The sequence below is a fragment of the Monodelphis domestica genome, chromosome 3, assembly GCF_027887165.1.
Source record: "Monodelphis domestica isolate mMonDom1 chromosome 3, mMonDom1.pri, whole genome shotgun sequence".
Lineage (NCBI taxonomy): Eukaryota > Metazoa > Chordata > Mammalia > Didelphimorphia > Didelphidae > Monodelphis > Monodelphis domestica.
Window position 1 is genome coordinate 194,037,363 of NC_077229.1, and position 226,805 is coordinate 194,264,167.

General features: G+C 35.6%; 3 protein-coding genes and 1 long non-coding RNA gene across 16 annotated transcripts; 1 reads left to right on the top strand and 3 right to left on the bottom strand.

The window, feature by feature from the left end:
- Window positions 1-41,494: 41,494 nt before the first annotated feature.
- Window positions 41,495-108,763, bottom strand: LOC103096708 (gastrula zinc finger protein XlCGF26.1-like). Of its 5 annotated transcripts, XR_008917594.1 has the most exons (8): window positions 104,012-104,408; window positions 89,905-91,050; window positions 87,896-87,995; window positions 86,065-86,310; window positions 61,166-61,299; window positions 53,545-53,670; window positions 48,086-48,209; window positions 42,520-44,837 (listed from the first exon to the last, which is right to left on the bottom strand). XR_008917594.1 is itself a non-coding variant. In XM_056823373.1 (7 exons), exons 2-7 carry the CDS (start codon window positions 91,022-91,024, stop codon window positions 42,354-42,356), a joined length of 1,884 nt encoding a protein of 627 aa, XP_056679351.1. In that variant the 5' UTR covers window positions 91,025-91,050; window positions 108,627-108,763; the 3' UTR covers window positions 41,495-42,353. The 5 variants fall into 5 exon arrangements, 4 of the variants coding, with proteins under 4 accessions (XP_056679351.1, XP_007488087.2, XP_056679350.1 ...); XM_056823373.1 differs by lacking the exons at window positions 42,520-44,837; window positions 53,545-53,670; window positions 104,012-104,408 and adding exons at window positions 41,495-42,513; window positions 108,627-108,763; XM_007488025.3 differs by lacking the exons at window positions 42,520-44,837; window positions 53,545-53,670 and adding an exon at window positions 41,495-42,513.
- On the top strand, window positions 108,746-160,573 carry PRPF4B (pre-mRNA processing factor 4B). Of its 9 annotated transcripts, XR_008917591.1 has the most exons (21): window positions 108,746-108,878; window positions 117,718-118,920; window positions 133,754-133,930; window positions 135,839-135,994; window positions 139,060-139,141; window positions 140,770-140,980; window positions 142,073-142,146; window positions 142,740-142,830; window positions 144,055-144,202; window positions 145,326-145,463; window positions 147,635-147,788; window positions 151,297-151,411; window positions 152,034-152,185; window positions 153,457-153,543; window positions 154,742-155,020; window positions 155,364-155,498; window positions 156,008-156,053; window positions 156,563-156,648; window positions 156,917-156,989; window positions 157,422-157,466; window positions 158,952-160,573. XR_008917591.1 is itself a non-coding variant. In XM_001378416.5 (15 exons), the coding sequence occupies exons 1-15, from the start codon at window positions 108,754-108,756 to the stop codon at window positions 154,943-154,945; spliced, it is 3,117 nt and encodes a 1,038-aa protein (XP_001378453.3). In that variant the 5' UTR covers window positions 108,746-108,753; the 3' UTR covers window positions 154,946-156,259. The 9 variants fall into 9 exon arrangements, 1 of the variants encoding a protein (XP_001378453.3); XR_008917589.1 differs by lacking the exon at window positions 156,917-156,989; XR_001629042.2 differs by lacking the exon at window positions 156,008-156,053 and having other exon boundaries at window positions 154,742-155,498.
- Window positions 138,310-140,887, bottom strand: LOC103095351 (uncharacterized). Its single transcript, XR_465139.2, has 4 exons — window positions 140,782-140,887; window positions 139,897-139,979; window positions 139,661-139,818; window positions 138,310-138,668 (listed from the first exon to the last, which is right to left on the bottom strand). It is a non-coding gene; the product is annotated as an uncharacterized LOC103095351 (long non-coding RNA).
- Window positions 160,574-163,163: 2,590 nt separating the features above from the next.
- On the bottom strand, window positions 163,164-188,020 carry FAM217A (family with sequence similarity 217 member A). Its single transcript, XM_056823378.1, has 7 exons — window positions 187,008-188,020; window positions 185,486-185,591; window positions 183,629-183,713; window positions 183,489-183,502; window positions 182,743-182,814; window positions 182,571-182,641; window positions 163,164-164,707 (listed from the first exon to the last, which is right to left on the bottom strand). Exons 1-7 carry the CDS (start codon window positions 187,475-187,477, stop codon window positions 163,495-163,497), a joined length of 2,031 nt encoding a protein of 676 aa, XP_056679356.1. The 5' UTR covers window positions 187,478-188,020; the 3' UTR covers window positions 163,164-163,494.
- Between the last annotated feature and the right edge of the window lie 38,785 nt (window positions 188,021-226,805).

Sequence of the window (226,805 nt, forward strand, 5' to 3'; positions counted from 1 at the left end):
ACTTACATTACTGCAAAATAAAAAAAAAATTAAAGAAAATCTTAATATTGGTTGACATGTGCTTCAAATATAAAAAGGAGAGAAAAAATTTAAAAAAAACCCTGAAAAAGTATATTGCACATGCAAGAAAAATATAATAATAAGAGTTTTAAAAAATTCAAAAATATAGCTTATAATCATTGACACACTGTGTCAGCTAAGAAAATATAGAATACAAGGCTTTCTCACCAAAAATGAGATCCATTTCCTCTTCATATTTGGCCATGATCCACTGTAAGTATGAGCAAATGAATTGAGCCAAGAGACTCAATTCAACCTCACCTACATCATGAAAAGACCCATCTGCTCCGAAGCGAAAGTAGGAAAAAGGGCCCAGTAACCTTTACAGTCAGGTTAAAATAGAAATTCTTGACCTCGCCCAGGTGGAAATCTCAGTGAGATTAGAGGGCATTCTGGGAGCTAACAAGAACTCCTGGGGTTTGGAGTCCAGAGTTCAAGTCTTCATTTTTACAATAAGAGCTCAGGCTTTCTCTATTCCCAGTCCAATGCCCATTCCAATGTACAGTACAACCTTTCTACAGAGCAAAAGAAAAACACAGGAGGTAAATTTTCTAAGGCTAAATTCCATTAAGATATAGCAATCACCATTTCTGAGAGTATCTAACCAGTATAGGAATGGAAAGAATACCAGTTTTACTTGCAGGAAGTTATATTGTACTTGGGTGGGGGGTGGAGGTAGGGCAGTGTTTTTTTCCCTTGCTTTTCAGACTGGTAGAGCAGATATCAGAGAGACAACAGTAAAACTCAGAGCTCTTAGGCCTCCATTTAGAGGCTGGCGTGTGAAGAAAAGACATTCCAAACACTATGACATAATTTCTGAAATTCAGACAACACTAAAATCTCCAGAGACATGAATAAAGTTTAGCTGCTAAGATTATAATCTTCTTATTTCTACAAATAAAAGTGGTTGCCTGAATGTTGTAAATGGAGACAGTAATTCTTTACATCTTTATAGCCAGGGAAATTGTATTAGGTAATGCCCTCAGTACTCATTGTTGCATTATCCTTTAGGACCATATACCATTTACAATTGCACTCCATCTTATGATCTAGCAGCAAAAAAGACACTACCTCATAGTTAGTGAGTCAGTGGCAAGGAGTGTGAGGAAAAGTCCCAGTCCTGCTCCTGGTGAAAATTGGGAGGGATGACTAGTAGGAGGTCATTGATTATTGTTGTGTCTATCCTGGGGCTTTGGCAACACTGCATTTCTGAGTCCCTCCTTCATCCCATTCCTCAAGATTCAGCTACCATTTCTCACTCTGGGAACTAATTTCTTAGTAGTGTACCCAGAGGTACCTTCTTCTAGAGAAGAAAAGTGGTTCAGCAGATAGAACATCAGGCTTGAAAACAGGACACCTATATTTATTCCCTGCTCTCTCCACTCAGGTTTTTACCCTTACTAGCTGTGTAACCAGAGATAAGATACAACCTTTCTGAGACTCAACTTCCTAATGTAAAAAGTGGCAATAATGACATTTAAACTAGCTAGCTCACAAGACTATTGGTAGACCTTTCTTTAAATCTTAATGGCAGGAATTGCCCCCCAATTGTTGGGGCATTAATGTCCTACTTTTTCCTTTCCTCTTCAACTTAGTGGGAGGAAATGTGTGTTCATTTCAAGGGATGATCATAGTGGCATATGGGCCTGTCAATTGGGGAGATTTAAAAAGATGGAAAAGAGAAGATGGGCCTACAAGAAGAAAAGAGGCAGAAAGGGGTCTTCTTGTCTTAACTTTGCAAAATATAGATGGCCCTGAATAAGTTTGTTGTAAATCATTTCCAAATCTTGGTGATCCCATTTGGGATTTTCTTGGCAAAGATTCTACAGTCGTTTGCCATTTCCTTCTCCAGTTCATTTGATAGATGAAGAAACTGAGGCAAATAGAGCTAAATGACTTGCCCAAGGACATACACCTACTGTGTCTGAGACCATATTTGAATCCAGGAAAGTGAGTCTTCCTGATCCAACATTTAGTAAATAATTAGAGGATAATGTAGAGAAATGCCAAGCATAATTTGAAAATCTGGAAAAATCTAGGTGGTATGGCAAAAAGAAGAAGAGGTAAGTGGGAGAGGCAACACTACCCCTTGGAATGGCAGGAAACAATGGTTCAAACCTGGACTTTTGGGAAAAGCAACCTCATACTCAAATATGATTCTGGGAACTGACCTAAATATTCAGAGCTAAGGGTTGTCCATTTTAGAATCTCCATTGTTGTCATCCTCCTCCCTTTTAATAAATCTTTTCCTTGGAATTCATGGTAAACTGCATGCTTGCTAGTGGATAGCTGGTTTCAGTGTTCTATGAAGAACAGTACATACTTTCTGAGGTTTCCTGGATGGGAACTATAAGCTATGAGTCAGGAAATCAATCTTCTAGTCCAACCTCTCATTATATGAATCAAGAAACTGAAGCTAGAGCTAGAGACCAAAGTCATATAGGAAAGGAAGAAGATAGAGATATAGTAGAAGAATATCTTCTTCCTTTCCTGTGTGACCCTTGGCAAATCATTTAACCCTTTTGCCTCAGTTTCCTCATCTGTAAAATGAGCTGGAGAAGGAAATTGCCAACCAGTATCTTTGCCACAAAAAGGGGTCACAGAGTCAGATGTGACTGAAATGAATGAACAACAAAAATCAATTGGAGAAGGCTACAATACCTTGTATTTTGATAGCCTTGATTCTGTGTTCAGAACACACTAAAATCATTTTCATTAGCTTCCATCACCATCACATAATATCTATCAAGTATATTCTCTATACAAGGCTCTACTCATTATTGTAAGCATTAGTTTATCCCAATTTCCCAGAGGAAGACACTGAGGTAAGTCAGTAGCAGAGATAAAACACAATTTCAGATCACTTGGTATCTATATTAATGCTATTTTTAATTAGACTATGTTGATTCTCCACTAAATTCTAAGTCTCTACCATGAGTAGCAGGGTCCTTTAATCTCTTACTTCCTAGACTCCATGACCTTTGATATAGGCAGAGAATAGTGAAGGGTTCTCTCATCCATGTCATTTTACCCTTCTCCTACATTATTTTTTCCTGGAATCTAATCCTCATACATTTCAGCCCTTCCCTCTCCAAGTCTCTACCTGGCCCTTCCATTGTACCTTATATATGACTCATTCTGCAAGCCTCCGTAAGATTTTAGATCATTGGGGCAGCTAGTTGGCTAAGTGGATTAAGAGCCATGCCCAGAGACAGGAGAGCCTAGGTTCAAAATCTGGCCTCAGACACTTCCTAGCTGTGTGAACCTGGGCAAGTCACTCAACCCCAATTGCCTAGCCCTTACCACTCTTTTGCCCTGAAACCAATACAGTATTGAATCAAAGATGGAAGGAAAGGTTTTTAAAAAAAGATTTTAAATAATTAACATGGGCTTGTTTCTCTTCCTATACCTGAAAATTGACTTTCACGTAATTATATTATGTCCTATAAAGTAATTGCTCAATGAAGAAATCTTTCAAATCACTTCCTTTGAAAGTTACTCCTCTTATTCCCTACCCAAATCTTTATAGGAAGTGAGGAAGAAGGCTTATACTTCAGCCAATCCATTGATTCAACAGCATCACTCATCAATCTCTTCTATTTTGAAAATCACTCCACCCTCTTAAGTCATGTTCTTTCTTTCACCATCGCTGTTATCTTTTGGTATCTAGTTCACTGCCTCACCTTTCTCCATTAAACTGGATTATGGTCTTATTTTCTATTCTAAACTAACATTGTCTTTGGTAATTGCAATGTCTACATTAATTAACCAATCTCCCTCTTTGGACTCATAGCTGTTTGCATCTTCAACTCTTCTGACCATCATCTCTAATCTACTTCAAATGCCCACCAATGTGACCATGACCTGCAACTTAGAACTATGGCATCTCTAAGAGTACATCCTCTGAATTTCCCCACTTTGATCATAACTTCATTCACTCTGATTCCTCCCAAGTCTCCTCTTCCTTAGTATGGTCATTAATCTATTGATTCCCACTAGGGTCTCCTAGTTCTAGTCTGCTCACTTTGGGCTTCACTTCTCTCTCTCTTCAATCTAGTATCATAATTAGTCATTTTAATGATGTGCACACTAGAAGTTTAGAATCCCTCATGCCTTTGATTTTACTCTATTCTTGTGCTGCTAATGATCAAATCTGGAAATTGTCAATTTTCTCAAGTAGAAGATAAATTCTTTTAGAAGAGAGGATATTTTGCTATTGTTTTATATTTCTAATATAATGTAACCTTATAATGAATGCTGAGTAAATATCCACTTGCCCTCAGTGAATTGAAAGCCCATTTCTAATCATCCCTGATAAAAATGTTATAAATGAATCAACTAAAATCTGTTATCTAACTCTCTCTTACTGAATCCTCGCCATATCCTTTCCATATACCTTCAGCTTTCAACCCCATTCTCAGCAAATTACTTCAGCTCCTTCTTTATTGATCTAAGTCAGTTTGTATTTCTTCAATTCCCTTCCTCCATATCTCAAAAGCCACTTGAATTACATTCAATTTTATTCATTCTTTTCTGTTTTACTCACCTATGTCAGAAGAAAGAGTGATCATTCTTATGTGTAAGCCCCCCACTTATTTCCTTGATTCCCATTCTCTCCATCTCTCTTAGTTCCTTGTTCCAACAGTCTTTTATGTTCAATCTCTTCCTCTTCACTACCTTTACCTTCTTCACCTACAAATATATTCAAGTCCACCCTACAATTAAAAAATGAAAATCAGATAAATGTATTCAACCCTTCAACATTGGTAAACACACCTCTTCTGCTATTCTCTCTCCTTTCACTAAATATTCAGAAAAAAAGATTTTGCCTTCTCCTTTAGCCCCTTACAATCTCATAAGGAAAAATCCATGGAAGTAAGAAAAGAAACAAGCACTTAATGCCTATGATGTTCCATGCACTATGCTAAGTACTTTACAAATATCTCACTAGATCTTCACAACCATATTGTGCCATTGTGATTTCCATTTACAGTTGAGGAAACTGAAACAGACAGAAGTTTTTGGTTTGCTCAGAGTCACATAATAGAGTGTCTGAGACTGAATCTGAACTCAAGTCTTCCCCACTCCAGGCCCAACATTTTATCCACTATACCATCTGGCTCCCTCTGTGTAGGAACAAGTATATTAATAGTCTAAATTCATCTAGCAGTCCAATCTGTCAAAGGCAGGGAGAGAATTTTTGAAGGTCTGAAAACTTTTAGGGGACTATATGAGAAAGAGTACATGAGAATGGAATTTGCTTTAAGAAAATGACATAACAAACTTGTCAGGCATCATAGTGTCCCATATATAGCAAGCATTTAACAAGTTGATTATTATTTTATTGATTGATTGGTTAATATTATTGATAATTAATCAATTGATTCACTCAAATGTTATATTTCTTGAGGACTTCAGAGAGACATCCTTAGGAAAGGAAAAACAAAATATAATATTATAAATATAAATATACTCTATCCTTACACATTCTTGGTCATGTGGAAATTGCTTGTGAGTATAAACTCAAAAATATTAATTCCAAAGATTTAGTTGGGTAAAATGATCCATATGTAGCTCCTTATTTGTAAATAATTCACTTCAAAAATTCTTCCTTCAAAAATAAAAGCCACAAAAGTTTAAAAAAAAAACAACTCCCCAAAAGTTACACTCTGGGAAAGCAAACAGGGAAAGTCACTTGCAGAAGGAATAAGTATTTCCTTCTTACAGAGATGATCTGTAGGGTAGCCTGTGTTCAGATCTATCAATAATCTTGAGATATAGCAGCTATTATGGAATCAGAAAGTGGTAGAAAATGTAAGTCAAAATGAATTACAAGGTACAGTGATTCTGGACTATGGAGTGAAGCCAAACAGCAGAAAGTTCTGCTCTTCCTATGGTCTGTCACCTCCTGCTATGTAATAAGCAAGGCACTCAAAATGATCCTAGTACTCAACAGGCCAGCAGGAGACCATTTTCAGTTTCAGTGCCTGTTAGGAGAAGCTGCAGAAAATAGTGGCCAGTACTTCGCTATTGTCATAATCACTTTTAAAAGTGCAATATACCTCACTGTGGATGCTCTTGATACACTTTGAACTATACTCCTCTTCCAGGATGAGTGGCCCAATTTTATCCTTGGCACACTTGCATTTAAAACACTTACACAGGGGCAGCTGAGTTATTCAGTGGTTAGAGAGCTAGACCTGGAGGCAGGAAATACTGGGTTCAAATTTGGCCTCAAACATTTTCTCTGTGACCTCAGGCAACTCATTTAACAAACCCTAACTGCCTAGTTCTTATTGCTCTTCTGCATTATGTTAAATTTTTTTATGATTGGACTCTGAAATATTTATATATGTGGTCACCAGGGATTTAATTTCTAAATCCCAAAATGAATTACTAAAGTAAATGGAATTTATAATAGTTTAATTACAATAGAGGGAAGATATTAAGGTAGAGAGAAAAAGGGAGAGAGAGAGATAGAGCTCTGGCTTCCACTGATACCAGTTAGAATTTCTAAGCCCCAGTCAGGGGAAGAGAGTCTCAAGATGATGATGGGCCTTTCCTGGAGGCTTCACATCCCCAGAAAGGCAGAGTCACTAAATCAGCCTTTCACTCATCATCAGTGACCATCTAAAAGGAAAAGCAGTCTGAGGTCGCCTGCAGGAGTTCTTCCAGGGGTCCAGTTCCTCCAGTCCATCTCTGAGTCAGAGATCTTCCATCAAATCCAAACTCAAGAGGCTGATCCTCCAGTCCCACTCCAAGTCACAGATCCTCCATCCAAGCCCAATCTCGAATCAAATATATCGATCCGAATATCTCTTCTTCTGGCCTTTTGCCCTACTTCTAAAGATCTTTTTCTCTTGTGTCACATCCCCTAAATTTCACATCTACCAATCACAGCAGATGCTTTTCTCCAGGACTGCCCGCTCTTTAGTTCACATCTTCTTTGGTTAGATTATACCTTTTGGGTTACTTAACACCTTTTTTGGTTAGTTCACCTTTTGTAGTTACTTAATACCTTTTTGTAGTTAAAATGAGTAGGTCTACTTAAAATACTGAGTTATCACTTTTTGTAGATTAAAGTCTAAAATAGACTGTGGATTACAATTCAATCTTCCCAATAAAGGAAGAGCTAAGTACCTTCATTGTTACAATCAGGAGATTACAATTTAATCTTCACAATAAAGGAAGAGCTAAGCATCTTCATTGTTACAATCAGGAGATAGCTAAATCTGGTCTTCACACTTAGTATTGATTCTAAGAAAGAATGTAGGGGTTTTAAATTATATTAAAATAAAATCCATACACACACAGAGCAAGTTTAAGGTGAGTAAGGTGTCCCAAAAGTCTTAGTTCAGTTTAAAATTATTTGTTATTAAAACTTAACTAGAATGTAAATTCTGCCATTAGAATATGTGCACCTCGAGAGTAGGGACTACATTTCTTTTTCCTGTATATTTATTCCCGGTACTTAGTAGAGTGCCTGGCACACAGTAAATACTTAATAAATAAATACTGGTTGCCTAACTGACATGTCATAGACATATTACAACATAAAACTGCTCTGAGATTTTTGGGACACCCTGTATAATAAAAGCTACTTCTAATGTGTGGAGTCAACTGTTACTCCATAGGAAACACTGTTTCTTCTCTGTCAGCCAACAAGCATTTAGTAAGGACAATGTTCCAATCATTGTGCTAAAACACGGTGAATAAAAATATAACCAAAAAGAAATATAGTCCCTGCCCTCATTATTAATAATTTATTGTTTTTCAGTTGTTCCCAACTCTTCAGGGCCACATGGACTCTACTACCCATCAAGTTTTCTTGGTTAAGATACTAAGGTGGTTTGCTTTTTCCTTTTCTGGAAGATTGAGGCAAACAGAGGATAAGAGACTTGCCCAGGGTCACACAGGTAGAGAGTGTTGAGGTCAGATTTGAACTTAGCTCTTCCTGACTCTAGGGTTGGAACTCTTATTAACTTTGCCAACTAAATGGACTCAAGGAACATCTGTTCTCATGAGGCAAGATGACACACAAAAGAAAATTGAAAAGGAGCTAGAGGAGAAGATTCTTAGTGATTCTTAACTCATCTGGAGCTGAGATACTCTTTTACTTCATGTTTGACTATATGACATCTTTCCTTCTAATCCCCAATATCCACTTGTAAAGTGCTATATAGCATACAATGGCTACTACAAAGGCATATTTGACCTGGAGTCAGGAAGACCTGAGTTCAGATTCAATCTAAAACACTAGCTGTGCAATCCTGAGCAAGTAACTTAGCCTCTGTTTGCTTCTTCTCCCCCACCACCCTTTTGGCCAATTCTGCTTTTTAAGGTATTGTTTTCTTTAATTTTTTTTTTTAATAAATCTTGGCTTCAGACATTTCCTAGCTGTGTGGCCCTGGGCAAATCATTTTACCTAGCCCCTATTGCTCTTCTGACTTGAGACCAATACATGATATTGATTCTAAGACAGAAGATAAGGGGTTTTATATATGTATATATGCACTTCTTTTACCAACCTATTAATTCTCTTTTCCTAATTCTCTTGCATCACTCTAGTTTCTTTTCCCAATTTTTCTTCTATTACTCATTTATTTCTTGAATTCTTGTTTGGCTTGTGTCCAATTCACCTTTTTTTTTTCCTCATTGAGGCTTTGCTTGCAGCTATTTTAATGTTGCTGTTTTCTGAGTTTGTTTCTTGATCTTCCCTATGACAATAGTAGTTTTTATAACCCAGTTTTTTTTTCCTTGTCATTTCCTCATTTTTCTAGCCTGTATGTTGACTTTGAAGTTTATTTTAAAATTGGGTTCTGCTCATGGGGAAGAGGAAAGATATAATCTCAAGCTTCAGGCTTTTTTGTGCTATTGTTTTCAGAACTAGTTTCTGGAGGTCTATAAGTTTGTGGCCCTTCTGAGGTGGTGATATCCTGGGAAAAGTATAGTTACTGTTCTCCAGATATATACTCTTGTCTTTCCCCAGGAAGAACTCTACTTCTGTTTAGCAGCTGGTGTTAGTATTCTTCTTTGCCTTGAAGCTACAGTCAGGGCCCCAGTTCCCATGTGATCAACTGACCACAAACTGACCTGGTTCATTTCTGGGCAAAGAGTTTCCAAAGCTTCTGTTTTTGTTGCCATTGCCTGTTTCTATTTTTTAATTAGGGAGTAGAAAGTTAGTGAAAGCATGCAAAACATTTTTTTAAAGAGCATCAATGAAATGTCTAAAAATTCACAGAGGAGACTTCTGGCCAAATTGGCCAAACGAATAGTTTGCATTTCTCTGATCAGTAGTGATTTAAAGCATCTTTTCATATGCCTATATGTGGTTTTAATTTTTTCATCCAAAAATTGTCTGTTCATATCTTTTCCCATTAATCAATTGGGAGATAGCTCTCATTCTTATAAATCTGACAAAGTTTATATATTTTTTAGTTATGAGACCTCTATCCAAGAGGCTGTCTTAAAATTCCCAACCCCCCATTTTCTGATTTTCTTCTAATTTTGGCAACATTTGTTTTATTAGTACAAAAACTTTTCAACTTAATGTACATGAAACTATTCATTTTACATCTCACAATGCTCTTCATCTCATTAACTCATAAATTCCTTTCCTCTTTGTAAAATTGATAGTTATACTTCTAATTTCTAATCTACATCATGTATCCATTTTTATCTTATATTAGTGAGTGGTGTAAAAGATATTGATCTGTACATTGTTTCTGCCAAACTACTTTCTGGTTGTGCCACCAAGTTTTACCAAATAGTGATTTCTTATACCCCAAACCTAGATCTATGCTTTTGTCAAAAACAAGATTACTATAATCTTTTACTACTCTTTGCTATATGTCTGCCCTATTCTACTGATCTACCTTTCTATTTATTAACCAGTATAGATAATTTTGAAAATTACTGCTTCATAATACAATTTAAAGTCTGGTACTGCTAGACGTGGAGGGAGGGATTATTAAGAAGAAGGAAAACAAAAGGAAAGGAATAGTAGCAAGCAAAGCAAAATTCCTGAATATGACAGGCAGATTAAAAGTAGAGGTGCTAGGAATGAAAGAACAAGGACCTAAAAAGATGTATTAAATTGCCTCTTCAACCAATGGAAAATCACTGATCAAATTGTGGCATATAAATGTCATGGACTACTGTACTTTAAGAAATTATGAAAGCGGGGGCAACTGGATAGCTCAGTGGATTGAGAGCCAGGCCTACAGATGGGAGGTCCTAGGTTCAAATCTGGCCTCAGACATTTCCCAGCTGTGTGACCCTGGGCAAGTCACTTGACCCCCATTGCCTAGCCCTTACCACTTTTCTGCCTTGGAGCTAATACACAGTATTGGATCCAAGACAGAAGGTAAGGGTTAAAAAAAAAAATTATGAAAGAGAATGGTCTCAGAGAATTTTAGTTAGTATGAACTGAATCAGAGGGAGTATGAACTGAATATAGAAGTAGAAAAACAATTTATACAAGAACTTTTATTATTATAAGGAATTATAAAGCATTATAAAGAAAAAACAACTATAAAAGACTTAAGAGCTCTGATCAATGTAATGACTAGTCATATATACGGAGAACCTCTTGTGAAACATCATCTCCTGACGGGGAAGCAGTGAACATAAGGTGCAGAAGAAAACACAGACTGAGAGAAAACATACACACTAGTCATATCTGAATTATTTACTGGGATTAAGCCCCAAAAGATTGGATGGGAGGGAGCAAGCTCTAATTAGTTTCATGGACTCCAAGAATTGTATTACCCATAGCTTAGCAATGAAAGGAGTTAAATCACTTTAGAAGACCTCAAGAGAGGAAGGCTGGTGCAAGAAAACTATTCCATTAACTATAATTAATAATAACTCACACTTAACACTTTAAGGTTTACAAAGAGCTTCCCATACATCTGCTTTTGATCCTACGGCAGCTATGTGTAGAGTTGGGGGTCAGTAAAAACTAGAGTTCAAATGCTGCCTCAAATACTTATTATGTGACCCTGGGTAAGTAAAACCTCTTTTAGTTTATTTCCTTATCCATAAAATAGGGATAATAATAGCATCTGCCTCCTGTGATTGTCATCAACATCAGCTGAAATAATAAATTCAAAGATGTGTTAGATAAGTGATGTAGAACCTTTTAGAGACCTTGTGGAGTGCCCTAAGCTCTAACCAGTGCTGGGTGCATCCCGTCCCCCTCCCCCCTTATCCTACACAGGGGAGGGCAAAAGCACTCCCATGGGCTACTGGGGAAGGGGTGGGTAAAGTAAGGAATATCCTCAGTGCAGGTAAAGAGGGGAGTGGCCTGAACACTCTGCTCCCCTCCAACTCTGCTGCCTATGAGACACCCACCTTACCTCCTATGCACTCCCATTGGACTGCTGGGCAGAGGGGCAGGTGATGTGAAAAAATGTCATCAGGCATGATAGAGAGGGGAGGGAAGCAGCTACACCTGGGTCCTTCTGCCTTTCTAGTAATGAACTCTGGGGTGGGGGGGTACTTGTGCCCAAAGAGAGTGTTCTGTGTGCCATCTTTGGCACATATGCCATAAGTTCACCATCACTGTGTAAGATTATTATTGTTGTTGTTATTGTCATCATCATCATCATCATCATCATCATCCTCCTCACAATCCTATGAGGCATATGGCATATTCTAGCAGGCACAGAATCATTCAAACCAGACAGTTTTAGGTACGTGCTAGGTGACACCATCATGATGTATAGGTTTGTGGGAGGTATAATCCAAAGGGAATTCTAATGAATGAGGCTCTTTTAGTCCCAAGTACCGTGGGAACACGAGGTCCATCTGAATAATACAACTGAGGAAACAAAACCCTACAGAGAAGAAATGAATTGTCCAAGGTTTTACAAGTAGTAAGTAAAAGAACCTTCTTTCAGACTTGACTTCTTATGCCAAATCTAATGTCCTTTTCACTTCATTCTATGGAATGTTGATTCTTTAAAGCCTTGGAACTTCAGAAAGAAAAAGTACCATAGAGATCTTTTAGACCAGGAGTTCTTAACCTTTTCCTTTATCATGGGTCCCTTTGGCTGCCTGGTAAAGTCTATGGATTCCAATTTCCAGATATGTTGTTTATACATATCTGTATATGCAAAGTGTGTTTATTGTAATTTAATTGTCAAATTGTAACTTTCTCATAACAAATAATACTACTCTATACTTATACACAACATAAAGACAAATACATAGTATGGGGATATGGGACAAGATAGTCTGTACAGTAATAGACATACCTGGTTTTATCCACTGATAGTCCAGAACCATATAACATACATTGGGAAAAAGTATGAATACACCAACATCATTCCTTGACAGAATCACTGAAGCTGCCGAGACATACCTGAACATGGATGTTCTTGAAGAGGGAACAATAGAACATATAAAATGTATCTTTTTGAAAAATGCTATACTTAAGATAAAATTATTCTTCAAAAAAATTATCCTGATTGGGAGGAGATAGAACTGGAAGATATTAGAAGAAAGGCTACATACTTGCACACAGATAGTGAGGATAAATATGAGGAGAGAGATGCAGTGATAGAAGATCGTAAAAAGAAAATTAAAGGAAGCAGAAGGAAAAGCTAGAGAAAAAGAGATTAAATAAGTTAAGGCAGTGGCTGCATTAAGATCTATGGAACCTAATAACAATTATTATAAGTCTAGGAATAGAAGATAAGGTCCCCAATATTATTTCCTCTGCAATAGAATCAGTCATTTTGTAAAGGAATGTAGATACAGAGGTCAGTTTTCTAGACAACTGAACAGGTATGGAAGATTTAATAGGCAAAATAACTGGAACAACAATAATAACTGGAATAATAACAATAATGGCTGGAATAATAATAACTACTCAAGAAGAAATAATGGAAATGTATATCAGAATGCCTACTTTCAAGGAGCTCAAGCACCAGATCTGAATACAGTGCAGGACTAGGTTAAATCTGGAGCAAGGCTTAAATATAGTCAGGTTGTTAAGGGTGATCAGAGCAAAGGGGCTTGTTCCTTATGAAGGTTTACCCAGTTTTCTTCTGTATGTAAATCAAGGGATAATGAATTGAGAGTAAATGAAAATAAGTGTAATGGTAATAAGATTAATGAAGATATAGATGAATTGATTGAATCAAAGGAAAATGTAATTAGTAGTAATAATTATAGGGAAAAAGAAACGTATAGTATAAAATTATTAGAAAATTCTAATGAATGTAAAATAAGAGAAAATAGTGAACAATGTAAATTAGATAATGAAAATGAGATTATAAATGAGAACAATGACACCAAGGTAGAGAGTATAAGGAAAAAAAGGAGGAGTGATAAAGCTGATGATGGAGTTAAAATCCTGGGAATATCATTTGGTTCAAGCAGATGTAAACTTGGATGGACAGTAAATGACTGAGCTTTGTACTGATGTTGCTGTGCTTTCCCCAGTATTAGCAACATTTTAGCCTTTAAGCAGTACAGAACCATATGTATCTATCACTGTAAGTGATCAGATGTATGATCTTCTGGTTGATACTGGAGCCAGAAAATCAGTTTTTCAAAGTCTTCCTAAGAATTGTAGAGCTGTTGGTACAACAGAAGTAATAGGAGCTACTGGTAAACCAGAGAAAGTAGCAAAATTACAACCTAAAATTATTACTTTAGGTCCTTTATCTGTGGAGCATGCATTTCTTTGTATGCCACACTGTCCCATGTCCCATGAATCTTCTAGTTGGGAATTATTATGTAAATTACGAGCAACAATCCAATGTACTGATACTGGTGATATTTCATTACTTCTACCAGAAGAATCTCCAAAAGCTTTTCAATTGTTGTTCTTAGATTCAGTCAGTACAGAGGTAGACTTGAATTCAATCTATCCTTTACCTGAGGATATCCCTGAAGGTCAAAGTCAAAGTCTTCCACAGATGTAGGTTTTTTGAAATCAGCTACCCCTGTAAGGGTGAGGACTAAGGAAGGACTAGTTCCTTGTGTACCTCAATATCCCTTAACTAAAGAAGCAATAGACAGTATCAGACCAATCATTAAATCCCAAATCCAAGAAAGGATGATAATACCTTGCTTCTCAGAATATAATACACCTATACTTCCAATCAAAAAGCCAAAGCTAGATCAAAATGGCAAATTGGTATATAGATTCATACAATATTTAAGATCTGTAAATGATTATATCGTAAAGACACATCCTATTGTACCAAGTCCAGCTGATATAATTTCTTCCATTCCAAGTCAGGCAAGATATTTCACCGTAGTTGATTTATGATCAGCATTTTTCTCGATACCAATCCACAAGGATTCTCAAAAGATCTTTGCTTTTACATGGGAAAAAAAACCCAGTGGACAAGGGTATATGGATTTGCCAAGCCAATTTTCACAAATTTTAAATAGAGATCTAAAAAACATAACATTTGTGAAGATTGGATTGATTATAACAATGAAGATACTTAGCTCTTTCTTTATTGTGAAGATAAAATTATAATCTCCTATTGTAACAATGAAGGTACTTAGCTCTTCCTTTATAGTGAAGCTAGAATTGTAAGCTACAATCTATTTTTAGATATTAACTACAAAAAGATGTTAAGTAACTCTAAAAGGTGAATTAACCACAAAAAGGTGTTAAGTAACTACAAAAGGTGAACTTAACAAAAGAAGTGTTAAGTAACCCAAAGATATGATCTAACCAAAGAAGGTGAGAACTAAAAGAATGGGCAGTCCTGGAGAAAAGCATCTGCTGTGATTGGTAGATGTAAAAATTTAGAGGAGGAGACACAAGAGAAAAAAGTCTTTAAATAGAGGGGAAAAAAGAGTGAAGTCATTCGGATTCAGACAGTCAGTCACCCCAGGCTTGGAGTGAAGGATCAGTCGCTCGGAATTGTCTCAGAGATAGCAAGATTCTTTTGATAGAATTATATAAACAGGAGCATAAAATATTCAAGGCAAAATTGCAGTGGGTTTTGCCTCGAGTACAATATATTGGATTTGTGTTATCAGAGGGTTCCAGAAGTATCACACAGAAAAGAATAGCAGATATTCAAAAACTGAGTGCACCTAAGACCAAAAAGCAACTCAGAGCTGTTCTTGGAACTGCTGGTTTCTATAGGCAATGGATACCTGGGTATAGTGAATTAACACAGCATCTTACAGATTTAACCAGGAATATAGAACCAGAACCTCTGAAACTAAAACCTGAACATCTACAAGCCTTAAGTAAGCTTAAAGAAGCCATTTTATCTGCTCCAGCTTTGGGTATCCTGGACTATACAAAACCATTCCAACTGTATGTCAATGAAACAAAAGATATTGCTTCTGGTGTACTGACACAGACTTTAGGACAAAGTTATCATCCAACTGGATATTAGAGTTGTTCTGATTGATCCAATTGTTGCAGGTACAGTTCCTTCTCTAAGGGTGTAGCAGCTGCATCTGTATTAGTCCAGAAGTCATCAGACTTAGTTTTGGGATGTCCATTGACTGTATATTGTTCACATCAAATAGAAGCACTAATGAGGAAATTTTTTACTCAAGTTTATTCAGATCAACAAATACCTAAGTATGAAATTATATTCCCAGATAGTGAGGACATCCAATTGAAGAAGTATAGTGTATTAAATCCAGGTACACTTCTTCCTAATTTGCCAAAGAATGGTGAGCCATTACATGAGTGTGTAGAAGTAGTAGATCTAATGGATATGCCTAGTATGGATTTAAAAGACTCTCCTATCGAAAATCCAGACTTGGGGTTGTTCACTGATGGTTCTTCATATTTGTGTAATGGAATTAGATGTACAGGTGCTACAGTTGTCACAGAATTTGAGACACTGTGGTATGGATCATTACCTAGTAACCTTAGTGCTCAAGGGGTAGAGTTGGTCGCTTTGAAGTGTGATATGGAGAGGACATTTGCAAAAGATTGTGTAATGCAAAGGTTACAGTGATTGACAGGAGCATGTGACAGAGAGTCACATGGAGCCTAAGGGTCAGAATCTGGGTAAAGATTCTAAGGCCCTAACAGTCTTGGCACTTCTCTCCTGAAGGACCTTGGGTTGGAGATTTGAAAACAGGTTTCTGGCTTTTGGCGATACCAGCTGAAGAGAGGAATCTTTTGAACTGGCTGCTGGCAGCTTGAACAGAGGACTGAAGACTATTTCTCCACTGGACCTGTTTTGGGCTGTATTCATCTGAAGATGCTGGTCCATTTGATTGGACTCTACTTGTGAGATTTGGTTATTGGGGAAACATTATTTTAGCTTAGATAAGATAGGTTAAGATAGATTTATAGAAATTAGGGTTTAAGATTAATTGTAATAATTCTCCTAAGCCCCTTTCCTTCCTCCCTTTCCCAAAAATAAACCTGATTTTTTATGTTTCCTTCTTGTTCATTCCCCTACCAAATTCCACTATTACAGAAGCAAGAATGTCTTCTAGGTGATGGTAAAAGTGCAAATATTTATACAGACTCTTATTATGCATTTTCTGCATATGATGCTACAGGAAAGATCTGGAAACAATGAGGTTTTATTACTGCATTCGGAAAACCAATTGCTCATGCAGAAATAACTGAGTTGTTGGATGCTATACAAAAACCTAAACAGCTAGCATTGATCCATTGTAGAAGTCATACTTATGGCAGAGACTCAGTCTCTAAAGGAAATCATAGAGCTGATATAACTGTGAAATTTGCAGCCAGGAATGTTCCAGTGTTTGTAATGAATTTGTCAACTATTGAATCTGATGATCTAGAAAAAAGCTTATGTAGACTCAGAAATTCAGAAGTGGAAGAAGAAATTTGGAGCAAGGAAAAAACATGGAATATGGGTTGTAGACACTGGAAAACTGCTGTTAACCAAAAGATTTGAATACCTATTTGTGTCAAGCCATCCACACAAAAGGTCATTTTGGTACTCAAGCTGTAGTAGACTCTGTAAAGAGACAACAGGTAGCACCTAGAATAAGTACTGTAGCAAATAAGATCTGTACAAGTTGTTCTGTTAGCCAAAAATTCAAACAAGGTGCATTCAGACAGAAAGGTTTAGGTGGTAGACCTTTAGCATATTGTCCATTTGAGAGTCTGAAAATTGATTACATCAGCATGCCAAAAGTTGGAAGATACATGTCTTGTCTGGTAATAGTGGATAGATTAACTAAGTAGCCTGAATCATTTCCATCAAATACAAATACAGCTAGTTTTGTGGCAAAAGTGTTGATTAAGGAAACTATTCCTAGCTTTAGAGTACCATTTACCATAGACTCTGATAAGGGATCTCATTTCACCCAGGATATCCTGAAAAGATTCTATGAGAATCTAGGAATAACACCCAAATATCATGTTCCTTATCACCCACAAAGTTCAGGTCAAGTGGAGAATGTAAATAGGGAACTCAAGACTATGGTGAGGAAAATTTGTGCTGAAACCCATCTAAAATGGCCAGATATTCTTCCCATAGCTTTGTTTTACCTACGTATGAAACCAAGAGCAGATTTACATATATTATCCTATGAAATGCTCTTTGGACATGCTCCACTATAGACAAAGGCTTGTAAGACAGTCTATATATCTCTCTTAGTTGTATATGTCAACTTGCTTGATACTTAAGTGCTTTACAACAACATCTTAAAGAATTACATGATATGGGAGTATTGATTCAAGCTGGTCCATTGGATTATTCTCTCCATAATTTCAAACCAAGAGATATGTTATATGTGAAAAATTTTGCTAAAACATCAGCAACACAAGAGTTGGTTAGGTCCTTTCATGATTGTGTTAGTTTCTCCATCTTCTATAAAAATTTTGGGTAGAGGATCATGGTATCATTGTTCACATATCAAATTAGCACATGGTATTAATAATGAAAATGTACAAATCATTGAAGAAGAAATTGAAGAAGAATAAATTATAGAAGCTCAGAATCATCAGGCAAATTGAGTCTGCAGTTAGAAAGAGGAGAATTCAGAAATTAATGGACATTGTGAAAAGACTGGAAGGACTTATAAATATTAAGATAATGACTTTGAAAGGAATTTATAATGAAGAGGATCAAGTAACTAATGGACTAATGGATTACAAAATGTGGATAATGTATTATAACACAAAACAACATGACACATATTCACACAAACATAAATATATTTACTACCATGGAGTTGGAGAGGAAGAATTCTTTTTTTTTTTAAACCCTTACCTTCCGTCTTGGAGTCAATACTATGTATTGGCTCCAAGGCAGAAGAGTGGTGAGAGGAAGAATTCTTCAAGCAAGATGAGACAAGAAGAAAAGGAACATCTGAAGGAGTGGTAAGTATATTACATACAATAGTAACATAGCACTAACATAACATTAACACTGACAAAACACTAGAAAAACAAAATAACAGCAAAAATAACAACATTAATACATAAATGCAAATACATAAACATGGTTAGGTTACATTGATTCACTATTTGAATGAGTGAAACAATGTATAGCTAGGGTACTAACAATGTTATAATTATCTATAAATTAGTTACTAACAAAAAATAGATACTTAGTTTAATATAGGAATATAGGTAGACAGGACAATTTTGAAGATAGGGATTGTATTTGAGGGGTTATTTATTTGTACTAGAGGGGTAAGTCTTTTAGTATAGAGAGGTGAAAAGAGAGAACCCCCCCTTATCAAAGCGGGGTTCAGGGGAGACAGCTGATATTTAAGGTTGGCTCAGAGAGAGGAGAGGGGGTCTGAAGATTTTCCCCCTTCTGCCTTCCCTCCTTAGCTAAGGCTGCTCTCCCAGATTCACTCTTGTCCCTCTTGTCCCCTTTCCACTACTAGAGACCAAAGAATCTCCCCTTGATCTGTTCACTCACACTCAGCTTGGGGAAAAGATAACTATTTTAATGTCAACTCAATCAGGGTAATACAAATGAATAATTAGCAGGGCAAGAATTGGAAATGAATGTGGGAAAAGGGGGTCCCTGTCTCTATCTAAAACCCTTTTATCTCCCTCCTCAAGTTTGGGGGGAACTCAGGCCTTGGCAGCCTGAGCCCTCTGAGGGAAAGTCAGGTTGACTCACCCTGGGTTTGGCCCCTTGGCCACAGTTCAGACTCAGGGCAACAGGAGCTGAGGTAAAGCCTTCTCAGGTTTCTTCTTCAATAGTCTTTTCAATTGGAAAATGTTGGGGCAGGGGGAAGGGTTTCCAGTCACAAGCAGGCAAAAGTGGGTAACCCTCAGGAGAAAGTCTTTTTCCACCTTCTCTGTTTGGCTTCTCAAGACCGAGAGACCAATTCCTCTGCCAGTCAGAGTCTTCTCCTCCACAAGATTCCAATCTCCTGGGGCCCCTCCCCCAATGAGGAGAAAATTCTTCCTTTAGTGCCAACCTCTGTCACAAATCCTCCATTTTCTGTTGTTCACATGATGCCACCCTGGCCCACGCCAGTTACTTACCTTCTATTTCTATTCTAATCTTTTTGTTACTTATTGTTCCCATCTAACCTCCCCCCTCCCAAAATAATAAATCTTATCCTAATCTGTCTATTTGCTAATCTAAATTCTTTTCTTATGCTAAGACTGAATTGTGAGAAGAGGGTTAGGATTATGTGCCAACAAAGTTTTACAATATAACAATTTCTTAATACAAAGGTCATTCCTATTGCAATCAAGATAAAATTTAACTCTTAAGTAAAATTGAACTATCCTATGCCTTATGTAATACTAATTCCAATGTAACAATTCATGACAATTACATGTATATATATTAACTTGTATCTAAATGAAATCTGATTTATTCTGTCACTATATTATCTCTCTAGTTACAACATTCCCTTTTCCACCCTAAACTATTCTGTCCCTATCTATTAATGGTTAGTATTTTAACTCTCTCCTTTCTATCTATATTAGTGGATTAAATTGTTATTATGCTACATATATACATCTGTTATTTGTACACATTTACATATGTCACATGATATTTATATGCATATATATATATATACATATATATATATATATACACACACACATCCTCTGATACTAGACATCTATTTACAGATATACAATTTATGGGTTGTCCTTATTTATATGGCACAGCCCCTAATGTCAGTGTGAAATTTGTTCGTGTTCTAGATATGTTGTGGTGGATACATACTTATTCCTCTTCAGTTAGATAGGATTAAAGTAGATAACATAAGGTATGATACTGACTTACATTACAAAAATATATAACATACATAACACAAATGACATATAACATCACATAGCACACAAACTCGTAAATACATTTGTAAATATATGTAAATAGTGTGAATAATAGGATTATAAAATTAATTGTATCATATTACATGTATGTGTATATATGTGATATATGTGTCATATGTATAAACATGAATTGTGTAGATGTATAGCATGCATGTATATACTATATGTAGGTATTATGTGTATATGTAAAATTTATGTAAATAGATCATTTGTTTTTTATTTTATCTATTGTTATATGCATTTTGCATAAGTGAATTTAATGGTTTGGTTTAATTTTCTTTGTAAAACTTATGCAATGTTGTGTTTATTGTAATTTTCAAAATTTTTCTCTAAGTTTGTTATTATGCATTACAATATTAATAGAATGTTCTGTATTAGTTGATAACAGTAGTATTTATGAGTTTAATGTTTTGCATGAAAGTTGTGTTTATCTTTTGCTTTTCGTGTTATTTGCTTGTTGTAATTTTGCATATGTTTGATCTGTGTTTGAAATTTCTACTTGTTCATTATTTAATTCCCTTTTTTCCTTTCCTTGATAAAATCCCTAGAATAGGATAGTATTAGAGAGCTTAAGATAGTTGAGTATAGGTTGTTATTTTGGGTAGATATTTTAGTTTAAGTAATATGTAAGTATGTTAGTGCACAAATGCCAAAATACTGTTTTCAACATGATTTAGGCTTTGTGCAAAGGGGGGACTATAGCAAGGGAAGGTAAAAGTAGCAAGAGTATGATTGACAGGCCTGGATTCCTGGGTCAGGATTCTAAGCTGTTGAAACAAGCAGGTTTTCAACAGTCGGTCTGGAGTTGAAAAGTGAAGCCTGGAAGGTAAAGATCTGATCTCTCCAGTACTCTCCTGGACATCTTGCAAGCAGCCTCTTTGAATACATGAAACAAGGGTGAGAGGAAATTCTCCATACCCTCTGATGGACAGAGTGGAAACTTGGAAGAACCTCTCTTTCCTGGGACATCTGAGGACTCAGCTGGATTCTTGTTCCTGACCTACCAAGGACTCTCTGTGTGTGAGAAATCTGGTTCCCTGTTGGACTTACCCTTATGAAACTTAGGTATTTAGTTTAGAGTAGTTAGTGGGTTTAATAACTGGGATAAATCAGATGCAAACCCTTTCCCCTTATCCCTTACCTTTCCCTTCTTTGTTATTAAACTCATTTTTATTTATATGTGATTCTTCCCTTGTGTATAATACTCCATTCCCCTTTCCTAAAATCATAATAACATTATGTATCATCTAGCAGTGTGGATGGACTATTAGTCATAGTAATTTTGAAGAAGTAAGGAGTACAAATATTGTTTCAAGATATTTGCAACAGGCTGTGTGATGTGATATGAAAATATCTTGGATTTCTATTGGTGATAAAGTTATAGGTACTGCTAATACTACATTCATAATTGAAGGAAATACTGAATTCTATGGAAATCAAGTTAAGAACTACTGTTCTAGTTCAACCACCTGATTTTATAAAATGAGGGAAGAAAGCCAGAGAGAATGTGACTGCCTCAAGACCACATACCAAGTTAAAAGTACAACCAAGAAACTAGATCTCTTGCTTCTCAATCAATTATACTCTGTTCCATTTAATATTAATTAAGTGTTTACTGTATATAAGAAACTCCACTTAAGACCTTAGGACAGTAAGAAATACAAAAAAGAAAAATAAAGTAGTTCCTTCTCACAAGGAGTTCCCAATGTAGAAGAGTGGTTTATCATCATATTATTCTATGGGAAAGAAGATCAATTAATCTTTCTGTCCACCAACAAGCATTTATTATGAGCCAACTATGAAGCAATTATTATCTTCAAATGACAGTCACAGGAAAATGAAATAATTTCCAGAAAATAACACAGCAGAACCAGGGCCAAAATTCAAAACTCTTGCCTACCAAATTTAGGTTACATGTTGCAAAAGGGATTCCTTAGCAAATAGTAGTTGATCTAGATAACCTCTGAAATCACTTCCAACTCCCTGATGCTCTGTCTTTATCTCTGTCTCTATCTCACCAAATTCAATGACAGTTTCCAATGCCTGGAATTTCTGCCTTAGTGTGAGGACCAGCAAGAGAAGCATTTGGGACAAGATGTCTTTAACGGTTTTGTGTGTCTTAGTCTCCCACATTGTTGCTGTAACCACATGAGGTTTGGGATTACTTCATGCACCTGTATAGATGGCTAATTCTACCAAGGAGACTTGGGGTCTGGGGGCTAGATTCCATTGACCTAACCCTAGATAAGTCCAGAAGTCTTTTAATAGGGTGCCTAGCAAAATCTTCTTGGAGAATTAGGAAAGGGTTCCAGCATAGTCAATGAACCCTTGGGGAAGATGGAGGAGCCATCAGTAAATAAAATGCATCTACTGAATTGAGAAAGCAATAACCCAGAAATCAACCAAGAAGGCAGGGGCAAGTCCCTTCTGGTATGGAACACTTCTCAGACTCTCAGCAGGGAAGGAAAAATGGGCTTTTAAGCATCTCAGGGAGAACTGCCCTTGGAAATCAAGTGCACTCTGAGAAAAATTTGACATATATTTTGGTTGTCTGTCACCTTGGCTCTTCTTTCTTTGGCCTCTCTTTTAGGGAAAAAAAATAAGATTTTTTTCATTCATTATGAGATTGTACCCTCAGAAAAACACTGGGCTCAGGCAGAGTCAAGTGAAGGTGGGGAGGAGAGCTGTTTGGAATATTGTACAATATTCACCTGCCCTTTCCAAAGTTAATTTTTCCTAGTGAAGTTCTCACATCATTCTTTTGATGTATTGGGGTTTTTTCTCTTTCAATCATGTGTTTTCTTTCTTAAGCTTATGCAGTATTCTTTACTGAGTACTTTTTAAGAGTCTTTCCCATGTCACTAGAAGGAATCCTAAACTGGAAGTCAAGACCTGGGTTCTAATTCTTAGCTTTGCATTAATTTACTCTGTGATGCTGGGAGCTTAATCCTTCTGTGCTTCTCTTTCCTCATCTATAAAGTAAGGATAGAAAATAATATAATCTCCAACATCTTTTTTTAGTTCTGAAGTCCAGAATTCTATGATCCTGTTGGTATTCACACCCTTGCCATATTTTTTCATTCTACTTAAAAAATGATTGTGTCTTTGACTATAAGAATTCCTTTATTGTTTTGCATGTAGATTGTCAAGAATTCCCTTTACAGATTTAATTAGGGCTGAAAAAGGCATTGGACTAGATGACCTCTGAAATCCCATTCAACTTTAGATCTGTGATCCAAACTGTCAAGGGAATATCTAAAAAAGTTCTCACCCACTCTCTTTCAATCTTCAGCTTAACTTAGCTGTAGGTAAGGTAGGAACAGATAATGATGTTCTCTGAGAATGAGTCTTTTTTTCCCATGGACTGAATGCTTATTTTCCACTGAGCTGATGATTGAAGGGGGTACTAGAATCTTTGTTCATATCTACATTTTTCAACTGTCCTCCCTCTTCTTTTTCTCTCCTCCCAAGTTATCATAGTTTTTTGCATGTTTCTTTGGATAGAGTAAAGGTTGTTGGGGTTTGTTTTTTTTTATCGAATCACCTTAATTTTTTCTTTGGGAACCCTTAGGGATAGTATCAACATTATGAAGGTTACATATCATTCTCATCAACATCTGCTGAAAACTTACTTCTGAATCTGTTTTTTGTACTAACTGTTGTTCTCTCTGTGTTTTTTTTTTTTAAAGAAAACCAAAATTCCAACCTTACCTCAGAAACTTATTGGTGATGAGGTCCAATATGTGTCACTTAAACTCTCTGAGCCTCAATTTCCTAACCTGTAAAACAAGTTAGCAATAATATCCACCTTCAGGGTGTACTAGAGTCAGCTCAAATTGACTCTCTGAGAGATAATTGTTAAATTTTCAGTGCAAGCATTTATACCTAGAAATCACCACACATTATATATCAGCTGTCTAGAAAGAAGATATTATTTAAGAAAATGTTTATAATGCATATTCTATTGGAAAGTATGGAGTAGATATATATTTTAAGAGAATTGGATGTTATGCATTTGCTAGCACACCCCTGTATATTTCACAGATGAATTTTAAGGTTTTAAAATAGATAACATATATAAAATAATTTTCAAATGTTACTGGAGGGGAGAAGAAATGGCACTCAGTCAGTTAACAAGTGTTTAAGGGCCTACCATGTGACAAACATTGTACAAAACATTAGTGAATGAAAACATGTCATCTCTGCCCTCAAGGACCTCACACTGTAACAGGGAGATAGCAGGTAAATAACTAGACATAAACAAAATATGTACAGAGTGACTTGAATTCAAGGCATTAGCAACTGGAATGACCAAGAAAGGCCTTCTGAAGCAGACAAGGTTTAAGATGATTCATAATGAAGCCGGAGAAATTAAGAGGTCCAATTACAAAGGAATATATTCTAGGGATACAGAACAGTCATTGAAAAAGGAGATGGTATCTTTGAGAAACTGCAGTTAGATCAACATAAAGACTAGTGTAAAATATGGTATAGTAAAGTTTGTAGAAAGGGGTTCTGTATAAATAGACCATAAATATAAGAAAGGGAAGATTATGAAATGCTTTAAATATTTAGCAGTTCATATTTGAACACAAGTTAATAGAGAGTCTTAATTTTAACTTGGTAAGTGGAGTTGAAGGTTTCATGGGGGATGGCGTAGAGGAAGTTTGTGACATCATTCATATTGTGTTTTAGAAAAAGAAATCATTTTGGCAGTCAAATGCTGGATGAATTGGAGTAGAGGTAGAGAGGGACTAGAAACAGAGAAAAAAGTTAGATGACTATTTCAGTACTCCAGGAAAGAGTGATGATGCCTTCCCTATAAGTTTTAAGATGATGGAAGTGATTTTAAAAAATACAGACATGCATACATATATTATACATTATATATATGGAGAGAGAGAGAGAGAGACAGAAACAGAGAGAGACAGACAGACAGAGACAGAGAGAAACAGAGAGAGACAGAAACAGAGACAGAGACAGAGAGAGAGGCAGAGACAGAGACAGAGACAGAGACAGAGACAGAGACAGAGACAGAGACAGAGAATTCATATATATTCTGGGAGGGCTAAGCCAAATTCTCCTAGACATATGTAATAAAACTCAGTCTGTTAAAAGTCAAGTGACTATTTTGGCTGGCTATGGACAAGAAGCAGAGCCAGGACATAAACCCACTAACTCCAAATCTAGAGTCCTTTCTACTAAACAACACTGCATTCCTGAACTTCAGGTATCACATCTTTAAGATGAAGATATAATTTGTATTACTTATTTCAAAAATTTTGGAGGAAAGTGGTTTGTGAACTATAAAGCACTATAGATACTTTGTGTATTATTATCCCAGGTTCTTCCCCTCTCCCCTAAGAAATCTCTTCACTGAGTTGTAGTTTCATAGAATGTCTTTGATCTTTACAGCAGGTAATATTTACTTGAACATTGACTTATAAGACAACAATTGAAAACATTGTCCACAGGTGCCTAAAGTCTCTCTTACATGCATAACAAATTCTTCTGTCATTTTAGTTATCTAAAAAAAGTTTTTCTTCATAGACAAATGCTTTGTTTTGTCAGCCAACGAAAGCTCTGTAATCTGACAAGTTTCCCTTTTTTTTGGCCACAGCTGTCAGGCAATATAAGAGTTAAATTCAGTAACCAACCACAATAGTAAACTCACCCCAAACAACTGGCAATATGTGTAATTTCTTTCAAAACTTCTTTTAGAAGGTTTGTTTCCCTTTAATCCTCAATTGTCTAACTTTTACATTGTTTAATCTTACAAATTTCCTCATGCTCTTTTAGAATTACATAGCTTTATTGACCTTGCCTCTCACTAAAAACAAAAAGGTTGCTTGAACATGTTAGTTCACTTTGAGTAAATACTTAGAAGATATATTTAAATTTGGCATGATGATTTCTGATCATCATTTTTCTTAAAAAAAAAAAAACAGAACAAAACCCTTCCCTTCCATTTTAGAATTGATATGGAATATCAGTTCTAAGGCAGAAGAGTGGCAAGGGCTAAGCAATTGGGGGTAAGTGACTTGCCCAGGATCACACAGCTAGGAAATACCTAAGGTCAGATTTGAACCTGGTACCTCCCAACTCCAAAGCTGTCTCTCTATCCATTGAGTCACCCACCTGCCCCTGATAGTCTTCTTTTGTTTTCCTATATCTAATATTTTTTTTGGCCTGACTTATTGTCAAAAATGTTTCCAGGGTATTTTGTTGTACTTGTGTAATCCATTTCCTAGATATTGTTGTTATTGTTATTCAGTCATTCAATCACATCTAACTCTGGTCATGGGGTTTTCTTGGCAAAGATACTAAAATGGTTTGCCATTTTCTTCTCTAGTGGATTAAGGCAAACAGGGTCAACTGACTTGCCCAGGATCACATAGTTAGTGAGAGTCTGAGGTCAAATATGAATTCAGGTCTTTCTGACTCCAAGTCCAGTACTCTATCCACTAGCCACCTAGAGGCTGCCTCAGCTTTAAATGTGACCTGAGTGTCCCCACCATTTCCCTCAAAACTCTTGGCTTTAGAGTGGGCAGTTTTGTTTTTACTTTAAACACTACTGTTGCCTTTCCATTATTAATACATAATTATTATATCTATATCTCTCACAGCACTTTGCAACTCTAGTTTTCTCAATTCTTGCAGATGTTCTATATTTCTGTAACAGCTGGTCCAGAGACTTGTTTTCCTCCTTCACGACCTATATTTCTGAGTTAAAGAAAACATGATCTAAGCATAATAGCTGCTTTCCAAAGGCACTTTGGAAATCTTTGATGAATTTCATACAGTTTTTTTTTTTATTAGAAATCACCCAAGGGATGCCAATCCTGTATATCACATCATACTAACTTCCTAACTAGGGGGAGCTCTTAGAATCTATGACTTTACAAAATTGTTACTTTAGGAGGCTAAATAATTTTTTTCTAATGAGACTGTCTGTACCTTAACAATTTTAAAATTTCTATAATAATGGGTCATGTAATCACATAGACAAATAGAATCAGAGCATTGATCAACCAATCGCCAAACATTCATTAAGAATCTGCCACATGCCAGACACTATGCTAAGCACTGGGATTACAAAGAGGCAAAAGACAGTCCCTGTTTCTCTGCCCTCAAGGAGCAGACAATCATGCAAACAAATATATACAAAAGCAATCTACAGAGAGGAAGAAAATAATTACAAGAGGGAGGGCAATGGTATTAAGAAGGGTTAGGGAAAGCTGCCAGTAAAATAAGAGATTTAATTAAAACTTATAGGAATCTAGGAAGAGAAGCAGCTGGAATGGAGGAGGGAGAGGATTCTAGGCATGGTAGACAACCAGAGAAAAATGTTCCAAGTTATGGAGCTTCTTGGAGGCCAGCATCACTGGATTTTGAACAGTATGTATAGGGGATTAAGGTGTAAGACTAGAAAGGTAGGAAGCTGGGTTATAAAAGGCTTTGAATGCCAAATAGAGCATTTGTATTTGTATATAGAAGCAACAGGGAGTCACTGGGATTTATTGAGTAGGGAAGGGGAAGGGAGTTACAAGATCAGACCTATTTTGTAGGAAAACAACTTTAATGGCTGAATGGGGGAAGGATTGGAATGGGTAAAGACTTGAGGCAGGCAGACCCACCAGCAGGCTATTGTAAGAGTCGGGTGTGAGGTAATGAAGGCCTGAACTAGAGTGGTGGCAATGTCAGAACAGAGAAGTGAGTTTATTCAGGAGACTTTGCAAAGGTGAAATCAACATGTCTTGGAAACAGCTTGGATGTAGGGGATGAGAAACCATGAAGAATCCAGTATGAGTCCTAGGTTGTGAGTCTGAAGGACTGGAAGAATGGTGTTGTCCTCTATAGTAAAGGGAGGCAGGAGGTAGGTAGGGTTTAGGCGGAGAAAATTCTGTTTTGGATATATTGAATTTAGGATGTCTATATGTCATTCAGTTTGAGATGTCTGAAATGAAGTTTGACATTCAAGACTGGAGGTCAAAAGAGAGCCTGGGGAAGGATAGGTAGATGTGAAAATCATCTACATTGAAAGGGACCACAAAGGTCTTTTTAGTCAACTAATACCTGAATGAAAAGGAATATCCTCTATATCATGACTGGTGGTCATCTGGCTTACACTTCAAGTTATCAAGTGATCAGCAACTCACTAATGCATCCCATTTTTAGACAACTTTTCCAACTCTAAGAATATTTTTCCTTAAACCAAACTGAAATCTGTGCCTCTGCCTCCTATCCATTGCTTCTTGTTCTGCCTTTTGGGACCAACCAAACAACTCTTCTCCCTTTTTTACATAAAAATCCTTAAAACTCATAATGATCATCATCCCCCTACCCCAACTTTCTCTTTCTCCAAGTAAAACATGCTCTGCATCTCTTGGAACTGCCCTCTGTTACTTTGAATAACACAAAAACCATCTTCATTGTTTTAGTCACATCTTTTGAACAAAAAATATTATTACCTTACTGGCCACTATGGAGAAGGAAATGGCAAACCACTCCCATATCTTTGCCACAAGAATCCCAAATGGGGCCCTGAAGAGTCAGACATAACTAAAAATGACTAAACAACAACTGGCCACCAACTCTATAAGATTTGCTTCTGAATAAGTGAGGCTTTTTCCAAGTAGCACATCTTTCTTCAAAGGACAAGTCTTCATTCAAGTCACTTTAGGAATATTCCAAAGAATGTGTCACCAACACTGAATGGACTTCCAAAGAAGTTGTTTTAAAAATGTTTTGACCTGCATCATTGGACTAATTGTATGGCTTATAAGGTGATGATGCTCATTTGTATCTGTGTAAGTAAGTTCTGATATGTGTGTTAAAAACCAGTTTCATTTTACCATTATAACTTACCTACTGAACACAACTGAAAGGATCTGGTCCTCTGTTTCTTGGCTCTTGAGTGAGCTCTTGGTGTCAATATGAGACATAAATTTACTTTCTATAACTCAACTTTATCATACAAGAAATTCCTTTCCCCAGGAAGAGACAGTTAGGTTTTATAGGACAGCACCCTTCTGTTTAAAATCAAAATGCATCGAGTGAGTAAATGATAAGCATTGAATCTAGACAATTAATTACTTTCTTTCAAATCTTCTCTTGGTTTTAAGCCAACCCTGCTGGTACTGTGCTTTGTTGGGCTAGTTCTTCATAAAAGTCTTTTCCTGAATGTGAAAGGAAAAGACTATGAGAGAACAAAATAACTGGAGGGGACAGTTAGGAAAGGGGAGATGGGAATACAGAAGGAGCCTTTTGTTTACAGCTGACCAGTTACTAGATAACATCAACAGATATTATTCACAAAGGGAAACTGCTTTAATTGCATGTAGCTCAGACCTAAATTGTGAGTTAAGTTAATGAAATTGAACTATAGCTTTAAAGTTTATATTATGTAAATTAGGAAGTGCTAAATACTGACCACTTTCTAAATTTAACAGGAATTTGACCTTGAAAGACTGTCTTGAGGTATGTCACTGAGTGAAGCATTCAGCAAGGAAATAACATAGAATTGTCATATAATTAGCTATGTAATCATGTTATTATATCAAAACAATATTTTTATATTCCCTGGTGTCTTTGGCAAAGAAGCTGCATTTTACTTCAATCATTAATTCAAGCTGAGTATAAAATTCTGTCATGCCTGTCACGGTGACTTAGTAAAAGGGCTTATGTGACAAGATTATGGTATGCAGTATTGACATCTACTCTTATCTTTTAGGTGACGAAAAGGAAATTTACCAACATTATTCTAGGTCTCAGATTTAAACATTTTAAAAAACCTTTACCTTCTGTCTTAGAAACAATATTGGTTTTAAGGCAGAAGAGCAGTAAGGGCTAGGCAATGGGGGTTGTGACTTGCCCAGGGTCACACAGCTGGGAAGTGTCTGAGGCCAGATCTAACTCTCAAATCATTGTGCCACCAACTGGCTCCTAAATATTTTCAAAGGTTGAAAACCATAATAAAAGTTTTGGTTGCCAAAAAGTAATTTACTTCTAATTTACTAGCCTCAGAGCAGACCATCAGGGTTCACATAGAAAAGCGTATATATACTTAAAAATCGCATACATAATGCCTCTATTCTTAAGGAATAGCTTTTGCTTTTCTTTAGAAATATATTATTTAGGGGGCAGCTGGGTATCTCAGTGGATTGAGAGTCAGGCCTAGAGACAGGAGGTCCTGGGTTCATATCTGACCTCAGACACTTCCCAGCTGTGTGACCCTGGACAAGTCACTTGACCCCCATTGCCTAGCCCTTAACACTCCTCTGCCTTGGAACCAATACACAGTATTAATTCCAAGACAGAAGGTAAGGGTTTAAAAAAGTGTTTTATTTAATATAAAATTCAATATTTAAAGAAAATATTCTTCTTTTGGTCCTAGGCTTTCATTTGTAAAATTATCGCTTCTACTAACATAAAAAGTCACTACTCAATGTCCAAAGGGCACAATGTTCGAATTTTGCTGAGAGAACAACTCAGAAGAAATCAAATGCTTAATGACAGCAACATTTCAGAATTTTTCTCTCTTCTCTTTATGTACTACATTCTTCTCTACCTCACTAAAACAATATAAAGGAGTTTCCTACCTATTTCTTCAGATACAAACTTCTCCATGGCCTATTATATTTAAAAATTGCGTATTATTCTTCTGGGAAATTATTGAGCATGATGAATTTCATAAATATTGCTTTAAGCTTAGTACAAAGGTGTGCTGGAACCATCTCTAACCAGCTTGAAAACAAATTGTTAAATTTTCAGGGTGAGCATTTACCTCTCAGAAATCAGCAAAAGCTACAAATCAGGACTTAATTTGTTGTCTAGATTTTAAAAAGTGTTAATGTTGCAGATTAAAATTTAAAGTATGTACATGTATTTCCCACCCAGAGAGCCCTGCTGTTAAATATTTATCAGCAAACTCCTACTAAATTCACTCTCTATAAACACTGCTTGAACTCAGCAGTACAGTAGAAGGGTCAAGAAATTAATTCATCACCAGACCAAAATCCTGGTGATTGTCGACTAATAATAATAAGACCCAGTATTTATAAAGTGCTTGAAGATTAGCAAAGTGCTACCTAGTCGTTATCTTTTTTGTTTTTGTTTTTTTAAGCCCTTCCCTTCTGTCTTAGAATCAATATTAAGTATTGGTTCTGAAGCATAAGACTAGTAAGGGCTAGGACCTAGCCACTAGGTGATCAGGATTAAATGATTTGCTCAGGGTCACAGAGGTAGGAAATACTTTATTTGTACCTAGGACCTCTTGTCTCCAGACCTGACATTCTATCTACTGAGCCACCTAGCTGCCCCTCCATTATCTCTTTGAGCCTCACAACTCCCCTGTGTCAGAACTATATCTCTTGGAGTCAACACAGTTAACAAATGACACTCATAGTTTATAAGGAAGAGAGATTAATGTTTTATTTTTTCCCCTAAGAACCAATAGACTCAGGGTTCACACAATAAATATGAAGATAATCAAATTCAATTATTTTCTTCAGTCATATTACTACAGTCATCGATAGCTTCAAAAGAATGAAGGAAGGAAGGAAAAAGCATCATTGAGTGCTTACTATTTGCAAAACACTATTTTAAATGTTTGGGATACAAATAGAAAAACCACATAGAACCTTCTCTCAGGGAGTTCACTTTCTCTTAGAGGGAGGCAACATATATAGAAAATTACTGATTCAAGTTAGATGACAGTGTTCCATAGTTCTTAAGAGTTCAGTGGCAAAGGAGATAGTAACGAATTCTCCTTAATGCTGTTTCCATTAATAAAATTGTACTGGTTTTTAGTGTTTAATCATTTTACAGTAAAGCTTTGCTAAAGTGGTAGCCAGACTGGAACCAAGGCTGATGGGAGAGAGAGAAGGGCACAGCTGTCATTTCCAGCTTTAGTTTCTCTTCTTTTACATGTATGTTTCCAAGTTTTCAAAGAGTTTCGACATGTATTTTGTCACTTGATTTATTCATGAACAATCCTGTAAGGTGGATAGGTCAGATGATTCCAGTTTTATAGATGAGGAAAATGAATCTCACACTCACCCAGGATCAGACAGTCAATCCACAGCAATGAAGTCATAGATCCAGGTTTTCTGACTTCTATTCCATTGTCTTGTCCACTCCATAATATTTCCTTTCAACAATACTCATAAATCATTGTATTATTTTAACTTTTGCTAAAGTATACTATTATTTTTTTAAAACATTTTCTTCTATAAATGTGAGTCCTTTCTAACTTAAATATTTCTATTAATCACAAAGTAAGCACACTATATTGCTTATAATCTAGTTTCTGAAATTGTCATTCCACTGGAACTGTTGTCTCCAAAGTTACTAATGTAAAGATTAAAATTTAGGGAGACTGAGGTATTTGAGGCAGGTAGAAATTAGTTTCTCTCTGTAAGGAGTATTATATTTTTATGAGGTTTATTAAAGATTAAGGACTAAAGAAAATACAGGATAAGAAAACACGTGCCTAGGCCAGAGAGGCCTAGACAAGATAATCTCACATCATGGAAGAGACGCCTCTGCTCCAAAACGGAAGTCCAAAAGAGACCACAAAAGCCTTTGCAATCAGGTTAAATCCCTTCTCGATCTTAGCCCACCTGAGAATTCCGTGAGATTACAAAGCATTTTGGGGAAGTGGAGCAAGGGCTTGTGGGGATTGAAGTCCAGAGTTCAAGTCCATTTTTTACACTAAAGATCTCCTAGTTACCAAGTCTAATGGCCCTTTCTCATTCCTCATTCTCCTTGACCTCTCTGGAGCCTTTGGCAATGCTATTTTCTCTCCCTTCCTTGATATTGTTTTTGCTCTGGGTTTTCAGGACCCCAATCTCTTCATAGTTTTTTTTTTTCCTACCTATCTGGCCATTCTTCTGTCTCCTTTGTTGGATCCTCTTCCAATAATGGAATAAATGTATAGTTTTTGAAGGCAATTAGGTTAATTTGTATCCATGCAAGTAAGTTCTGATATGACTATTAAAATCCAGTCTTGTCTTTGTTAATTTAGTTGTTTCAGTGTCTGATTCTTCCTGACCATATTTTGGGAATTCTCTTGGCAAAAACATTGGAGTGGTTTGCTTTTTCCTTCCCCAGCTCATTTTACAGATGAGGAAACTAAAGAAAACAAGGTTAAGTGACTTGTCCACAGACACAAAACTACTTGAGGCTGGATTTGGACTCAGGTCCTCATGGCTCCAGGTCTGGCATTTTATCTACTGTGCCACCTAGCTGTCATTATATACACAAATATTTAAAGCAGCTTATAGTAGCAAAGAATTAGAAACAAAAGGATTGCCCATTAATTGGGAAATGACTAAACAAATTATGGTAAGTTTTGCCATAAGGATGGTTTTCGAGAAACCTGGGTAGACTTCTAGGAACTGATGCTGAGCAAACAGAACCAGGAAAACAATTTCTACAATAATAGCACTGAAAAAGAAACAGTTTTGTAATCAGTTAACAAACATTTATTAAGTATTTGCCATGTTCCAGGCAGATTTCTAAGACCTGAAAATACAAATGAAAAGATATTCCCTACCTTCAAATATATAAAGACACAAACTGAAAATTAGGGAATGGGAGAGGCATTGTACAAGTGCACAGAGAAATCCTAGTGAGAGATAAGGAGCTGACGATCCTGGGATTTCTCTTAAATGGGAATATTTGAACACAGAAAGTTATCCTTCTATCAAATGAAATGTAAGCGCCAAAGCTAATTACCTTGAAGGTCTAAAATCTGATGGGGGGAGGGGGAGAGGCAGCTAGGTGACTCTTTGAATTGAGAGCCAGGCCTAGAGATGGGAGATCTTGGGTTCAATTCTATCCTTAGACACTTCCTACCTGTGTAACCCTGGGCTAGTCACTTAACCCCCACTGCCAAATCCTTCCCACTCTTCAGCTTTGAAACCAATACTTAGTATTGAGTCCAAGATGGAAGGTGAGGATTTTAAAGAAAGTAACTCTGATCAACCCAATAACCAAACATGTTTCCAGAGGACTGATGATAAAACATAATACCACATTCTAACAGATGACAGATTCAATGCAAAATGAGACATTTCTTGCAAAAAGAAAACATAAGATTTTATTTTTCCTATGTATTGTTATGAATATTTTGCTTTGCTTTTTTTTCTCCTAGGGGTAGGAGTAGATTGCAAGAAAAATGGATTTTCATACATTGAAAATTTGAAAAATATAGAAAACATTTGCCAAGTATCTTTCAGATTTAATCAAAAAGGCTTCTAACCAAGAAGGATGAGTGTGGTAAAGGAAGAGTATCTATGTATCTCCTCCTTTCAGGTTAGGTATTATAGAATAGCCACATTGAAAGAAACCCAAATGTCAGTAGTAAAACCAATGGCCACAAAAATTAAAAAGACCTGGAGATCCCATCCCAAGGAGGCAAAAGTGTACTTCTTAGGGGATCTCTTAGACTTGGGATGACTGAGGCATGGTTCTAAATGAATATACTTCTTTTCAAAAACAATAGCATAGATAAAAGCTGGTGTGGGGGAGCAGGGGGTAGTCAGCATATATTCCTCATGTGAGGAAATCCAATTGCCAGAGAAGTAAAGGATGAAAAAATGTTTGGGTGAAGAACAAAGGAGGAAGAAACAGACAATTTTGTCATTTGTTGGACCATAGTTGGATGGAAAGAATAGATAAAGGATTTATCTATTAAGAGAAACAAATCACACTGGGCACAGAGGTATGATGTTATTAGTAATGGAGAACTTCAATTATCCAGAGCTAGATATCCAAATTATCCAGATCCAATTATACAAAAGCTAGAGTTATCTGTCCCGCAAAACAAAATAGTTAATAACTTCTTGATTTGCCTTAGTTATTTCATCCTTCAAAAGGTGGAGGAACAAAATGAAATTCTATTCTATGATGGACTATATTTTATTCAATAAATAGTTGATATTAAATCAATGATCTAAAGGCATAGTATTGATATTCCCCCCTCCTTCAGAGAGGAATATGTGTGAATAATATATAATAATTTATAATATCAGTAAAACAAACTTGCATTTATATTCACTAAGCCCCTTACCCCCTATCAAAAAATCATGCCTTTATTTCTGTCAACCCCCCAAACCGAAGATACAACTTTAAGTGTGTATTACATGGGGATAAGGATACAAGTGCTCTAAAAGTATACAAATACTATAGAAGAATACAAATACTACAAAATAAATCATTTTTTTCTTTTTTCTAATTTTTTTTCTAATTAAATTTAATTAATGCTCCTTCCCTCAGGCCTGATGCCAAAGTTCCAAAAATCCCCCATGCACCCATCCTTACACATAGCATACAAACTAAAAACCCTATTTGCTTCTATTATTAGGTTAATAATCAGTACCCATTAATGTAGCTTAAATTTAAAGAAAAGCACGGAAAATGCTTAGACGGACTCTAACATAGTCCCATGAACAAAAGGTTTGGTCCTAGCCTTACTGTTCATTTTGATTAGACCTTCACATGCAAGTTTTTGCTGCTCAGTGAGAATGCTCCCAAAACCACCCTGGCTACTGAAGAGGAAATGGTATCAGGAACACTATTAGTAGTGTGAATTTTAAAACTATTCCACCCTAATCAGACCATTCTTTAGAAGATCTGATTTAGCTACTTCCTGATCAATAACAATGGAGATGCTTGGAATAACAGAATCAGGTCTTGGAAAACCCATATTCTCCACCCTACCCAGTTTAACAAGATTTTGAAAGGTCTGCATCAAACTCAAGATTTAATTGGATTTAAAAGGAGATGGCCTTCAACAGACATGTGCAAAAAAAAAAAAAGGACAGTCCTCTGGGCTGTCCTAAGTCAAGCTAAGTCCTCATTGGTACAGATGAGACACAGAAAAGTGATGTAAAAATGTCCATATAAGGCACGTCAGTTTCTGCCTCATTCTCTTTCCCTGGAGAGATGACTCTGGCTGGCAGTGTGCTAAGCGTTCAGACATCTTGGAGTGTTGGATGGTGACTTTGCCCTGGAGCTGATTTCAGGTTCGGGCATCTTAGCTAAGTCTCTTTGGAGGTCAAAGCTGATTCTTTCTTCCTTCACACTCAAAACCTTACTTTCTAGATCTCCTATCTTCCTACCCAGTATTAGCCCCTCCTTTCCTCCTTTTTAAAATCTTCTTTACTATATCAATTAAATCACCATAAAATTTGGCAGCTGACTTGGATATTTTATTATTTGGGATTCACCCTTTACAATAGTCCACCACAACTTGCTTAACCATACCCCCATGGGATACAGCAATGATCAACATTAAACCATAAACAAAGTTTGACTGAATCACAATTGTTTAGAGTTGATAAATTTTGTGCCAGCCACCCCAGTCATACAATTAACCCAAATGACAGAATAGTGGTATAAAATTAATACTTGACTAAACTGTTCTATAATCGATAAACCCCAATAAACTCTACCATTTGTTGCCAATACAGCCTATATACCACCATCATTAGCCCACATTAAAAGACCCAAATAGTAAGTAAAATGTTTTTTCCATAAAAATGTTAGGTCAAGGTATAGCACATGAAAGGGGAAGAAAGAAGATACATTCTCTAGATATTAGAGAATAACAAATCACTTTTTGAAATCAAAAGTGCTTGAAGGAGGATTTAATAGTAAATTAGGAATTGAGAGCTTAATTGAAATAGGCAATAGGGAACACATACACACTGCCTGTGACCCTCCTCAATCTAATCAACTTAAATTACTAATACAATTATACAAACCAAAAAGGAGAAAAGTCGTAGCATGGTGAATGTACTGGAAAGTGCATTTGGAATATCAAAATGTAGCTTAACCAAAAGCATTTAGCTTACACCTAAAAGTTAACTCTGACCATTTTGCGCTAATAATAGCCCTAACAAACACCAAAACAATTATTATTAAATAAATCCCAAACTATAAAAACTAAAATATCTAGTAGAGGTGATAGAACAGACATCATAAGCACAACAACACTAGTACTGCAAAGGGAAAATGAAAGACTCATTAACAGCATATAAATGCAAATATTAATCCTTGCACCTTTTGTGAATGATTTGGCCAGTCAACCCAGACAAAAAGAACTATGCCCACTTCCCCAAAATTGAGTGACTATCAAACAGCATAGCAGAACCAACTTGTCTATGTAGCAAAATAGTAAGGAGATTATATAGTAGAGAAAGGCCAATTGAACTTAATGATAGCTGGTTATCCAAAACACAAATTTTAGTTCAACTTTAAGTTTAACCTAAGCATAACTATTTAAAGCATAATTTAAACTCAAAAGCTAGTCAAAAGGGGGACAACTCTTTTGACACAGCAGACAGACTCTATTAGAGGGTGATGACAAGTATAACCAACATCCTGGGCTCAAAAGTAGTCCTCATTTAAGAAAGCATCAAAGTTCAAACCCACTTATAATTTAATCTCACAAGCTAATCAGAACCCCTAATATTATATTGGATGATTCTATTAACTTTTAGAAGACACATTGCTAAAATCAGTAACAAGAATTTTATTCTCCTCGCCTAAGTTTAATTAGTGAACAGATAACCTACTAACAATGGACAAATTCATAATCATAAACAACTCATTTTAATTACTAGTATAACTGTTAATCCAACACAGGCGTGCGTTATTTAAAGGAAAGATTAAAAAGAATAAAAGGAACTCAGCAACCTCAAACCCCACCTGTTTATCAACAGCCTTCCCTGTACTGGGAAGTACTTCCCAGTACTACCAAGTAATGGAAGCACTGCCTGCCCAGGGAGTTCATGGCAGCAGCTGCGGGGTCCTGAAGGTGCTCAGGGGGTGGAATCACTTGCCTCCTAAACAGACTCATAGAAACAGCACAATTGATGGTTTAACTGTCTTATTCTTAATCAGTGAAACTGACCCTCCTGTGCAGAGGTGGGAATAATTATATGAGAAGATACTGTGGAACTTTAAGATTCATAGTTTAATTAGTAATAATTAATTCACCTAAGGGAATAAACCCATCAACATTAAACCATAATCTCTGGGTGGGTCTAAACAATGGCTAGACAGCAGCTGGATGTCTAGATGGCTAACCTCAGTCTGGTCGGCTAGCCTACCGGCTGTCTAACCCTGTCTAGCTGTCAGGTTATTGTCTAGCCTTCTAGTCATCTAGCCACTGTCTAGACATTTGTATTCTATTCTATGTACATTTGCACATCTACTTGTATTCACTAATTGATATAAATTATTCACATGTACTCAACTCTTCTCTCCACAGGGGGTGTGGCGAATATAAGAATTATGTCTTTAGATCATTGATTTAATATCAACTATTCATTGAATTAACTGTAATTAATAGTCTTGGGGGGTGGGGGGGGATAGCAGTGGCAGTGGATGAAGAGCCAGGCCTAGACAGGAGGTTCTGGGTTCAAATCTGACCTCAGATACCTCCCAGCTGTGTGACCCTGGGCAAGTCACTTCACCCCCATTGCCTAGCCCTTACCACTCTTCTGCCTTGGAACCAATACACAGAATTGATTCTAAGATGCAAGGTAGGGGTTTAAAAAATGTTTTTTTTTTTAATGCTTAGTCTTAAAATCATGTGCTATTTGTATTAAGTGTCTTATTAGCATTCACTCATTCTCATTTACTCTGCATGAGCAATAAGGGCTGCACTGGATGTTCCTAGATGTTGTTGGTGTTCCCAGGCGCTGCCCAATGGGTAAAGCTCACCCCAAAGAATGTCCCCCATGCCAGTTAGCCTCTGTTATGCTGCATTATGGGCTGATTAGTAAGCTTAGCATCGTGATGCCTTATTTAATGGCAGTCTGGATACAATGAACAGATATGTGGTCCTGAAGAGCCAGGAGTCAGTGGAAGGAGTGAGGTCTGTCCCCACTGACGGGCTTCCTCCGATCTCTTGTGAGATGAGGATGGAGGCCCTCCTGATAGTTGGAGAGGCTAGAAATAGAAGAGTTTTTGATGCTGTGTCTAATGTAAAATACATGTGTGTGTAAATGTATATATTTGTATAGTTTTTCATTCATGTCCCCATTTGAAGCTTTCCTGGCAAAGATACTATGGTGGTTTGCCATTTCTTTTTCTAGTTCATTTTACAGATGAGGCAGACAGAATAAAGTGACTTGCTCAGGGTCATATAGCTATTAAGTATCAGAGGCCAAATTTGAACTTGGGAAGATTCCTCCTGACTCCAGGCCCAGCACTCTATCCATCGTACCACCATTTATAGCCCTTGTCAATACTAGATAAATAGTAAATAATTGAAAAAGGGAAGGCATTAAAATTTTTTTTAAAATAACCTTTATCTTCTAAGTAAGTGTTCTAAAAAGAATAGTAAGGGCTAGTCAGTTGGGGTTAAGTGACTTACCCAGAATCACACAGGTGGGAAGTGTCTTCTGGTCAGATTTAAATCCAGGTCCTCCTAACTCCAGGTCTGGTCCTCTACCCATTATTCCTTTTAGCTGCTGCCTCTAAGGCAAGGGTCCCCAAACTTTTTACACAGGGGCCAGTTCAATGTCCCTCAGACCACTGGAGGGCCGGACTATAAAAAAAACAAAAACTATGAACAAATCTGTATCCCGCTGTCTGGGATAGAGGAGGCTGCAGCGCTGGCTGGGATGGGCCTGTCACACCTTGCACAGGCCCATCACTGCCACCATTGTACCGGGCAGCAGTATACACAGTGCGGAATCCCCTCCCCCAGATCATTGCTCACCATGCTGACGTCTTCCATTGTGCAGCCACATAATGCTTTGTGAGGCACCTCGTTCTCCTTCAGTTACTCTCAGAACAAGGCACCATGCAAAGAATTATGTCACCAGTAGTTCTGTACGTGAGCAATGCCATGCTTTGTGGTGCCACCACATCCTGTGCTCCTCTCACTGACCACCAATGAAAGAGGTGCCCCTTCTGGAAGTGTGGTGGGAGCTGGATAAATGGCCTGGGGGGAGGGGGCGCATGTGGCCTGCAGGCCATAGTTTGGGAACCCCTGCCCTAAGGCATTAGAATTAATAGAGGTTGGGGAAAGGCTTCCTGTAGAAGATGAGATTTTATTTAGATGGAGCTTAAAGGAAGACCTAGAAGTCAGCATTCGAGGTTTAGAGGACAGTCAGAGAAAGTGCCTGGAGTATTGATTCTAAGATGGAAGGTAAGGGTTTTTGTTTTTTTTTAAGGGGCATCTTGTTCCTGAACAGAAAGGGAGCTGGTGTTACTAGATTGAAAAACATTTTATATGGCAGGGAAAGAGTCTAAGAAGACTGGAAACACAGGAGGACACTAGGTTATAGAGGGTTTTGAATATCAGTTACTTAAATAAAACTTGATTCAAGAAATTCATGTCACAAGGATAATAAGGTAAAGGCATGGTTAGAACACATTCTGAAAAAGATCTGGTTTTGGTGATCTGTAAGTTCAATGAGCTAGCATCAAAAAAAATTAATAGGGACTTGGGCTGCACTTAGAGGGTCATGGCTTCCAAGAATAAGGTAGTGATAATTCTAGTAATCTGCCCTCATCAGGAATTTGAGTTCTGCTCTGGGCATCATAGTTTAAGAAGGACTTTGATTGGTTGGAATATCCAGAGAAAACATCCAGGATTGGACCTCGAATCCATGATTTATGAGGCTTTAACTGGAGCAATGTTTAGCTAGTTGATGAGAAGACTTACAAGGAGAGGAAGGGGGAAAATTAAAATTGTAGTCAAGTATCTGAAAAGGAATATTGTTATCAAATAGTGATTGAACAGGTTCTGTTTGGTCCCGAAGTCAAAATTAGGAGCTATAGGTGGAAGTTGCAGAGAGGAAAACAGATTTGACATCAAGAAAAACTCAGTGACAATTAGGGCTGTACAAAAGTGGGATGGACAGCCTTAAGGAGGTAGGTTGCCTCTCTCTTTAAGTTTTCCAGAAGAGGCTAATAACCATTAGTTGGGTTATCTTATAATGGGGATTTGTTTCATGTATGGGTTGGACAAGATGATTGCTAAGATCTTATATAACTCTAAAATTCTGTCATTCTGTGAATTAGGACCACCACAGAAACATGATCTTTTTGGCCACATTGTTGAATTTAATCTGAATGGATGGCTTTCCCAAGAGTGAAATTATACATATATCCAAGTTTTAAATATACCCAAAATATATCATGGAAGGAGACCACTTAGTTTGTTAAAGCAGATTTATTGGATGTTTGTTAGCATGCTTTGTGCATTTACTATTTTACTACCTGAGCAAAGTGAATAATCTGCATATAATAAATAATTGGTTAGAACATAACTAATCAGGGGTTCTTATATATTTTTTCACTTTGATAGGATGGGGAAGAAAATCATGCTAATAGTAAGTGTATCCTAACCATTTATTACTTTAAATAACAGCCCTGGGGGGGGGTTGATACTACCAAATTGGCAATTTGATTAGTTCCCATTTACCTTTCAAACTACTCCAGAAAGCAGCAGGAGATAGTAAAGGGGGATGGGGGAGGGAGAGAGCTACCTAATACTGTTCTACCATTTTCTTTAGAACTCAGAGCATGCTAAGAAGCTAATAGCAGAGAATTATATGTTATAAAGATGACTCACATTTTATATATCAAGCTAAATTTTAAAAAGCAATTTCCTCACAATAACTCTGTGAGGCATATAGTGCAAGTATTAGCTCCATTTTACAGATAAGGAAACTGAGGCTCAGAGAGATTATAACTTGTTCAGGGTCCCAAAGCTACTGGATGTCAGAGCCTAAACTCAAAGTTAGATCTCTTCAGAGTCCAATAGTAGTGTTTTTCCACTATGCTGCACTTTCACTAAGCATTCTGTAAAGTCCACAGTTCAGTTGTATAATTAGCCACGAATCCTGATCTCTTCAGTGACTTGTCACAGGTACTCTCTCTGGTAATGATGAAATTAGTAATGATTTGAGAATGCTATGATGACATCCCTTCTGGAAAGACTTCCACAAGGGAAATTATAGATTTAATGGATCCAGTGATCCACTCAAAATAGTTTAAGAGTCAGGGTTGGCTAAGTGTCAGCCATTGGAGTTTCCAAATTGAGGTGATACTTTTTAATGTGTTTCCGAAGGAGCTGCTTATCAGGAGAAGAATAACAGCAAAAACTACAGCCAAATGTTTCACCCGTATGGTGTCGTCGTACATGAAGGTCCAGGCTCTTCTTCTGGATGCTGCAATTAAAAAAAATGGCTAAGTATTTTGAAATTTTATTAGAATGGAGGCAAGAGTGTTTGTTTCTGAAATAAGGAACTTTTTTTTCATTTTCATTTTATTTTTTTTAATGTTTTTCCATGTTTACATGATTCATTTCTTTCTCTCCCAGGGCTGACAAGCAATTCCACTGGGTTGTACAAATGTTATCATTTGATACCTATTTCCACATTATTCGTTTTTACCACAGGGCAAACTTTTAAAGCCCAAACCTCAAATCATATACCCATATAAACAAGTGATGAGTAATAAGTCATAAGTTTTTCTTTTGCATTTCTACTCCCATAGTTCTTTCTCTCAACGTGAATAGCATTCTTTCTCATAAGTCCCTCAGCTGTCCTGGATCATTACATTGCTTTTAGTAGCAAAGTCAATTACAATTGATTGTTCCACAATGTTTCAGTTTCTGTGTACAATGATCTCTTGGTTCTGCTCATTTCACTCTGCATCAATTCTTGGAGGTCTTTCCAATTCATATAGAAATCCTCCAGTTCATCACTCTTTTCAGGACAATAGTATTCCCTCACCATCAGATCCCACAATTTGTTCAACCATTCACCATCTGAGGGATATCCCCTCATTTTTCCAATATTTTTTGTAACCACAAAGAGTGCAGCCATGAATTTTTGTACAAACATTATTTTCTCTTAGGGGTACAAACCAAGTAGTGGCAATGCTGGATCAAAGGGTAGGCATTCTTTTAAAGCCTTTTGTGCATAATTCCAAATTGCCTTCCAGAATGGTTGGATTAATTCACAACTCCACCAGCAATGCATTAGTGTCCCAATTTTGCCACAATCCTTCCAACACTTATTATTTTACTTTACTGTCATATTGGCCAATCTGCTAGGTATGAGGTGGTACTTCAGAGTTTTTTTTTTTTTATGTACATTTCTCTAATTAGGAGGGATTTAGAACATGTTTTCATGTGCTCATTGATAGTTTTGATTTCTTAATCTGAAAACTGCCTATTCATGTCCCTTGACCATTTGTCAGTTGGGGAGTGGTGAAACAAGGGACTTTTGAAAGTCTTAGAAAAAGCTAAAGATTAAAGCTTCAGAATTTTGTAATCTGAACCAGAATGTTATACGCATACTTTATGTCAAGAAATTCCTCAAGAGCCAATTACTAGTTCAGTCAGATAAACTAAAATGATGTTATAATTTAGTTCAATTCTGTAGGGCAGAACTATCTCACTCCTTATCTTATGCAATACAAAGAAGTTCAGCAATTCTGTAAATATTCAATTACTGTGTAATTTCTAGGTTCAAAGTAAAACTATTACTCTCCAAATAATGCACATATCCTCGCTAATAAACCAAAACTTGGCAAATTAATAAATTTTCATCTTTTTATACCTATCAAACAAATATGCTAAGTTTGTTTAGTAAACACACTACAAATTACTTGAAAGTCAAATACCATATTAAATTTGGATTTCACCAAATATATACAAACTCTGTAAGTCCTGTATTTTTTAACAAATAACCAATATTATTATTTAGCACATCCACACACTAAATACTGGGAAGGGCATAAAGTATCCCTTAAATTAGTTTCTAAAACTTAAGTAAGCTTAAAAGGCAAATTTGTGATTTTGTTGGTCTTCTCTGCACCCCATGTTGGCTGACATCTAATCTTTAGAAAATACCTGTGAATCAAATCATGACTCATGAAACAGTTTTCTCTAATTCTAACTTTTTTAAACCTGACATTAAATGGTCACTGAATTCTGTTGACAATGATAGTATAAGCAACAGCATTGTACAAGTAGTAAAATCATGATAAAGGAGTCCAAATTTCTTTGTACAAGCTCAAAGTGTTGCAACTACCACATATTAGAAAAGGTTTCCAGTTGCTCCGGGGAAAAATAAAGCGTAGTACAAAGAGTTTAAAAATTTTAATGTCAACTTTTTAACATTTTAATTTTTAAAAATTCAAACCATTTCTGATTGCTTTAGAGGTACCCTGAGGAGCATAATACATTTACAAACAAAAGGCCATAGACCATATAGAGCAAAAATATTTCTGTGACAACTATTAGCAAATCATAACCATTATGGGTAGGTTTCAAAATATGTAAAAATCAAGAATTAGACCTAGTGCTATCAAGAGCTCTAAAGTTCAACAAATGATAATTTATTAAACTACCAGTCATAAAACTAATAATACCTCCCTGAAAAATGGTCACTTGTTTTCTGAGAGTAGAAACTTTCTTCTTTCTGTCTTCCTAGCACTTAGCATAGTGCTAGTAACTATACAAGAACTATTTTCATCATGTCACCTGAAAATACGGATAATTATTTCTTCTTCAATTAGTTATTCCCTCCATTTCTTTCTGTCTTATTGTTATGGTCAACATTTTTAATCAACTACATCAAATAGTTATGACAAAGAACATCGTTAATTTTATTGGAAAAAATACTCCCCCAATTATGTTGTGGTTTAATCATTTTTTAGTCATGTCTGACTCTTCATGACCCCCTTTAGGGTTTTCTTGCTAAAGACACTAGAGTAGTTTGCCATTTTCTACTCCAACTCATTTTACAGAAGAGGATAATGAGGCCAACAGGGTTAAATTACTTTCCCAGAGTCGCAAAGCTAGGGAGTACCTAAGCTGTATTTGAACTCGGGTCTTCCTGACTCTAGACTTGCACACTATCCACTGTGCCACTTAGCTGCTCTTTTCTACATTACAAAGTTTCTAAATTACAGATTACTCTTAGCTTTAGATAGTATTTCCTGTATTAAGGGAATGAAAAAATCAAATTGATTCCATTTTGTAATTGATTCTACTTTGTATCTCTGTCACCTAAGTCAAGTTTCTTTGAATTAAGTTCAGAAGTTCATGACTTCAGTTTTCTTTTCCGAGTTAAGTTTTAAAGAAAATACATTATCTCTAAACCACTAGCTATGCTTATACAAATACTTAAGGATATCATTTTTTTCCTCAGGAACACTTATACTATACCCAAACTTTTTTGCTATGTTGTTTCATTGTTGTTCTCCTTGATGAAATTATTGTTTTACTAATTTTTCTCTGATTTGCCAATTCTTTAGGATTTATTAGTCTCCATTTAATTTGAATTCTTTCTTCAAATGCTTTCTACTGATTATACTTTTTATTATATTTTTGTCAGGTAACTGACATTAGTATTTGTTTTTCTGTATTTATGAATTTTTTGTCACAATCAGTACCTGACCTATATTTATATATGTACCAGCCATTTCCATGGTACCTTTAAACTAATAGTTTTCCTGTTTATCTCTTTCAACCATTTCTATTTTTCCTGCTACCTTGTCTAAGGTGGTGATGACTATAACCTTTCCAAATATCCCAAGTATAATAATTTTTCTCTCATTGCTCATTTTAATACTGTGACTCCTTATGTTTTATTTTATTTTAAATATCTTACTTCCTCAATTACACGAAATAACAATTTTCAAAATTTTTTCCAAAATTATAAGATCCAAATTGCCTCCCTCTGTCCCTTCCTTCTCTCCTCTCTGATGATAAGTAATTTAATATGGATTAGACATGTATGATCATACAAAACATTTTCATATTGATATTTTTGTGAAAGAATACTCATATAAAATCAAAACACAAAAATACCAATACAAATAAAATAAAGTGGCAAATAGAATGCTTTGATCTGTATTCAGGCTCCAATAGTAGGTGGATAGTATTCTTTGTCATAAGGCCTTAGGAATGAATTGTCCTGGATCATTGTATTGCTGATAGCATCTAAGTCTGTCACAGTTAATCATCATACAATATTGCTGTTACTGTTCTCCTGGTTCTGCTTACTTCACTCTACATCAATTCATGTAAGTTTTTCCAGTTTTTTTTAAATCATCTGCTTATCATTTCTTGTAGCACAATAGTATTCCATCACAATTATATACCACAATTTATTCATCCCTTCCATAATTGATGGCTATCACCTCAATTTCCAAATCTTTGCCACCACAAAAAGAGATGTTGTGTTTTTGTACGAATAGGCCCTTTTCTCTCTCTTTTTTTTAAACCTCTTTGGAACACAGAACTAATAGTGGTATTACTGGATCAAAAAGAATGCAATTTTATAGTCTTTTGGGAAGAGTTCTAAATTGCTCTCCTGAATAGTCAGTTCAAGTTCACAACTCCACCAACAATTGGGACAAGTGTTTCGATTTTGTTATATCCCCTCCAACATTTATCACTTTCCTTACTATCATTTTAGCCAATCAAGAGTTGTTTTAATTTGCATTTCTCTATGTATGTAGAACATTTTTAATTGATTATTGATATCTTTGATTTCTTCATCTGAAAATTGCCTATTTCCTTTGACCATTCATCAAATGGGGAGTGACTTGTAAGCTTATAAATTTGACTCTGTTTATTTGAGAAATGAAGCCCTTATTAGAAAAAATTGCTGTAAAATTTTTCTCCCAATTTTTTGTTTCCCTTCTAATCTTGGTAATATTGACTCCTTACATTTAAAATTTTTCTTATAAATTTATTGTTAGATGTTGCCTTCTAATCTGTTTAGGTAATCTCACCTGTTTTATGGGTGAATACATCTACTTTACAATCATGGTTATGACTATTAATTGTGTATTTTATTCCATTTATATCTTAAAAAAAAAAACTTACCTTTTGTCTTGGAATCAATAGGGGTTAAGTGATTTGTCCAAGGCCACACAGTTATGAGGTGTCTTGGGCCAAATTTGACTCCAGAGGCCATGCTCTCAAACCACTGAGCCACCACCTAGTTGCTACCTGACCCCCCATTTATATCTTCTTTTTTTTTCTTTTAAATTAAGGATAAAATTTCAACTACCTTCATACTCCTGGAATCATGACACACCTTATAATCTGCATAAAAGGACAGAAACTCTGATTCAAAAATAACCTCATGCCCTTATCTGTAGACACTGGCTACTCTTGGATATCAGATTAAGTAGTACAATATTACATACATATATTTGACAATTATACATTAAAAAATTGTCTGACCTGTGAAAATGTCCTAAAGTTTCTGAAAAAACTAAAAATTTTAAGGTAGAATTGGAAGAACTATCTTTACAGGAAATAAGCCAAATGCAGATAACCTAAAAAAAGTTATCTTCTCCTGTGTATAGAACAAAAGTCCTAAAAAATATGTTTTCCATATTATCTCATTCTACAGAGTTAACATACTACACAGTCAACCTCAAACATTTCCTTTTATCATAGGAAAATTATAACCATCTAGTTGTTCATCTCAGAATTTCTAGAGGACAGAACCTTAAAAGAAATAATGAGAATGATGTATAGCTGTAAAAACAAGAAAAAGGGTATCCTCTTGAAACAGAGAATTTTTAATGAACTCTTTCACAGCGCTAAACTAATAATTTTTCTATTAGTATATACATATACATGCACATAAATATGTGTTTGAATGGCTTTATTTTTTCTTCATTTCTTGTCAGGAACAGCAGAGAGACTTGACTCCTACCTTATTTATTTTTTCCCCTTGATTAGAAATGGGAAATTTGTAAACTTACCTACTATATGAACAAAGCTGACATTTGTAGGGCCTCTCCCTTGTGTGAGTCCTAAAATGTCTTCGTAAGGAACTGGCATCGATTGAGGCATATGAGCAAATTTCACATTTAAAAGGTTTTTCACCTATCAAGATATGTAAAGCCACCATTGGAGAGGTCAATTGCATACAAAGGATCAGCTCTTTAACATGAAAATAATATATTACATTATAGGATTTTATAGAATCAGAACTAGAAATGGATAGCAGTTTAAGAGGGCAGTAAAAACAAGAGTTTTTTTAAAAAATAAGGTAAGGAGGATCTGCATGTCTTTAAAGACACAGGAGGCAAGGCTCTAGGAAATGTAGTAAGAATAAAGATAAGGAAAGATGAAAAAGTTATCTATAAGTAGGAAGGAATGAAATCTAGAGCAACAGTGAAGTTGAGGGGGATTGTTTCTCATCACTTTAAATGATTCTATTCATCAATAAAATAATAAGCCTTTGGGGGAATCTGTGAGGCTCAGTAAATTCAGAACTAGTCCTAGAGATGGGAGGTCCTGGGTTCACATCTGGCCACAGATACTTCCTAGCTGTTTGATCCTGGGCAAGTCACTTAAGCCCCATGGCCTAGCCCTTACCACTCTTCTGCCTTGTAACCAATATTCAGTACTGATTCTAAGACAGAAGGTAAGGGTTTAAAAAAGACACATAAAAAATTAAGCCTTTAAAACCATAAAATGAAATTTATATCATGATTCATCATGGCCAAAAGAATTAATCACCATGTAATCAACCCACACAGCTTTTCCTTAATTAAGTAAAATTATCATGCATACAAAATCAACAAGAAACATCATTTCATGGGATATTTGGTTACTGCATATTGCAGTGCTAATAAGTATTTACAAAAATATCACCATGAAATTAATACAGGTGTATGCATTATTATCTGACAGAGGATTAAGAGGTAAACAAATTCCATAAAAAAACTCAATAAAATCCTTCAAATTAAATAAATCTATATTATAATAGTCACTGACAGCAATACAAAGGTAAGAATGGTTAAATAACTTTAAAAAATAAGAATCTGAAATAATAAATGAAAAAAGCCAGAGTGAAAATTACACAGAAATATTTCACCTATATATTAGGAATACTTTCTTTGAAAAAAGAAAAAGAAGGTATTAGATAAAGTGAGCATCTAATAACACCTCCCCCAAAAGTGAAGTGATTATACTTTGATAAGAAACTACTCATTACAAATGTGGTAATCATTTTTTAATAAGCTGTCATATAGATATATAAAAAGTTCACAAATTTGTTTGCTATATAAAAAAATGGAATAATATAAAGGGACTTATGCACCAATTACAAAAAGACTAAATGTCATTTCAAAGAGTATTACCTGACTTACTTGCCTAGCAGAGTAATAGAGCAGCTATTGATAACATTTTATAAGAGAATTCTACTCATCTGTAAAATCTTATGGTGATGGATAGCTAAAGATTTTAAGCAATATTATCTCATAAAGCAAAGAAAAGCAATAGTAGATTTTTAAAAATTAGGAGCTGCAGATAGAGCACTAAGTCTGGAGTAAGAACACTTAACCATGTGATGCTGGGCAAGTCACTAAACCCTATATGCCTAAAAAAGAAATAAAAAATAAACTTTATAAATAAACCCAGCAAGACTCAACTAACCAGTTATACTAAAAGCATTTAGGGAGAATGATAGGGTGGCTGGCACCAAGATGGTGGAATAAAAGTAACAACTAAGTTGAACTCTGCCTATATTGCCCTCCACTCCAAACAACTTTAAAATCATGTCTTAAATTGAATTCTGGAGTGGCAGAGAAAACAAAAGATCAGGGTGAGAAATTTTTCCAATCTAGACAACTTAAGAAATTGGCAGGAAAATCCTATGACACCAGGGTAGGGGCTAGTCTGAAGCACACTTGAGGGCAAAGTGATGGACCTTGGAGGCGACAATGATAGCTGTTTTGAGAGCTCTTAGCCCAGAGATTTTAAAGGGGTTGGACAACCAGTTAGAAAGAGATTACTGTGGACCCTTTCCTGGCACGAGGTATAAGACATGATGCTATTTGGCAACTCTATTGCCCATTGGAGCTCCGGGGTTCCAGTTCTATGGTGCAGAGGAATGCCAGCACTTATAGCTGCAAGGAAGCAGGGGTGCACCCTATGTAAAGACTAGAGCACAGAGCAGGAGAGTAGTAACACACCTCTTCCTAGATAACACCAATTTGGAAACACTGAAAACTTTTAGACCATCCCCCCAACTGGTTCTAAAAATAGAAGCACCAAAAAAGCCTGAAGCTTGAGACAGTGCCTGCCACCCTGAGGTAAACATAGCCCATTTTTAACAAAGTTCAAAATCAAGAAATAGGCTGGAAAAATGTGCAACAACAAAAAATGAACTAGACCATAAAAAGCTACTATAGTGGTAGGAAGACCAAGTCATCAACAGAGAAGAAGAAGACAACAATGTGAAAATATTTTCATGCTAGTTGGACCCAAATCCAACAAGACTGCCTAGAAATTAAACACAGAGATAAGAGTGGTAGAAGAAAAGCTGGGAGAAGAAATTAGAGTAATGAAAGAAAATTTCAAAAAGAGAATGACATAAGAGGTATAAAAAATACCAAAGAAAATAATACTTTAAAAAGAATAGGCCAAATGGAAAAGGAGAAACAAATTCACTAAGAAGAATTTCTTAAAAAATAGAACTGGACAAATGGAAAGAGGTACAAAAGCTCATAGAAAAAACTAAATACTTAAAAATTAGAACTGGGCAAATAGAAGCTAAGGAGTCTATGAGATATCAAGAAACAATAAAATAAAATCAATAGAATGAAATAAAAAGGAAATGTGAAATAGCTCACCTGAAAAACAGATTGTGGAGAAATAATTTAAGAATAACTAGACTACCTGAAGGTCAAAACTAAGAAAAGAGCCTAGACATGATGTCTCTCAAGAAATTACAAAGAATTGCTCTGATGTCTTGGATCCAGAGGATAAAATGGAAATCAAAGGAATTCACTAATCACCTAAGAAGGATTCCAAAATAAAAACTCCTAGGAATGTTATAACTAAATTCTAGAGCTCCCAAGTGAAGGACAAAATGTTTCAAGTAACCAGAAGGAAACTATTTGAGTTTCACAGAGCCACAGTCAGGATCATATGAGATTTAGCAACTTCAATGTTAAAGGAGCAGCTGGCTTGGAATATGATATTCTGGAAGGCAAAGGAGTTAGGATTATAACTAAGAATAACCTATCCAGGGCATGGGGGGAAGGGAGAATAGATATTAAATGAAACGACAAAAGCTGATATAAAATCTGACATTCAAACATAAGACTCAAGAGAGATAGGACCTGGCTTACCTCTCCCCATAAGTAACAGAGGTGAAAACCCAATCCCTTCAGCCTTCTTTCCCCTCTCTCTTCTCCCTCCTTCCACTCATCCATTAATTAATTAATTAATGTAATCATCCATTACAGTACACAGAAAGAACGTATATACACACTCAGCTGGGTAGAGAAATCTATCTTACCCAACAGGGAAGAGGGGAAAAGGGTATGAGATAAGTGTGTGTTTGGAGTAGGGGAAGGTGATTAAAAGGGGTGGGAGGTAGTAGTCAGAGGCAAAGCACACTTTTATGGAGGGGATGAGTAAAAGGAGAGAAGGATAAACAGAAAAGTATGAAGAAAAATAATCAAAACTATTAATGTGAATGGGATGAAGTCATCCATAAAGCTAAAGGGGTTTAACAGAATGGATTAGAAACCAAAATCCAACTATACCGTGTTTATAAGAGACACTCTTGAAACAGAAAGACAATTGCTTCTTGGCCTTTTGTTTAAGGTCAAATGTAGAAACAGAAAAAGAAACTCAGTTAAAATTAGGGCAGGAGCAGACTCTATTATGTTTTCAATTGAAGTAAAAAAAAGGCAGGAGGAACACTCATGACATCAGACAAAGCAAAAGCAAGCATAGACCTAATTAGAAAAGATAATCAAGGGGGATAGGTAGGTAGCTCAGTGGGTTAAGAGCCAGGCCCAAAGACAAGAGGTCCTGGGTTCAAATTTGACCCCAGACACTTCCTAGCTGTGTGACCCTCGGCAAGTCACTTAACCCCCATTGCCTAGTCCTTACCATTCTTCTGCCTTAGAACCAATACCCAGTATCAATTCTAATATGGAAGATAAGGGTTTTTTTAAAAAAAAGATAATCAGGGAAATAAAATATATCATAGAAAATGAAACAAATCAAAAATGTTTACAGCTAGTTTCTCTGATGAAGGCCTCACTGCTCAAATATATAGGAATGTAATTCAAATTTTTTAAAAAAATCAATCTCCAATTGATAAATGGTTAAAGGATATGAACAGAGTTTCCAGAAGAGAAAATCAAAGCCATCTAGTCCTAAGAAAAAAATGTTCTATATCACTATGCAAAATAAAACAATCCTGAATTATTTGGGGATACTCTTTGACCCAGAAATGCCACTACTAGGTCTGTGTCCCAGAGATAAAATTAAAGGGGAAAAGACCTATATGTACAAAAATATTTATAGTAGCTCTTTTTGTGTTGGCAAAAAATTAGAAGTTGAGGGGATACCCATCAGATGCCCACCAGTTGAGGAATAGTTTCACATGTTTTGATGTAATACTATTGTGCTGTAAAGAAATACCTGGACATGTGTGTCCATATATACACACATATATGTAAATAAACTATTGCAATATGAAGTGAGCAGAGCCAGAAGATCATTGTACAAAATAATAGCAATATTGTAATGATGATCAACTATGAAAGACTTAAGTTATTCTAATTAATACAAAGATCCACGGCCACACTGAAGGACTCGTGATAAAAAATGTTATCCACCTCCAGAGAATTATTGAACTCTGAGTGCAAACTGAAGTATAACATCACTTTGTTTTTTCTTACTTTTTTTGGTGATAGTTTTAATAAAGAAATGTTTTACATGATTTTACATATATAATTCTTTTTACCTTTGCAGTGAGTGGGAGAAAGACTAGAAAAAGAGGGAGGGAATTTGGAACTAAATTTTTTTAAAAAGAATGCTATAAGTAGATATGTAATGAAAATTTGAAGGATAAAGTGGGAAGGAAGACAACAAACATATAAAAATATAAAAGCTATAAAGATTTTTATAACACATTTATTTCACCATTAAAAAAAAAAAAACAGAGCCACTACACTTGGACTCAACATCACTATTCTGGATATGTTCAGCTAGAAAGTAAATATGGTGCTAGAGAAAACAAAAATGGGAAAAGTCACTAAATCAAGTATAAATAGATGAGGTCTGTGCTGAAGAACTGTGAAGACATCAAAGGACCAACTTACAAATCATAGAATATTTATCAGAAAGCTGGTGATATCAGTCCCTAAATTTCTCCCTCAGCCAATTTTACCCAATCCCATTCTCTTACCCCTGGGAAGCAATGGGAACAACACCTATGGCCTTTGTTTAGGCTTATGGAACTGGAGTGTGGGCTGCCAGTGGAAAACTGCAGTGTAGTTTTGATCCTAAGGAAGCATCTGGCTGTTTTTAGCATCTATTATGGACAAAAGAATAGTACACAAACAACAAAATATTAAAAAGGGGATTCATTACATAGAACATATAGCAGCATATAGACAGTTCAGAGTACCATCTTCAAATATGCGTTCTAAGCCAAGAAAAAGAAGTTTTTGGATGTTGTTTGGTCATTATATTAAGAGAAGGAAGAATTTATATGAGAACAAATATCCCAAACTAGTGATGCCTTGAAATAACTGTCATAGAAAGATACTGATAAAGCCAGGTCTTAAAACATAACATTGAGGTCTACAACTAATAGTTTTACAGTCTATCTCCCTGAAATTTGGTATTTTCTTTGGATATTTGATGTGCTAATTGAACAATGTGAACTGAATCCTAATGTTGTTTTACTGTCTATAATATCTATGAGCATAGTGTGTTTTTCCTTTTTATTTTACTTATTTCTGTATTTACTGTTGCTTTGTCTGGGATCATAACTGTCATCTTTTTTTCTCCTTTAAAAATTCTAGTTTTTTAGGTATATAAACAGTTTACAGAATTCATCAGTATACACACAAGCATATAATATATACCAAACAATGAAATTAAACAAGTTGAGTCCATAATTAAAAAAAAGAAAAATCAGGCTTGACTATGTGGAACTACAATACCTCTTTCATGAACTCGATTCTATCAGTGTTTTATGACATCATAGTATAACACTTTATTTTCCAAAGAATGAAAATTGGGGATCTGTCAGAAGTCAATTGAGAAAGCAATAGTGGGTGTGAGTAGGCTACAACACATAACTTATAAAGGATTTAACAAAAGTGCCTAAACTACAGAGAAGATGTGAGAAGAGCAAAGGAATGACCAATGGATATCATATGATATTTGAAGAGAAATCAAGTATGGTTCCTAGTATGCTAGGTGGAACTCTTGTGGCAAATTTACAAAAGGACATAGATGAGTCATAAAGTATGGGCAACATGGATGAAATGCAATTTACATCACTAAAGAAAACATGCACATCAGGGCAGGTAGGTAGCACAGTGGGTAGAGTGCCAGGCCTAGAGTCAGGATAACCTGAGTTCAAATTTGTCATCAGATACTTCCTAACCATGTGACCCTGGGCAAGTCACTAACCCACCTATTTAACCTAGCCCTTGCCCTTCTTTTGATTTAGAACTGATTCTGAGGCAGAAAGTCAGGGTTTTGCTTTTTTTTTTTTTTAATAAAAAGAAAATATTTAAATCAAAGAGAAGACTCATTTGAGTATCTGAGCAAAAAAAAAATTACTCTGGCAAGTTATCTACATATTAACAATATGTATATCATAAAGATTTTAAAATGTGTTTATTAAAATAGGAGCCTAAAATGACCCCAAGGTATGAGTGACCACTTGATTAGGGTAGAAAAATGGGCTATATCTTATCCTCCCAACTTTCCATATTGACAACTATACTACCCTAACTCTTCTTACTTCTGACTTATGGTTGCACCAGTCATGGGGTATTTAGGGCAGAAATGATATAACCTATCTTGACCTAAGAAACATAAAAGATAGGTAAATTTCTGCCACCACATGTCTCTCTGTATAATATCTCTTGGATCATAAGAGCCATAGGAGCTCTGTTTATCTTTATGATCTATATATCCAACTCTAATTTCTTTCCAAACTCACCTCTCTTATCTTTAACCTTTCTCTTATATCCAATTAGTTAACAAATCTAGCCATTTCTATCTCTAAAACATCTTTCTCATCTGACCCCTTCTGACCCCTAACAGTCCCACACTCATTTGAATCTTCATCACCTCTCACCTGGACTACTGCAATCACCAAAAATAACCAAGACCATGAAATATTAGGGAAAAAACACTCTCTTTGATAAGAATTTTTGGTAAAACTAGAAAGAAGTTTGACAGATGTTAGGTTTAGATTCTCAGTCTATACAACAATAAATGCAAATGCTCCCTAAATATAAAGTCTCCTAATTGGTCTCTACCACAAGTCCCTTCCTGCTATGTCACTTCCCTACTGAAACTTCAGTGCCTCCCTAATGACCCTAGGATCAAATATTATTTAGTTTTAAATTTTTTATTGTAATATTCTGACATAATCAGAGCTAAGAAAACTGAATATACAAGGACTATAACAATGTTAAGTGGAAATAATACAAAATAATCAAAAGTATATTTTGCAAAATTATTCAGAACAAGCATAGTCCCAAAGAAGAGAAGAGGTATAGACTACTGAATGTATTTTCATAGTTTTTCAATGTACTGATCAGTTTTACTGATCTTTTTTCTTTTATTGCTTTTTTCCTTTTAAAAAAATCTGTTATGGGGGCAGCCAAGTAGCTCAGTAAATTGAGAGCTAGGCCCAAAGACTGGAGGTCCTATTTTCAAATCTGGCCTCAGACACTTCCTGGCTGTGTGGCCCTGGGCAACTTAACCCCCAGTGCCTAGTCATTACTGTTCTGTCTTGGAACCAATATATAGTATTGATTCTAAGGTGGAAGGTTCAAAAAAAAAATCTGTTATATTGAATGGTTTTCTACGAGGGATTATGAAGAAAGATAAAGATGTTGGGTAAAATTCTGGTGATTTAAGAGTAAAGGATATTAATAAAATGTATTTAAAATATGAAAGTATATTTGTTTATTATTCCCTAATAATATAAAACATTTTTATTAACTGGAAAATATCTTGGCCAGGCCTTTTTCAAATAACTTATTGATTCTCTATGTGTATTAATATACTGTTACAAGTGAATCACTTTAAAAGACTGATATATATTAATTTAAGGTCGCCAAGGAATCAGCTATGTAATTCCTAAATGAAAAACTCAAGTCAGCCGTCAGCCTTTTTTGGAGTTTAATTACAATAGGAGCAAGAAAGGAATTAGAGATATATATATAGAGAGAGAGAAAGGGGAGAGAAGGGAATAGGGCTTAAATACCCCTTCTGTTTAGGCTGGGCCAAAAGGCCCAAGCCCTTAGATAGCTGGGGCAAAGAAAAGAGATCAGTCCCTTTCACTCACGTGTCCAAAATGGAGAAACAGTCTCAGAGGCCCCCACCTTCAGCTTCCTCCAGAGCAAGCTTCCTCCGACCCCAGGAACCACCGACCAAAAACTCCACAACCACCACCTCGAGTCTCCAGACCCTCCTATCTTTAAGGAAACCATCCAAGTTGCCTCCCCTCAGTCCTCACATCTACCAATCACTCTTCATCAATTTGCCTGTCAATGGAGGCTCTCGCTTAACCCAGGACCGCCCAGAGGTTTCTGGCTTTTTGCACATGTCTGTTGAAGGTCATATTTTCCAATGATTAAATCTATACTCCTTTGCTACAGCCTTTCTAAATCCTGTTAACTTGAGTATGGTAGAGATTGGAATAATTAAATTTTGATCTAGGCTGCAGCCCTTACTCAATCCTATTAGGACTGAATAGGGTGGAGATTTATTCCAAGTATCTCCATTGTATCAATTCTAAATCAATCAAGACTCAAAGAAATTCCTGTTCTATGCTTAAGCATAGGTCAAAGTCCTTTCCATTGTTCAGCAAAGGGTTTCTGTCCTAAAGTAATCTTAAGAAGGGAAGAGAAGGAACCTCCCATGCCAATGGAGTTCCCATTCCAATAGACTATCAGTAAGAAATTTTCCAAGTATGAAATATCCCAATGGTGAAATTTTCAACAATTATAAGTCTAAGGAAATTTGAGGTTTACAATACAAAATGTTGCTTGAACCTGCCAATTAGTATTATATGTATCAGAAAAGAACACATTATAAGAGGAACTAAATTCAGGGCATATTATAGCAATACTTATTCATATTAGGCTTAGGTCAGTCATTAATAGAAGATATTTGCCTGTTCACATTATACCATCTAACTCCTTGGTTTTTAATTTTCCAATACTCTTTAAAAGAAAAAAATAAAAATAAGTGCCTGGAATATCCACAAATCCCAGATGAAACTAAATCAAAAGGATTACTTTGTGGTAATCTAAGAACTCTATAACACAAATTTCAAACAACCTACTCCCCTCCAACACAGCAACACCAATGAAAGAGTTTTAGCTCTCTAACAGAGAACTTCAACATTTCATGAAATAAAGTTTATGAAAAGAAAAAGTAAACCCTTCTTGAAATGAAATTTCAGGCTCAAAAGATCCAATCTCAGACTTTTTTAGCTGAAGCAGATGCATTTTATTTGGAGAAATAAAATTTCTCCACATGTCAGTAACAGAAAAAGAGTATTTGTTTTTTAAAAAACTAAACTACAAAAAAAAACTAAACTAAAAAACAAAAACTACAAAATACTTTTCCAAAAACTATGACACTTCATCTCTGGGGTGGACTTGGCTATTTTTGTTGTTTGCTGACATGGTTAAAAAGTGTGTGGAAGAGTTAAATAACATACCTTGATCTAAATCTATTTAGAAACACCTAGAACCTGGGCAAATTCATGTAAGTTGGCACTTTCTTATGCCAAGGTGGTTGGTTGTCATATCAGAACTTACTTTTTACTTTCAGCCAAACCACTAAGAAAAGGAAGAAAACAAGATGTTCTTTTCAAGACCAGGGGAAGACTATTCCTTGCCTTACAGCTCTAAATCAGAGCATACTCACAATGGGACCTAAAGAGTATTTCTTTGCCAGGAGGAGCCAAGAAGTGGGAAAAGAGAATTTATAGCAGAAAGTGATTATGTAAATTAGCCCATTCACTTTTTGAGTCACTAAGTACTTAAAAAAAAAAAAAAAACTCTTGTTCTTTGAAGGCCTAGAATTGCTCTTTTCATGTCCTCAATCATGTCCAAATCTTTGTGAGCCCATAGACCATAGAACACCAGGCCCTTACATTCTCTACTATCTCTGGAAGTCTGTCCAAGCTCATGTTAGTTGCTTCTATGACAATATACATCTCCATTTCCTTTTGCCTTCAATCTTTCCTAATATTTAAACCAGAATACACCATCATATATATATATATATATGAGTAACATTTAATAAATGCATACTACTAATAATAATGTTCATACAAATTTTGAAGTGCACTGTGGCATATTAGAAAAAGCACTGAGGGTGGGGTCAGGATTGTAAAAATAATGGGTAAATTGATTATAAACTGATTTAGATACTGTGCTTGCTGTGCTTACAAAGTATCTTCAATTTATATCAGTGAAGTAAAGCTCATAAGTGAACTTCTCTTCAGGGCCAGGTGCAAGGACACTGAGGAGACTCTTGTTATATAAAAAGAAGCTATTTATTAAGAATATAAGCATAAAAAAAGGATTTCTAACTCCCCCCAAATAAAACTCCCTGATTCCACAAGGAACTTCTCCTGTTTCCACAGGCTACACTGATTCTTCCTGAGCTGACTAACCCAAATTTTCACTATTCTACAATAAACTGTAAACACTATTATCCTTATATGAAGTATTTAACTCCTAACTTTGTCTCCAAGTTATAAAAATAACAAAAGCTAGCTGGCTGAGCCTCAGCAAGAACCAACTTAGGACTCTGAGCCTTAACAGACTCAAAGTCCAAATCAATGACCAGGTCTTTCTTTGGTCTTCTAAGATATAAAAGTAATTTACAAAATAGCAATAGACAATCACTAAAGTTTCCCAAGTTGTAAAAGGAAAATCACTTAGCTACTTCATGTTTTCCCCTCATTTCCTTCTACCTCAGACAGTGAGGAGAGAAAAGAAGATGTATGTCACCCACTTCTACCACTTCGAGAGAGTATAGCTGCCAGATACCAACTGCCACAGAAAAACCATTACCCCTCCCACACACACTGTCAACATTTGAAACTGACTCTCTGTCTCAACTATGTCTCAAACTCTAATTCTTTCTCAAGCCAGCTTCCTCACTTCTTATCTCCAAACTAATATAACAAGACTTAATTTCTAATATCATACTTATGGGAGATAGAGCTATATTAACATGCTATATCATTGGTAGGGGAAAGGAAGAAGAGATTATCAATAATAGCTGCCAGAAACTATCAGCACTAAAATTCTATGACTCCATATCTTCATAGAAACAAGTTTATTGGCTAAGCAACTGAAAATTTTCCAAAAACAAGATGAATAAAAAATCAAATTATTAAGTGCTTATTATTCTAAAAAATGCTGAGCACACAAAATGATGAGCAAGATCTCATCACCTTATATATGTATAAATTTTTACAAGTTTTCCAACTTTCAAATGTATTATTTCTGACCATAATAGCTATGGTTACCCTAATTCATGTTAGACAGCAGGAAAGGGTCAGTTTTTCATGTATTAGAAGGAAATAATTTGCTAGCAAAGGAGACATTTTTTTTGGGGGGGGGGGGTAAAGGTTTGCCCATAGGATCTATGCTAAAATTATTGATATTTTCACTTTAGGCAGAAATATTTCATTTATAAATTTCTAATAAATAAATAAAATTTTTATAAATCTAAAATTTATAAATATTCATTTTACAAAATAAATATTTTATTTATTTATTTATACAACAACAAAACCCCCAGTTCTCCAGGGCTAAAAAGTTCCTGGAAGAGCAGGGTGGAGCAGAAAGAGGAGCAGAACACTAGTAAGGAGCCCTGGTTCTACTTCTATGTAATTCACTTAACTACTTAAAAACAAAATTATCACAACTTAATGCTTCAAAATTACAATGACTGACCATGCTCAGCCTTGAAAAAGCAATATGAAAAGGTACTTCCTCCTACTTTTTTGCAGAGGTGAGGACAAATAATAGGTGTGGAATACCACATATATGTTTTTCAATATGTTGGTTAGTTTTGCTAGAATTTTCCCCTCTATTTTATTCTTTATTTTACTAGATGGCTTTCTCAAACGGAGAGGGAAGAAGGATATATTGGAAAGTGTAGATAGTATAAAAACAGTAATAAATAATTTTAAAAAGCAGTACAACCTTTCTGGGCCTCAGTGCTTTTATTTGTAAAATGAGTGGTTTGGATTCAGGCTGTTAACAATGTTCCCAGCACTAAAACAATGCTAATTTCCCCTATGTGAGTAAAATATAGGAGAGATAGAAGAGATAAAAGAAAAAAGAAGAGACTGGCATTAAAAAATAAACTTTTACAAAAAAGAGGGAAAAAAGGCTCTTGATCCCAAGAATCTGGGGAAGAACTTAGCATTAGAACTTAAGACACTTAAGTACTTGAGTAATTTAACTTGGGCTCCCATCTTTTGCAAAGACAATGGGATAGAAAGACAAATGGGATAGAAAAGTAGAAAAGAACCTTTCAAAGTACCCAGTAGTTGTTCCCCTGGGCATGCAAAAAAAAAAAATTTAACCATACTACTGCATTGAAAAGAGTGAATCTAAAAAAAAAAAGCAACAGCAGTCTGGTCCATAAGCTACAAGCTAGCACAAGAGCACCACCTACTGTAAAAGGACCAACTCTCTCCATAAAATCACAAATAAAGTATTTTTAAACCTACTGTTTAAAACTACTATAGTTCAAAGGTAGCTCAAGCGGGCAGATGAAAACTACTGGCTTACCAGTATGGATCCGCATGTGTTGTATCAATGAAGCCTTCAGTCTTGTTTTATAGTCACAGTGCTGGCAATGGAAGGGCTTAACTCCAGCGTGTATACCCATATGTCTCTGCAAGGCCAATTTGGAGGAACATTTCCTATTCAAAAGGAAGCAAGGTTTGTCATAACTTAGCAAAAGAGGGTCTTTGTTCTTCATCTGAAAAATGAAGTGACTAGACTAAGTGAAGTCAAAGGTATTTTCTAGTTCTAAATCTTGGGAATGTGAATCTAAAGATAAGGCTACTATTTTTTTTAATTACCTGGGAAAGTATATAAACATCACTATGGGTATTACTTTTCTAGTCCAAATGTCCAGTAGGAGGAGGACTCTTCAGTAAGAGTATCATGGAAAGTAACTAGTAAGTGGTATTGTGAAGCATGCACTGGGCTTGGAATCAGGAAGGCTAGACTTCAAATACCACCTCTAGGACTTACTATCTGTGTGATCTTGGGCAAGTCATTTTACTCTCAATGCTTCAGTTTTCTCACCCATAAAATTGGAAAGTTGGACTTGATAGCCACTACATTTCCTTTCAGCTCTAAGTCTATGATCCTGTGTTTTCTAATGATTTTAACTTTCAAAAGTGAGTAAATACTATTAGAAATGTTTAGTGAGTGGTCAGATTGCTCATTTTTCATGGAATCTTATTCAAAATATTAACTCAGAACAAATCCTATTATAGAAAACAACTTATTGACAAGCAAAGTACATTCAATTGAACAAGCATTTGTGCGTAAAACACCTATGTTGTACTAGGTAGTGAAGCATGGTGGATAAATTTAGTGCCAGATTGAAGTCAGGTAGACTTGGTTTTAAGTATTACCTCTGACACATATGGCAATGGGCAAGTCACTTAACCTCTCCATATCTAAGGAACCTCATAGATGAGGGGTAGTTAGGTTGCACAGTGGATAGAGTTCCAGGTCTGAAGTCAGGAGGATCTGGGTTCAAATCTGACCTTAGACATTTCCTAGCTATGTAACATTGGGCAATTTACTTAACCTCAACTGCTTAGCCCTTGCCCTTCTATCTTGAAGTTCTTTCTAAGACAGAAAGTAAGGGTTAAAAAAGGAAGAAAGGAAAAAAGAAAGAAGAAAGAAAAAATTATAAATGAGTTCCTGATCTATAACAATGAAGTTCTTATATCAAGTATTCATAGAACAACAAAATTATAGATAATATACACCTCAATTTTTTTGCCCTCAGGCAATTTATATCAGCACAGTCAAAAGACTATATGAACAATGCAGTATATTATTGATTAGTTCCAAGTTTCAAATGTATTTCTGTTTATAGAAGGAGAACAGGAAAATTACTATGAAGAAGAGAATCAGAAACAAAAGTTATACTAAAAAACTTTTATTGTTCAGTATTTCAGTTGTGTGACTCTTCATGACCACAATTGGGGTTTCCTTGGCAACTTTATATTGAAATGGTTTGCTATTTCCTTCTCAACTAATTTAAGGCAGATGGGTTAAGTGACATGTCTAGGGTTACACAGCTAGTAAATGTCTGAAGCCAGATTTGAACTTAGGTGTTTCTGACTCTAGGCCCAATGTTCTATCCTGAGTCACCTTGCTGCCTCTGAGTCACATTTACTCTAAATTAGAAAAGCTTAAAACTTTTTAGATAGTCAAAAAATTCTACTAACTTAGCAAATTGACAAAATTTAAGAGCAAACACTGAATACTAAAAGAAGCAGGTTTTTATATGATAATCTCAAAAGCTAAACTATATAGCCTTTAATGTCCCTTCTAGTTCTACATCTATGATCTCCTCTTTCTTTCTCCCTCTCTCTCTCTCGACTTGATAAATACTACTAGTATCTAACTAGCCCCAGATTTCTGTCCTATATGCTCCTCCTTTTTAAGTCAACTTCTGTTGTTAGGGACAGCTAGGGGTGAAGCAGATAGAGCATAAGGCCTGACATCAGGAAGACTGAGTTCAAATCTAACCTGAGGCACTTACTGTATTGACCCTGGGCAAGTCACTTAACCCCGTTTATTTTAGTTTCTTCAAATGTAAAATGAACTGGAGAAGGAAATATCAAAACTTTGGCAAATCTTTGTCAAGTGAATCCCAAATGGAGTCACAAAGAGTCAGACACAACTGAAATGAATGTAACAACAACAATCTATTGTAAACAATACTTTATAAATCATAGTCACATGTGCTAACTGAAGTTACTAGAACCCCTCCATAACATGGTTTCCTGATGTATCACTGAATTCCTGTGCTTGGCTCTTCATCTGTAAAATGGAGATTATTTCCACAGCTTTGTAGGAAAATCTTGACAAATTAACCTTTACAATATCTCTCATCAGTCTATTTCTCTCTACTCACAGTTACTACCTAATTCATAGCCCAACCTGTGTCTCACCTACATTACCATAAGAGCATCCTTATCTTCTTCACCCTCTCCAAATTCTATTTCACACAGTTGTCAAATTGGTCTTTCTAAAGCATAGATCAAACCATGTCACTCCAGTACTCAAGACATTTCAGTGGCCCCTTTTTTTCCGCTAGGAAAAAAAAAAATCAATTTTTTGTTTGTTTGTTTTTTCAAGTTCTCACTCCAGCCTACCTTTACAGACTTCTTGTAAATCATTCTCTTTTATGTACATTTCATCACACAGATTGGCCTATTTGTTGTTCACTTTTTTTTTTCCATGTCTGGAATATACTCACTCCTCACCTCCTCCTCAGAAAATCCCTAGCTTACTCCCTTGACTTCAGCACAAGTTCCATTTCCTATGGGAAGCTTAGGTCAAGCCTTACTCCTAACTCCCAGGACCAAGGCCCTCCTTGCCTTAGAAAATGTTATATATACTTATTGAACTGAAAATTGAATGTCAGAAATTACTTCAATTTTGACATTTTTAAAAACTCCTTCTGTATTGAAACATTTTTTCAACAAAGTTTCCTATAAAAATCAGAAATTCTCATAAAACATTTTAAAGCAGACTTCCACTTTTAAAAAATAAATTTGTTTTACTTTTAAGTAACTAAAAAAGTTGGATTCAAATTTGTCATCAGTCAAATTTTATCATTCCCTACCTATTATCATTGAATGCTCATCTAGGTGGCAAGAATATAGTAGATAGGTCATATTCAATTAAGGAGAAAGGAGTTCTTTATTGGTACTTTTCTGACTAATCAAAATAAAATATTGAACTGCTAAGTGGTTCTGGTACTGAATGTATCATGATTTATTTGAGCCATCTACATTATTTACTGTACCATCAAAAAATACTGATGATACAGCAGAAAAACTACACGGTTCCTCTAGAGTTAGAAAACTCTAGAAAACAATCATGAGGCTGCTGCAAACATGAATTTATTTTATCTGGGGAAAGCTTTGCTATCAAAAGGCACCAGAGTATTTGCTGATTATTTGCTGATAATTTCTAAGAGTTTCTTCATTTAGATCAAAAGTTCATGTTACTTTGGAACTTTGCCAAAAAGATTAACATCTCTAATCATCTTTAAGGTGGTATATATGTATATACATACACACATGCACATGCCTGCACAAAAATAACTCTAAGTTTCCTAGGATATGTAAAATCTGTAAGATGATGTAGTCCAGCCCTATTTAATTTTGTTCTACTTAAGAAGAACAGTTGGCTATGTAAAACTAAAAAGAGTGAGGAGACACAGCTCCACAATTGGGAAATTAAAGTGCTACTTTGAGAAAGTAAAGAAGCAGATGAAAAATATATTATTTTCAAAACTTACTTCTATGACACATATTTATTCCTTAGTTCCCCAAGCCTACTATCTTCTGGTGAGAGAAATAAGTCATGTAAATAGCCAAGATAAAAATAAAAATAAAGGGTATCTTAATCAAACTACATGTAAAAAAGAATGAAAACAACAGGTTTCTGGAACATATGCAATTTTGGCAGGGGGAAGGGTTCCATTGAGAAAACAAAATTTTACATTTTACTACTCAGTGTCTTATATGGATAGTGACTTATTAACCCATAGTTCTAGAAAATTTTGCATAGCAAACAGGAATTATATGAATACAACTACAAAACATTTTCTACACAATTAAAACAAGATCTAAACAATTGAAAAAACATTAATTGCTCATGGGTAGGATGAGCTAACATAATAAAAGTGACCATCCTACCCAAATTAATTTACTTATTTAGTGCCATACCTATCACACTACCAAGAAACTTTTTTACTGAATTAGAAAAAACTATAACAAAGTTCATTTGGAAGAATAAAAGATCAAGAATATAAAGGGAAATGATTTTTTTTAAAGTGAAGGAAGGTGGCCTAGCAGTACCAGATCTCAAATTATATTATAAAGCAGTGGTCATCAAAACAATATGGTACTAGCTAAGAGACAGAAGGGAAGATCAGTAGAATAGACTTGGGGTAAGTGACCTCAGCAAGACAGTCTATGATAAACCCAAAGATCCCAGGTTTGGGGACAAAAATCCACTATTTGACAAAAACTGCTGGGAAAATTGGAAGACAGTATGGGAGAGATTTGGTTTGGATCAACACCTCATACCCTACACCAAGATAAATTCAGAATGGGTGAATGACTTGAATATAAAGAAGGAAACTATAAGTAAATTAGGTGAACACAGAATAGTATGCTTATCAGATCTTTGGGAAAGGAAAGATTTTAAGACCAAACAAGAGCTAGAAAAAATTACAAAATATAAAATAAATAATTTTGATTACATTAAATTAAAAAGGTTTTGTACAAACAAAACGAATGCAACCAAAATTAGAAGGGAAGCAACAAATTCGGAAAAAAATTTTTATAACAAAAACCTCTGATAAAGGTCTAATTATTCAAATATATAAGGAGCTAAATCAACTGTACAAAAAATCGAGTCATTCCCCAATTGATAAATGTGCAAGGGACAGGAATAGGCAATTTTCAGATAAAGAAATCAAAGCTATCAATAAAGACATGAAAAAGTTTTCTAAATCTCTTATAATCAGAGAAATGCAAAACAAAACAATTCTGAGGTACCACCTCACGCCTAGTAGATTGGCTAATATGGCAGCAAAGGAAAGTAATAAACACTGGATGGGATGTGGCAAAATTGGGACATTAATTTATTGCTGGTAGAGTTGTGAATTGATCTAATCATTCTGGAAAGGCAATTTGGAACTATACGCAAAAGACTTTAAAAAACTGTCTGTTCTTTGATTCAGCCATACCACTGCTGGGTTTATACCCCAGAGATCATAAGGAAAAAGACTTGTACAAAAATATTTATAGCCATGTTCTTTGTAGTGGCAAAAAATTGGAAAATAAAGGGATGCCCTTCAATTGGGGAATGACTGAACAAATTGTGGTATCTGTTGGCAATGGAATACTATTGTGCTCAAAGAAATAATGAACTAGAGGAATTCTATGTGAACTGGAACAACCTCCAGGAACTGCTGCAGAGTGAAAGAAGCAGAACCAGGAGAACATTATATACAGAGACTGATACACTATGGTACAATTGAATGTAATGGACTTCTCTACTAGTAGGAATATAATATTCCAGGAAAATTCTGAGGGACTTGTGAGAAAAAACACTATTTGTATTTGTATAAAGAATATGTTGTTTTTCTTCTGTGTATCTATTCCCATAATTCTTCCTCTGAATGTGGGAGTAGATACACAGAAGAAAAACAACTGCTTGAACACATGGGTTGATGGGAATATGACTGGGGATGTAGACTCTAAACGATCACCCTAGTGCAATTATCAGTAATATGAAAACAGGTCTTGATCAATGATACATGTAAAACCCAGTGGAATTGTGCATCAGCTACAAGGGAAGGGGGAGGAGGAGAGGGAAAGAACATGAATCATGTAACAATGGAAATATATTCTCAATTAAATTAAAATTTTCAATTCAAAGAAAGAAAAAAAATTACACAGCAACAATACAAGTACCATTAAACTTAGGCAAATTAAAATTTAAATAATGAAAACTGTTAATTTTGACTAAATACTATTCTTTATACAAATAAGATTGATAATGAAAATATAGAGAAATCATAGTAACAAAAATCTTAGAAATCTTAGAAATGGTACAAAAGACTATTGGATTGAGAATTGGCATTATAGTATGTAACTGAGTGCTAGATTGCCATCAAAAGACCAGAGTTTTTTAGGATTACAAAGGGGTCCTTAGTGGGTTATCTAGTCCAATCCCTTCACATTTTATAGATGAGGAAATTGAGGACAAGAAATTTTAAGTAAATTGCCCAAGGCACACAGTAAGTAGTAGAACCATGATATGAACCCATGCCCTCTGATTCCAAATCCAACACTCTTCCCCCATATCTTATCTCTGCCACTTTTAAGCTGCAAGACCTGAACAAGGCATACAAACTAAGACTTTATCTTCATAAATGAGATAAATATTTATAATACAGACTTCTTTCAAAGAGTTGTTATGAGAATACATGTGAAAACACACTATAAGTATTAATTGCTATTCAAATAGCTAGTATAAATAATGTATAATTTATACAACAGGATCACAGATGGCAATTACAGAAAAAAGTAGTTCAAAATCGAAATCATAGTTTTTTGGTTGTCTATAAACATTAACTTAGTTGTTGGTCCTCTAAATAATTAAAAGAAAGATGCAGTCAAATGGAAGGATTGCATACAATATGCCCTTGGGGAAACAATCAGAGATGCTGGCAAAGCTGGCTTTATTGTACATCAAAATACAAGAAGTTTTTCACAAGACACCTGGTTATCTTGTTTGTAGTGCTTCTAATAATCATTTGCAAAAATTCTACCAAAAAAATCACATCTTATGCTCCAATATTTGTTTAAGATAACATAAATAGAATTCTACAAAGAATTCAATTAAGACCTTCTGACCCTCCCCAAAGTTATATCAATATTTATTGTGATATTTACTCACTTCAGTGCAAATGTGGACACAGGTGGTTTAGAAGAAATGAGAGAGGCCAAAGGCATGTAGACTATACTGAAATCACCCACCTATATATGATGATTATGAGGAGAAAGTCAGAAAGCATTGAATGGGGGAAGCACCCCCCAAAAAAATTTTAAATGATTATATTTTAAGATACAGCAAATTATGGCTAAAAGTTTTTTTTCCAAATAAGCAATGTACTATCAGAGCACTAACTTGTTAGTTCTAACAAGATCAATATTCAAGTTTAAAGATACTGAGTGACTGATTATGAAAGATAACTGAAAAACAGGAGAATAACCAGTGCTTAGAGAAGGAAAAAAAAAAAAGCATGTGCATTCAGACAACCAGGACAGCTTTGAAAGCCACTGGTTTATGTTATGTACTTATACAAGGGTATATGAGAGGTTCAAGGAGGACTAGCACCTCTGGTCTTGTTGAGCTGTTTTTTGGGGCTGTTCACCTACCTTTGGTGTTCATCTTTCACTCAACTCTTACTTGTGGCTCCAAGAAACTGTGGCATGTGCAGTAGCTACATCCCAGTAAAACTTCACCAGACAGGCCACTAAGTTGAGGGTAATTGACAAGCATCAAAGCTGTCAATGAATTAGTGGTGGATGTCTATCTTAAGTATGGGTAGACTTCCCTCAGGGCAGAATAGGTGGATAAGAACAATTTGTTCCAGGGGCTATGAAGGCAGCTGAAGCAGTCAATGCAGGGCACTTAGAGCTTGGTCAGACATAAAAAAATGCCAGCGTTGTTCACTGTATACCAGGCTATTGCCAATCATCTTGACTTTTGTCTTGCCATTGGACCATGATGACTCTTGGAACTAGTGAGGCTGATGACTTTGTGCCACTCCTCACTGAAATACAATTCATGTTCATGTCAAGACTTCACTCTCAAGATGTCACTGGTTCTTTGAAAACAACAAACAACATATGCCTCAAAAGAAAAGGAAGTCATACATAACAAAGACCTTCATTTTCATGTGGTGGTGGTGTTCAGTTGTCAAGTCTGATTCTTTGATCCCATTTCGGAGTTGTTGTTTTTTTTGTTTGTTTGTTTGTTTTGCAAAGATACTGGTTTGCCATTCCTTTCTCCAGCTCATTTTTACAAATGAGACAAACATAATTAAGTGACTTGCCCAAAGACACACAACTACCAAGTGTCTGAAGCTAGACTTGAATTCAGGAAGAGGCACCTTTCTAATTCCAAGCCCAATTCTCTATTCATTATGTTACCTAGCTGCCCCCAAATTCATGTACAATTCAATTTCTCTTCCACTATGTAGAGACAAAATGCCCATTCTATTTAGTGTTTAAGTTCAGAAGGAGTAAAAATTATTTTTACCTTATTTTTATCCACCTTACCCCAACAGGCAATCAAAAATATATAACTAACTGCATCACATAGCCTTATCAAATCTGTATGACAATAATCTACAAACACATTGATGTCACTACTAATGATGTTTTAGAAGAGAATAGGAAACCTTTCAAGAATATTAATTTGTGTCTTGCCCATAACAAGTACATAATAAATGTTTGGTAACTAGAATGCCATCTCTACAAGTCATTTTATATATATTATTCTTTTAATTTTTTTTTTGTTTCAGTTGATTTCCTTTCCTTTTTAAAAAAAATTCAACATATGTTTACATTAGTGCAGTTTACATAGTGAGGAAATTCTCTCTAACATAGCAAGTTGGCATCTTCTCTACAATAGGGGTTTTTTAGCTTTTTTTTTTTAATTGGAGTTCCAAATTTTCTCCCTCCAGACAAGCAATATCTATCAATTATACACATGAAATTATGGAAGACATATTTCCATATTAGCCATGTACAACATGTAGTCTTAAAGAAAATTGCCTGGAACACTGAAAAATTAAATGACTATCTTGAAAATTTAGAGTGGAGTTCTAGTAAAGGCATCAGGAGAAACTCTAGGATGGGTCAAAACAGTTTACTGATACTCAAAAGCCAAGCATGGTGTGAACTTTAAAAACTACTCCACCCTACTTCGACTGTACTTCAGGGGAAGCTAAAGTTGTAATCTCCTGATTGAACAATGAAGGTACTTAGTTCTCACCTTATAGTGAAGCTAGAACTTTAAACTAAGTCTATTTTTAGATCTAATACAAAAAGGTGTTAAGTAACTGTAAAGATTAATCACAAAAAGGTCAAGTAATTCACAAAAGGTGAACTTAACAAAGAAGTGTTAAGTAACTCTAAGGATATAATCAAATCAAAGAAGGTGAGAACTAAAAGTATGGGCAGTCCTGGAGAAAAAGCCTTTAATGTGATTGGTAGATGTGAAAATTTAGAGAAGGAGACACAAGGATGAAAGGTTTATATATTTGAAATTTTTCATCCCTCAAGGACTCTCTCTCTCTTTCCCTGATTGGTGGTAAAGAGTTAGCTGAGAGCTGCGTGCTAAGCCTTTTGGCATCTTAGCGTGGCTACAAGCTATTGTCCAGTTCGATGGTGAGTTTCTGGCTGAATTTTCCTCCTCACTTTCCAACTTTTTTTCCTCTCAGAAGCCTCTAATCTTCTTCAGAGACCTAGAGGCAGGGAGTTTAAAACTCCCCCTGGCATAGGTCAGGTAGGAGAAATCCTATATCCTCTTTCCTCCTTCTCCTTAAATTCCTTCCCTCTATATTAATTAAATTATCATAAATTTCCAGACTAACTTGGGTATTTTATTTGGCGACCATTTAAATCTAGATTTAAAGTCACAACCCTAAAACTATCTGACAATAGCATAATAAAGTATAGTCAAATAGATAATAATTCAGTCAAGGACAGAACCATATGCCATCTACTTTTCCTCTGTCCTCCCATGGGGGAGCTGGCAGAGTGAAGGCCATAGTGAGCAGGGAGATATGTGTTTGTTGGGTATCCAGGTTTTTATCAGATTTTCAAACAAAAGGCTTACTATGGCAACTGTTATACTGCTAAGGGGGCAAAAGGGGCATGAAACATGGACCACAGCAAAAAATTAGGTCTCTAAAGGCAGACCAAGATTAGGAAAGTGAAATTATAACTATGCCACATCAACAATTTGTGGGAGATCTTCAGCAGATAGTTCTCACTATATCTATGAATGGTAAAGTCTTAAGTGTTTCAGTAATGTATAAGAGAAGTCAGACCTAAGAGAATGAAGCCACAGACTTCTCTGGCTATAAAATTACTTCCACAAGGTCAAACAATCATTATGTGTCAAAGATGGGACTTGAACCTAGGCTATCCTAACTCCTAGGTCAATTATCTTTTACATAGAACTACCTCTAGTTTCTTTCTTCTTGAAGGCAACTTTCTATAGCATTCAAAAATTTTAAATCTCAATGAGTATTAATTGCCTAAAGAGCTGGGATTCAAATCTTTGACTCGAAATGCAGGATTTTTTCCATCATCAAGTCAACAAGCATTAAGCATCTATTGTGTATCTAGTATGGTACTAAGCACAGAAGAAACAATGTAAAAAAAAAGTTCCTGCTCCCAGGGAACTCAGTGAAATGGAGGAGACATCGTGCAAACAACTATTATACAAACAAGTTTCACACAAGATACATTGAAGATCCTCAACAAAAGGAAGGCACTAACATTACAAGGGTTTAGGAAAAGATTCCCAACTTCCTTCAAAAATAGGAACTTGAAGTCAAAGAAATCAAGACAGTGATAAGAAGGGAGAGACTATTAGATAAGGAAAAATAATCACTGAAAATATACCAAATCAGGAAAACGTCATGTATAAGGAGTAGCAAAGAGGCTACTGTGGCTGGATTTCAGAGTACTTGGAAGAGTGTGGTGTAAGAAGACTGGAAAGGTAGGAAAAGTCAAGGTTAAGAAGGTTATAAGATTCAGACTGAAGATTTCCTACTGATCTTGGAACTAACAAGTGTAAGATTTAAAATGGTTGAGGTCTTAAACTGTAGTGAGTTAAAAGGGTGGAAGATAATAAATTGTGATAGATATAAGAGAGGGTGAGTAAATTTGACCGCAGAAATATGTTTCACTACAGTGTCTTGGGTTTTAAATCAAATATAAGGTGGTCGCCAGGGAAATATTCCCAATTATTCAAATACCCAAGTCAATTGGGTTTTATAGAGATTTTAATTAATAATATAGTGAGGAATTAGAGAAAGAGAGAAAGAGTAGGAAAGGAATAATTATGAAGGGCCAATATGGCCTAGACCTGAGTCTTAAGAGAGAAATCAGTCAGTTTTTTTACACTCACCACAAGGTCTAACTAAACAAGGATTCTAGTAACACCAGGCCAGCTCCATCTCAGCTGACTTCACCAGAGAGAGCTCCAGCAAGACCTCCTTAGAGATTGTCCTCCAAGAGCTTCCCTTCTCCAGAGCCTCTCTCAAGAGATTCTTCCCAAGCGATCCTCATCAGAGATCCTCCAAAAGGATTTCTCCAAAAGGATCTATCCTCAAGAGATTCTGCTTTTTCTTATATGGGGGTTTTTCTCACATGTCACCTCCCCTAAGTCCCTACATCTACCAATCACTGTAGACGCTTTCCAAAGGACTGCCCATTTAAATTCCTGCTAAGTCGACCAGTCTCCTCAGTAAGTCTGAATCAGAAAAAAATGCTGCTGTGTTGACCAATCTCCTCAGTAGGTCTGAACGAGAGAAAACACAGCTAAGTCAACTAATCTCATCAAGAGAAAACTTGCCCGACCCTTTTAGGTACCTAGCATCCCATTGTATCAATTCTAAAAACAGGCCTGGCTCAAAGAACTCCTTGCCTTATTATAAGCATGGGTCCAAGTACTTTCATTGTGTAGCAAGGAGTTTTCTCCCCTAAAGCAGTCTTAAGTACAGGTGGAATAGAGGTCCTCCCATTTCTGATCCTGGCGAATTCTCACATCAAAATGGGGAATGTTTCTCAGTAGGGAATTTGTTCCAATTAAGAATTCCCCGATGGGGAAATTTTTAACATTCACAAGTCTGAGAGATTTTAAGGTTCACACAAGGAGGCACTAGTTATAAAGTATGTGTTTTGGGGGAATGTGTGTGCCTTATATGGTCAGCCTTATACTTTTGGACTGGAAGCAGGGAGACTACTTGAAGGCTACTGCACAGTAAAGGCATGAGGTGATAAGGTCCTGTACTGGGAAAATGGCAGTATTAAGGACAAGAGGCAGTATATAAATGTTATAAAAGCAGAATTGATAAGAACTGATAACTGATTGGATATGGTGGGGGGAAGAGTGAAAAATCAAAAAATGACACCTAGGTTGGAGGCCCAGTAATTAAGAGACAGTAATTTTAGTAGAAGGCTCGGAAGGAAAGATAATGAGTTTGGTTTTGGATATGTTTCATATCCAAATATGCTTACATAACATCTTAAAAGTTAACAAGCACTGGGACAGGTAGGTGTCTCAGTGGAAAGGGCAAGCCTGGAGATGGGAAGTCCTGGTTAAAATCTCACCTCAGATACTTTATACTTAGTATTGATTTTAAGACAGAAGGTAAGGATTAAAAAAAAATTCATCACACATCTGAAGATGTCTTTTAAATTCAAAATGTCCAACAGACAGTCACAATGTGAAAGGTAAAGATTGGATAAGTAATTTGAGAATTATCAGCCCAGAAATAATTGAATCCATTATAAAATGGATGAGATAGAAGTTGGTAAGATCATAAATCAAAAAAGTATATAGAAAAGAAGGTGGCCAAGAAAGAAGACATTGGGCCACACAGTTTGATTTTTGCCTCCAGGTTAGATAAAGAATTATTTTCAGCTAAGAGAAAAGTCTGTTGGGTTTCTATAAATGTTTGTGTTGCTTACAGACAGCTTATTTATACTTAAAAGTCAAATGAGCATTATTGGTAGTGCAGTAGATAGAGCACCAGGCCTAGAGTCAGGAAGACGTGGGTTCAAATCTGGTCTCAGATACTTCCCAGCTGTGTGACCCTGGGCAAGTCACTTGACCCCCATTGCCTAACCCTTACCACTCTTCTGCCTTGGAGCCAATACACAGTATTGACCCCAAGATGGAAGGTATGGATTTAAAAAAAAAAAAGAATCAATACTTTGTTTCTATTCCAAGGCAGAAGAACAGTAAGAGCTAAGCAACTGGGGTTAAGTGACTTGCCCAGGATCACCTGAACCCAGGACCTCCTGTCTCTCACACTCTATGCACTGAACCATTTAGTTGCCTCAGGTACTGTTTATCAAATGAGGGGTTTTGGTAATAGGGAAATAAATCAATTATTAAGAGCTATTTAACTTAGTTTAGCTTTTTAAACTTTTAAAGAATAAGAACTCTAGATATTTTTCCCTGTCTGGCTTAAAGTTAAGACCAGAATTCATGAAAGACAGTATGGAATAGCAGATAAGAAAGCGAACTTGGAATCAGGAAGACATGGGTTCAAATTCTGTCTCAGATGCTTACTAGCTATGGGTGGACCCACATATACTACTTGATCTTCTGGTGTGTCAGTTTTTCCATCTGTAAAATGAACAAGTTTGACTTAGTGGACACCATGGATGCTTCTAGTTCTAAATCTATGATTCCATGACAAACCATATTTGACTATAAAAAGAATTTGATTTGAAAGAAGCCCTTCCTTAAAGATAATGGTGACTCACATTTACATATGGCTTTAAATTTGGAAAATACATATAGTATTTGATTGGCTCTCTTCCAATTAAGACATCTCTATAAATGTCAAAATTATCCAAGATTCTTTAAAAGTTGTTATCAACAGAAGTAACTGATAACCTTCTGATTATGATTATCAAGTGAGGCATAAAACAGGGAACTGTATGGTCAAAGGTGTTTTCAACATCAAGGAGGATAACCATCACAGAGTCAAAAGGTATTTCTTAGAAAATGGGAGTAATCTGTATACCACTTTTTGTGAATGACAGTATACTAATTACTTCAAGCTCTCCAATACGGAAAAGTCTCCTAAAAGATATAATAATTGAAGAGTTTGATTTGACAATCCCCAAAGGAAAAGCCAAGTAGAAGAATGCTTATTAGTTAGACTATGGTACACAGATGAATATAGTCCATATACTTGATTTATCAGTACTTTATCTTGAACAAGCCCTACAAATGGACACCATGCTGGGGCCCTGAAGAGAAGAGAGTGCATAGGACTGCCTCTGGGAAATTGTACAATATGTAAAATTGAAAACTGACTTTTAATTCTATTTGTTAAGGCTTGCTTAATCAAGCCAATATTGATTTAATATTTTCCTTCCCTATTCAGTCTAAATCTCTTATCATTGGAAATGTACTCAGGTAACCTCAGGTCACTTGGGTCATAATTCTATTCTTGTGACTTGTACCTCAACCCTTGTAACTTTATCCACTACTCAAAACCTTTTGGAGAAACGTGTCTAAAAGGTCAATCTAATCTGTGGTAGCAACTCCCACTCCTACAGACGAATTTTATCACTTGAGAACTGATCTCATCTCCCAATGATGTAATGGGGAGGAATTGAGATGATACATATCCCAGCTCCTCATTGAAATAGCTAGCCAATCAGAAGATGGCATATAAATGTTACTGGAGATTTTCCTCAGACATCTTATTAATCATTATTAAAGGTTCTATAGGAAAATGGGGTCACTAATATGCTGTTGGTGGAACTGTGAACTGATCCAACCATTTTGGAGCACTATCTGGAATTATATACCCAGAGAGTTATAAAAACTGTGTACTTTTAGCCTGAGCAATACCATTGCTGAGTCTATTTCTCAAGGAGATCAGGTAAAAAGGAAAAGAATCCTTATATTCTAAAATATTTATAGCAGCTCCCTTTCTGGTGGCAAAGAACTGGAAATTGAAGAGATGTCCATCAGTTGAGAAATGGCTAAACAAATTGTGGTACATGATTGTGATGGAATACTACTGTGACATAAGAAATGATAAGCAGATTAATTTTAAAAAAACTGGTAAAGAACTACATGAGATAATGAAAAGTGAAATGAGTAGAGCCAAGAGAACATTATATACAGCTAAAGATTTAATATCTAATGAATAACTTGTGAATGTTCACTGATGGAGAATGAACTGAAAAATGGAAACACAAAAGACATATTCTACATATAAACACATATCTGTTTCCTGGATAATGCCTTCTATGGTGTGGGGCTGAGATACTTGGAAATAAATTACATTAATAAATTTTTTTTAAATGCATACATCAGAGGTACGACCTAAAACAAGGTTCTGCTGACTCTTAGGTAATATCTCAACCCACTATTCCTTACTGCTTTCTCAATAAATATTTGTTGAATGAAAAAAAAAAAAAGATCCTATGGCCATTATAGGTGGCACTGTGGATAGAGTACTAGGTCTGGAAACATATTCCTGAGTTCAAATATGGCCTCAGACACTTACTAGCTGTGTGACCTAGGCAAGTTAATTAATTCTACTTGCCTCAGATTTTCAACTGAAAAATGGGCTGGAGAAGTATCTTTGAAAAAATGAACTCCAAAGGAGGTCATGAAGAGTCATAAACAACTACACAATGAAAAATAAAATAACTTATGGTCCCTAATTTTGGGTCTTTTGGCTACTGAGGAGCCAATGACCCTTTTCGTTGGCACATACAGACTTTGCTAATAAAGGGAACATGCTCAGAACTTTATTGCCTCAGTTTACCTTACTTTTTTATCATGACAAATGCTTTTTAATGATACTTTAAGTCCTGCCTAAAACAAAGGTTCATTTAAAAAATCGTAAAAAATTTTCCAATTATGTTTTATGTATTAAAGTCATAAAGAATTAAGTTAAAGGTCTTTTGAAGGACTTAGACTAAGGGTTCTTCATCTGAAATCTAAAACTTATTTTAAAAAATATTTTGATAACTGGATTTCAATATAATTGGTTTCCTTTGTAATCCCATGTAAAAGATTACATAAAGTTCAACAAAGAGATCTGTAAAATTCAACAGACTGCCAAGGGGGCACATAACATAAAAACAATTAAGAAATGCTAGGCAAATACCTAGAGCTGACTTCATTTACCTTCCTCACCCCTTTAGAAGAAAAAAGAAATATTGTATAAGATTCAATGTGAGGAATAAACAAACTTTAATAGTCATAACTATGAATGGAATGAGGTGAACTCATCTATTAAATAGCTCAATAATTTGTTATTTACAAGTAACATTTTAAAAAATTCAAAAAGAGTTAAAATGAGGGTTGGCATATAATCTATAATATCTCAGATAAATCTAAGAATCAGGAGGAATAATAATTAGCTCAGGCAAAGCAGGGATAAAAACCAATATAATTAAACAGAGAAACTTTACTATGCATGAGGGTGCCATAGATAATGAAGCAACATGCTATTAAATATTTATGCACAAAAAGATATAAAATCTAAGTAAAAGAAAAGCTAACTGAATTATAGGACAGCACAGTAACAATAATCAAGAGGAAAATCCATGCCATTCTTTCAGATAGCCACAATATAGCAATGATAAAAACTGAGGTAAAAAAATCTTTTAAAAATACAAAAATTCAATATGATAGAACTTTAGAGAGATTACTGATGGGTAAATTTTAAATATGTAACTATTTTCATTACTGTTTTTCACCTTTTAAAAAACTGACCAAGCATTAAGGCAAACTATTAAAAGGCAGAAACATAAAACATAAAACACAAACTTTTCAAACTGTTAAACAATAAAAACTAAAATCAAAAAAGGAGAAATGAACAAAAGTTTTATAATTGATAAAATCTGAAACAATCAGTGGGGTATCATAGAAAAAATAGAAAATAGAAAAAATTATTATAGCAAAGAAAATGCCAAGACCACATGCCTAAATTTTTATGCACCTAAGAGTCCTTAGGGGAAAATTCCTTTTTCTATATACTTATAATAACAGAGAGAAAAAAAGACTATGAATGAAGCCTACCATAAAAAGCAAAATAAAAACCTAGAAAAATCAAGAAATGAATAATCCTCTTTATACAAATGAAATTATAACTGCACAAAAATTTTTTAAAAAAATTAAATAGGGGGCAGCTGGGTAGCTCAGTGGATTGAGAGTCAGGCCTAGAAATGGGAGGTCCTGGGTTCAAATCTGGCCTCAGACACTTCCCAGCTGTGTGACCCTGGGCAAGTCACTTAACCCCCATTGCCTAACCCTTACCGCCCTTCTGCCTTGGAGCCAATACACAGTATTGATTCCAAGACAGAAGGTAAGGGTTTAAAAAAATATATTAAATAAAATACTTACAAAGAAAGTAGAGTAACGTATTTAAAAGCCAATTCACTATAACCAGTTTAAATTTATATCAGAAATGTAAGGACAGTTCAACATTAGGAAACTATGAATATTGTTGGGTTATTTGGTGGAGAGGAGAGGAAAAGTGAACCTCTGATTTCACTAGGATAGAACTCTTGTTTTAAAGCTACTTCTGGTTTTAAAACTACTTTCTGGTTTTAAAACTACAGCTGGTTGGCTCAGTGAGCCCAAGCTTGGAGACAGAAGGTCCTGGATTCAAATCTGACCTAAGACACTTCCTGGCTGTGTGATCCTGAGCAAGTCACTTAATTCCCAATTACCTAGTCCTCACCATTCTTCTGCCTTGGGACTGACTGATTCTAAGACAAAGACAAGGGTTTTTAAAAATATAAGCTTTTCCCAATAATACAGATTCTTAGAATTGCCTAAAACACTTAAAGGTTAAATGATTTACCAAGGTCTTCCAACATCATAGAACTGGGTATGTTAGTTGTAGGATTTTAATCTAGCTCTTCTTTTTTTTTTACTTCATAGGGGGTCCTCTCTCCATTATGCTAATCTGCCTCCATTGTTATTTAATAATCATTAACAAAAATTAAAATTATATTATATAGATAGAAAGGGCTTTCAACAAAACTTATTACTCTTATTTATTTATCATTGTTTTAAATGTGAGAAATGCTAATTATAGCAATAGGAAAAACATTGAGGGTGAAGCAAAGGGGAAGAAGAATTATCTTTATTTACAGACCGTGATATTTTACTTAAGGAAGACCAGAGATTAAATAACAAGAAATTTAAACTCTTTTAGTGAAGTTTGTTTAATAAAGTGATAGGTTATAAAAGAAAATCAGAGTCAGGAGACAGTATTATTAACATAACTCAGGAGGAGTTAGGAAGAAAAATTCTATCCAAAATAACTCTGACATACAGCAAACATCTAGTAGTTAATCTACTAAAGACAAGACATGATATAAAGTAATCTTAATAGAAATGATTCAAATAAATGGAGAGAAATCCATTGTTTTATGCCCAGGCTGTGACAATATATTTTGTTTGTTTCTTAAAAAAAAAAAACAACCCTTTACATTCTGTCTTGGAATCAATTCTAAGTGTTGGTTACAAGGCAGAAGTAGTTAAGGGTTGGGCAATGGGGGTTAATTGACTTGCCCAGGGCCATATGGCTAGTAAGAATCTAAGCCATATTTGAACCCAAGACCTCCTTTCTCCAGGCCTGGCATTTTATCTACTAAGCCACCTAACTGCCTCTGCCAAAAATTTTTTATGGTAATTTAATACTATATCAATCAAACTATCAAAGGTCTGCCAAGGGGAAATCAAGACAAACCAAAAAAACAATCTTTTAAAAAAAATTTGAAATTAACTTAAAAATTTTTTTGAAATAAAATGTCAAGAATTTCAATGGAATTAATGGGAAAATTAAAAAATACACAGAGTCTAATACAACAGGATCTTATACTATATTACAGTAATGGCAAACCTGTTAGAGATGAAATTCTGGGCCCACACATTCCCCCAGATGTGCCATGCCCCTTTCCCCTACAAGGGCCAGGCATACCCTTTCCCCTTTTACCCCACAGAGGGGAGGGAGAAAGAATTCCCATTGGGCTGCTGAGCAGAGAGGAATGTCCTCAGCAAGTATAGAGGGAGAGGGGAGTGACCATAGTGCTCCACTCACCTCCAGTTCTGCTACCTGTGGGCTGCCCACCTTATCCCCTGTTAGCTCTCACTGAACTGCTGGGCAGAAGGGCAAGTCATGTGAAAAAATGTTGTCAGGCATGGTGGAGAGAGGGAGGGAAGCAGCTCTGCCCAAGTCTCTCTGACCTTCTAGTAGCAAATTCTGGGGTGGGGAGGAGGGCGAAGCAAATGCCCACAGAGAGTGTTCTGAGTGCCATCGTTGGCATCTGTGTCATTGGTTCGCCATCATTGCTATATTACAAAGTACTAATAATCAAAAAAAAGTTGGTACTGAGAAAAGTAGAACCAGGAATTAGATTAGATGAGCAAGGTCTACAAAGAAATTAACAATATTTCATAATCCCAAGAACACACCACTGAGATGAAGGTATTCCCTGTTTCACAAGAATAACTAGCAAAACCAGAAAGTAGCTCAGCAGAAAATAGATTTAGAATAGCATCTTATGCTTCTATCACGACCAGATGACTACTCCAGTTCAATCCTTAATGTTGTGTTTGTGGGTACTAAAATCTTTCTCATAATGATATTTTGCCATGTAGGATTATTATAACAGCAAGTACCCTCCTCCTTTCCTTACTGGCATGTAAATAAACTGATGAGTCAAATGAGTAAATTATGCATAGTAAAATATACAATAAGAAGGAAAGGATGTTCTTTGCTGCCCTCTTAAAGAAGATCAAGAAAGTATGCCTAAGTTAAGCCAAGGATGATTAAGATAGAATGTATGCTCCTTGAGAAAAAGGTTTATTTCACTTTTTGTCACATACACAAACAAAGTGTCTGGCATATAATGGGTGCTTAATAATTACTGGTTTATTAAATGAGTATTAGAGGTGAGATTTGAACCCATGTCTTCTGACCCCAGAGATACCACTTTTTCTAAGATAATAGACATCTCTGAAGATGTTATATAAGTAAGCATACTTTAAAAAAATTATAAACTTAGTAATAATTTGAATATATGCAAATTAACAATATAGAGCCAATAAAATATCAACTATTTATATATTGATAAAAGTACTTTTAAACCACAATAACTATTTAGTTGCAGTGTCTTCTTGAGATCTTTTCAGACTATGTATTCAAAATTTTGTATATATGAATATTTTATATAATGTATATTATTTTTGAATCTTGCATCTATATTCTCTGACTCATTTCCCATATCTCTTCATATTTGTATTCATTATTTTTTGCAATGTGACAGCCTATTATACTGTTATGCCACAATTAGTAGCCATATCTCAATTGTTAGGCATATTCTTTCTAGTTTTTAAGAACTAAATAGAAAACATATATTAATATTTGGATACAGGTAGTTTTTATTTACCCCTTTTAATAACAATTTATCACTGAAAAAAAGGAAGGACTATGCAACTAACGGCATGATGGATTTGGAGTCAGAGGAACTAGCTTTGATTCCTGATTCTTCAAGTCAAAACCTCTATGGGCCTCAATTTCCATGTTTATAAAATGAGGGACCTAGACAGGAAAGTTTCTTTTGGATCAAAATCCATGTCAATGAGGAATAGAATCAGAGTTCACAGTCCAGAAGTATTTAATCCTTTTTGTGTTGTGGACCTCTGGGGCAGGCGATGAAAAACATCAATCCATTCTCAGAATAATGTTTTAAATGCATAAAATACATAGGATTCTCAAGGAAACTATATCAGAAGAGAAATTTATCAAAATGTTTATTTAAAAAAGTAAGTTATGGAAAAAACAAATTACCAAGGAAAAAAACTCTTATTTGATAAAAACCACTAGGAAAACTGAAAAGCGAATGCTTTTTTTTTTTAACAGAAACACCTTACACCAGACCCCACGATACATTCAAAATAGACATGTGACCTTAATATTAATTATCATACTATAAAAGTAACTTGAAAAGAAACAGATTATCTACCTCTAGCAGTTCTGGTTAGGAAATGTATTCTCAAACAAGAAAGGCAATTACAAGAGATAAGAAATAATTCTGATTACTTGAAATTGAAAAGCTTCTGCATGGACAAAATTAATGCATCTAGAATAAGAATGGAAGTGGTTGAATGAGAAAAAAGAGTTAATGGCAAATTTCTGTGATAAAGGTTTAGTATCCAATAAAAACTACACACACACAACTTTGCATTTCCCAATAAATAAAAATGTGAATTTCTTACAAAACAAGAATTGTAAAGTATTCACAACTACATTTTAAAAATGCTTGAAATCATCAATAATGTTAGAGATGCTTGTAAAAATAACCCTGAGATTTCACCATTCTCTCTCTGAGATAAGGCAAAGTCAACAGAACCAAGAAAATAATAAACAGAAGAACTATTGCAAATGGAAAGAAGAATTGCACACACACACACACACACACACACACACACACACACACACACACACACACACACACAAAGTAAATATAGCAAAATTATAAATATCAGTCAGGACTCAAAAAAAGAGATATGAGAGGACTTCTCCAATCCACCCCTTCACAGAGGTAGGAGATCCACAGATGTTACACGCTGCACATGCTTTCATAATTTTTCTATGTATTGATCAGTTTTGCTAATTTTTTTCCTCTCTAAAAGATACAAATTTTACTATTTGTCACATGGGATGGCTCTGGTGCGAGATAGAGGGGATTAAAGGCAGTGAAGATGATGATGTAAGAAACAAGATAGCAATAAAAACTTTTAAAAGTCAGGGATAAACTATAGGAAGAAAGATGGCAGGAAGAAAAGTAGGAAGGAAAGAAGAAAGAAACAATAAACAAAAAAGTAATTTCCTAGAACCCAGGTTAAGAACCTCTGCTGTAATCTATTCTTCTCCTACAGATAAAGAAATTGAGGTCTAGAGAGATTCTCGACTCAGAATTTTGCCTCGTATTTTATTGATAAAATTGAGGTCATTCACTGTGGGGCCTTCTTTTTCATTTCATATTACGCAAGTTCCTCCTTCACTAGTATTTTTCTCCTTCCTTCCTGATTCACTTAGAGGTTGTTCTAATCCTTGCTAAGGCTAACTAAATCTTCTATCTGAACAAGTGAACCCATTCTATCCCATCTCTTCCAGTGAACTTGTCCCTTCTCTTTACCCCATTCTTTCATTTACCTTTAATCTCTTCCCATCTATATGACCGTTTCCCTGCCACCTACAAATATATCCATTTCTTTCACATTCTCAAATAAACTTCACTTGATCCTTCCAACCTTATTAACTATCATCCCATTAGTCTTCTATCTTTTGTGGCTAAACTTAAGAAGGCTATCTCCAATAGGTGTCTCCCATCCCATCCCTAATAGGTGTCCACCACTTTCTCCATAATCTGGTTTCTGACCACATTATTCAATGAAAATGTGTCTCTCCAAAGTTTTTTGACTGCCAAATCCTCAGATCTCATCCCTTGACCTCTCTGCAGCTTTTGACATTGCTGATTACCTTTTTCATCCAGATCAAGCCCACGTGCCTCTCCTGGGCCTTCTTTTCTCCTTCTATACTACTACTACAATGACTTCATTTAATAACCTCATCAGTTTACAAAGATGTAATTATCATCTTTGTGTTGATAATTCTCAAATCTACTTAAACTTCTCTTTTACTATCAAAGGCACCTCTATCCTCTCATGTGACACTTCATCTTCTTTCTACATGCTTTTGTATCAGTTGTCACCCATGCCTATAATGCTCTGCTTCTTCATCTCACATCTCTTGGTTTCTCAGGCTTCCTTTAAAATTTAGCCTAAATATCACCTTTTGCTGGAAGTCCTTCCTAATACTCCTCTGTCCACCTCCATGTTAAACTAGTCTTTTCCCTCTGTGATTATGTCTTCTCTAGCCTATATATATCCTTTATGTTCATCGTTGTTTGCATGCTGTCTTCCCATTCAGCCTGTGAGTTCCTTGAGGGTGGACACAGTACTTTCATTTCATTATGTATCCCTAATACTTTGCATATCACTTGGCACATAAGTATTTAATAAATGATTTTTGATTCAGTGAAGTAAATAAGAATGAGAAAACCAAACACACAGTAGAATGAAATATATTTCCCTGCAGCCCCAAAACTTAAAATTTGCTGAGGAATTAATACCCACTTAAAGCAAATATTTATGAAGAAGTGCAAAATAACATAGTAAAAATTACATCTTGATGCAAAAAAATAGATTGGTTGAAAGGAAATAATTAAAGTTTAAGTAAAATCAACATGCATGAAATCTCAAAAGATTAAATTGGCAAATTAAGACACAGATTGGAAAGCAAACTGCCAGATGAAATTATGCTGGGTAACAAAAGAAAATAGATCTGAAAGACTAGGGAATTAATTTTGTTATATGAAACTAGAATGCTGGAGAGAAATAGAATGCTCGAGGGCACAATGATATGTTTTATATGATCTTTATTATGAGTTTAAGTTTCTGAAATCTAAAATTTCATATGAAGAAAAGAAGACATACTACAGATTCTTGAATAGAGGTAACTTTTTCATCTACACCTACAGCTATTGTTCACATATAATAAAGTGGGGAAAGACTGGTTATATCACTGCCTACAATCACTGCCTTTTTTATAATAGTCCAAGCATATCTTAGAAAGAGCTTATACTAAGTTGGCCACTATAAAAATGAAGGTCAAATTTAAGAGATATCATTGATGAAATGTGGTAAATAAAGATAAGAAAGGAATGTAAAAATGTCAATACTATAAACTCAGAAAACAAAAAAAGATGAAGTAATCATAGATGGCAACTGAGAAGTTGGGAAGCAGTATACATTTAGGGAAGGTAAGAAGTAGAAGTACATTTTTTCTAACATATTTAGGGGATTGGTAGTTAATTATTATACTCTTTTCTTCTATTTTTTCAACTTAAGTCAACAATACATACTCTTTCTGTTTTAGACATTAGGCATAGTTAATGAGTTATAGGGTCAGTGCTGGTGCTAATCTGTATATTAAAATGTTATTTATAAATGTAAACAGTTGCTAAATCTCAGAAGTTAATAGCTTTTAAAAATCTTCTTTATATAAACAACAAAAATACCTAAAGGTATAATAATTCTACTATGGACAGTAAAGTTGTATGTAATAATTGTCTAATATCAAGCCAATATATGAAACAAGCAGCATATATTCTATACTCAAGAGTAATAAGTATATCACATGCAAGGTTTTTTTAAAATCCTTACTTTCAATCTTAGAATCAATATTAAGTATTGGTTCCAAGGTGTAAGAGTGGTAAGGGTTAGGCAACAGGTATTAAGTAACTTGATTTGAACCCAGGAATTCCCATCTCCAGGCCCAATTCCTTATCCACTGAGCCAGTCATTGCCCCCCCAAGATTTATCTTTTTTAAAGGGTCTATAATTTGGCTATTTGGAATTTCAAAAATTATAATACTGAGGCACTAGGTGGCTGAGTGGATTGGGCACAAACAGAAAGAATTCCAGGGTTCAAATCTAGCCTCAGACATTTCCTAGCTGTGTGACCCTGGGCAAGTCACTTAATACCCATCATTGCCTAGCCCTTACCACTCCACCAATATTGATTCTAAGATGGAAGGTAAGAGTTTAAAAAACAAAAACAAAAATTATAATACTGGGTGAGACATTAGTTCAACCATAGCAATTCAGTCTTGAACCATATACAAGCTCACAAATTATTTCCTGAAATGTATGAACAATAAATGAGCTTTTACAACTCAGAATCCTGAATAATTAATTTAAAAAGTACTTTCAAGCATCTGTCAAGTGGTAAAATTGTATTCTTTCTGCCCAGAAAATTCCTACTCAAAATGCATAAAATCCAATTTTCATGAAAAACATTAGCTCACTACAGATCTGACGATAAAATTTAACACAGATACAAAGTAGCTAATGTAGCATTAGATGAGCAACGATTAAATTTTAAAATAGACAAAAAACATCAAGAAATTGTCTTAATGCTGGTGGGTAGTTACTATGTCTATTAATAGTTATCTAATTTTAACAAGTCATACCTGTTGCAAATTTTGCAGGTAAATTCATCAGCATTTTTCCTGGTTCTGGCTGTGGCTTCTGTGCCTGAATAAATGAGGCTAACCTCTGCTTTCTTTCTTTTTTTTCTCTCTTTTATATGCAGTTTCTGATGTGCATGCTTATGATGCCTGCTCATCTGACGTCTGTATTTGAATGTCTGGTCACATAATGAACAAAGAAAGGGCCTGGCTTTCTTGTGTTTGGACATATGCTTCTTCAAATCTGTTCTATACAAATGGGAAGGAAAAAAACAATAATCAAAATAGAAGAATTCATGGCTAAAATAAATTTCAACAAGAAGTGTAGTTTCATTTTCATTAAAAACTGCTTTAAAATAATACCTTATGCTGTATACAAGATAACAAAATCACTAACTAGTACCTTATCTAAACGAATAGTTTAATTTTAATATCTAACATATTTATGCTAAACAAAATTCAATTAAAAAGATTCTCTAAAACAGCTTCAATCAAAAGAATGCTAAAATAAGACATTACACTAAATTATGGAATGCTTTTTACTCAAAAGGCTTAGAACACTTTATAATTAATTTATTTTTCATGAATATTAAAACCAAATTCTAAAGCAGGTTAGTAATGATTAACAAAACTATTAATTTAAAAACTATAAGAGATCTCGTTCTACATTCTATATTCTAAAGAGCATCAATTCAATCTGAAGTTAATCATGTTTAAATAACTATATGCTAGGTATTTTATTAACTAAAAGATAATTTTTAAAACTAGATAAGCAATGAAATATCATGTCCATTCGTACTTCTATTAAAATTCTACAAGGAGCAGTATTTTCAAGTTAACCAAAAATGTAGTAAGTAGAATAGAATCCCTCCTGCTAAGGTGTTCCTTTCACTGCAAACACAGCTAGATAGGGAATAAAACTAGGTTATGTTATGTTGTTAGACTCATAGCTACAAAGAGACTATATCACTTGTCTGCTGGATAATTATAGTACATCATATTATACCAAATCATGAAATACTATTCCAACTTCTTGAAATGAAAGGACCAGAAAATAGACAGTGTTCATTTCGAGAATCACCTCCTTAAGGTCCAAAACTCCTTTAAATAGTTTAGCTTGGAAAAACAAAAATTTAAGATGCTTTAGATTAAGAGCTCCTTTAAATAACATAAAATATTGACCCTACCACAAAGTGAACTGTCAAATGTTAGAAAGAAAAAGAAAAAAATGAGGTTAATAAAATGTTTCTCTGGAAAAACCCTGAATGAAAGTCCAAAGTAATTCCATGAAAAGGGGATGAGAAGGTAGCTTCTGAAAACTAAGTGATTAAATGAGTATATGATTCATTTAAATAGTTTTCAGGGTTTCCCAAAGATGAGACAATTTTTCTGGGGAAATTAAATTACCATCATGGAGAATAATATAAAAGACTCTGTGATACCACCTGTGACATCAATTATAATCTACATCATCTGAAAGACAACTATAGTAATTACATAGAACATTTCTTTGCTTTTGTCAAAAATAAGATGATTTACATTAAATTTTTTGCATTATTGGGAGTTCAATATATTGTCAATCACCTATAAAAAACATTCTAACCAAGAGACAGGTTATTAACTGTTTTTTTTTTTAAAGTTCTAATTTTTGTGCTTTATCCTAAATTCAATCTGAATTTGCTTAAAAATACCTCTCCCTCCCTTCTTTTCCCAGGATTCCCAGTATACTATCATCTCATTCTGCTAATCTGTTCTCAATTTCCCCATCTACTTTTAACCCTTGAAATTTTGAATACATTATTTTTGCAAAACAGTTGTGATAAAGGTTACCTACATTCTGAAGAACTTTTTTTCACATTCAGTACATGGATGTGGTTTGGCTTTATACTCATGGGAACTATTCAGATGTTTGTGGACCTTAGGCCAATCGCTATCTGTTTTAAAGATTTAAAAAAACAAAAACAAACAGAAATATATGTATTTAGAGGAACTAATAAATTAAACTTTTTGACGTCTTAATATTAGTAGCTTCCAGAAAACTGTGACTATATTCAGTACATATGCTGTAAGTACAATTTAAAATTACATTATAGATTATCTTCACTAAAGTCTTCCTTGTATGCCACATAATGACATGGAATGGACTCTGAATTCTCAAGGCCTATGCTAGTGGGAGTGGGGCAAGTTCTGGGAGGTTTTAACAAGCAGGAAATCTTCAAATATAGTCCTGATATATGTCTTGTTTAAAGACCACCCTGGCTGAGTTCAGAGAAATCACCAGGAAACTGGTTGCCAGATGAAGTTTTTTGGCAAAAGCAATTTATGAAAACTGCCTGACACATGAAAGGGTAGTAATCTGCAAAAATAGAGAGGAAATCAAATCATCAATCTTTTCTGCTATATTTACATAGGTACATTACTAGGTACCAAGTAGTCTAGTGCTACCAAAAATGAAGTGTAGTTTAAGCAACAAAACATTATAAATGGAATTGATGTTTCAAATGTTTGCAAAGCATTTGCTCTGAAATTTCCATAATCTGTCTGGAACAATCTCCTAGCATGTTAGTTTTGCTCCATTGCTATTCTGCTTACCTTCAATACATACTTTTCTTTTAGTAGTTCATTTCATCTATATATGATCATTAACACATACAATAGTATCACGGTCTGTTTTTTCATGTATTTAGGGTGATCTGTGGCTAATTTCTTATGGTATTAAAGTGACAATGTCTGTATTTTTGTTCCTGGCAAATTTACTGATAGAAATTTTTTAACAAATTAGAAATTCCTGAATGTTCATTCAAAAGTTGAATTCTCATTCATTCCAGTAAAATCATAGAATCATAGCTCTAGAGCAGGAAGTTATCTCAAAAGCCAGTGAATTCTTTTATAGGAACAAACAGATTAAGTAGTCTTCAAGAGCTTTTATGAGCCCAATATAAACTACTACACTACAGTAAAGGGGAAAAAAGCTAACTTGACAGAAATAGCAACAAGGAAGGAACATTACCAGAAACTGTAAAATGCACTTTCCCAAAACATAAAAAAATTTGTTTGGGATTTTTTATTTAACTTTGTCTTTGAGCTCTAAGTAAAGATAGCATTGGAAATACTGCATAGAAATCAACCACATACAGTATTTATCATCTAAACTCACTGCTATGGAATTTATTGTTTTATTAAATTTGATCACTCTAAGAAACAAAAAGAACCTTGAAAGCATTTTTACAATTTAATTGTCCATATTTCTTAAAGAAAAGAACTAATTATTCCATAATACTTATCTATGCTAAGACCTAAAAATGCATAGAAAGAGAAGTGCACCGAACTGGACAGTGGCAGCAGAATCACTGAAAAAAAGTGCAAATATCAGTTTACAGGTAGAGGTGAAATCACTTTAAATCCTTTATCTCAAAGACAAACTTATGGCAGAAAATGAAAAAAAAATTATTAAAATTGCAAAACTAGATTTTAAAAATCAACACTTAGTTATTAAAAGGTTCATAAGAACCCTTCAAAGTTTAACATGACTACAGATTGACTTCAAATGACTACAGATTGAATCAGAAACATGGACATGGAGAGAAGAAAATAAAACGTATTTAAGTTGTGAAAATTACAAATTAGTAGAAAATGTAAATTGCACCAAAAAGACATATCCAACATATACATTTCCATTGCAATTTATTTATATAAAATTGTCCTGTAATTACCAGAAGCAATGACAAGCTGATAGTAAAATCGGGTCTATTAGGAAATCAAGAGGTTAATGATGAGTCTAAGTGCTAAAGGGAACTTTTCAAAACTCACCAGTACAATCACAATGTGGGCACTTATACAAACCTTCATGATGGCAGGTCAAGGGGAGGTTTTCTACCAGCTCAGTCTTATAAAGGGTTGTGCTCTCCGGATGCTGAAGAATGCCTTGCCTCCTTTTGTGACTCTCTTTGTGCACTTTCCAGGCACTTTGGGTCATAAAAACTTTCTCACATGTAAGACACCGATAGCTCCTTTTCCCCTTCTTATGAGATTTTAAGTGTTTCTCCATTAAACTCCACTCAGTCACACTGAAATTACAGTAAAGACATTGGAATCCTTGATTTCCATTATGACATTTAGCATGTATTTCAAGGGCATCTTTGGACATGAACTTCCGGTCACAAGAGGTGCATAGATGTCTTTCATCACTGCTCTTTAGTGAATAAATATCTTTCAATGCTTGAGACAAGTTATTTTTGTCAGTTTTTTCTCTTTTCTGACTTCTACCCATTTCCTGTTTTGTGCCTAGTTTGGGCACTTTTTGTTCCATGACTAGAGATTTCACACTAGAAATACGGCACAAACCAAGAGACATTAGATGTTCAGACTGAGCTTCTTCATCCTCCTTGCTTTTTTTAGATTCTGTGAGGTCTGATGAATAGGCAGAAAGTTGATTAGATACCATAGAACAGGGTTCCTCCAGATGGAATTGTTCAGATTCTTCTTCAAATAGTGTATTTACATCACATGCATTGGGTGCATGGGTACTGACACTGTGATTATCTAGGTTCATATCACAGCATTCAGGACTCATGTTATGAAGCATTCTGTACATGGGCAATAGGAAAGACATTTTCTCCAGATTCTCTTCATTCTCTTTGTTTTCTTGACTTATTTCATCTCCAATACTATAGGAATCATTTTCATCTGGATCTGTACTAATTTCTTGGCATTCAGAACTGGGGTGGCATCCATCCTGTTCATGAATGTTAAATACATGTGTCTTGATTTTGTTTTTTATGCTGCTGGTGAATTGGCAAAGCTTACACCTGTATACCTCTACAAGAAACATTTCTACTAGACTTGCAATTTGAGCTTCAAAGCCCTCCACAGAGGAGGAAGATAGCTTGGAAGTGGTGATTTCCTCAGGTAAATGCACAGTCACAGGTGGTATGTATTGATATTTAAATTTAAGTTCATTCATCTTCTAAAAGTTTAGTTTGTGTAGACCTACAAATAAAAAGAGAGTAGTTAAAAGGTGTTATACAATTTTGCAAAAATTAGCCTAATGAGAGTTCAAGTAGGCTATGATTTAGCATCCATACCAAATCAGCAGGCAAATTGTCAATATTAGTGAAATTATAAGTAAAATAGAACATATTAATGACATAAAATGAAAGATGTTTCTACTTGACAATATGACAAAAATGGTACTACCCAAATTAATTTATTCAGTATTACACCAAATGATTACTTTATAGAATTAGATTAATACTAAAATTCATCTGGCAGATTCTTGAATGGAATAATGAAAAACAAAGAGAGAGTGTGCAATAGTACCAGAGTTCTAACTATACTACAAAACAATAATCATAAAAATTATTTGGCAGTAGTTAAAAATAGAAAAATTGATCAATGGTACAGACAAAGTACATTAGAACCAGAGGTAAACTGAATATAATAGCAAAGAGTTCAATAAGCACAAGGACAATTGTGTTTATACAAAGATGAGCACTTGCTATACCATACAAACTGCTAAGAAATCTGAAAACAGTCCAGAGGAAACTCAGCTTATGACCACAAATCACATTTATGCCTTAAAAGTCTTTAAATAAACAGTCTAGATATAAAAGGTCAATGAAGATATTTTTGTAACTATGGATGAGGGGAAGGGTTATTGATTCAATATAGTTATTGACTACAGGGACAGAGAGGACCTCAGGATATAAAATTAATAATTCTGATTAGATAAAATTAAAGTCTTCTGCACAAACAAGATCAATGAGTCAAAATTGGAAGAGAAACAATTAACTGGAAAAAATTCTCTTGTTAGCAAGTTTCTCAAATAAGAGTCTGATACTAAAAATATACAGTGTGTACTAAAAGTATTAGTTCATTTAGTTTTAAATATAAAGGTGTCCTTTATAAATGTAAAAAACTTCACCACAAAGCTTTATTAGTTTAAAATTGAACCAAGGCTTTTGGGACATCCTTACAAATATATAAGAATGAGAATCCCCCCCCCCCCCAAATAACAGCTAAAGGATATAACATGTAGTTCTTAAAAGAAGAAACCAAGATATCAACAATCATATAAAAAACACAAATTAAAAGAACTCTGAGATATTACCTCAGAACCATCATCAGATTGCCAAAGATGACAAAGAAGGAGAAAATGACAATTGACGGAGGAATTCTGAGAGGGCAGACACACAGATGTACTCACTTTTAGTAGACATGAAAAGTGGTCCGATAATTCTAGAAATTGATTTGAAATTATTACCCCCAAATCACTAAACAATTTCATATCCTTTGACTTAAGGACACTACCAAGAAATAAAAAATAGAGGAAAAGGACCCGTATGTGCAAAAATATTGATAGTTCTTTTAATTGTAGCAATGTAATTTTTAAATTGTAGCCCAATGGCTGAACAAATTATTTCATATGAATACAACAGAATACCACTGTGCTTTAAGAGATGATTAATTCAGAGAAACCTGGGAGAACTTTTATAAACAAATGTAGAGTGAAGAAAGGGAAGAAAATAATGAAAACACGGATTATAATGCTAAAAGAAAACAATGCTGAAAGAATAAAAGAATTGATCAATTCAAGGGCAAGCCTACATTCAGTAGGCTGATGGTAAAGCATGTTCCCCAATTCTTAACAGTGAAGTGATAAAACTGTAGATTAGGTACAGCATGAGACATACATATTTTTAGCACAAGCAACACAATGCAATTGTTTTGCTTGACTAAATTTGCTAGAAAGAAAGGCTTTTAGGCAGAGATGAAGGGATTGTAAAGAGTAGGTAGTAGTGACAGATGGGGAAAAAAAGAAGAGTCAAAAACTTTTCAAATACAGAGAAAAAAGCAGAAGGAAGGACTCAGTACTGCCATTGAATTACTACTTTAAAATGTAATATATATTTAAGAAACAAGTTATACAAGGTAAATTTAGTTTCATTTTCAGTCCTATGTATAATGTTAATGTTTGTTGACTGCTGTTACATTCATAATAAAAAGTTTTGTTTTATGATGCAAATATAAGTTGTAGGAGTTGTGATATTGTGTCAGTAGAGGGAATACTCAAGCCAAAAAATCTGCAGATTTTTTATATACAATAGTATTTTTTAAAAAGGTTCCACAGTTACTTTAATAAAAAATATATAAATATAGTTTGTAAGAATTAACTATCACTTATTTATGTTCTTTTAAAAAACACTGAAACATAGACTTCAAAATCTTTTTGTGACTCACATTAACAAATCCTTCTGCAAGAAAAACAATCACTGACTATCAAGGGAAATCATTTTAAAAGGTAGGAAAGAAGGGAAAATAGCACCTCAAACTATATTATAAAGCAGCAATCATAAAAAAATTTGGAAACCAAAATATATAAACTGAAATAAAAAACCAAAAAACATTCTTGAATATGCAAATGCTCAAAGGATATGAATGAAAGTTCATGAACTATCTGCAAATAACTTTTAATCAGATGAAAGAATTCCAAATCTAATAATGAAATCCTAATATATGGATCAAAGAACAAATCATAATTATATTATATTATAACGGTAATTATGAGACAACACACCAAATTTCTGTGACACTACTAAAACATCCCAAAAGAAAAATTACCTCCCTCATAACATGTTAACAAAATAGAAAGAATATCAATATATTGAACACATATTTTTCAATACTAGAGATCCAGCAAATGAACATAAAAAGGGGGGGGGGGGGAGTTAAGGTGTTGGAAAATTGGATAAATGGATAAACTTAAACACCAAAATACTAGAACTAATGAAAAGTAAAAGTTGTTTCATTGACAAGTCCAACAAAATTAGTAAACTTTAAGTGGAACTGATTAAAATGAAGGGGGCAGAAAAGCAAATTAACAAAATAAAATGAAAAAAGTGAAAGTATAACAAAACCAGAAGAAATTAAAAGAATGATCATTAACTACTAGTCAGGCATGGTAGTACACCCTTGTAAACCCTGCTACTTGGGGAAATGAAGCCTCGTATATTTCTTGACCTTTTTAGTTCAAATTAGGACTAGTCTAAACCAGTGATTTTAGGGGCACCAATATGGTGAGCTCCTCTGGAGTGGGAGCCCCAAGGTTGTTTAATGAGGGATAAAATGGCTAAGGACAGAAACAGTAGGTCAAAGCTCCTATGGCAATCAGTACTGGGCCTATGAATAACTTTTGCACTTTCTGCGAAGTGACAGGAAGAAGTACTGTAAGGAAAAGGAAAAAGTAAACTATTATGCATTTATGCCAAACAAAATTGAAAATGAGAAATAGATTATCTTCAAAAATATAAAATAGCCATATAGTACACCAGATAAAATCTTAAATGATCTTTTTCTTCAGAAAAGGGAACAGAATTAGCTCCAAAGGAACTATCATGGAAAAAGCTCTGATCTTGATGCATTTAGAAGACAATTCATTGTATCAACCTTTTAAAGAACAATTAATACCTGTACGACACACATTATTCCCCCAAATTGAGAAATCACTAGACTAAATGCCTTTTACAAGACAAATCTAGCCTCATATATAAAGCAGGAAAGAATAAACCAGAGTAGGACTACTAAATAATATCATTAATGATTATCAATTCAAAAATTTTAAACATAATCCTGTCAGATTATAACAATATATCCAATATAAGAAATTATTCATCATGACCAAGTTTGATTTGTACAAGCAAGGCATGGGTGGTTCACTCTTAATAAAACAATATACTTGATAAAAAATATCTAAAACCATTAGATATCAATACATGCTGAAAGAACCTTTAATAAAGTCCAACTCATTACATGTAGTTTTATTTTTGTGAGGTTATTGAGAACTACCCATGGGCCAATGATTCCTCACCCTGTTCATAAAGAGAGTATTTGTTATTTATAAGGATGAGATGTCTGTGTAGTCTGCAATATAATATTGGCTGTTCTTTTTGTATATTCCTGAGCATATTTTCCAATTTATTTTTCTTCATCTACCCTTATCTATACCTGCCTTTTGTGAATTTTAAAAGTCTCCATCTTGGTCTAGCACCCAAAAAATTGTGCACACCCACACTACACGGGCATGCGCTAGTCAATGACAAATCAGAAATAACTAACTGCCCACCTGGGCTGTCCTAAGCCAAGCTAGAGCCAACCATTGGATTTGTGAGACACAGGAAGTGAGGTAGGGAACAGCCTCTGGAATTCGCGCACTTCCTGTGGAGAGAGCTAGACGGGGGTGGGTGTTAGGAGCTTGAACAGAGAGGACACCCGCAGACAGCTTTCCTTCAGATCGGTCACGTGAGTTAAGGACTGATTCTTTCCACCTGGGCCTTTAGGCCTAAAACTCCCTCTGCCTTGGTCAGAGGTTGAGTAGCCCCTTTTCCCTTTTCTCTTCTCTCCTTCTCTCCCTCTCCTTTTCCCTACTCCCATTGTGATTAAACCTCCATAAACTCCATTCTGACTTGAGTGTTCATTTTAGGAATTTCATAAGTAAATTCCTTGGCGGCCATTGTTCAATATTACAGAAATCTTGTAGCCACATTTTAGCCATTACAATATTATAACCCTCTCCCAGAGACCTAAAATTTCCACCATTACACTTTGCATTGATAATACAATGCATTAAAATATATAATGATTTAAAAATTAAAGTAAAACTCATTTATATTAAAAACTCTATAAGGAGGCAGCTGGGTGGCTCAATGGATTGAGAGCCATGTCTAGAGACAGGAGATCATAGGTTCAAATCTGGCCTTAGACACTTCCTAGTTGTGTGTGATCCTGGGCAAGTCACTTGACTCCCATTGCCTAGCCCTTACCACTCTTCTGCCTTGGAACCAATTGATTCCAAGAAGGAAGGTAAGGGTTTAAAAAAACAAAACAAGGGGGCAGCTGGGTAGCTCAGTGGATTGAGAACCAGGCCTAGAGATGGGAAGTCCTAGGTTCAAATCCAGCCTCAGCCACTTCCTAGCTGTGTGACCCTGGGCAAGTCACTTGACCCCCATTGCCTAGCCCTTACCACTCTTCTGCCTTGGAGCCAATACACAGTATTGACTCTAAGACGGAAGGTAAGGGTTTTTAAAAAAAAAACAAAAAACAAAAAACAAAACAAAACTCTACGAAGTATAGAGAGGGAGCTTTTTTAATATGATTTTTTTTTAAATCTACCTAAAACCAATTATCATATGCAATGGATATACACTACAAGTTTTCTCAATAATTTTAGAAGTAGAATAGGAATGCCTTCTCTTATTTGATATAGTACTCGAAATAAGACAAGAGAAGAAATAAAAGACAATAGGCAAAGAGGAAACCAAATTATTCCTATTTGTTGACTGCATGATGGCACAGACCTCCCCTCCCCCAGCCCCCCACAAGTCTACTAAAGCCTATGGCCCCCTTCACAGAATAATGTAGTTTTGTAAAACTTTTTATTATCATGCAAAACATTTTCATAGAATAATGCTTTTAAAATGAATAATTTTTTTAAAAAATAAAGTTAAAAATATTTAAGGAAAGCAATTATATTGAAGTATGGCTATCAAAATATATTTTTTAAAACATTTTAAGAACCTCTGACTTGGAAAACCCTAGGGCAGGGGTCCCCAAACTGCAGCCCCCCGAGGCCATTTATCCAGCCCCCACCTTACTTCTAGAAGGGGCATCTCTTTTATTGGTGGTCAGTGAGAGGAGTCCTGTATGTGGCAAGGCCACAAAGCGCAGCATCACTCACATACAGTACTACTTCCAGTGACATAATCCTTTGCGTGGTGTCTTGTTCTGAGAGTAACTGAATGAGAATGAGGCGCTGCGCAAAGGATTATGTGGCTGCACTATAGAAGATGTCAGCATGGTGAGCTATGATCTGGGGGAGGGGATTCCATACTGTGTATACTGCTGCCCAGTATAGTGGTGGCAGTGATAGGTCTGTGCTAAGTGTGACAGGCCCTTTACAGCCAGCACTATAGCCTCTGCTATCCCAGATAGTGGTATACAGATTTGTTCATAGTTTTTTTTATAGTCCAGTCCTCCAACGGTCTGAGGGATAGTGAACTGGTCCCCTGTGTAAAAAGTTTGGGGACCCCTGCCCCTAGGGTAAATAAGCAAGGAAAACTAATTGGAGCAAATAATAGCCTTAGCAAAGTTGGAGGCTATAAAATAAATGTATATAAAACAATGAGTAACATTTTAATATAATAAATTCCAAAAGGAAGTAACAGAAAGAGAAATCTTATTCTAAAAAACTACAAGATGCTAAAATATTTAGCTGTAAACCTACAAAACCATACTCAATACTTGATTCTACTTGGCTAGTTATAAAACTTGGTAATTGATTCAATTACAAAGTACTTTAAAAAATAAAGAACTTAAGTAGGAGAATATTCAGTACAGCTAAAAGACTTCCGTGCTCATCTTTGAGCTATGATAATATAATAAAAATGACAATGCTACTAAAAGTAATTGATTAGATTTAATTCTATGCCCAACTACCAACAGAATCCTTTTTTAAAAGTTAGGAAAAAAATAAACAAAATTCACTGGGAGAAAGATAAAATATTAAGGGAAATAACGAAAAAAGGTAGGAATGAAGAAGGAATCTCACACTATGTTATAATAAAGTAGCATCCAAAATCAATTAACTTTTTAAAAAAATAGAAAAGTTGATTAATGAAACATACTATTCAAGGAAGAATCAATAATAATGTAACTTAATAACTGAGTGTATGATAAACCTCAAAATATAAATTACCTAGGACGTACTCCTTACCCAATAAGAACTTTTGGGAAAAATTAGAAAACAATCTAGCAGAAATTAGGCTTTGACCAATATTTTACAACATAATCTAGAATTCAAAATGGATATATAACCTAAATATTAAAGATCCTCATGTGTAGCTATAACTAGAAGAGGCTAGATTGTACAATGAAGAGTGCTGGACCTGGAGTAAGGAAGATTGGAGTTCAAATCCATAGTGAGACACTTATTATCTATATAATGATACCAAGTGATTCATATAACCCTCTCTCTGATTCAATTTCCAAAAGGAGGATAATGACAGCACTATCTCTTTTGGTTATTAAATAATAAAAGTAGATATTTGAAAAGTGCTTTTTTGCTAGCTGGATTAGAAGATAAATTCTTAACCAAACAAACAATATAGGCAATTATAAATCACATTTTGATTACATGAAACTGACATGCATTAGATTTCTCAGATAAGAGTTTGGTATCTAATATATATGGGCAACTAACATAATACATACACATATATGTACACACATTCACAGATACACACTCCAAAAACCATTCCTCAATAGATAACTAGACAATTAATATAAACAGTTTTGAAAAGAATTACAAATGATTAACCATATAAAAAATTCAAATCAATAATAAGACATGAAAATCAAAACAACCATGAGGTTAAATCTTACACCCAGAAAATTGGCAAAGATGACAAGAGAGAATAGTTAATATCAGAGGGGCAAGGGAAAAGATAGACATGCTAATACATTGTTAGTTAATATGTAAATCAGTACAACCAATTTTGGAAAGAAACTTGGAATTATGCAAATAAAATGATTAAAAGGTTCATACCCTTGATGCCCCTAAATTGGGGAATGGCTGAACAAATTGTGGTATCTCTTGGAGATGGGATATTGTTGTGCTAAAAGAAATAATGAATTGGAGGAATTCCATGTGAACTGCGAAAGAACTGTGGGAATAGAAAGAAACACAGAAGAAAAAACATTTCCTTGACCACATGGTTTGATGGGGATATTATTGGGAATGTAGACTCTAAATTATTGCAAATATTAATAATATGGAAGTAGGTCTTAATCCATGATACATGTAAAACATAGTTGAATTGCTCATTGGTTCCAGGAGGGGGGATGAAGGAGAGGAGGGAAAGAACACAAATCATGTAACCATGGAAAAATATCCTAAATTAAATAAATGAAACATAAATAAATGGATAGGTAGATAGTGTTCATACCCTTTCCCACAGAGATGCTAGTACTAGATACCTCAAAGTCATCAATAAAAAGAAATATACCAAAATATTTACAGTAGCATTTTTGTAGTAGCAAAGAAGAGGAAACAAAGAAGATACTCATCAATTGGGAAATGACTAAACAAATTGCAATATCTGGATGAAATGGAATATTACTGTGCTATAAGAAATATGATTATGAATATGATTAATATTGAGAAAAATAGAAAGCGAATACTGTAAAATTACAAAGACTAACATGGCCCCAAAGAAGAAAAATAAAAAGACATGCCTACCGTAACTCCTTTCTGGAGGTAGGAGGTACTACACAGATGTGGATTAATACATATATGAACTTTTGGGATATATTCATCAGTTTTACCAATTTTTTTCCTTTTTTTCTTAAATATATTTTTAGTTATGTTGGATGGCTTTCTGAGAGGGGGTGGGAAATTTTTGTGATAAAAAATAAAATATATCAATAAAAACTCATTTAAAAAAAGAAAAGCAAAAAAGATCAAGGGAAGAAGTCAGCTGAGAAAAAAATCTTTTTGTTAAATATCTCTTATGAGGGCTTGATGACCAAGCTCTATATAGAGACAACTAACAAATATAGGTCCAAAAACTATGAACAGTCTTCATATGAAGATTGCAAATTACAACAATATGAATACTTGAAATCACTAATAAGAGAAATAAAAATCAAAACAACCTTGAGGTTTTACCTCAAGCCCAACCAATTAATTAACAAAATGAAACTAGTCAATATTAGAGAGGTTGTGGAAGGAAAGGCACACTAAATATTGTTGGTGGGGCTGTGAACAAAAATAACTTCTAAAAAAGCAAATTCAGTGTAAATAAAGTAGCAAAAATGCCCATAACCCAGCAATTCCAATATTAGGCATAAGCTCTCCCAAAATAATAGTGACCAAAAAAAAAAGGCTCTATTTAGAGCAAAATATATCATTACTCTTTAAGGTAGCAAACAACTGAAAAGAAAATAAATTCCCATTTTTTAAGAAATGGATCAAGAAATTGTGGTCCATAAAAGTGATAGTGTTACTCTGTTATAACAAATAACAAATAAGATGAATACTGAGAATAATCAAGGAAAGATTTATGTGAACTGATGCAAACTGAACAAAGTAGAGCCAGGTACAAAAATATGCCTGAAGACAACATAAATAAAAATAACATGAACCATGTATATACACACAAAAAATTAATGTTGCAAATTTGTAAAGAACAGGCTTGAACACAAAAAAGAAATAAGATACTTCTCTTTACTGTGAAAGTCAAAAGGAACCACAAATGTGGAAGATGTCATATAATGTATATAATATACAAATAATAAAAATAGAAAATATAGTTAATATACATATAAAAGCATATAATACATATAATAAAAATCATAGAATTTTTTTCTGATGTACTAATGAGTTATGTGGATTTTTTCTCTTTCTTTCCCCCGCCTTTTAAATTTTGTTATAAGGGACAGTTCTTTGAAAGTGGGTATTAGGTGAAAGATAGTACAGGATAATGTCAAGAAAATGTATTTTCAATTAAAAAAAATTTTAATGCTAAAACATGGTCACCAAAATCTTATTGGCTGTAGTCTCATTAACAAATCCTTTTACTTTATAACAAAACACAGTCCAACTAGTCCTAATTAGCACAAATACCAAATTACTATAATCTAGCTAAACTAGTAGGGTGTGATGGAAGGACATGTAATCTTGGCTAAAGGGATAGCCTGAAGCTGACAGATTGTTTTAAACTCAGGAATTTTGAGCTATACCAGTATTAAACCAATCAGATGTGCACACTAAATACAGAATCAATTTAAGCCTCTAGGGATGGAGTTTGGATGGGTCACCAAGCAGCCTAGGGAGCGAAGAGCAGGTTAGGTGAGAAACAGAGGAGGTCAAAGTTTCCATAGTGATCTGCAGTGGAATCAGGACCACAAATGTGGCTATTGCATTCCTGGCTGAGGGGAGCTCAAAATGAGAAAAAAGGCTAATTGAAGAGCTTTAGTATGCAAGGTGTTCTATGATCTTAAACTAGGTTTATTGGACACTTTATACAAATGGTATCCCATGAAAAATCTTTGGAATTAAACTCAAAACCTTAGGAGCACGCAGAGGCATTTTCATAATTATTGATGATTAAAGGCAGGTGCTTCAGAAAGAGGTCGGGGAGGCAGATTTGGGAAGTAAACAGCTAATGGTTAAGAACATAGTATTTAGATTTGTAGCCAAAAGCTTATGACTTAGGAATGAAAGGCTTTTGGCTAAAGACAGAGTGTATATGTATATAAAATGAGCTAATAAGACTATTTGCCAGGAGTTTCAGAAATCGAAAGTCTTTTAATAAACTGAAAAAGGAAGATTAAAAAAATGACCCATTCTGTCAAGATACCATGGAGAGCAGCTACAGTGTAGGAATATTGTTAGACTGCTACAACTTCACAGTAAAAAATTCCAAAAAAGAATTAGGAAATAAAATCATCTTGTCCCAAATGTATTCAGTAGGAGTTACTAAAGCAAGAATGCGAATTTGACATCTAGTGTTCAGGGGGATGGGTCTCATGAATATGGTTCTGGAAGGATAAACCTTATCTAACCACAACTGGACAGGTAAAAGGTCAAGGACAGTCATAACAATAGCACTGGATAATAAGACATATTTATGTGAAGAAACCCAGAATGTAGAAATGAAAAGCAGAAAAGCACTAGGATGATATTCAACATTGGGCCTGACAGCACAACTAGAGAAGAGTAATTTGGGAAAACAGATCAAAATCTGGTATGGAACCATAATAAAGTAATGACTGGCAGGAGGAGTAGGTTAATCACCCAGACATCTGCTAGAGTTCTTTACCAAAGGCAGAGCAGCTAAATAATGTGCCTTTATGATAATTTCATCCTTCAAAAAATGGAGGAAGCAATAAAAGGAACCTTCTCTTTTGAAGGCAAAATAATGTGGTGAGTGAAGATTTTAAGTCAAGAAGAATTGAGTTTAAATCCCACATCAGATAATAGCTACACAACTCTCTGAAAGTCCTCAACCTCTTTTACCTCAGTTTCATCATCTGTAAAATGAGAGACTAAGCAAACTAACTTCTAAGATCCTTCCCAGTTCTAAAACTATGATCCTGCTGACCAATTTCTCACCAAGAAGAAGCGAAAATTATAGGAATAGTTGGAAATGCCATAAAGTAGATGAAAACCAGTCATAGTTGTAATCATGATTTGGGATATAATCCCATAACCTAAAATTTTATAGTTTTATCAATGTGTTAGTACAGGAAACAACATAAAACATTTTTAAAAGACTTGTACAGTAGCAGTAAGAACAAGTAAAGGAAAATGAATATAAAAGTGTTCATAGCACTGTATGAAATGTTGGGAAGTTCAAGATGTTCAAAAGTTCCAAGATGAACTGAAGCAGTTCAATTCAATAAACATTTATTAAGCACTTACTTTCATGCCAAGCACTGTACTAAGTCCTGGGGTTACAAATAAAAAATAAAAACAAAATTAAAAGACAGTCCCTGCCCCAAGAAGCTTACAATATAATGGGTGAAGACAACACAAAAAAATTGAAGCTGGGAAGGGTGGGAAAAGGGAGTGGTGAAGGACAGCACTTGTTCCAAGGTGTTGAAAGCAAGCAGAGTTGCAGATGAAAAGTGGAGTGAGCTTAAAGTCCAAACCTCACCCCTTTTTAAAAGAAAATTTTGGAAGGGTTCAGTGCTCTACTCACTAGCCATAGAAGAGGTTCTGGAGAGGAGGCAGAAGAGTCTTATCCTTTGAAGAGGACAGAAATCGGACTTTTCAGCTCATTCCACTCTCCATCTGCTCCTCTGCTGATTAAAGCTCCACTGAACAAGATGCCCCTTCTCAGAATAAGCTCCATCACCTCTGATCTCATCACCATACAGCTATGTTGCCTTCCCAACACTTCACCTAGCCTCTTCTCTGGAGATGATCATTTTTTGGTTGAAGGTGGTGGCTGAATGTACCGATGTTTCAGATCTTTTCCACTAAAGGGGGCAAAGGCTTTATTGAGGGCTAGATTCTAATTCAAATAATAGGAACTCTAAATCTGGTCCTGTGTGATCTGGAGCTTATTTTCTTGCTTTGGTCTTTCTTCATCTGAAAAATGGGGATGGAGGTGTTGCTGGTGTCTAAGATTCTAAGGTTTGTGTACCATACCTATCTTTACACCCTTCACTGGTAAGTAGTTGACAGCTAAATGATATTTTCTGGTTGCAAAGAACTAAAAAAAAAATGCTTCCCTATTTCTGCCTGGATTTTGCCTTACAATAAGGTATCAAAATTGTAAGCATTGATAGGGGGAAATACTAAAGCAAAGCATAAGACATAAAATCCCCCAGGAAACAAAGTCTTCATCCTTTGAAATTCATTCACTCAGCCACTCGACCAGGAGGAAGCTAAGAATTCCTTCAAGGTAAGAAACAGAGGCCCAGTCGGACATGCCTCATTCAATTTAATTCGCATTTATTGCGCACCTCCTAAAGCTAAGTCCGTAGCGGTTAAAAAGACAAAAAGAAAAAAACCCCAACAAAACAGAACAACAACAAAAAAAACCCCACTAAAAACAAACAAACAAACAAAAAAACAAGCTTTCACCTGTCCTCAGGAGGTTGGCGTCTGTCACACCGCCCCGGTCATACGACCAGATAAGTGGCAGAGCCAGGACACTAAGTCTGCACAACGACAATCCAGAGCCTCTCTAGGGCAGAGCTTGGAGAAGGAGAAGCGGCGCCCCTAAAACAATCAGGTCAAATCAAACAACCGCGCGTGCTTCCCAGAGTGGCCAAGGGGCCGCCCGCGGAGGCCGCTCCACCCAGGCGAGCCGCCGGCCGATCTGCGTCACCCGCTCTGGGGCCCGGGCTCCCCACCTGTAGGCGCCGGAGCCCAAGTCAAACTCACCTAGCAGATCGGTGGGGCGGGCGCGGCGGGCTGCAGCCACCGGCCGTTAACGGTAAAACCCGCCGCGGGGTCCGCGCGGGACGCACAACGTGGGCTCCCGCAAGAGCCGGCTGGGACGGAAGCCGTGACAGGAATCTCTCCGCTGGCCTCAGCTGGAGGGAGCCGAGTCCGTCTGGCTCTAGGGGACCTGAGGCGGGGCCGCGCGGTTACCCGTCCGAGGCTAGGCTGGCCCGGCTGCCGTTTCCCGTCCCCTAGTCCACCTGTTCCTTCCTTCCGCGCAGTCTCTTCGACCCGCCCCCACGTGCCCCGCTAGGCCGGCGCCTCCAGGCTGCAGCGACAGCAGAGGACTCCCCCTCCCGCCCGAGTGGATGGCTCACTTGGCTCCGCCCCGCCGCTCGGACTGCTCTAGGAGCTCCACCTTCCTCCTCCCGCCCCTTTCCTCGGCCACGCCTTTCGATGTCTCTCTCCTGCTGCGCCTCCTTTCACCCCAACTCCACCAGATCCCCAACTGCAGGACTTCCGGGGCCTCGTGAGAGTTCCCGCGCTTCCGCGGCTCCTCCGTTTAACTCTAACTTCCATTTCCGTGTGAATTCTGCTCAACTGAGTGCTAAAGAAAGTAGCTATCCATCCGCAGTGTCTAAGGGAAGTGAGGGACGAGAACCAAACATGGAAGTGGAGAGTATTCACTATTCACTGTCATAACAAAACCTTTATTTTTCGATTTACAATTGAGATTGTACCTGCTTTGAGGCCTAAAACCCAAAGATATTCTCACTTTCCTGGCTTCTTTCAACCCTAAAATAAAGCCCTGCCTCCTTTTGGGAGTCTTTTCTGGGCCTCCTTGATGTTTTGCCTTCTTAAATTACCTCGAATTGATCCCATTGTTATCTTGTTCCTGCATAATCGTTTTCATTGTCATACTGCTAGGATTTTGAGTTCCTTGAGAGCTCAGATTGTTTTTCCTGTAATATATAAAATGCCTATTGACTTAAATAAAGAGGAAAAGGGCTCACGTATTCATTATTTCTCTTCCTGCTGCTAACCCTTCTCCCCTCACCTCCAACTTTCGTTTTTCTGGAGAAGGCAGTACCAATCCTCTCAGGCTTTCAAGCTCACAACCAAGGATTTATCTCTTTTCTTTCAGTCCAAATTATTAATTGCCAAGGCCTTAAAAGAATGCATACCCTTTGATCCAGCAATACCACTACTAGCTAGGTTTGTACTCCAAAGACATAAGGGAAAATACTTGTAAAAAATATTCATAGCCGTGATCTTTGTGGTGGCAAAAAAAAAAAAAGGAAAATCAAGGGTTATCCCTCTATTGGGAAATGGCTGAAATGGCTGAACAAACTGGGATCTGATGGTGAGGGAATACTATTGTGCTGTAAGGAATGATGATCTGGAGGATTTCTATATGAACTGGGAGAATCTCAATGAACTGATGCAGCATGAAATGAACAGAACAAGGAGAACATTATATACAGAAAGTAAAACATTGTAGAACAATCCAATGTAATGGACTTTGCTACTAGTAGCAATGCAACAAGCCAGGACACTCCTGAAGGACTTATGGGAAAGAATACTAACCACATTGAGAGAAAGAACTATGGGAGTAGAAATGCAAAAGCAAAATGACATCACTTATCACATGTATATATGGGTATGGGATTTGGGGTTTAGGTTTTTAAAAATTGTTCTATAGCAAAAATGAATAATATGGAAATCGGTATCAAGTGATAACATTTGTACAACTCAGTGGAATTGTTTGTTAACTCTGGGAGGGGGGAGGGAAGAGGGGAAGGAAAGAAAATGAATTATGTAAACATGGAAAATATTTTAAAATAAAAACTTTTAAAAATCAAACATGTCTCCTTTCCTCTGAGACAGTCAAGACTAGAGCAGGCAATCATCACCTCACATCCAGCTTCTATAATACCTTGCTAGTTGTGGCTTTTTGCCTCAAATCTCGATCTACTCAATCTGTCCTCTATTTAAAGCCACTAAAGTGATTTTCCAAAAGCACAAATATTACCATCACACATCTCCAACCCCAATCAATAAACTCCAGTGGCTTCCTTGGCCTTCAAGAATCATATGCAAAATCCTGTTTAACATCCAAAGTCCTTCATAAGAGGCCATTCCAATTTTTCCAGCCTTCTTTTATATTACTCCCTAACCTCTACTCTTCTATCCAGTGATTGATCTCATTTGATCTCCCCACTACTGATATTTTCTTAGGCTATCAGAATGTTTTCGTTTTTCATCTCTACATATTAGTTTAGTTGGTTTCCTTTAAATCCCAAATAAAATCCCATCTTCTAGAGAAAGTCTTTCCCAATCCTTAATTCCAGTGCCTTCCCTCTTTTAATTATTTACTACTTATCTTGTATATAGGTTGTTTCCCCCTTAGAATGTAAGCTCCTTGAAGGCAAGGACTGTTGAGTGCTTAGCTCAGTCATTGAAGGCACTTAATAAATGTACTTACTTGTTGTCAATGCTTATTGGCTAGCATTGGAGCTCTTTTTATAGTTGGGGGGAAAAGGAAACTAAGGGGGTACTCATCAACTGGGGAATGGTTGGACAAATTATGGTATATTAATGTAATGGAATATAATTGGGCTATAAGATGTGACAAAAGAATGAAGTCAGAAAAACCTGGAAAGACTTGTATGAACTGATACATTGAAGTGAGCAGAACCAGAACTATTCACACTATAACAAAAATGCAAAGAAAAGTAACTTTGAAAGACTGATTGACTCTGATTAATGTAATGGTATATGCATATATCTAGAAGGCTGATAATGATGAAGCATTCTACCTACTTGTTAAGAAAGAGCTAATTTTCTCAAGATATAGAATGGTATGTCAATATTATATTTTATTTTGCTGAACTATGAATATTTCTTATAAAGGCTTTTTCAATGGGAAAATAGAATGGTGGAGCATAGGGGAAAAAAGTAAAGGAAAAGAAAGGTTTAATTAAGTGTTGATTTTTAAAACTGTAGCATAGAAGGAAACACAAATATAATAATATAATACCTCCTACACACATATTTTCAGCTTCCCCAATTTGGAATGCAAACTTGAGAATGTATTACTTGAGTAATATTTGCATAGTAAGCACTTAATAAATGTGATACATTGTATCATTGATACATTGAATTTATTACATATTTTTTAAAGAAATACTGTTTCATGTACAATCCTCTGTTGTACTGTGTATATGAAAATACCTGTTTTGTTTCTTAATTTAAAAATTAAAAAGATCACATAAAAAAGACTGGTAATAAAAAGTCATACACATGAATTCAAATAATCAACTTCAATAGTACAAATATGGGAAAAACATTCCTAGATAGAAATTCATCTGAAAAAAGATGGGGGGGGGGGGGAAGAAGGGAGGTTTGTATAGGCTACAATATCAAATATGAGACAATAGTGTGATACAGTAGCCAAAAATGCCATGAAAGTGGTAACAGCAGAGGGGGAAGAGAACCACGAAAGATTAGTATCAAGAGGAGTATATAATTTCATTTTTGGGGTTTCATAAAATATATCCCTCATCTCTCTAGACCATCCTTTTTATCTTCTTCCAAATAAACATCCCTCTTTAGCTTGTTCAAAAGATTAAGACCAGACCTAAGAAATACTTACCTAGTGGCCTATTCAATGGTTAGTTCTTTAACTGATAGATACACCAAAGAACTCAGTGGAACAGCACTGTAACTATTAAACTAAAACAAACAAACAAACAAAAAAAAACCCAGAGTACTTTAAATATCCCTACTTTGCCTTTATTTCTTTTTGGATCTATAAGATTACCTAAAGCTTTCTCTGACTTTTTTTCTTTAAGTTTGAATGACTCTAAGATAAGATTTTCCATTATCAAATACACTTCTACATCCTAAATGTACAGTACTCAAGTTTTAAGTTGTTCTCCATTTCTCCCTCCCACCCCTCCCATCTTTTTTATTCTAGGATTTGTTTTTTTTTTTTAAGTCATTTCCCTACGCAAACCTTTCAAGATTTCATTAGGCATCTTAGTCATATTTTCAGTTCCCTAAGAAAGGAGATTTTTGTCTCTGTCCTTCCAACAATAAATTGTTAATTGTGAAAACAATTATATTTTCTTTTATAAGCTTAGAGTGGAGAGGCTGTTACTCGGTGGAGAGACCTAGGTCCAAATTTTGTCATTGAAACTAGCTTCATGGTTTTGTAGTAGTAGTCGCTTTATCTTCTAAGTAAGAATTTTACAAGTTTTAGAAGTATCAGGGACAGAAAGAGTAGAGATATTCGCAGATGCCACATAGCACACCCACAAAATCACAGGTCCTTGACAGGTACTTGGAATTGGGTATTTTGATTTTTTTGTTTCAAATCTATGCCAAAACTTGGGAATTAAGTTCTTACTTTGTAGCCATAACTTCGAGGTTGAAAGAAAAAGTGTAGACAAAGAGAAAGGATGCAAACCGTAAGCTCCCTGTACACTTTTCTATAAAACAAAACCCATCCAGAACCTTTAGAACGTTGCTTGTTTTTAGTACTACTTATATAAAGCCCCAACAAGAAATACTGGGAACATTAACTTCCTTGGGAGAATAAGGAAGCGTATACCTCAGCCCCAGAGCTCGCCGGAAGTGCGTGTAGACGTCTTTACGCTCCACCCTCCGGATGAAGGGTTTCATATCCGGATTGTTATTGAGGATTCATTCCTCCTTTCGTTCTTCTCTGAGCGGAGCGCATGCGCGACGATTCCCTTCTAACTACTACCTTCCCCTGTCCCGGCAGCCGCAGCCGCTGCCGCCAAGGAGTCGGGAAGTTCAAAATGGCCGCCGTCGAGTCTCAGCCGCCGCGGGAAGCGCCTGAGTAAGTGAATATTCTTGGTAGCATAACGGCGGGGAGACCAAAGCCTGGGAGAGGAACCCAAGGGCTGATGTGGGTGAACTGCATAGGGGGGAAGGGAAGTTGAGGCCTAAGAGCAAGAACCAAACTTTGCCTCTCCTTCTGTTATGGTGTGAGGAGTGAGGGGAAGCAGTGGTGGTGGCAGTGGCAGGAGGACGGCGGTGAGTCGGCGGGCCGCTCACGAGCCTCCTTGTGCGCCTCTATTGCTCTGGCAGTGGCTGTTAGAGCCCGAGGTGGCTGGGGCCTGACGCGCGTCGTTGCCCCGGGAGGCGCAGGCGCGAGCGGCCTCTACAGGTCCAGTGCGCGTGGCCGGCGCCTGCGTCGCCCCTCCCAGTAGTCCCTCCGGAAGCAGGCTGGTGACCCGAGCTGCTGTTGCCTCGCGCTGGGCTTTGCCGGGAATGGGTTCCAGGAGCATACGTGTGGCTTTTTCCTTGTGTATGCTGCCTTGCTTTTATCACCCTAACCTCGTGTAATGAGATTTAGAATCGGGAAGGGGAGGGCGACACAGGCACTTTTAAATCGATCAGTTTAAAACTTGAATCACAGACTATTTTTTGGCAGATGGCGGCGGGGAGGAAGACCACCCAACTCCTTGTGCCACCAAGTACGTTTCCCAGCATTTATTGGCATTCTGATCACCGACGATTAAACTTAAGGTAGCAAGTTAGTTGTACCCTACCTTTTCAAGGCCTTGAAGTTTGGCTCCCGATTATACTTCTCGTAAAGATGGGAGGAGAAAGCAGTTCATCCAGTGAAAAATTAAGTTTATGTCCAAAAGTTAAAAAGACAATGCACTTAGCTTAAGAGATAAACAAGAAATATATAACAAAAATAGTAGTGCTCTACTGTGCAAATAGGATTTTGATTTTAGCCCATCGACTGAAAATAGTTTCCGGTTCCTACTCATCAAAAGCTGCAAATAAGAAATGTGTAAATTTGCCTTAAAAAAAAATAGTTGGCATTTTTAGCATTTGTAAATTGGAAACAAGTTTTTCCACCTGGAAGGACTGAAACCGAAGTGTGCTTCTATTCATTACTATCCCAGTTCTGAGACCCTAAAAGTAAGCTTTTGACCTTTGCCAGCTATAAAATTGAAGTTTTTCATTGTCACATTCTTTTAAAACTACCACTAATCAAACACAGAAATCAGATTTCAAAATTGATGCCAAACCTATTTAACTAGTGACACAACTGGAATTAGAAGACTTTGGGACTGGGGAAGTTTATTTTTCTGTTAATCCAAAAGCTTGCAATCAAACTATTTAAGGAAATGGATACCTAAAAGTTTTGCAGCTGCTGTGAGATCTTTGGATTATTTTTGAGTTGATTTCTGTTTGAATCATTCAGCAATTATTTTAATACCAGTCAATCTACAAGCATTTATTAAGTGAGGTACAAAGAAAGACTGTCACAGTTCCTGCCCTCAAGGAACTATTATTTTAAAGAGAATTATATATTTACCATATTTAAGTAATTATGTACGTACAGGTTATAATAGCTAGAAGATAATCTCAATGGGAAGCTTAAAGATTTGGAGAGACCTTTTGCATAAAGTGGATTTTGAGCACCCTCTTGAAGGAAGCTAGGAAACCTAAGAGGCAGAAGTGAAAAGGAGTATTTCAGGGTTGGGGCACTTAGAGTGCAATGGTCTGAAGATACTGTAGGAGGTGCTGTAGAGAATAATAGGAGTTGTATAAAGAATAAGTTTTGTTCCTGCCCTGTAAGACCTTCATGTAAAATAAAGGTAGCTTTATTTCTAGGAGGTAGCTCATTGGATAGAAAACCAGGGCTAAAGGGAGGTCCTCTGTTCAAATCTGTCCTGAGACATTTCCTAGCTGTGTGACGCTGGGTAATTCACAATTGCCCCCAACTGCCTACCTCTTATCTCTTTTCTGCCTTGGAACCAATACTTAGTATGATTCTAAGACAGAAGATGGTAATGGTTAAAATAAAAAAAATGAAGGTATGGCAAAAGCCTGTGTCCTACTTTTTATTTAAAAACATTTCAGTGGAAAGTTATTATTTAGTGAACCATCAGATATTTTAAGTATTTGATTTAGTCTTAATAGTAAGTATTATATTAATTATTAATTAATTAAGTATTATAGTATCTAATAAATTCTGAGCATTGCACATATGTCATCAGAACTTGAACTCAGGTTTTCTGACTCAGACAAAATTTCTCTCCACTTTATAGAGAATTACTTTCATCAAAATAGAGACCAAATGTAGACTTAAAAGAGGAAGTTATTCTTAAATTTACAAGAAGCTACGGATAAATAAATATTTAATATCATTTTTCCCACCCCCTACTTTGATGTTCTTCCTACAGTCTTTTTATATACACTACATCTTAGCATCTTGCTAATTTTCCTACTGCCTAATTATTTTCTTCCATTTTGAAAATAATATTGTCCTAAGTATTCCTACATTTTAGTCATCCTTGGGTTTAGAAATAGCATTGTTGATTTTTGTTATTGAGTAGTTTGAAAACTTAACCTAACTACAGTTTTAAATTTCAGCGAAAAGCTTATTTAATTTCAGTAAACATTTATTAAACATTTGTAGAGAATGCTGTATTTTAATACATTTAATGCATTGAGGGAGATAAAAAGGTCAAAGCCTCTGCCCTCTTGGAGCAACATATAGTATAACAGGTAATAGGGCACACAAAACAAGTAGAATATTTAATTCATAAACTCTAATATTGCATAGGCCTATAAGAGATGGGAGCAAAGGTCATGTGAAAAGTCTGAATAGAAAAGTAATCACTGATGGGGAAAGGAATTTGAGGAAGACCTCCTGAAGCTAACACCTGAGTTATAGACTTTAAAGCAGGAGTCCTAATCCAGGGAATCCATTATCCTGTTTTTTTTTTGTTTGTTTGAAAAATATCTTGATAATTGTATTTCAGCATAATTTATTTGCCTTAGTATTTCTATGTATTTTATACATTTGAAAACATTTTGAGAGGGGAAAATGAAACAAAAATGGTTAAGAATCTTTAGATGCTTTAGATGGAGAGGTAGGAATTCAGGTGGGGATGGACAAAGGATATTCTAGGTGTAGGAAACAGAGGGGCATAGAGACTAGGAAATGTTGAGTATATAGGGGAATGAATGGTTAAGTAGTCCAGTTTATGTGGATCATAGATTATGAAGAGTTGAGCAATACAAGATAACTAAAAAGGTAGATATGGTGATCGAGGATATTTGTTGAATGACAAGCAAAGGAAGTTGAACTTACTAAGCAGGGTTTAACTCTGAAAGGCTTAAGTATGTGTTTATACCCTTGATAGAAATTATGGACTCATGAACAGGCACTGGATTTGTGAAAAAAAATCAAGCTTAATTAAGATGTTTAAAATTAATAGTGAGTCATACAAGTGGAGATGTATAAGATTCTTAGTTGGAAGTGTATTTATAGTACTCAGGTCAGTTCAGGTGGAGAAAGAGTTTTGGATATCATCTGCCTAAAACAATAGTTGAAGCCCTGGGAATGAATAAAATTCTCCAAGGAATCCAAAATAACTTTATCTGTAGCATCCAAGTAATTAATTATATGGAGAACAAAAAGTGAAGAGCATACCCTGGAGGAATAGTTAAAAGTTGTCTGGAAGAGAATAAGGAAATAGAAAGTGGAGAGACCATTTTTAGAAACTAGAGAGCATTATCTTGAATGTTTTGGGAAAAGGGAAGATGGTCTACAGTTTCAAAAACTGGAGAGAGATCAAGGAGGATAAAGACTGAAAACCCATTGGATTTGGTTATGAGGAAATTATTCATAATCACTGAGTTTGACCATGTAGGGTAAGGCTTCAGATTTGGGACACTTGATACATTTTTATTGGTCCTTTAGTTTTTTACACACAGTTATTTGCTTGTATAATATAGCTTCCTTTCCTGGAATTGAGCACTACTCTGTAACAAAGGAGAAAAAAGTAAACTTAGAAAAGCAACTGTTTAGAGCAACCACATTAGACAAACTTAGCAACATTCAGCCCTCCCTTGAACTTTTTGGTGGACAACTCCATTCGTATTCTGTTTCTTTTTTTTTTTTAACCCTTACCTTCCTTCTTGGAATCAGTAGGCAGAAGAGTGTTAAGGGCTAGGCAATGGGGGTCAAGTGACTTGCCCAGGGTCACACAGCTGGGAGATGTCTGAGGCCAGGATTTGAACCCAGTCTCTTGGACTGGCTCCCAATCCAATGAAGCTACCCAGCTGCCCCCTCATATTCTATTTTCATCTCTAACTTGGTATATTCAAAATAAAACTCATCTCCTATCCCAATTTCTCTAAAGTTTCATTTAAATATTTTCTTGCTGTGATTTAATTAATAATCACCCCCCAAAGGAACAAGCAACTTACATAAGAAACATTGGATTTTGGTCATGTGATTTTTAAAGAAGTATATATTACCTATCTCTGTAAATATATTCTATATTTCAATTTAACAGGGTAGTAATAATAAACCCACTCTATTTGTTTCATTCCTCCTATAAGCTTTTTTTGTTTGTTTTTAACATTTTATTAGTTACTTTTGTTATTACTTCCATCACCTCCAATACCCCCCTCCTCAGTTGTTATTTGTGGCATACATAATCCAGCAGAAGAAACCAACTTATTGACTCTGTACAAGAATGCATTTTTGATTCTGTGTCTTGAGTTAATTACCTGTATTTCTAGTTTTATATGATATTACCAGGGATGTCTCACCCATACATTAAACTCAATATGCAAAAAGAGCTTCTCAAAACCTTGCTCTTTTTTATAACTAGAACAGTGTCCTTCAGTTTTTGATATTCCCTCTCTCCCTTCAACTCCTCCATTCCCTGTCACAAAACCTTCCGTATCCCCTGTTCTTCAATCCCACCCATTTTAGCTATAAATATTACAGCAATAAAGCCATAGGTGGAGAAAATTAGTTTAAAATTAAAAGTAGGTATATACCTTTTTCTGAAGCAAGAGAGAATGAACAATATTCCTTGCAACTTTTGAGTGGAAAGAGGGAGATTGAAGTTTTCTTCCACAGACCTCAGTTTTTTCAATAATATAGGAAGCTAAGCCATCTGCTGAAACTGGACATTGGAAACATTGTAAGGGTCAAGAGAGAAGAATCCATAGGGAATTAAAATAGTGTCCCTAATAAGATTTCTAAGCAGCATAGAGGGTAAAGGCAAAGTGAACCTTTAACTTTAGTAACTGTTAAGTAAAATGATTTTACAAGAAAAAGGTTGCCTGACTGGATCTGAATGTTCTAGTAATGTGACTACTTTTAACAGTATTTTCCAAGGTTTTTCACATTTGCTCCTATTGTGCAAGTGTCCATGAATTTAGGCTACCAAGACGAAATGATCTTACATTGAAAATACAAATTCAGTGTTTTCTGAGAGAGAAAAAAAAATATGTATAATAAGATTTGGAATTTGAAACAAAAGAACACAGATGGAATAATATGTTTATTTATAAAGAAATCATCCACTAAAGTCTGCAGTATGATGATACCAAGTTAACACCTTTCTCCAGTCCCAACCCTCCTCACACTGTTGAAGACTTATTATTGCTAACAGCACAAGCTTTAGTGGGTCTTATTAAACCTCAGATGTTTCAAGTATAGTTCCAACAACAAATTGTCATCAAAGGAACTAGCTAGCCCCTGGTTGCTACCAGGTTCTGGTTTTTCAGTTTATAAACACCATTTATATAGAGTTTTATTTATTTTGGTGGAGTTGTTTTCTATTATTTATTTCTATTGCTGAGGTGTTTGCATGGATAACAGGTCCTTTAAATATTGAAATAACTATCACCTATAAAATTATCTGGAATAAGCAGATTACTTGCTTCAAATGACTATTTTGAATACATCAACTTTATAGAATGTTAGCCTTGGAAGGGAACTTAAGAGGTTATCTAGGCCAGCCTCTCAGTGAGGAATTTTGATAACATTCCTAAAAAATGTTTGTCTAGCTTCTGTGGGGCATAGCATATTTACTTTTTTTTTTTAACAGCTAGTTAGTTAAGCTAACTAGAAAGTTCTTTAGATTAAGATGAAATCTGCCTCGATTCTGCCTGTTTGTGTTAGTTCTGCCCTCTTGATTAGTAAAAAGTTTGTTCTCTCTTCCACATGACAGCTTTTGAAATATTTTTATTAGTGTCCCTACTAAAATGGGGCACCTAGAACTGAACACAATACTTGTCTAACCAGTGAAGGATACAGTGGATTATTACATCCCCATATAGACACTGTACTTCAGTTAATGTGACCTAGATTTGGATTAAAATGCTCCTTTGGGTATTTTGGGGGAGTGAGTTTTTAAAATTTTGAATATAGGATTCAGAAAAATATTAAACTCACTAGATAGTGCTGAAGTAAATAAAATAGTCCATGCCCTAATGGAATTTATGATATAGGAAAGAACTCAGAGACCGATAACTATCCATGTCTTTACATGATGTTGCATAATTATATACCTTCCTATATACTTTTCTCCCTATTAAATTTCATCTTGTTTGGTCTTAGAATTACAGCACTATGAAATCTTCTTGAATCTTGATTTAATGAACGTTTTAGTTGCTCCATCTAGTTCTTTGTTAATGACAGATTTGAAAGTTATGTCTATATTGACAAAATGTTAAACCATATAGAACCCTGTCATGACACTGGAGACATCCCTCTAGATCCATGTTGGTGAACCTATGGCATGCATACCAGAGGGGACTACTGCTGCCTTCCCCCTCTCCACCAAGCCTGAGAATGTCACTTGCCCCTCTGCTCAGCAGTCCAATGGGAGCATTTCCTTCCCTGTCTAGGGTAAGGGAGTGACTCAGATGCCATGTGAGGGTTGCAGTTTGAGCACTGGTTCTCTAAAAGGTTTACCATAACTACTCTAGATTGACCGCAATCTATTGAGCTATAATATTCTCTAGTTACAGTTGTTTAGCCAGCTACTGATCTTTTTAAATGTACTGTAATTCAGTCCTTGTATCTTCATTTTGCCTACAAGCATATTCTGAGATTTTTTGAATACCTTATTGAAATTGAGCTATATTTGCTGCATATCTAGTAATCCTATCCAAAAAATTAATAGTATGTTTGCAATGCTATGGGATTAGTGAATTCATCTTCACCCTGGATTACTGTTCATGATTTAAATAAACTATTAAAAATTGACAGATTTAGTGGTTTGTAGTTTATTCATTTTGAAAATTAGAATAACATTTGCTCAGTTTTAGTCTTTTGGCATCTCCTTTATTTGCTAAGATTTTTCATCTCCACCCCTTCCCCTGCCAGTTAAGAGTTTAGCTCAATAACAGCATAATGTTGCCAGCTATGCTCCTTATTTATCAGGGACTACAAATCTCTCTCCCTGGAACACAAAAACTTGTTCTAGGAGAAGAGCCTGTTTTGTCTTCTATGGCAAAACAGAAGGCAGAGTAACAAGTGAAGGAAAAATAAGACTCTTCTCCTTTTCCCACTAAGAGCTGATAGTACCACAGACCTACATGAGGTTGAAGAGAGACTTGCTTAAGTAGCATTAGAAAGGGCAATAACTAGGAATATTTTCACTTGTGGAAAAAAAGTTGATATGGCAAAGACTGTGGAGCAGTGGTTCTCAACCTTTCTAATGCTGAGACCCGGCAATACAGTTCCTCATGTTGCGGTGATCCCAAACCAAAAAATTATTTTGGTGGCTACTTCAAAACTCTAATTTTGCTACAGTTATGATTTGGAATGTAAATACCTGATATGCATTATGTATTCTCATTGCTACAAATTGAAAGGTTGAGAACCGCTGCTGTGGAGCAAGGATTTGAATCAATCTTAAGAATCCACATCTATCTCTTAATACTACATTGCCTAATACCTTTCTCTGGTGCATTTTAATTTTCCTTCTGATCATAGAGTCCTCCAGCTTCAATGATTCCCTCCTACCTCCCCAGTGTTTGGATTCTTGCTAGAAAGGAAACATTTGGGAGCTACAATTTCCTTCCCATCTGACCTATACTATCTCAATAAATAGTTATTATAGTCGAGAGTAGTATAATGGTGGCAAGATACCACTTCGTTTCTATAGGTATCTTCTTTGTTGGCAAGCAAGTTTTAAGAACTCACGTTATCCAGGTCACAGAGGCAAGCACATATCAGTCTTTGCTGTGAGCCAGCCATGTGGAAATCTTGATATGATACCACTACCCTGGTTGCTGTTTTCTTCAAAAAGTTCACTCTAAGATTTCTAATCTCTAAACTATGTTTGGTGAAGGGGGAAGAGAAGCAAAGCAGCTCCTAAGTTGATACGGTTAAGTCCATATGTCTCAACTACAATAAGGCAGCTTTGGGTGGGGGAAGCATGTCTTCCCTCCACATAAGCTCATCTGCTTCACCTTCTCCAGAAAGTAGCATCATGATTTCTTAAAGAAGTTGATTTGCAAATATAATTCATTTGTGCCCAGAACTTTGTGGCAACTAGAAATCAGGAAGACCCAAGTTAAAATTTTGCCTTCTATACTTATAGCCACTTGACTTCTGGGGAAGTCAATTAACCTCTTTCTGTGTCAGTTTTTTCAACTATAAAATGGAGATAATAAAGCACCTACCTTCCAGGTTTGTTGTGAGGATCAAATAAGATAATTTTTAAAGGACTTAGCATATTGCAAAGTGCTGTGTAAGTGCTAGCTATTATAATATGCTGAGAAGAACATATTAGGTATCATACATGAGTTATATATAGAAATTATTTTTAAATGAATCATTTTGTATAGTTACTTGATGTGATTTTTAAGCATTTTATTTTATGTATTTATAGAATGGAAGATGCAGATAATTCTGAAAAGAGCATAAATGAAGAAAATGGAGAAGTGTCGGAGGAGGACCCATCTCAAAATAAGCACAGTCGACACAAAAAAAAGAAGCACAAACATAGAAACAAACACAAGAAACATAAACATTCTTCAGAAGATGACAAGGACAAAAAACATAAACATAAGCATAAACATAAGAAACATAAACGAAAAGAGGTTATTGATGCCTCTGACAAAGAAGGGGCATCTCCAGCAAAAAGAACTAAAATTGATGACTTAGCTTTGCTGGAAGATTTGGAAAAACAGAGAGCTTTAATTAAAGCTGAACTTGATAATGAGTTGATGGAAGGAAAAGTCCAGTCTGGAATGGGGCTAATATTACAGGGTTATGAGTCAGGCTCCGAAGAAGAGGGAGAAATACATGAGAAGGCGAGAAATGGGAATAGATCAACTGCTAGGTCATCAAACACTAAGGGAAAACTTGAACTCGTAGACAATAAAAATAGTTCAAAGAAACGAAGCAAAAGCAGATCAAAAGAACGGACTAGACATAGATCTGATAAAAAGAAAAGCAAGGGAAGCATTGAAGGAGTTAAAGAAAAAACAACCAGAAGTAAGTCTAAGGAAAGAAAAAAGTCCAAGAGTCCATCTAAAAGAAGCAAATCTCAAGATCAAGCAAGAAAATCAAAATCCCCAGCACTTAAAAGGCGATCTCAGGAGAAAATTGGAAAGGCCAAATCCCCTACTGAGGATAAGATTAAATTAGAAGATAAAAGTAAATCAAAAGATAGAAAGAAATCTCCAATTATAAATGAAAGCAAAAGTCGTGATCGTGGGAAAAAATCCAAATCTCCAATAGAACTAAGAAGCAAATCCAAAGACAGAAGGTCAAGATCCAAAGATAGAAAATCCAAAAGATCTGAGATTGACAAAGAAAAGAAGCCAATTAAATCTCCCTCTAAAGATGCTTCCTCTGGAAAAGAAAATAGGTCCCCAAGTAGAAGACCAGGTCGTAGTCCTAAAGGAAAAAGTTTATCTCCAAAACAGCGTGATAAATCCAGAAGGAGTAGGTCCCCTCTACTTAATGATCGGAGATCCAAGCAAAGTAAATCACCATCTCGGACTCTGTCTCCTGGTAGAAGAGCTAAGAGTCGATCAGTGGAAAGAAAACGAAGAGAACCAGAAAGGAGAAGACTTTCTTCTCCAAGGTAATTTATTTAAAATTTTGAAGTTCTCCTTTTAATAAATTTACCAATATAGGTGTTTAGATTTTGTGCTATCTTTTAAAAATAATTTTAGTTAATATTTTGAACTATGTTTTAAAGGGTTATGGGCAAACTGTCCAATTCATATAATAAATGAATACTCTTTTTTTAAATTTAATTTTATTTAGTAAATTTAGAACATTATTCTTTGGTTTCAAGAATTATATTCTTTCCCTCCCTCCTCTCCACCCACCCTTCCTGAAGCCTACACACAATTCCATTGGATTGAATACTCATTTTTTAAATAGGAATGGGAAATGGGCTGGGTAATGAAACTGTTCACTATGAGAATACTGTTGACTGTAACTTTAGAATTTGAAGTGTTCTTGATTCAGGTTTGTGTCCAATTTAGTAACTTTGTTTATAAGAAATAATTTGGTTGAGGAAGCTAGCATAAGCCCAGTTGTAACAAAAAGTAATGAATTATGGGGGAAAGTTTTTCAGTCTGGAGAAACATCTTCATTCTACCTTGTATAAAGATATTTAAGATATATTCTAACTTGAAAATATTTCTTCCTGTTTGCAGTGTGGGAAAGTTTAAATTATTGGTTAGCCTTAGATCATTAGTTGAGCTCATAAAATCATGAATTTGTAGCTAGAAAGGACCTCTGAGGTCATCTGGTCCTATCTTCTTGTTTTATAGATAAGGAAGCTAAGGCTGAGAGAGATTGTGGATTGCCCAAGGTCACACAGGTAGTAAAGGGCAGGATCAGAATTTCAACATAAATTCTTTCAACTATCTTTTCATTGTGGCATTCTATTTGCAGAAATCTAAAGGGTACTACATTTGGATCCAACTCTTAGTTTCCATAGTTGTGAAAAGAGGGGGTTGGTTTAGTTGGCCTCTTAAGAGTCCCTTTTAGGCTTTGATCAATGATCCTATGATCATTGATCTAATACATTATTTCTAGAATAATTGTAGTCTTTTTGCTATAACTTTAATATTTACAGCCCCTATCCTATACTTGAAGTCCTTCTAGTTGTAATCTCTTTGACATAATAATGTTGTGTCATTTAGGACTTTAGTGGAAAAATACATTTACAATATTTCTAAAGAATAAAATAATTAGAATAGGATTTGAATGGAAGAATATTTTTAAATTATTCCTAAAAAGTGTTCTACTTTGTATCCTTTTAAAAGATTTTTAGGAGGTCAATACATCGAGGATCTGCCAGTGCAGTCTATCTATAATTTAGTAAGATTGTTGTAGAGATTAATAAGGAGATAGCATGGTCCAGAGGATAAAATGTTGAAATTGGGAAAATATGCATTCCACCTGTCTTTGCACAGGCCAAACATTTAACCTCTTCTTACCTTAGTTGCTCATCTGTCAAATAAGAGTTTTGAAGCAAAAGGCTTCTAAGGTCCGTTTTCAATTCTAAATATATGATTTTATGATTGAGATTCAGAGCAGTTGTGGTTGGCCATGCCAAGATAAATGGCAGAACCAAATTCTAAACCCAAGTCTTCTTGATTGCCAGTTCAGTATTTTATCATGCTATGTTGCTTCTTAAGGAGAGCTGGTGGTGTAGTGAAAAGAACTCAAATCTGGAAAGGACCTGTGTTCCCCCTCTTGGTTCTTAAGTGACTTTGGAAAAATATTTCATCTCTTTAGAGTTTTTAAGGACTCTTCCAAGGACCTAATCTATGATCTTAATCTATATATGAGAGGTGATAAATTAGGAATATTAGAAGTCCGCATTTTCAGTGATATATTTGATTTTGCTATAATGTTAGAGAATACAATTATTTATTCATCTGAACTAAAAGTAGACACTTGGTCATTTCCATGTGAAGATAATTAGATATTTAAGATATTACTAATTGAACATTTACTTTGGTATTTGGATTTGGTCTTAGATTTCTGTACTTATTATTTTTCCTAAATCTCCCCATATGTGTGTGTGTGTGTGTGTGTGTGTGTGTATGTATATATATGTATGTATATATATATAATAGAATGGAATTTTAGCCTTAGAAAATGAATTAGAGATTATTTAGTATAATTCTTAATATTGTACACATAAACATTAACTTTTTTGTAGACATCAGACTTTTAGTATAATTTAAATTTAAACTACATTGAAAAGCTACACAAACTTTTCTTTATTTTATAATGTTTTAGTTTTTAAAAACTAATTTTCAAAAAAATCCTGACAGAGGGGCAGCTATGTGGCTTAGTGAATGAGAGGTCCTGGGTACAAATTTGGCCTCAGACATCTAGATGTGTGACTCTGGGCAAGTCACTTAACCCTAAACTACCACTTAGCCTTACCACTCTTCTTCCTTGGAACCAATATACGATATTAATTCTAAGACAGAAGGTAAGGATTAAAAAAAAAAAAGAAAAGGAAATTCTCTGATGTACACATTACTTTGTTGTGGAAAAAGCTATTTTGTGTAGACAGCTCTTCTTACTCTTACTTTCTTACTAGGTATATGGAGCAAAGCTCCAGGCCTTGACTTAATTATCAGGGTCATGAAATAGATTTTTTTTATAACTGTATTTGTGTTTTGAGCTGTAAAAATTCAAGACTTTAAGTGTCTTTAAAGGTACATTTCCAGGTGGGTTACAGAACTGGAATTTTATTCTACAAGAATATTTTCTCTTTTCTGTGTGTTCTCATTCTTTTTTTTTTCATGGTATAAGATAGAGAAGAGTTCATTTTTATTGTTTCTAATATTTATTGAATGATTTTATGTGTCTTGTTCTTAATTTTAAAAGCAGGCTAGAAAGTTTTTAAGAATCTGTGACAGTTTTCTTTCTTTTTTAATTTATTTAGACTATTTTTCCATAGTTTCATGATTCGTGATTTTTCCCACCCCTTTTCCCTCCTCCCTCCTGGAGTTGCTAAGCAATTCCACTGGGTTATACATGAATCATTATTCAAAACATATTTCTATGTTATTCATACTTGCAAAAGAGTGTAGTTCCTTTACTTTTAACTACTTAACAATATAAAGAATTTTATGTGCCTTATCCCTGTTGTCCTCATCAAGAAGAATTTTAGAAGGGACTATTTCCTTAGTGCAGAAAATGAAGGACGGGTTTGAGGACTCTACCTTCTCATAAGGGAATGGAAATACCTAGAAGCTTTAGAAGAGCTAAGGAGAGAGACTTATTTTGCCTCACCTCTAGAGGGGTCTGAATGTCTTCCTCCTTGTAATAATAACAATAAATAACTTACTCTCAGAAGAATAATTTTACCCCTTCCAACACTTTTGTGAACTACAGCGACAGTCTCCACTCTGCTTTTGGGAAGAATAGTATTTACTTTTGAAAATTACAAGTAATGTTTTAAGGTTTTAGATAAGTAATATGAGAAATGTAATCTTTTCCTGCTAAAGTTTTGGCCAGCCTACTAATTAGAAATAGAAACTGTCTTTGATTTCTGTTTTGGTTGCATGTCTAATTATCGTGGCAGGTAGACAGGGCTGCTTAGGTCAACTTCCACCATTGAAAGAATAATAGATTTAGAGCTATAAGGGATATGAGAGGCTATTAGACCCAGCTCCATAATTTTGTATATAAGAAAACCGAGTCACCACAAGAGTAAGTGACTTGCCCAGGGTCACACTAAGTGTCAGAGGTAAGATTTGGATCCAGGTCTTTCTGACTCCCAAGTCCAGCACCCAATGGATTTATAACATTTTATAGTGATTTCATCCAGGCCTTTAGGACTCCTGAGAAACTTTTTTCAGTGCCTAGCAGTACTCTTTTTCCTGCTCAAAAACCTTTTTAGAGTTGCCTGGGAGTACTGAGAGGTTAAGTGACTTGTCTAAAGTCTTCTATCTAATAAATGTCGGAGGCGGAACCCAAACAGATCTTCCTGACAGTGGTCAGTTTTCTTTCTTATATGTTATATAATTTTATTTCAACCTCTTTTTAAAAGCTGTGTCTTGTGTCTTAGAATCAAAGGCAGAAGAGGGTTAAGGGCTAGGCAGTTTGGGGTTAAGTAACCTGCCCAGTGTCACACAACTAGGAAAAACATTAAAAAACAAAACAAAAAAAAACAAGTTTCAACAAACATAGTAGAAGTAAAATCCTCTTATTTGGGTGATTTCTAAAAGCTTTTACATATTGTGTGTCACTTTAATGTAAATACCATACAAGAGAAGTGATTTTGCATTGAGTTCTTTTTAAATCACAGCATTTTAAATGTTTTACTCTTAATTATTCACATTAATTGAACTGCTAATTGAACATTGTGGGAAATACTCTACTTCAATGAATGAGCAATAGTTTATAATTATCAGAACAGTGCCAGAAATGCTACTGGCCTTTATATTGTAATTACATTGTATACATTAATGTACTTACAAAGTTTTTTTTTATAACAGCCTGTTCTTTTTCAGGACTCTTTCCTTTCATTCTTACTTTTCTCCCTTATCTAGTCTCCATAGCCATTATGTATATCAGATTCTCATCTCTTACCTAGGTTTTTTGAAGTGGTCTTCCTGCCTCTGTCCTCTATTTGACTACCAAATATTTTTAAAGAATAAATCTAACTCTGTCATTCCACTAAGTAGAAAATTTCTGTTGCTTCTAGGGTAAAACCCAAACCTCTCTGTTGACCATTTAAAGAAGTCCTTTTCATTCTAGCTTTTTAACATTCCTTTCCAGACTTCTTTCTTATACATGCTATGTTCCAGTTAAACTAGCTCACTTTTTAGTTCCAGAACATCAACATTCTCTCTTCCTCTTAAACTGGAATTTAAACAGACTGGCACACAAACCTGAAATGCACTTCATTCTCACCTTCACCCTTTAGAATACCCAGAGTCACACATACACTCACATTCCATGACCTGCTCTAGTCCAACAAGCCAGACTTCTTACCCATTTAAAAGTTTGAGAATGGATTGCGATAGTTTCAGTCCCAACACCTCTAGCCATGCTCTTGACTGGATAAAACAGTGGCAGCAAGCACCAGGGTCCCTCTCATTCCTGAGGAGAAGGGACCCCTGCCTGACCAGATAACCACTTTGAGAGCACCTAGGCTTTTGCTCCTATACCCAGGTCAAATGATTACTTTGGGTCTCCACCAGAGTTTCCTCTGGTTTTGTTCTACCCAGCCATAGCTCACCACTCATCCTCTACCTCCCAGCTGGAGAGGTGAGTGGTGCACCCTTGACCAAGACTCTGCTTCCCACCTCAGCCAGTGGGTGCTGGCCTTCACCTTCATTGTGCCACAGATGGCTTTCATGTGAGTCCCAAGTGTCTATTAGTGTATTGGTTAAGACTTCTTGGCTCCTGTTCCTTCAGATTCATTTGTTACCGTCTATGGGAAGTGTTTCTTGATTCCCTTAGTTCAGTGATGGTGAGCCTTTTGGGGACCCTGTGGCATGCCCCACCCACCCCTGCATTCTAGGTGGGCTGAGGGAGGGGGCAGGCTGTAGTGGGGGGGGGGGGGCGTCCAGGCTGATCAGGCCTGCAGAGGCAGGACCACACAGCAGATTGTGCTCAGCCCCTGAGACAGTGAGGCTAGAATGCCTCACCCCTTGTATTTGGGGATGGGGCCAGGCTCCCAAGAGGCTAAGTCAGGGGCCTGCCTATACCCACAGAGAGGTCTCTGCATGCCATCTTTGGTATGTATGCCATGGGTTTGCATTATGGTCCTAGTTGATAGTGTACTCCTGTACTCCCTATTAAATAATCATGTATATACTTAGTTTTTTGCATGTTGTATGTTTCCAAAAGAGTAAAAGCTGACTTTTTGGATTTAGTGGGTGCTTAGTAAAATACTTTTTGGGTTGTGAAGCATTTTCCTTGACATATTGTTTACATCAGATTGTATAATTTTTTTTAAACCCTTACCTTTTGTCTTAGAATCAATACTGTGTATTGGCTCCAAGGCAGAAGATCAGTAAGGGCTAGACAATTGGGATTAAGTGACTTATCCAGGGTCACACAACTTGGAAGTATCTGAATGGAAATTTGACCCCAGGACTTACTGTCTGTGGGCCTGGCTCAATTCACTGAACCACGTATTCCCCCTTCATAATCTTTTTATGAAATTGCCTATTTATATTGATATATAATTCTAAATTGGGGGTATTATATAAAGTTTCCAGTGTGTGTTTGTGTATATATAATTCATTTTATTAAGCATCAACTATGTGCAGAAGATACAGAGAATCAAACAGTATTTTCCTTCAAGGTGGATACATATTACAGGGGAATTATAACATGTTTAAAAATAAGTTATACAAAGTATGTACAAAAGAATGTACAAGAAAGTTAGCTGTGGAAAGGAAAAGACCTAGCTCTTAAAGACTAGCAAAAGAGTAAGGAATGGAAAGGAATGAAGAAATTTGAAGTATGGAATGGGAAAAGAGAGAATGACCTCTTCACCCTAAAGTAGGAGATGAGACCTTCTGCTAAAGAAGAAGGGATATAGAATGTATGGAGTCTGCTTGAAATGACCATTATGAAGAGGGTGATAAAGTGCTTGTTGTTCAGTATGTCCATAGTGCCTAATTCCATTTGGAATTTTCTTGGTAAAGATAACTGAAGTGATTTCCCATTTCCTTCTCCAGCTCACAGTTTATTTGATAGATGAGGAAACCGAGGCAAACAGGGTTAAGTGACCTGCCCAGGGTTACACAGCTAGGAAGTATCCATGGCTAAATTTGAAGGCCAGTCCCCAGGCCTGGCTCTCTATTTACTATGTCACATAATAAGGTTCAGGAAAAACTAAAAAGATTTCTATGCAGCATGTTGGAGCTAGTTGAGATTAATAGCATAAATTTTCAGTGAGTATATTAAGCATGGTTGTATTACTTTTTTCAGTATTGTTCAGCAGCTCATGAATGGGATCAAAGAAGTTAGGTGGCAGGAGTTATTTGGGAATGGAATTTGAAAGGCTGTGTCTGGCAATAGAACAAAGGGACTAGGCATTCAGAGAAAATTGGTAGTGTGCAGTTGATCTGACCAACAATAGGGTTAAGACTGTTAAGTCAGGAAAGGGAGGCCAGAGCAGAAGTGGTACCCTGGGAAATACAGAGAATCTTGGAGACAGTCTAACTTCAAAACAATTCTCTTTAAAGGTAGGTTTTTGCAATTGTAAAAGTATATTTAATCATGTGGAATACTATTCCTTTCTCAATGAAATTATGAATCATTACTCTTCCGTAAATTTTTCTTCTGAAGCTTAACTTTGTAGTTTTAAATAAATTATGTTTTAACTTCTTCTTTGCTGTCATTTATAACTTTAAATTAGCCCACGAAAACTTGCTGTGTAAAATGCAAGAATAAACATTTATAATCTATATTCAACAGTTTTCAATCATTGGTTTCATTGCAAACCTTCTACTACCCCATTCCTTCTAAGACCCTTACTCAGCAAATTGACATTCAGAGCACTTCAGCCTGGAATACCTTCCAGTCTTAAACTCTTCTTCCTTTCAGGTACTCCAAAGTGATGAAACTAACTTCCTTGCTGTTGTTCCTAACACAAGACAATCCCATTTCCATACTCTGGTGATTTCACTATCTCTACTTTCCATGCTTAGGTTATTATTATCCCATCTCACTTCTGGCAGCTTCCCTGGCTTCCTTCAAGTATTAGCTAAAACTCATTTTTCTGTGGAAAGCCTTCCTTCTTTTATGTCCAGTTTATCTCATATATATCTCGTTTTATAGTTTATGTTCTCTCTCCCATTAGACTCAGCTCCTTGAGGTCAGGAACTGTCTTTTGCCTTTTTATGTATCTCCAGCTCTTAGCACAATGCCTGGTACGTAGTAGGCACTTAAACTATCGATTGACTTTTTAGCAGTGTCTTCCTGTTTCCTATCATGCTAGGGTATCAGCACAGTAATGAAACTAGCACCTTTCTGCCTAAGCTTTGAGCTTAGATAGGAACTGCTACCTAAGTAAGGTTAAACTTTATAGGACTCTAAGGTAGGTTGTATTCTAAATCTCTTTGTTATCAAAAACAATTTTATATTGGGATGCAGGTAGTCATCTCTCTATTGGAAGCAAGCTCATTTGCTAAAATGACTAGAATATTTTTGAAAATTTCCTCCCCTTTATTGCCCCATTTTAGAAAAATGTATATAAATTATGCCATTTGTCTTTATATTATAGTCATTTCCATTCTTGTTCCACCAGGCTGAACAAACATTCCCTTTGTGTCAGAGAAAGAGTTAAAACAAAAACATTTTTAACAGTTACCACATCTGACAACGTATCTAATATTTGCCCTAGTATTCTCCTGCCTCTACCACAAGGGTGAAGATGTATCATTACCTGTTCTGTGGGAGTTTGACTTTTTGTTAACTTTTCATTTACTAGTAGCCATATATGTTCTTTTTTTTCTGTTTATTTAATTCTGCATCCTTTTATACAAACATTTCTCTGAATTTTTCATAACATTTTTTATGGGGGAAATAAGAGAAAAAGACACCTATGTAAAATCTGTAAGCTTTTGCACAAATAAATTGAAGGAAGACAAAATTAGAAAAGAAACTAGAATGAAAAATACTTTGCCCTAAATATCAATATTCAAATCCTCCAAGCAAAAAGCACCAAAAATCATTCCCCAATAGATTAATTGGCCTAAGGATGTGAATGGTTTTGAAAAAGAGAATTGTAAACTGTAACCCAAATCAGAGGGCAAAGATAGAAAGGTCCCACATACACCAATGGTCACAAAAGTACTTTTTTTTTAGTAGTAAAGGCAAGTAAATAAGGTAAATGCTTATTGACTGGGAGGGATGGCTAAACAATAATAATTCCATTTCATTTATATACTGTAATTTTTTTAGCCATTGTTTAATCAGTGAACATCTACTTTGTTTTATGATTATTTTGTTGTTATAGACCTTTTTTTACAACAATAAAATTTCATTTATATTGTTGTAATCACTGTATAATTATTCTCTTGGTTCTTCTCATTTTGTTCTGTGTTAGTCCATACCAGTCTTCTCATACTTCCCTGAATTCTTAATATTTGTTTCTTATATCATAATAATACTCCATTCTATAAGTCTACCACATTTTGTTTAGCCATTCCTCCCAGGCAATAGATATTTACTTTATTTACATTTCTTTGCTACCAAAAGAAAAAGTGCTACTGTTCATATGTTTATATAATATGTAACCTTTCTTTCTGTCTTTGATCTCTGTGGTTTGGGCTACAGTTTACAATTCTCCATTTGATAACCATTCATATCCCTTGGCCAGTTACATTTTGGGAACTGATTTTTGATGCCTTTTGCTTTTTAAATTTTATATAGTTGTCTTTTATGATTTCCTTCATCTTTTTTTTTAATCCTTTGTTAAAGAGTTCTCCACTTTGCCATAGTTATGTAAGGAACCTAATCTTGTTGTCTTCTGAATTTTAGGTTGTGACCTTTTTATATTTAGATTGAATATTCATATTAATCATACTGTGTTATAGTGTAAGATGTTGATCTATTCCCAATTTCTACCAAATTGCTCATTTTTTTTTTTTGCTACTTGTCAAAAAAAGAAATAATTTATACTTTTGGGTATATCATAGGGTTACTACTATTTTTCTGCTTTTTACTTTATAATTTTCTCATTATTTCCTTTGAGATCTAAAACCTTTTGTTCATTGATAAGTTCTCTGGAGTTTCCCTTTGATGTACGACTACACTAAAATTCTAAAACAATTTAAATAACCATTTCATTTTCAATCTCAAATTATTTGTCTTCCAGTATTTATAAATTTTTTTCATTTGCTTTTTTGTCATAATATTGTATGTAAATCTTGGTGTAACTTAGAAGGTTATTTCCTAAGTGCTTTGTGTACTTTGTAGTTTTTAAATAGAATTTCTCTAATTCATAGGTTTTATATTCAGCTACCTTTTTTAAATCCTTACCTTCTGACTTAGACTCAATATTATGTTAGTTCCAATGCAGAAGAACAAGGGCTGCTATAGCTAGCACTTCAGAAATTGTGTCAAATAAGAGTGGGAAGAGGGTGCTTCCTAACTTTTCCATTGCAAACAGGGGAGCTACCTCTTGATTTCAAATATGTTCCTTTTATCATATTAAATAATTTTAGAGTTTTATTGTCATGCAAAACACTTGTAAAAAGCAAATACATAAATAACCAAAACTCCCAAATAAAAACATAAATATACTGATGTGAAAGACTTCAACATTTCCTTCTCTAGAGGTGGCTAGCATTCCCTGCCATAAGTCTTTCAGAATTGTCCCAGATCACTGCATTGCTGAGAGTAGCCAAATTTCACAGATAATCATTGTGTAATATTGCTGCTATTGTGTACAATGTTGTCCCATTCTGCTTATTTCCCTCTGCATCAGTTCCTGCAGATCTTTCCAGCTTTTTCTGAAATCATCTTACTTATCATTTCTTTTATTTTTTTTTAAACTCCTACCTTCTGTCTTAAAATCAATACTCTGTATTGGTTCCAAGACAGAAGAGTGGTAAGGGCTAGGGGGTTGAGTGACTTGCCCCGGGTCATACAGCTAGGAAGTGTTTGAGGCCAGATTTAAACCTCAGACTGCCTTGCCTGTCTCTAGACCTGGCTCTCAATCCACTGAGCTACCCAGTTGCCCCCTATAATTTCTTTTTTCTTTTTTTTTTAATTTTATAGTATTTTATTTGATCATTTCCATGCATTATTCATTAAAGACAAAGATCATTTTCTTTTCCTCCTCCCCACCCCCAGTAGCCAACACGTGATTCCACTGGGTATCACATGTGTTCTTGATTCGAACCCATTGCCATGTTGTTAATATTTGCATTAGAGTGTTTGTGTAGAGTCTCTCCTCTGTCATGTCCCCTCAACCGCTGTAGTCAGGCAGTTGCTTTTCCTCGGTGTTTCTACTCCCACAGTTTGTCCTTTGCTTATGGATAGTGTTTTTTCTCCTAGATCCCTGCAGATTGTTCAGGGACATTACCCCGCCACTAATGGAGAAGTCCATTACGTTCGATTATACCACAGTGTATCAGTCTCTGTGTACAATGTTCTCCTGGTTCTGCTCCTCTCGCTCTGCATCACTTCCTGGAGGTCCTTCCAGTCTCCATGGAATTCCTCCACTTTATTATTCCTTTTTGCACAATAATATTCCATCACCAACATATACCACAATTTGTTCAGCCATTCCCCAATTGATGGGCATCCCCTTGTTTTCCAATTTTTGGCCACCACAAAGAGCGCAGCTATGAATATTTTTGTACAAGTCTTTTTGTCCATTATCTCTTTGCCCCCTATAATTTCTTAAAGCACAATAGTATTTCATCACCAACATGTGCTACAATTTGTTCAGCCATTCCCCAATTGAGGGACATCTTCTCAATTTCCAATTCTTTGCTACTACAAAAAGAGCTACTATTAATATTTTTGTACAAGTAGGTATTTTCCCTTTTTTAAATAACTTTTTGAGATGCAGGCTCAGTAGTGGAATTATCAGATCAGAGGCTATGCACAGTTTTATAGCTCTTTGGGCATAGCTTCAAATAGCTCTTCAGAATAGTTGGTTCAGTTTACAACTCCGCCAACAATGCATTGGTGTTCCAATTTTGTCACATTCCCTCCAACATTTACTACTTTCGTTTACTGTCATGTTGGCCAATCTGATGTAAGGTATATTGCAGGTGTTTTAATTTGTGTTTCTCTAATTGAGTGATTTAGAATATTTTTTCATATGATTATTGATGACTGATTTTTTTTTATCTGAAAAATTACTTGTTCATTATACCCTTTAACCATTTGTTAATTGGGGAATGGCTTGTATTCTTATAAATTTGACTTAGTTTGCTATAAATTTAAGAAGCTAGATCTTTATCAGAGACATTTGTTAGAAATTTTTTTTCCCTTCTAATCTTGGTTAGATTAATTTTGTTTGTGCAAAAGCTTTTTAATTTAATATACTACAGTTATTAATTTTATCTTATAATATTTCTTTTTGGTCATAAATTTTTCCCTTCTCCAAAGATATGCCAGGTAAACTATTCTTTGTTCCCCTAATTTAGTTATGGTATCACTCTTTATATCTAAATCATATATCCATTTGGACTGTATCTTGGTATAAGGTGTGAGAATAATGGTCTATACCTAGATTTTGCCATACTACTTCCCAGTTTTTCCATTTTTTTAAAATAATGAGTTCTTAGAAATGTAGAAGAAAAACATATGCTCAATCGCATAGTTTGATGGGGATATGATTAGGATTTTGATGTTAAAAAATCGCACTACTGCAAGTATGAATAACGTGGAAATAGGTTTTGAACAATGATACATGTATAACCCAGTGGAATTGCTTTTCAGCTCTGGGAGGGGGGAAGTAAGGGGGTTAAAAGTTATGAATCATGTAAACATGGAAAAATACTCTAAAGGAAAATAAAAGAGAGATTCTATGAAACAGATATGGAAAAAAGAGTATATCCCAGGCAAGTTGTAGTTGAGTCTTTTCAATTGTGTACAATTTTCATAACCCTATTGGGGTTTCTTGGCAGAGATAATAAGTGGTTTGCTATTGCTTTCTCCAGCTCATTTTATAGATGAGAAAACTGAGGCAAACATTAAATGATTTACCTAGGGTAGTAAGTTTCTGGGGTCGAATTTGAACTCATGAACACCAGTCTTCCTGATTCCAGGAACAATACTCTATCCATTGAACCCCTTAGCTGTCTTATCCCCAGACAAGGTAAGAAGACTAATTAAAAGACACAGAAACAGTACATACAGTTTTTATGTTAGGAACAAAGAGAAAGCTATTTGGGATGGATTTCAGTGTATGGAAGCAGGAATAATTTATATGGGAAATAAAATATTGGTTCACTTTCAGCAAAGATGAATAAATAAATAAAAATAAAATAGTTCTTATTCCAAAAGCTTGGATTTTTGTGTTTATCAAACACTAGGTTACTAAAATCATTTATCCCTATATATTGTATATGTATATCTACTCTGCCCCAATGACATACCATTCTATTTCTTAGTACCAGATTATTTTGATGATTGCTGCTTTTTATAGTACAATTTGAGATCTGGTACTGCTAGGCCACATTCCTTCACATTTTTAAATTAGTTTCTTTGATATTCTTGAGCTTTTGTTCTTCCATGTGAATTTTGTTATTAGTTTCATAAAATAATTATTTGGTAGTTTGGTATGGCATTGAATAAATACATTTAGATAGAATTGTCATTTTTATAATCTTAGTTCAGCTTACCCATGAGCAATTAAAATTTTCCACTTGTTTAGATCTGACTTTTATTTGTGTGAAAATTGTTTGGTAATTGTGTTTTTATTATTCCTATGTTTGCCTTGGCAAGTAGATTCCCAGGTATTTATATTGCGTAGAGTGATTTTTAAATGGAATTTCTTTTTCTAACTCTTCCTGCTGGACTTTGTTGGGAATGTATAGAAATGCTTATGTTTTATGTGGATGTATCCTGCAACTTTGCTTAAGTCATTAATTATTTCACCTCGAATTTTAGTTGATTCTTTAAGATTCTCTTAAGTATATACCATCATATTATCTACAAAGAGTAATAGTTTCCTTATTGCCTATAATTTCTTCAATTTCTTTTTCTTTCCTTACTGCTAAAGCTAGCATTTCTAATACAATATTAATAATAGTGGTGATAATGGGTATCTTTGCTTCACTCCTGATCTGATTGGGGAAGCTTCTAACATCCCCATTGCTGATGATATTTCCTGACAGTTTTAGGTAGATATTATTTAACATTTTAAGGAATGATGCATTTATTCTTATGCTTTCTAGTGTTTTTAATAGGAATGGGAATTGTATTTTGTCAAAGGCTTTTTCCATACCTTTTGAGATAATCCTGTGATTTCTGTTAGTTTGGTTATTGATGGGGCTAATTATAATGATAGTTTTCCTGATATTAAACCAGTCCTGCATTTCTGGTGTAAATCCCACCTGGTCATAATGAATGATTCTTGTGATATATTGTCTCCTTACTAGTATCTTATTTTAAAATTTTGCATCTTATTTTAAAAATTTTCACTATTAATGAAATTGGCCCATAATTTTCTTTCATTGTTTTTGCTCTTCCTGGCTTAAGAAAGAGTACCATATTTGTTTCATAAAAAGAATTTGGTAGGATTCCTTCTCTGCCTATTTTCCCAAATAGTTTATGTAGCATTGGGACTAATTGTTCTTTAAATGTTTGATAGAATTCACTTGTGAATCCATCTGCCCCTGGGTATTTTTTCTTAGGGGTTTGTTCAATTTCTTTTTCTGAGATGGGACTATTTAAGGATTCTATTTCCTCTTTTGTTAATCTGGGCAATTTGTATTTTTGTAAATATTCATCCATTTCACTTGGATTGTCAGATTTATTGGCATATAATTAGGTAAAATAGCTCCTAATGATTGCTTTAATTTCCTCTTCATTGGTGGTGAATTTACCCTTTTAATTTTTGATACTGATTATTTGATTTTCTTCTTTACTTTTTTAATCACTTTTTTTCATAAAACCAACTTCTACTCTTATTTATTAGTTCAATGATTATTTCAGGGCTTTAAAAACAATTCATAAGCATTTATTAAGCACCTACTATGTGCTAGGCATTCGGTTAGGCTTTGAAAGCAAAAGATATAGAATAGTTATAAACAAAAAAGGAATATGGAAACTTGAGGCTATTTTTCAATATTTCTTCCCTTTCTATTTCTAGGCAAATGTGTATGTGGTTTTTAAAAAAATACTAAAAATTTTTTCCTTAGCCTTTTCCTAGTATTTTAGGTATAGAGAAAGATTTTAATTTCTTTTTCTTTCAACTTTTCCTTTTTTGTTGTTCTTACAAGAACACGTCCTAGGGATGATATTCTTAGCAGACGTGAGAGATCAAAAGATGTCAGTCCTATTAGTAGATGGTCCCCAACCAGAAGAAGATCAAGTAGGTCTCCTATCCGCAGGAGATCTCGTTCACCACTCAGACGAAGCCGGTCTCCAAGGAGAAGAAGCAGGTCCCCAAGAAGAAGGTAAAAATTCAGTTCAAAAATAATTTGTTACTTTCTCTGGAAATGTTAGCATGCATATAACATATGTTATAGGAATAGATACATTTTTACTTAATATTGGTTATATTTATGAGATGTTTCCTATTGAAAGATTAAAACAGTTTCTCTCTTATGTCTATTCTTTTAATAAGTATGCCTTATTTTACTTTTTAAAATTCTGTCAAAGTAATTGGGTATGATATATAAATCTGTAATTTCAGCTAGGAGGTAGGTTGACGATGATGAATCATTTGAGCTTGGGAATGCTGAGTTGCTGGGTATCCACACTAAGTTTGATATCAGTATAGGCAGCTAGACTGCGTAGTGGATAAAGTGCTAGATTGGGAGTCTTAGGAACCTCAGTTCAGATTTGACCTCATGAACTTAAATAAGCTGTGTGACCCTTGACAAATCACTTAAACTCTACTTTCATCTGTAAAATAGGGATAATTGTAGCACCTACCTCCCATGGTTATTGTGAGGATAAAATAAGATTTGTTAAGTACTTTTTAAACCAAAGCATCTTATGAATGTTAGCTATTAGATATTATTAATAATATGTTAAGCTCCCAGGAGCAGAGAGCTAGGTTGTCTAAGGAAGGTCAAACCAGAACAGATCGAATTTTGTATGCCCATCAGTAATGGGATCAGACATATGAATAGCTTCTGACTTTTGCCAGGACAGGATAGGGAGATCTAGTCTTTAAAAAATTTAAATTAAGGGGGCAGCTGGGTAGCTCAGTGAATTGAGAGCTAGCCCTAGAGACGGGAGGTCCTAGGTTCAAATCTGGCCTCAGACACTTCCCAGCTGTGTGACCCTGGGCAAGTCACTTGACCCCCATTGCCTACCCTTACCACTCTTCTGCCTTGGAGCCAATACACAGTATTGACTCCAAGACGGAAGGTAAGGGTTTTATAAAAAAAAAAAAAATTAAATTAATTCCCTAATTGTGGAGTGAAACTTGATTTTCCCTTCCACTATGTTTTAGGGAGTTACTCAGAAATGAAAATTCTTAGGTATTTTACTGTGTCAGTTCTTCTGCCAATTCACCTTGCCTTGATATAGCAAGCAGGTCTTAGTAAATGGAAGACTGTAATTCTTTTGTAGGTTAAAAATCACTTTACCTCTTATAAAAAAATAAATTTATCTCTAGTAAATAGAAATATTATATTTTATGAGGTTTATTAAAAATTATTAGAAATCAAGGAATAAAGAAAATTCAAAATAAGAAAACCACATGCCTAGGGCTGATTAGCCCATTCAAAACCCCCGTGCTTAGCTTACCCACTATATCATTTTTTTTGGCTGAGAGACTGTGTGGGAAGCAGAGAGCCTATTAAATACTAATTGTGATCTTGCCCAGGTGAAGACTCGGGTGATATTTTAGGGAATTCTGGGAAGTACCAAGGACTTCTGGGGATTGACGTCTAGGGTTCAAATCTCCATTTTACACTCTTTGAATCTTAGTGTCTTCATCTGCCAAAGGGGGTTAACTCGTCTTTCTTGCAATGTGGAGGTTCAAATGAGATGACTCACACGTGTGTACACACACACACACACACACACACACACACACACACACAACCTTTTAAAGTAGTATCTTAAGTGTTCTTCTTCTTGCCTACATTTATAATATTGTAGGTAATGGTTTAGAATGATAACCTTAGGATTCTGCAAAGTCATTAAAGATTCAATGATTAATTAGTATTTGTTAAGTAGCTACATTGTTACATAGTTTAGGTATAATATAAGAATGTTGAATTTCATCCCATGGTTTACTATCATCTTCATACATGCTTAAAATAATCAGAGAGCTAAGTACCACATTGTGCTTATTTTCAAATGACTAACTTGCTTTTATTTTCTTTTGATGATATTTTTCTCAACAGAGATAGAGGTAGGCGGAGTAGATCTCGACTTCGACGTCGGTCTCGATCAAGGGGTGGTCGTAGGCGCAGAAGCAGAAGCAAAGTAAAGGAAGATAAATTTAAAGGAAGCCTTTCTGAAGGAATGAAAGTTGAACAGGAATCATCATCTGATGATAAGTAAGGATGATGTTCTACTCAAATTATCCTGTTTTAAATCAGAATTTAAAAGAAATACTATTTGGTATGCAGATTTCTTAGCAGTTATTTTTGCTAGCTTGAACATTATGTCATGACCTAATTCTGTGAGGGTTTTTGTTTTTCCTCAATTTTGGAATTAGCTTTTTAAACATGTAATAAGTGTAGCCTTTTTTATTTCCTTTGTTGATTTTTTCCCCTTTGATTAATTTTTTTTAAACTAAAATCTTAGTTTCTTTTCAACTACCGTTTCTCCCCCTTCCTCCTCAATTATAGAAATAACGAAAACTAAAATCCTCGTAACATTCTCTGTGGAGCAGATTCCTGTATTGTTCATGTCCAAAAATGATACATCTCATTTTGTAGTTTGAGTCCTTTGTCTCAGGTAGTGGGTAGCATTCTTCCTCACCAGTCCTTTGAAGTCTGGAGGTTGGTCATTGCATTGAACAGAATTCCTAAGTTGTTCCATGTTTGTCTTTAAAATATTGTTACTAGGATAGCTAAGTAACACAGTGGAGAGACTGACAAGCCTGGAGGCAGGAGGACCTTGGTTCATTTTGCTTCAGATACTGTGTAACCCTGGACAAGTCTATAATTCCAATTGCCTTGCCCTTCTCTCTCTTCTGTCTTAGAATTGATACTAAGATAGAAGGTATGGGTTTTAATATGCTTTTATATAAAAAATAGATGTATATATAATTTGTAGTCAGTTCGTACAAAGTTCCTGATTTATTTGGAAAAGTCCAATCATTTTTTATGGCACAGTTGTGTTCTATTACATTCACATACCATATTTTGTTCAGCCAGTTCTCAATTGACAGTCACCTACTTAGTTCCTATTCTTTGCTACTGCTACATATATATATATATAATGTATACATATAATATAATTGGGTCAAAGGGTATGCACAGTTTGTGACTTAGTGACTTTTAGGGCATGGTTCCAAATTGCTTTCTACAATGGCTAGTTTAATTCATACCTCCAACAACCGTGCATTAATGTAAATGTTTTTCCACAGCTCTTCCAACAATCATTTCAGCCTCCAACCCCCTTGTCATCTTTGCTAATATAATGGGTATAAGGGGAATCTCTTTGCTTTGAATTTGCATTTCTTTAATTCTTAGTGCTATGGGGCGTTTTTCCAAAGAGAAAGCCTGGTATGATGGCTAAACAACAGGCCTTAGAGTCAGGACAACCTGGGTCCAAGTCCCAGCTCTAAGACATGTAAATTATGTGACTATTGGGTACATCCATAACTTTAAGTGCACAGAGCAACAAAACAATCTTTAAATTTAAGGTAAGCAGGTTAGTATGCTTCTGTTCTTAAGGACACTTCTTTAGCATTCTATCTGCTGTGATTACTACTTTATGAAAACAATTCATTTAAAATCCTAAACTTTGACCTGCTGGATCAAGGGGTATATATTCTGTCCCTTATGTGAATAGCATAGTAATCATGTGCTGCTTAGATAGTTACTAAAGTTATTCTACTATAAAGATACTAAACCTTTCTACTTTTGGCCACTTTTCATCAGATTTTCATCTTCTGTTCTTTATAAGGAAAGACTTAAATACTCATGCAGCAGTGTTGGGAAACACAAGGTCTTTTTTGTTTTAAAAATAAAATATGTATGATCCGATGAATATGCAGAAAACATTTTTTCATACAGCTTGCTAAATCTTCATTAGAATACTGGTCAACAGTAAAACAGTTACCAGACGAAGTTAATACTGACAATTATGTTAAAAACATTTAAACCAACATGTTTGTATATCAGCAATGAAATTTTTCAAGGGAGCAAAATAATGTAAGCTGTAGATTAAAATGTTATGTCTAAGAAGCATTTCTTAAAATGGTATAGGATTATAGACTTTGGAGTTAGAAGATAACCCAATTCTGACTTTTACAGGTGAATAAGATATGTCCCAGAGAAGTTAAATGACTTTTCCATAGGTCCCCCAGGTTAATAATTTCATAACAATAATTTCAACCCAGGCCTTGTTACTTCAACTCCTGTGTTCTTTCAAATATATATCTATGTATTTTAACTGAAAATATATGAAGATGACAATAAGGAATAATTCTGTGTAATTGATAGGCGAGTGGAACTTTCTTATATTTATTTATAAACTGTTTTCTCCAAGACATTGGATTACTTCTTAGTTAAGTCTAAATCACATTTAAAAAGACATCTTCCCATTTTCCTTTAGCACTCATTCTGGATCCTATAACTATACCAAAGCAAAAGGCCACTGAAGCCTAGCCTCAAAGATGCTACCAAGCAGAGATCTCAAAGAACAGAAAATTTTTAAGCTCTTTTTATTTTGTGATTGCCTCATTTTGATGATAAGAAAATGCAAACTGTCGTGAACTCCTTCTTCTATACTCTGCATTTCAGTCCTTGTGTTATCCTCTAGTCATTCATCCTTTTGCTTCCATTGAAGAAGAATTGGCCATCTACTTTCATAATATTTTTTACTATCTTCTCATTCTACTCATTCCATCTACCCTAGTCTACCCTCTTGACATCTCTCCTGAACCATTGCAAGAGTGTCCTAATTGGCCCCTTGTTTCTAGTCTCTCCATTCCAGCATGTCCTTCACAGGTTTGATCATCACTCCTCTGCTCCAAAATATTCTGTGGCTTCCACTTCCCTGTAGGGCAAAATAAAAACTTATTCTTGGCATTTACAGTCTTATACAATCTGTCTCCAGCAGACCTTTCTAGACCTATTTTTCAGTCTGTATAAAAGCTAGACCAGAATACCCATTTGTGCAAAAGAAGGGCCTTTGCATGGGCTCTGTCCTATCTACTTACTTCTCATCTCCATTTCTTATACTATTTAGTTTCTTTAAAAGCTCAACTAGGATGCCACATTGGGAAAATTTCTCTAAATACTGGCATATTTACTTATTTATCTCTTCTTTTTATATCCACTCTGCCCACCAAAGAAATATAATACTTTGTTGGTTTTTCTTAGATTTGTCAAGGCCATGATTTTAAAATAGTTAATAAGATGTAAAATTATAAAATTTATTCTTTTAGCCTAGAAGACTTTGATGTTGAAGAAGAAGATGAAGAAGCCCTAATAGAGCAGAGAAGAATCCAAAGGCAGGCAATTGTTCAGGTATGCATTTATAAAGTAAAATGGTGGATATATGAAGCAGCTATGGGCATTCATAAAATTCAAGTAAATAAGCATTTTTAAAGTACCTAGTTTCTTTTAAATCTAGTCTTTATATCTGAATTATCACTTCCCTAATAAACTGAAAAAAACTTACTTTGACAAAGCATTAATTTGTAGCCACATAAGGGTAGGATGCTGAATAGAGAAACTAACATTTAAAAAAATAACAATAAAGTTGTAATGTTTTCATAATGTAGGGATTTTTTGAATTTCAGATTTATATCATTCTAAGTCATCTCCCTGGTTAGTTACATATATGGAGTTGATTTGCTCCAATAAATCCCATAAACTGAAGTTATTGTAATTTTATCTTTCCCAAAAAAGGTCTCAAAATAAAATACCCTACTTAAAACTAGTGACATAACACAATGTCTACTCAATATTATGAGAAATAGGAAAGATTTTGCAATTTAGTTACATTGAAAAAAAAATTTAGAAAAATTTAAGTAGTCTTACAACCTTTGCTGTCTCAGTGTCTTAAAGTAGATGTAATCTCCCCCAAATTCCATTGCTTCTTGAGGATTCATGTTAATTCTTGCTTCTGGAATATCCTTATAAAATGTAAAAATACCTTTTCTTGTGATGAAGGCATTCCTATTCTGACTGGTGTGTAATGTCTAGAAGACATGATAGAGGTGTGTAATTAGAATATGTTACCCTAAAAACTACAATTCCCAACACCCCACTCTCCTCACCTTATGTGCTGACATAGGGAGGATATAAATTTCGTGTAGCCCCACCTCTTGCTCTTGTCTTGTCGGGGCTTTGGTGGAGTAGGCTTTTTAAACAGGCAAAGAGAACTTAGTCACTTGGTCTTAATTTTGTCAAATAATTAGTTTTTTTTACTTATATTTACTTTTTAGTCCTTCTACTTCAAGTGATTATTAAGAAACTTCATAAAATTAATACTTGGTGTTGCTGGATCTTAATTTAAGTCCTACAGAGGACAAATACTATTCATACTACCAATGATTAGGAATCTATTTCAGTATAGTACTTAGCAAAGTATGACTAATGAAGGCATCAAACCCTTGCCTTTCATAGCATAATTATAAAATACATAAACTCCCCCAATAATATAAGGGATTATAATGCTGATGAAATGTGAACTTTTTAAAGACACACAAATAAAAGTTAGACCCAAAAGAGGAAAGGACAGGGCAGTAAGGGCAACAAGATTTGGCTTTTGAAGGTGGTTGTGGGGGTCAGTGCTAGGAATTTGTGGTAGAAGAATAGAGGGAAACATTGGCAAGGGAGGAAAAAGATGGCACAGTACATTCAAGCAGGAGTCTGGTATAGATTCTGTATAGGGCAGAGGAACTAAAAATATTGGAGAAACTTAGTTTACTAGTTTAATACAGTTACAATGTTTGTGATAACTGTCATCTAACTTTTGTCTGCATTCACCATAATCATAGCTATACACATACAGTAAGAGAGACTTTTTTAACTTCATTTAGTGTTTCCTAGCTTAACTGATTTTCTAGGGTTGGAGTTTTAAGAACAAAAGCTTAAGTCCTATATCAAATGTGCATTTTATTGAAAATAACATTGAATTCTTATTTCAGAAATACAAATACCTTGCTGAGGATAGCAATATGTCTATGCCATCTGAGCCAAGCAGCCCTCAGAGTAGCACTCGAACACGTTCACCATCTCCTGATGACATTTTAGAACGGGTTGCTGCTGATGTTAAAGAATATGAAAGGGAAAATGTTGATACATTTGAGGCTTCTGTAAAAGCCAAGCACAATCTTATGACAGTTGAACAAAATAATGGTAAGTAAAAAAAAAATGGTATTTTTTTGCTGTATAATTGAATTATTAACAACATAATTAATAATGAGAAAAGATCAACTGTAGGGCTTATGGATGTGCAAAAAAAGTGTTGAATATTTTTGCTCAATAAAGTGTTATACTTGTTATTAACTTTTAAAAAAACAATGTTGTTGATAGATTTTTGTTTTATATTCACCTTCATTTCTATATCCTTTCCCCTTCAACTACCTAGTGAAAGCCCTCCCTTATAAAACAGATTTAAGAAGAGAGAAAAAGAAATTAATCAGAACTCACCAACACATCAATCTAAGCCTAACACTATGTGTTTAACATACATTAGGTCCCTCACCTCTGCAAAGAGAGGGAGGTGAATTTTTTCATTCCTTCTCTGGGACTAAACTTGTTCATTATAACTACATGGTATTCAGTTTCCATTTGCTCTTTCTGCTTACATTGTTATCTTATATGAAGTCTCCCTGGTTCTTCATAAAGTCATATTCATCTTAAGCATGGTAATATTTCACTTATGTGCCACATTTTTTAATCCATTTCTCAGTCATTGGCTATCTTTGTTTTCATATCTTTGCTCCAACAAAAAATTACTTCTATGAATATTTTGGCATATATGGGACTTTTTTTTTGTCTTTGACCTTCTTAGGGCATATAGCAGTGGACTCTGGTTCAGAGGGTATGGACATTTTAGTCACTTATTATTCAGTGTAATTTTAAGGGAAAAAAAATTTATGTTCTATTTTTAAAAATTGTTTATTTAGTACCCAGCATAATTACTTTTTCAAACAAGAAAATAATGGAAGTAGAGAGCCTTAAAGGGAAATTAGTAGAGGGAAACCTGGATTATAAACATAATTGGGCCTCCGTTCATTAGGGTCTTATAAGATGTATCTATAAACAATTGAATAAAAATTCTGTATTCTAAGAATTTAAAATGATTTCAGAACTGCTATATAGTGGAATCCCTTTATTGGATAGAATACATTTTGTTGTATTACTTTTAAAACAATTACTGTTGATTTTGTTCTATGTTTTCCTTTTATTATCTCTTTGTGATATTTGATGTGTATTTCCATTAAGGTTCTACTCAGAAGAAACTATTGGCACCTGACATGTTCACAGAATCAGATGATATGTTTGCTGCATATTTTGATGTAGGTAATCTTAGAATTTGTTTTACAGCTTATATAGATAGAACTGTTGAATATTGATTGGTATGAATACAAGCAAAATTGTGGTAGATTGGTCAGTGCAATAGTAAATTTCAAATATACAAGTTTGGGATCTGAAAATATATTAATTTTATAAAGTATTGTGGTCAGCATTATCTTAGATCTTTATTTTAAAAGTGTTCAGTTTTTGCTTTGAATAATCTCAATGGTGATATAGCGATTTTTAAAAACTGGCACAGAGTAAAATCAAAGTCCATTTTATTTCCAGGCTTAATGAAAATGCTGAAATAATTTTATTTGGGAAGGCTTCAATACTACTTATTCAGAAATGAGTTAGAGGAGGCAGCTGGGTAACTCAGTGAATTGAGAGAGCCAGGCCCAGAGATGGAAAGTCCTGGATTCAAATTTGGCCTTATACACTTCCTAGATGTGTGACCCTGGGCAAGTCACTTAACCCCCATTGCCTAGCCCTTACCACCCTTATGCATTGGAACCAATACACAGTATTGATTCTAGGACAGAAGGTTTAGGGTTTAAAAAGAAATGAGTTAGACCAGTATTGCTTCTTCTTTCAGAGTGCTCGTCTTCGGGCTGCTGGCATTGGAAAAGATTTCAAAGAAAATCCCAACCTCAGGGATAATTGGACTGATGCAGAAGGCTATTACCGTAAGTGTATATTTCTTAATTTAAGAGTTGTCTGTAAAATTATTACTATTGAAAGTTTGTTTGTTGTGTGCTAAAAGCATTTTCTTAAAGTCTATGAAAACTGTATAATAGTGACATCATTTAAAAAGTGTGGCATATGCACTTTGTGGCAGCAAAAAATTGGAAAATGAGGGAGTGTCCCTCAAATGGGAAATGGCTGAACAAATTGTGGTATATGATAGTGCTGGAATATTATTGTGCTATATGGAATGATGATCTGGAGGATTTCTATATAAACTGGGAGAATCTCAATGAACTGATGTAGTGTGAAATGAGCAGAACCAGGAAAACATTGTACAGAGAAAGTAAAACATTGCAGAACAATCAAATATAATGCAACAAGCCAGGACACTCCTGAAGGACACACTTATGGGAAAGAATGCTAACTGCATTGAGAGAAAGAACTGTGGGAATAGAAATGCAAAAGCAAAACAAATGGCTTATCACATACATATATGATTTGGGGTTTCAGCTTAAACATGAATAATATGGAAATAGGTATCAAGTGAAAACATTTGTACAGCCCAGTGGAATTGCTTGTCAGCTCTGGGAGGAGGGAAGGAAGAGGGGAAGGAGAGAAAATGAATCATGGAAACATGGAAAAATATTTTAAAATAAAAATTAATTTGATAAGAATAAATAAAAAAAATTTTTAAATGTGGCATATACAACAGCTACCTGAACCCAAACTATTAAGTTAAGCTGCTCAAAGATGTATCACATATTGAAGTGAATTAGACACTTAATATAAAATTTAAAATGTATCCAAAGTTATTTTCAGCCACGAAATCTACCTCCAGAATGAAAAGGTACATAACATGCTCATCTGTTCTGAAACCAAGAAATACAACATGCACAGAACTTGAATGCCAGTCATTCAGTATTTATCATGCTAGACTACCCTTGGAACCACTTCACTGAGCACATTTCCTCACCATTCAGTGTTCAAAATCATCAACAATTGCTAGTGGAATGGACTGAAGTGGGCATACAACTTCTAACTTCATTTATGAGAATGCGACTAGTGACAGCACAGTTTTGGTTCTTGTTCTTTACAAAACTTAGTACATAGCAGAGATCTGACATAGCTTTCAAGTGACAGCACCGTGTTCCCTTCTAGTTCATACAAAATGTTATGTTTTACTTGTTTAGGAGTATCAATTGTTTTAACATTTTGTCCTTTAGGTGTTAACATAGGTGAAGTCCTAGACAAACGTTACAATGTGTATGGCTACACTGGACAGGGTGTCTTCAGTAATGTAGTGAGAGCCAGAGATATGGCAAGAGCAAACCAGGAAGTGGCAGTGAAAATCATCAGGAACAATGAGCTTATGTAAGTTATTTTATAAATTAAAATGATAATAATAAAAGATAAAATGAAACTCATTTAAGCATTTTTAGCTTTTGATTCAGATTCTGCTCAATTTATGGGATCTAGTTGCACAGTAATGAAACCTACTTTTCTGGGTCAAGGAATTGGTTCATTTTATATGCATAGCACTTTGGAGTATGTAAGATGTATTAGATATAGTTCCTGATTTCAAAGCTTAGTCTGATAACTAAGGCAGAAAAATACTCAAGTAATGATAATATAATATAAAAGAATATACATCTAACTAAATTCTAAGATTTGGACCTGATACTTCAGTGAAATTCTAAAAATTGAGAAACACCCATCTTGATTACAAAATGACTACTTATAGCTTGTCATCTGTATTTTAACCTTTTTGCTATTCCTAAGAATAGATTGAGAAAAGACATTGATTGAAAGTAGGACTTTATCTTTTAGTCATTTTATTGGTTTTAATATGTTCAAATTTGGAGAATTCATCATATTTTTTAATCTATGTAACCTTTCTGCCAATACTATGAGTGTTTAAATTAGCTACACTCTTATATCCTATCAACAAATAACAAGTTGGACTATTAAAAGATAGTCATTATTTGAAAGAAGGAAGACTGGTAGTAGAAAATTCATGAGGTAAAGGAAACATGGGTAACTTAATTGAAACTTGTAACTCATCAAGCTTGAAAATAGGCAAAACATTTTTGTGCTCTAGTATTTTGAGAGGCCATTTGAGTAAACTTTCTAAGGTAAAGTATTATTGTTACTATGTATAATAACATAATATATATTGTGCATAATAAGTGAATTTTGAGTACTTTCTGAGTTAGGACAGTTATAAGAATAGACATTATTTTGAAAGAAGTCTGATTTCAAAGTGATAGAAGAAATACAGCTTTTTCTTCATTTAATATGTTTTTTGGTTCCTTTTCATCTTTTAATCCAACTTCTAAAAAAAATTATAAGGTAAATTTTTTTCATGTCAAATTTGATGCTCTTAGTAATTTTTTCAAATGCATTAAAAACAACATCTGTCGAGATATACCAGAACCAAAATAGGACAATTTTTTGTGTGCACTAAATGTTATTTTTACTTAAATTTTGTTTTTAGGCAAAAAACGGGGTTAAAAGAACTGGAATTTTTGAAAAAGCTTAATGATGCTGATCCTGATGACAAATTTCATTGTTTACGGCTCTTCCGACACTTTTACCATAAACAACATCTCTGCCTTGTGTTTGAGCCTCTAAGGTAAAATGTCAAAATGTAAATTAAGTAGAAATTTAGATATTTATAAGCTTCTTTTTCTAGGCAGGAGTTTTTGTTTTTCATTATGCTGAACATGGTAATGAAATTTCCTTTTTTGATCTAAATAGTCTTTATTTATGATCAGCTCTTAATTCTCCTTAATTAAGAGACTACAGCCTGACTAGGTGATCTTTTGAAACCTAAGTGTTTAGCTAATTCCTAAAAAATATTTAAACCAGAAGGAACAAAAGCTAGGAATAGGATAGGAAAATAATTTCTTTTGAACCAGGTATTTAAAATGTGATTTGTTATCTTGAAGTTCATACCCTTTTTCAGAGAATCATTTCTAAGTGGTAAGGGTACTCCTACTTTTCTGCTCATTAGTAGACAGTCTTTGGATTCCCAAAAGCTTTAGTTTAAAATTGTACTAAGATTTTTAGGAAGTCTCATATTTTGTTGGTGTGCATTTACTTCAGCATTTCTCTTCCACATTGGTCATATTCAAGAGATGGAAATGTCACTTACCCCTACTCACACAACAGAACCAAAATCATTTACTTCCTGTCTAGTGCTTTCTTCATTTCACTGATACCTTAAAAAAATTTTTTTTCCAATAAAATGGGTATTCATTTCCATGATTGAACTCAAATTTAAGTGGTCTTGGTCTACTACAGAGTACATGACAACGTAAACTTTTCTTCCTTTCTTCCTTCCTTCTTTTTAATAAAACCCCTTACCTTCCACCTTAGAATCAATACTGTGTATTGGTTCCAAGACAGAAGAGTGGTAAGGGCTAGGCAATGGGAGTTAAGTGACTTGCCCAGGGTCACACAGCTAGGATGTGTCTGAAGCCAGATTTGAACCTAGGACCTCCCATCTCTAGACCTGGCTCTCAATCTACTGAGCCACCCAGCTATCCCCAACATAAACCCTTCTTGACTCTCACCACCACTTACTCCTTGCTCCTCAAACTTCCACTTTTTTGTTTTTTGCCCTGTCTCCCTATCTCCTGGGTAAAGCCTATTATAAGCCTTAGAACTACAGAAAGGGGGCCAGTCTTGACCTTCCATACTACCCCACTCTTTCTCTTGGATGATATTAAGTCCCTTGGCCTCCTCTCATTTTACCCTTCATTGATTTGCCTATTTTTCCAACCTTATTGTCTTGTTGATTTGTTACACTCTTGCCTCCCCAAAGTGGGTTTTTACTCAAAGTTTTGTTCTCTAAACCTTTCCTTGGCAATCTCTTCTGGTAAGAATTTTAGTTTACATACCTGAAAGATATATAGATAGATCTCTAATATTTTTCCTTTAGTTTTCACCCTATATTGTCCACTACTGTTATAGAATTCCACGTAGGTGTCAGACCAAATCCAGGTCATCTTCTAACCCTGCTCCTTTTTTCTTTGTATTTTCTCCTTTCCCTCCCCTCTCCTATGTAGTCAGTTACTAAGTATTCATTAGTCTTATACAGTTTATTTACATGACTTCTCTGCTAAGCCCTGACTCATGAAGGGTTGTTAATACTGGTTGCTTGTGCCATTGTACAACAGCAGTCTAGTGGAATGTGTGCCTAACTGTTCTCTCTCCTCAGTCCATCCTTCTCACAGGTTTCCAACATCCTATCTCTTGCCCAGTCTGACCATGCCACTCTCCTGTTGAAAACCTTTCAGTGTCTATCTTATAAAATGCAAAAAACCTTTAGCTGTTATTTAAGATCTTTCTCACTCAGACTTGAATTCACTTTTCCAGCCTTATTTTCTTGTATACTTGCCACAATATTCCTCCATCTCAATCAGCCTTTTTAGGCATTAGTATATTTGTGTAGACATTCTCTACCTGAAATGAATGCTTTGTTTTTTTGCTTTCTACCTTTGTGATGTTGGACAACACTTATGATTAAGAAAGGATATGGTAAACATTATATATGAGAGAAAACCAATGCATTTATTTTTTCGGAATGGAGAAAAGCTAAATTTTTGTTAACAAATGGTTCAGTTGTTCAAAAAGTCCTAATCACTCAGTTATTCTATGTGATACAGAATGGAAATATTTTTTTCTTGTGAATTAGTCTTTTTAATTCAGTATTCCATTGCAATTTTGAAAATGTTTTAAATTTTATATTTACGTCACATTTTATAACATGCTTTTTCTCCCTTTTGTTGTAAAAAAAAGTATGAATTTACGAGAGGTATTGAAAAAGTATGGAAAGGATGTCGGTCTCCATATTAAGGCTGTAAGATCCTATAGTCAGCAGTTGTTCTTGGCATTGAAACTTCTTAAAAGGTGCAACATTCTACATGCTGATATCAAGCCAGACAATATCTTGGTAAGTGAAATAACATATTTCAATAAAAGTGTTTTACTGTTTTCATAATGCAACTTTTTGTTGGACATAATTCTATATCGCATTGAGCAAAACACCTACTATGCCTCTGAATAATCCCATTTCAAAAAAAAGTAAAATCTTATTACTCTGTAAGAATGGATTTTCCAGAGGAATAGAAATTCAGAATTGACCTTTAATATAAGAAACAGATATTCCATCCTATTTAAATAATGAGCTAAAAGAACATGATGTTATCCCTTCTCTTCCCCTCCGCCCCCCAATATTTATGAATTTACAGTTGCTTCATCTTGACATAAAATAGGTGATTATGAATTCAGAAAGTCTATACTTAATGTTTTACACTTGGCAGGTTTTACAGGAGAAGTTTCATTACACACCCAGAGACTCTTGTCTTATGAGAATCATCATAACTAAGTGCAGAGGCTCATTACTAAAAGCAGCCATGATGGCCTTCTACAGAGGTGTGAAGGGGTTTTGTGAGTGGTACGAGAGTTCACAGTGGTGAAATCTTAAGGTATCTGGAATTACCCACAGACCTTAAGCATATATAACAATACCTACAATTTATATAGCACCTACTATGTGCCAGACACTGTGGTAAGCCCTTTAAAAAATTCACTTGTGCTCCTCACAGTAGCTCTGGGATGTAAGGTCTATACTCTTCCCCATTTTACAGTTAAGAAAACAGGCAAACAATAGATAGGTGACTTGCCCAGGATCACATAGCTATTAAGTGTCTAAAGATGAATTTAAACTCCGGTTTTGTTCACTCCAGACTCTAACCACAGTACTACCTATCTCTAGGGCTGTATTATAGTTGTTATCCACATCTGGCTTCTCAAATTACATTTTGTGATTTTTTTTTTTAAGATAATAGTCCCCAACTAACATGACTTATGGGTAGAACAGTTCGTATCAAAATCTTTATCCATGAGCACCTGTCCCACACTATAGTTGTCCTATGTTACTTGGTTTAATTCAGAATTACCTGCTCATCAGGTGGAATCTAGAAAATTGCCATTTCTTGTTAGCAAGTTAGTGTTTCCCAGGAATATTCCTTAGTATTGCTGCATCTCATTGTTGGTAAACTTTTTTTTAATTAAACATTATATTTGAAGAGGATCAGTTTCTTTGGACCTATGAACAAGTCATTTCAATGTAAAATAAGGGATTTGGACTACATGACTTCTTAAATTCTTGCAGCTTTACTAAATCTATTAGCCTTTAAAGATTTGTCTTGCCAATTTTCTTTTTTGTTACTTTCAACATCTGTAATGATGTGATAGCCTTATATTATTACTTGCCCTATGGATTTATTTCTCAAGAAATCCTGTCTCTCAAGGGACTGGGATAGTATCTTCTAATTTCTAGGTCTGTGGGAACAATTCAGTTTGAAGAGGTACCCCCTGGTTTGTTTGCTATTGTGTCCTCAGTGCAAATTCTATGTCCTATATCTTTGTCTTTAAATACATACCTTATTATACCAGTCCCTTTTTATGATCCCTAAGGGACGTAGTATTGTAAAGCATATTGTGTTGCGATTAGTTTTGACTTTGATAAGATAAGCTGGTAGGCACCTTAATGTCCATCTATCTCATCTATCTACCTATCTATCTATCTGTCTGTCTATCTATCTATCTATCTATCTATCTATCTATCTATCTATCTATCTATCTATCTATTTTTAAGCCCTTACCTTCCGTCTTGGAGTCAATTCTGTATATTGGCTCCAAGGCAGAAGAGTGGTAAGGGCTAGGCAATGGGGATCAAGTGACTTGCCCAGGGTCACACAGCTGGGAAGTGTCTGAGGCCAGATTTGAACCTAGGACCTCCCGTCTCTTGGCCTGGCTCTCAATCCACTGAGCTACCCAGCTGCCCCCCTTAATGTTCATTTAGAATTGAAAACAAAAGATATTACTTACATCTTTGAACAGAGGAATAAAATAAACTTAACATATTATTAAATATAACTCCTTACAAATATTAACTATTAGTTTAATGAAGGAAAAAGCTTCCTATGTAAATGTTAAGATAATTGAGAAAATTTATAAAGACTTAATATTTCTTTTTTCCTACAAAAATCAACTTTCTTACTATTATGAATCTTAACAGTGAAAAGTAAAATATAGTGCTGCAGTACTGTCTTTTTTTTAGATTTGCTCAGCCAACTTAAAGTTCTATTTTGCAGAATGTTCTTTGTGATCTTCTGTCATGGTTGACCAACATGAGTCCACATTCCAAACTTTCATTTGGAATGCCAAATATGAACTTCATTTGGGTGGTTTCTTTTTTTTTCCTTTCATTATTCCCCAAAAGAAATTAGGCCTTAGAGAATAGGGATTATAATAAGGCATTGAGTTCAGCAAAAGGTTTATCATTTTGGGGAATGAGTAATATACAGAAATGGAAGATGTAGCATATAGCTTGCCTTTAATAGTAACAAATGCCATATGGTACCATATGATGCATACATCATATGCATTTATTTCAAGAAGTCTTAGTGAGTTCAAACAATTCACTGATAACAGATTGATTTTAAATTATAGTGTCTCCTAAAAGTTAAATAAAATTGTTTTAAATACTCTTTGGCTTTCAGTGGCTTCCAGTTTCAAGAATTATTTTTATTTTGCCAGTAATCAATCAAATCAATAAGTCTGTTGATTACTCCGGCACCATTTTTTTGAACAACTGTATGCTGGTGGATAATTGGACATTTTATATTTACATGTTTTTGGGGTGGGGAAAGTAGCCTGAGTTCAAGTTCCAACTCGGAATTTGTGTGTGTCTTTTTTAAAGGGGGGAAGGGACTCTGGAATATCTATTATTTTCACTTGTTAATCCTGAACATGCTTCTGACTCATGAATGGCAGCAGTCATGGGAGCAACTACTAGCCTTTCTCAGCAGATGTCACTGTTACTGTGTATATTGAAATATTTGAAAAGGGAAGAAAAGAAATGACTAATATAAAATTCATATTTATATTCTTTAATGTTTGCTGTTTTCCTGACTAATATCATATGGGGGGGGGGTTCAAATTCCATCTTTTTTCCAAGTGATTTCTATAAATTTGACTATTCCAGCACCTTTGGATGAAGAATGCATTTTGACATGGTGTAATGGATCTGCCTTTGCTTTCATTGAAGTTACATTAATAATTAATTTCTTAATATAGCAACTACCAATTCAGGGAAATTTTATAAGATATTAGCCTCCGAGTTTCTTCTTTCTTGTATTTTTTCAGTATTTAGAAAAATGGAATTAAATAACTTTGGCCAGTATGTCATCACTGAAAAAAAAAACTTACTAAAATGGAATCAAGTGAAAAATGTTTCTTGTTTCTTTATAGATTATTATATAGCAGCAAATACAAACTTAATTTAAAATGAAGTTCTGTGAATGAGTTAGTCTAACTTCCCAGTGCTCATGTATCTTGTTTTGTTTTCGTTTCCATGAATCTAGCAACATTTTCTTGATAATATTTTGCAGGTTAATGAATCAAAAACTATTCTAAAGCTTTGTGATTTTGGATCAGCTTCACATGTTGCAGATAATGACATTACACCCTATCTCGTCAGTAGATTTTATCGTGCTCCTGAAATTAGTAAGTTTCTCCACATGTCCTTTTGCTCTGGGGCCATCACATGCTGTGGAAACAGCATATTTAATTTCTAAGTACTGTTTTCCATCGTACTTCAGCAGCTGCTCGAGCTCATTCATGAGGAAGGGAACCGTAGCAAGTTCAACCTCCTCAATTGGAATGATGGTAGTTGTGACAGGAGTCTTGATCATGTCGGGCAAGAGTAGCAAAACAATTGTGGAAAATCCTCGACTTTAGAAGACTGCTCTTGATTATTCAAGGTCTGATTATCAAATTTGTGGATTATCTGGGACCTTTGCTTTTTCTCCTCCCTCCTGTTGGCTTGTATTCTGACTTTACTGTTCATTAGCACCTCTGCCAGAGGTGGGAATGGAAGAGGAGGTGAAACATATTTTTTGCTGGGTTTTTGTTTTTTGTTTTTAGGTTCTCTGTTAAAAAGATTTGGTGGGAGAAAAATTCAATCAAATTATTGAAACTTGAGTGTGGGGAGTTATATGTGTTATTTTCCCAGGCTAAATCTCAGTCCCCAATTAATATGATTGATCGAGTTGTACTTTATTGTTGTTATAGCCACCACCTCATTGATTTTTGAATTTAGTTTTATTAAAATTTCTTTCTATTTCAGTTATAGGAAAAAGCTATGACTATGGTATAGATATGTGGTCTGTAGGCTGCACATTATATGAACTTTATACTGGAAAAATATTATTTCCTGGTAAAACCAATAATCATATGTTGAAACTTGCTATGGACCTCAAAGGGAAAATGCCAAATAAGGTGAGAATTTAGTAGATATATTCTTCCCATCCCCTACTTTTCTAGATGGTCTTCCGTAATAATTGTACACGGGAAAATAGTTACTGTGGGTTTTTTTTGGTTTAAAAAGTTAAGAGGCCAAATCATTTTTTTTTTGCTGTTCCCTTTATGATCTTTAAAGTGTAAGAATAAGGTGTCCATGAATGCCAAAGTAGACATGGTCATAAGCTTATTTGTATTTATCCCCATACTTCCTTAGCTTTCTATACCTCTACTGCTTTTTAATTATAATATATGATCCCTTCCTCTGAACTTCAGCTGAAAAAGAGAAGACCTTGCAAAGCATGTGATAGGGTAGGATCACGGGTAGTAAGATGTGAAAGAATTTCAGTCCAGAGCTTGGAGTGATTTGGGGACTGGGGAGAAAGAACAGTAACAACTGTATTTGGAGCTGGGTATGATGACTTCTAATAGTAAACACTTCCTAATTGTTTCCTATTTCTCTCTCCCTTTTCCTTAAAATTGTCACTTGTTCATTTGTATAACAAAATATGGTGGGAATGGTATCTAAGAAGGTGGGTAAAAAAAAGGAATTGGTGGATATGCCTAGAAAGAAGAACATAATGGATTTATTTAAGAAGTGGGAATTATTTTATTTTGAAAGATAAAAAGAAATTTGGGGGTAAGGAGGAATGGGCAGAAATTGCAGAGAGCCATATTTTGCCTTGATAGAAGGAAAAAATTCCAAAATTGGAATTGGCCAACTAGGAAGGTAATGATTGGTTATCTTGATGTTGTAGCAGAGTCCCACTTATGTTTAGGTTATATGGGCTCTCAAGTTTTCCTTCCAAGTTTAAGATTTTGTGAATAAGTATTAAATTGTTGAATATGAAAACAATTACTTGATTCAGGAAAAATTTTAAGTGGCTTTCCCATTCCACCATCTTCTGAATAGAACTAGATCTATTATGGCAAGATTGCCTGAAATAAATGATCATCTAAATGGACCTTGTATTTTTTAATCCTGAAAGTAGCCTAAGTGGCATTTGTTGTAATGGAAATTACATTGATATATATTATGGGAGATACTAGCAAATTATTTAGAAAGATACAAAGCTATTTCATTTTATTTTTAGAACTCATTAAAAATCTTGGAACTAGAAGAGATCTTTTACCCTTTTTACAGATGAGTAAATAGGCTTAGAGATAAAATAATGGCAAAGATTTGTAAAAGCTTAAAGTTAATAGTAGGTCTGTATCTCATGATAATCCAAATGCAATTTTTCTTTCAGATGATAAGAAAAGGTGTGTTCAAAGATCAGCACTTTGATCAAAATCTCAACTTCATGTACATAGAAGTAGATAAAGTAACAGAAAGGGTAAGTCTCTTTTAAATTGTGCTATGCTAAACAGTAACTATTTCTAAATATGAGATTGAATGCTAGGAATTATGACCAAAACAACTGAAAATTTCCATTTCTGCCCTATAGGAAGTTATATTTATTTACATTTGGCTTGATTCCACATGAGTCATCACAGACACTTTCTACTCTATGCATGATACTAAAACACCAATGGAGCTGTCTTTCTTTCTAGAATAATAATATATGCATGCACACATATATTATTTTTTTTTTGCCATAGATAATATATTCAACCTTTGAATATCTAATACAATTTTTGACATTTTTAGGATGCTTTAAGATTTGCAAGGCACTTGACATTGTTTATTTGAGTTTCACAATAGCCATGTGAAATTGATAATTATGGGTTTTGTCCTCATTTTACAGAGAGAAAGTTGAGGCTCTGAGAAGCTAAATAATTTGCTCAGGATCATTTCTGAGTCAATTTGAGACTGAGAGAGGACTTTATTTGATTGGCTATCCCAACATAACTATTTTTTCAAAATATAATTCAAATAGCAAATAGTACTTGCTTTTTTACATCTTTCTAGGCAGTGGATATTATAGATTATTCCTTTAGCATTTTAATTTTTATTTCAATATTTTATTATTTATTTAATATTTGAAATTAATTGAATAAATACATACTGGGTGACAGTTGTTGCTAGAGTTCTATGTAAAGATGAGTGACATGGGAGCAAGCTAGGTGGACTCAATGAATAGAGAGGCAGGTCTGGAGATGGGAGGTCCTGGTTCAAATTTTGACTTAGACACTTCCTAATTGTGTCACTCTGGGCAAGTTACTTTAATTGTTTAGCCCTTACCACTCTTGTGCCTTGGAACTGATATTTATTATCAATTCTAAGATAGACAGTATGGTTTTTTTTTAGTTTGTTTGTTTTGTTTTTTAAGATTTTAAAAGATGAGTGTCATGGTAGCTTTTTATGATAAAGAATTTTTACTGTTATACATTTATACTCTTCACTATACTTGATTGAGCTTTTCCCAGTTATTTAAATAGTTTTAATTATTCAAATAAATTGCCTTTGAATGGGTAAGCTGAAGGAAAGTAAGTGGTTTTTGCTTAACATTTTGACCAGGAAGTAGTTTACATTTCAATATAGAATTTTCTCATTAATTTTGATGTAAATATTATAAATGTCACCATTTTTAGGAGAAAGTTACTGTCATGAGCACCATTAATCCTACCAAGGACCTCTTGGCTGATTTGATTGGGTGCCAGAGACTTCCTGAAGACCAACGCAAAAAAGTACACCAGCTAAAGGACTTGTTGGACCAGATCTTAATGTTGGACCCAGCTAAACGAATTAGCATCAACCAGGCTCTACAGCATGCCTTCATCCAGGAAAAAATTTAAATGAGATGAAGAAGCTCAAAGGGTTTGAGTAATTAAAATACAAAGACTGAAGAAATTTCACAGCAGTTTATTAATGTATATAAACTTATAAATATTTCCCCTGCAAATTGAGGAAGCATGATATATTTGAATTAACACCAAGGCTGATATTTCTTTTAGAAATGTTAGAGTAAAGTAAATCTGTTTGTGTCTTATGTGAAAATTTTCACTGTAGAACTGTTTTAATTGCTGAGACTGCACACAAGTACAGTGCTAATGTAAATTGTTGCAGTTCACATCAAAAGGAAAAAATATCTGTTATAAAATGAACAGTAATACTGGGTGGATGATTGGTTTTTTAGCAGACTTGGCTTCATTTTTGTCTTAAAAGAAAAAAAAAAGGCCAGCATAAATGCTGTTTATATTCACGTTTTCCTAGGTGTGTGTGTGCAGGCCACAGCAGCATGCCCTTGGTGTAGTCAGTGCCGAAAGGGGTCTGTTCCTTCTTGAGCCTGCCTGCAGGGATGGTCTCCTCTTTTAAAGCAGGTTGTGTACAACTTTCAGTACACTGAAGGTAAGCTAAACCATCAACATCACTGGTGTTTTAAGATGTTATTTTACTGGAACAACTGGCAAATAAGGGACAATAGCTTTGTGGCAGAATTCCCTGCATGTTCAATAACTGATCTTGTTTTATTTTTTGGCATTGCAACTGTGGCATAGTTACAACTTCTGTTCTGTTCATCACATTTAAAATTTGGAGAGTGCGCGCTTGATGGGTAAAGCGCCTTCAGTGTACTGTTTCTTATTACTTTAATTTTTTAAATCAACTTGCTATAGACTTTGTATACATTTTGTTAAATACAGTTCCCAATGACATAGAACCAATACTTACAGTTTTCATTTACTAATTATAAATGTTGGGGTCTAATTCTGAAAAGTCCTCATTTAAAAGTTAGATAGACAACATAATGAAATTTTTAACTATTTGTATGTCATTTTGAAAGTGTACTGCTTTATGGTAAAAGTGTTTCATTTGTTCATTGTTTTCATTATTTGTGATCATGTTGTCTTTCAATACAGGCATAAACCTTCCACTCTTGAACAAAGCAGCTGCTTTTTAAAAGCGGTAATTGCTTCTTTACCTTTTATTTCTTTTGTAAATGAAGCTTTTCTTTAAGAAATGTGACTTTAAAGTGTTGTCTATTACATAAAACAGTTGACACTCACTTATTGTAAAGTGAAGATTGTTCTGCTGCATGTAAAGTGGACCATGCAGATTTCTGTATGTTTTCAGTATGCATCATTAGATAATAAAGTCTTTTGTGAACAAGGCATTTGTAGCCATTTTTAAAAGTTTTTGTCTTCACTTGCTGGTAAGTCAGATAATCTGTAAAAGTTGAAAGCAACCTTCCATTTTTTTAAATAAATCCTTTATCTAAAGGGATTAGTAAAGATATGAATCTTGCTAAGTTCATGTAAGGCAAATAATTAGACTCCTAATTATTTTTGTAAAATCCTACAGATACTGTGAGCTTTCAATGTAGTGCATTTTTTCCTGTAGGTTATGGGGTTTATTTCAGGATATAACTAATGTTTTTGCTGTTTTCTCACTTTTCCTTTTGATGGTGCTGAAAGAAAAAAAGAAAGCGGGGCACAGGCCATTCAACGCCTTCTCCAGGGGGCCTGATTTGCTGAGACACCAACTTCACCTTCTTAACAAGGTTATTTCTGACAGCATGTGTAGATAAACATTAGCAAAAAGTTAAAAGAAATCATTTAAATCAGTTTGGTTTTTCAATACCAAGAAACAAGAACTTAGTAAATATCAGTAGTACTTTTTAAATGATAGGGAACTACCAAGTTAGTCTATTTGTTGAGCAATAAAAATAATTACTTGTTTACCTGACAAGAATGGAAAATCAACTTTTTTAGGCTTTTAAATAGTTTAACAAATAGTAAATGGGTTTTTTTTTGTTGTTGTTCACCTAGGCACGTATTTACAACAAACATACACATTTGGTGCATTCAAGGATGGAAAATCAGAACAGCAGGCATTCTGCTGGTGGGTTGTGCCCCATTAAGGACATGAAACTACAACAGGCAGGTGATGGGTGATGTAACATAGCTATCTGAACCTACAACCTGTCTCTTCATAATACAGTCCTTAAAACGAGTATCATTTTTTAAATATTATGTCTTTTTAATTAAGACAACCTAAAATGCAGCTTTTATATCATGGACTATTAGCTATAGTTGTTCCAGTGTCCTATATTATACATAGGTGATAACATGCTGCACATTTCAATCTTCTCATAACAATTCCCTACATATATAATTTGATGCTTCTGCTGATTTCATAGCACCATTTGACATCATTATTTAGTAATGAAATATGATAACATCCACTAGAAACACCTCACTTTATACCTTCAAAGCATATTAACTATTCCTTAAAAACATAAAGTTGCTTGTTTACTTGTTCTTTGTGTTGTAGGTGCAGTTCAAGGAAGATGACGACAACCAGAAGACATGAGCTAAGGTTTCTGTCCTATAAAAGATACAAAAAATACTCTCCATTTAGTTTTGTCTAATTTTTTAGTTTTCAGCATTCCGATTTAGGTTTCATGTTTTTGTACTCTTGATGATTCCTAGAATAGTACTACTATTGTGATGTTCATCTGTAAGGTGTTCTTGTTTGATAGTTGTGCTTTTTTCTTTGTTTGGAATGAAGGAAGAGCATAAAATGGAGCAGAATTTATGACCCCTAAGGTCCAGCTCTAAATCTTATGTTCCAATCATTTGAAGTTTTTTCATTTAAAGTTTTTTACATTTTTTCCTTTTTTAAGGGCAGCCAATAATGACATTACTTATGTAAATTACATATTTTAAAAATATAACTTCAGGATGATTTTCCAAGAACTATTGGGAACAGGGAAGAGAGAATCAGTTACCAGAATATCTTTTCTTCTACTAGTTATCCTTGATCTTAAGTCATTGAGTAGTTAGGCTACATGACATCGGCAAAAAAGAAAACTACTTTACCTACTAGTGATACTTAATCTATAAAAGTCTTATTTTTAAAGAAAGTACTCCATTGATGGTCTTGAAATTTTCTGTTCCTTCACTACCATAAATTCTATGTAGTACTAGGTGTGAAGATATGTAGTACTAGGTGTGAAGAGCTCTGAGATATGGATGCCTAGCTTTTTTAATTTCCCTCAGGTACAGCATTTAGTGTTGGCAGAGAGATTTAAATTAATAAAAAATATTGAAACCTCCACTTAAGATCTTCCAAGTTCCTGAGCTTCCAAGTCCCTGTCGTTATCCTCCACTTATGGCTATGCTGACTTATCCATTTTTTAGGCTCTCTAATTTTAAAAATCCCAGATTTTAGAAAATGATGTAATAATGCTATCTAGCATGCTCTCCTATAATTAAGTACAGTTCAGATTTTTAATGATTTTTTGTAAATGGTCTTTGAACTTGGGGCAGCTTTATAGTACTGACAAATCGACTGACCTGTTAAAATGTGATGCAGAAGACACAAAATTTGTTCTGTTTCATTCCTACATTTGCCTTCCCCATATTCTGCTTTACCTGTACTTTATTTTCAGAGTACTTGATCAGAAGCACTGAGGTTGTATAGGCTAATACTGACATTTCTGTCATAAAAATAATCCTTTGCATAATACAAATTTAGGACAAGAAATATACTATCCCTTTCATTGTTGGTAAAGAGGTATGGCTGCTTCCTTTTTGAAGCATATCATGAAATTAGAAATGTGTAATACTACATTATACCAAGTGCCTTAACCCTACTCTCTACCTGCCAAAGGCATGAGTTTTAAACTTTTACTTCTCCTGGATGGAATATACTATTTTATTGGAATAGTCACCAAGTTCATTTGTGTTTACTGTGTCATAATGTATTCTTAAGTTGATTTATAAGTACTTTGCAAATCATTTTTGTAGGTAAAATAGCATGCTATCCCTTTCTTAATTTCTCTTTTCCCTCTGTATATAGGGTAAGTGACTGTTCTTCTGAAGAACCTTTTGCATTTAAATGATCAAGATATGGGAGCCTGTACTCTGCAATATTGAAGATACATCCTAACTATTTCATGACATATTGAACTGGAATAAGCATTAAGGGGCACATTTTCTTGGCCTAGTTACTGATCACTTAACTAAATGTCCCTCTTTACTACTCTGTAGTCTCTCTCTTTTCTCCTTTATTTGAGTTTGGTATTGTGTACTCCTTCACTTTAGAAGAATGATTTTTAAAAACATTTCCAAACTAAGTGCAAGATACTGTTTTAAGTATTTGTTGTTTCATTCCTTTTGATAGGTATTAACAATAGTTGTTTCTCATAGTAGCAAAACCATATGCTGTAACCTTAAATTTATTCACTAATAAAATGTTTAGGTGTTTAAATATTGCTGTTTAGCCTTTACTACCTCCAAAATAACTTCAAAAGATATACAATCTTTTTTTTTTTTACCTCAGATCATTATTATCTTAAATCGAGAAAAATAACAGTAATGTATAATTCTTCTACTAAAGGAAGGGAAATAAGATTGATTTCAGCACACTTGACTTTTTTAGCTAATTTTTATTTTGGGGTTGGATGGGTTAGTTTCTTTCCTGAATGATCTATAGTATAGGAGTGCTAGGGAAAAAAGCAATAACATTAATTTATTCCTTTAGAAATGGGTTGCTTACTGCCATGCTTGCTCAAAAAACCCATTATATGAAGGTTTGGGGATTGGAAAGGGCACTTAATTCATATAGTCCATTTCCTACCGTCCACACCCCAGAACTGGAATGAACCAATTTCTTGTAAAAGTTATTGAGAATTTTATAATGCCTTCTTGACCAAAGTCATAATTCACTACCCCTTAACTTATATTTGTTGTTTTCTGAATATTTTAATGTAGTAAGCTACTGTAAACTACATTGCTGCCATATTACTACTGTACTATATCACTTGCCATAAATATTTGTAGACATTTAATCATATATATTTTATATCCTAGAAGTTTTAAAGTTAAAGTCCTAAGAAGTCTACTTTGAAAGGATAGGTTTCTTATTTTTCTAGTTGTTTGCATGCTACTGTATAGAATGAAAAAAACAACTGCTTAAATACAATAAGATGTAAGGCAAGTAGTATAGAATATCAGATTGGAATATGGATAAAATTATCCCAAGTTTTATAAGGACCCTTAAGTGAATACACTCCAATTAGAGCATCCCAAAGCATATTTAGTCTTGTATTTTGAAATTATCTGGTCTACATTTTCTAGATTTTGATTCACCTTTGTGCTTATTTGCTCTATATCTAACCAGATGATGGGCCTATGGGAGCTCACAATGAAAAAATATTTAAATATACTTGCATTGGAAGCAATCGGCTTTTAAGCAAGGATAATTTGAATTTTTTTTTTTGGTCATTTAACAAAATTTTGTATTTGCAAGGAAGATTATCAACAGGAAAGCATAAGTGAACTCTTTAAAATTGAAGGACATGAAACATAAGCTCTTTGGAACCAAACAGTACAAATATGACATTTCTGCTTATATCAGTTTGAATTGTGTAACATGGTAGTTTCTGAATCTAACTCTAAATAAATATGCGTCTCCCTGAATATGCTGTCTCTGTGTGTGTGGTTTTTTTTTTTTTAAGGGGTGAAGATTGATAATGGGCTGGGTTTGTTTTTTTGAGTTTTCATTAAATGGGATGAAATTATTGCTCTTAAGTTTCAATATCTTTTAAATTTTTCTGTTGTCGATTTTTAATAATGCAGAAGTGGGGTTGGAAGGATATATAGGGAATGTAAAATCACATCAGAATTTAATAATCAGACTTATCACCTGGACAGTGATATAGTTTTCTTCACATAGAGATGTGTTAGATCCCTGAAGTATAGGACAACAGGCAGATCTATGAGATGATATCAGAGATTAAGTTAGTGTTAGTCAGTGAGGCTACAAAGATAAAACGTTCTGCTCTCCTAGGCCCAACCAACACTTGGAAAAGGAATTGGCACCCATGCTATAAATAATGCAGGGGAGAGGGTGCAAACAGGGATATTAGAGAAATTTGAGGTGGGAGGGTATCTGAAAAAACATTAGCTGGGGCTTGAAAAACTGAAGAGAATTCAACAGGTATTTATGATTGGGGATATTTTAAGCTCTACTTAAACTATTATCTAGAAAAACTACATCTTTCAGAGGCATAAGAGTCATCAGAAATCCAACCTCCGAAAGTGCACAGATAAATTCATGTCTGATTGAGTAGTGATCAAGTAGTTTGAACCTTTTGTTTCATGGAGGAGGAAACTAAAGCCCGAAAAGTGAAATAACTTGCCCAACAGTACACAGTCAATAAGCATTAATTAAACAGTCAGGTAGCAACTAGTTCTGTAAGACATAGGGTGCAGTTCTATTCTCAAACATTAACTATGTGGTGGTCCTCTTGTCACTAGTGTTGGATCATAATATTTAAAGACTAGATAGATAGGACCTTTGAGACCAGTCTGGCATCTTTTTAGGCCAAGAAGCCCTACTGCATCATCCCTCCTGCATCAAGGATGACCATTCAATCTCATATTTCATACTTGTTACAGAAATGTCTTTGGAAGCTTTGTTTTATAATTCTGAAAGTCATTTATCTTACATTGCTCCAAAATCTGACTTCTTGTACTTTATGCGGAGTCTATCACAAATTTGCTACCTCTTCTATGATAGTCCTAAAAGTATTAAAAAAGGTGAACTCTAACCGCTGAGGTTTAACATGCAAATTCATGTTATTTGGTACATATAAGAGTTATATGTGCAGCAAGATAAATGAGAGAAACATCAGAAATAACCAGACTGGTTTGGGGGTAGGAGTACCAGAATTCACTTTGACACTGCTTGAAAACTACGTGCAAAACACTGCCAAATGCTATGAAGATAAACAGTGAAACAAGACATGGTCATGTATATTATCTAAGAAAAGTAAGATAAGGTGGTCAGAACAAGGATGAAATGTTCAGTGAAGATGACTGGATGATGAACATTTAAGTGACGTTTGCCTGGGTGGAGGAGTGAAAGGAAAGCGGAAATGGATAACCAGGTAAAATGCAGAAGTTGTGAAGGAATACAATGTTCTTTAGGTTATAATTGAGTAGTAGCACATTAGAATCACTATCCATAACAAAAAGAAATGACAGCACTTTATGCACTGTAGGGAGGAAAAGGGGTGCTATGCTTTAGCTGGCCTTTTTGCAAGTTTTTTTTTTTTTCTGACATGCAGTAGTCACCTTTCATCTCACCCGTTTTCAAATATAATCGTTCATCAAATAGCCATCAAAACCAAAGCATATAGGAGACCGGAAAATGTCGAAAAATCATAGATGAATGCATGGACTTAAATTTTCCCCATTAGGTTCTTTTTCTACCTATTCACTAATTCATGATGAGAAGACTTTAGATGTTCTGCTCTTAGCTTAGAACGTTAACATAATTTCTAGGAACTTAAAATTTAAAGTATCTGTATTCTACTATCAGGGTGCAAAGTTGTAGAGAAGGGAGGACTGGCTGATCTAATTTGTTAAAGTGAAATATGCTTTATCATGTTTTGTTCTATACTTGACATTTTCAAGCCATTAGGCTGGCATTTGAGGGTAGTAGTGGCTGCATAATACCAAATTTCACTTGGTTAGGAAAATGGCCAGTGTCGCAGTTATTTCATGCTTCAATCTGCTCTAAAGAGGCAGCCAGGGGTAATGGAAATAATCCTGGTGAGACTAGGCAAATGTATTTTCTTTGACCTGTATGAATTTACCTACTAAGTCAATGATCAGCATTGGTGAAGGAATGAAAGGGCAGTTTCCTACAGTGACTAAATCAGATTGTTTCTTATTCCTATTTTCTCTCTGAAACCAGAGGACCTACCTAATCTCAGATCTTTTTAATATATCATCCAGCATTTTTTAGATGGTATGTTAATTTAGCTCATGAGTTAGTAGTAACCTCTTTAGTTTTAAATGTTAACATGAACCACTTGAAATCCATTAATGCATGGGCAAAAGAAAGGTTTGAGAAAAGGGAGAGAAAAAAAGAAAAAAATGCAGTTGATTATGCTAAGGTGCTACCAGAAACTGCAATTATGGCATCAGTATCTATTGCATATAATATCCTTTTTCAATTATAAGACAAATGAGTATCCCAATGAAATTAATAACTACAGAATTAAAGTCAAGTATCTAATTTATTGATGTTTGATGTTAAGTACACCAGAAAAGTCACAATGAAAGGACAGTCTTTAGAATTTGGTTTCCTCAATGAAATATTTCTTGGTGATGAAACAAAAAAGGTTTATCAAATCTGTCATCAGGAAAACTCCCAGATTTATATGAAGCACAAAGTAATTTTCATAAGAATTACTTCATATCACTTCAAGTAATCTTTGGGGTTTTCTTTTCGTTTTGTAATACCTGTAACTGGGAGTGATAAATCAGATTTCAACTGGTATGGTGGACTAGGTTTACTCCCAATGAGAACGATGACAGAAAAAATAAGGTTATTTTTGGTCAATGTGTGAGCACTTCTCACATTTAGCTGTAAGTGAAGGAGATAAACAATGCCTCTTCTGAACATGGAATGGTCTATTTACAGCTATAGTTTTCCGATAAAGTTTTTTTTTGCTTCTTGATGTCTCAGGCAAACAAAGAGATAGGGAAGATAAAGGTAGTGGAGACTTTGGCTGCACACATCTTGTTGAAACCATTTTAACCAATGGATGAGTTGTTTGAGTGATGGAATGGCTTGAAGTAGGTCTAGATGAAACTTCTTGGCATGGACTTAAAGAGGGTCCTTTGGGAATTTTAAAATCATCATAAGTTGCAATGATTTGCTTTGTGGAAGATGAGCTTCTGATAGATGATGGCCTAGAATTCCACTTATGTTTACCAGCATTGTTCCAACTGCATTTTGAAGTATTCTGTTCAAGTTTGCAAGAATTAGAGTTGTTTTTTCTTTTTTCTCTACCTTTATCTACACAAGCTATCTGAAGAGGCAGAGATTCAGGATATCTTGATTGTTTTTGTTTTGATGAAGCTTTGGATGAACTGGGTCGTTCAGTAGTGACTGGAGTAGAGCAGTTGGCTGGTATCTTTGGCTTCTCCTTTTGTATAGTCAGGTGTTGTATTCTTTCCATTTCTAATAAACGACTTATCAACTGCTCAATGGAGCTTTCTATAGGATCTAATGCCACTTTCCAATTTTCAGATTTTGAGAGAGCCAGTTTGTGCAAGTCTAGAGTATTAAAAGGTGGAGGGAGAAAATCAGGATATGAAAATACTTCACTTGGTTGTTCCAAGAAAGATTCTTCAAAATCTTCTATTACTTCTGGCTTTAAGTTCAGGTCCACTTTTTTAAAATAAGTGAATATTGTATCATTTACTTTTTCATTTTCTGATAAATCACTTTCATCAGTTAGATTTTCTTCCATGCTGTTATTCCCATATTTCATATTCCAATTTGAAGCAGATAAAGTTTCATCATTGTTGCTTTCTATAGCTGGATAAGAATTATTCTCAGCCTCACTTCTATCTTTACAAAAGTCTCCATCAGCATAAGGCCAGCAGAGACTTAATGGCATCTGTTGTTGTAGTGCAGTGTAAGAACCAGCTTGTTTATCAACAGAAGCACCTGTTAGTGAGTGGTTCAGAGTGAAGAGCCTTAGAGGATTATTTACCTTAAAGCCAATTTCCATCGGAGGTTTTTGGAAATCCCTTTAAAAATAATTAATATTAGATTTATTTACAAGAGTTAGAATGCTATAGAAATGAACACAGTAATATGAAAAAGCAACAAAAGTTAAAGACTGACATCAATTCTGAATGTCATATACACATAGAACTATAGAGAAATGTTAACTTTCAGAACCTTGATAACTAAAATAAATAAGTATTCTGGTTGATCTTGACATCAAGTAGTACTTCCGACATTTTTATTTAAAGGCCAAGATTCATTATTTTGCATAAATATGCAAAGTAAAATTGATATTTTCAATTATAACCAAATCTGATATTCAAGGCATGATAAATTATTTTTAAATTAATGAATTTAAATATATCCTGGATTAGGATAGATTAATACCAAAAGTCTATATATACCCTGGAAGCACCAAAACCAGACATAGCATCCTATCTACTGATGTTTGCACATAATAATAGCTCACATTTATATAGTGCTCTAAGATTTACAAATCCCATGAGGCAGAGGATATAACTATTATTATCCCCATTTTCCAACGAGGACCCTGAACCTCTGAGAAGTAGGTTGCTTAACTTCACATGGCTAGTATTAATGTTGAAACTAGAACTAGGTCTCCTTATTCCAAAACTGGTGTCTTTTTCACAACACCAAAGCTGCCTTTGTAAAAATGTCAGTTATTATTTATCTGGAGTAATACTGCATTTCAAAAATCCAAATTCCTGTCCAATTGTGAAGGTCCCATAGAGATTCCCCTCTGCTCCCAGACCTCCCAATTTCAAAAACTTAATTTTTTGTTGTTCACTGACACACAGTGTTCATGTAACATCCACTCATATTAGCTGGCTTCCCTAGACTCACAGAATGTTAAGAACTTGAAGGTATACCAGAGATCATTAATAGTATACTCTCTAAGATAGGAATTCCCAAATAATAACCCTGACAAGTGATCAACTAATTTGGGCTTAAAGAGTTCCTCCTCCCAAAGCAACTCATTCCACTTTTAGATAGCTCTGGTCATGAGGAAGATTTTCCATATATTGAGCAGAAACTTGCCTCTCCATAACTTTCACTTATTGATTCTTGTTCTGCATTCTGGGGCCACATAACACAAGTCTATTTCTTCTACAAGTCTTTCAAATACCTGAATCTTCTCACTAGGCTTAACATTCCCAATTCTTTCAAATGATATTTATATTGACATAGTTTAGAATATATCCCCAACTTCATCATCCTTCTTTAAAGTCTTTGTGACAGTCCTCCCAAGATATGAGAGCCAGAACTGAAAAAAAAAACTATAGATGTGATCTATCCAGGACTTTAACCATCTCTGGAAACCAGAAAAGACTTGTATCTGCTCCTCTGAACAAGTTATTATTTTTCCCTCCAGAATTCAGAATTCCCTCTTTTTACTTACTGAGTCTCTATTCTTCAAAATCTGTATTCTAGAAGGCATTCCCTAATCAATCTTCACTTATTTTTTACGTGATACCTATACATATATATATATATATATATTTTTTTTTTTAAAGTACATGCACAGAAAATGGTCTTAAAAATACTTTAAAAGCATTATATTCTACCCTGAAATGGTCAGATGTAATAAAGCATCTGACTGAATGCTGAGCATATGTAGCACATAAAAAATAAGAAAAGATTAATTATGGAATACTTTCTAGAATACATAATTATTTCTGGGAGTAAAAGCATCCCCCTTCCCCCAGTTACACTCCATACATATGCCAAAAATCTTCTTGGTAAAAATGGCATTACATCACTATTAGCAATTAAAAGTAAGGGGACTTCAAAAAAAGGCAGATGTGGGAAGTAAAAAACTTAAGAAAACTGTCTAAGAACAGGGTGTATACTAGAACATGACTACAACAAGAATGATGAATCAACACACACACTGATAAAATATGTTTTCCTTTATTTGAATGTCTTTAAATTGAAATACAGGTGGGGAGTCAGAAAGCAGCAATTTGATCTTTTTCTAATCTCTAACATAGCTTTTAAAACTCCTTTATTGGTCTTAATTTCTTCTCTAGCCTCAATTTATTCTGCAATGTATTGCTTCAGATACTATTCTTTTTTTACTCTTTCAGATACTATTCTTATGGGGCCATAATAATTTTTGGGTTCAAATTCCTTTACCTATACCTGCAACCAGTTTCTTGTCTTTTTAAGAATATAAGTTGGTTGATGAAATAAGAATATAACAATGACAGTCCAATATTTAAAGGAGTCTATGTCCAAAAAAAGAACCAGTAATGAAACCCACAGCTTTAACTATTTATAAAGAATAAAAAAAAATATGCATAATTAATAGGGTGAACTTGAAACCCTGATGCAAGGTGTCATATTCAAACCTACTTATCTGATCCTTAAGATTGAGTGGGATTTGATTTTTTACTGGAATACGCCTATGAAAGATAACAAACTCTCCTGTAGTTATATATCCAAACTAGCACAATGCTTTCTTTGCCCATTGTGGGCTCTGATGAATTGAATACCTAATTCGAAAAGAGTAAAACAAAAGGAATAGTAAAGTAACACTGTACATTAAGATGATTTTCACAATGAGGAAATCCAGGAACTGGAGAAAAGAGATATGGTGGAGAACATTTGTGTTAAGTTCAATAGAGAAAGAAACAGAATACTGCTGTGGGAGTATACTACAGACCCCTTGGAATGACGGAAATAGACCAAGAATTCAGGAAACATAATAAACCTGGCATTGAGCTAGCATATTTTAGTGATAGAAAACTTAATTAATTATATATCTGCTAAAGCATTCACTTCACAAAAAGCAGAAATTTAATGGTAATTTAATTATTTAAAATGTAGGGGAAGAAAAAAGAGAAATTACAATGTTGAATGTGAATCAGAAGAATAAGGAAGATTTGATTACTGATGTCAAAATCTTGGTAACTTTCAAAGGAAACTTGACTACTCCATCTTAGAAACAGTGATGGAGGAGCAGAAAACTAGACATAGTCTGACATTTATCTTCAATTTACAAAAAAAGCATATTTGGAAATAATTCAGAGGAAAGATAAGACAGACCCAATAGTCAAAGATTAGAAAATCAAGAGCAGTCTACAGGAGCAAATGTACATAGATGAAAAATTCTTCAATCAATTAATATTTTTTTTTAAAACACATGATGGTAGCAGGTGCAGGTAAAGGATTTTGAGTAGTATACCATGGTCCCATAAGAATATTATCTGCAGCACTCAACCTGATAATAAACTGAGACTGGTGAGGAAGAGAAAGCCAATAAAGGATATGTTGGAGATTAGAAGATCAAAGAAAAGTGAAGACAGCAGATGAGTGGGTGGGACAACAACAGTGGTGAGGAAGACTTGTTTTTACAACCAAAGAAAAAGAATAAAAATGATTACTCTGAAGTTGAAAATCAAGACGAGAGATGGTAAGAGTGTGCCCAAACAACTTTAAATGAGTTCAAGTCACCAGGCTCTGATATCTATAAATCTATAATTATATATAAAATTGAAGGGCCTGATTGATAGATATATGGTTGCTGAGAAACTGCTAGTGATCTTTGTATCCATTATGTTTTTATAGCATAAAAGACATCTTGGCTAATCCTCTCATTTTACAGATGAGAAACTGAGGTATAGAGAGGTCATAGTCACAAAGTGGAAGCAGCAAGATTTGAACTCATGTCTGCTGAATCAAAATCCTGCATTATTTATACTATACCAAAAAGCCTATACTTTTTAGAGTGATCTTTGAAAGTTTGTGAAAACTCCTTTTTTGCAGAGGTAGTGTATAAAACACTGCAAATATTTTCAGAAGTCACAGTGTATGTTTTCTCATCATTTTAAAATTCATAAATCAGAATGACTAAAACAAAAATATAGTCTTCATGTGGTATTTAGTATCTGTCTGATAATCAGTCCCTATAACATCTTCTTTCCCAATTTAAAAAATCATGAAGTCTTGCTTTTTAAGCATGTGAACTGAAAGAATTAATGTATGAGATCCTGTTGAAATTCAATTTTGCTCAAATCCATCACTTAGCAGAGTGCTTGACACACAGAAATAAGCTTTTAATAAATGTTTATTGATTGAACAATTGACTAAAATTCAATTATTAAGTATTATGATGTCCTTTCTTAAGCCTGACCAACTCTAATTTCTAGGAATAAGAAACATCCCCATGGCTCTACAATGATTGAGTTGCCCCAATTAAGCAGAGATGTTGCTATTTCTGTGCATCTCATTTTAAATTGTGAGTGATAACCAAGGAGTATTTGCAACTTGATATATGAACACCAACATATTTTAATGGGAAAAATGATGTACTGATTTTGCTGAATTGCTTTTAAAAATTATTATAAGGGATTGCTTATTGGGTAGAGGAATAGAGAGGAATATATATATATACATGTATATATATATTTATACACACACAAACACACATAAATATAAAAGTAGGGAAGAATAATACAAAAAGGTGACATAAATATAAAATATAACACCAAACTTTTATTTTGAAGCAGGACTTGAATCTTATCTAAGACTATAGGATTGAAGGTAACTATTAACTAAGACAATTATACCATCCTGTGTACAGTTTGAGGAAATGTCATGTATTAAATAAATAAGGTATAAAGGAAGAAGGACAAAGTAGCAGCTGAACTGTGTGAACTGTCAAACTATGGGGCAATAAGAAGTACTATCAAGGAGTTTTTTAAACTAGTTACTTAACCACCCTTTTCTTACTAATGAACAGGAAATGCTGAAGAGGTTAAAACCTGAGAAAAGTTTTGTCTAAGGATGACTTTAAAGCCCTGCTAAGGTGGAGGTGGTAGTAACTCCATAATGACCCATGTTTTTTGGCATCTGTAACTCAGTGGTGTAAACCTTAAAATTCCTTAAGACTTATAAATGTTGGAAATTTCACCATTGGGAAATTTCATACTTGGAAAATTTCTTACTGATAGTCTATTGGAATGTGAACCCCATTGGCATGGGAGGTTCCTCCTCCTCCCTTCTTAAGATTACTTTAGGACAGAAACCTTTTGCTGAACAATGGAAAGAACTTTGACCTATGCTTAAGCATAGAACAGGAATTTCTTTGAGTCATGATTGATCTTAGAATTGATACAATGGAGATACTTGGAATCAATCTCCACCCTACTCAGTCCTAACAGGATTGAGGAAGGGCTGCAGCATAGATCAAAATTTAATTATTCCAATCTCTACCCTACTCAGGTTAACAGGATTTAGGAAGGGCTGTAGCAAAGGATCAAAGATTTAATTATTTGAAAATATGACCTTCAACAGACATGTGCAAAGCCAGAGACCTCTGGGCGGTCCTGGGTTAAGCTAGAGCCTCCATTGGCACAGGGAAATTGATGGACAGTGATTGGTAGATGTGAGAACTGAGGGGAGGGAACTTGGATGGTTTCCTTAAAGATAGAGGGGTCTGAAGACTCAGGGGGGGGGGGTTTGAGGAGTTTGTCTGAGTAGTTGGAGTGTGCTCTGAGAAGCTTGCTCTGAAGGAAGCTGAAGGTGGGGGCCTTTGAGACTGTTTCTCCATTTTGGTCACGTGAGTAATAGGGACTGATCTCTTTTCTTTGCCTCAGCTATCTAAGGGCTTGGGCCTTTTGGCCCAGCCTAAACAGAAGGGGTATTTAAGCCCTATTCCCTTCTCTCCCCTTTCTCTCTCCCTCTCTCTCTCTATCTCTAATTCCTTTCTTCCTCCTGTCTGTAATTAAACTCTATAAAAGGTTGATGGCTGACTTGAGTTTCATTTAGGAATTGCATAGCTGAATCCCTTGGCGACCTTAAATTAATATATATCAGTCTTTTAAAAGTGATTTCCTTGTCACAGTGGCATTGATAGCATTAGCCAGACATAGTGCCAAGTGTCAGTTTACCAGCACTGTTGCAAAGAATTCAATATGAAAAGTTATAATATTTTTCAAGAGTCTAGTCCTGACCACTAAGGACAAAAAATCTGACCTTAGAAAGTTATGCTAGTGATATAAAAAATCAAAATATGAGTTCTGAAGAGGGCAGCTACACCAAAAAGAAAACATATGAAGTTTCAAAGGAAAGTGTGAAAGGATGTCAGGCCCCAAATGAATCCCTGAAAAAACCTGAAAAGAAGTTTAAAAAATCAAATAAGAGAACTAACAGAAAAGTACAACAGCTAAGGGGAAATTGACTGAAGAAATCAACTCCCTAAAATCCAGACTAGAACAAGTGGAATTGGAGACATAAAAATACACTAAAGAAAACAACTCACTAAGGAATAGACCAAATGAAATGAAGACAAAAACAAGAAAACAAACACCAAAGAAACAACTCTTTAAAGAGTAGGATTGGACAAATGGAAAAGGAAACAATAGGATGAATCCAGAAAAAATTGGAAAGACTGATGCAAAGTGAAGTGAGCAGAACCAGTAGAGCAATGCATACTTTAAGAGAAATATTATATAATGATCAGCTGTGAAGGACTAAACCATTATCAATAGAGCAAATTTCCAAGACAAGGGACTTGTAATGAAATTGCTATACCCAACCAAAGAAGGAACTATTGGAGTCTGAGTACAGATCAAAGCATGCCATCTTCCACTTTATTTCCTTTCTGAAATTTTTATTGTATATAGGTTATGTGTTTTCTATCACAACATGAGCACTATGGAAATACATATTGCATGAAAGTACTAGTATACTCTACTTTATTAGTACTAGTATAGTTGTATATAGTATACTTTACTAGTATAGTATAGGGGGTTGGGAAAAGGAGGGTGGGAGAAAATCTGAACCCTAAAATGTCAAGAAATAATTGTCAAAAATTGTTTCTACATGTAATTGAAAAAATAAATTAGGAAAAAAGATTTTAAAAATTAAGTTAAACTTCTAAGGAAGGATAAGGTAAAAAGAGAGGGAGAGAAGGATAAAGTGAGAAAAATAGGATGGAGGGAAAATATACAACTAGTCATTATAATTCAGAATGTGAATGAATGAAATTACTCACAAAACAGGAATGGATAGCAAAATGGATCAAAACCCAAATTCTGACTATCTGTTGCTTACGAGGAACATATTTTAAAAATGAGAGACACATATAAAGTAAAAATGAAGGGCTAGAGTGGAATTTATTAGACTTCAGCTGATTAAAAAAAGCAAGGGTTTCAGCATGATCTCAAAGTTAATGCTAAAAAAGATTTAATTTAAAAAGATAAACAGAAATTATATTATATTAAAAGGTACCACAGATAATGACATAATGTCAATACTAAACATCTATGTAACATGCTATAGTATCCAAATTTTCAAAGGAAAAGCTAAATGAATTATTGGTGCAAAGAGATAGCAAAACTCTAATAGTGGGAGACTTCAACCTTTTCCTTTCAGAACTAGATAAATCTAACAAAAAATAAATTTAAAAAAGTTAAGGTGATGAATGGAATCTTAAATAAGCTAGAGATGGTCAATATTTGGAAAGAAATGAATAGCAAAAGCCAGGAATATATATATTTTTAGCAATACATGGTACCTTTATAAAAACTAACCCTATATTAGGGCATAAAAACATTACAGTTAAATACATAAAAGCAGAAATATTAAATACATTCTTTTCAGATCACAATACAATATTACATTTATTAAGAGATGATGAAAACACATTAAAAATTAAATGAAGACTAAATAACCTAATCTAAAAGAATGAGTGGGTTAAAGAACAAATCATAGAACCAATGAATAATTTTATTAAAGATAATGGTGATAATGAAATAATGTATCAAAATTTATGGGGTACAGCAAAAGCAATAATTAGAAGAAAATTCAGATGTCTAAAAATGGCTTATTAATAAAACAGAGAGGGGGAAGCTAGGTGGCTCAAAGGATTGAGAGCCTAGAGGCCTAGAGACAGGAGGTCCTAGGTTCAAATCTGGCCTCAGATACTTCCTTGCTATGTGACCCTGGGCAAGTCACCTATTATCTAGCCCTTACCACTCTCTTCTTCCTTAGAATAAATATATAGTATTGATTCTAAGACAGAAGGTAAGAGTTCTAAAATGTTTTAAAACATATAGGTTTTTCTTTTTCCCTGATCACCTTGGGAAACATATCTAATAGTGGTAATGTTGGGTCATTTTAGAACACTTTGGGCATAATTATGGATTGTTCTCCAAAATGGTTGGATCAGTTCTCAGTTCTACCTCTTTTCTAGGCTTAAAACTTCTGGCAAATCTGTGCTCAGAATTCTCCAACCTAAATCTGGGTCATGTTGATTCTACCCTCTGGCCCTGTACTTAGCAACAATGTTTTGTTGATGTCTCCTTAGGCTTCACATCTGTTGTTAGGAACTATGGAAACATGTATGTTGAGAATGAAATTGTGTGCCAAGTAGATGTATGATCAGGAGGGTATAAAATGAAGCCAAGCCTCAGCCAAGGTGGAGCACTTTATCCTGTGAAATCTGTGCTGTGGGTTGAATATTAAAGCTCTGTCCCATTCATCCACTGATACTATCCCACCTCCAAGACCCTATCCCCTGGGGGAGGCTGAACCCCTGCAGCAATTGGGTATGATGGCTCTCCACAATAGCTTTAATTGCTAAAGGAATGATGTAAATTGTTTAGAACAGCTTGTTTTTACTGTGCAATTGAATTCTTAGGGATCCTTTCCCTGATTTTGAAACCTTGGAAGCATTTACCTAAGCATATTTTAAAAGGAAAAATAATATATAGTGAAGATTGAGATATGAATGATGAAAGCAAACAGAAGAAGGTATGACAAGTGTTGGATCAGAACATGGAAGAAACAAGTTTTTAAGGGACTTCAATCAAAGTTCATTAGAAAGTTGAGGTTTCTAGGTTAAAACCCACAGAGGGGTAATGTTTACATGTTTTATAAATGTTAAAAAGTTTTTGCTTTTAGGCAACTAAGAGCATTTTCCCATCTTCCAATATCCAGAATGGCAGATTTATAATTAATCAGCTAGGAGATGAAGGTCACCTCACTGATTACAGAGAGACAGATTTGGGAGTGGTAATAGTAAGTTTCAGAAGAAGAAAATTAGACCTGGCACTTAAAGACTGCCAGGCCGTTATTAACCCTTTCCTGGTTCACAGAAAGAGAAAAGGTATGCAAATTGAAAGAACTCTGAGATATCTGCTCACACCTATCAGATTGGCTAAAATGATAAAGGGGAAAATGACAAATATTGGAGGGTTAAGGAAAAATTAGGACATTAATACACTGTTGGTAGAACTGAGAACCGATCTAACCATATTGAAGAACAATCCAGAATTATGCCCAAACTGTTCTAAAATGGCCCAACAATACCACTCTTAGATCTGTTTCCCAAGGTCATCAGGGAAAAGGAAAAAGAACCTATATGTTCTAAAATATTTACATTAGTTCCTTTTGTGATGGCAAAGAACTAGAAATTGAAGAGATACCCATCAATTTGGGAATTGATAAATAAGTTTAGGTATATAACTGTGATGGAAAACCACTGTGTTATAAGAAACGATTGTGAAGAATGAGTCAAACTCTATCAATCAGTGACTTTTAAGTTATTCAATCAAAAACTTAAGTACCCCTACTTAGTACCTCACCAGTCACTAAGTATGAGATACTTGCTAGAGTGGGTGACAACTCCAGAGGCCACTGCCAACCCCACCAACAACCACCACCACCCTCACCCCACCTCCAACCCCCCCCCCCCAATTCCCCTGGGCAGTCCTAGACAAATTGAAAGACTGCAATTGACTCCTGTAAAGTGGGAATGGGACAGGAAGTGATGGGATGAAAAAGAACTATAAAAAGTCCTGAACTTCCTCTCCAAGGGGCTTCTTCTCCTTTGGAGTTCTTTTTTGGAGTCTCTTCTCCTTGAGACTTCTCCTTGGGACTTCTTTGGAGGATGGTTCCTTCAGGCTTTTTGGACTTCAACTTGGAGCTTTGGGCCTTTCCGATTCAGGACTTTGACTTTTGGCTTTAGAGTTTCTTGGAGTCAGGGATTTTCTTGTTGGGTTCACTGATGCCTTGGTGAGTTTAGCTCACAAGGGTTTTCCTGCACTGGGACCTTGCCTGGATCCTGCCCGGCTTGCTGGTGAGTGACTAGGATTTCCCACAAGGAGATTGGAACTCTGTTGGGGAGCAAGCTTCATTTTACCGGATTAGCATTTAGGGGTAGGCTAGGCAGTCTCCTTATCTCTTTCCCTTCCATATTTCCCTCTTTTTACTAATATCCAATTAAACAAAATTGCTAAAAGATGCTAATAGTTTTCCTGACTTAAGGTTAATAATCAGCAACCACTTTTTTATAACTATTATTTAGTCAAAATCACAATTTAACCATTATACAATGAACAAGTTGATTTTAGAAAAAATGTGGAAAGACTTGTGTGAAATTAATGAACAGCCAAATAAGCAGAAGCAAGAGAATGCTGTATACACAAAGTAACAGTAATATTGTTTGAAGAACAATTTGTATATGCTCACTTCCAGAGAAACAATAAACTAGTTTTATATGTATGTGTACATATATATATATTTATCTTTGTTAAATGGCAGCTATCTCTAGTACAGGGTGCAGAGGGAAAGAAGAAGGCAGCTTATAAGTTAATTGTAACAAAAAATGAATTAAATTAAATCTATTTTAAAAGAAATCACTGGTAATTTTGGAGAAAGCAGTTGCAATCAAGAAGAGATCAGAAGTAAGATTTTAAGAGGATGAGAAATGAAAAAAAGAAAGAAATTGGGAGTAACAAGTGTAAATGTCTTTTACTTTAAATTTAAAGAGGAGATATACTGGACAACAGCTTGAGGAAACAGTACATTCAGGACTTTTTGAGTGAAGATTGGCATGTTTGTAGGCAACAAGGCAAAATTAAAGACAGAGAATGTCTGAGAAAGGAAATGGGAGGAGGAAGAATCAAGACAACAAGTAAAGTAAGTGGCTTTGTTAGAAAGAAGAGTCTTGAGGAAAGGAATAAACAATATTCTGATATAGTGTTAACAATGTTAAAGGGCACTAAGATGGCAAATGGGGAAGAGGACATTTATGGTGAAAGCCCTCTGTTTTTTCAGTAAAGTATATATAGCAAGATCCTCTGCTGAGTAGGAGATAGCAATGGTGTAGGAGACTTTAGGAGAAACAAGGAAGTTTGGAATGAGTACTGTGTAGAAAGTGAAATAGATTCAATTAGTATTATTGTGTGATTTTTTCCAATTCAGTGACACATGAATACAAGCAGAAGGAAGAGAAAGGGTATAAGAGAGTGATAGGAGTAGAAAGGTGGGGAGCAAATGGTGAGAGGACTAATTCACAGTTAGAGGAGGTATAAACTGATACCACATTCAGGAGAACAATCTGAAACCATAAAACCATGCATATTCTTTTATCCAGCAATGCCACTACTGGGTCTGTATCTCAAAGAGGTTAAAGATAGAGGAAAAGGACCTACTTGAACAAAAATATTTATTGAAGCTTTTTTTTTGTGTGGTGAAAAAGAACTGGAAACTGAAGGGATATCCATCAATAGTGAATGGTTTAACAAGTTGTGTATATGACTGAAATGGAATACTATTGTGCCATAGGAAATGACAAACAAGATGATAACAAAAAAAACCTGGGAAAAAACTTATATCAACTGATGCAAAGTGAAAGGAATCTAACCAGGAGTATGTAGTTCATAAGAGCAATAGTAGTGCACAACAATCAATTGTGAATGACAACTATTATCAGCAATGCAAAGATAGGACAACTCCAAGGGATTCATGACAAAAAAGATTATCCATCACCATAGCAGATACTAACAGAATTTCAGTGCAGACTCATGCATACCATTCTTCACTCTATTTCTCTATGAATTTTTCTCTATTAAGCAATTTTGTTTATTTTTTAATTAAAAAAATTTTAATTGGAAATTTTTATTTAATTAATTTAGAATATTTTTCCATGGTTACATGATTTATGTTCTTTCCCTCCCCCATATCTGATTGTACAATTCCACTGTTTTTACATGTGTCATTGATCAAGACCTATTTCCATATTATTGATAATTGCACTATGGTGAATATTTAGGGTCTACATCCCCAATCATATCCCCACCAACCCATGTGTCAAGCAGTTGTTTTTCTTCTGTGTTTTTTACTCACACAGTTCTTTCTCTGGATGTGAATAGCATTCTTTCTCATAAGTCCCTCAGACTTGTCCTGGATCATTGCATTGCTGCTAGTAGAGAATTCTATTATATTCGATTATATCAGTCTCTGTGTATAATGTTCTCCTGGTTCTGCTCCTTTGACTCTGCATCATCCATTAAGCAATTTGTATCTTGCTTCATAACAAGACAAACATGGAAACATGTACTATATGATAACATGTGTACAACCTATAACATATTACCTGTCTTTTTTTAGGAAGAGGGAGGAAGAAAACATGAATTGCACAATGTTAGAAAATGATTATCAAAAATTGTATCAATGTGATTTGGAATAAAAGAAAAAACAAGTGGTGAGAGGAGTCAAGGTTTTAGATTTGGCAAAGCACAAGCAACAAATGATGGAGTGGACAAGGGGTTCAATGGTATAGGATAATATAACATTAAGCTTACTTAATAGAGTAGATTTATGAAGGAAAGAAAAGTGAAACCTGAATAGTGCAATAACCTGGGAGAATACTAAAGGTCTAAGAGTAAGGCAGAGAGGCAAATGTACAGTTAAATGGTTATTGTTAGATAGAAAAATTCAAGAGTTCTTAATGAGAGAAGTAGACTTTTCTTGTGTGTAAATGAGGTGGAGAGGACGTATAGGACATAAGTGTTGAAGGGTTGATAAACTTGGAGAGATCAGGGTATCTGAAGTAATATCAGCACATATACAGAAGTCCTCAAGTCCTCAATAAGAGGGTGCGGGAATGGAAAGGAAGATACAGAGCACAAAGGGAAAAGATCTAAAACAAAGGAAAGTTTACAGAACAGTGATTCCAGAAAGCAAGATGAAGAGAGAGATAGGTAGGGACTTGGCAGAGTTGAGGTAGGCGGGGATAAGAGAATGGAGAATAATAAGAGAGGGCTGGTTCTTTCTTAGGAATCTTAGGATTACACATGACATGAACTAGAGACAGTAAGAAGTAGGATTTTACTAATCATCGGATATAGATGTCATACCTTGTGTCTAGACCTCCCACCCTCAAGTCCTATGAAAGACAGAAAACAGCAGCATTTTTCTTTCAAACACTAGAGAAGGAAGATCTGGCCTGTCAATGGATGATAGGCGCTTCTTGTAGATGAGGTCCTGGCACCTGAATCTTTTAGCTTGGCCTAGATCCTAAAACAAAAGACCAAAGTCCAAGATCTTGGAGGTCTTAGAGGTGATTTGCTTTCATTTTTCTCCTAAACTATAGTATACCAACTGTCAATTAACTGGATATAATCAAAATGACTGAAAGGCATTTGAAACTTGATATATCCATTTATCTTTCCTCTAAAAAACTACTACTCTTCCAACATTCCTTATTTCTATTGGGGGAATTACTACCCTTTCACACAGGTTTACAATTTCAGTGTCATCCCCGACTCTTCTCCTTCATATCCCAGGGATCCAATCAAGTCACTTCTTCCTCCACATCATCTAATTTATTTCCTAGCATTTACTTAGACGATCAGAATCCTCATCATGTCTTGACTGGACTAATGTAGTTAAATAATAATTGGTCTCCCTGCCATATCTTTACTCTCAAACCTATCCTCCACAGAGTTAATTTATATACTTGGCCAATTTCTGAGGTATAAATGCTCAGGATGCACAATAAACAACAGGTTCAAGAGCCAGTTCAAGTGGCCTACAATATCCCTCCTTTCCTCATCCATGTGAGCTGAGACAGGGTAGCACTAGACTCCAAGGTGACAGTTAGGTGGAAAGAGATAAAAGGAACTGTTCATTATATAAGTAACACTATCCTTACTGCTCTAAGGATGGCTCACTCAAGCAAAAGTCACTGATCTACAATCTTCCATGGCTTCCCCTCTTATACTTTTTCGAAGTTTGTGCTTCCTGACAAAAATTCCTCATCCAGATACAAATCTCTCATTGTTCTGAGATCCTGAAGCTTTCCTCAGCAAACAGAAGTTCCCCTGGCACTGATGCCTGGCAGGAGCACTAATGAGCAAAGGCAGTCTTATCCAAATTGCAGAAGAAATAATTTCCTTACAATTAATATGTTGTTCACAATAGAGCAAGCTGCATTAAGAGATGGTAGAATTATATATCCTTTCCTCCTTCTTCAGTGGAGGTCTTCAAGTTGGATAACTACTTATCAGGAATGTTGAAGAATTCCTGTTCTAGTAAGGAGTGTACTAGATGCTCTTTAAGGTTCCTTCCAAATCTAAGAACCTGTGAATTTTTAAATTCTGTTCTGTTATTGTGACATAATCTTTAATAATTTATAGTCTAGTTACTCAAACTTAAATGACAGTCACTTTACTAGATTATGTGAATTAATTCTGCTGCTAAAAAATATAGCAACAGCAACAGAATTAGGTTCTGATCACTAGAAGATCAAATCTTCCCTTCTACTTGGTCTCCAGAAAATAACGGCCAAGTCTTGATTCAAACAGCCTGATTTTTCCACAGAATGAATGTTTCATAAAATAAACAAGTAGCTAGGAGTTTGGTATTTGTTTACTTGTTTTAAAAAAAAAAAGTCTGCCTTACAGAATTTTTGAGTTAAATGAATAAGTAGGGAATTTATTTTACAAAGCTCAAAACCTAATTAAAGGCTAACAAGTCATAATGGAAAGAACATTAGACTTGAGACAAAAATTCACATCTTGCTTCAGATACTTATAAGCTATATAACAAGTCAAGTCAGTTTAGTTTCTCACATCTGTTTTTCCTCATGTGTAAAAAGGGTTAATGCATGCCACATGAAGTTGTGCAGATAAACTTTGTAAGTGACATAGAACTCTATAAATAAGTTATAAGTGATAAACTAGGAGGTTGGTAAAATCATATTATATGAGGAATATCTTTTGATAAGATACATCAATCTAGTCAGACAGAAAGGAGGCTACATTTCAAAAGTAAAGAGATCCTTAGACATGGAAAGAAATTACAGTGTTTAAAAAAAAGGCAAGAGTCTAGATGAACTATAGTGCTGAAACATTCCAAAGTTGTTTTTGAAAGTAAAATGAACATGCTATGGAGCTGGATAACATCCTAACTTTTTCTTTGCCAAAAATTTTCAACTCAATTTAATTGGCGATTAGTTCTGTGGGAGTATACCTCTATATTGTAATGGAAGTCTATGTGAAGAAAGGATTTGCTTTGCAATTAAGAATGCATCTTTTACAAAAGATGAAAGACAAAAATAAAGAACCTAGCTTTTACTTATCTTTTGAAAAGTAAAAATTTTATTTATTATTTTAATTCTTTCTATAAGGCATATATTTGGATATCACTAATGTATATAGAGACAAGCTGATTATCACAAGTTAGTAATAATTGTCTGTCCTTCCAGAACTAAAATATACTCTTGTGAACTGTTTGAACAATCATTCAAATCATACTCAATATTGTCTGATCTGAAAGAAACAATTCATAAACAAAATGTTAACTGGATATACTTTTAAGTATTTTAAGTGTCAATGTAGGTAATTACAGATAGACATAATTAACCATCAGAAAAGCAACTAATTATACTCACTTCCCTCCTCTATTTCCATACACAAACACAATACTTCAATTATTACATCTGAAAAAAAGGACTAGTTCAAATTAGAAGCTAAGTTTAAATTTTATGCCTTATTTGCCCAGAATGAGATATAAGGAAGTTCTTTTAAGAAATAACTGAGATACCTTAATCGTGTTTCTAGTTACACCAATATGTGATCTTAAAAATGTATTGACAAACATTATGAAGTTTAAAAGGAAAGTCAAAAATTTATTTTTAAAAAAGTTAAAAAGCAAAACACATGCTCAGTTTTACTAAATAAAAATGATTCCAAGAATACTCAATTACCTACTACTAGGCTAGTTGCTATTATTTCATTTTTAAAGTTAGAGTTATTATTTAATATATATATATATATTATATATATATATATAATATAAAGTTAAAGTTATTATTTCATTTTAAAGCTAGAAATAATAAAGTAAAAGTAACAGGAAGGCTACATAACAGATTCTTGATATTAATGTGGGGAATGTGTAGTAACTTTGGCTTTTCTATTTACAAAGTTAGTTAGAAATACTGATATTAAAGGAATTCTTCATTTACCAATATTCAATGATACCATTTTCTTGTTGCTTATAAATCCAGCTTACCCTACCTAACATAGCCACATCAGATCTGTCTGAAATTTTGAAAAAAATCATTTTTCTATTGAAAAAGTTTAGATATTATTTTTTTATCTATTCATTTGGACACATAAGTCAGTTGCTATGTTTTTCTAATCTCAGAAAAACAAGAACCAAAGAGTCATTTTAAATATTCTATCAGGGTTAATTGTCTACTGCTATTAGGTAGGCAGGGGCCAAAGGAGGTAATTCTTAAGTTCTGACCTTTGCAATGAAACTTGTATTTCTGTAATATCACACTGCTCAAAGTTAATTAAATTACACTTCTTTATCCCAGAATAAAGTTCAACTTTGCGAAATTTCACTCCAGGACACTCGAAGACTCTCTACAATGAAAATTCTTATCCAACAATGAGCCTCATTACCTTGGAAAAACCCTTCCTATTCCCTATCCTTTGGGTACACACACACCACCAAACCTTTTAAGTGACAGGGAAAGAGTGCTTATTACATATTACCTTTTTTTTCAGGGAGTTCCAATTCAATCCATTAGCCACAAAGGAAAATAAATTATTTAGATAGCTATTAACTATGGAGATGTTACTTCTTCAAAACCAATAATGAGATTTAAAATCAACCTTTTACCACCTAAAATTTTTGTCTTAAAATGCTAGAACATTTTTTCTTCTCTGCATGTAAATATCTATGTACATGTGTGTATATGCAAAAGAATACAGATTAGTGTTCACAATGAGGAAGTTAATTCATAATATGTATTGTTTAAAACATTTTATATTTCTGGAAATAGAGATCTAAATAGTACCTTCATTAATTATTACTTATGTCTTGACAGGGTTCTTAAATGGCTTGAATTTCACTGATCTTTCGTACTAGAGTTAAACCACTTTGCTTTGATAGTAGCCAATAAACAAAATATCAGATATACTAACAATACATCCAGTAATGTCCAAGATTCAAAAGGAGTCAAAAAGTGAGTTGAAAAATGAAGGATACAGTGAAATAACACAAATAGTCAATGACACAGTAGTCTAAGTGGCTAGTGGTATTGGTCAAAATGTGAAGGGGTGAAGAGAAGTAGACCACAGCTGTGCAGTAAATCAAATCCTGTCAAATACACATGAAAACATTATACTTGGCAGTTAATTCTTATATGAGTTCACATATGGGGTATTTACATGGCTCTTATAATTGAAAGGGACATTTTTCATTGATGTCCTATTGGAAAGAAAAGACTTGAGTCAGGAGATCCAGAGTTTTGGTCTTGGAAAGCCCCAAACTCTATGAGCCCCAGTTTACTCATCTGTAAAATGGGGGCAGCATCTACTTCACAGTATTGTTTTAGAAAACATTCTCTCTGTACCTTAAAGTGCCTTATAAATATGAGCTATTATTTTTATCCATACCAAAAAATGCTTTCCTCCTCTAAGCCAAAACTTTGTAAAGACTAGAACTTCTTGAAATACATTACTGATCTTGAAGATTTCACACTTACTAGCTACCTCATCTAAAAAGTAAAGTAACTTCATTTGACTTAGTTTTGAATAAAAAAACTTCTCTTACCTATTCTCCATAGTTATTGCTTCATTATGAGGGTAGCTCCAGAACTGAAACATCCCTGCTTTACTATTGTTCTGATAATAAAAAATTAATAATAAAAAATAAAATAATAAAAATTAATAAAATACAAAATAAATTAAATCATATTCTTTAGCTTTTGTTGAATAAATCTCACCTGAGATCTTTTTTGTGGGTTCTCCGACAAAGTAAGTTCTATCAGTTGTTCTAATGGAATTTCCAAATGATTCTATGAAGCAAAACAACATTAAAAAAAAGGATAATAGAATGTATCTCAGATCCCTATTCATCTTCTATTTAAGGAATACACAGTAAAATCCTGAGATAGGGTCTTCCTTACATACACATAAATAATTCCTAGTGATTCTAGCATAAATAATCAATATATGCTAAAAAGAGAAGTAGATCTGTTTGTTGTCCTTTGTATATTAAAATTTTTGTTTATAAGTATCAATGAAATATTAACCAAGGAATCCTAAACAGATCTACAATTTGCCTTCATTTTTAAAACACTTTCATTTTAAAATATTAATCAAAATGAAAAGGATAAAGTATTTTATAACCTCATAATGAATTATTGACAACAATCACAAAAACTACTTCATGTAATTTAGTTTGCTATTTTGAAAATAACTACAAAATATGCTTGTTTTTTTATAAGTGCTAATTTCCTCTTATGGGATTATTGTACCTAATAAAAATTGAACAAATCAATCAAGCCTTTGCTAAAATGACTGGTCTGCAGCCTCATTAAGTCTATTAAAGGTTCTAACATGTAAGAATTCTGAAGAACTGAAATTTAAAGTTTTATATACCTAGATAAAACAATGCCTTAAAAGATACTTTTTCATTAAAATATATATTTTGCATATTACTTAAAATTAAACTTATTAATATCCTTACCTTTTTCAGTTTACCTGAAAGAACATGTATGAAAAAAATGACAGTTAGTCTTTATATAAGTCTGGTGGTACATTAAAAATAAACCCCCTTTAAAATGAGTTATTTTCCAAGAGAAGCTATATACATCTAAAATTGCTTACCACCTGCTGCACTCTCCCTTCCAGGTGGGAAGTTTTTACTTTCAAGAGTGAAGACATCTGATTCCAAATTCCAATGAGGTAAATTCTATAACAATATTTGTTTTAAAACAGACTTAACATTAAGTATTATCTTAATGTAATTTTTATCATGCACTAAATACACCAACATAGAAACTATATGTACTAGCAATTACTAATACTTCAATACTTCCTTTGCCCTGAGATTATATACATTGTGGTTCAGTTCATTATTATAGTTGGGGAGCAGATAAATATCGTTTATCAATCCAATACAAACCTGAAACATTTGATGCAAGCTTTTAATCCAAAGGAAAGAGATATGGACTTTGCCTGTGATTTCACTGATGTAGAGATCTTCCAGATGAAGAAACTCCTTCTACCAATGCAAATTGGCACCTTCTCTGCAATTTATAGTCTTAAAGAGTTGCCTAGAGCACTGAGAGGTTAAATGACTTGCCCAGGGTCACACAGCCAGAATAGGTCAAAGGTGGGACTTGAACCCAGGTCTTCCTAGTTCAGAAGCCAGCTCTTTCTTTCTCCACTATGCCACACTTCCTTTTAAGCCAAAGGAAAACAGGTTTTTAAAGGGGCTTATGTTTTAATTATCACAGCTGTATCACAAATAGTTTCATTTCCCTCAATACCGTGGCATGCACTTGCACATTCACTAAACCTTCTACATTTGGGGACCACTATCTTATCTGAGATGTCACAAAATTCTTTTCCTGTTTAAAGCCCTGGCCATCAAAGAAATTCACCATTGTTCCCATTACATTCAGCATTGGTCAGACCCTTACTAGCAATGAACTCCATAACTTGAAAAAAAACTTAGGAAAAAAATAGAATCACAAAACTGATAAGAAAATTAAAGAATAAAATCCTTGAAAAAGAGTAAAAACAAGTAGAATGATTCATTCTATTGAAATTAGTGAGATGTGATTTTTAAAAGTATGTGGAAAATTATTTTATTAGAAGACTGGTACCAGTTGTCCTCAAGTCCACTAAAGATGAATGGCATGAAAGTTCCAAAACAGGATAAAGCACTTAGATTATTACAAGAAAAAAGTCCTGATAGAAGAGTTGTTCAACCACAGAATGGAATACTACAGAAGGTTTATAGAGTTTCTTACTCTTTGAAAAAAGGAGAAATGTTTCCATTTGGGAGAACACAAATATGATTATGACTTTTCAAAGTAACTTTCAACTTGGGGATTTCATTATTATTCTAGTGTACTATTTGCATGTGTGACAGAAATCTTTATGTAAAGGGATCTTTGTGAGCTGTGTTGTTGAGATTATATGGGAATCTTTTCAACAGAACCCAGTTTTGCTTTCCATTAACAGTCAGAAGAGTTGGCTCATCAATCATTATATCCGATACTACAATGCATAAAGTCAACCAGACTGTATTATGGTAAATTGGATCTTTAGGCTCCCCTAAAGATAGGAACTACCTTAGACTTTTTTTTAATATCCCTTGCTGTGCCTATTACAATACCTTGCAAATAATAGGTGCTCAAATTTTTTTTTTGATTATTGATTTCTGAACTGACAAGTCCTTTGATATGAAGAGTGAACAACAACAACAACAAAGAACTTTGGTAAAGTTTTATTACAACTAGAAATATGTTTAGACTATGAGGAAAAACTGGCTTCTTTCCCCCTTTTAGTCTTTGATTTCACTTGATTTACCAAATCCATCAAATGGAAATTTGATTATACCTTCCAAATGTTCTAGGAAAGAAATAAAAAAGAATTCTTAACGGTGAGATTCAGTTCCATTTGGCAATAGGTGCTGCTATTCTTACAAAGTATAAGTTACAAATGATGTCATACCTCATGAGGGTTGTTTGACATAGGAAGATGAGTGCCACAGATCCCACCAAACGAATTTCTTTTCCCCATTATGCTGAAGTTGCTCCTCTGTTTCCTCAAAATCCTCCTATACAAGTGCAGGACAGGTATATTTATGTAGGTGTTTCTTACGCATAAAAATTACAACACAAGCTTTGCTACTTAACTAAAAGAGGATAAGGAAATATTAGGAAAGCTAATAGATGGGACATCAAGTGATACTGAAAGGAATCAGCCTGTGAAAGATTAATAGCAGTGAAAAGACTGAAGACAGCTAGAAGCAGATAGGAAAGATCAGGCCAAGAAAAGATCAAAAGAAAAAAAGGAAAGAAAACAAATTCTGGAAAGAAAGGAAAAAAAGGGTGAATTATCTGGACTGGCCCTTGCTTTCCTAAAGGCTATTATAATCTACATAGAATTAGAAATTATAAGCAGGGCAGATACCACTTAGTGCAATATGAAGAGTACTAAAGGACCACCTGCCCTTTCCCTTTTCAGAATTCTAATAAAAAGCAATTTTATTCATGCTTATCATGCACTTATTATGACCTATTTTATATTGCAGTAATTTGTGACCTCCTAAACTATAAACTCTCTACTAAATTGTTCTATTTAGGTAGCTGATAAAAGTGTTTATATTTTCATCTTACAGATGAGGAAACTGAGGATCAGGGAAGGAAAATAAAATATTCAAGGTTATATACACAATGAGTAAGTGGTAAAGGATTAACCCAAGTTTCCTGAATCTTACCTTGGCATTATTTTCACAATATGGTCTAATTTTTACTCTGCCTCTCAGGAAGGAATCATATCTTCTTTAATTAATTATACTCCTCCCAAAGTACCTATTATGGTGCCTAACACAGTACATAAGGGATTGGATAAACATTTGTGTTTGAAGAATTTCCTACCCTATCCTCTGTTACTATGCCAAAAGTTTCCAGCCTTCTTTAATTTTGTAAGTATGTCTAAAAATTGAGGATGGCTAATGAATTTGGAATTAATGTGGAAATACTAGAGGTGCCATACTGGTATGCCAGAGGTTTTGTTTGTTTGTTTGTCTGTTTTTTTAATTAACTGTATAACAGTATCATCTAGCAGAAGAGTCCAGTGCATTGAAGTTGATAGACTACTGGGGCAGGTTCCTAATGCTAGAAGAAAAGATAAGGAAGGAAGGGTGAGGCAGATTCAGAGCCTTAGGGATTGGGGGTGGGGGAAAATATAGGGAAAGGTCCTAGGAAATGTCTTGGGCAAGAAGGAGGGAGTCATTCCTGGAGTGGATAGAGAATCCAATATTGCATGATCAAGTTTGGGGCTTCAAAGGCAAGTCATCATGGGGCCTAGCCTTGTCCCTGGCAATGATCCCCTGGACCACGTCTGGTTAGGATGCTGCCTGAAAAATAAGGGGTAAGGCCCTTCCCTCCTGGGCAGGCACTGAACATGAAAGCAGGGAAGTGTCTGGCTTGAAAAAAGGAAGGATTCTTGAGGGGCCAGCCCCTCTTACCCCACAGTCCCCTGTGCCCATGAGCCTTCTTCGACTTCCTCCGCTGGTCGTCCTTCCGCTTGGGCACAGGCCCCCTCCAGGTGCACCACGAAGGCCCGGGGGCAGAAGTTCGGCTCCACTGGGGTCACATCGCCATAGATGGACGTGTGGGCCCCACTGGCCCGCAGGGGCGCCCTCGCGGGGCCCGACCATGGGCGTGGGGCGGTGATCCTAGGATGGTGACGATGTCGGGGCGAGGGTGGTGGCTCCCAGGGGGTTTCCTGATCCCAGGTCACTTGGCAACCACAATTGCCCCCGGCCTCCTCCTCAGGGGCCCCGTTCCACCAGCACCGGGAGCATTCTTGAGGCCCAATCCAGGCCCCTGTCGTCGGCAGGCCCGCTATCACCGCCTCCGGTGACGGACGGAGCCGTGAGGTGAAAGGGCCGGGCCTGCGGCTAGGAGAATCCTCCCTGGCCCACTTCTGGTACATGTCTGCCGGCCGAGGGCTGGAGAGCGGCCTAGCAGGCTCTCGAGAGTGAGGGAGGCACTGGGGCCCCTGCCGACTGCCCTGGCTGAGCCAGCCCGGCGTGAACGAAAGCCCGCCCCTGAGACCCCGTGACCCGGCGGCTCCTAGCCACAGGCTTCCTGACTACCTTATAGGCACCCAGTCACAGTCAGCGCTAGCTCTGTCAATCACCGTGGGCACCCAATCATCACGTGCTCCCAGTGCCTGTGGGACTCCTTGACAGCACGGGCTCCTGGACACCATGTGCTTCCTATCACCGTGGCTCCTGAACCACGTGCACCTGATCACCCCAGGCTTGAGGTCAGATGGGTTCCCAAGGCATAGGATGGGCTTCCAGTAGACTCCGGTGTCTGTGCCAGGACAGCAACACTGTGCTCCCAGTTACTGCCTACCCCCCACAACCTTTGCGCATCCAGGCTGTGTGCTCTCCAGCACCCTGCTTGGAGCAACCTCTGAGATGCCCCAAGCTCCTGCTCCGCCCCCTCCCCCCTTTGCTTTCAGCAACTCAGCCCTCAGCAACTTTAGACCCTCAGTCACTCCACAAGCTTTCAGCAAACCTTATTATGCTGTCAGATGCCATCCTTTCTGCGAGGTGGCAGAGTTGTCACAGGGCTGAGTTTGGGGCTAGGCAGACCTGAGTTTACATTAAGCCCAGAAACTGGCAAACTTTGGGTCCCTGGCAAGTCACTTACCCACTGTCTCAAGTTCCCCAATTCTAAAATGGAGAGCATAAAAACACCTGCATTTCGGGGTTGTTTGTGAGGACCAAGTGACTGGGAAGTGCCTAGGGCAAAAACTAACCCATAGGCTTGCCCCTTTCTTTGCCAGAGATTGGGCCCTTTTTGCTTGGGATGGCTTTGTTTCCAGTCGCTAGACTCCTGGTCACTGGCTCCTAGATACTACTATCCTTAGTACTCCCAACTACTCTACTTCCAAGCATTGTAATTCAGACTATATTCCTCTCAACAACTGTACAGGATCCTTCCCTGGGTACTTCCAGCTCCTGTCCTTCCAAAGATTGTACTGGATATAATATAATGCTGTTCAGTTGTGTCCAACTCTTCATGACCGCCTTTGGGGTTTTCTTATGAAAGATGCTGGAATGGTTTGCTATTTCCTTCTCTAGCTTATTTTACAGATGAGGAAACTGAGGCAAACAGGACTTGCCCAGAGTCACACAGCTAAGTAAATGTCTGAGGCTGGATATAAACTCATAAATTCGAGTCTTCCTGACTCTATGACCTGTACTCTATCACTGTTCCACTTAGCTATCCATATTATATAAGCATTCCCAGTTATTCTCTCACCAATTATGCTCTTAGACATTAAGATTACTGCTAACTTTCCTCTCAAATTATCCTTCTTCCTCTCAGGGACTGTACTCCCTGGCACTGGTTCCCAAATTACTCCTTTTCCAGTAACTATATTCCCAGTTATTTTCTTCTCAGTGATTGTACTTCCATGCACTAATGATCTCATTTTTATTCATTAACTGTGCTCTCTGTTCAAGGAGACTATACTCCAAAATACTAGGCTCCAAAGATAATGCCCTCAAGCCAGTTTCCTCTTAATGACTTTGCTCTTAGACACTATGCTTCTAGCTACAGTGCTCAGCTCCTTGTACACATATAGGGAGATTAATCTTAAATGAGTTTTTTTCAAGAACAGAGCCAAAAGTTTTGGATCATGTTTGTTGTGGGATCTTATCTTTTCTTAGGTCAAAGATCAATTACAAAGCTCATATACAATTAAAGTTAAAAATTTAAGATGGAAATAGAAAGCTATATCCTCTGAAGCATACCCACCTCTGTTTCGTTTCAGATTTGATCTTGCAATGGTCAGCAAAAAGCTTGTTTTGTTATGTTTTGTTTTCTCCATTGGAAGACTAAAGAAAAGGAGTTAAGCTCTGGCCTAAACCTTCTGGCTCCTGTAACAGTTAAAATTTAGGAATATGGGGAGACTGAGGCAGGTAGAAATTAGTTTCTCTCTGCAAGGAGTATTATATTTTTTAGAGGTTTATTAAAGATTAAGGATTAAAGAATATACAAGTAAGAAACATGTGCCTAGGCCAGAGGCCTAGACAAAATAACCTCACATCATGGAAGAGATGTCTCTGCTCCAAAACGGAAGTCCAAAAGAGCGAGAGAGCTCAAAAGCCTTTGTAATCAGCTTAAGTACCTTCTCGATCTCCGCCCACCTCAGAATTCCCGTGAGATTACAAAGCATTTTGGGGAAGTGGAGCAAAGGCTTGTGGGGATTGTAGTCCTATATTCGAGTCTATTTTTTTACATTCCTCCGTTTGATCCTCTGGGAAGAAGTCCTTCCCCAAAGGATCATAAAAACATAATCAATTTAAAGATTACAATAATTTGAGGATAAGAGAAAAAAAACAATAATTATTGGACGCATTGATAGAAAGCCAATTAGGGGGCAGTCCCCTTTGGCATGAAAGTATACATACAAATAAATGTTCAATCAACCACACCCAAAGTTCAATTTTGTGCAACTTGTGGTCTGGAGGCTTCTTCATGGTGGCTTCTCCAACAGTTCAGTTCTGGATTCAGAGAGGTAGCATCTTCTTTACCTAAAATTCTTCTCAAAAGGAATTTAAACTTTGAAATTTAAAATAATAATATTTTTTTACATTCCCCCCGTTTAGAGGGTGATTGACAAATACAGGATCACTTAGGGATGCATGGCTGAGGCATGAGGTATATGAATCAATTGGCAAGAGATATTAAAAATACATCAGAAAAATCCAAATAAAAAAAGAAAAAACTCTAGATGAAAATATAGACTATCAAAGTCTTATGTGTAAAAATTCCAAGTAAAAAGAAAAATAAATCTATAACAGGTCCTTGAATCAGGGCCCAATTAAAATGATCTAAGCAATGATGCATTTACCCAGTCAATAGCCAGGACTACAGAAAGGTACCACACTATGAGAGGCAGAAAAGAAAGGGACCAGATTATAGAAGTCAAGTAGGAGCCAAGGTTTGGGGATACTCGTCTGTGAATATCTTCAGAGTGAGTGTAGACACAAGGAAAGCCTATGTCTAGTAATGATAAACATAGTAACCTTGAGTCTTCACACTAGGTTCAAGACCTTTGTATTGGCCTAGATGTGCATCAATCCATCCTGGACTGGCCTTTCTTTGGCTCTGTGCAATGGCTTTTGTGTGTATATCTTGTCTTGGAATCAGACAGAATCATTAAGCAAAGTCCCATAATTTATTTAAATAATTAGTGGCATTGTTTTTATAGTCACAAGCTTTTTAGGGCATGCATTAGCAAATGTATTTCAAACTTGTAGCACTGAAAATTCAAAAAGTTAAAGAAAATCTTAATACTGGTGACATGTGCTTCAAATATAAAAAGGAGAGAAAAAATAATAAAAAAACTGAAAAAGTATATTGCACATGCAAGAAAAATATAATAATAAAAGAACTTTAAAAAGTTCAAAAATATAGTTTATAATCATTGACACTCTGTGTCAGCTAAGAAAATAGAAAATGCAAGGCTTTCTCACCAAAAATGAGATCCATTTCCTCTTAATATCTGGCCATGATCACTGTGAGTAGAAGGCAAATGAATTGAACAAGGTTAACAATTTTTTCATTTTTAAAAATACAGTAGTACAAATATGTAGTTACTAAAATCCCCAAAATTCTCAATAGCCCAATTAATTACAATAGCAAACAAACACACTTTCATATTTCACATAAGTTGCTGTATGACATTTTTAAAACCTATGAATTGATGGACATTTGTCACAATTTTTACAAACATGGAATTATAACTAGTTCTAAAGTCCATCTATCCTCGGCAAAATAGAAAAAAGCTGTTTTTTCATATATGGGCTTATTCACAATAATATTTGTTCAATAGTTATAGGGGAAAAACAACAGAATTTTTAAAACTAAGTACATTCAAAATAAATTCAATCAACCTTCTGTTCAAGCAGAATAATATTGAATCCAGTAATATATGAACTTAAAATCACAAAGTTAAACCATAACAAAAAATGCAATAGAATACAGAGATTTTTATAAACAATTGGAGTCTGAAATGCCTTAGAATATAGCCTTTAGTCTCTTCAAAGTTCCTTGGGTTCTTATCCATTTAAATGTCTATTGTCAGAAGGCAGAGTGGTAAGGGCTAAGCAATGGGGTCTAAGGGGTCTGCTCAGGGCCCCACAGCTGGGAAGTATCTGAGGCCAGATTTTAACCCAGGACCACATGTCTTCAGGTCTGGCTCCCAGTTCTTTGAGCCACCCATTTGCCCCTTCAAAGTTAAAGTTGAATCTTTGGGCTGAATCTGCTCCCTGACAGGCAGGTAAAATCAATGAAATTACCAGAAGAGTCAAAAGGTATCCTTTTAAACAGCCCATTGCTTTTTAAGTTTCTGTTTGAAAAAATCTGTTTCTTCTCCTCTCCCTTTTCTCTCTCCCCTGCTCTGATACCTCCTCCTGCCCCAGTCCATGTGGAGCCCAGGCCGCCCACGTGGAGCCAATACCCTGTTTTGTTACCAGCTGATAGAAATGAGTCCTGAGCGATCTGCTCCAAGGAACTGGGTTTGTTGGGCAGGCAGGTCACTAGGTGATTGCAATCTTGGTTGAATCAAGTGGGCCAAGTGAGGGAGAGAAAGACTGCGGGGTGGGCAGGGCCGTGAGCCGGAGCGCAGACAAACAGGGCCGGGAGCTTGGGCACCAGGTGAGAGGCCAGGAGCAGAAGCAGGAGAAGCAGGCAGACAGAACTTAGCAGCCAGGGGCCAGGTGGGCGGCAAACACAACAGGTCTGGATCGAGGACTGCAGCTTTGCGAGAATAAAAAAAACCTTGGCCAGAGAGATGTGGCTCAAAAAAGAAAATTTCTAGGTACTAGCTATTAAAGATTAACTAAAGATTAGAAAAGAAATCAGAAGATTGAGAGTTGTTTTTTTTTCCATTAGGTAACCAAACTGTAAAGATTAAAATTTAGGAATATGGGGAGACTGAGGCAGGTAGAAATTAGTTTCTCTCTGCAAGGAGTATTATATTTTTTAGAGGTTTATTAAAGATTAAGGATTAAAGAATATACAAGTAAGAAACATGTGCCTAGGCCAGAGGCCTAGACAAAATAACCTCACATCATGGAAGAGATGTCTCTGCTCCAAAACGGAAGTCCAAAAGAGCGAGAGAACTCAAAAGCCTTTGTAATCAGCTTAAGTACCTTCTCGATCTCCGCCCACCTCAGAATTCCCGTGAGATTACAAAGCATTTTGGGGAAGTGGAGTAAAGGCTTGTGGGGATTGTAGTCCTGTATTCGAGTCTATTTTTTACACTCCTCAAAACTTAATAGTACTGAAGTTTTTGAGGCAAAGTTGAAGAAAAAAATATCTAGAAAACCTGGCCATGCTCATTCTTTCTTTATTCTCCTCTTGACACTGCTTTCTTATTTATTCATGTTCCAGCCATTTGTTACCCTGGATGATGCTTCTTCCCCTTTGGTCTTCTCAGTCTGAAAGATCCTTTCAACCCTAGAACCTCCTTCTCCAAAATGGTCAATTGGAAGCACCATTTTAAGGAAGTGCCCAGACCAGCAATAATCAATCCTTTCCAGGCTCTGCTCATAACTTCTTTTTCACCCCAACCCAACTACTTTTTGCTCACTTTTATATGTTTTCTTCCTCTGTTACAATGTAAACTCTTTGAGAAGAGCTATCTTTCTTTTTGCTTGTATTTGTATTCCTAGGGTTTAAGGTAGGGCCTAGCAGATCATAAACACTTAAAAAAGGTTTGCTGATTTGACTTGGATAAATGGGTCAATTATTGATGTAGTAAATAAGTGTGGTAAAAATCATGTCAAACTTAGATCATTAAATTTGGAATTGCTGGGACCTGAATTCAAATCCGTACTGCTACTACCTTGAGCAGGTCATTTAATGTCTAGAGTCTTCTGAAAAATAAAAATATTGGACTAGCTGACATCTAAGTTCCCCTTTAGCTTTTGATTTATGACCTTTGGAATGATTGTGTATCTTACTTAGGAGGCTGTTCCAGAGTTTGATATAATCAAAACACTATCAAGTACAAACAATAGCATAAATATGGAGGACCTTACATTCTGTGGGGCATCCTACTTCTACTTAAACTGTGTACTGGGCCTCCACTATAATAGCAACACCTTTGATGAACATATATATGCCTGTCTCATGACACACTTGGCATTAATGATTAAGAAGAAAATTGAACAAAGGTACTGTTGTCACTTCTTTCTGGGAATCCTGACAGCTTTCCACATGAATGGGAGAAGCCTTGTTGGAAAAAAAAAAGTTTAAAGTATTTTGCTCTAGTGAATCCAATGCATTTTTATAGTTAAAATATATAGAAATAATATATATGTATAGAGGGTTCTTATATTCTTTTCACCTTTTTTTTCAATTGCATGATAGTAAATATGTGCTCTGCTCTACGATATTGCTTATAAAAGTCTTTTAATATCTCTATCACAGTTGTCCTCAATGCATGTATAGATTATTCTCATTAAATTTTTGCATAAATAAGAAGAGACAGGAGGTCCTGGGTTCAAATCTGGCCTCAGACACTTCCTAGCTGTATAATCCTGGACAAGTCACTTAACCCCCATTGCCTACCCCTTACCACTCTTCTGTCTTGGAACCAATATATAATAGTGATTCTAAATACACAATCATAAATATGTGGGTTGATAGCTATTGATAGTCTCAAAAATCTTTCTTTGGTAATACAAATGTTCTAGATTTTTTCCATGCTTTTACTATTTTTTCTTCAGAAACCTTAAAACTTAGAGAAATAGATTTAAAGCTGTCAGAAACCTGAGAGATCACCAAACTTAACTCCTTCACTTTATAGAATTGATACCTCAATGGCATCAAAATTGTTTCTCCTTGAGCATGGACCTTCTCTGTGAGCAAATAGGATCATAGACTCAGAGCTGGAAAAGATCTTGGAAATAATTTAGTCCAATCTCCTCATATTACAGATGAGATAACTGAGCCCTAGAGAGATGAATTAATTTGTACAAGGTCACAGTTACTATATGACAGAATGAGATTTTGAATTCAGATCCTTTGATGCAAAATCTGGTGTTCTTTCCATTATACTATTTGTCCCAGACCAGCTGCTCCTCTCATTTTTGTTTTCTTTAGTTTCATTTCCATTCTTACAAACTGTATTACTTTCTAGGGTATTAGAGATAAAAAAATTATAGCTCCCCTCCTTGATGCTAAAAAGAATTTAATATCATTGCAAATCTTTTCCATTTTTAACTTGTCCTTCTTCCATTTTCATCATTAAATTCTAAAAGTTTTAGAATGATTTTACTTGCATTTCCTGCCAAACTTTCTTAAGCTTATTTTTTCCTTTCACTGTTTTTATGAAGTGATTGTTCAGAATCCTCTAGAATAAAACAATTTTATATTTTTAAAACATTTTTATTATGAACTTGACCAATGATTTCCTTGCAAAAAGAAAAGAACTTTGGGATATAATTAATAGACCCATACCTGGTTGCTATGAGGGCAGATGAAGCAATTATTGGGGAGCTAGAGCTTGGTAAGACATCAAGATGCCAAGGCCATTGGCTGCATCCTGGGCCATCATCATCAGTTGTCCTGAATTTTGTCTTGTCACTGGATTTTGATGTCTCTGAAAGAGAAAGTAAGGCTAACAATTTTTTGCAACTCTGCTTCACTAAAATCCAATTCATAAGCAAGTAAAGATATCACTCTTTGTGATTACATTGGTCTTCTTCAAAAAGGAAGGATGTACAACAACTGGGTATGCATCTATTAATTATATCAGAGTTAAAGGGAGTATACACTTTGGAGTCTTGGAAGATATAGTTCCAAATTACTTTCTAGTGTGGCTACAACAATCCACAGCTTTTGTATGCTATTTTCCCATGCCCTTCCATCAATTATCATCACTGCTAATCTGATAGGTGAGGTAACATTTTATAGTAGTTTTAATTTGTATTCATTAATTTTTAGAGACTTGGTTCATTTTTTCATATAACAGTTGATAGTTTGTATTTCTTCTTTTTAGAATTATCTGATCATTAATCTATTGGGGAATAGCTGTCATTTTTATTAATTTATGTCAGTTGGTAGTTAGTACCAGATCTCAAAGTAAACTACAAAAGAAATTGTTATAAAAATGATTTAGTACTGGTTAAAAAAATGAAAAGGTTGCTCAGTAGGAACAGATTATGCACAAGGAAATGAACCTAATATAGAACTATACATTGTCATTGTTGTCAGCAATGAAATAGGAGAAATTATCTAGTGCTTTAACGTTTGCAGAGCACTTTAGATTGGTTAACTCAGTTGATCCTTCACAACAGCCCTGTGAGGGCTACCATAAACTCCAAATGATAAGACTTCATGACCAAATAAGGGATTAGAAAGGATCAGAAATTATAGAATGGAAAATTTTATATACATAAAATGAATTTGTTTTGTACGAACAAATTCAGTGTAATAAGATTAGAAGAGAAACTATTAACCAAGAAAAAAAATCTTTAGAGTACATTCCTCTGATAATTTCTGGTTTATTTCCTTGTGTAAGAAATTAAATTTAGGGTTTGATTAAATAAGAGAATACTAAAGTAATGTTGTGGTTGCTGATTTAAAATATTATAGCTCAAGTCAAAATGACTTTTAGTAGCTTTTATTTACAAAGATGTGGAAAGAGTGAAAGTAGAGAAATGTAAGAAGTGGTAGAGAAAATGTCTAGCCTATCACACTAAATGTTGCTCCCGTGTCCATCTCAGCCTTGGCAGGGCTTGGTAACCCTCAGCCAGAGAACCCAGTGGTATCTTGTGAAAGGGTTCCACCAACACAGCCTCCTCCAGGAAAGGAAGGCCTCTTTGATCTGAATGCTCTATATTAGGTTACAACATTCCTAGGAGTTTTCATTTTGGTGTTTCTTTCATGAGGTGATTAACAACATACTTTATTTTCACCTTCTAATAGGTCTGGGCAGTTTTCATTACTGATTTCTTGAAATATGTTATCGAGGCTTTTTTTTAATACTTAAGGCAATTGAATGATTCTTAGATTATCAATTATTTTTAATAGGAGATTACTTACATTCTTTTAATATTTTTTCAGACTTTTATTTTCTTCTAATATTTCTTGATATCTCTTGAAACCATTGATCTATGTCTAGTCCAAACTAATTTTAGTCTCTTGTTTGAATGAGTTTTTGCATCTCCTTTGCTGAATTACTTATTCTCCTTCCAGTTCTTTCTTCAGAAGCTTTCTTTTTCCATATTTTCCATTAAAGTTCTCATTTTATTTATAATATTGTTTTTTATTCTTCTCCTGCAAATTCCATTAGAGCTTTTAGCAAATCTGTGCTTTTGAGTTTTTTAGATAATATAGTTATTCTATTTAGTATATGTGTCTTGGTCATTCCTGGCTTCATGATATATTTTTTATCCTCAATGAGTTTTTTTTTTCTTCTGTTTATTCTCACCCCCTAAAGATTTACTTTGTGAATTTGAGACTTTGTGTGGTCAATCTTTTTGTATTTTTGGAAGGAATAGGAAGACTTTTGTCTGCTTACAATCTGTATTGTCTGGAGTCTGGGTAATTATCACTGTATCTTTTAAAGGCTTTCATCTGAAGCTTTGCTGATATGGTCTAGTCTAAACTATTCCCTGATAGTTGCCTTCCTACTCAAAGCCTTGTATACTAAGTTCCCAAGCTCCAGTTCTGGATCATAATGACATAGCTGGGGATTCAGTCTGGTGTGTGCGCTCTCTCTCTCAATGCTTGTGGAATATTCATGATAGAGCTATCTTTCCATTCACTTCACCATCTTGCTAAGATTCTCTATTTTTTCATTTTTCATTTTCCAAAACGAAACTCATTTTATAGCAAAAAATGAATCAAAACAATCTATATCAAAATACTGATCTATAAAAGAGAAATCAAAAATTAGCATGCACTTCTTTACAAGGGGAATTAAAACAACCAGTATTATAGTATACAAGATAGCATCCAGACCCAATGAGATTTGTAAAGCACTTAGAGTGCCTGACACATAGTTGACACTTAAACACTTAGTCCTCCATTCCCCCTGTGTTGTGCCCATTTAGAAAACAGCTATTTGATAAGAGTCTTTTTACTAAGTGAATTATTTGTATATTAGATTTGGAATGAAAAAGATCTAAAAAAATTTTTTTCAGCTTTATATAAGCTGGTGCTATTAAAAGTAGAAGTTAAAATCCACATATAGTAAAATATTGTACTACAAAATTCCTACCTAAATTTGGTTCACAAGAGAATTTAACTTTTGCAAACAAGTTTGAGTAAAAATAACTTCAAGACTGTTTCTAAAGTCAAGAAAATGTCCATCTGTCTGACCCAAAGAGTTTACTATTAGCCATATGACCCAAGAAGATTAAAAGATTTCACCTGCACCAAAATTTTTACTAGCCCTTTTTATCAAAGAAATAGAATTGTCTAGTCCAAACTAATTTTAAGGAGTTGTTTGAATAGGGAAGCAGAACAAGGAAAACAATATACATAGTGACTATAACAATGTAAATAGAAAGAATAAAGCCAAACCTTGAAATGGAATACTGTGCAATTATTATGACTCTGCATGGTCCCCTAGAAAAGTTGATACAAAGCAATTCTTTGTCTTTTACATAGAAGGTAGAGGCAGTCAGTCATGGTCAAAGGGTTGTCAAATTTTTGTTAAAAGCCAAATTGTTTTTTTTCTCCTTATAAAATCTCTATAAGAGAGAGGAGTCAAGATGGTAGAGTAAAAGAAAGTGGTTAAGTATATATGTACCACCTTCACAATGGTCTAGAAAATGCCAGACTGGGTTCTATTTGGGAAGACCAAAAAAAAAATCAGTGACTCATTTTTCAGCCCATCTTTCCAAGAACATGAAGCATGTAGCATCTTAAGCACTGTTACAGACATAATCAGGAGTCTATCATCATTAGAAGTCTAATTAGACTGAAAGCCTGGGAGTGATTCTATTATGTTTTGATGATCTCAAAAGAAGAATGGAAAGGGGGGTAGGAAATAGAAATAACTGGGAGAGAGGAGGAGAGGAAGAAAAGGAAAAATTATCTCAGATAAATGGAATTCACAAGGAACAGCTTATAAATTAAGAAGGGAGTAGTTGGAAGCAAGTGATACTTGAACCTCATTCTCATATAAACTGGTCAAAAAAAGGAAGGATATACATAAACACAACTGGATACAGAAACACTCTTACCCAACAGGGAACTAAGGGAAAGTGATTAAGGGAAATGAAAAAGAAGAGAAGGTGAATTAAGAGAGACATTAATCAAAAGCAAAACAATCTCTTGAGGAGGGGGCCTCGAAAAAAAGTATGAGAGAATGGAATGGAGGAAAACACAGTTAGCAATCATAATTGAGAATGTGAATGCAATGCACTTATGATAAAATTGCATCAGCGCATATGCCCCAACACTGACCAGCACAGAGGAGACCATCAAGCAGTTCTACTCTGACCTGAGTGCCATCCTGCACTCAGTGCCCACAAATGACAAGCTGATACTACTGGGAGACTTCAACGCCCGCGTTGGCCAGGACCATGAAAGATGGAAAGGAGTGCTCGGCAAACACGGCGTGGGCAAAATGAACAATAATGGCCTACTGTTACTCAGCAAATGCTCAGAGTTCGAACTCACCATCATGAACACTGTGTTCAGAATGATGAACAAATATAAAACAACGTGGATACACCCACAATCAAAACAGTGGCATCTCATTGACTACATCATTGTACGCCCAGGATGTACAGATCACCAGAGCCATGAGAGGACCTGAATGCTAGACAGACCACCGATTGGTTAGAGCGACTCTTCAAATGCGCATTGCACCTCGCCATCCAAAACGCGCCCAGACAGTTTGCGCATTTTACAACGTGAGTCATCTTAGAGATCCATCTTATTTGCAAACATTCCAGTCCTGCCTGGTCGACAAGCTGTCTTCCACGGGACCACTCACTGGAAGCTCAACTGAGAAATGGAACCAGTTCAGAGACGCAGTGAAGGAAACATCAAAGGCAGTCCTAGGCCCCAAACAACGCAACCACCAGTACTGATTTGACGAGAACAACACTGCTATTGAAGACCTATTGAGCAAAAAGAACAAAGCCTTTATGGAGTGGCAAAATAACCCAAACTCTGCTCCTAAAAAGGACAGATTCAAGTCTCTCTAAGCCATGGCACAGTGTGAGATCAGGAAGATGCAAGACCAATGGTGGGAAAAAAAGGCAGAAGAAATCCAGCGCTTTGCTGATACAAAAAACTACAAACAATTTTTCAGTGCCCTCAAGACTTTCCATGGGCCATTAAAACCCACCACCACTCCCTTGCTATCCTCTGACAGTGACACTCTCATAAAAGATAAAAAAGGCATCAGCAACAGGTGGAAAGAACACTTCACTCAGCTTCTCAACTGACCCTCTTCAGTCGACCAAAGCGCCCTTGACCAGATCCCCCAAAACCGCACCATTGAACAACTTGACGTCCCTCCTTCAATAGAGGAAGTCCAAAAAGCCATTAAACAAATGAGTGCAGGCAAGGCACCTGGTAAAGATGGGATCCCAACTAAGGTGTACAAGGCCTTAAATGGAAAGGCGCTCCAGGCATAGTGCTGACCAGCATATGAGAAGAGGAAGACATGCCTCCCCAGAACTAAGAGATGCCTCATCGTAGTCCTATACAAGAACAAAGGCACATAAGCAGCCTGTGACAACTACAGAGGCATCTCACTACTCTCCACTGCTGGAAATATCTTCGCCCATGTTATACTCAACAGACTCCTGTCATCTGTTTCAGAGCAGAACCTGCCTGAAGCACAATGTGTCTTCCGACTAGATCACAGCACCATCGACATGGTCTTCACGGTCAAGCAAATGCAGGAAAAATGCCTTGAGCGGAACCTGAGTCTCTACATTGTCTTCATAGACCTGATGAAGGCGTTCGACACAGTGAACGGGGACGCATTGTGGGTGATCCTTAGCAAGCTCGGTTGCCCAGCAAAATTCGTCAAACTGATCCAGCTCTTTAATGTCGACATGACAGGGGAAGTCCTATCTGGTGGAGAGACTTCCGATCACTTCAACATCTCCAATGGTGTGAAACAAGGCTGTGTCCTCGCTCCGGTACTATTCAACCTATCCTTCACCCAAGTATTACGACATGCTGTGATGGATCTAGACCTGGGCATCTACATCAAATACCGACTGGATGACACTATTTGACCTTTGCCACCTGACTGTAAAAACAAAGACAACAGAGAGACTCATCCTGGAAGCTCTCTTTGCAGATGACTGTGCTCTCATGGCCCACCAAGAAAATCATCTTCAAACCATTGTGGACAGGTTCTCTACCGCAACAAAACTGTTTGGCCTGACTATCAGCCTCAGCAAAACAGAGGTGCTGTTCCAACATGCACCAGGGAGGCCAACTAACAAGCCGTGCATTACAATCGATGGCACGCAGCTTTCTAATGTCAACACTTTCAAGTACCTGGGCAGCACCATCGCCAATGACGGGTCCCTAGACCACGAGATTAATGCCAGGATCCAAAAGGCCAGTCAGGCACTTGGGCGGCTGTGCTCCAAAGTCCTCCAACACAGAGGTATAAGCACTATGACGAAGCTCAAAGTGTATAACGCAGTGGTCCTCAGCTCGCTCCTGTACGGTTGTGAGACATGGACACTGTACCGGAAGCACATGAAGCAGCTGGAGCAATTCCACCAACGCTCCCTCCGGTCAATCATGAGGATCCGATGGCAGGACTGAATCACCAACCAGGATGTCCTCGACAGAGCCAACTCCACCAGCATCGAAGTCCTGGTCCTCAAAACCCAGCTACAATGGTCTGGACATGTCATCCGCATGGACTCACAGCGAATACCAAGACACGTATTCTATGGTGAACTGTTAGCTGGACTCAGGAAACAAGGCCGACCAAAGAAAAGATTCAAGGATCAGCTAAAGTCAAACTTGAAGTGGGTTGGCATTACACTAAAGCAACTAGAACTTGCTGCCTGTCAGAAGCAGCTGGCGAACCCACATTAACCATGCCGCCACCACCTTTGAAGATGAGAGACATCTGCCGCTGTGCGTGAACACCGACACCAGGCCACAACCGCACCTCCCGTAACAACTGGAGTCCCATGCCCCATGTGCCACAAACTTTGCGCCTCAGTCTCTGGACTTCATAGCCACATGAGGGTACATCAATAGATAATAATGCACAAAGACAATTGTCATTCTCGGTCACTTAGAGACTACCACTATGATAAAATAGAGGAAGAATGTATTAGAAACCAAAATCCAACGATATGTTTACAGGAAAAACTTGTAAACAGAAAGAAACATACAGTTAAAATAAGGGACTAAATCAGAATCTATTATGTTTCAACTGAAATTGAAAAGGCTGATGTAGCAATCTAAAAAAAAGCAAAAGCAAAAATAAACCTAATTAAGAGACAAAGAGTTGTATTTTATTAACAGTTATGACAGAGGGAGTAGCTAGGTGGCTCAGTGGATTGAGAGAGCTAAGCCTAGAGATATAAAAGGTCTTGGGTTCAAATGTGAAATCAGATACTTCCTAGCTATGTGACCCTGGGCAAGTCACTTAATCCCCATTGCCTGGCCCATACCATTCTTCTGCCTTGGAACCAATACATAATATTGATTTTAAGATGGAAGATAAAGGTTAAATTTTTTTTTAGTTACTACAGACAATATCAGTAATAAATATATTCACTAAATGGCAGAGCATCTATATTCTTAAAGAAAGTTAAATGAGTTAAAGATATAAATAGACAATAATAATATAATGAAGAACCTCAATTAACTTGTCTTAGACCTAGATACATATATCTAAACAATAAATAAATGAAAAATAGAGTTTTTTAAAAGATTGATATGAAAGACTTCTGAATGGGAATAGAAAGTACTGATTTCTGAGCTATGCATGGCCCATTCACAAAAACTGACCATGTATTAGGGCATAAACACCTCACACAAATGCAGAAAGGCAAAATGCTTTTCTTTTTTTTTTTGCCAATCATATACAATAAGAAATACAGTCACTAAAGGAAAAAAGCATAAAGTAAATGGGAAACTAAATGATAAAGCTGAAGAATAGGTGAGTTAATGAACAAATCATAGCAACAATTTCATTAAAGACAACTGACTATAATGAGACAATATACAAAAATTTTTAGGATGCTACAGTAGGAAATAATACTTAGGGGAAATTTTATATCTGTAAACACTCACATCAATGAAAGAGAAATATCAGATCAATATATTGAAAAACGAAGAAAGCTCTGATTAAACACACAAAAAAATTAATCTTGGAAACTGAAGTAGAAATGAACAGAATTCAAAGTAAAAAAGAAACCAAAAAAATGATTAAAGTATTGAAAATAGGAACTGCTTTAAAAAATATTATAGCTAGCTTAACTTGATTTTAAAAAGAAAGAAAAGAACCAGATTAATAGTATCAAAAGTGAAAAAAGTGAATTCACAACCAATGAAGAAAGAAAAGCAATTGTTAAGAACAATTTTCCCCATTATATGCCAACAAAAGCTGACAATATAAGTTAAATGGAGGGATTTTTACAAAAATTCAAATTGTTCATATGAATAGAACAGTAAATAGATTACATGGATAAAGGTATCTTAGAAAAAAAATTGATCAAGTCATAAATGAACTCTCAAAGAAAAATCCTAAGACCAGATGAATTATAAACAAATTCTAACAAACATTTAAAAGACAATGAATTTCAATACTAATAGCTATAATTTACATGGTGCCTACTATGTGCCAAACAGTGTGGAAAGTTCTCTAAAATGACTATCTCATTTGATTCTTACAACAGCACTGCAAAGTAAATATTATTTTTATCCTCATTTTAAAGATGAGGAAACTGAGGATAAGTGAATTACCTGGGGTCACAAAGCTAATAAGTGTATGAAGTCAGATTTGAACTCAAGCTTTCCTGACTCCAGACCTAACTTTCTATCCACTGTATCACCTAGTTGCTTTAATACCACATAAATTTAAAAAAATAGGCTAGGAAAGGGTTTTTATCAAATTCCTTCTATGAAATAAATACAGTCATGATACTTAAATTAGGAAGTCAAAACAGAAATAAATTTATAGAACAATTTCCTTAATACACAGACAGACAGACAGACACACATATATTTTAGTGTAACTGCAAATTTATTTTATGTTTCTAATGCCACTAAAAAGGTATAATTTAGGAATGCCACAGTTCCATTCTGCTATATTAAAAACCATAGTTCCCTTTTAACTCCAAGTTTGGACAAACACTATACAGAGGATGAAATGCCAGGGTTTTACATCATCTCTAATGGTGACTTAGCACAGCAGTGCTGCAAACCAGAAGCTTCTAGAAATGTTCCACCTTCCAAGGGTTAACCGACAGAACAAAAAATCTGCCAGGAGGTCCCAGACATAGACAACAACTCTTTACACTCAAACACAAAAGCAGTGATTGCATTTTCCTTAATGAATATTAATAAAAAAGATTTTTAATAAAGTATTAGCAGAGAAATTACATAAAAAATCACAAATTACAGCAAGATCACAAAGATCAAACATTATGACTAGGCTAGATTTATACAAGAAATACAGGGCGAGTTCATAAAATTATAAACATAATTGATTATATTAATAACAAAAACAAAAAATAATATTATTTCAATAATATAATAGATACATTAAAAGCTTTTGAAAAATATGCCCATTTCTGTTAAAAAATACTTAAACACTTAAAAGCATAGGAATAATTGGAACTTTTCTTAAAACGAGAAGTTAATATCTATATTTTAACTGTAAAAATATGGGTTTCAAGACTGTGAATTGTCAAAACTGTAAAGGTTTCGGCCAAACTGTAAAGATAATTTTTAGTGTCTTGATTTATATTAAAAATAAGTGGTCACCATGGGAAAATTCCCAAATATGAAAATACCCAAGTTCACTGGGTTTTATGGAGATTTTAATTAATACAAATGACGGAATTAAGGGAAGAGAGAGAAAAGAGAAAATAGTAGAAAGGGCCTAGGACAAATGGCCTAGGCCTGAGCCTTAAGGGAGAGAGAGTCAGTCTTTATCACTCACCACAAGATCATCCCAAGCAAGCTTCAGTCCTTCACTGAAATCCTCAACTCCTGAACTAAGTTCAGAGACCCTCCTTTGAATTCCTGACCTCCTCCATTTCAGCTTCAAAACTGAACTAAAAACAAAGTGAATTGAATTCTCCTTTTAAAGAAATTTTATCTTGTGTCACCTCCCCTAAATTTTCACATCTACCAATCACAGTAGACGCTTTTTCCCAGGACTGCCCATTCTTAGTTCTCACCACTCTTTAGTTCTCACCTTCTCTGGGTATATTATATCTTCTGAGTATTTCACATCTCTTTTGCTCAGCTTGACTTTTGTAAGTTGTTTGACCTTTTAGTGATTAATTTAACCTTTATAGGTACTTAGCACCATTTTGTGTTAGATCTAAAAAATAGACCATCTAGCGTAGGGTTTTTGCTTCACTATAAGTATGGGTTGGGGACTTTTCATTGTTCAATCAGGAATTTGCAATTTTATCTGCCCCTAAGGCACTGTATGAGCAGGGTGGAGTAATTTTAAAGTTCTCAATACATTCCTGATCAAGTAACTCCATTGTTTAAAATGTGGGATAGCTTAACCAAATCTTCTAAGGTACAGTCTGAGCAGTTTTAAGATTCACAATATAAAACCAAAAACCAGTGTTATCTTAATAGGGATAAATTAGAAACTTTTTAATAAGATTAAGGGTAAAGCAAAAATCTTAAAATTCACCATCACTAGGCAATATTGTATTAGAAATAAGATGAGGAAAAGGAACTGAAGGAATAAGCACAGGTAAAGAGGAAATAAAACAATTACTTTTTTGCAGGTTATAGGACATTTTACTTAGAAAACCATAAAAGTTCAACTAAAAAACTAGTGGAAACAATTAAGAACATTAGGAACTTCAGCAAAATTATGGGATATAAAATAATTCCATATAAAGCATAGGCATTTCTATTTGCCAGAAAAGAGGCAATAGGAAAATATAGAAAGGGAAATGCCATTTAAAATAATTAGAGACAAGAGAATAGGCACTATGGGAAGATGATGGAGTAGGGCATGAAGCTTTATCACTCTCCTAATACTCCCACAAACAAAGATAACGCCACAGAATCAAAACTAAAAGTGTCAAAAATAAGCACAAGTTGGGAATGAAGCCAAACAGTCTGGGAAAACTAAACTAGTCTGGCTCAGTCCTACCAACTTGAGAAAGAAACAGAGCAAACACAGGGGAATCAACAAGGTAACACCAAGAGGCAGGATAGTCAACCTCATCTTGTTTGCTAAGCCCTGGAGCCTGACCTGCAACCCTAGAGATGCCATTGAATTCTCAGATGGAGCCTTAACTCCAGAGACATTCAACCCACAGATGAGTATTGAAGGAATGGACACTGTGGAGTCTGCCTTGTTGTTGAAGAATGAGAGATTTCAAAAGTGCAGAAAATATGGATTGGGCAACCTGCTTTTCCTGGACTGCCACAGTAGGAAAGGAGGAGTGAAGAAGGAGCACACAGAAGTGAGTGTGGTTGCTGAGGGATTGGGACCACATCAGCTGTGATCACTCCCCACAGAGAGGAGTCCTTGTTGCCACAAGGGGAGTCAGATTGGCTGCTTGCAGTAGCAGTGGGAGAACTGCAGGCTCTGGTCAGAACATCTGAGGTCAATCACAGACTGGGGCTTGAGTGGAGGATCCAGGATTACATGAGACTCTGGACTATAAAAACTGCAATAACTAACTAGGATCCAAGTAAAAATAAACAGAAAAAAACCTGAAACCTGAGGTAACATACCCCAGTCCAATAGGAATCCCAAGAGTTCAGTTAAAAGCCAATAATAAAATCTATTGACCTGACAATTAAAATTTAATAAATAAACAATGAGCAAGCAAAGAGAAAGAATCCAACTACTGATATTTTTATTATGGCAACAGAGAAGACCTATATTCAAACTCAGAGGACAATGAAACCAAAACATCCACTTCAAAAACAGCAAAGAAATGTAATAAATCACCATAAGCTCAAAAATAGCTTTTGGAAGAGTTTTGAAAAGACCTCAAAAACCAAATGAAAGAGCTGGACAAAAAAAAAACTGGAAAATAAGAGCAATGTAAGAAAATCAAGAAAATTATGAAAGAAAAATGGAAAAAGATACAGAAACCTAACGGAAGAAAAATAATGTATTAAGAATTAGAATTGGAAAAGGGGAAGTCAATGATTTCCTAAGACAACAAGAAATAATAAAGGAAAATCAAAAAAGAATGAAATAATAGATTATGAAACATCTTATCACAAAAACAACTGACCTGGGAAATAGACCATGGAGAGACTAAGAAAAGTTGGACTCCTGGAAAGTTATAGTCAAAAAAAAGGGTTCAGACACTGTGCAAATGGAAAATTTGCCACATTTGAGCTACATTCCCAGGATCCTTTTAAGTTACATACTCATTTTACATAAGGATGCTTGGAAAATAAAAATATGACTGAGACCCCCATGTCCAGGCACTTTTTGGGAGCTTATGCTTTTGGTAAGTACTTCAGGTGTGAATCTCTGGTTCTTTCTCTGTTCACTTGACTAAAAGAATCTTTTTTCTTTTCCCTCTCTTTTGATTTATTATTAAAAGTCCTATATATTTTTAAATACTAGGAGTATTTATTCATTTTTACTCCTACAAATTTTTGGTGACCATGAAGGGTTTCCCAGAAGGAGAAGGGAGAATTTATAGCCAATTGTCTATAGAAATTTTGATAACAAAATTTGTCACTCCATCCATAAACATGGTCACTTAGGCACCCAAGGCATATTTTAAAAAATATGGATAGCACCAGGAATAATTACAGTTGCCTCCAAAGTATGTACAACTTGTCCTACCTGCCAGGCCTTTAATTAGCCTTCTTTTTGTGGAAAAACCTTTGGAGTACGTCTTCTAGCTTACATACCATTTGAACACTTACAAATTAATTTTATCTCTATGCCAAAATCTGGACATTATAAATTTTGTTTGGTCATAGTCAATCAGCTGACAAGGTGACCTGTAGTGTTTCCTACTTCTTAGGCCACACCTGCTTTTGTTACCAAAATTCTTTCGAAAGAAATTATTCCTTGTTTCAGCCAAGCAGCAGTAATTGATTCAGATAGAGGAACTCATTTTATAGATTTGGTCTTATCACAAATTTACTCATGTTAGGGAATAACTCCTAAATTTCATATACCATACCATTCCCAGAACTCTGGCCAAGTTGAAAGAATGAATAAAGAACTTAAAACTATGATTGGAAAATTGTGCACAGGGACTCATTTAAAATGGCCCCAAATTCTACCTCTGGCCTATATTATCTCAGAAGCAGACCCAGAAATGATTTCCACATCTCACCATTTGAGATGCTATTTGGACATCTACCTATTCAGGCACAACCATTTACCCCTGCCTATACGTCATTGTTAGGAGGGGATACAACAATTGCCACATATGTCAGACCATTATAAACTAAATTGCAAGAACTCCATGACTCTGGAGCTGCTTTTCAGGCAGGCCCCTTAGACTTCTCACTTCATGATTTAAACCCTGGTGTTAGCATCTACATAAAGAATTTCAAATGTACTGGGTCGACTGAATCTACTTATGATGGACCCTTCCAAGTCCTTTTGACTACACCAAAAGCCATTAAAATTGGAGAGAGGGACTTTCTTTGGATTCTTTGATGTTTTTGGTAATTGATTCATATGACTTGTTACTTGACCATGTATCCCTGTGTGATTCCTATGTATATTCCTTTATCCCCCTCTGGGTGGGGTGGGGGATGTATTAATATCCTCCTCAGGGGGGAATGTGTTTTTATTTTGTAATGAAAAGTTTTAAGTTCTTTTTGAGGAAAAAAAATCTTAAGGATAAGAAATTTGTTGCCTCCCAGAATCCAGAGACTGAACTCCTTGTGGAAGATTCCATGGAGATCACACACTGCTCCAGGGGTTCCTGAGCAAAACTGAATGTGCAGAACTGAACTTTGGGGGGGTTGAATACATTTGTTTATATGCACTTTGTTGTACCAAAAGGAACTTTCCCCTAATTGGTTTTCTTGATTCCCTTTTGTTTCCTTATCCCCAAGTTGTTGTATTTTTCATGTGTAAAATTATATGTACCTTAGTTAATTATGTTTAAAATGATCCATTGGGGAGACTGGTCTCCCAAAGGATCACAGGGAAAATGAGTTTCAGATGGAAAATTTGCCACACCTGAGCTACATCCCCAGCATCCTTTTAAGTTATGCCCTTATTTTACATAAGGATGCTTGGAAGATAAATTTGACTGAGATCCACACTGCCAGGCACTGTTTTGGAGCTTGTGCTTTTGGTAAAGTGCTGCAGGTATGAGTCTCTGGCTCTCTTTTCTCTGCTCACTTGACTGAAAGAACCTTTTTTTCTTTTCCCTCTCTTTTGATTTATTATTAAAAATCCTATATATTTTTAAATACTAGGAGTATTTATTCATTTTTACTCCTACAGCTCTTTACTCCAAGAAATCAACAAGGAAAACTGCCCAGAAATTCTAGAATCAGAGGGTAAAATAGAAATTTAAAAGAATCCACCAGTTACCATCTCAAAGAGACACAAAAATGACAGTGCATATAAGCATCATGGCTAATTTCCATAGCTCCCAGGTTAAGGAGGAAATATTATAAGCAATAATAAAAAAATGTATATACTGCGGAATAGGGACAGCTAGGTTGCTCACTAGATTGAGAGCCAGGCTTTAAGGTAGGAGGTCCTGGGTTCAAATGTGGCCTTAGACACTTGCTAGCTGTATGATCCTAGACAATCTAGTTGACTCCCATTGTCTAACCCTTACTACTCTTCTGCTTTGGAACAAATACACAGTATTATTTCTATGAAGAATGAATCAAACTCTCTTTGTCTATTAAGTAGCAACTTTTAAGTTAATCAATCAAAAACTTAACTACCCCTACTTAGTATTTTACCAGTTAATAAGTATAATAATAATATATAATAATAATTAATAAGTTAATAAGTTCACAAATCACTTTTGGGTGACAACTCCAGAGGCCAGTACCCCACCTTGGGCAGTGCAGCAAATTGAAAGACTGTGATTGGTTCCCATAAAAGTGGGGAAGTGACTTCGAGAAAATTGCTTTAAAAAGGCCAGCTGGAGAATTCAGTCTTGGACTCTGTCAGTGAGCCAGACTGTAGGAAGAGTCTCTTTCCTTAGATCCTGTAGTGGTGAGTGGAGTGATTCCTTCCTTGGTTCTTTGGTGAGGAGACCCTCTCTGCTTGTTGGTGCTTCGGTGGGACACTCCCTTCAGTGTGAGTTCTGGTGATATTCTTGGCAGTCTTAGTCTCGTGCACTGAGGGTTTTTGGCAAATTCTTCAGCATCTCCTGGCTCTTTGGATTTAGGCTTCCTAATTAGAACTTTAGATTTAGATGAGATTCACTTTTGGATTCACATTTTCATTCTGGAGACATTAGGATTAAACTCAGGGTATTTTTAGTTAGACAGTTATTTCTGTCTCTTTATCTATATTTTCCCACTTTCACTCTTTCCACCTCTGTAAATAAAGCTGCTAACAGTCATTTTGACTTAAGCTGTAATATTTTTAAATCTGCAACCACTATATTGCTTTAAAATGTTCATATTTAGCATAAAACCTACATTTAAATTCTTTTATTTCTCAGATAGAAGGTAAGGGTTTTAAAAATAAATATATAAATATCTTGGAGCTATAGTTAGAATAACACAAGACTTATTAACTACAACATTAAAAGAATGTAAGACATGGATCATAGTACTTCATACAGTAAGAGAACTGGGCTTAAAATCAAGAATAACATATCCAGCAAAGATAAACATAATTATAAAAGGTAAAAAATGGATATTCAATAAATTAAAGGAGTTTCAACTATTCCTGGGGAAAAGCCTAGAAACTCAAGTAGAAAATTTGATCCATGAGAAATGTACAAGGATAATGAAAGACATCATAAGCAGCCCAAAAGGTCAAATTGTTTGATTCCTAAATGGGAAAATATCTTCTATAGCCCTAGGGAATGACATTATTGCCTGGATATTTTGAAAAGTATGGATGTATGGGTATATGTATCCATGTATGGATGGAAGACCCAAGGCTGAGGTGAATATAATGGAATGAGCCATAATGGCAGAAGGAGAGACTAGGACGAAATAGGGTAGAGTGGCTATCTGATATGGAGGAGAAAGGCATGGAGGAATTGCCATGGAGAAAGGGAGGAGGGAGTAGAGGGCAATTATCTTAATGTACAGAGAAATAGGAGATAAGGGAGAATAGGATAAGGGAGGGTTTGGGGAGAGGAGTACATATCAAGCAGTATAATTGAAAATCTGTTACCCTAAAAAAGAACTACATTTCCTGGGAGCCCATTGACTTCTTGTCATTACATACTTCCTCATGTGGAGGGTCCCACCTCTTTACTTCCTGTCCCAAACTTGGTAGCAGTAAGGTGGGTGTTTGAACTGACTGATCAGCCATGGGCATGTGGTTTTTATTTTGTATCCCCTTTATTCCTTTATTTCTAATGATCATTTAATAAATCTCCTAAAATATAATATTTTTATTATTGAGATTTAATCTTAATTTTTATATTTATGGCAACAAAAAAGGGATGAGAAAAAACTCTCATTTTTTTAAAGATAATCTAGATATTTTTTTTAAGCCACATTTCTCCTGCCAAGGCTTTTTGCCCACCCCACCTACCCTGCAAACTTTGAACTCTCTTTGAAGCTGTTGCCTTTTTCTTTCCTTACTTTTTTGCCTTGTTGCTCTCCCTACCAGCCAGGCTATTTTTAGCTAGGGGACTCTTGGCTAAGAGGAGATAAGTCACTTCTATTACCCATCTGCTTGAACCCATGTTCCTCAGTTCCTTGCTTCCTCTGGCATTGCTGATATTACTGCCAATCCAGCCTCCTTGGTTGTCACTTCCTGTGAGAGGGACTTGGCAGTGGAACTTGACTGTGGAGAAGCTCAAGTGTGAGACTGCAGATTGCTTCCCTTAGACTGTCACAGGGTGAGTGCAAAGCTTACTTCCCTTTCCTTGTTTTTTCTGGAGGCACTAGCCTCCAAGGAGGCCCCTCATCTTGGAGGAGGCCTCATAGCTGGAAGCTGTGCTAGATTTAATCCTTTGTCTGTCCTGCCTCACCTCACCCTGGCTGGGGCCTCTGAACTCCTGCCTGGTATCTCTCCCCTTTTCCTCTCTTTTATTCCTTAATATCTTCACTCTATTGTAAATAAACCACCATAAAATTCCATTCTAACTTGAGTATTTCATTGGGATCTAGGATTTAAATCCCTGGTGACCAACTAAAAATATATTCAGTTCAACCATAAGTTTTACCCCTTACAGGACATGGATGGTCCTGCCTCTTTACTTTCTGTCCTGAGCTTGGTGGTGGTAAGGTGGCCTTTGAACTGGTTGATCAGCTATGGGCATGTGGTTTTTATTTTGTATCCCTTTTATTCCTTTATTTCTAATGATAATTTAATAAATCTCCTAAAATATAATATTTTTATTATTGAGATTTAATTTTAATTTTTACAAGAAGTAGGGGATAGAGTTTAGGGGATAAGGAGGGACTCTTAGGACAAGAGAGGGGAGGGATTTTTAGAATTGAATATCAAGAAGCAGGAGGGCATGGTTGTGGGGATAAAGAAGGGATTTTTGGAAAGGTGGACCAATTTGGAACTAGGAGGGCAAAGAAAGAGAATAAGGAAAGCCCTTGGGAAGGGGTGTGAATTGGACATTTATGGAGGAATATAGTTAGAAAGTGACAAAGGGACAAACAGTGAGAAGGAACAGATTAGATGGAAATGTATATGAGGGTATTGGGAAGAAAATGGATAGCAGTAAGGATTGAAAACCAGGACCTGCCCATGTGTTATTTACAAGAAATACACTCAAAATGAGAGACACATAGAGTGAAGATAAGGGGCTAGAGCAGAATATATTATGCTTCAGCTGATCAAAAGAAGGCAAGGATAGAAGTCATGATCTCTGACAGAGTTGGGACTGAAATGGATGTAACTGGAAGGGATAAACAGGGTAATTATATTATGTTTGAGTGGGGGGGGCACTAATGGATAATGAATCATTATCAGAATTGGGCATGTATGTACCATGTGTTATAACATGCAGATTTTTAAAGGAAAAATTAAATGAGAAATAGATGTAAATAGATAACAAAATAATAATAGTGGGGAGCTTTAATCCCCCCCCTCAGAAATAGATAAATCTAAACAAACAAAAAAAAGAAGTTAAAGAGATGAATAGAACCTTTGATGAGTTAAATATGATAGGTATCTAGAGAACCACCACACTCTTGCTTGAGGGTAGTAGTAGATTGAAGTCTGATAATACACATAATCCAAATAGTTTCTGGTGAGACAACAATGTTTTAGAGAGCACAAAAATGCTGCAAAAGTGTTACTTTAACACGCATCATATTATGGAGGTAATTCTGCATTCTTGAGGGGTGGCATTGGAACAAAAGTTCTGCTGGGTATGACCAAGCTGGAAAGACTTGGTTTTGGAAAAAGTATGTTTATGGCAACAGATTGTGTCTGCTGCCCAAGGACCAATCTAGCTAAATATGGTCCTGATAATATTATTATATTATTATAGTAACTTATATTCATTATATTAGTATATTAACTGAGAACCAGATGGGTTAAAGTGATCAAATTAAATACTGACAGGAACACGGAGAAATAGATCTAATATTACATTGCTAGAGCAGCTGTGATTTTTTTATTTTTAGAAAACAATATAGAAATATACATTAGGAGCTGTAAAGTTGTGCATGCTTATTGTGTAGGGATCCCATTACCAGAATTAGTCCCTAAGGGCATTATTGAGAGGTGTGGAAGAGGCATGAAGGAAGAGAGAAAAAAAAGCTGTGTGTGTATGAAAATATTCATGGAAGCCTTATTGGTAATGACAGAATAACTGGAAAAAAAAACACAAATCAATGAATGGGAGAAAAAGCTGAATAGTTTGTGATATTCAAATGTAATAGATTATATTGATATTAAAAATGACAACTATTAGAAGTATATAGAAAATAAGAAAAATATATGAAGAGATGAAAAGAAAAAAGAATAAGAATAATATATACTATGATTACATTTTTAAAAAAACAACTACAAAATCAAGAGAAAAGAAGAATACAAGTAAAAACAAACCCAAAGGGAACTCAAAAGCAAATGTTTATATTAGTGTAAATATAAAATTTACATATTTTAAGTTATAATAATGTCAAGTTTGTGGTTTTGAACATAATTTCTTATGCACTTGTTTAGTTAAATGTTTGTTGTTATTATTGGTTATTAAGTACATAATAAAAATGCATTATTAAATATATAGAAAAAATAACTACAGACAGTATAAAATACTTGGGGGTCTACCTGCCGAGACACATGCAAAGACTATGTGAAGACAATTACAAAACATTCTTTACACAAATACAGATCTAAATAATTGAAAATATTAATCACTCATTGCAAGTTGAACCAAAATAATAATTACAATACTACCTAAATCAATTTACTTATTCAGGGCTAGAAAAAAGAACATATTTAAGTTACAAGAACAAAAGGTAAAGAAAATCAAGTGAAAAAAAATGAGGTGACCTAGCAGTCTCAGATCTCAAACTATATACTACAAAGCCATAATCATTAAAACATTTTTTTACTAAGATATGCTGTGGTTGATTAGTGGAATAGCATTAAGTACTCCATTCTCCCAAAAGTAGCCCCCTAGTGTCTTCCAAGTGGATAATGCCATCTTAGCAAATTGATAGTATATACAAATATGCCAGATCCTTCATTATCAAGTCTTTGGCCTTAGGCCAAACTGACCTAGAGCTAGTTTTGGGGAAGTTGAAGTTCAATCAATCATTCAACAAGTATTTCAAGTGTTGGGGATAGAAAAAGAAGCCAAAGATAGTCCCTGCCCTCAAGGACTTTACAATCTAATGCAATCAAATACAACATGAAAGCAAATATATACAAAACAAACTACAAAAAGGATGAATAGGAAATAAATTAATAGAAGATGACACCAGAATTAAAAGAAGTTGAGGAAGGTGAGATTTTAGTTGGGACTTAAGGGAAGCCAGAGGAGGGTCAGTAGTCAGAGCTGAGGAGGGAGAGCATTCCAGGAACAGTCAAAGAAAAGACCCAAAGCTGAGATGGAGTATCTTGTTTATGGAACATCCAGGAGGCCAGTGGCACTGAATAGAAGAGTATATATACTAGGGAGAAAGGTATAAAAAAACTGGAAAAGTAGGAGTAGACTGAGTTATGAAGGGCTTTGAATGCCAAACAGGGCATTTTGTATTTGTTCCTTTGGACGATAGCAAGCAAGTGGAGTTTACTGACTGTGGAGGGGTGGGGAGCAAGGAAGGATTGACATGGTTGGATCTGCACTTTAGGAAAATCATTTTGGTGAATGGAGATTGGATTGGAGCAGGAGGAGTCTTGAGACAGGCAGACCCACCAGCAGGTTATTGCAATAATCCAGAAGTGAGATGATGAAGGCCTGTATCAGAGTGGGGGCAGTGTCAGAGAGATGTTACTAAGGTGTAGTCGACAAGCCTTGGTGACAGATTGGATATGGGGGGGGGGGACGGTGCGATCAATAGAAGAGTCCAGGATGACTTTTGATTGTGAGCCCAAGGGACTTAGAACATGGTACTGTCCTGTATAGGGAAGGTAGGAAGAAAGGAAAAGATGGTTTAGGGAAAAGATGACGAGTCCTAACTTGCATTTATTGAATTTAAAATTCCTACTGGATATCTAACTGGAAGGTGGTTGGAGAGAGATCAGCAGAGAGATTGGGGTTATGATAGGTAAATTTCAAAATCACCATTATAGAGATGGCAATTAAATCCATGAGAACTGATGAGATCATCAAGGGAAGCTGGTATAGAGGCAGAAGAGAAGAAGACTTGGGACAGAACCCTGAGGGACACCAATAGTTAGAGGGCATGATCTGGAGGAAATTCCAGTTAAGAAGATATTAAAGCAGCAATTAGATATGTAGGAAGAAATCAAGGGGAGAGTTCTGTTATGATACCTAGAGAGAAGAGAATATCAAGGGTGATCAGTGGTTTCCAAGGCTGCAGAGAGGTCAAGGACAATGAGGATTGATAGAAGGCCATTGGGTTTGACAATTAAAAGATCATTAGTAATTTTGGAGAGAGCAGTTTTGGTAAAATGATTGTTGGAAACCAGATTCTAAGAAAAGAGAAGAGAGAAAATTGAGGTACTTTTAGCAGAAAGCCTTTTCAAGTTTAGCTGCAAAGGGTGGAGGAGATTTTGGTATATAATGGATTTGGAAGGTTTCAATTGAGGATTTTTGTTGTTATTTTTTTTTAAGATGGGAGGAAAATAGGCATTTCTGTAGGTAATAGGGAATGAGACAGAAAATAGAGAAAGATTGAAAGTAAGTGAAAGAGTGAGATAATGGGGAGCAATCTTGGAGGAAAGAGGATGGAATGGGATCACTTGAATAAGAAGAGTGGTTAGCCTTGGTCAGGAGTAAGGCCATTTGCATCATCCTCATTGGAAGTTTGGGCTTGGCAGCAAGAAGTAGAGGATGCCTTGTGCTGATACAGAGTGAAGTGGTCGCTTTGGGTCAGATGAAAGTTGTTCAGCCTGGCCCCTAGCAACTTTTCCTCAGGAGTCACTCTGACTCCAGCAGGAGATGGAAGGTTCAGGGCACTAGTGTACCCATAGTATTCTTTCTGGGAAATTATCTTTGCATTTGGAGTCCAGTCTTTTACTTTTCATTGACTCCTGTTCTCTCCAAAGTTACCAAGCACTCTAACTTTTATATTTAATGATTTTTTTTCTCAACTTGACCTGTCTCTGCAATGTTTGATAATGTGGACTACTCACTCTCTTCTATTTTTTCCTGCCTGGCTTTTTTTTTGACATTTCATTCTCCCAGCTCTCTTAATGCATTTGACTAGTCTTTTTTTTTTTAATCTTTACCTTCTGTCTTAGAATTGATACAAAATATCAGTTTCAAGGTAGAAGAATAGTAAGGCCTAGGCAATTTGGGGTTAAATAACTTGCCCAGAGTCACACAGTTAGAAGGGTCTGAGACCAGGATCCTTCCTTCTCCTAACTTGGCTCTCACTTAAGCCAACTACCTACCCCAGGAGCTCATTTCTAATGGAGCAGAAAATATATATAGGAAGTTTCATCTGCTAGAAAAGCAGAAAGGCCTTATGGACTTTGAGTTCAATAGCAATGTAGATAGAAATGCATCTTCAATATTATTTACACAGATAAAACTTTATCCATTTCCATTGTTGGATTATTAAATTGTGCCAAGGACTTTTTTCCCCACAGGTCTTTTTAGTTGTGGTTGCTAAGGGAAATACCATAGTGCCTGTAGAAATAGTTGTCTAGTCATATCTCTATAAAGACTGATTCCTTGGATGATGGTTGTGAGGGCTGGGATAGAAACACCCTGGTAGTGTGAAGTGAACTTTATATTCTCAGAATTCCTGGACTCAGGGACCTTGAGCTAGCTCCACTGGTATCTGAGGAGAGGTGGTAGTCAAAGATGGTGGCAATGATTTGATCAGATGACACCTGCTATACCTCCTGACTCTCAGAGTGCCTTGTTGTTTCAGCCAGGCTGGCTTTGCCTCTTCTGGGGTGGCAGTTAGTGGGGATGGATCACCCCCTTTTTGTAATATTTTATTCCTTGGATGATGTCTACTGGTTCTAAGCTATAAGAAGCAAGGTCAATGATCTGGGGGATGCTGCTATCCCCAGAGCTCTTAGTCTTATTTGTCTGATGATCCTTACTGGTCAATAGTTTGATGCAGGTGATGGCTAGGATAGTGGTTCCTTTCTCCATAAAAGTTGCTGCTTCTCTCCATGATGATTATTACAGGGTCTAGGTTGGAAATAGGCTTATTGGTTTAGGGGTAGTGCTATTCCCAGCTCTCTTGGGCTCAGGGTCCTGGGGATCCTCATAAAAATCTAAGGGAATGTCATGTCAAGATAGGTGATGGTGGTAGATGTTTGATTCACACAGGAAAAGCCACCTCTTATATCTCTCTCATTGTGTCTTCCTTTTTCCCTCCCCTAAGACTATCATTTACTAAGATCTTAGTTGTGTGTGTGTGTGTGTGTGTGTGTGTTTTTTTTTTATGTTAAGCTTCCTACCAGCTTTTGGACTCTCCTCTTTTACCCTCATCAAAAGTGTAAGAGCAGGATGGAAAGGGAAAAGATGGAATATTGGAAGAAGAGTTGATGGATGGGCAATGACTGTTGGTAGCAGAGGATTTTGGGAGAGAAGAACTGAGCTGGAGGAGCTCTGAAAGGAACTCGGGGCTTTTGGAGCTGAGATCTCAAGGTGGCAGGAAGCATTTTCCTTGCTGGAAATCTTATCAGGAGCCAACAGAAGATTTTCAAGGGTCTTGCCCTGGGACTTCATCAGAAGAGTGATTCAACATCTTAATATCTCTACAACATCTATAAAGAGATTTTGGTTACTTCAGACCCGTGAGGATCTTGGATTCTTGGTCCAAAGGTCAGACTTTCTCTCCCTGTCTACTGCAACTGCTATACTATTCCTTGACTTTCAATATTTGGTTTAGCGTGAGAAATAACGGGAAGGGTAGGTGAAACTCTGTCTGGCTTTGAAGCTGACAGAATGAAGGACCTATAGGGATATGGAAAATAGGGACCCCTCTCTCCTCTATACCCAATATCTATTAAAACAATTTCATCACAGTCATATATCAGCAAAGAGGAATTATTCAAAGGAGCTTAGAAAAAGCAATGCATAGAGGCTACTGATCAGCCATAGCTGAGTTTGATCTAGACCGCTCCCCCACAGACTTCAGACTTAGGGGAGGCTTATCTCCCTAGCCGGTTCATGCACAGGAATTTGGGGGTACCTTTTCTATGAGCTTATAGGGGAGACTTGCCTTCAACTCCCTATCACCTACTTTCTACCAGGGAACCCCATATTCCTACGTTACACCCCTAGTATCAAGACCCAGGGAGAGTATGTGAGCGTGCTCAGTAGGAGTCAATCCACCTAGACTTTGACAGAGGCTGGCACTAGAGAAAAAGTGCCAAGCTGAAGAGTATGTGAAATTGATCACCTCGATGGGGGAGGGGCCCCAGGAGTAGAAGCCGGATGCAGCCTCTGGCTGGTAGAGCAGTGAGGCTCTCTCAGTCTTGAGAAGGTGGGAAAAAGACTTTCTCCTGAGGGTTGACTGGAAATCTTTCCCCCCTAACACTTCCCAATTGAAGGGACTTCTGAAGAGAAACCTGAGCAGATTTTACCTCAGCTCCTGTTGCCCAGGAGTGAGTCAACCTGACTTTCTCTCAGGGGGCTCAGGCTACAAAGGCCTGAGTTCCCCCCAAACTCGAGGAGGGAGGAAAAGGGTTTAGATAGACACAGGGACCCCCTTTTCCCACTTTCTTTTTTCCATTCTTCCTTGCCCATTATTCCTTTTGTATTACTTTATTGAGTTAACATTAAAAGTTATCTGTTCCCCAAGCTGAGTGTGAGTGAATGGATCATGAGGAGAACTTTTAGTCTCGAGTAGTGGAGGGGGAACAAGAGGGACAAGAGCGAATTGGGGAGAACAGCTTTAGCTAAGGAGGGAAGGCAGAAGGGGAAAATCTTCAAACTTCCTCTCCTCTATCTGAGCCAGTCTGTTACATCTGTTGTCTCTCCTGAACCCCGCTTTGAGAAGGGGGCTCTCCTCTTTCTCCCTCTCCACACCGAAAGTCCAAACTTCCCTCATTTATCTGTTTTTAATACAATTTCTACCCTTCAATGCCTCACCTGCTCACAAATTGTATCCTCCTCTAGCCCCTCTAGACCATCAAATACCATCCTTAAGTATAATCTTTAAAGTTTCATAGAATAATCCTTACAAAAGACTGCATATCTGAGACTGATATTTCTCCTGGAAACCTTAATTCTGGCTTTTGATTCTTCTTGGTATTTTGGTATTTTATCTGTAGCCTGACATTTTGAATGATGCACTTTGCCCATGAATTAAATAAATAAAGTTATAACACGATGCCTTGTTGTTCTCCTTTCCCAATCTTAAACCAATTAGTTGTTCCATGTTCAGTTGTGTGCTTTTTTAGCCTCCACATATGTTTCTAAAAAGATGAATAAGATGATCTGGTATTTTCATCTCTTTAAGGACTTGCCACACTTTGTTTTGATCCACACAGTCAAAAGCTTTATTGAAGTCAATGAAACAGAAGCAGATGTTTTTCTGGTCTTCCCTTGCTTTTTCTACAATCCAGCAAATATTGGCAATTTGGTCTTTAGTTCTTCTGCCTCTTCAAAAACCAGACTGCTCTTTCTGGTAATTCTTGGTTTCCTTATTGCTTACAGAATCTTAAGCATAACTTTGCTGGTATGTGAAATGAGTGCAATTGTTTGGTAATTTGAACATTCTTTGACATTGCTCCTCTTCAAGATTGGGACATAAACTGATCTTTTCCAACCCAAATTTCCCTATTTGCTACATATTGAATGCTGTGCCATTCCTGGATCACTGCCTTTTTGTGAAACTATAAACTCTGCCATGCAGGGTTACCTAAGACAGACAAATCATAGGGGAGGGTTCTGACAAATAGTGATCCTTTCTGAAGAAGGAAATAGCAAATCATTCTAATATTGTTAAGAAAATCCCATGAACAGTATTAAAATGATAGAAGATATGACATAGGAAAATGAACCCTTCAGGTCAGAAGATTTCCAATACAATACTGAGAAAGAGCAGAGGACAACTACAAGTAGCTCTAGTACTAATGAAGCAGCTGGGCCAAAGCTAAAAGGGAGTGTGTATGCATCTGGGGATGAAAAGCAAATCTTATGTTGTAAAGAACAATATTGTATAGGAACTTGGAATGTTTGAATTATGAACCAAGGTAAGCTGGTTGTGGTCAAACAGGAGATGGAAAGATTAAATATCAATATCTTTATGTCAGTTAACTTAAATAAAAAGCAGTTTTATATCACCAGAAGTCAAGGGAAATTCTGAATCATTAACTGTGTGAGACATCCTGGCCATGCATGTTGCTTGGAGAATATTTATAGGCATGTTCCCTGTATATGTAGTCTCCTTTTCTTGCCAATACTATTGTTGTAGTTTATGAAAGACTATACCCCCTATCTTTTTTTGGCAGAAAATATTAATCCTGTATCTCAAAGTTCATGTTCATATTCTCTAAGATAGGTTAGCAGGAACAAGAAGCTAATATGCTTTTATATTCTATAAAATGTTTATAGAAGCTACCTGTTCAAATGTAAGGTGATGGATGGTTAAAAGCTATATCGTCAGTACTTCTGCATTGTTGTTCAAGAAAACAGTGTCTTCATCTAGAGATGAAGTGGGCATTTTGCTGTTATCAAAAGTAATCTCATGAATCTAATCCTGCTCTGAATAATCCATCATTAAAGAGAAGTACCCATATTACCTTCTTGGAATATTAGATCATTTCCAGGGTCACTCCTCAGATTAGGTGCTCTAACTGCAAGTCCAAGACTTGCCCTATTTAATATATACCCTCCCCCTCATGACTAAGTCAGAAATAAAACCATGGATGAGATGTATTCTTTAACTGGGTGTTATCAAAATGATGATGTTTGGCATTATTCATTTATCAAATATTGAGTGCCTTATACATATGATGTGATAGATACTGAGGGGATATGAAGATTAAAAATGTTCTTGTCCACATGGTATTAAAGTTTCATGGGGAGCACTCCAGAAAGTCCCTACTGATTCTGAGAGCTTACTGCATGACCTGGGGCTAGCCACTGGAGGCAAATCCATAAGCTTCCTTGTACCTAAAACATGCCTGGAAGATTCAAAGAGACTATTAATAGAGTTATATAAGAGGACACAAAGTCTCCAAGAGGAAGTTACAGTGGGTTCTCCGAAAGTCGAGTACCTAGGCTTTATCCTGGAAAAGGGAACCAGGAAAATATCTGATAAGAGAATAGGGGATATACAGAAGCTAGGTATTCCAAGGACAAAGAAGCCACTCAGGGCATTTCTGGGCACGACAGGGTTCTCACATCAATACATCTCAGGGCATTCACATATCTCCAAATGCCTCACAGATCTAACCAAGAATGAGGTTGAAGAGCCATTGAAGCTCACAAAAGAACATCTAAATGGTGTGTCCACTTTGAAGCAAGCTATCCTAACAGCTCCAGTCCTTGGCATACCAAATTACAACAAAGATTTTCATTTGTATGTCCATGAGGCACAAGGAATAGCTTCTGGAGTGTTAGCCCAATATCTAGGATTGAATTTAAGACCTATTGCATATTACAGTGCAATTTGTCACAAGAGGCATGGTGCATTCTTTGCACAGCATTGCTGCTGCCACCCTCATGGTTAAAAAAGCTAATGAATTAGTGCTGAGATGCAAGCTACATGTTTACTCTGCACGCTAGCTAGAAAAACTGCTGAAGTCCCAGAGTAGACATGCATTTATATCTTCAAGGCTATCCCAGTATGAAATCATTTTGCTGACAAATGACAACTTGATTTTATATAGATGTGCAACATTGAATCCAGCTACATTAATCCCTGAGCTACCATTGGGAGAAAAACCCCTTCATGATTATACCTGAACAGTAGAGGCGGTGCATAAAACCAGAGAAGGTCTGAGGGATACACCACTCAATGATCCCGACCTTCAGATATTTTCAGATGGTTCTTCATATGTTTTTAAAGGGAGGAGGGTGACTAGTGGTAGTGACACTAGACAAAACACTCTGGCATGCTTCACTGCCAAGTCATGTCAGCGCTCAAGGTGTGGAGTTAAAAGGTCTTATAAAAGCACTTGAGCTGTCCAAAGGCAAAAGGGTTAATAGATATACAGATTCTGCTTATGCATTTAGAATTTTATTTGCTAATGGATAAACATGGAAGAACAGGGGATTTGTCACAATAGCTGTGAGAAAGTTAGCATATGAGAACCCCATATCACAACTCTTAGAAGCAGTAAACTTGCCAAAGGAAGTTGCAGTGATCCAATGCAAGGTACAATCCTCTGATAAGAATAAGATATCCCTAGGCAATTACAGGGCAAATATGACAGCAAAATTTGCCACTAGATTCGGTCCTATCCGTGTTCTGAATTTTTCTCTGGTTGACAAGCACCATATCAGACAAGCTTACAGCCAAGACAAAGTTCAATCATGGCAAAAACCCCTAGGAGCCAGATTAGTCAAAGGAATCTGGATAGCGGAGAGAGGAAAGCCCATTTTGCCCAAGAAGCTGTACCAACATATATGCGATGTGATTCTCTCCAGAGGTCATAATAGAGTGCAAGGTCCACCATTTTGGGGCAGCACCAGGGATGTCAACTAATGCTATAAGAGTGTGTTAGGCATGTGACCAATGTAGGAAGTTCAGTCAAGGTCATTTAAATTCAAGGCATTAGGAGGAAGACCATTAGCATGTATGCCCTTCCAATGTCTGCAAATTGATTACATCAACATGCCTAGTGATAGAGAATACAAATATGATTTAGTTATAGTTGACAGACTCACATGGTAGACAGAAAGCATACCCAACAAAAAAGAACACTGGCATGGTAATGAGAACACTTCTTTTTTTTTTTTTTATAAACCCTTACCTTCTGTCTTGGAGTCAATACTGTGTATTGGCTCCAAGGCAGAAGAGTGGTAAGGGCTAGGCAATGGGGGTCAAGCGACTTGCCCAGGGTCACACAGCTGGGAAGTGGCTGAGGCCAGATTTGAACCTAGGACCTCCCGTCTCTAGGACTGGCTCTTAATCCACTGAGCTACCCAGCTGCCCCCGAGAACACTTCTTAAAGAAATAATTCTTAGGTATGGCATTCCAGACACCATTGGCTCTGACCAGGGAAGTCATTTTACAGCTGGCATATTACAAGTCTATACATCTCTGGGAATAAAAGGGAATTTTCACAATGTTTACAGACCAGAAAGTTCAGGATAGGTGGAAAGGATGAATAAGGAATTGAAAACTACAATAGCAAAACTCTGTGTACAAACCCATCTTAAGTGGACAGAAGTCCTTCCATTTGCACTGTTCTATCTGAGGACAAAACCCAGAGGAGATTTACACATTTCCCCATATGAGATACTTTTTGGGCAACCAGTATGGCATGGAAGGACCTCTAAGCCATCTTATGTATCCATTCTTGGAGGGGAAGGCCAGTTGCACACCTATCTAACAAAGATACAAGATAGGCTGGAAGAACTAAGAAGAGTAGGATTACTAGTGCAAAGGGTTCCACTAGATTTCTCACTACATAACATCAAGCCAGGAGACAAAGTGTACATGAAAAATTTCACCAAAGACAAACCTACAGAACCCAGGTAGAATGGTCCCTTTGAAGTAGCTCACACTACTCCTACAGCCATCAAAATAATGGGAAAAATGCATGGTTTCATGCATCCCACATAAAACACCATCATGCCCAAAATGTAATGCTTGAAAACAGTACAGAAAGAGCCCTAGAAGAAACGCAGATCCAAATGCCCCAAGCACAACAGAAATCACTTTTGAAACACAATCAACTAGCCCATACTCTGACACAAGATGCACTGGAATATGAACAATGTGAATTAGAATTAGATCCATTACATAAGTAAACCTCTCAATCAAGTAAAAACCTCTGCAGAAAGACTTCATGATAAGCACTTATCTTATACTAACACATGAAGAAAAATACATACAATCTTTAAAAACACAAAAATCACTTGCACTCACCAAATACAAAAACTCACTCTTACACGCACACACACAATAGCATAACAGTCTTACACAAACACAGGATCTTGTATGTTCTGGTAACCAGATGACAGAGATCCAGAGATTGACGATGAAGGTTAGACAACAATCAAGTATGTATCCAGTAAAGGAGAAGACATCCCAATCTGTGATCACTTCAATCAATACCAGAGGCCAGCAGAGACACAACTGAACAACTGGAAAGAACTTTAAATCAAGGACATTGTAGAAAATGAACTTCCATTAAAGGGACACATAAGATTGAATCGGCATACACATTAACATCACACTTAGGGAATTACATCCACATGCACATACAAATATGCATAAGAAGAAAGAAGTTGATTGACTCATCAGGCAACAAGAGAAGTGGAAATCCAGGGGATAATGTGAGTATATGCATTCATCACCACATATTTAGCACACAAAACAGGAATTCACACTGACCTTAGGGGTTGATTCCTAAATAAGGACAGCCCATAAAATTGTATATTTGTAAATAACTCTCTGGTAGAACTCATGCAAATAGGAAGGAAAAGACTTTCCTGTCTGAATGACTTCAAACCAGAGTATATGCATATGTGTGTATGTATATTTATATATATATATATGTATATATATAATGCACATCATATGTAATATGTATAGAGAAAACATATATGTACATATGTAAAGAATAACAATCTAATCTACTAACTTAAAGTAAGAAAAGGAATTAACACACTAACCCCTAACAGACAAGGACAGATTGGTTTAGGGAGGAAAAGGGAATTTTGTAACTAGAGAGTTAGCACAGGGACAGAATATACAATAATTTAAAAGATAGAGGATAGCATATATCTAGCTATGATGAAAATTGTTATATTTTAATAAGCATTATATATGTATAAGACATAAGAAAGTTTATTTTTATTCAATAGTTAAATGTTATATTGTTTGAAATAGGAATATGCATTGTATTTGTAGTTATAGATTAACTAACTGATAGTATTTTTACATGGTACCAGCTATTATAACACGTGTGACCCTAACCCTCCTTCTCACAACTCAGTCTTTAGCATAAGGTAGGACCTTAGTGTAGCAGATAGATTGATCTAGATAAGATTTGTTATTTTGGGAGGGGGAAGAGTAGTAAATATAATAGATAGATTACATTAGGAATAATTTAAGGTAAGTAAATAGCATGGTATCAGGTTGATTCCACAGTAAAAGACAAAATGGAGGAGTTGTGATAGAGGACTGATCCAGAGACTTTGAAGGGCAGAGCCTGGAACACATGCCAAGGTTTGCATCCACAGTGGGGAAGGATGGTGGAGGAGGCTTGGAATCTTGAGGGAAGAGGAGATTCCAGGGGAGACAGTTGATCTCTCTCTCTTTCTTGAGACAGCAAGGGAGATGGGCTGATCAGAGATTTCTCTCCTGAACCATAAAAAATCCCTCATTGATACTAACCATCATCCCCCCTCCCCCTAAAGACACCAAGTGGCAAGAAACTGAGAAGAATAAGAACAGCATCAGAAGATTTCACACAGCTCCTGTGGTGAACATTGGGTCTGAACATTGGCTCTGCTGTGCTATAGACAGGGGTCATCAAGTCCTGAGCCTCTTAGAAACCAGGCAGACAAGTCTGGGTCTCTCAACTTTGGCGGGGGGGAGGGAGAAAGATATTTTTAGACAGACAGGGACTTTCCTTACCCTCTTTCCTATAAACTCCAACCTGCAGACATCTTGCTTATCTTACCCCTAACCACCATTTGTTAGTGAAAAGTGTCAGTTATTTGAAATTTATTTCCTTGTCATATTGGAAGAGGAAGAGAGCTGATTTCTCTCTCTTTCCCTAAGGGAAGAGGTTCACCTATTAAAATCAGTTACTAGAGGGGGGAGTAAAGGCAGGGTTAGTGGGGAGACATACTTGAAGAAGACTGAAGTGGGGAATCCATCTAACCCTTCTTCTGCCTTCTGGACATTTATCATCTACTTTTCCTCCATTATACCCAAACCAACCCTCTAATACATACCTCATGTATTTCTAATGTAGAATGTGACAATATTTACCTCATAATATCAGCAAAGTATTTTGATTACTTTCAATTAAATATTACAAGAAGGAGCATACAATTACAAATACACAGTCATAGTCACTACTTATGATTACACTAGAAGGAAAGGTTCTTTTTCTCCCTCTAATACCTTTCACTAAATATTTATTTGCCGCTACCTAAAAGGTCACTTGTCAGATATTATGAAACTAGATCATGACATAACCCCCCAATTTTCTGCAT

Bases quoted from the DNA above. Each gene is read 5' to 3' on its own strand.
- FAM217A (XM_056823378.1), bottom strand. From the start codon at position 187,477: ATGTACCAGAAGTGGGCCAGGGAGGATTCTCCTAGCCGCAGGCCCGGC. The intron at 185,592-187,007 runs GTAAGAGGGGCT...GCACTTGTATAG, and splicing joins TGGGCACAGGGGACTGTGGG to GAGGATTTTGAGGAAACAGA. The intron at 182,642-182,742 runs GTGAGATTTATT...TTTTATTATCAG, and splicing joins ACCCACAAAAAAGATCTCAG to AACAATAGTAAAGCAGGGAT.
- LOC103096708 (XM_056823373.1), bottom strand. From the start codon at position 91,024: ATGAATGAACTTAAATTTAAATATCAATACATACCACCTGTGACTGTG. The intron at 87,996-89,904 runs GTTTGTATAAGT...TCTTTAAAACAG, and splicing joins CTTGACCTGCCATCATGAAG to ATAGCGATTGGCCTAAGGTC. The intron at 61,300-86,064 runs GTATGACTTGTT...CCTTTTGAATAG, and splicing joins ACCTGCAAAATTTGCAACAG to GAAATGTTCCTCCAAATTGG.
- PRPF4B (XM_001378416.5), top strand. From the start codon at position 108,754: ATGCGCGACGATTCCCTTCTAACTACTACCTTCCCCTGTCCCGGCAGC. The intron at 142,831-144,054 runs GTAAGTGTATAT...TTTGTCCTTTAG, and splicing joins TGATGCAGAAGGCTATTACC to GTGTTAACATAGGTGAAGTC. The intron at 152,186-153,456 runs GTGAGAATTTAG...TTTTTCTTTCAG, and splicing joins AAGGGAAAATGCCAAATAAG to ATGATAAGAAAAGGTGTGTT.